Raw genomic sequence first — 247,886 nt, 5'->3', positions numbered from 1 at the left:
AGCACAGACATGATGGGTCGAAGGGCCTGTTTCTGTGCTGTATAACTCTATGACACATAGAGGGGGCACATGGGATGCTGCTCGACTCATTGAAAAGTCCTGTAAATGTCTATAGATATCAAGTATAGTGCATTTATTGTTCAAATGGTAACATTTTACATTTTTAAAAAAGTCCTCAAGGTAAAAGAAAAATGTTAGCTTCTGAGTGATTACAAATCACTTCCACTAAGGAACCTAAAACAAAATAGAAAAATATTTTACAAGCATATCAATTAAAAGAGGAAGGCTGGGGTGGGAATAGGACCATTAAGGGATAGACCAGATTTACCAGGGAGATAGAACAGGTATCCAGAGCCAGGAGGCATAGTCTAAGGATACAGGGTAAACCTTTCAGGACTGAGATGAGGAGAAATGTCTTCACCCAGAGAGTGGTGAGCCTGTGGAATTCGCTACCACAGAAAGCAGTTGAGGCCAAAACATTGAATGTTTTCAAGAAGGAGTTAGATATAGCTCTTGGGTCTAAAGGGATCAAAGGGTATGGGGCGAAAGCCAGAACAGGTTACTGAGTTGGATGATCAGCCATGATCATAATGAATGGCGGAGCAGGCTCGAAGGGCCAAATGGCCTACTCCTGCTCCTATTTTCTATGTTTCTATGTAGGTAGACATGACATTGTTTGACGAGCTGAGTACTGAGATGAGTGCATTTAAAATTTTTTTAAAATGTATTGAATAGACTAAACAAACTCAGAATAAAGCCTCTGGTCCAGATGGATTGCATCCATGCATTTTAAAAGAATCTAGGAAGAAATAACGGAGGCATTACTATGCATATTGAAGAATTGTTAGAAAAAGGTGCAGCGCCAGAGGACTGGCGGGTAGTTGATGTAATACCTTTAAAGAGGCATAGAACATGTCCCGGGAATTATAGACCAGTCAACTTAATATCAGTGGTCAGAAAATTAGTGGAATCCCTATTAAAGGAGTGAATAGAAGAAGACCTAGAAAAAAAAAATGAATCGTCAGCATGGATTTCAAAAGGAAAAACCTTGCTTGACCAACCTTATTGAATTTTTTGAGGAGGTAACAGAGTAGACAATAGTAATGTAGTTGATGTAATTTATCCGGATTTTCAAAAGGCCTTCGATAAGCTGCCCCATAAATAGACTAATGAATAAGATCAGAGAATGTGGAGTCAGGGGGCGAGTGGCAGAATGGATCGCGAGTTGACTTCAAGACAGAAAGCAGAGAGTGGGAGTAGAAGCTAGTTATTCAGAGTGGCAGAAGGAGGATAGTGGTGTTCCACAAGGATCAGTGCTGGGACCACTGCTGTTCACTATTTACATTAACGATTTGGACTTTGGAAGCAAAAACACAATCTCTATATTTGCAGACGACACCAAATTCCGTGGTGGTCGTGGGGGGTGGGGGGACCATCAATACCAAGGAGAACTGCAACAAATTACAGGAGGACAGGGATAAACTTGCAGAAGGAGCATGTAATTGGCACAGATAAGCGTGAGGTAGTACATTTCGGTAGGAAGAATAGGGAGGTCACATTACTTGGAAGGTGTGAGTCTAGGTGAGGTGGAGGAACAAAGGGATCTTAAGAGTACAGGTACACTTAAACACTAAAGGTTGCACCACAAGTTAGCAAAGCCATTAAAAAAGCAACCAAGCCCTATGCTTATTTCTAGAGGGATAAAATTGAAAAGTAGTAAAGTTATGCTAACCCTGTATCGAGCCTTGGTTTCACCACACCTAGAGTACTACGTGCAGTTCTGGTCACTATATTATAATAACAATACAGAGGTACTGGAGAGGGTGCAGAGAAGATTTACAAGGAGGATACCAGAAATGCATAGATTTACTTATCACGAAAGGAGGAACAGGCTGGGTCTTTTTCCTCTTGAACAAAAAAAAGGCTGAGGTGGTGACCTAATAGAGGTCTTAAAAATTATGAAAGGTATTGATAGATTGGATATAGAGAGAATGTTTCCACCGGTGGGGAAGAACATAACTAGAGACCATCAATATAAGATAGTCACCAAGAAATCCAATAGGGAATTCGGAAGAAATTTCTTTACCTAAAGAATGGTAAGAATGTGAAACTTGCTACTACAGCGAGTGGTTGAAGCGAACAGTGCAGATGCATTTAAGGGGAAGCTATACCAGCCTATGAGGAAGAAGAGAATAGAAGGTTACGATGATCGATTTAGATGAGGGAGGAGGCTCGATTGCAGCATAAATGGCGGCGTGGACTGATTTGGCCAAATAGCCTGTTTCTGTGCCATATAGCTATCCTATGCAATGCTACGTAACAATAGAAGTGAAAATCTCCACTTATTAACTCAAAGATCACAGCTATACTTATTTAAGACTGCTTTCTTTAAAAAAAACATTATTATTCATTTACCCTAACTAGTCATCTCCATATCAATTTATATCTTATTTAAAAACATTGTATTGCATGAACTTCCTGTCTGCAAAAATTGACGTTCTTTCGTCATGTTTTTGTTGCACTTTAGACGTAAACCTATTCCTATTATATGGCCTGGATTTTGTGCAGGAGGTGCGGTTCCCGTTGCAAGGCCAAAAAGGCAGGGGGAACCCCGCCTAGGCCTTTTCACGCCCCGTCTGGCGCGATCCTCCATTGTTCCAGAGGCGAAGTTACCCACACTGGGATCTCTCCCTCTCCAAGAGCTGCCAGCCAATCACAGAGCCGGCAACTCAGCAATATTAGAAGTGCCACCAGGAGCGGTGGCCACTGCAATTACTGTAGAGGCCCTGGAACCAGGCCCAGCGCTGGAACATGGACCGCAGGTAAGTGAGGCAGGGTTGCTGGGGCCAGGCTGGAGGGCCCCAGTGAGGGGATGGGGCGGGGGGGGTAGTTGTAAACTGCAAGGGGAAGGGGGTCCTGGGAGGTGCATTCTTTTCTGGCTGGGGCCCTCCGTGAGTCTAAGATTGCCCACAGAGGAGGAATCCCGCCCCCAAGTCCGCAGGGAGGGCACCTTATTTTACAAGGCATCCTCCCTGTATGGCAGACGCCCCCTCCCACCGCTGGAGAAATTCCGGCAGCGGGGACAGGAGGGGGGCGCGGGAAGGCCAATTGGCCTCTGGGAAGGGGGGCGGGGTGAAAGGCCATCGGCGGCCTATCCCGTCCCTGGGGAAAATCGCTTGGGCGATGGGGTGGCGATGGCCCCTCTGTACCCTGCTACCACCTGTTGCAATTCTGTGGGCCACCTCACCTCGGTGGGGGGGGGGGGGGAACCATAAAATCCAGCCCTATATTTCAATGCCCATGTTTATAAAGGTGTTGTTTATGTAAACTTGTCACTCTAATTATACAATCTAACCCATAGCATTCCCACAAATCACTCTAAAAGCTTTCTGAAATTTTTGATATCTATTTCTTTCTCCAAAATGTACAAATTGAGGCTTTTAACAAAAACGTTCCTTTTTATTTACATATGCTACAATAACATTATCCAATGAATTGCTTTTTGTTCTTTATAATGTCTTCATTAAAGATTTTATTTCAATGCCTCAGCATCTCCAAAAAGCTGAGGGCTTGTTGGCATCCTTCCATCTACAAAAGATGATGGACTTGCAGCAAACAATCCATTTAGGTGTGCTGTGGATAAAGGGGAACTGGTGGATGCACTCTACTTAGATTTCCAGAAGGCGTTTGATAAGGTGCCACATTAAAGGTTATTGCAGAAAATAAAAGCTCATGGTGTAGGGGGTAACATATTGGCATGGATAGAAGATTGATTAGCTAACAGGAAACAGACAGTAGGCATAAATGGGTCATTTTCTGGTTGGCAAGATGTAACAAGTGGTGTGCCACAGGGATCCGGGGCCTCAACTATTAACAATTTATGTTGTCATGGTCCTGTAGTTTTTTTTCCGGGAATATGCAGTTTGCCTTTAAGGCTTGCAAAGGATCAGTATTGCTTTAAGAACCAGCAAGCCTCAGGAATTATAGGAAGGTGCATTTTCGTTCCCCTAGAAACAGCCATTTGGAGACTGCAATTCAAAGGGTGCATTCTCATTACCATAGATACAGCCATTGGGAGTGAGTATTAAGCAATACATTTGTTATAATTCAATTTTGAACTGGCTTTTTTAGTTGAAGACAGTTTATTCTAACAGAACACACAGACAGAGGACACACGGACTCAGACAGCTGTGGTGTATAGCACCTGAGAAAAGCTCTCAGCCATTTAAATTGAAGGAATAGAATTTTAGTCTGTTTAATTATTATCTCTCAAAATTCTAAGAAAGTCAAGCCAAAACAGAGATCTCTGGTAATTTAAATTGAAGAAAGGGAAGTTAGACTGTGATAATCTTTTATCCCTCAAAAACTCTAAAGTCAGCTTGATTCCATTGAAAGTGTTTGCAAGTCGTTAATTGATGAAATTCGCTGGAGAAGGAAAGCAGCACCTACTGCTGAAGTTAGACTACGGACTGTTCAACTGCAAAAGAACTTTTTCCCCCACATCGGACGACTGTGAGGACTTCAAGCAAATTCTGTGAGGACTTCAAACAACATTGGATTGTAAATTTGCAAGGACTCAAATGTTTTCTATTTTAAATGTTGTTTATATCTTCATAGTGTTTAAGAATTTACTTCTTCCAGTGAAAGAATTAATTTGTTGATTTAAAGACACCTGGTTTGGTTAGCCTCATTCGGGGGTTAATAGATGGAACAATTTGGCTGGGTCTTTCTTTAATTTGGAAAGTTTTAAATGATATGTTAGGCGATCTGTGGAGCAATGGGATTGAATTAACAGTGCGTTTCTCCCACCACAATCAGAGTCGTATATTTTGATTGGGGACTTTGACTGGAGCGGTCAGTCATAACAATATAAATTACTTAGATGAAGGGACCGAAGGTATGGTTTCTAAATTTGCTGATGACACAAAGATAGGTAGGAAAGTAACATGTGAAGAGGACATAAGGAGGCTACAAAGGGATAGAGATAGGTTAAATGAGTAAGCAAAGACCTGGCAAATGGAATATAATGTGGGAAAGTGTGAAAATGTCCACCTTGGCAGGAAGAATAAAAAAGAAGCATATTATCTAAATGGTGAGAGATTGCAGAGTTCTGAGATGCAGAGGGATCTGTGTGTCCTGGTGCATGAATCGCAAAAGGTTAGTATGCACGTACAGCACGTAATTAGGAAAGCTAATAGAATGTTATCGTTTATCACGAGGGGAATTGAATACAAAAGTAGGGAGGTATGCTTCAGCTATACAGGACACTGGTGAGACCACATCTGGAGTACTGTGTACAGTACTGGTCTCCTTATTTAAGGAAGGATGTAAATGCGTTGGAGGCAGTACAGAGAAGGTTTACTAGATTAATACCTGGAATGGGTGGCCTGTCTTACAAGGAAACATTGGACAGGCTAGGCTTGTATCCTCTGGAATTTAGAAGACTAAGAGGCTACTTGGTTGAAACATATAAGATCCTGAAGGGTCTTGAGAGGGTGGATGTGGAAAGGATGTTTCCCCTTGTGGGAGAATCTCAAACTAGGGGTCACTGTTTAAAAATAAGGGGTCGTCCATTTAAGACAGAGATGAGGAGAAATTCTTTCTCTCAGAGGGCCATGAGTCTTTGGAATTCTCTTCCTCAAAAGGCAGAGGAAGCAGAGTCTTTGAATATTTTTAAGGCAAAGGTAGATAGATTCTTGATAAGCAAGGGGGTGGAAGGTTATCAGGGTTAGATGGAAATGTGGAGTAATAAGTTCAGCCATGAACTTATTGAATGGTGGAGCAGGCTCGAAAGGTCAAATGGCCTACTCCTGCTCCTAGTTCGTAAGTTCATATGTCTTCTCTTGGTGCACCTTTGCTGATGGCTGTGAAGGCCAATCCTTGAGAGGCAGGTTCTTCCACAAGTGCCACACATGAAGCTGTCATGTGACGCTGAGAGTTGTTTTTGGCTTTGGCACCTGTTGCCAAGCTACTGTTGCCACTGGTCATCATGGCAGTGCACACCAGTCCACAGGATATGTCGCCATTTCCCTCTTTCACCAGCTAGTGACTCCCAGGTGCAATAGTCAATGTTTAGTGCCTTCATGTCACGCTTGAAGCATCCTTGAAGCGGAGCTTTGGGCGCCCCACTGGTCGCCTGGCCCCAGCTTCCTCACCATCCTTGGGCATGCGACCGTCTTCCAACCTATGGAGTTGTCTGATCCACTGAAGCCACCTCTGTTTGATTAGTGCCAACACACTTGGGAGCTCTGCCTTTGCAAGGACTGCCACATTTGTGATTTTGTCCTGCCAAGATATATCCATGATGCACTGCAGACAGCGAAGATGGAAATTATTGAGCCTCTTTTCTTGGTAGCTGTACATTGCCCATGTTTCACAGCCATACAGAAAGGTTCAGAGAACATGAGCCTTCTAAACCATCAGCTTGGTCCTAATGGTCAGCTTGGTGCTATCCCATCTGCATTTCACAAGTCGGCCAAATGTAGTATCTGCTTTCCCTATATGTGTATTGAACTCTGCATCAACATAGAAAACATAGAAAATAGGAGCAGGAGTAGGCCATTCAGCCCTTCGAGCCTGCTCCGCCATTCATTATGGTCATGGCTGATCATCCAACTCAGTAGCCTGTTCCCGCTATAGAAACATAGAAAACAGATAGTCTGCCACTGTTGTCCCAAGGTAGCAGAATTTGCTAACCACTTCCAGTGGGGTGTTATTTAAAGCAATCAAGTGTGGAGATGCAACATCTTGTCCCATGACCATGATTTTCTTGTCGCTTAAAGTCAAGGAGAACAAGACAGTTCATAAGGCTTTGTAGCTGAGTTTCTGTGAGAGCGACTAGAGCAGCATTATCAGCGTAGAGGAGTTCTCTGATCAGGAAGCGATGTGTTTTTGTCTTCGCTTTTGCTTGATAGATTGTAGAGCTTGCCGTCTGACCTAGTGTGCAAGTCAATTCCTTCAATATCTGCAGGGAAGGCGAAGGTCAGGAGCATGGAGAAGATGATGTCAAATAGAGTGAGGGGCTAAGACACAACCCTGTTTCACTCCATTCTTCACTTTGAAACTGTTGGAAGTGGAGACATCAAACTGTACAGTGCAGTGCATGTTGTCACGGAAGGAGCAGATGAGACTGAGGAGCTTTGGTGGACAGACAATTTTTCTCAAAATCTTGTAGAGCTCTGCTCTGCTGATGGTGTTGGATGCCTTAGTGAGATTTACAAAAGGTTACAGGTTATACTCTGTTCCCTACACTTCTCTTGTAGCTGGCGTATGGAGAAGATCATATCCATAATAGATCTGCCATCTGCCGGCACGGAAGCCGCACTGTGCTTCCGAGTACACTCAGTCTGCAAGTATATGGAGTCTTTTAAGTATGACCCTAGCAAAGGGCTTCCCCATGACACTAAGGAGTGATATGCTCCTGTAGTTGTTGCAGTTTCTGTTGCCTTTGTTTTTGTATAGCGTGATGATTTTGGCGTCACACATCTCCTGTAGATCAGAACCTACTTTTCAGCAGAGAAGGCGAAGGTCATAAAGGTGTGGCAATTGATGGGACTTTCTGTGCTTGAGCAGTTCGACTGTGTTCTCTAGGTGGTCTATGGGCTTCTCGAGCTCCAGTGATGAGGGTTCTTCATCTAACTCATCCATGACAGGAAGTTGCAGGAGAGCGTCAAGCACAAACTGGGAGATGTCCGACTCACAGCTCACAGTAGTGTTCAGCCCAACGGGACATCTGTTTATTTTTGTTGTTGAGTACTTCACCATCTGCCAACTTCAGAGGAGCAACTTTGGTGATGGCAGGGCCAAGCGCCCTCTTGACTCCTTTGTACATAGCTCATAGATTTCCTTTGTCATATGCAGTTTGGATTTCTTGACATAAGTTGATCCAGTGTTTGTTTGTGCAGTATCTCCCTGTCTTTTGCACAGCTGTCTTGGCTACTTTCGGGTTGTGCAGTGTCTTAGCTGTTGGGTTTATGTTGTGCATCATTGCAGGCTTTGTTTTTTGCATCAATAACAGATATCATCTCAGCTGAGTAGCTCTCAAACCAGCACTTGATGCAGGTTCTGCCTTTACCAAATGATGCTTCTGCTGCTTCATAGATGATTGAGCTTAGTGACTTCCAAGTTTCATTGATGCCAGCATTGGTCGTTCCTGTTAAGGCTTTGTGGGTAGCAGTCGTTCTAGCGACAGTGCACAAGCATCTGCCGCCTGCTCTGATACAAGGCCAGTGCCTCGGCTAAGTATACTTTCAGTGACAGAGGAGATATGTGGGAATATTACTGGCAGAGGAGGCTGAACCGGAGAGATATCATGAACAGATGAGCTTTCAGGTTATTGATGATGGCTGTAACTATTTCCCTTTGATTTGAATGGAGCTTGTCCATTGCTGTAGATGATGGAAGACTGATCATGTCAGTTGTCTGTGTTCACCCTGGATGACAGTTTCTCAAATGTTGAAACCAGTCCACACTATGAAAACATGGAAGCTTATCCTCAAGACACAGAGCATACCTACAGCTTCTGATCCTGGACACAGTAATTTGTTGTGATCCACATCTATATGGCTGTGAAGTATGGGCTGAACATGGTCTTGAAGGTTGCTTGTTATAAGCTCCTGTTAGCCAAATATAATGTACCATATCTCTAAGTATAATTAGCTTCAGATCTGGTGCATCAGGCATGACTATACATATATTTTCTGACCAATTAAATCTTTGTGACCAACTTCAAGTAGCAACAAAGCAGCAACTTGACCAGAGCAGGAAGAGAACACCGCACTGCATTTACATTATAGGACAATTTTACCAACAGGACACAGTGATTATCTCTGTCCTGGGAACTATGCCAACTGTGGGGTTCGCTGTAGCTCTCCAGCTAGATGTGGATTCTCTCCCTTTATACCCTTTCTGATCACTGCTGTAGCTCTCTTGTTCGTCAGTATCCACAGGAACCTTATTACACCTGTCTCAGCAGCAGATGGCACCACTTTGCTGAGTCAGCACTCTAATCTCCTTCCAAATGGCATCAGTAAATATCAACTATTTTCACCTAATACGTCCTTTCCCTTTCTAGCTATTCAGTTTTGCGAGTGCCCAAACATTCCAGACATTGATTAGCGACTTCAAAATAGTGTGGCTTAAAACTATATCAGTTTCCTCCCAATGAAAAGTTAAACTTTCACAGAGTTACTATATGTTCAGTGACCTTATGATATACAGAAATTAAATAAAGCATTTCTGTATTACACCAGCAAGCTTCACCAAATTCTGCTGTTAACCTGTTTAACTCTTTCTATTCTGGTTTATTTCACTATATGACATCCAGTCGTGCATGAGCCACAATTTCTTCCAATTAAACATTGGGAAGACCAAAACCATTGTCTTCAGCCTGTCACAAATACTACACCCTCACTGCTGATTCCATCCTCCTCCCCAGCCACTGGCTCAGGTTGAACAGGACAATTCCCAACATTGGCATCCTTTTTGACCCTGAGCTAATCTTTTGACACCATAATCCTCTCCATCAAAAAGATTGTCTACTTCCACCTCAGTAACATCATCCGTCTCCGTCCCTGCCTCAGCCCAATACCTCCCGACACCCTCACCACCAAAGTAAACTATTCCAATGCTCCCACAGCCCAAACTCCATAAACTTCACCTCATTTAAAACTCTGCTACTCATACCCTATTACTCATATTAATTTCCACTCACACATCACCCCTGTTTGCACTGATCTACATTGGCTCCCAGTTCCCAATCACCTCAAATTTAACATTGTCATCTTCAGATTTAAATCCCTCATGGCCTCACCTGGCCCGATCAGCAATAATCTCCAGCCTCTTCTTGGCTGCTTTGACCAAGGCTTTTGGACACCCCTCTGAACATCTCCCTTTTCCCTGTATCCATTGTATCTGATTACACCTCTGAATCAGCTCAAGAAATTTTGCTACTTTAAGGGAGCTGTGAAATTGCAAGTTGTTGTTGTTGACCGCTTTCTCATCAGCCCTGTACCATGTGACCTCGAATGGCTCCCAGTCTCTGAGTACATCAAATTTAAAATTCTCATCCCTGTATTTAAAACCTTTCATAGCCCCCCCCACCCCACCCCCCCGTATTTATAACCTTCTCCAGTCCTACAATCTTCCAAGAACTTTGCATCCCTCCAATTCTCTTCTGCGTCCCCCACTTTCTTTGGCTATCTAGTCCCTAAGCTCTGGAATTCCCTTCCTAAACTTCTCCACTTCCTCTCTTCCTTCATGATCTTCATAAAAAGAACACCTCATTACTAAGCTTTTGGTTACCCCTCCAACTAGCTCTTTTTGCACTTGGCGATAGTATTTGTCTGGTTATACTTCTGTAAAGCACCGTTAGGTATTTTCATTTTTTTAAATGCTATATAAATGCAAGTTATTTTATTACAGGCTGTCCCTTCACCATATGACTTATATGTAAGGGGTCAGCTTCCATGTTTGTGCTTAGAGACAGCAGCTCTAGCTCTCTACCATCTCTGTAGACCCTTCCACTGCTTCTACGATTCTTATATATTTTAAAGGCGCTATATAAATGTAATTATTGTTATTGGGAAGTCACAGGGCTGAATTTTCCTGGCTGGGTTATGATCCTGATGTCGGCCTCAATTCCGGGTCAGGAACCTGGAAGTGGCCGTGGTGCAACGTCAGTCGCGATCTTCCCGGAGGCGGCCAATTAAGAAGCCACCTCCAGGAGCCCTGTCCAATTAAGGATGGCAGGTAGACCAGGGAAAGGGCAGACCCAATAGGAGAGTCTGCTGTGCTGTCCAGCTGGCAGCCCCAACGGGAAAGGTGGATGCTGCTGCGGCAGGCGGGAGACTGCGAGGGCACCTCAAGTTGGAGGTGCTCTCTGAAGAGTTATGAAATTATAGAAAAGGAGTGTGGCCACAGCTGTCAGGCCATCATTATGGTTGATCCCTCCAGAGGATACCCAGTGGCCGAGGCTGTGGCCCGCTGATCACCACGGCTCCAGGGGGTGGTGGGGGGGAGGGGGAATAAAGAAGGCGTCAATGTCCCTCTGGCCTGCCACCGGGAGGTTGTCTGCAGACAACGGCTGGGCTTCGGACCAGCTGGGGGCCCATGCATCATCGGGAAGATCCTGACAGAGTCACCACTTTACCCCCAGTTGGATGCTTAATTGTATCTAGTTGACTACCCAGTCAGACATTGAAAGAGCGTTTGGAGGTGGGAATGTGTCGGAGAGCCGCCCCCGTGTGAGAATCTGTAATTTTGCTCCCATTCCCGCCTCTTAACCCACCTCTGCGGGACTGGGAAAATTCAGCCCATTGAGTCGGGAATGGTCATCGTGTTTGGGAGCAGTGGAGAGAATCCATTGATCTGGGAGTACTGAGGAGGGTTGTGAGGTCTGGGAACATGAGATGGGAAACTGGGAAGAGTTAGCCAATTTGAGGGGATATTGTAGTGGACCTTGGATGTGTGAGCAATAGAAAGGAGGACTAAGTGGTGAGTAGGATATAGAGGGATCACTTGGGAAAGGGATCAAGAGTGTGGTGATACTGAGACACAAGACTTTGTGATTCAGTGTATGAAATACTGTGAGATATTTTGATATGAATCAGTATTTTCTAAATGCAACTATTTTTTATTTGAGTAACTGTAAAACTTATGTCTGCAGTCACATTGTGGAACAAAAACATTCAATGCACAAACAAGCTGCATAGCTCTCTCCTGATGCTACACTGAATTCCATGATCACTCATTCAGTAACCCAAAAGTTTCCACTTGTGTCATTTTATAAGGCGGGAGCCAGTTAAGAATTTCAGAGTATTTTTTAAAGGGCTTAATTTGGTGTTTTGGCAAGCCTATTTGCATGGTTGTCGCAAATTGGTCCTGTGCTGTTTCAGTGGCTGAGTTATTTCAAAGTTGTTACCCTGGGTCACTTGACTTACTGCATTAGGAATTCTGCTGCTCAAACTCTCAATTTATCATCCAAATACAGCATAAGCCTTTAAATGGCTTGTAACATTCCCTGGCACTTTTGCTAGAGTTTATACATTTGCCAATAAAATCAGAGCTCTTGAATCCAAATCTCTGCTCTTGGGATAAAATAACATTCTTACATTCTGCCAGATGGAACAGGTGTCAAAATATTTGCATCGTCTCCAAGGCTGTGGTCTGATCTGTCTGCAGAATGTGCTCTCCTTGCGGCTCTGCTATACCTCTTATCATGCTAAGGGCCCTTAAAACCTACTTCTTTGACCAAGCTTTTAGTCACCTGTCCTAATATCTCCTTATGCGGCTCTGTGCCAAATGTTGCTTGATAACACTCTAGTGAAGTAACTTTGGATGCTTTACTACATGAAAGGTGCTATACAAATGCAAGTTGAGATGTTCAGGTTCAAAATTCATAGTGATGTAATCTTAGAATCAGACGGCACAGTTAAATTAAAAAGCAGAACCACAAAGGTAGTAATCTCTGCATTACTAACTGAGCCACAAGCAAATTGACATAGGGTAGGTAAGATTAGAGAGTTGAATGTGTGGCTCAAAGATTGGTGTGGGAGAAGTGGGTTTTGATTCATGGGGCACTATCACCAGTTCTGGGGAAAGAGGGAGCTGGACCATTGGGATGGCCTTCACCTGAATCACGCTGTGACTTGAGTCCTGGCAAATCGTATAACTAGGGCGGTACAGAAGGCTTTAAAGTAAATAGTGGGGGTGGGGGGAGGGTTCATGTGAGGGGAGATTTGGAAAGTTAAAGAGAAAGAACAGGGAAATAGTGCAGGGTAATGATATATGTAACGAGCACCAGAGTATGACAGGAAGGGACAGAACTTACAAACATAAAAGTGCACCAACAAATAAGGTCAGAGTAGGCAAAAATGGTAAAAGACAGAATTAAAGGCTCTTTATTTGAATGCCCGCAGAATTCATAACAAGATGTATGAATTGATAGCAAAAATAGTAATAAATGGGTATGATATAATAGCCATTACAGAGACATGGTTGCAAGGTGACCAAGGCTGAAAACTGAATATTCAAGGGTATTTGACATTTTGGAAAGACAGGAGGAAAGAAAGAGGAGGTGAATGGCTCTGTTAATAAAGGATGAGATCAGTACAATAGTGAGAAATTTTCTTAGTTCAGAAGATCAAGATGTAGAATCTGTTTGGGTGGAGATAAGAAATGGCAAAGGAAAGAAGTCATTGGTAGAAGTAGTTTATAGGCCCCCTAACAGTAGGTACACTGTAGGACAGAGTATAAATCACGAAATAATGGAGGCTTGCAGGAAAAGTACAGCAATAATCATGGATGATTTTAATCTTCACATCGATGGGACAAATCAAATTGGCAAAGGTGGCTTGGAGGATGAGTTTATAGCGTGTATTCAGGGCAACAATACTTTTTAGAGCCTACTAGGCTATTTTGAACAGGTAATGTGTAATGAGACAGGATTAATTGAAGACCTCGTAGTAAAGGATCTTCTAGGCAAGAGTGATCATAACATGATAGCATTTCACATTCAGTTTGAGGGTGAGAAATGTGGGTTCATAACTGGTGTCTTAAACTTAAATAAAGGCAATTACAAGGGTATGAAGACAGAGTTGGCCAAAGTGGACTGGGAAAATAGGTTAAAAGGTAAGACGGTAGAGAAATAGAGGCAGACATTTAAGGAGATATTTCATAACTCTCAACAAAGATATATTCCATTGAGGAAGAAAGACTTGACCAGAAGGATGCACCATCTGTGGCTAACTAAGGAAGTTAAGGTGGTATCAAAATGTAAGAGAATACGTACAATGCTGCAAAGATTAGTGGTAGGCCAAAAGATTAGGAAAATTTTGGAAATCAATAAAGGATGACTGAAAAAAATGAAGAGGGAAAGATTGGAGTATAAGAGAAAACTAGCAAGAAATATAAAAACCACAGTAAAAGCTCCTGCAGATATATAAAAAGGAAAAGAGTAGCTGAAGTGAGCATTGGTGCCTTAGAGGGTGAGACTGCGGAATTAATAATGGGAAACCAGGAAATGGCAGAGGCTTTGAACAAGTATTTTGTATGTGTCTTCACAGTAGAAAACACAAAAAGCATTGTAAGAAGAGTAGAAACTCAAGTCACAAAAGGGAAGCAGGAACTTAAAACAATTACTATCACTACATAAAAAGTAATGGGCCTAAAAGCTGACAAGTCCCCTGGACCTGATGGCCTGCATCCAAGGGTCTTAAAGGAAGTGGCTGCTGAGATAGTGGATGCATTGGTTGTAATCTTCCAAAATTCTCTATATTCTGGAACAGTCCCTGCGGATTGGAAAACTGCAAATGTATTATTCATTCGCGGGATGTGGTCGACGCTGGCTAGGCCAGCATTTATTGCCCATCCCTAATTGCCCTTGAGAAGGTGGTGGTGAGCTGCCTTCTTGAACCACTGCAGTCCATTTGGGGTAGGTATACCCACAGTGCTGTTAGGAAGGGAGTTCCAGGATTTTGACCTAGCAACAGTGAAGGAACGGCGATATAGTTCCAAGTCAGGATGGTGTGTGACTTGGAGGGGAACTTGCAGGTGGCGGTGTTTCCATGTATTTGCTGCCCTTGTCCTTCTAGTTGGTAGAGGTCGCGGGTTTGGAAGGTGCTGTCTGAGGAGCCTTGGTGCGTTGCTGCAGTGCATCTTGTAGAAGGTACACATTGCTGCCACTGTGCGTCGGTGGTGGAGGGAGTGAATGTTTGTAGATGGGGTGCCAATCAAGCAGGCTGCTTTGTCCTGGATGGTGTCGAGCTTCTTGAGTGTTGTTGGAGCTGCACCCATCCAGGCAAGTGGAGAGTATTCCATCACACTCCTGACTTGTGCCTGACTTGTGGTGGACAGGCTTTGGGGAGTCAGGAGGTGAGTTACTCGCCTCAGGATTCCTGCTCTTGTAGCCACGGTATTTATATGGCTACTCCAGTTCAGTTTCTGGTCAATGGTAGCCCCTAGGATGTTGATAGTGGGGGATTCAGCGATGGTAATGCTGTTGAATGTCAAAGGGAGATGGTTAGATTCTCTCTTGTTGGAGATGGTCATTGCCTGGCACTTGTGTGGCGCGAATGTTACTTGCCACTTATCAGCCCAAGCCTGGATATTGTCCAGGTCTTGCTGCATTTCTACACGGACTGCTTCAGTATCTGAGGAGTTATGAATGGTGCGGAACATTGTGCAATCATCAGCGGACATCCCCACTTCTGACCTTATGATTGAAGGAAGGTCATTGATGAAGCAGCTGAAGATGGTTGGGCCCAGGACACTACCCTGAGGAACTCCTGCAGTGATGTCCTGGAGTTCAGTTGATTGACCTCCAACAACCACCACCATCTTCCTTTGCGCTAGGTATGACTCCAGCCAGCAGAGGGTTTCCCCCCTGATTCCCATTGACCTCAATTTTGCTAGGGCTCCTTGATGCCATACTCGGTCAAATGCTGCCTTGATGTCAAGGGCAGTCACTCTCACCTCACCTCTTGAGTTCAGCTCTTTTGTCCATGTTTGAACCAAGGCTGTAATGAGGTCAGGAGCTGAGTGGCCCTGGCGGAACCCAAACTGAGCGTCACTGAGCAGGTTATTGCTAAGCAAGTGCTGCTTGATGGCACTATTGATGACACCTTCCATCACTTTACTGATGATTGAGAGTAGGCTGATTGGGCGGTAATTGGCCGGATTAGACTTGTCCTGCTTTTTGTGTACAGGACATACCTGGGCAATTTTCCACATTGCAGGGTAGATGCCAGTGTTGTAGCTGTACTGGAACAGCTTGGCTAGGGGCGCGGCATGTTCTGGAGCACAGGTCTTCAGTACTATTGCCGGAATATTGTCAGAGCCCATAGCTTTTGCAGTATCCAGTGCCTTCAGTCACTGGATGTCACTGTATGTAGCACCTCTGTTCAAGAGTCAGACAAATACCAGGAAACTATAGGCCAGTTAGCCTAACATCTGTCATTGGGAAAATGCTGGGATCCATTATTAAGTAAATAGTAGCAGGATATCTAGAAAATCACAATACAATCAGGCAGAGTCAACATGGTTTTGTGAAAGGGAAATGGTGTTGACAAATTTATTAGCTGTGTTTGAAGATGTATCAAACAGTGTGGATAAAGGGGAACCAGTAGATGTCGTGTGTTTGGATTTCCAAAAGGCATTCGATAAGGTGCCACATAAAAGGTTAATACACAAGATAAGAGCTCGTGGTGTTGAGGGTGATATATTAGCATGGATAGAGGACTGGCGAACTAACAGAAAATAGAGAATCGGGATAAATGGATCATCTTCAGGATGGCAAACTGTAACTATTGCAATGCCACAGGGATCAGTGGTGGGGCCTCAACTATTTATGATTTATATCAATGACTTGGATAAAGACTGACTGTGTTGTAGCCAAGTTTTCTGACAATAAGAAGATAGTAAGAAAGCAAGTTGTGAGGAGGATACAAAGAGTCTGCAAAGCGATACAGATAGGTGAAGTGAGTGGGCAAAAATTTGGCAGATGGAGGATAATGTGGGAAAATGTGAAGTTGTTCACTTTGGCAAGTGGAATAGAAAAGCAGACTATCCTTTAAATGGAGAGAGGCTGCAGAATGTTGCGGTACAGAGGGTGCTGGGTGTCCTTGTACATGAATCACAAAAAGTCAGCATGCAGGTCCAGCAAGTAATTAGGAAGGCAAATGGAATGTTGGCATTAATTTCAAGGAGGATGGAGTATAAAAGAAGGGAAGTCTTGCTACAACTGTACAGGGCATTGGTGAGACCGCATCTGGAGTACTGTGTACAGTTTTGGTCATCTTATTTAAGGAGGGATATATTTGCATTGGAAACAGCTCAGAGAAGGTTCACTTGACTGACTTCTGGGATGAGGGGTTTGTCTTATGAGGAAGGGTTGAGTTGGTTGGGCCTATACTCATTGGAGTTTAGAAGATTTAGAGGTGATCGTATTGAAACATGTAAGATTCTGAGGGGGCTTGACAGGGTAGATAATGACAGGATGTTTCCCCTCGTGGGGACAGTTTCAAATTAAGGGCTTTCCCATTTAAGGCGGAGATGAGGAGGAACTTCTTCTTCAGCCATGATCTTATTGAATGGCGGAGCAGGCTTGAGGGACTGAATGGCCTACTTCTGCTCTTATTACGTATATTCACAGAAGGATGCCTACAAAGTACAAAGCAAAGCACAGTCAAAGGTATCAGGATCCAAGCAGCAAACAACTTCAGAGACCAGTACAACAACAGCAACTTCAGGTGCCTGGCTCCGCACCCTTCAGGCAGCAAGGCAGCTTCAGGTTCCAGGCTCAGCACGGCAATGTCCTTTGGCAGGCTCCGTGTCCAGTTTCCTGTGCAGTCAGCTTTCTGGAGTCAAGGCACATGCCATCTGATAGGGTGCACACTTACAGCCCCGAGAAGGGTGCTTACAGACGGACTTTAAAAAATGCAGAGTTTTCAAAGCCCGATTGCAAGTGAGACTGAATTTGACTGAGAAATCACACCTCTCGTGATCAATTTGCGAGAGCTGGCATTACACTTAAACTTGAGTCAGGCAACTACATCAGATTTCAAATAGACTCTGGTGCACAATGTAAGCTGACGATATCAAAAGTCAACATGAGATTTTAAGCGAGCAAAGGTTGAACCACTTAAGACAGATTGTAGAATGTGGTGGATCAAGGTTACCAGTTAAAAGACAAGTATGAATCCAAGTCCAACATGGTGATTTTGGTGTAAGCTGGACTGTAAACAAATCAACAGCATTATCAGTACACCCTCTGCAGGGTAGAGAGGCCTGGCTGGGGATGAACATCATAAAGTCTACAAATAATAATGAAATTAATAGAACCCCCTCTACTGGTGCACCAGTGTACCCACTCAACAACTTTTAGCCATGAACCAAGGAGTGTTTAATACTGAAACGTTCTCGGGTATTCAGTGATGGAATAGGACAAGTTGAGGGAGAACATCGAATCAGGCTTGACAAGGCAATGGATCAGGTGTAACATATCCCGCGTCGTGTACCACGAGCTTTATGGGATAAGCTGAGGGAAACCCTGGTCAGAAAGAACTTCATTGCTCCTGTAACAAGACCGGCACACTGCTCACTTGCTTAGATCCAATGACATTAACAAGGCTATCAAGTGACAGCATTATCCTCTGTTGACTATTGAAGATGTAGCTACATGTTAAATATGTCTTCCCAATTCTCGATGAATGTGATGGCTTTGGCACATGAGTTTTGAAGAACAATGCCACATCTAACTGCATTCCACACAACTTTTGGGACAATGCCACTGGAACGAATGCCATGTGGGATCAGATCAGCATCCGAAGTCTTAAAACGGAAGATGCTCGAGCTGGTGGAAGAATAGCAAGTAATAGAAGTCATTGCAGATGATTTTGTAGCAGTTGGTTTTGAAGAAATGCTTTGAAGAAGCTATTTAAGACCTTGACAAATGCTGTAAGCTGTCCTACATTGATGCAATGAACAAGGGGCACTGTTAAACATGGATAAACTGGAAAGGTGTAGACAGAAATTCCTGTTATCAGACATGTTGCTACAGGAAAAGAACTTTGTGTTGATCCAGTCAAAGTTAAAGGAGATGCAGGGATCCAGAGACTTGGACTTGCTCAATATCTGATTAAGTTCTACCCGCAAATGTCAGACATTGTAAATTACTTAGAAATTTGACACAGAAGGACGCAGAGTGGTTCTGTGGAGAATCACAAGTATTAGAGCTGCAACGACTCAAAGTAGCGGTTACCAGCAAGCCCAGTCCTCCATTGTTATAATCTCAAGAAGGAAACCACCCGACTATGCAACTCATCTCAATCTGGATTTAGAACAACAATGATGCAAAATGGACATCCGGTCGCCTACGCATCAAGGGCATTAACAGCAGCAGAGACAAGGTGCGCATAGATCGAGAAAGGCCTTCTATTGATCGTGTTTTTCAGCGATAAAATTAAAGCCTCCATTTACAGCAATGACATGGTGAGATGTTGAAACAGATCATCATCTGTTTGAATCAGTATTGCTCAAACCATTAAGTAATGCATCTAGACTTCAATAAGGCAACAAACTTCAATGAATGCTGTTAAGACTCCAAAAAAATACAGTCGGAAAAATTTCTTAAAACAAAGGGGAGAAAATGATCCTAGCAGACACATGGACGAGAGCACACCTTGCCAGATGTTAACACCTGTGATTTTACATTTGAGTTGGAAGAAATTGGTCATTGCAAATCACTTCCAGTTGGAGATTCACACTGGCAACAACTTAATCATGCTGCAACAGATGAACCAGTTCATAAAAGAATGTATGTTATTGTTCTGCGAAGAACATAGGAACATAAAAGCATAGGAGCAGGAGTAGGCCATTCAGCCCATCGAACCTGTTCCGCCATTCAATACGATCATGGCTGATCACCCACTTCAATGCCTTTTTCTCACATTATCCCCATATCCCTTTATGTCATTGGTATTTAGAAATCTGTCAATCTTGATTTTAAACATACTCAATGACTGAGCGTCACAGCCCTCTGGGGTGGAGAATTCCAAAGATTCACAACCATCTGAGGAAAGAAATTTCTCCTTATCTCTGTCCTAAGTGGCTTTCCCCTTATTTTTCATTTGTGTCTCCTGGTTCTAGAATCCCCAACCAGGGGAAATATCTTACCTCCGCCTACCCTGGCTATCACTTTCAATATTTTGTAGGTTTCAATGCGATCACCTCTCATTCTTAGAAGCTCTAGTGAATACAGGCCCAGTTTTCCCAATCTGTCTTCATAGGAGAGTCTCTCCATCCCGGGAACAAGTCTGGTGAACTTTTGTTGCATTCCCTCTGTGGCAATAATGTCCTTCCTAAGGTAAGGGGACCAAAACTGCACACAGTACTCCAGATGCAGTCTAACCAAGGTTCTATACAATTGAAGCAAGACTTCACTACTCCTGTACTCAAATCCTCTTGCGAAAAGGCTGATATACCATGAGCCTTCCTAATTGCTTGCTGTACCTGCATGTTAGCTTTCAGTGACTTATTGACGAGGACACCCAGGTACCTTTGTATATCTACACTTTCTAATCTCTTACCATTTAAGAAATACTCTGCGCATCTGTTCCTCCTACCAAAGTGGATAACCTCACATTTTTCCACATTATATTCCATCTGCCACGTTCTTGCCCACTCACTAAGTCTGTCCAAATCCCCTTGAAGCCACTTTATATCTTCCTCAACACACATTCCCACCTAGCTTTGGGTCCCACATCCAAATCATTGATATATATTGTGAACAACTGCGGCCCAAGTGCTGATACTTGCGGTTTCCCACGAGACACAGCCTGCCAACGCGAAAATGACCTGTTTATTCCGACTCTCTATTTTCAGCCTGTTAACCAATCCTTATTCCATCCCAGTATATTACCTCCTATCCCATGTATTTTCATTTTGCTAACCAACCTCCTGTGGGGGACTTCATCAAAAGTCTTCTGAAAATCCAAGTAAACTACGTCAATTATCAATTCTGTTAGTAACATCCTCAAAAACCTCCAACAGGTTCGTCAAACATGATTTCCCATTCATAAATCCATGTTGACTCTGCCCAATCAGATCATTATTATCGAAGTACAAAGAACAACAAAGAACAAAGAACAGAACAGCACAGGATCAGGCCATTCGGCCATCCAAGCCTGCGCTGATCTTGATGCCTGTCTAAACTAAAACATTCTGCACTTCCGGGGACCGTATCCCGCTATTCCCATCCTATTCATGTATTTGTCAAGATGCCTCTTAAAAGTCTCTATGGTACCTGCTTCCACCTCCTCCCCCGGCAACAAGTTCCAGGCACTCACCACCCTCTGTGTAAAGAACTTGCCTCGCACATCCCCTCTAAACTTTGCCCCTCGCACCTTAAACCTAAATCCCCAAGTAACTGACTCTTCCACCCTGGGAAAAAGCTTCTGACTATCCACTCTGTCCATGCCACTCATAACTTTGTAAACCTCTATCATGCCACCCCTCCACCTCCGTCGTTCCAGTGAAAGCAATCCGAGTTTATCCAACCTCTCCTCATAGCTAATGCCCTCCAGACCAGGCAACATCCTGGTAAACCTCTTCTGTACCCTCTCCAAAGCCTCCACGTCCTTCTGGTAGTGTGGCGACCAGAATTGCACGCAATATTCTAAGTGTGGCCTAACTAAAGTTCTGTACAGCTGCAGCATGACTTGCCAATTTTTATACTCTATGCCCCAACCGATGAAGGCAAGCATGCCGTATGCTTTCTTGACTACCTTATCCACCTGCGTTGACACTTTCAGTGACCTGTGGACCTATATGCCCAGATCTCTCTGCCTATCAATACTCCTAAGGGTTCTGCCATTTACTGTATACTTCCCACCTGTATTAGACCTTCCAAAATGCATTACCTCACATTTGTCCGGATTAAACTCCATCTGCCATTTCTCCGCCCAAGTCTCCAACCGATTTATATCCTGCTGTATCCTCTGACAATCCTCATCATTATCCGTAACTCCACCAACCTTTGTGTCGACCGCAAACCTACTAATGAGACCAGCTACATTTTCCTCCAAATCATTTATATATACTACAAAGAGCAAAGGTCCCAGCACTGATCCCTGCAGAACACCACTTGTCACAGCCCTACATTCAGAAAAGCACTGCTTCCCTCTGTCTTCTATGACCGAGCCAGTTCTGTATCCATCTTGCCAGCTCACCTCTGATCCTGTATGACCACCTCTTGTACCAGTCTGCCATGAGGGACCTTGTCAAAGGCTTTACTGAAGTCCATATAGATAACATCCACTGCCCTTCCTTCATCAATCATCTTCGTCACTTCCTCAAAAAACTCAAAAAGTTAGTGAGACACGACCTCCCCTTCACAAAACCATGCTGCCTCTCGCTAATAAGTTCATTTGTTTCCAAATGGGAGTAAATCCTGTCCCGAAGAATCCTCTCTAATAATTTCCCTACCACTGACATACGGCTCACCGGCCTATAATTTCCTGGATTATCCTTGCTGTCCTTCTTGAACAAAGGAACAACATTGGCTATTCTCCAGTCCTCTGGGACCTCACCTGTAGCCAATGAGGATACAAAGATTTCTGTCAAGGCCCCAGCAATTTCTTCCCTTGCCTCCCTCAGTATTCTGGGGTAGATCCCATCAGGCCCTGGGGGCTTATCTACCTTAATGCTTTGCAAGACACCCAACACCTCCTCCTTTTTGATAACGACATGACCCAGACTATCTACACTCCCTTCCCTAGACTCGTCATCCACCAAGCCCTTCTCTTTGGTGAATACTGATGCAAAGTACATATTTAGTACCTTGCTCATTTCCTCTGCCTCCACACATAAATTCCCTCCTCTGTCCTTGAGTGGGCCAAGTAAAAGCAAAATACTACAGATGCTAGAAATCTGAAATAAAAACAAGAAATGCTGGAAGTACTTAGCAGGTCTGGCAGCATCTGTGGAGAGAGAAGTAGAGTTAATGTTTCAGGTCACTCTGTTAACTCTGCTTCTCTCGCCACAGATGCTGCCAGACCTGCTGAGTATTTCCAGCATTTCTTGTTTTTATTTCATCATTATCCAAGTCTCCATTTATCACATCCTTTAGAATAGATTCTAACATTTTTACGACTACTAATGTAAGGCTATTTTCTCTCTCCCTCCCTTCTTAAATAGTGGGGTGGCATTTGCTACCTTCCAATCTGTAGGAACCATTCCAGAATCTATTGAATTTTGGAAGATGATCACCAATGCATCCACTATCTCCATAGCTATCTCTTTCAACACTCTGGGATGTTGAATATCAGGTGCTGGGGACTTATCAACCTTCAGCCCTATTCATTTCTCCAATACAACCTTCTTACTAATACTAATTTCCTTCAATTCCTCATTCTCCCTACTCCCTTGGATCTCTCATTCTGGGAGTTTTCTTGTATCTTCCTCAGTGAAGACAGACACAAAGTAATCATTTAACATCTCTGCCATTTCTCTATTCCCCATTATAAATTCTCCTGACTCTGCCTGTAATGACTCACATTTGTCTTAGCCAAATGTTTCCTTTTTACGTACCTATAGAAGCTTTTGCAGTCTGTTTTTATGTTTTTTGCTAGTTTACATTCATATGCTATTCTCCCTTTCTTTATCAGTTTCTTGGTTCTCCTTTGTTGTATTCCAAAATCCTCCCAGTCCTCAGGTTTACTACTATTTCTGGCAACTTTTATAGGCCTTTTCTTTTCATCTTATACAATCCGTAAATTCCATTATTAGCCACGGTTGACTGCCTTTAGTTTTGGGGTTTTTGTGCCTTGGAGGAATGTATAGTTGCTGTAAACTATGTAATATTTCTTTAAAGACTATTCATTGCCTATGTACTGTCATACCTTTTAATGTATTTTCCCAATCCACCTCAGCCAATTTGCCCCTCATACCTTCATAATTTCCTTTGTTCAAATTTAACACCCCAGCTTCAGATTGAACTACCTCACTTTCAAACATAATGTAAAATTCTATCATATTATGGTCACTCATCCCTAAAGGTTCTTTTACAACAAATTATTCATTAGCCATTTCTTGTTACATAATAATAGATCTAAAATAGCCTGTTCTCTTGTCGGTTCCTGAACATACTGCTCTAGAAAACAATCCCTAACACACTCCAGAAACTCATCCTCCACAGCATTAGTGCTCATTAGGTTTACCCAGTCTAGATGCGTGGGTTTCCTCCGGGTGCTCCGGTTTCCTCCCACATGCCAAAGACTTGCAGGTTGATAGGTTAATTGGCCATCATAAATTGCCCCTAGTATAGGTAGGTGGTAGGGAAATATATAGGGACAGGTGGGGATGTGATAGGAATATGGGATTAGTGTAGGATTAGTATAAATGGGTGGTTGATGGTCGGCACAGACTCGGTGGGCCGAAGGGCCTGTTTCAGTGCTGTATCTCTAAACTAAACTAAAGATGCAGATTGGTCATCCATGATTATTGCATTACCTATGCTACATGCTTCTTTAATCTCCTGATTAGTAACATGGCCCACACTACCATGACTGTTTGGTAGCCTATAAAGAACTCCTGTCAATGTTTGCTGCCCCTTGCTGTTTCTTAGCTCCACCCAAAGAGATTCCACATTTTGTTCTTCCGATCTGAGATCCTCCCTTACTAATGTACGGATCCCATCCCTTATTATCAGCGCAACACCACCTCCTTTTCCTTTTTTCCTGTCCTTCCTAAATGTCAAATATCCTTGAATATTCAGTTCCCGTTCTTGGTCACCCTGTAGCCACGTTTCCGTAATGGCAATTCGATCATACCCATTTGCCTCCATACGTGCCTTTAAAACATCTTGTTGCAAATGTTGCATGCATTCATGCAGAGTGCCCTTAACCTTGTCTTCTTGACATTGCTCTGCATTCTAAACCTAGTTGATGCTCACCTTTGTTACGCCTGCCTTCTAATGTCACTTGCTACTTTTGTACCTCCTGTTACTGGCTTTACTTCCTTCCAATTTGAGCTACCTCTCAGGTTCCCATTCCCCTGAAAAGCTAGTTTAAACTCTCCCAACCAGCACTAGCAAATCTCCCTGCAAGGATATTAGTGCTGGTCCTGTTAAGGTGTAGCACGACCATCTTGTACAAGTCCCACCTGCCCCAGAACCAGACCCAATGCCTCAGAAATCTGATGCCCTCCCTCCTACACCAATTCTCCAGCCATGGAGAGCCAAGGTTGGCCTGGGATTAAATTGGAGGTACTTGAATACCTCCACCCTTACTTTGACTTTTGAGATGAACTAACCATCCAAGGTGAATTGATATTCAAGGGACAGCAATTCGTGGCAGCAGATGCACTACCGAAGGAGCTAATGTTAATAACTCATTCAGTACACATCAACATAGAAGGTTGCATCCATAGAGTCCGTGACAGCCTCTTTTGGGATGTTGACACAACGCAACGATTACATTGCGAAGTAAGATATCCGGCTCATCCAAGCAAGGAACTACTACTAGAGCACAAGATTGTGGGTTGGCCTCGTTTGAAGGTTGGGATGACCTTTGTGAGTAACATGACTGTACTCTGCTCGTCAAATTTGAATACTACATTAATTTATTGAAGCAACCAGCCTTACTTCAGTAGCGTTCTGAGAGAGCGGAAGGAAATATTTATGAGATTTAGCCTACCAGACATCCTAGTAACGAATAATGGTCCACAATTCACTTCCACAGAATTTGCTGTGTTAGTCAAGACATGGGGATTTAAACATGTGACATCCTCTCTGAACTACCCACAGTCCAATGGCAAAGTTGAGAATGCCATCAAGACCGTCAAAGGACTCTTCACAAAATGCAAATATTAATCAGCATTTCCAGTTATGTTAGATTGGTGCAAAATGCAGAGTGAAGGTGTAGGTACAAATCCTGCACAGAAACTGAAGGGAGAGAAGGATGTGCATCTGATTACTGGGAGCCAGGTTGGCAAATCTCGAAGAGAAATAAAAACAGAAAGTGCTGGAAATACTCAGCAGGTCTGGCAGCATATGTGGAGAGAGAAGAGTTAATGTTTCAGGTCAGTGACCTTTCATCAGAACTAGACCAAAATGGTTGGGAAAGAGAAAGTGCATTTCTTCACTTCTCCCCATTACCAGGAGGCGGCGCTCTGTCTGGACCGGACTGCGCAAGTGCGCATTCAGCGCGATGGTTGATGGGAGATTATGATGGCGGCGCCCATCTGAAACAGCAATTCGGAGCTGAAGTGAATTTTGCTTTTGGCGCGGATTTGGAGCAGAAATTAAACTCCCCGGGTTTACAATTTCAGCAGCGGATGGTCGCAGAGAAACCGTCATTAGAAGTTTCGCTTGTTATTTTAACAGGTTGGTCTGATCAGCTTTTACCATAATAATTGTCGGACCCCAAAGGTCCCCCCCCCACTGTGCATCTCCCCCCCCCACTGTGCATCTCCCCCCCCACTGTGCATCTCCCCCCCCACTGTGCATCTCCCCCCCCACTGTGCATCTCCCCCCCCCACTGTGCATCTTCCCCCCCCCCCCACTGTGCATCTTCCCCCCCCCCCCACTGTGCATCTTCCCCCCCCCCCCACTGTGCATCTTCCCCCCCCCCCCCACTGTGCATCTTCCCCCCCCCACTGTGCATCTTCCCCCCCCCCCACTGTGCATCTTCCCCCCCCCCCACTGTGCATCTTCCCCCCCCACTGTGCATCTTCCCCCCCCACTGTGCATCTTCCCCCCCCCACTGTGCATCTCCCCCCCCCCCACTGTGCATCTCCCCCCCCCCCCACTGTGCATCTCCCCCCCCCCCCCACTGTGCATCTCCCCCCCCCCACTGTGCATCTCCCCCCCCCCACTGTCCATCTCCCCCCCCACTGTCCATCTCCCCCCCCACTGTGCATCTCCCCCCCCCCACTGTGCATCTCCCCCCCCCCCACTGTGCATCTCCCCCCCCCCCCACTGTGCATCTCCCCCCCCCCACTGTGCATCTCCCCCCCCCCACTGTGCATCTCCCCCCCCCCACTGTGCATCTCCCCCCCCACTGTCCATCTCCCCCCCCACTGTGCATCTCCCCCCCCCCCACTGTGCATCTCCCCCCCCCCCCACTGTGCATCTCCCCCCCCCCCCACTGTGCATCTCCCCCCCCCCACTGTGCATCTCCCCCCCCCCACTGTGCATCTCCCCCCCCCACTGTGCATCTCCCCCCCCCACTGTGCATCTCCCCCCCCCCACTGTGCATCTCCCCCCCCCCCCACTGTGCATCTCCCCCCCCCCCACTGTGCATCTTCCCCCCCCCCCACTGTGCATCTTCCCCCCCCCCACTGTGCATCTTCCCCCCCCCACTGTGCATCTCCCCCCCCCCCCCACTGTGCATCTCCCCCCCCCCACTGTGCATCTCCCCCCCCCCACTGTGCATCTCCCCCCCCCACTGTGCATCTCCCCCCCCCACTGTGCATCTCCCCCCCCCCACTGTGCATCTCCCCCCCCCCACTGTGCATCTCCCCCCCCCCCACTGTGCATCTCCCCCCCCCCCACTGTGCATCTCCCCCCCCCCACTGTGCATCTCCCCCCCCCCCCCACTGTGCATCTCCCCCCCCCCACTGTGCATCTCCCCCCCCCCACTGTGCATCTCCCCCCCCCCACTGTGCATCTCCCCCCCCCCCACTGTGCATCTCCCCCCCCCACTGTGCATCTTCCCCCCCCCACACTGTGCATCTCCCCCCCCCCACTGTGTATCTCCCCCCCCCCCCCACTGTGTATCTCCCCCCCCCCCCCACTGTGTATCTCCCCCCCCCCCCCACTGTGTATCTCCCCCCCCCCCCCCACTGTGCATCTCCCCCCCCCCCCACTGTGCATCTCCCCCCCCCCCCACTGTGCATCTCCCCCCCCCACTGTCCATCTCCCCCCCCCCACTGTCCATCTCCCCCCCCCCCACTGTCCATCTCCCCCCCCCCCACTGTCCATCTCCCCCCCCCCCACTGTGCATCTCCCCCCCCCACTGTGCATCTCCCCCCCCCACTGTGCATCTCCCCCCCCACTGTGCATCTCCCCCCCCACTGTGCATCTCCCCCCCCACTGTGCATCTCCCCCCCCACTGTGCATCTCCCCCCCCACTGTGCATCTCCCCTCCCCCACTGTGCATCTCCCCTCCCCCACTGTGCATCTCCCCTCCCCCACTGTGCATCTCCCCTCCCCCACTGTGCATCTCCCCCCCACCCCCCGTGCATCTCCCCCCCACCCCCCGTGCATCTCCCCCCCACCCCCCGTGCATCTCCCCCCCACCCCCCGTGCATCTCCCCCCCACCCCCCGTGCATCTCCCCCCCACCCCCCGTGCATCTCCCCCCCACCCCCCGTGCATCTCCCCCCCACCCCCCGTGCATCTCCCCCCCACCCCCCGTGCATCTCCCCCCCACCCCCCGTGCATCTCCCCCCCACCCCCCGTGCATCTCCCCCCCACCCCCCGTGCATCTCCCCCCCACCCCCCGTGCATCTTTCACCCCCCCCCGTGCATCTTTCACCCCCCCCCCGTGCATCTTTCACCCCCCCCCGTGCATCTTTCACCCCCCCCCGTGCATCTTTCACCCCCCCCCGTGCATCTTTCACCCCCCCCCCCGTGCATCTTTCACCCCCCCCCGTGCATCTTTCACCCCCCCCCGTGCATCTTTCACCCCCCCCCGTGCATCTTTCACCCCCCCCCGTGCATCTTTCACCCCCCCCCGTGCATCTTTCACCCCCCCCCGTGCATCTTTCCCCCCCCCGTGCATCTTTCCCCCCCCCGTGCATCTTTCCCCCCCCCGTGCATCTTTCCCCCCCCCGTGCATCTTTCCCCCCCCCGTGCATCTTTCCCCCCCCCGTGCATCTTTCACCCCCCCCCCGTGCATCTTTCACCCCCCCCCCCCGTGCATCTTTCACCCCCCCCCCGTGCATCTTTCACCCCCCCCCCCGTGCATCTTTCACCCCCCCCCCCGTGCATCTTTCACCCCCCCCCCCCGTGCATCTTTCACCCCCCCCCCCGTGCATCTTTCACCCCCCCCCCCGTGCATCTTTCACCCCCCCCCCGTGCATCTTTCACCCCCCCCCGTGCATCTTTCACCCCCCCCCGTGCATCTTTCACCCCCCCCCGTGCATCTTTCACCCCCCCGTGCATCTTTCACCCCCCCGTGCATCTTTCCCCCCCCCCCCCCACCTGTGCATCTTCTCCCCCCCCCCCCACCCCTGTGCATCTCCCCCCCCACACCCGCTGTGCTTCCCTCCCCCTGCAGTCGTCGCCCCCCTCCCCCCGCCGTCGTCGCCCCCCTCCCCCCGCCGTCGTCGCCCCCCTCCCCCCGCCGTCGTCGCCCCCCTCCCCCCGCCATCGTCGCCCCCCCCCTCCCCCCGCCGTCGTCGCCCCCCCTCCCCCCGCCGTCGTCGCCCCCCCTCCCCCCGCCGTCGTCGCCCCCCCCTCCCCCCGCCGTCGTCGCCCCCCCTCCCCCAGCAGTCGTCGCCCCCCCTCCCCCAGCAGTCGTCGCCACCCTCCCCCAGCCGTCGTCGCCCCTCCCTCCCCCAGCCGTCGTCGCCCCCCCTCCGCCAGCCGTCGTCGCCCTCCCTCCCCCAGCCGTCGTCGCCCTCCCTCCCCCAGCCGTCGTCGCCCCCCCTCCCCCAGCCGTCGTCGCCCCCCCTCCCCCAGCCGTCGTCGCCCCCCCTCCCCCAGCCGTCGTCGCCCCCCCTCCCCCAGCCGTCGTCGCCCTCCCTCCCCCAGCCGTCGTCGCCCCCCCCTCCCCCAGCCGTCGTCGCCCCCCCCTCCCCCAGCCGTCGTCGCCCCCCCCTCCCCCAGCCGTCGTCGCCCCCCCTCCCCCAGCCGTCGTCGCCCCCCCCTCCCCCAGCCGTCGTCGCCCCCCCCTCCCCCAGCCGTCGTCGCCCCCCCCTCCCCCAGCCGTCGTCGCCCCCCCCCTCCCCCAGCCGTCGTCGCCCCCCCCCTCCCCCAGCCGTCGTCGCCCCCCCCTCCCCCAGCCGTCGTCGCCCCCCCCTCCCCCAGCCGTCGTCGCCGCCCCCTCCCCCAGCCGTCGTCGCCCCCCCCCTCCCCCAGCCGTCGTCGCCCCCCCCCTCCCCCAGCCGTCGTCGCCCCCCCCTCCCCCAGCTGGACCGAGTAGATAGAGAGAAACTGTTCCCATTGGTGGAAGTTTCACAAACGAGAGGGCACAGATTTAAGGTAATTGGCACAAGAAGCAGTGGTGACATGAGGAGAAACGTTTTCACACGGCGAATGGTTAGGATCTGGAATGCACTGCCAGAGAGTATGGTGGAGGCAGGTTCAATTGAGGCATTCAGAATTAGTTAGCTGAAAAGGAAGGATGTCCAGAGTTATGGGGAATATTTGGGGGTAATGGCACCAAGTGAATTGCTCACTCAGAGAGCCGCTGCAGGCACAATGGGCCAAATTGCTTCCTTCTGTGCTGTAACAATTTTGTGATCTTTCATGCCCACTGCAACACACAGTTGAGATCCTGTCGTTCATGTTGCGTTCTCAGGAAGGCATCGCTGACAGTGCAGCACTCACTCAATGTTGTATCCCTTTAATCAGGTTTCTCCCCCTGCTACAATACCAAACTGGCTCTTATGAAAGTCACAAATGACATTCTTGTCCTTCTCAACCTGTCTGCAGCCTTTGACACAGTTGACAACATCGGCAGCGTCATCTTCCTCCATCGCCTCTCTGCTGTCGTCCACCTGGCTGGGACTGCTCTCACCTGGTTCCATTCCTATCTACCTAACCATAGCCAGAGAATCACTTGCAATGGCTTCTCTTCCCACTCCTGCAACATGACCTCTGGAGTCCCCCAAGAATCTGTCCTATTTCTCCTCTCTGTGCTGCTCCCGGGGACATCATCCTAAAATAAAATGTCAGTTTCCACATATGTGCTGACGACACCCAGCTCTACCTCACCACCACCTTGCTCGAATCCATTACTGTCTCTAAATTGTCAGACTGCTTGTTTGACATCTAGTACTAGATGAGCAGAAATTTCCTCCAACTCAGAATTGGGAAGACTGATGCCACTGTCGTGGGTCCCTGCCCCAAACTCCTTTCCCTAGCTATTGACTCCATTTCCTGAGCAACTATCTGAGGCGGGACCAGACTGTTTGCAACCTTGGTGTAATATTTGACCCTGAGATGAGCGTCCGACCAAATATCGATGTCATCACTAAGACCGCCTATTTCCACCTCCATAACATCACCCGATTCCGTCCTTAGCTCATCTGCTGTTGAAACTCTCATCCATGTCTTTGCTATTTCTAGGCTTGACTATTCTCATGCGCTCCTTGCTGTTCTCCCATATTTTACCTTCCGTAAACTTGAGGCCATTCAAAACTCTGCTGCCCATATCCTTACTCACAGGGACACCCCTGTGCTCACTGACTTACACTGGCTCCCAATTAAGCAACATCTGATATTAAAATTCTAATTCTTGTTTTCAAATCTCTCCATGGCCTCGCTCCCCGCCCCCCCCCGCCCCCCGCCCCCCGCAGTCACTTCCAGCCCCAGAATACTCAGATCCGTGCACTTTTCCAATCCTGGCCTCATGAGCATTCCTGGTTTTAATTGGTGGCTGTGCCTTCAGCTGCCAGGGCCCTAAGCTCTGGAATTACCTCCTTATAACCTCTCCACCTCTCTACTTGGCTTTCCTCCATTAAGACACTCCTTAAAAGCTACCTCTGACCAAGCTTTTGGGTATCTGCTCTAATATCTTTCTCTGTGGTCCAGTGTCTTTATAATGCCCCTATGTAGCACCTTGGGCTGCTTTATTACATTAAAAGTGCTCTGAAAATACAAGTCGTTTTTGGAACGTTATTCTAGATTGTTTGATCGGTATCAGATGTGGGTCTTAAACACACAATCTTTCTTGAGGTGTGTGGAAAAACTGAGCTGGTTTGATAGAGAGCGTATTTTGAATTTTAGGTCTTTGTAAATAACTGCCTTTCTTCAAGCAGAAATAATGCTGATATCTGGAACCCATGTCGAACGTCTATGAAGAGAGGGTAACGATGATCGCAGCAGGGGAAATGCAGGAGTTTGTTCCTTTTGGCCGTGACCACTGCAGGCGCCACCCTAATGCCACGAATCTTCAGCTTCGGCAGCTGCAACCTGCTTCAGAACTGTGGTCCTCTGATGGTGATGCAGGATTGGTGGGATCACTGAGGGAAGTTACAATCCATGAGAAGCAGAAGGTACAGGATTGGAAGCCTTTTTAGCAATAATGGGTAGACCTAAATTAAAGCAGAACACGTTCCCCCAGTATTCTGCCAAATGGTACATTATAAGGATGTGATTTTGAAACTGTACAAGACATTGATTGCTTCAGACACAGTTGGAGTAGTGCGTGCGGGTTTTGGGATTATAGAAAGGATATTGGAGAAAAATGTCATATAAGAAAGAATTTGCATTTATATTGCACTTTTCACAACCTCACAATGTCCCGAAGCACTTTACAGCCAATGTAGTCACTGTTACCATGTAGTAATTGCGGCAGTCAATTTGCACACAGCAAGATCCCACAATAATGGCTGTTTTAGTGATGTTGATTGAAGAATAAATCTTGGCTAGGACATCAGGGAGAAGTCCCCTCCTTTCTAAGGAAAAGTGAAACACTAGGAATGTGTTCACTGGAGCAGGAAAGGCTGCGGGGAGGATTTAAAAAAAAAGGCTTCAAAATTTAGGAGGATAGCAGAGAGTTGATCACATCTTGCTCCAACGCATATCCTTCGTCATTCAGCTGGGTGGGACAGCACTTGTTTGCTGATGTTTTTAATCTATCTGGTTGTAGCCACAGAATCCCCTGCAATGGCTCCTCTTCCTGTTCCTGCACCATTACCTCTGGAGTCTCCCAAGAATTTTGGCATCCTCCTATTTCTCATTTTCTTGCTGCACTTTGGCAACATCATCCGAAGACACAAAGCCAGGTTCCACATGTATGCTGACAACAGCCAGCTCTACTCCACCACTACCCCTCTTGACCTCGCCACTCTAACTTGTCCTTGTTCACGATTGGGAAGACCGAAGCCATTGTCTTCGGACCCTGCCAAAAACTGCTCTCCCGACTTGCCAACTCCATCCTCCTGGCAGCTGTTTGAAGCTAAAGCAGATTGTTCATGACTTGTTGTCATATTTGACCCCAAGCTGAGCTTCCGACCACACATGTCCATGCTATTACCAAGATCGCCTCCCCTCACCTTCGTAGCATCACCCGACTCCACCCCGGCTCAGCTCGTCTGCTGCTGAAACCCTCTTCTGTGCCTTTGTTGCCTCTGGACTTGACTATTTCAGCGCACTCCTGGCCGTCCTCCCATCTTCCATAAACCTGAGCTGATCCGAAACTCTGCTGCCTGTGTCCTAACTGGCACCAATTTCGGTTTGCACATCACCTCTGCAGTCACTGGCCTACACTGGCTCCCTGCCTGGCAATGCCTTAATTTTAAAATTTTCATCGTTGTTTTCAAATCATTCACCCCTCCCTACCTCTAACCTCCTCCGGCCCTAAACCCTCAGATCTCTGCACTTTTCCAAATACGGCCTCTAGTGCATTTCATATTTTAATTGCTCCACCAGCGGGAGCCTTTAGCTGCCTCGACTCTGGAATTCCCTCCCTAAACACTTTTGCATCTGTGCCTCTGTCCCATCCTTGAAGATGTTAAACCTACCTCTTTTGGATACCTGTCTCAATATCTCCTTATGTGGCTTGGTATCACATTTTGTTTGGGAATGTTCCTGCAAAGCACCGTGGGACATTTTACTAAATTAAAGGTGCTATATAAATGCAAGTTATTGTAAATAGTGAAAAATTATTTCTACTGGTCAGCGAATCAATACCAAGGGGCATAAATTTAGTATTAGTATCGAACACAAAAAGAATGAACACTGACCAATTTTCCCTCCCCCACCATGGTTTTTTCATTTAGCTGGTTCCTCTTGATACTGAAAGGTAGTTGAAAATAAATAAAATATGCAGTGGTATAATGCTTGAGCGCAGCATGTTTTGGTATGTGACTTGTTTATGAATTTACAGAACATATAGGGCTATATATAGGCTTGTTTCTCTTTTCTTATTCTGAGGACTCTCCTCCTTATATCTCAGCTCCTACTGGTTAAACTCTCTGATCCATCGGAAAAGCCTGTAAAAGGTCTTTAATCTGTTATTAAAAAAGCTTGCTAATGTATTTATGCATGGCTATATTTTTTCAAGTGCCCTTGTTCCTCTGCAAGGTACTAATACTTGCATTTAAATTTTTAAAAAAAGTTGGAAATCTAATTGGACATTTCCGTAGAACCAAATGACTTCATCTAATTCATAGCATTGCGAGATTGATTGACTTAGAAATTCTGTACCTTGGTGCTCAAAGGGGAAATGAGCTTTTGGTGTGAGTATGGTTCTGGTGACGGCTGATGTTACTTGTCTTGTTCCAGGAGAGTTGGCATCTCAGGAAAGGCTCTTGTGATATTGGCGAAGAGCTGGACTATGATGAAGAACTGTATGTGGCTGGTAACATGGTTATCTGGAGCAGAGGAAGTAAAAGTCACGCCTCTTCAGTTTATAAGGCATTCACAGTGGACAGCCCTGTCCTGCAGGCAAGATGATTTACCACATTTATTTTTCAGAAACCCACATGACATAACCATGCTTTTAAATTTGTGTTTGCTGCCCAGAATTGGCTATATCCCTGTGTGTTATCATTTACAAACAAGATAATATCCACTTGGCAATTTTGAAATGTTTGAGGAAAGTGTTCCAAAAACATCTCTTTGCGTAAATAGGATTGTGTGAAAAGTATTCTTTTTCTGTCCATTTTCCTGAAATATTCTTGTCTGTGACTCTGACTAAATGGTGCATGCTGATGGTATGGGAGGGGGTTAGACTTCGGGTCTACCTGTGTGAAATGTGCACCTTTTATTGAAGTACCCTGGGTACCCATGCTGAACCTGCATGACTATTATTCATCTATCTAAATACCCTGTTTGAACTGGAGTTGATTCCAATTAACACATTAGAATGTGGAACTCAATACCACATGCAGTAGTTGAGGTGAAGAGCATATATTAAGGGGAAGCTAGTTAAACGTGAAAGGAATAGAAGGCTATGTTAGGGTTAGATAAAGAGTGATGGGAGGAGGCTCATGTGGAGCATAAACACTGCGTGTTGGGCTGAATGGCCTGTTTCTGTGCTGTACATTCTATACAGTTAGGGGTACTGTGAATAGGGACAAAAAAGATGGTTTTAAAATGATGTCGAGCATCCCACATTTGGGCTCTGCCTCTCCACGTGGCCCTCGCTTCTTCAGAACCCTTATCCTACATTGCATATTTGTAACCTGCTAACCAAAGACCTCACCATCACACTTGCTCTCTCCTACTGTCTCTCGGAACCTGTGAGGCTCTTCTGCCCACTGACATTCTTCTTGAAATCTTCCTGTACAAAGTTCCACCATCTTGGTTTAACCAATAATGTTTCTCCTCTCTGTACTGAGACCCATTACAAGGATCCTTTCTTTGGCCTCCTTGTCTCGAGAGACAATGGGTAAGCGTCTGGAGGTGGTCAGTGGTTTGTGGAGCAGCGCCTGGAGTGGCTATAAAGGCCAATTCTAGAGTGACAGACTCTTCCACAGGTGCTGCAGAAAAATTTGTTTGTCGGGGCTGTTACACAGTTGGCTCTCTCCTTGCGCCTCTGTCTTTTTTCCTGCCAACTGCTAAGTCTCTTCGACTCTTCGCCACGCTTTAGCCCCGCCTTTATGGCTGCTCACCAGCTCTGGCGAACGCTGGCAACTGACTCCCACGACTTGTGATCAATGTCACAGGACTTCATGTCGCGTTTGCAGACGTCTTTAAAGCAGAGACATGGACGGCCGGTGGGTCTGATACCAGTGGCGAGCTCGCTGTACAATGTGTCTTTGGGGATCCTGCCATCTTCCATGCGGCTCACATGGCCAAGACATCTAACAATCTTCTATTTGTAACATTTCCTGTTACACAATGAGGCCAGTCCTCGCCTGGGTGCTTTGTCAGATCCTGTTCTACTTTCTCCCTCTCCTCAGTTTCTCTACATCCCATTGCCTCTCATGATACAATCTATTTCAATATTGCACAAGGCAGTGAATAGATGCAGCTTTCACAGACTCCTTTGCGAACTTGAACCATACCAGAATTTTTCTTTCAGTCCTAACCTTCGCTTCTGTTGCTTCGTCCATCATCGTTAGCACTCTGGTAACCTTTCTGCTACTCCATTGACCTCTGGCATCTCCAGCCACTCATTTCAATTGGTTTACAATCTTGGCAAGCAGATGTGTTCTGCACTTGATATCCACCCACTATACCACCAGCAATACTGTAGCTGTAATACGCACCATGTTCAGGATGCAGCTCAGAAAGCTTGCCTCAACAGTTGCTCCCTCCCCTGTTGGAGAAGCAGATATGAGAATAACAAGTTCCACTCCAACTTGCACCCTCTTGACTTGGACACAAACAGTAGTGTTTTGGTTGCTGCTGGAATGAATCCTGGAAATCCCTGCCCAACACCATCATCAGCTAGACTGCAGCAGTTCAAGGAGAAGGCTTCCAACCACCTTGTCAGCACAGCTAGAGATGGAGAATAAATACGGCTTAGCCAGTGCTGAAGCCTGAAAACAAAGTCCTTATTTGAAAACTACAGGCTTTCTCACATCTTTCCACTAAGTTGGCTGGTCTTGATAGTTGGGAGCACTCGAACAAACACTTTGTCTTGAAAACTAAGTAAACGAATAATTCTGGAGTGTTTTCACTCCCGTCCATCACCTTTCCTATGTAATGAAATTATTACTGTCAACACCCTAACCTGAGGTGTGGTTTTTCACCCTCAAACCCTCTTCTGCTGTCCACCTTTTCAAGCAGTTCTCTGAATTAAAATAGGCAGGTGGGAAATAAAAGTATGTAATTTAAGGTAGAAATCTGAGACTCTTCCCTAAAATATTGCCAATGATCAGACAATTGGACCTTTCAGGTCTGAGATGGATAGATTTTTGTTGGGTAAGGGGATTAAGGGATACGGATCAAAAGTGTGTAAATGGAGTAGAGATACAGATTAGCCATCATTTAATTGAATGGCAGAGCAGGCCTGAGGGGCTGAATGGCCTTCTGTTTTCAATGTTTCAATGTTTTTTGCTTTTGAAGAAACTGTGTTTATATTTGAGAATTAGAAAATAGTAAATCTGCTGCAGTACTAAATGAACTATTTGAGGTCAAAAGCATTATTTCCTGCAATGCAGACGACTTATTCTGCTGCAAAAGCGTGGGTGTGCATCTCTCTCCAGATGCATGCTGTCATTCTTCCTCAGTCTGAATGAATAAATGCTGAGGTCAATTACAGCTCAGGCTTCAGATAGGACCCTTGGCTTCCTCTGCGGAGAAGTGAATTGAGAAGTTGCAGATATTCTGGCTCCAATGTCAAGTGTGATAGAGGAAGTTGCATCAGGCCGCTAGTGATACGCGATGTACTATTTTCAACATATTGCTAGTGGATCTCCCATGCCCTTGCTCACAGTCCCTTTTGCAAACACTCTAGCACTTACAGTAAGTCAGAGGAGATGCTGTTCTTTCCTATGTTTTAATTATTGGCTTCCCAAGAACAGACATTCCCATTTCATGAGGCTGTTAACGGGTATTCTTTGTTGCGACCGGGGCAGGAGGAGTGCATTGTCTTTCTCTAGTTCCACTTTTCCACAGGTCACAACACATATTTAAATGTTTACCCAGTTACTGATACAGCCAATTATATACTCTATTTTTATTTCAGAATAAAATCCACCAAATAGGTTTCTTTCATAAACAACAAAATTATCAATTCATTACAAAACAAGACTTATTCAGTAAAGATGCAAAACATTAGCACGCAGATTGTAATATCAAAGTTCCTTTCTACCTTAGTCCAACGCACCCCTGGTTTTAAAAAAAAGACTTTTTATCTGCAGAGATTTTAACAAAAAATAATACTTTGGCCAAATACTTGTCAATTCTTGAAGGAAAAGATGATGATTTGGAATTTTATCAGTTAGGAATTCAGGAGCAGGAGTAGGCCATTCAGCCCATCGAGCCTGCCCCACCATTCAGTATGCTCATGGCTGATCATCTACTTCAATACCTTTTTCCCACACTATCCCCTTATGTTGTTTGCCCCTTTATTCTGGCGACCCAAATACGCGTAGACTGCTGTCATTGCGATCTTTCTGGAGCAGTTCTTTTCAGGCAGCGTCGAGAATTAGCCTGGCAGGCTTTTTCAGGCATCAGGGGTTTTAGCTATCACACACTGGATTCACAGAAGATTCTCGGAGGTGGAGAAAAGATGAACTGGTGTCTTTCTCAGTAGGCTGATCCTCAACTGACTCTAAATAATGTCCAAAACGAAACCAACTCTTGACCACCATAAATCTTGACTTGTCACTTCTCTGTAAACAACTCCTCCAAGTCGCCAAGGCTTTTGCTGTTTACTTAGCTGAAGACATGTGACTTCTAGTAAGTGTTGTTTTTAAACAGAAAGCTCATTTCCCAAAGTCCTTCTGGTGACCATTTAAAAAAAAAGTCCAGCATCCTTGGAATCACTCCAGTCCTCCAATGAATCCTTCCCCACAATTCTAAAACATGAGTCCTTAAAAAAATGGAAGCACTTTCAAAACACCATACATATTTTAAAAGAAATGCTGTTATACATACCCTTGTGCGTTCACATAGTTTAGAAAACTATTGTGTGATTAAAGATACATTCACATAGATATTTTATTAGTTTGTTGTGTACTTTTGAGAGTATACCCTTCCCTACATGGTTAATTAATTCACTATGCATCTTGACTATGTGCGATGTATGGGAGGAATGTATTGCTACTTTTGCTGGGAGCAGTGCAGATTAAGGGATGAAGACTGCTTGTTTTGGCATAGTGCTGATTCTGGAGACAGGGCACTTTCTCCTCTTTTTCTCTCGTGTTGTGCCAGCTCCTGTCTGGGCTAATGTGCCTGGTCACATTGTTGGTGATCCTGTGGACTTGTAGGATGCAAATGCATGACCAAAATACAGGGCTAAGTGTGTACCCGGTGGTCATCTGGTATGAACAAAAAATGTGGAGGGCTGGTATCGTGGAATAGAATAGAGGCGTTCAGCACAGACAGAGGACATTCAGCCTTTTATGTGATGGCTCTTTTCCCTTAGCCCTGCAAATCTTTTCCTTCAAAAATTTATCCAATTCCCTTTTATATTACTACTAAATCTGCTTCCATCACCCTTTCAGGTAGTGCATTCCAGATCCTAACAACATGCTTCTTAAAAATAATCTCACCTTTCTGCTTGTAAATCTATGTCCTCTGGTTACTGACCTTCCTGTCAATGGAAACAGTTTCTCCTAAGTTACTCTATCAAAATCCTTCATAGTTCTGAGCACCTCAGTTAAATCTCTTGCTGACTTTCTGTGCTCTGAGAACAATCCAGCTTCTCCATTCTCCATGTGACTGAATCCCTCATCCCTGAAACCATTCTGGTAAATCTCCTCTGTACCCTCTCCAAGGCCTTACCAATGCTGGAGATTGTGAACAAACTGGTTTCCACTAGATCTGAAATAATTCATTGACAATAAGCAGTAAACAAAATTACTGTGGGCACAGAAGCTACAAATACTTGGATTTATTAAGACCTAAATCATGCAAACATCTCAAAGAAACTTCACTCAACACTCTGCTTTCATGTGGCGGGAAGTTACTGGAGAACTAGCCATTCCCCTAGCCAAGCTGTTCCAGTTTAGCTACAACATTGGCATCTACTTGACATTGTGGAAAATTGTTCAGGTATGTCCTATCCACAAAAAGTAGGGCAAATCCAATCCTGCCAATTAGCACCCCATCAGTCTACTCTCCATCACCAGCAAAGTGTTGTCGAAAGTGCTATGAAGCACCATTTAAACAGCAATAACCTGCTCTCTGATGCTCAGTTTGGGTTCTACCATGGCCGCTCGGCTCCTGACCTCATTACAGCCTTGGTCCAAACATGGACAAAAGAGCGGAGCTCAAGATCAGGTGAGAATGATTTCCAGGTAGCATTTGACCAAGTGTGGCATCAAGGTGCCTTAGCCAAATGGTAATTAATGGGAATCAAGGGGAAAAGTTTCCACTGTTTGGAATCATACCTAGCACAATGGAAGATGGTTGTGGTTGTTGGAGGTCAATCATCTCAGCTCCAGGGCACTGCTGTAGGAGTTCCACAGGGTAGTAGCCGAGGCCCAACTATCATAAGCTGCTTCATCGATGACCTTCCCTCCATCATAAGGTCAGAAGTGGGGATGTTCGCTGATAGTACCATTCAGATACTGAAGCAGCCCATGTCCACATGCCGCAAGACCTGGACAATATGCAGGCGTGGACTGATAAGTGGCAAGTAACATTTGCGCCACCCAAGTACCAGTCAATGAAGATCTCCAATAAGATAGAATCTAACCACCTCCCCTTGACTTTCAATGGCAATACCATCACTGAATCCCCCACTATCATCAACATGGAGGTTACTATTGACCAGAAACTGAACTGGACCAGCCACTTAAATACCATGGCTACAAGAGCAGGTCAGAGGCTAGGAATTCTACAGCGAGTAACTGCTTGTCCACAATTTACAAGGCACAAGTCAGGAGTGTGATGGAATACTATCCACTTATCTGGATGGATGCAGCTCCAACAACACTCAAGCTTGACACCATCCATGACAAAGCAGCCCGCTTGATTGGCACCCTATCCACCACCTTCAACATTCACTGCTTTCACCACCGACACACGATAGCAGCAGTGTGTACCATCTACAAGATGCACTGCAGCAACTCAACAAGGCTTCATTGACAGCACCTTCCAAACCCGCAACCTCTACCACCCAGAAGGACAAGGGCAGCAGACGCATGGGAACACCACCACCTGCAAGTTCCCCTCGAAGTCACACACTAACCTGACTTGGAACTATATTGCCATTCCTTCACAGTCACGGGGTCAAAATCATGAAACTCCCTTCCTAACAACACTGTTGGTGTATCTACACCCCAAGGACTGCATCGGTTCAAGAAGGCAGCTCATCACCATCTTTTCAGGCGCAGTTAGGGGCGGGCAACAAATGCTGGCCTTGCCACTCATGCCCCACGTCCCATGAAAGAATTTTTAAAAAGTTATGTAGGCAAGTATGGCAGCCATTCTAAACCCATGATGAGGTGAGCCAGTCATCTGTGCATTCTGGACCAATGGTCCACCAGCCTCTAACCTCACTTTGTCTGGAGAATAGGTTTGCTTTTGACTCCCCTCTCCCCCTCACTGTGTGCAATACCACAGGCGATGGATTAGTCGCGTATCGAAAGTGACACGTATAGTATGCACCTTTATCCATCACATTTAATTCCTACAATACTGCAACGGTTCAAAAAGGCTGCTCACCACCACCTTCTTGAGGGCAATAGGGCATGGGCAATAGATGCTGGCCTATCCTGCAATGCCACGTCCCATGAACGAATGAAAAAAAACTTACTCTGTCACAGTTGGTTGCTAACACCGCTATCGTGTCATCCAACTTCCCATGAGCAGTGCTGTGGCAGATTGCCAGTGTTCTGAACTGGGCCAGTGTATTTGCATTAGATTATGTGGTTTTTGAAGGTAGATAATTAGGGGAAAACCAAAACTAAAACATGACCAGTTAACCAACATCATTTTTTTGTGTTGAATTTTAGGCACTATGGTGTGATTTCAGCATACCACAGGATAAGACCGAATGTACGGAAGGTAGGTTTGCACACTCATTAAAAGCGACAAAAGGCTTTATTTTTATATTGCAAATCTGTGTTTAAAAGAAAAATGTATTTTCTTGCTAATTTTCTCCACTCCCCTCCCTTGCTGATTCATTGACTGCTCGCTGGGAGAAAGTTAAAGAATGGTCACACTTCTAATAATTAGCTGTTAGGAAAGTAATTGCTTTTAAATGACTTGCCTGCCTTACATCTTCCAATGTATTGAGGTTTGTTGCAGCACGTGTTCTGTTTCTATTCAGTGTACAACTTGAATATCTGAAGAAAGTGACCAGAAATATATACTGTACCATTGGCAAAATATCCTTGAACCTTCAAATTTCAGAGCAATTTGCCATTTTGAGTTTCCTAAGTCTTTATTCGATATTCATTCTTGAGATAGTTTTAGTTTTTAGAGATACAGCACTGAAACAGGCCCTTCGGCCCACCGAGTCTGTGCCGACCATCAACCACCCAATTATACTAATCCTACACTAATTTCGTATTCCTACCACATCCCCACCTGTCCCTATATTTCCCTACCACCGACTGATACTAGGGGCAATTTATAATGGCCAATTAACCTATCAACCAGCAAGTCTTTGGCATGTGGGAGGAAACCGGAGCACCCGGAAGAAACCCACGCAGACACAGGGAGAACTTGCAAACTCCACACAGGCAGTACCCAGAATTGAACCCGGGTCGCTGGAGCTGTGAGGCTGCGGTGCTAACCACTGTGCCGCCCCAAGATGTGGGCATCTCTTCTAAGGCCGGCATTTATTGCCCACCCCTCGTTGCCTATGAGTATTGCCACTTCTCCACCTCTCTCCTTTTAGCATGCTCCTTAAAACTTACCTCTTGGACCAAGCTTTTAGTCACTCTCCTAATATATCCTGTGTAGTTTGACAAATTATGTTTGATAGCGCTCCTGTGAAGCACCTTGGACATTTTGCTATGCTAAAGGTGCTATATAAATGCAAGTTGTTGTTGGGCCTAAGCAGCATATTCAGCTGATCCTTGGCTTGGGATGGTTGCTAATTAGCTCACCATTATGAGCACAGAAGGAGGCTAAAAATGGCAGGGGTCTGTGAAGTTTTTTTCCAGATTGATATTGTGCGGACGACTTCGAGCAGAAAATACAGCCTCTGAGCTTTCTCCTTTTTCTCTTTTTATGAGACGTTAATAATCTCTCTCTCTAACACTGGTCTACATGTCACCAGGTTGTAAAGTTCTTTCTGCATGGTTCCAGATAACCTGTAATCCAATGCCTAATGAGTGTGGTGGCTCTCGCTGGATCAGTACACTTATCTGCTTGGTGAGCTTACTTGGTTTTGGCTGTACCTTTCATCTTGCTTAGATATTCCAAATCATTGCTCTTGACAACCTTGCACCTAAATTTGAGTTCTGATGAAAGGTCACAGACTTGAAACTTTTACTGTATCTGTCTCCACAGGGGCTGCCAGACCTGCTGAGTATTTCCAGTATTGTCTGTTTTTATTTCCTAAATTGCCTGGTCTTGGGTAAGCACAGTGTGTCTCTCCAGGGACAGTGTGCGCATTCCATATTGGACAAATGGAATCACTACTTATGTAGATTACCTTGGGATCTGTTGCTGAGCTTCTGACAGATACCTGGCAGGCCAAACAAAACATTTTTTTTATTCACTCATGACATGTGGGTGTTGCTGTCAAGGTGAGCGTTTCTTGCCCATCCCTAATTGCCCTTGAGAAGGTGGTGGTGAGCTGCTTTCTTGAACTGCTGTAGTCCACGTTCGACTTTAATGTTGTGGTAAAGGTTAAAGTTACACTTGTGAATTTTGTTCTTGATTCCCTTTACTGTGAGCCTGTTTGCTCTCTGGGCTCATAAATTGATAAAATGCTTGCTGTTTCAGGTGAAGAGAAGACAGAGAAGTGCGTGTGTATTGTACAGAGGTCCTGTGTGAATGTGCACACCGTGGATGGGAAGGACTACATTGCCCCATTACCTTTCCAGGTGATAGTTCATGTTCTTAAACACTACCTGTTCAATTTTTTGGCCTCAACCAGCATTGCTAAAATTAGATTAACTGGTCACTCATCCCATTGTTTGTGAGATCTTCTTTGTAAGTCAAATGACGGTAGCATTTGCTTCGACATCAACGGTGTCTGTTTCAACTCAGATAACCAGGCAGTGAAGGATAGGACTGGAGCGAGTCTTCATACACTTACAAGCTTTTATTTACAGAGACATGCATTACATATTGTACAATCACAGTTTCAGCGTGCTCCTATTTAATGAGCACTGGTGAGTCCTCAATTAATGTCCACCACCTGAATACAATTGATGGCATCCATCTGTATCAAGAGACGATGGACTGCGCCCCTTGTGTATATCACTTCTGGCTTCATTGATGTGGCTGTCGAGGCCGATTCGTGAGTGGCAATCCTTTCTGCAGCTGGCACTGCTGCATAACGTTGGCCTGATGTCAACTGATGTTTTTTCCTTCCGCAGGACTCTCTGTTCCACCATCTGAATACAATTAAACACCCAATTAATGCACAATTAACAGCGACCACGCTTCAAGTAGTTTTGTTTTCCATGAAGCATTTTGGGGCTTTCTGAGAAATGTGATAAACTATTTGAACACGTATTCTTTCTGTCTTAAATTGCTAAGCTGAAAGGAAATGGCAGTCATACGTGGCAAGTTCTGACCACCTCATCAAGAAAAGGAACTCCTGCTCTGATTTTGTAAATGGTCGGTTCATGGTTTAATGCCATTGAAGCAATCTGGGTCAAAGCTATTTCTGAAACTGTTGGTTTAAAATCTGCTGATTTGCTTTGTGAATTAATTATTTAAATAATATTTTTCAATTTCCTTTAAGGTTGCTGATGTTTGGGCAACCAAATATGGGTTAATGTTCGAACGTAGTAATCCTGTGCAAGAAGTACCTTTAAGTCCTCTGAGGTAGGCAACTGAAAAAACACACACACGCCTGAGATTAATTCTGTTAAGTTTGCTCTTGTATGTTTACCACTCCTTTTGACATTGTTCTATTTTCACCAAACCTTTCAGCCCATTTAATCTCTTTCTTGCAAAATGCCAACTCTATCACCTTACCATTGCTTTTATAGTGCGTTGGAAGGTGCAGTCTTAACTTGGACCTGTCTCCATCATAACATCAATGCAGTGATGTAGTGATTGAATTTGGGGTGGGGGGTGTGTGGCTGTGTTCTGTGAGTGTGCAAGAAGTCTGTATTTTGCTATGCGAACCAAGTTCACAATCCAAGTCTGGTTTACGATTCAAATTTCACTGACTTCACTCACCCCCAACCACTTACTTTATTTTCTCAATAGAGTAAATTACGAGATCCAGTTCACCGCAAGCTGACTTAAAACTTTTTGCTATTATTACACAGAATTTTCTAAAATTAGAAAAATTCTTCAATTATTTCCATGTAATTTTTTAAAACAAGGTGACTCCCGACAATGCAGGGGCCCACTGATCGGAGTGCTCCAAAATGCGCACGTGCGCAAACGGTATCCTGCGCTCTGGGGTGCTGCACGTGCAAAGCCTACGTCTTGCCTTGCCAGGACTAACAGGTGCATGCGCAGGAAAACGCTGTCCCCCACCACGGACTCTCACTCCCGGCCGCTCACTGCCCTCTTTCCCCCCCCCCCACCCCCCTGCCCCAGCTGCTTGCTCCCGGCTTTCCCTCCCGCCCCCCCCCCCCCCCCCCCCCCCCACCCCCACAAGGCCGGAGAGCGGTGGGGGGCGGGGTGGGGAGCGGGTGGCTGGAGATCAGGATGGCAGGGGTGTTGAGCAGCCGGAGAGCGGGATGGCACTGAAACCTCACTGAATTACCAAGGGTGTGCAGCACTGTCAGAGGTGCTGTCCTTCTGGTAAGACTTTAAATAGCACAATGTTCTTCGAGTATCGAACATGTCCATTGTGTGCTGCCATGGGTTGAAGTTGTTTTTCTGTGATAAATTGAGCAGAGCCATCTTAAATCCTGGCAGCTGCCTGAACGTCGCAGACAGTGATGTTTCAGTGGAACAGGCTGCATTTGCGCATGGGCTTGTACCTATTGGTTGTATTGTCAGCAAACACAGCCTTTTTAAAAATGGTCTCACTTCGATTCAAAAATACCCCAAATAAATCAACAACTGCTGTAAAGTGAATAATCTACTCATATGCTACACATTTTGTTTCCACCCCTGCTCCTAATTATCTATCTCCCAACATTTTGGTGACTCATGCTTGGGGTGCAGTTCCACAGGCACCAATGAAGCTTGGGTACCACACCCAACTGATCAGTCTACCTTTGTGAACAGATGGTGAGCGTCAGTCAGCTGTTTGACCATGGAAGCAGCACCATAGGCATGACTGCCCTGTCTTTGCCTGGTTTGTGTTTGTATGTACTTCCCAGCAAAGCACGCAATGGATTGGGGAGGGGGGGGGGTGGGGGTGGTCACTGCATAGGGAATGGAAATGGGGAATCTTGGTTAATTTCTTGGAGCCCCTTCTCTGCCTTCTGGGGTGTTCCTAGTGCTACACTGGCTGAGATGAGTGAAGTCAGCACACACCAGTAACTTCCTTAATTTGTGCAGCTCAACGCCACACAAGCATACACTTTGCCATCGCCATGTTTAGCTTGTTATCTTGCATTAATGACTCAGTGACAGATTGCGGCACGGTTGGAATATTCGAGGTGGGACAGATCTTGTGTCTTTCTCTGATCAGACATGCACTTGTAAGTCGCTCAACCGCTCTCCTTTGTGATGGGGGATGTGTTGTTGAATAGTGCAGTACTAATGTTAACCATTGCTGTGTGACTGGTTGCAGGGAGCCACTGCCTACGATGTTCAGCATGTTGCACCCACTGGATGAAATTGCACCCCTTGTATGTAAGTCAACAGGTGAGGATGACATTAAGTAGCAAGTTATTTTGTGTGGCTGACTCTGTTTCGGAACCTCCTGAGAGAATTTGTGATGGGAAATGTCTTGGGTGGTTAGTGTTATTAAAGGTTAACAAGGAAGCAGTGCCCTTTAGATTAGTTTCAGTGGTACAGGCGCAGTATTGGAATTCATCCCAAAGGTTCCCCACGCTGGGAATTCCCAGTCTCTGGGGATGGCTGAAGAGCTGCTTTTGTGGAGGGAGCAGTAAATCTAAAACATATTCCACTGACTGGAGGGGAACAGGAATGATGGGTGACGTGTATGTGGAGGGAAGTAAAAGATCATAAATACATACGGAAATGATGACTTTTGTGCCTGTGCTGTGCTGTGAAAGCGCTATTCAATTAGTTCCACTCCCCTGCTCTTTCCCAATAGCTCTGCAATTTTTCCTCTTTCAATTATGTATCCAGTTAACTTTTGAAAGTTACTATTGAATCTGCTTCCACCATCCTTTCAGGCAGTACGTTCCAGATTATAACAACCCTGTGTAAAATTAATTTTCCTCATCTACCCTGTGGTTTGTTTTCCAATTACCTAAAATCTGTATCCCCTGGTTACGGGCCCACCCACTGATGGAAACAGGTTCTCCTTATTTACCCTATAAACCCCTGATAAATTTAAACACCTCAATTAAATCTGTCAACTTTCTCTGCGGTCAGGACAACAATCCCAGCTTCTATAGTCTGTAGGTAAATATATTACTTTGTTTGAGCTTTTCAACTTAGTCCGTACATTATTTTCCATGTTGTGTACTGAGAATGATATCGAACTGATCAGAGAACTTGACCAAGTTCTCCTGTTTATACCAGAGTTGATTCCATTGACGGTGATTTCTACGATGTGCGGCATTTCCTTTGGTGTAAAATATGTCCTGTTTGTCCTGCGGGTGGATAATTGCTTGGTTGTAAGGTTCATGAATGCACGCTTGCTCTCAAGTTGTGAGCTCCATTTTAACCAAACTATACAAACATTTATGACATTCCCAACTCTGACACAATCCACCTTGATGTCAAAAGGAGGGGACAGTGGGAAGAGACCAGCCTGTGGAGTCCTCGACTTGGCCATCTCCGATTTCTTCATTCATTCCCTTCCCTCCATTTAAAAATATAGACTGGACATATCGATTACCTTCAGTAAAAATAACACTCACATTTATGTCATTAAGGGTTCATTACATAATTTCCAAATATACACAGGTTCAGTTTAAAGATGAATTGTAACTCCGTGGAAGTAATCCTATTTTAAAGCATTGTAGAAGAACTCAAAAGGATCGTTACACCGCGTGCTACGATAACAAAGCTTGTAAACCATCTATTAGAGAAGGAAAACATTTTAAATAGGTATTGTGGTGAACAATTAAAATATAAATAATTGGGTGATAGCAGTAGATTATTCATATTTACTTTTGCATTTCATTTTTTTCATGAGCAATGCAGTAATGCAACGAGAGGTTAACAATTATTTGCAGAAAGAAATTAACTTTTGGCTTATTAATAATTACGCTAGTACATTTGTAAAAATATTTTTAGGGCCATTTGATACATGTCTTTTAACTGTCTGCCCTTGGGATAGATATCAGAAATATTATTCATAATAGTTGCATTTATATAATGCCCCATTACATTGCTGATGCCACAAAGGATTTGTACATTGAATTACTCGTGACAGAATTAATTGCTCTTTTCTCCCATGCAGTAGGGGTGACCAATATAACAAGAGTACAGTATGTTGCTGACTGTACCCTGAAAATCGTTTACTCCAGCTCGACGCCATCAATCATCGTGACTTACGACACAGCACAGTGTCTGCATGCAGTTTGGGCATTACGCAAAATTAAAACAGAGGTACCTATTCTGTAAAGTGGTTTTCTTTAACATTTTTTCTTGCTCCCCCTTTTTTTTTTTCTTAACTTCTGGTTCAAAAATAATAGCTACAGGAATTCTGTCATTTTCTCGGGATCTGGGGAAGTGGAGGCACACAGAGCTCTGAGCTAAATAAGGTTTGATAAGGTTAGAGAAAAATATTAACTTTTATATAGCAAAGAAAACATGCCCAAAGGGGTTTGATAGAGGTCTGAGATGCTGAAGCCAAGAAGGAGGCATTAAGAAGGTGACTAAAGGCTTGGTCAAAGTGGTGGTGTTTCAAAGAGGTTCTTGGAGAGGAGAGGGAGGTAAAGAGAGATATGAACATGCGTAATTGCCTGGTAGTTGATCAGCTGGTCCATCAAGCCAGCCCCACACTCATAATGACTGGAGTTTTATGATTATACACTTCCTTCCTCTCCTCAACAGCCATGTAAACTCTGAGGTACGGGCTGAGAAGGGCAATACTAAGGAGGTGGAAATAAGCAGTCTTTGTAATAGTGATGATATGGGTTCAGTATCTCAGCTCGCAGTCAAATGGGCTGCCAAGGTGATCAACAGTATGAAATATTACTGGGTTTGTGACAGAGTCAGTGGTGAGGGAGCAGGGTTTGTGGTGGGGTCTGAAAACGACTTCAGTCTTTTGTTATGAAGGTGCTTCCATTTTAAAAATATTTTTTGAGGACTTGTGTGTCAAAGTCTGTGGAAATACCTGAGGAGATGCTGGACTTGTTCTTTAAAAAAAGAAAGACTTGGGACTTGGTTTAAAAACAAACAATTATTGGAAGTCACAGGTCTCAAGCTAAGTAAACACCTGGAGCTTTGCTGACTATAGGAGTTGTTTGTGGAGAATTGACGTGTCAAGGTTTATGGTGGTCGAGAGTTGGTTTCGCTTTTGGATATTGGTTTTGGTTCAGTTGGGGTGTGGACTGTTTTGAATGTCAGTTGGGAATGTAGCCTGCTGAGAGAAGCACCCAGCTCATCTTGTGCCACCTCTTTGAGAAACCCTGAGAATCCAGTGTGAGAAATAGAGAAACTGATGCTGCATTTCTTCTGAAAAGCCTGCCAGATTAATCCTTGACGTCGCCTGAAGAGAACTGCTCCAAAAAGATCCCAGTGACAGCTGTCGCCGTGCACCTGGATGCCAGACCAAAGGACCAGCTGTGAACATTCAGTATCTTATCCTTTTCCTTCTAGAATTAACAAGTATTTGGCCAAAGTGTTTTTTTTTGTCATTTTTGTAAAGTGAATCTCTGCAGAGAAAACTTCTTTATTTTTTCTTTAACTGGATGTTATTGCACTAGAGAGGGTACAGAGGAGATTTACGAGGATGTTGCCAGGACTGGAAAAATGCAGCTGTGAGGAAAGATTGGATAGGCTGGTGTTGTTCTCCTTGGAACAGAGAAGACTGAGGGGAGATCTGATTGAAATGTACAAAATTTTGAGGGGCCTGGATAGAGTGGGGATGAAGGATCTATTCACTTTAGCAGAGAGGTCAGTGACGAAAGAACATAGATTTAAAGTGATTGATAGAAAAAGTACAGGGGAGATGAGGAAAAACTTATTCACCCAGAGGGTGGTGGGGGTCTGGAACGCACTGCCTGAAAGGGTAGTTGAGCCAGAGACCCTCAATTCATTCAAAAGGAGTCTGGATATGCACCTCAAGTGCTGTAATCTGCAGGGCTACGGACCAAATGCTGGAAGGTGGGATTAGAATCGGTAAATCATTTTTTGGCCGGCACAGACATGATGGGTCAAGTGGCCTCTTTCTGTGCCTTAAACGTTCTATGATTCTATGGTGTGTGTGCATGCATGTTGAGTTATTTAGGAGGGAACTTTCATATTTCAACCTGTGTTATAAGCTTTGCATCTTTATTGAATCAGTCTTGTTTTGTAATAAATTAATTTTTGTTTATTAAAGAAACCTGGTTGGTAGATTTTATTCTGAAACTAAAATTGGTTAAGTATATATTTGGCCATATCAGTGACTGGGTAAAACACTTAAATACATGTGAACCGTGGAGAAGTGGAACTAGAGAAAGACAGTGCACTCCTCCAGACTCGGTCATAACACTTTCCCAACGTTCAGCTGGAAAGTTGGGTATCTAATTTTAATGTCGAATCAGGGGTATGGGAACTTAGTGATTATCTTCCTGGACTAGTAATCCAGAGGCCTTGACTAATAATCTGGAGATGTGTTCCACCATAGCAGCTGGGAAATTTAAATTCATTTATTAAATTGATCTGGAATAAAAAGCTAGTCTCAATGACGGTGACCATGAAACTACCAGTTTGTTATAAAACCCCATCTTGTTCATCCATGTCATTTAGGGAATAAAATCTGCTGTCTTTATGCATTCTGGCCCACCATGTGACTCCAGACCCACAGCAATCTGGTTGACTCTTGATTGCCCTCTGAAGTGGCCTAGCAAGCCACTCAGGCGCAATCCACCTGGATCGGCAATAAACGCTGGCCTTGCTAGCAACGCTCACATTTCATGAATGAATTTTTAAAAACGTAAACTATAATAAACTGCCCACTTTGCTCGTCTCTGGTTAGTGATGGAAACCATGGTAAATAACGTAACATGTTGTAACAAGCTGTCTTCTGTCTTGTTTTGATGTATATTTGCCATATCTCGATGTCAGGCATAAATTCTTGTATTTCTCCCACTAGGAACAAAACACTGTTCTGAGGTGTCCCGGCACGTCAGGAACCCCTCAGCAGATTGCCACCAGCAGCTCTTTGACTGCTCATCTCAGAAGTGTCTCAAAGGGAGAGTCACCTATAGCATCTCCGTTCCAAAACTTCTCCTCCTTTCCGAACCAGAACAGGTCCACAGTCTCTCCTGGTGCACATTCTCGCTCTCACTCTCCTTCCATTTCAAACATGGCAGCTCTGAGGTGAGCAAAGACAATTGTTAGCGGGAATGAATCTCGGAGAATCACTCGACACTCAGGTCTGCTCCAATGTCAAACAGTTTATTTAGTTACGCCAGCGGGGAGCAGGTTACTGGGCTGTCCAGATGCCTCTCCACCGAACAAAGGAAAATCCACAATAGATATACAGTTACTTAGCCCATCCCGGCTGGACACAATCCAATCATAACGGTTATTGATTACATACATTACATTCATTACCAATAAAATTATTAATTATGCATCATGTGGTTGTGGGGATAGCTCAGGGTATGCCCCTGACCATCTCAACTTGTTTACCAAACCCCCCTTATCAACTATCCTTGAGTCTTCACAATGAATCCTTCTACCTCTATCAGGCCTGCATTCCTAGTTGCTTTGTGTAGTCTGCAATTAGACAGAGCAGCTGTCTTATGCACTGATATGGGGGCCCTCCTTGGTCAGGCTGATTGCCTGTGCTAAGCAGTACCATGCTCAAGGCTGCACGCTAACTAACTTGTCCCACAATGCCTTGGGTAAATACTCCATTTTGTAACAATATGTGGCTATACTTTCATCTTATATATATGTGTGTATTTATTTAGCTGCATCGGCCACAATTTTTCCCTCTACACAATAGTTTGATTGAACAGTTAGAGAAAATAATGGGATGGTGAGCATAAACTGGTGCACTATCGAACACATTCTACATTAGGTATTGCTGAAAGTAGAGACATGTCAAAGCTTTTTGTCTTGCACTCCTCAAGACAATCCGCAAGAATACCAATTTAAGGGAAAACAATGACTTTTTCCTGTATGAGAAGAACGTGCTGATTGGTTGGCAAGTGAATTTTGATTGATAGAGGCATTGCCATGGAGAATGCACCAGTTTACGGTGACTGATAGTTAACTGCCAAGCTTTGTTTGAAATTTAAACCAGGCAGCTTGACTCTGATTGATCAAGGCATTGTCCTGAGGAATGAACCAGTGAATAGCCCATACTTGCAAAACTCAAAACATAGTGTCCAACATTAAATGTGATTCTGCGATTAGACAACATTTGCTAAATAGTCCTCAGTTTGCTAAGAATTACGCTGACGACTAATTTAAGATTGTCAGTCAGGCTTGCAGTGTGGTGCATGTGTACGTACTGGATGCTACATATATTAATACACAGGGCTCTGTTCTTTGCAGATAGAAAGAACACATTGTGCCTGTTTCAGCTAAACAAAATAAGTGACACCCATTCACTGGTTCATTCCTCAGGAATGACCATTCAGAGTCAAGCTGCCTGGTTTAAATTTCAAACAAAGCTTGGGAGTTAACTGTCAGTCACCATAAACTGGTGCATTCTCCTTGACAATGCCTCTATCAATTAGAGTTCACTTGCCAACCAATCAGCACTCTTTTCATACAGTATAAAGTCGTTGTTTTCCCTTACATTAGTATTCTTGCGTATTGTCCCGATGAGTGCAAGATGGAAAGCTTTGACAATGTGCCTCTATTTTCAGCAATACTCAAGTCTGTGCGACCAAACAAAATTCAACATTGGTATAGTAAAGAATTTCAATGTTCATTGCACAAAGAAAATAAATCGTTTTGGTTCTTTTGACATTAGTGACATTGTAGAAGCCTCTTTGACTATCTGGGGTCCTGGCTTTACTACTACATAGTGAACATGATGGTATTGGTTTGGGAAATCATCATGGCATTGCGCATGTTTATGACAGAGTATATTTTCAATTTCTCTGCTTGTGCGTCTGTGTACTTTTTTGACTTTCCAAGTCAAGTGAACATGAGGATTTCGACAGCCATGCCTGCCACCAGCCTGATGTTTCACTGTTTCACCCAAGACCTGCACCCTCTTCCTGGAGCTATTTTCTCCCCTTGCCACACTCTCATGCTCACACCAGACTTGAACCAATCACTCAGAAATCCCAACCAATCCCATCCCCAGTCTCTGCTCAGGGTATTAACTGAACAAGATAAAACATTTCATCTTCCCCTCTCTGTTTGTTATACTATCTTGCCTCTTTCTCCATCCCCTCCCTATTTTAGGTTTTTCCCACATTTACGTGCAAGCACTTTTCTTTGTGATTCCAGCTTTCCTTGTGCACGAGTATTTTTTAACAAAAGTAATTCCCGCAATTTTCTATTTTGGTGGCTAGTCTAACTAATTGAAACTAATTTTGCTCCACGTTGCCTGATAGGATTGTGGTTTTTATTGAGTATCCAACCTCTCTTAAATATCCCAAATTTTGTGCGGAGCAGAAAAAAGGCAGGTTAGCTTGTCACTGAGCAGAGGATCCACATTTTGTACCAGTCCCTCCGTTCTTTCGCAGACAATTGCATTGTTTACCCTCAGCTGACCAGGCTTCTCATCAATGTCTCCTCTCCTCTCTCCCCACACTCTCACCTCCCTTCAATATAATCCAGGAATCTTGTTGACTCGACACATTTGCTCTTACCCACTTTCCTACCATCTTAGTTAACCACTCACAGCACTCTCTACCTGAGTTATCTTTTATCATTTCTCTACAGACACTTCATGCTGAACAACCACCCCAGTCCACTCCCCCACTCTATTTGTTTCATTACTGAGTCCAACACCAGCAATGTCTCATTAATGTGGGGTTCACATACCGTAACCTAATTTAAAATGTGGTAAATCTTTCAACAGTGATCTGCTTTACTGCCCCTCATCCCCTTGTGAAATTGGTGGATGGAGGAGGGGAGCTGGGGAAAAACAGTGCATGAACGGGTTTTAGATTTTTAAAAAATAATTGGGAAAAGGCAATGAGAACAAATAATGTAAAGAGTTATGAAGGTGTGTTGTGCAGAACTCCATTCCTGTTGATGCACGCAGTTGGAATTGCACCTTTTGAAGGGAGCATCGATGCAAAGAACAAAGATTCTTTCTCACTGTTTCCAGCATTAATGCTCCGAATCAGCAGCTTGCATCATTAATGATATCTGTCGGAGATGCTTTGCTAGATTTTTGTGTGTTTTCTCCCCACCTCTCATTTACGTACAACTGCTAGTTTTGTTGCATTTTTTTCTCTTTCCAGTCGTTCCCATTCCCCGTCCCTGGGAGTTTCAGCGTTCTCTGGCGTGCAGCGATTCAACTTATCAACCTACACGCCGTCTCCAAAGCGTGGTCGAAATTCCCACTCCCCGAACAGTACTCTCAGTGACTCCTTGTTGGTGCCTGAAACGGAGCCGGTCATTCCGGAATTGTGCCTTGATCACTTGTGGACAGAAAACGTGCTCAACATGAGGTCAGTCAAGGGTTTTTTTTTTAGGCTTTTTTTTCAAGAATTTATCCATCCAAGGCTACTTTTTGAGACAATGGCCATAGAGACAGGGCCATTTCTGCATTATTTCAGGAAAAAAATTGCATTTCTGTAAACACCTTTCATGTTCTTAGGACATCACAGTTCGTGATTTACCTCTGAAGTGCAGATAAACATGGTAGGTAAGCATGGCAGCCAGTTTGTGCATAACAAGTTCCCACAAATAGCAATGCGCTAAGTGACCAGTTTGTACGTTTTATTGGTTTTGGTTGAGGAATGGATGTTGGCAAGGGCAAGGGCAATGGAGAACTCCCCTGCTTTTCTTCCAGAATACCATGGGATCATTTATGCTTATTTGAACAGGGCCTTTGTGTACTGCAGAAAGACGGCATCTCTGACAATGCAGTATTCCTTCAACATTGCAGTGCAAGTTTTATGCTGAAATCTCTGCAGTGGAATCCACATCTGTCTAACATGGAGGTGAGATTGTTAAGACTAAGCCGCAGCTGCAGTCAAATTGATGCTTTTCTCTTGGCAAACGATGTATGTTTTTTCTTTTCTATTAATTTTCTGGTCCCTTTGTGATATTCCTGCTGAGGAGGCGAGTGCTACCACTGGCCGTGCACTAAGCCATGGCCACTGTCTCATAAAGGCTGTTCTCAGAAAATCGTTGCTGTTTTCTTGGGGAAATAGGAAGTCCCTGTCCAGAATATCATTGCAGTTGCCTTCTTCATTCTTTTCGTATATTTTTTTTCTTCTGCCTTTGTAAAGTAGTGACTTTCATGGGATGTTAATGTCGCTGGCAAGGCCAGCATTTTAGTCCATCCCTAATTGTCCTTGAGAAGGTGGGATGAGCTGTCTTCTTAAACAGCTACAGTCCATGTGGTATAGGTAGACCCACAGTGCGTTAGGGAGGATTTTGACCCAGTGATAGTGAAGGAACTGAGATATAGTTCCAAGTTAGGATGGTATATGACTTGGAGGGGAAACTGGGTGGTGTTCCCATGCGACTGCTGCCCTTGTCCTTCCAGGTGTTACAGGTTATAGGTTTGGAAGGTACTGTCAAAGGAGCCTTGGCGAGTTACTGCATTGCATTTGATAGATGGTACACACTGCTGCCACTGTGTGTGGGTGGTGGAGGGAGTGAATGTTTAAAGTTATGGATGGGGTACAAATCAAGTGGTCTGCTTTGTCCTGGATGGTGTTGAGCTTCTCTGGTGTTTTTGGAGCTGCACCCATCCAGACAAGTGGAGAGTATTCCATCACACTCCTGACTTGTGCCTTGTAGATGGTGGACAGGCTTTGGGGAGTCATGAGGTGAGGTATGTGCTGCAGAACTTCCAGCCTCTGACCTGCTCTTGCTGCCACAGTATTTATATGGCTGGTACAGTTAAGTTTCTGGTCAATGCTAACCCCCTTCAGGATACTGACAGTGAGGGATTCGGCAATGGTAATGCAGTTGAACGTCAAGGGGCGATGGTTAGAATCTCTCATATTGGGCATGGTCATTGCCTGGCATTTGTGGTGCAAATTTTACTTTGCCACTTATCAGCCCAAGCCTGAATGTTGTCCAGGTCTTGCATGCATGCTTGGACTGCTTCAGTATCTGAGGTGTTGTGAATGGTACTGAACACTGCAATCATCATCGAACATTCCCACTTCTGACTTTATGATGTCGGGAAGGTCATTGATCAAGCAGCTGAAGATGGTTGGGCCTAGGACACTACCCTGAAGAATTCCTGCAGCAATATCCTGGGGCTGAGATGATTGACCTCTAACAAACACAAACATTTTCCTTTGTGCTAGGTATCACTCCAGCCAGTGGAGAGCTTTCTCCCAGATTACCATCGACTTCAAGCTTACTAGGGCTCCTTGATGCGCACACATTTAATATCCTTCAAGTCAAGAACAGTCATACATGCCTCACCTCTTGAATTTATATCTTTTAAATCCATGTTTGGACCAAGGCTGTAATGAGATCTGGAACTGAGTGGCCCTGGCAGAACCCAAGCTGAGCATTGGTGAAAGGGTTATTGGTGTGTAAATGCTGTTTGATAGCAATGTTGGTTTGCTGATGATAGAGAGTAGACTGATGGGGTGGGAATTGACCGGATTGGATTTGTCCTGCCTTTTGTGGAGAGAACATAATTGGACAATTTCCTACATTGATGGGTAGATGCCAGTGTTGTAGCTGTACTGGAAAGGCTTGGTTAGGGGTGCAGCTAGTTCTAGAGCATAAGTCTTCAGTGCTACAGCCGGGATGTTGTCAGTGCTCATAGCCATTGCTGATACAAGTGAATCAATTGGCTGAAGGCAAGCATCCATTATGCTGGGGACTTCAGCAGGAGGCTGCAATGGAACATTCACTCAGCACTTCTGGCTGAAGATGATTGAAAATGCCTCGGCCTTGTCTTTTTTACTAGCATTCTGGGCTCCTCCATCATTGAGGATGGGGATGTTTGTGGAGCCTCCTTCTCTGGTTACTTGTTTAATTGTCCACCACCATGCATGGGTAAATGTCACAGGACTGCAGAGCATTGATCTGATCATTAGTCATGGGATTGTCTAGATCTTGTAACATGCTGCTTCCACTGTTTAACATGCATTTGGTCCTGCATTGTAGCTTTACTAGGTTGGCACCTCATTTTTAGGTGTGCCTGCTGCTGCTCCTGGCATGCGCTCCGAAACTCCTCATCGAACCAGGGTTAATCCCCTGGCTTGATGGTAAAGATAGAGTGGAGGATGTGCCAGGCCGTGGGGTTACAGATTGTGGTTGAATACAGTTTTTCTGCTGGCAATGGCCCATAGCACTCATGGATGACCAGTTTTAAGCTGCTAGATCTGTTCAAAATCTATCCCATTTAGCATGTTGGTGGTGCCATATAACACAATGGAGGGTTCGTCTCTCTAAGGAGTCACTCCTACCAGTACGGTCATGGCAGATGCATTCACGCCAGGTAGATTGCTGAGGGTGAGGTCAAGCAGGTTTTTAACCCTCGTTGGTTCCCTCACCACCTAGTAAAGGCTTGGAGTTATGTCATTCAGGACTTGACTAGCTTGGTCAGTAGTGGCGATGGACATAGAAGTCCCTTATCCAGAGTACATTCTGTGCCTTTGGTAGCCTTAATGCCTTTTCCAATTGGTGTTCAACATGGAGGAGTACTGATTCATCAACCAAGGGAGGGCAGTAGATTGTAATCAGCAGGTGGTGGCCTTGCCCATGTTTGACCTGATACCATGAGACTTCATGGGTCCAGAGTCAATGCTGAGGACTCCCAGGGCCACTCCTTTCTGACTGTGTACCACTGTGCTGGTACCTCTGGTGGATCTGTCCTGCTGGTGGGACCAGACTTGCCCAGGGATGGTGATGGAGGAGCCTTGGACATTGGCTGTAAAGTATGATTCAATGAGTATGACTATGTCAGTTGTTGCTTAACTAGTCTGTGGGACAGCTCTCCCAATTTTGGAACAAGTCCTTTGATGTTGGTGGGAAGGCATTTGCAGCGTAGACTGGGCACGGTGTGTCTTTGTCGTTTCCAGTGCCCAGGTCGATGCCAGGTGGCCCGTCAAGGTTTTATTCTTCAACTTTTCTGTCATGGTTTGATTCAACTAAGTGGCTTGTGAGGCGATTTCAAAATGCATGTGAGGAGTCAACTCCATTACTGTGGATCTGGAATCACATGGATCAGACCAGGTAAGGATGGTAGATTTCCTTCCTTTAAAGGACATTAGTGAACCAAATGGGCTTTTACGTCAGTCAGGTAGTTTCATTGTCACTGCTTCTGAGACTTGCTTTTTATTCCAGATTAATTAATTAATTGATTACATTTAAATTCCACCAGCTGCCGCGGTGGATTTGAACTCGCCTCTGCAGCATTCCTCCGGTCCTCTGGATTACTCGTCCAGTAACATTACCACTATGCGACCCTTCCCGCATTACTAAACCTCCATTAAAGATACTAGGTAAATGGAAGTTGTTGTTATATCAGAGTGTCAAGGAGCCGGCTGCCAGATTAACCTTTGCTTAAGTTTGTTGATGAGCTTTAGTTTCATACCAAAAGGGGAGTCTGTGTTTAAGTGTAAGATGTTACTACTTCTTTGGCCTCCTTATCTCGAGAGACAATGGATAAGCGCCTGGAGGTGGTCAGTGGTTTGTGAAGCAGTGCCTGGAGTGGCTTTCAAGGCCAATTCCAGAGTGACAGGCTCTTCCACAGGTGCTGCAGAAAAACTTGTTTGTCGGGGCTGTTACACAGTTGGCTCTCCCCTTGCGCCTCTGTCTTTTTCCCCGCCAACTACTAAGTCTCTTCGACTCGCCACACTTTAGCCCCGCCTTTATGGCTGCCCACCAGCTCTGGCGAACGCTGGCAACAGACTCCCACGACTTGTGATCAATGTCACAGGATTTCATGTCGCGTTTGCAGACGTCTTTAAAGCGGAGACATGGACGGCCGGTGGGTCTGATACCAGTGGCGAGCTCGCTGTACAATGTGTCTTTGGGGATCCTGCCATCTTCCATGCGGCTCACATGGCCAAGCCATCTCAAGCGCCACTGACTCAGTAGTGTGTATAAGCTGGGGATGTTGGCCGCCTCAAGGACTTCTGTGTTGGAGATACGGTCCTGCCACCTGATGCCAAGTATTCTCCGGAGGCAGCGAAGATGGAATGAATTGAGACGTCGCTCTTGGCTGACATACGTTGTCCAGGCCTCACTGCCGTAGAACAAGGTACTGAGGACACAGGCTTGATACACTCGGACTTTTGTGTTCCGTGTCAGTGCGCCATTTTCCCACACTCTCTTGGCCAGTCTGGACATAGCAGTGGAAGCCTTTCCCATGCACTTGTTGATTTCTGCATCTAGAGACAGGTTACTGGTGATAGTTGAGCCTAGGTAGGTGAACTCTTGAACCACGTCCAGAGCGCGGTCGCCAATATTGATGGATGGAGCATTTCTGACGTCCTGTCCCATGATGTTCGTTTTCTTGAGGCTGATGGTTAGGCCAAATTCATTGCAGGCAGCCGCAAACCTGTTGATGAGACTCTGCAGACACCCTTCAGTGTGAGATGTTAAAGCAGCATCGTCAGCAAAGAGCAGTTCCCTGATGAGGACTTTCCGTACTTTGGACTTCGCTCTTAGACGGGCAAGGTTGAACAACCTGCCCCCTGATCTTGTGTGGAGGAAAATTCCTTCTTCTGAAGACTTGAACGCATGTGAAAGCAGCAGGGAGAAGAAAATCCCAAAAAGTGTGGGTGCAAGAACACAGCCCTGTTTCACGCCACTCAGGATAGGAAAGGGGTCTGATGAGGAGTCACCATGTTGAATTGTGCCTTTCATATTGTCATGGAATGAGGTGATGATACTTAGTAGCTTTGGAGGGCATCCAATCTTTTCTAGTAGTCTGAAGAGACCACGTCTGCTGACGAGGTCAAAGGCTTTGGTGAGATCAATGAAAGCAATGTAGAGGGGCATCTGTTGTTCACGGCATTTCTCCTGTATCTGACGAAGGGAGAACAGCATGTCAATGGTCGATCTCTCTGCACGAAAGCCACACTGTGCCTCAGGGTAGACGCGCTCGGCCAGCTTCTGGAGCCTATTTCGAGCGACTCGAGCAAAGACCTTCCCCACTATGCTGAGCAGGGAGATGTTACTACAGGCATGGTGTATGTAGATATTTTCTGTACCGTTCGAGTTTAAGACTGAAGCATTGCAAACCCAGAATAACTTTATTCTCGGCAGGGCGGGGGCTGGAGGTGGCGGGTAGTGGAAGCATTCTTTCTTTAACTAATGATCTTTTTTAATCTGAATGTGATACGCTGTAAAACCTTACATGTATTATCGTGCATTATAACGCTGGGAGAAGACCTCCCAGTTCATGTGGCATTTTAATGAATGATGCAAAATATCATTAAAAATTGTGTGGAAAAAATGCCAAATTGAACAGTATATGCTATAAATTAATGTAACGTAAAGTACATTTTAGGCTACATCGTCATTTTGAATTTGATTCGATGGTCTCATTCTGAACCTTCTCTCGGTTCTCAGTATTATAGCACTTCCTCAGCTCCTTTTTCTCTATAATCACATCATAAAATAACAGAGTTCATTTTATTGTCGAGACCATGGTGAAATACACAGCTGAGGGAGGGCAGTAGATTGTAATCAGCAGGTGGTTTCCTTGCCTATGTTTAACCTGATGCCATGAGACTTCGTGAGGTCCAGAGTCAATGTTGCATGCTCCATTGCAACAGCCCAGCAAGTCCCAGGTTTGATTTAAGGTATGTCTCTTGTCAGTTGATCTCAGCTGGTGCAGCAGTTAAGATACCTTCGAGCTTGAGAGCAAAAGAAGCAGAATCTGCCAGGGTTAGTGCTCCAGCTTTCTGTCCTGTGACATCGTGCTTATGCACATGTGTGAATGTTGAGAAAGAACAGCTGTGATACCATCTGAGGTCAGAAAGAAAACACAAAAGCCACTTGGGTAAGATAGTGGAGAGCTTGCAGTTTCTGTGGGATCATCTCAGGACAAGATGGGGCCTTGAAAGAGGAGAAAAAATTGGAAGAAAAAAATAACATGTTGTACTGCTTTGGACAAAAAAAAAAAATGTGCAGCAGGTCAGTCGGCATCTGGGAACATAGAAACAGAAGTAAGTCATTTAGTTCCTCGAGCTTGTTCTCCCATTCAGTCAGGTCATGGCTGATCTGTGCCTCAACTCCATTTTCCTATCTTGGTTTCATAATTCTTCATACTCCTACCAAACATGCCCCTGAAAAAGAAAAGCAGATTAACATTTTGTAAGTGAACTCTTCCTCAGACAGCAGAAAGTAATGTCAATAACACACCCGCCTGCATTGCAGAAACCTCAAGTGTTAACTTCTGTCTTCACAGAGAAAAGAATTGTCAGGCTACCAAAGTATTTATTACCAGTGATCTCTGCGGTCAGAAGTTTTTATGTTACTTGGTGGAGTCTCGCCATCAGCTGCGGTGAGTGTGTCCACTGAAAAGCTGGTCAAATGATAAAGTAAAGGTTAAAATGTATTGAATTTTACCTGAATGGCTTTATTTACAAAGGATTTATATTGAACACTATGTGGGCAGCTGGACTGAGTTTTTATAAAATTTAATTTGGGGGTTTGGATACATAACTCTCTCTTGGCCATGTTACTTTCTGTAATTTAATGACACCTGCTTATTTCACTGTTTATATTCTGATAGAAATTGAAAGTGAGGACATTCTCTTGTGCATTCATTCAACTGCCATGTTAAAAACATGGTTTGCTACCTTCAATTGTTTCAACTTCCCTTTACTAAATGTTATACCTTATATGCAGAATTTGTTTTTGTCCAGCGGTTCGGAAGGCCCATTTGTAAATGGAAAGTGATGGGTGTTAGTGCAGGGTGGCTGCTCCCCTGCTCTATTTTCTCATTTTTAATGCCGCCCTGCATTGTGTATCTCAAATTTTAACTGAAGATTTTTAAATCTGATAATTCGATTTAAGTTTTGATAATTTTCAATCTATTTGATGATCTGGCTATCTGGTTAAAAACGGTGTGATGGCTTCTTTAGGCATGTGGCTATATATTCAGTATTTGGAAAGCTTTTCTTTGATGCATCTGCTTAAATTCTAAACAGGTGTGTAAAATTTGAAGAAAGCAATGACTTGACTCAGCTAATTTTCGGAACAGTTACTGTCATACAAGCGAAAGATGCTGCCCCAGTGGAGGTGAGCTGTGCTTTAAATCCTGCTGCTTCTCATACAGAACATTCAAACAACAACTTGTATTTATATAGCACCTTCAACATTGTAAAATGCCCAAAGTTTCTTCACGGGAACATTTCAAGTAAAATTTGACATCGAGCCACATGAGGAGATGTAAGGACAGTTGAACAAGAGCTTGGTGAAGAGTTAGATTTCAAGTATTGTCTTCAAGGCAGCAGATAGGTTTAGGAAAGGAATTCCAGAGCTTAGGCAGTTAAAGGCACGGTCACCAATAGTGGAGCGATTAAAATCAGGGATGTGAGAGAGGCCAGAATTGGAGGAGGGCAGAGATTTTGGAAGGTTGTAGAACTTGAGGAGCTAACAGAGATAGAGAGGGACGAGGCCATTGAGAGGTTTGAAAACAATAGAGAATTTTAAAATTGAGGCTTTGCTGGACTGGGCACCATAGGTCATCAAGTACAGGGCTGATGTGTGTTCGGGACTTGGTGCGAGTTTGGATATGTGCAGCACATGTTTGCATGAGTTCAAGTTTGCGGAGGGTGGAAGCTGGGAGGCCAGCCAGGTGAACATTACAATAGTCAAGTCCAGCAGTAACAAAGGCGCTACAGGCATCTTCATTGGCGTCGTAACTGCTAATTGCAAATCTTTTGGCAGTGTTTCCTTGAAATTATTTTTTAGAAAGATGTTATAGACCCCATCACTTACACCCCCCACTTATGACAGCTGCCTATATCGGAAGGCGTCAGTTGCGAAGGTGCTGCTCAAAGCATATTAAGCAAGCCAGCTATTTTGGGCTATTCAAGCAGCTGTTTGGTCACTCTGTCTGCCCTTGTCCACTGCCATTGCCCTACAGCACTGTGCATAGGTTAGGAACTTTGAAATTGACCAGCGGAGGGCAGTTTAATTTTTATTGTTCTAAGTGGTTCCATTGAGTGGAATTAAGACCATGTATTCTTCTCTTGACATAAATACTACGCGGCTTGAAGATATGTTAGGACGAGAAAGCAAATTAACTTTTCTTTCTGTTTAAGGCTTTTAGAGGGCCAACAACTTTTGAACAGCGTTTTTAAAAAATTTTATTAATGCTACCACATTAGATCTCTCATAACAGGAAAGTTGTGTTTAGACAATTGGATAGTTTCATTTTAAAGTGAAGTATCACTGGTTATCTTGCTGTGCTAATTGTTCTTGTACTTCTGCAGATTGACGCTGTTTCTGTGCACAGCTTATTGACATCTCCCCAGTTCGTGCTTCGCAATCATTTTTTAAAAATTGTGGAATACTATAAATTTTTCATGAGATTGTGCGACAGGCTCACTCTTGTGTGTACCCCCGGCTGATAACCATGTGGAAGGAGATTGGACTGGTGGATTTATTCACTAATTCACATTTAATTTAAGTGAAAATATACATGCAGAAAATAAAACTATTCTGCAACTTATTTTTCTGATGTCTTTTGTCTCCCTCTAATTTTTCAACCAATGCCATGGGGCTTATTGGATGGCAAACCTCACCCAGTCTCTACCAATTGTGCAAGCCTATTGTAGAATGAAGATCTTCCCTGTCTACCTTCACAACTGGGAGCCCAATCCTTGTCCACAGTGATGTAACTGAATGCCAGCTCAGGGTTTGAAACAGTCCTCTTTTGCTCCATGTCACAGGTTGTTGATGCACCATTATCTTCTGTTATTGTGCCACCCTAATTTAAAACAAACAAGTCTGTGGAATTGATTTTCCTATTTGCTGTTGTGCAGCAAAATGCAATGGTGCACAACTTGCAGTTAAAACTCATGGAGACTGAGCCATTGTTGGTTTCTGAGCAGATGTGAGTGATAGCAATTGACTTGCCCTCGACCTACAGAAGCTCCATTCTCACAAATCATTGTGTCACCTGAACCCTTTGATTTGATCACTGCCAAGTATCCGATTTTATATGAAGGTTTGTGTCTGTTAAAGAAAAAGACATTGTTTTCTACCTTGGCATCTGCCATTGAGAAGCAATGGCTAAAAGTGAAATGAGCCTCAAAAGCAACAAACCATAAATAATAAAGACGATTCAAGTATGCTTTAAGAGCACAACACATCTCAGTGTTCTGTTGACAGTGATGAAGGGATGTTGTACTTTATAACGTCATCTGGAGTATTAATGTCAGGGTAGATTCCAGCTACCTGTCATCAAATTAGCCCTCTCTGTATACCTACCCTAAAGGTTATATAATTTTCATTTAAAATCAGTATTGACACTTACCTGCCTCTCCCGCCTGAGAACTTATTCAAACCAGCTCCCCATCCCTTAATCAGTGGTGAAATGAGGACTGAAGGATCAGTTCCCAGGCACCTGTTCCCAAATTAAGGATGATGGGGTGGGGTGAGGGATATGTGTTAGTGTTTTCTTTACCCATATTGCCAACAGTGGATCCTAAGACATAGGGACTGGTTCCTCCTTTCCATATTTACTAGAGGCTTTAATGGCCTCTTTCACTTCCGTTTAATTATTCCCCACCTATATCCATTTTGAATTCTGCATATAATTGTAACAAGGCCTAATTTACAAATTAGACTCTGAAAAATATAAGATGTGGGCATTAATTCTGCAACTTCAGACCACTTTATTCCTCCCATGTCCTTTTTTTTGTGCACAGAGTGTCAACACAATGATGGTCCTGGAAAGTAGCGGCAATCTGGTGCTGTACACTGGCATTATTCGGGTATGTTGCCATGATAATTTAACATTTGCATTGAATTCACAGGCTACGTTGCTTAATGCATCCTGCAAAGTTTAAAACCAGTTACTTTGAGGATAGATGTTGCAAGTATTTTGTGATATTTTACGTAAAATCTATAAGCAAAGTTTCTAACTAGTCTGCGCTGGATGGGAAAACCCTTAAAAAAAAAAAAACACTTGCATTTAAATCGTGCCTTTTGTAACCTCAGGGCATCTCAAAAGTGCTTTACAGCCAATGAAGTACTTTTGAGCTGCAGTCACCATTGTGATGTAGGGGAACATAGCCAATTTGCGCACAGGAAGCTCCCACAAACAGCAAGGTGATAATGACCAGATGATCTGCTTTTTGATGTGATGTTGGTTGAAGGATAAATGCTGGAATGGGACTTGAGCCGGCAAATGCCTGACTCCGTGGCAAGAATGCTACCACTGACCGACTGGCACAGATTGTGCTGCATTTTATACAGGCCATCCTCGCAATCGTTGAAAGCAGGATTTAGTACCTAAATCCGTTCTTTCTATTTTATGCTTTTACAGTGAATGGAATACTTTTTTTTTTACTCTTTCATGGAATGTCAACATCGCTGGCTAGACCAGCATTTACTGCCCATCCCTAATTGCCCTTGAGAAGGGGGTGGTGAGCCGCCTTTTTGAACCACTGCAGTGCATGTCATAGAGAGATATAGCACTGAAACAGGCCCTTCGGCCTACTGAGTCTGTGCCGACCAACAACCACCCATTTATACTAATCCTACGTTAATCCCATATTCCCTATTACATCCCCACCATTCTCCTACCACCTACCTACACTAGGCGAAATTTACAATGGGCAATTTACCTATCAACCTGCACGTCTTTGGCTGTGGGAGGAAACCGGAACACCCGGCAGAAACCCACACGGTCACAGGGAGAACTTGCAAACTCCGCACAGACAGTACCCAGAACTGAACCCGGGTCGCTGGAGCTGTGAGGCTGCTGTGCTAACCACTGCGCCGCCCATGTGCTGTAGTTACACCCACAGTGCTGTGAGGAAGTGGGTTCCAGGTTTTTTGACCCAGTGACAATGAAGGAACAGCAACACAGATCTAAGGCAGGGTGATGTGTGACTTGGAGGGGGACTTGCAGGTGGTGGTGTTCCCATGCATCTGCTGCCTTTTCCCTTCTAGGTTGAAGAGGCTGCAGGTTTGGAAGGTGCTGTCAAAGGAGGCTGGGCGAGTTGTTGCAGTGCATCTTGTAGATGGTACACACTGCTGCCACTGTGTACTGGTGGTGGAGGGAGTGAATGTTTAAGGTGGTGGATGAGGTCCTGGCTTGTGCCTTGTAGATGGTGGACAAACTTTAAAGAGTCAGGAAGTGAGTTACTTGCTGCAGCGTTCCCAGCCTCCTGACCTCTTGTAGCCACAGCATTTACATGGTTGGTCCAGTTCCGTTTCTGGTCAATGGTAACCAATGGTAACTCATTCAGTGATGGTAATGCCATTGAATGTCAAGAGGAGGTGGTTAGATTCCCTCTTGTTGGAGATGGTCATTGCCTGGCACTTGTGTGGCACAAATGTTACTTGCCACTTATCAACCCAAGCCTGAATGTTATCCAGGTCTTGCTGCATATAGACACGGACTGCTTCGCGAATGATACTGAACATTGCGCAATCTTTAAGGTTCCCTTTGCGGTAGGAGGTAGAGAAAGGTGGTAAAGAAGGGAAGAAGCGTCATGTTCGGAGCAGGTGGATCTCAGTGTCCCGTTGTACATCTATGGATTGGTGGGGGCTGGGGAGGATGCGGTGGTGATATGAACTCTTGACCTGCATTCAGGCAGTCTGTGTGAAAGCAGCACATACAAATCGACCCAGCAGCACTGGAACATAAACTGTCACATCCAGAGAAAGCACTGAGGTTCTGGCAATGGAGTCAAAGGCCATGTTAAAAATCCAAGCACTTTGAAAATTGAATTGTTATGGGTTCAGGACAGATTCATGTTTTAACTTTTGGCGGTTATCAGATTCTTTTCCTGGACCTTTTAGGTGATGGGTCTTCTCGGGGCAAAAGTGGAGATGTAAATGACCTGATTGGAGTCAGGGCTTGATGCAGCTGTTTTAGCCAGCTGGCTGACACACAGCAAAAGATTCCCCATCCAACACTCCCACCTCTCCCTTATTGAAATGTGTCTGATCTCCCATCGGCATGGCGAAGACCAGTAACTCACCAGAGCCCCCCAGCATGACATGGCGATGCTCCAGAGCAATGTACCACTACATGTTCTGTATTAATTTTTTTCATCTGCAATTTGCAAGCTTATCTCCTTTTTTAAAAAACGAAAATGCTGCTAATTTTCTCCCCACCTTTGTCCCACTTCTCCGAAGACTGACCCCCCCTACCCTCTCGAACCTCACTCAATTGGCCTTTATACATGCCCATCAGTGTTGGCAGGTTGTGCAGAGGGTGTCCTAGCTAAGCCTGGTTCTGTGTTTCTCATTTTGTGTTATGCCCGCACCCACCATTGGGTGTCACTGGGTGGCAATCTGGAGTAGGAGCTGCTGGGATGATGATTGGAGTTGAAATGTCAGTGCAGTCTTGCAGTGCAACCAATTGTGATGTGATTGATTTTGATTGCCTGAACCAGCGGAAGACCACAGCCACACTTTGCTGAAGAAAGTTTTGCCGGACTCTGAATTGCTTTTCAAGTGGGAACACCAGATCCACTGGAATCAGTGTAGCAGCCTGCAAAAAATAATTGAAGCAGACTGATGCTGGGATTTCCAACTGCATCTGTGTCATTGGCCTAGAATTATTCCTTCTCCCCGGGAATTTCAGGGCTGGTGCTTTACCAGTAAGGCTATCTTTATGTAAGTGCTGCTTGTTATTTCTCGGTGAACTTCGTTTTCTCAGCAACACACTACAAGTGTGGTTGGCATTTTCCAAGGATATTATTATTTTTTATGTCTTTGTAAATTAGTATGCATGTTAAAGGTTTATAATTCCTGCTGAAAATAGAAACATATTGTTGAAGCTTTTCGTCTTGCACTCATCAGGACAATCCATAAGAATAGCCAATGTAAGGGAAAACAACAACTTATACTGCATGAGGAGAGTGTTCTGATTGGTTGGCAAGTGAACTGTAATTGGTAGAGAAGTTGCCATGAAGAATGCAGCAGTTTACGGTGACTGCCAGTTAACTGCCAAGCTTTGTTTGAAATTTAAACCAGGCAGCTTGACTCTGATTGATTGATCAAGGCATTGCCCTGAAGAATGAACCAGCGAATGGCTGTTACTTATTTTGTTTAGCTGAAATAGGCGCAATGTGTACACATGTTCTTTCTGTCTGCAAAGAACGGGGCCCAGTGTATTATAGGCTGCGTTTGCTGACGATGCAGCCACTAGGTGGTGCTGCACTGGCACATGCACAAATGCAGCCTGTGCCACTAAAACGTCACAGTCTGCAACGTTCAGGTAGCTGCCAGGACGGCGCTGCTCAAATAAGCACACAATGGCCGGGGAGAAAGAGAGCGAGTGGGCCAGGGAGGGAGACAGCGGGCGGGGCCGGGTGGGATGGAGGGAGTGAGTGGGGGGGGGAGAGAGAGCGAGCGGGCAGGTTGGAGCGGTGGTCTTCAGCCGCTCTCTCCCCACTTCCCCTGCCCCACCCCTCCCCCGCTCTCTCCCCACGTTACACGAAGGCGTCATCTGCACATGCGCCAACCAGTCCTGGCAATGCGGAATGCAGTGCATGCGCAGAGAGCAGGAGCCCGTTTGCGCTTGTACGCAGCTTGGCGCAGTCTGATGACGTCAGTGGCCGACTGCGTTGTCAAGAATCACTTTGATATATGTAGCTTCCAGTACATGCAAATGCACCACACTGCGAGCCCTACTGACAATCTTAAATTGGTTGTCAGTGTAATTCTTAGCACACTGTGGTTTATTTAGCAAATGTTGTCCAATCACGGATTCATGTCTCATGTTGGACACTGTTCTGAGTTTTGCAAGCACGGCTGGTTGGGTACGGCCCATTCTTTGCCTGTTGAGAACAGCAGGAGGGGCATGTTGTTTGTTACGAACAAAATAAGTGACAGCCATTCGCTGGATCATTCCTCAGGGCAATGCCTTGACCAATCAGAGTCAAGCTGCCTGGTTTAAATTTCAAACAAAGCTTGGCAGTTAACTGGCAGTCATCGTAAACTGCTGCATTATCCATGGCAACGCCTCTACCAATCAGCATTCTCTTCTCACGCAGTATACGTTGTTGTTTTCCCTTACTTTGGTTATTCTTGTGTATTGTCCTGATGAGTGCAAGATGAAAAGCTTCAACAACATGTCTCTATTTTCAGCAATACTCAAGTTCTGTACTACTAAACAACTATTTGTTTATAATTCTGGTTCTTTTTAAAGGTAGGAAAGGTGTTTATTGCTGGACTTCCAGCTCCCTCACTTTCTGTGTCCAACCCAATGCCACGACCTAGCACTCCATTGGGCAGTGTCAGCACCCCAGCAAGACCTTCAAGCAGGCACCCTGGTGCACTCGATGAGGTAGGGTTTTATCAGTTTCTTCATCCCAACATAGCTTAGTGCTGTTTTTCTTCGAAACCTTGCAGTTTCTGGATAAACTCTACCTGTTAAAGCAAATGACCAGTGTTAATCGTTAAGTTCTGGGTTTTGTATCAGCTACTAGTGTATCCATAATATATCACTATTTTAGAACATAGAACATAGAACATTACAGCGCAGTACAGGCCCTTCAGCCCTCGATGTTGCGCCGACCTGTGAAACCATCTGACCTACACTATTCCATTTTCATCCATATGTCTATCCAATGACCACTTAAATGCCCTTAAAGTTGGCGAGTCTACTACTGTTGCAGGCAGGGCGTTCCACGCCCCTACTACTCTCTGTGTAAAGAAACTACCTCTGACATCTGTCCTATATCTATCACCCCTCAACTTAAAGCTATGTCCCCTCGTCTTTGCCATCACCATCCGAGGAAAAAGGCTCTCACTATCCACCCTGTCCAACCCTCTGATTATCTTATATGTCTCTATTAAGTCACCTCTTCTCCTCCTTCTCTCTAACGAAAACAACCTAAAGTCTCTCAGCCTTTCCTCGTAAGACCTTCCCTCCATACCAGGCAACATCCTAGTAAATCTCCTCTGCACCTTTTCCAAAGCTTCCACATCCTTCCTATAATGCGGTGACCAGAACTGCACGCAATACTCCAGGTGCGGCCGCACCAGAGTTCTGTACAGCTGCAGCATGACCTCGTGGCTCCTAAACTCGATCCCCCTACTAATAAAAGCTAACACACCATATGCCTTCTTAACAGCTCTATTAACCTGGGTGGCAACTTTCAGGGATTTATGTACCTGGACACCAAGATCTCTCTGTTCATCTACACTACCAAGAATCTTCCCATTAGCCCAGTATTCTGCAATCCTGTTACTCCTTCCGAAGTGAATCACCTCACACTTTTCCGCATTAAACTCCATTTGCCATCTCTCAGCCCAGCTCTGCAGCCTATCTATGTCCCTCTGTACCCTACAACATCCTTCGGCACTATCCACAACTCCACTGACCTTCGTGTCATCTGCAAATTTACTAACCCACCCTTCTACACCCTCATCCAGGTCATTTATAAAAATGACAAACAGCAGTGGCCCCAAAACAGATCCTTGCGGTACACCACTAGAAACTATACTCCAGGATGAACATTTACCATCAACCACCACCCTCTGTCTTCTTTCAGCTAGCCAATTTCTGATCCAAAGCACTAATTCACCTTCAATCCCATACTTCTGTATTTTCTGCAATAGCCTACCGTGGGGAACTTTATCAAACGCCTTACTGAAATCCATATAGACCACATCCACGGCTTTACCCTCATCCACCTGTTTGGTCACCTTCTCGAAAAACTCAATAAGGTTTGTGAGGCACGACCTACCCTTCACAAAACCGTGCTGACAATCTCTAATGAACTTATTCTTTTCAAGATGATTATAAATCCTATCTCTTATAATCTTTTCCAATATTTTACCCACAACCGAAGTAAGGCTCACAGGTCTATAATTACCAGGGTTGTCTCTACTCCCCTTCTTGAACAAGGGGACAACATTTGCTATCCTCCAGTCTTCCGGCACTACTCCTGTCGACAATGACGACATAAAAATCAAGGACAAAGGCTCTGCAATCTCCTCCCTGGCTTCCCAGAGAATCCTAGGATAAATCCCATCTGGCCCAGGGGACTTATCTATTTTCACACTTTCCAAAATTGCTAACACCTCCTCCTTGTGAACCTCAATCCCATCTAGCCTAGTAGTCTGTATCTCAGTATTCTCCTCGACAACATTTTCTTTCTCCACTGTAAATACTGACGAAAAATATTCATTTAACACTTCCCCTATCTCCTCCGATTCCACACACAACTTCCCACTACTATCCTTGATTGGCCCTAACCTATCTCTAGTCATTCTTTTATTCCTGATATACCTATAGAAAGCCTTAGGATTTTCTTTGATCCTATCCGCCAATGACTTCTCGTGTCCTCTCCTTGCTCTTCTTATCTCTCCCTTTAGATCCTTCCTGGCTAGCTTGTAACTCTCAAGCGCCCTAACTGAGCCTTCACGTCTCATCCTAACATAAGCCTTCTTCTTCCTCTTGACAAGCTCTTCAACTTCTTTAGTAAACCACGGCTCCCTCGCTCGACAACTTCCTCCCTGCCTGACAGGTACATACTTATCAAGGACACGCAGTAGCTGCTTCTTGAATAAGCTCCACATTTCGATTGTGCCCATCCCCTGCAGTTTCCTTCCCCATCCTACGCATCCTAAATCTTGCCTAATCGCATCATAATTTCCTTTCCCCCAGCTATAATTCTTGCCCTGCTGTATATGCCTGTCCCTGCCCATCGCTAAGGTAAACCTAACCGAATTGTGATCACTATCACCAAAGTGCTCACCAACTTCTAAATTGTACCATCTTGTCGCATTTTCTTCTATTCTTGCAGTGATCCTAATTCCTAGCCGCCTCCTTTCAGGCAAGCGTTCATTCTCCACTCTACTCGGTCCACTGATATGAGTACCTCAACCGATGATAATGCTCCTTTTAGCTCACATTATACAGCACAGAAGGAGGCCATTTGGCCCATTGAGTCCATTCCAGCTCTCCATGGAGTTATTCAGTCAGTCCCACTCCCCCGCTTGATACTCATAGTCCGGCAAGTCTTATTACCCTCAAGTGGCCATCCAATTTCCTTTTGAAGTCATTTATTGTCTTCTTTTCCACCACCCTTGTGGGTAGCGAGTTCCAGGTCATTACGCTGTGTAAAACTCTTGATAATGAGAACTGTATATGTATGGTGCGGCATGCAGCTAACGGGCCCAATTAATACTGCCGACTGGGCCTTGTAAAAGATGGCGCTGTTAAAGAGAGAAGTTTGTCCATGTATTTGGAAACAAACGAACTTATTAGCGAGAGACAGCATGGTTTTGTGAAGGGGAGGTCGTGTCTTACTAATTTGATTGAGTTTTTTGAGGAAGTGACGAAGATGATTGATGAGGGAAGGGCGGTGGATGTTGTCTCTATGAACTTTAGTAAAGACTTTGACAAGGTCCCACATGGCAGACTGGTGCAAAAGGTGAAGTCACACGGGATCAGAGGTGAGCTGGCAAGATGGATACAGAACTGGCTCAGTCACAGAAGACAGAGGGTAACAGTGGATGGGTGTTTTTCTGAATGGAGGGATGTGACTAGTGGTGTTCCGCAGGGATCAGTGCTGGGACCTTTGCTGTTTGTAGTATATATAAATGATTTGGAGGAAAATGTAGCTAGTCTGATTAGTACGTTTGCAGACGACACAAAGGTTGGTGGAGTTGCGGATAATGATGAGTATTGTCAGAGGATACAGCAGGATATAGATCGGTTGGAGACTTGGGCGGAGAAATGGCAGATGGAGTTTAATCCAGACAAATGTGAGGTAATGCATTTTGGAAGGTCTAATGCAGGTGGGAAGTATACAGTAAATGGCAGAACCCTTAGGAGTATTGACAGGCAGAGAGATCTGGGCGTACAGGTCCACAGGTCACTGAAAGTGTCAACGCAGGTGGATAAGGTAGTCAAGAAGGCATACGGCATGCTTGCCTTCATCGGTCGGGGCATAGAGTATAAAAATTGGCAAGTCATGTTGCAGCTGTACAGAACCTTAGTTCGGCCACACTTAGAATATTGCGTGCAATTCTGGTCGCCACACTACCAGAAGGACGTGGAGGCTTTGGAGAGGGTACAGAGGAGGTTTCAAGGATGTTGCCTGGTCTGGAGGGCATTAGCTATGAGGAGAGGTTGGAAAAACTCGGATTGTTTTCACTGGAACGACGGAGGTGGAGGGGCGACATGATAGAGGTTTACAAAGTTATGAGCGGCATGGACAGAGTGGATAGTCAGAAGCTTTTTCCCAGGGTGAAAGAGTCAGTTACTAGGGGACATAGGTTTAAGGTGCGAGGGGCAAAGTTTAGAGGGGATGTGCGATGCAAGTTCTTTACACAGAGGGTGGTGAGTGCCTGGAACTTGCTGCCAGGGGAGGAGGTGGAAGCAGATACGATAGCGACGTTTAAGAGACAACTTGAAAAATATTTGAATAGGAAGGGAATAGAGGGATATGGGCCTCGGAAGTGCAGAAGGTGTTAGTTTAGGCAGGCATCAAGATCGGCGCAGGCTTGGAGGGCCGAATGGCCTGTTCCTGTGCTGTACTGTTCTCTGTTCTTTGTATGTTTGCTTCAGCATGCTTAACGGTCAGAGGACTGACATCATCTCCAAGTTATACCGACTCTTCAATGTTGATACTCCGTGAACAGTGCTGAGCTGTTGTATATAAAGCCACTTATGATGTTATAATACTTTAATAATAGTGTTAATAGAAGTTCCAAAATGTATTTAGATGCAGTTTGCCATTTCAACTTGTAGCTTTACAAGTTTTACTGAAGTCAGGTTTTGCGATTGTACTGTTTCTTATTGTGATGAGTCTTATTTAGACTGCTTGACAGCAAAATGCTTTTCTATGAGGGTCAGTCGGTATTTTGCAAACCATGTTAACAGCAAAGAAGTCAATGGCAGAGTTTTGAGAATATAATTATTAATTGGAGATTTTTTTTAAATCCGTAGGCTGTGTGGCCCTCTCCAGTCCCTGAGCTGAGTGATTCCACGAAGATTCATGACTCACTGTACATGGATGACTGCACTTTCCACCAGATTGGTACATACATTCACTCCCTGCGGGATCCTGTACAAAACAGAGTTACCCTGGTACGTTTGTGTTGTGGACCTGGTCAGTGCAAGTATCAACATTCTGGGGTTTTCAACAATGCTTGGGAAGTTTGTGAGCTGGGGCTCTGCTTAGCTGTGCTTAGCATTTTCTTTAGCAACAAGCATATCGGTCACCTGCGATGTGGGTTACAACAGATAGGGATCTGGACCCAACTGCCCCAGGGGTTACTTGCCCGTTGAGGTTCGAGTTCATTATGTAACTGTGCTGTCCCTCAGTTCTGCAATATGTACCGACTGGCAGGGAACGAGTAACTCTTATTTTGCACAAAGGCTGCACTCCCAGCTTAAACTGATTTGAACTTTTATTTTCTTTTACAAAGTCCACCTAATGTAGAAGTGAAGACAGTGGTCAGACTGCCTAAAGGCTGCTCAGCCAGCTTAAACTGATTTTATTAAAACAGATAAATTTAAACATCACTCTTGTGTGTGTTTTCATACAGTGATTCATTTTCCAATGTTGAGTGTTTTGTGATTTTTCTCTTCAGGAAATGAGTAATGGCAATTTAATTAGGATCACTACACCCGAAATAACAAACTCTCAATTGGGTAAGAGCAAACTGATTTTAATACCTTCCGAGAGAACTATGTATTTGAATGCAATTAACTTACAAGATTTGTAATTGGATTTATGATGAAATAAGTACATTATTATGCACTTTGTTACTAAATATTTCAATGAGAATCATGAAGGAAACTTTGTCAACAAAAAAATATTTTTGCTCAACTTCCAATAGTGAAAAAATGCTTGCAAGCAATAAAATATATCCTCCCGAAAGAGGTTGCAGTGCCGGTTTTAATCAAGTGGTACAATGCATACAATGCACCTGGAGGACCCAATTATCATTCAGAGTGGAACATGTTTGTGATCTGCCTCATGAACATGATGGGCTACAGCACAGACAGACTCACGTGGACACGCAATGTAAGTACACTTCAGAATTGTAAGCAATTTTCATTTTGGGGAGGGGGATGGATATTGAAAAGTACACATGTGTACACTGGATATTAATACAGTTAAAACTGTTGCTTATAAAGAAGCTTGCGAAATGCCGCAGAACCTCAATATCCAGCATCCTATTATCTGTCAGAAATTTTTTTCTAATTCGGAGCTTGCTATTGAGGAGCCAGGGTTGACTGTTTTTTGTTTCTTTTCTACTAAGAAATTCTATTTAAAACATAACCTAGAAAGTTCATTTGAAGACTCATTTTAAGGGGATTTTGAGACTCTCTTGATTGGTTATGTCTTACTGACAGGGGAAACCCCCCCCCCCCATTACTATAAACTCATCATTTTGCTGCTGATATTTTCGATGTATGACTCTTCTCTCTAATTGATGATAAAGCTTTTATTCTCAAAATGGCAGAAAGGAGAGCTGAGCAGCGTTCGACATATCTGTCTCGTGGGATCCACCTGTCAGGATCACCCTTTGGAATTATTGGGCATTTCAAATGCTGAAATCCTGATTATTTTCAATTGTGTTGATTAATGTTAAAGTCACGCTGTTTACTGTAGAATTCCTGTGAATGCTTACTCAGCAGTGCCGGGCACTTAAAATAACTGGTCACCCTCCATTAATTAGTCAGTTAATTTAATCACTCCCCACACTTTTAGCAGGGAGTGTCACCCAGAGCTGACCACTAATTAAACAGCTAAGGTGCACAAGTGTTGAGCTGGCATTGAGCAGCATTCCAATCTATGGTGGTTTTGGACAAAAATACTGGGACTAAACCATTGTTGCTAAATAGGTTTTGACTAAGCAATAGGAAAAGGGAAAAAGATAGAACTTGCATTTTGAGAGTGCATTTCACGACTCTAGTGCATTTCAAAGCACTTTACAGCCAATTTTGAAGTGTTGTCACTGTGTAGGAAACTCAGTAGCCAAATTGCGCACAGCAAAGTGGTCATGATCAGATCATCTGTTTTTGGTGATGCTGGCTGAGGGATAAATGCTGGCCAAGGCATCCACCCCTGCTCTTTGAAATGGTGACATGGAATCTTTTACGTCCACCTGAGCGGGCAAACAAGGAGGAGGTGACGGGAGAGGGAAGGAGCGGAATTATGTTTGGCAGCATAACTTGGGAATCAGCAGTCAGAATCAGAGACAGATACTGACTATTTGTCCTACTGGCTAACTGGATTCTACTGCAGCAACATGCTGCAACATGATGTACGAGAATGCAAGTTCCCTGTGTGCATTCGGCTCTCATAGCCCTCTCAGTTCTGACTTGGATGTTTGAGTTTGAGCCCCACTCTGACATAACAGCAACGTGCACTTATGTAATACCTTTAAAGTAGTAAAACGTCCCACGGCACTTGGAGGCTGAGTACATAATCTAGGCTTGCACCAGTGGCCCTGGCTGCCTGTTAGGTGCACATTAGACTACCCTGTAGCATTTTTGACCGACCAAAAACAGACTAGCTATTTCAATGCTGCTTGTGGGATCTTGCTGTGTGCTAGATGGCTACACCATTTGCCTAAATAATCACAAACTTTGTTTGATTGTATCGGCAAGTCTTTAATACTTTTCTGAGAGACGTGGTCAAGTGCTCTATAAACGCAAGTCTTTCTCTTCCAATTGTTGAGCCCTTTATTTTTCCCCAGAGCTGAGGTTTCCCTTTTCTTTGAAGGGAGTGAGGGAAGTGAAGTATTTTTCCCATGAGGAGGAAGGAAAAGCCTCACTGGCTGTCCAGTTTCTGTTCTTTGCCCAGTCTGTCACCTCCCGAAGGCCTAATGCAGCACTGTTATAGGCCTGGGAGCAGTTCATGAAAAAGATTTACTCTGCTGCACTTACTACATCAGATGGGGAAAATGCGTAATGCAGCAAAATTGAACTTGAATCATTCAAGCAGGTATGTTCCAGTACAGCTACAACACTGGCATCTACCCGGCAATGTGGAAAATTGCCCAGGTATGTCCTGTACACAAAAAGCAGGACAAGTCCAACCCGGCCAATTACCGTCCCATCAGTCTACTCTCAATCATCAGTAAAGTGATGGAAGGTGTGTTCGACAGTGCAATCAAGCAGCACTTGCTTAGCAATAACCTGCTCAGTGACGCTCAGTTTGGGTTCCGTCAGGGCCACTCAGCTCCTGACCTCATTACAGCCTTAGTTCAAACATGGACAAAAGAGCTGAACTCTAGGTGAGCCCTTGACATCAAGGCAGCATTTGACCAAGTATGGCATTAAGAAGCCCGAGCAAAACTGAAGTCAATGGGAATCAGGGGGAAAACTCTCAGCTGGTTGAAGTCATATCTTGCACAGAGGAAGATGGTTGTGGTTGTTGGAGATCAATCGTCTCAGCTCCAGGACATCACTGCAGGAGTTACTCAGGGTGGTGTCCTAGGCCCAACCATCTTCAGCTGCTTCATCAATGACCTTCCTTCAAACATAAGGTCAGAAGTGGGGATGTTCACTGGTGATTGCACAATGTTCAGCGCCATTCGCGACTCCTCAGATACCGAAGCAGTCCGTGTCGAAATGCAGCAAGACCTGGACAATATCCAGGCTTGGGCTAATAAGTGGCAAGTAACATTCGCACCACACAAGTGCCAGGCAATGATCATCTCCAACAAGAGAGAATCTAACCATCTCCCCTTGACATTCAATGGCATTACCATCGCTGAATTCCCCACTATTTACATCCTGTTGGGGTTACCATTGACCAGAAACTGAACTGACGTAGCTATATGAATACCGTGGCTACAAGAGCAGGTCAGAGGCTCAGAACCTGCAGCAAGTAACTCACCTCTTGACTCCCAAAGCCTGTCCATCATCTACAAGGCACAAGTCAGGAGTGTGATGGAATACTCTCCACTTGCCTGGATGGGTGCAGCTCCAACAACACTCAAGCTGAACACCATCCAGGACAAAGCAGCCCCCTTGATTGGCACTCCCTCCACCACCGACGCACAGTGGCAGCAGTGTGTACCATCTACAAGATGCAATGCACCAAGGCTCTTTCGACAGCACCTTCCAAGTCCATGAGCTGTACCACCTAGAAGGACAAGGGCAGCAAATGCATGGGCACACCACCACCTGCAAGTTCCCCTCCAAGTCACACACCATCCTGACTTGGAACTATGCTGCCATTCCTTCACTGTCGCTGGGTAAAATTCCTGGAACTCCCTTCCTGACAGCACTGTGGGTGTGCCTACCCCACATGGATTGCAGCAGTTCAAGAAGACAGCTCACCACCACCACGTTAAGGGTAATTAGGGATGGGCAATAAATACTGTCCTAGCCAGTGATGCCCACATCCCATGACTGAATTCAAAAAAAAATACAATCTTTGTTAAGGTAAATAGGGAAAAGCTATATCTGCTGCTCGGTAAGTTGGTAATGGCAGGATATATATCTTAAGATCTTCAGAAGGAAGTGAGAGGTTAAGAGACTTTTTTAAGCAGTGGTTTGTTAAAACATGGAATACCCCATGAGAAGTAGCAGAATCCATAATTGCCTTTTAAAGGTAGTTGGATCAATATTTGAAAAGATAAATATTGGGGAATGGGCAGGGAGATGCGGCTGAGTGGATAACTCTATCAGAGAGCTGATGCAGGCATGGTCAGCTGAATAACATCCTGTGCTGTGAAAGACAAAACACAATAGTCTGGGCTATTTATTGAAAGCTTTTCTGGTAATGTTTGTACGATAGCCCAAGTTTGCATCAGTATAAAGAGGGATGGAAGTGTAGACCTGTCTACCAATATACTACTTGATGGATGCAATTTTTATATTTCTCAGAGTGTGTTCAAGGGGGGAAAACCTTGCATTTATGCAGTACCTCATTATATCCTATAATTAAAATATCTCCAAACTACACACTTTTGGAGTATAATGACCACTGAAAAATTAGTCTAAAGCAGTTGTGGCACTTCTTAAAAAAAAACACTGCTGATAAAATGTACTTTAATTCATGCAGCTTGATCTAGAAGGGTCACTGTCCCCTGTGATTGCTGCCAAAAAAGCCAGGCCTTCGGAAGTTGGCTCGGATGAGGTAAGGAAATTATTCCAAAAATGTTTGAACCGGAAATGGTGTCTAAACTATTGTTTTGCTCGGGAGAGGTATTCCCATTGCATCCGAAATGATTGCATTTGAAGGGTGGAGTATCCTGGTAGTTCTGCCAAGCTTGCAAGCTAAAGCTCTTAAGTTCAAATTCTGCCACATGACAATAAGTCTGTGGGCTGGCACTAGATTGTTGCAAACACCCAGCTGGTCCATCAATATTGATTGGGAAAGGGAACTTCGACCTATATGTCACTCCAGGCCCACGCAATGATTAAAATTGATGAAAATTGCGATGGAGCATAAAGCTGCCTTGTTAGGGACCCAAGGACAAAACAAAAGGAATCAAAATAAATATAGATGAGGAAGGCCATTTTGGCCCCCTTTAGCTCAACCATCTAGGTACGCCGACAACACACTGTCTCTTATATGAATTTAAAAGTTTTTGCTTCAGTACCCTATTTGAAGGTCCATTTCTAGTGTTGATCACTCTAGGCATCAGATTGTTGTTGGAAGTTTCTTTTGCTGCTACCTTGTGAATTTTTTTGTTCTTCCCGCTCTTATGCCCCCTCTAGCTTTGCGCAGCATGTTCTGAGTCTCGCACTTCTTTCTAGTTACTGATCATGTGACTCCGCGATTGAAGGATTCAGGAAGTTGGTTCACTTTCTCGCTTGAAAAAGAACAGCAGCTTTGCATAAGAAAAGTACTCCTGTACGTTTAATACCAGTGGTTCCAGTTCTGTCGCTGTGGTTGTCCTGGCTGCGTGCTTGCACCAAATAAAAGTGACACCTTAAGCCTATGGCATATGAGACACATATTGACACAACAATGAAGCACGTTGGCTGAAGTGCAATTTTTGCTTCAGTATTTTCGACCCTTCAAAAGCCTGTTGGTTACGTTGTAGGAGCAACAAAATTGGACGTGAAAAAGGGAGATTTGCTATAGGAAATGCTATCAGAAAAATTGCACCCCTAACCGCATTCTTGAGCAAAAAAACTGTTTTATCATTCATACTTTTATGTAAGAGAGTTGCAGAGCCTTATAATGTATACTAGACTTAATTAAAATATATTTTTATCTTTTAGGACTGGGAATACCTGCTTTCGTGTGACTATCATCATAATTTTGAGTCTCACCTTTTGGCTGGTGCTTTGCATTTAGACCCTTTGGAGGTGTTGCATCCCAAAGAAGAGATATTTCCAAACCTCGGCCTGGATTCAACAACTCTACTTTTCAGTCACATTCCTGCCATTTTCTTTGTGCTGCACTTGATCTATGAGGAGCTGAAGCTGGATAATCTCATGAGGGAAGGTGCACGTTCACTTGTCATTCTTCTATATCAGCTGGCAAGGTAACTGTAAAAATGTCCCTTTGATGAAGCTCCTGAGGGCCAATTTGTGTTGCTTTTGTATTGTGGTCACTGTGATATGCTGAATTTATTACCTCAAATCACTCCCACCAGAGTGACAGAACAATAACTGTGCCAAAGTTTCATCTTTGCCTCAGATTTGGGATAAACCTAGATTGAAATAATGCCTTATCACACAAAATCACAGGATAATTAAGGATGAGGAAGGCCTATTGACCCATCTTAGTTTACCCGCTCAGAATTACCTTAGATTATCTTCATTGTACCACTCAATATCTTTTTTTTCCAAGTATTCTCGATTTTTGGCTTCCACTACTCTTGGAGTCTATTTCAAATGTCATTCGCTCTTTGTGAAGAAAAAATTCCCTGGCATCAGTCCTAAAATTGTCGTCGTCTCGTTTGAACCTGTGACCTCTTGTTTTACCCTCCCAGTTGAATATGAAGTAATTTTCCAAAGTTACCTTTTCCACACTATCTACTATCTTACTGATTTCTGTAACTTCCTCCAATCCTACAACCCTTGGAGATCTCTGCGTTCCTCCAATAGCGACCTTGCGCATTGCCGGTTTCCTTCACTCCATCATTGGTGGTCTTGCTTTCAGCTGCCTGGGCCTTAATCTCTGAAATTCCCTGCCTAAACCTGTCTGCCTCTCTACCTTTCTTCTCCTTTAAGTCACTCTTTAAAACTTACCTCTTTGTCTAAGCTGTCCTAATATCCCAATGTGGCTCTTTGTCAAATTTTGTTCGATAACAAGCACCTTGGGAGGTTTTACTATATTTAAGGCCATGTATAAATGCAAGTTGTTATGGTAAGATTGCCTCTCAAATGACTCCTTTCCAGTCTGAGATTCCCAGTCTTCTCTGCCCTTTTTTCCCTCTCATAACTCTGATCTCCAAGACTAGTGATCAGCACTCTGCTCTGAGAAATGTTTCACAGCACTTCAAAGCAAATGATGTTGTGAAATGCAATCACTACTATTGTGCAGACAGCACAGCAGCCATTTGAACACCAGAAGGTAACCCAAAGAGTTTTTTTTTTAATAAGTGGTGGTGGTCATATAGTGTTATGTGAACATTACCTTAAATGCCTGCTCGGGTCTGCAAATGAGACCCGACCCAGCCCGAGTCCTTCCATTTATTTCCCATGCCCGACCCGACTCGACCATCAATTAACTTACCTTCCTTTTTCATTTTGTTCCTTACCTGCACAAGCTTAAAATAACTGTAGCAAAAACCACCTTTAAAGTCCAAAAAGTAAGTTAATATTAAAGTCACTTAGCTGAGGTGGTGATGGAGCGTGTCCAATCCGGCCTGACACGAGCCCGAATGCCGGACTTGGAAGTGTGACCCGACCTGATCCGAACCCGACACATGTCATGGGGTCTGGTTCGGGTCGGGTAGCAGGCCTTTACATTACCTGACCAGGCAGATGAAACAGGAGCTTGGTTTAACATCTCATCTGAACGACAGATTTATGAAAGTGCAGCACTCCCTCAGTCCGGCACTGGGAGTATCGGAACAGCTTCTGAGCTCAAGTCCTGAAGCGGGGGTTAAAACCACGACCTTAAAATCCAGAAGGCCAAGTGCTAAAAACTGATCCGAGCTGACCCAATATATACAGCAGTTATGTAATCCTTCTTTTATCTGATCAGTTATGGGTTCAGAGCCACAGTGGCGAGATCCTCCTCATTGTAAGCATTGAGAGAGCTGTGTATTTAGGTTTTTGTATTAATTGGTGAATGCAGTTAGAAAAATTATATTACTAAACAATGTTTCATGCAACCACTGTGTCCTGTCATGCATGTTATCTCACGCTAAGGTGCAACCAGTTATTTCTTCATGTTTATGATATAGAAATAAAATTGCATAAACCAAGTACTTTATTTCGATAGCACTCTTATATGACGCATTGAAAGTACCTTCCATAATTTGGGTTGTTTCCTCTGGCAGAGATTTGAAGCTGGATATGTATATGGATTCTTATTGGCGAGACTACCCTATGTTAGTGAAGACTTTGAAACAAACGTGTAAAATTGATCAAGGTAAAACAGTGCTTTTCATATCAGCTGAAACATGAGATTTATTTTGTGTGGTTGAGATTGAAGTAGTTTCTGCTCTGGTGCTTCATGCATGGAATTACTTCAGGTCGGGACTGCAGAGGATGAACTGATCTTACTGTATTGAGGCATGGAGGCTACTGCATTGAAATGTGTCATGAAAATATTCAAACAAGTCCACGTGACGCATCGTTACTTACGTGTGTTATTTTTGGGCTTTGATTTAGGTGTTACCTCATACTAGTCCAAGTGCATTACTCTGCCTATGCAATGGTTTTCAGGGAGGGGAAAAAAAATGTTGCGGTACTTCTATTTTTGTGGTCTGAAGACAACTAACTTCTTTGGTGGTGTTGATGAAAGGGTAAAACAAGTCATAAGATGTATTTGGGCATTAATGAAAATCGAGGGATTAAAAGTGTAAGAAAAGCAGGACTGCAGGAGGGTCAGTAAGTCAGTAAGAAATGGGATTGTGAGGGAATTGAACTGTAAAGCGGGGACAATTTGTAAGTTAAATAAATAGGGAAGGGGAATGATATGTACGCTCAGTGGGAGGCAGAGAAAATAATTTGGGAAAGAGAAAAGATGGATAGTAAAGTAAGTAGCTAATTCTAAAATTTGAATTACTTAAAGTTTTGATTTGTTATTTACATCTGTGCACCCTCTGCTATCTATGGCGTAGCATATTGTATGAGAGCCTGTTAGTGATGATCTGTTATATTTATAGTGTTTTTCACGCCAACCTTCTGAGCTCCCCTTCCCTTGCCTCCTGTTTGTTACAGTGCTTGTTGCCTTCCGGTACTGTCAAAGTGGCTGGTAGCCGTATGTGAGCCCTGATCGTGAGTACTCACAGGTTATATGACCATAGAGGCAACATCAGAGTCTGATCCTCTCCTCAGCCACAACATCCATACAATACTGCACTTGCATTGTGTCATGTAATAGCAGAGAGGTGACCACTACATAGTTTCCTGACTTCTACAATATCTGAGATTGATCAATAATAACGTAACCATTTCTATTGATATTGTGGGAACTTGTGTCCATTTGATGGTGACACTCAATTGCAGGTTTCTGCTGATCTCACAACAGCCCTGATTAAGGCTTGAATCTGAGATCTTCCTGGTTACTATGATTTGGCATCTCATGAGGAGTCCATTTATCCACAAGTAGGGGAGCTACAGTTGTAGAAACCTAATGTAACAGTGGTTATGTACTGACCAGGTATTTAATGCGAATCTTAAAAATAAAAGTCATTTTTGACAAGTGAAGTTAAATATACTGGATTTTGCTGTTCCCACCAGGACAGAAATCTTAAAAGGAAACTCGTTACCAAGCCAAACCATAGAACATTACAAAGCCATTAAAATGTTAAGACCTTTCTTCTTTAACACAGCTCAAATGAGACTCATGCACCAGCCACCTTTCCTCACTGCTGAACCTCCAAGCATCTATCACTGGCTGAGTTCTTGTCTGAACGGTGATGTAATGTCCCCCTTCCCATACCTGCCTGGCATCTGTGAAAGAACAAAATTAGTAGTGCAGGTATGTCCCTTTATTGTCCTACTTTTAGATTGCTTTAAATTGACTAAAATAATCAGTGCATGATTGATGCTGCTCTGTATAATGTTCCTTCCAATAATGTTTTCCTTATTAATCTGGAGTTGTAATGTCAAGTATGGAGCCAGCAGTTTCAGTGCAAAATCAATTGTTTCTTGTGTGTTTTTTTTTGAGGTTTTGTGGGATTGGAGCACAGGTTGCAATCTCACCAATCTTGTGATTTTTGCTGTACTTCACAAACAGCTAAGTGCAAAGGTCGAGCTGTTCCTATTTTGAGAGGGAGTGTCCTAGACCCAACTATTTTCAGCTGCTTCATCAATGACCTTCCTTCCATCATAAGGTCAGAAGTGGGGATGTTCGCTGATGGTTGCACAATGTTCACCATTCGTGACTCCTCAGATACTGAAGCATACTGTGTCCATATGCAGCAAGACCTGAACAACATCCAGACTTGAGCTGATAAATCAAAGTAACATTTGTGCCACGCAATGACCATCTCAAACAAGAGAGAATCTAACCATCTCCCCATGACATTCAATGGCATTACAATCGCTGAATCCCCCACTATCAATATCCTGCGGGTTACCATTGACTAGAAACTGAACTGGACCAGCCACATAAATGCTGTGACTACAAGAACAGATCAGAACCTGGGAATTCTGCAGCAAGCAACTTACCTCCTGTCTCCCCAAAGCCTGTCAACTATCTACAAAGCACAAGTCAGGAGTCTGATGGAATACTGTCCACTTGCCTGGACGGATGCGGCTCCAAAAACACTCAACAAGCTCGACACCATCCAGGACAAAGCAGTCTGCTTGATTGGCACCCCATCCACCACCTTCAACGTTCACTTTCTCTGCCACTGATACACAGTGGCAGCAGTGTGTGCCATCTACAAGATGCACTGCAGCAACTCACAAAGCCTCATTCGACAGCACCTTCCAAACCCGCGACCTCTACCACCTAGAAGGACAAGGGCAGCAGATGCATGGGAACACCACCACCTGCAAGTTCCTGTCCAAGCCGCACACCATCCTGAGTTGAAAATATATTGCCGTTCCTTCACTCTTGCTGGGTCAAAATCCTGGAACTTCCTTCCTTACAGCCCTGTTAGTGTACAAGTCTGCTGCTGTTCAAGAAGGTAGCTCACCACCACCACCTCAAGGGCAATTAGCGATGGGCAATAAATGCTGGCCTGGCCAGCGACGCCCACATTTCCCGAATGAATAAATAAAATAAAAGACGCTTGTGAACACCACCACCTGCAAGTTCGTCTCCCAGGTCTCACACCATCCTGAGTTGAAAATATATTGCTGCTCTTTCACTGTTGCTGGATCAAAATCCTGGAACTCCCTTCCCAATAGCACTTTGGGTGTCCCTACCCCACATGGACTGCAGCGGTTCAAGAAGGCAGCTCACCACCACCTTCTCAAGGGCAATTAGGGCTGGGCAACAAATGCTGGCCTTGCCAGCAACGCCCACATGAAACGAATAAAATACACATTGCAAAACTGGTCTGGTCCCTGTAGATATGACTAAAATGAATAATTTGCTCAGTACTAAAGTGGGTAGGTGGTGCCAGCAGAAAGCTGCAAAGCTGGCATGCAGTTTGATGATTTCTGTAGGCAGCTTAACACACTTTTACAAGATGACATGTTCACGCTAGCATACAAATGACTAACAATCAATCCCTTCACGTGTATAAATAATCTTGTGACCCTATTTGAAGGAAACCATTACAGGGCATCTTTTATTATACTTTGTCTTAAACATTGTGAACTGTCTGAGTGCTGACAGGCTTGAAAACGGATCATTCTTAAGTCTGTTACAGAGAATAAGAGTGGCTTCACTGCATGAAAAACTGACTTAGTCTGAAAGCAGCTAAGAGTAGATTTGGAACTAACCACATTTTTTTTTCTATTTCAAAATCATCAAGTAAAGCTGGTCATAGGCTGGAAGGGGGGCCTTTTATTACAGCAATTTTTTTTTAATTTATGGGATGTGGGCTTCGCTGACTAGGCCAGCATTTATTGCCCATTCTTAATTTCACTTGAGAAGGTGGTGAGCTGCCTTCTTAAACTGCTGCAGTCCAAGTGGTGTAGGTACACCCACAATGCAGTTAGGGAGGGAGTAAACCAGAGATCATGGATCACACAACCCCCAGCACAGAAGGAGGCTGTTCGGCCCGTTGTGCCTGAAAGAGCTGTCCAATTAGTCGCACTTCCTTGCTGTTTCCCCATAGTGTGGGTTTTTTTTCCTTTTAAGAAGAGATCCCAGTATAAACTAAAAGATGTTCAAACCAATGAGCTCTGGGATTCTGCTCCTTTAAGTCCTATTTGTGTATTTTTTTAATCTGTCGATTTGTCCATTTTTATGGCGCAAGAGTAACCTGGCAGCAGTCATGATGCCTTCATTCTGCAGCAGTCCGCTGTACCATCAGCATTTGAACCACCTTGACAAATCTGAGAGTAGCTACTGCATGAGCAGGGCTATCCACTGACCAGCGGACTTATGACTCTGGTGTGCAACCCATGCACATGTGGGCAGCATGTACATCATGAGGGCCATTGTGCTGCACAAAATGTGATGGAGCTGACTATTCGGGTGCTTAAGCATTCCTTCTGCTGGCTGGGGCCACTCTGGAGGAGCCCTACAGTATTCTCCGTAGCATGTGTCGTGATTCATGGTGGTTTACTGTATCCTGCACAGCCTCATCTTCATGAGGACATAGCCTTTGCTATCAGGTATATGGTGAGCAGCTGGGGAGCAGGAAGAGGAAGGGAGGAGGCAACCAGCACAGCACCTTTCTGACCGGGCTGTTCGTGATTGACTTGTCTGACTGCTAGTGAACACAACCTCAATTCCCCATTCACTAACAGATCCACACCTTACTGTCCCTCTGTTACTGACCATTACAGCGTCCTCTTGGCCAAAATACTGAAATAAAAGCCAACACAAAATAAACATTAGAGACCAACTTTAGAAATCAAATCATCCAATATTCCATACAAAAGTCAACTAATCACCTTTGTCCATTCCCTTGGTGCCTGTCTTGCACGTGCCTTTGCCTGTGCTAGTGCTGCTATGCAGTTCTACTCCAGTGGCTGCAGCATAGCTGGTGAAAGGCTGCTGACTTTCATTGGGGGAGAGTGCAGATCACCTTGCAGGACGACCTCGACCATATCTGGCCCAAGAAGGCCCGGCTTTGGTCTGCATGGACGGCAGCAGCACGGGCTGATGGGCTGACAGGCAACAGCACAGGCATTGGCGGAGTGGCAATGGTGGGAGGACAAATGCTGTCATCCTCTGAGGACAGTGGATACATGCTCCATAGCACCACTGGCATTGCCACTGTCTCAAAACCACCTTCTTCGACCATGGCTTTAATCACCTCCGCTAACTTACTGCTTCGTGTCTGATCTTTGTGAAACATTGTTCATTTGCTTTGCCGAAAAGGTTGTGCAAATGTAAGCTGGAGCATAGAGCTTGATACTTCCTGTGTGATCATTTTTAATGAGTTCAAAATGCATTTACAAGGAGTATTTTTATGAATTTGTTAAAACTAATGCCTGTGTTCGGTTCTGAAGTTATGTTAATGGGTGTTAGATATCTGGTAGTTGAAGGTAATAGGATGGACAGGTGTTGGGTGTTGATTCGTTAATTGTATTTAAATGTGTATATATGAAGAAGAGCCATCCAGCACTGGCTGTGTGTTGTTAGGAGTGGAGAAGTAAGCTCTGTGGCAAGCGATTAAACAGTCTGTACCTAAGCATCCTAGTCTCAGTGTCTTCTTCACAAACAGGCTTGGAAGTTCTCTTACACCCTGAATATATCAGGGATTGAGTACCGATTCTGTCTTGCATTCATTAATAGGGGCAGCTTTCAAATAGCTACTGCAAAATTTGTGAGTGGTTTGTACAATGAAAAATGGTAAGATTCTTTCAAACTGCAATCCGAGAATCTAAATTCCAATGGTTTGCAGCCTGCTCCAGAGGCCGCCATTGAAGACTTTGCCTTGATGATTAACCAAATTCCTGCAAATTCTTAAATACCTGGGTGAAATTATTCCTATCCTTCACTCTCAGATTTGACTCTGAGAACCTACCATTTCCTTCATTGGAAAAATAGCAAAGGCAAAGTAAAATGTTTGAGACTTTTTTTATTTTTCTATTTTAGCATTGGCCGCCTCCTCTCAGTCCATGTCCCGTGTTCAGCATCAGACCCAAATTATACTCTGTGGAGAACAGGGAGTAGCAGCATGTGGGAGAGTGAGCCTGATAACTGTATGCAGTCAAATCAGCAAGCTGAACTTCACAGAAATTAGCTTATCAGGCGCTCAGAACAGTTCACAAATGCTGAAAAGGGTAGAGCTAAACGTGATGGGTCGAGTTCCTGTTATGGACGCAACACACTAAATGTGCTTGAAATTGCGCTGCTCAGGTTAGGCTTCGAGTTTCTGCTAAAATTCATTTGCATAACCACAAATGTAAAATCTTCCACGGACCGATGAAGTTGAGCAGCAGAACAAAATGTCATTGCTCCTTTTTCTTTCCATTAAAGAGTATCCCTTAACTCATTTATTTTATTCCTTCATCGGATGTAAGCATCACTGTCAAATCTAGCAGTTATTGCCCCTCCCTAATTGCCCTTGAGAAGGTGGTGCTGAACCGCTTTCTTGCAGTCAATGGGGTGCAGTTACAGCACAGTGCTGTTGGGGAGGGAGTTCCAGGATTTTGAGCCAGTGACAGTGAAGGAGTTCCAAGTCAAGGTGGTATGTGACTTAGAGTGAGATTTGCAAGCGGTGGTTTTCCCATGCATCTGCTGCCCACGTTCTTCTAGTAGTAGAAGTCACAGGTTTGGAAGGTGCTGTTGAAGGACCCTTGGTGAGCTGCTGCAGTACATCTTGTAGATGATGCACACAATTGCCACTGTGCATCGGTGGTGGAGGGAGTGAATGTTGAAGGTGCTGAATAGGGTGCCAATCAAGCAGGCTGCTTTGTCCTGGGTGGTGTTGATCATCTTGAGTGTTGTTGGAGCTGCACCCATCCAGGCAAGTGGGGAGTATTCCATCACACTCCTGACTTGTGCCTAGTAGATGATATCATTGAATGTTAAGGGGAGATAGTTAGTTAGATTCTCTCTTGCTGGAGATGGTCGGAGATTGCCCACCACTACTGTGGTGCGCATGTAACTTGCCACATATCAACTCAAGCCTAAATGTTTCCCAGGTCTTGCTTCATGCAGGCACGGTATGCTTCAGTATCTGAGGAGCTGTAAATGGTACTGAACACTGTGCCATCATCCCCGAACATCCTCAATTCTGATGTTATGATGGAAGGAAGGTTAGTGATGAAGTTGTTGAAGATGGTTGGGCCTAGGACACTATCCTGAGGAATTCCTGCAGTGATGTCCTGGGGCTGAGATGATTGATCTCCAACAACCACAGCCATCTTCCTTTGTGCGAGGTATGATTTAAGGGTAGTAACCTGGTGACATTTCTAATGCATCCTCCATGTGTGAGTAATTTGATTTTAAATCACTGAAAAGACTTTTTAAAAAAAAAACTATTCTGAACTATTTACTAGAAATGTAGGAACAGAAGTAGGCCATTCAGTCCCTTAAGCCTCTTGCACTATTCAATGGGATCATGGCTCACACCTATCCTAATTCTGTCCACAGCCTTGGCTCCATACCCCTTAATACCCTTACTAATTTCCTTGGTGTACACTGGTCAGATTTCTTAGTAATTTTTGATATGAAAAATCTTTTAAAGTGTACCTACTAGTTTATTAAAAAAGAGCCTTCCCAAACCCGTGCAATCAACAGAATCTCGCAATATTGATTTGGGTGTGGACAGTTTTGTGGGCGGGGCCTAATTTGGGTGAATTTAATCTTGAGCCAGAGTAAATGATTGCACAAAACACAAACTTAAGTGGTTTTGTTACAATTCCTTCATCTTCTGCACTGGTTCGATCGACTCTGCTCAGATTATGCTAATATTAGCGTAAGCAAGCAGAAGCTCTGCCTCATTTATCTCAGCTTGAAAGTGAATGTATGCTTATATTGTGTACAGGGAGACTATGCTCTACAGTTTGTTATTTGTGTCATAGAGTGGAGTGATGAGGTGCAGGTTGGGATCCATTTTTGTCCAATGTGTGGCATTTGCAATCTCCGCAATACCACTGAGGGGAGATGCCAAGCTAAGATCAGATGTTTCCCAGCAGGGAAGTAAAATGTGATTGTTCATAACCATGGGATTTTGTGCAGCCGTTGATACTGGGGAGGCGGTGGCGTAGTGGTATTGTCACTGGACTAGTAACCCAGAGACCCAGGGTATTGCTCTGGGGACGTGGGTTCAAATCCCACCACAGCAGAAGGTGGAATTTGAATTCAATTAATAAATTTGGAATTTAAAAAAAAGCTAGTCTAATGACTGTTGTCAAAACCATTGTCGATTGTTGTAAAAACCCATCTGGTTCACTAATGTCCTTTAGGGAAGGAAATCTGCTGTCCTTACCTGGTCAGATCCACAGCAACCTGGTTGACTCTTACATGCCCTCTGAAATGGCCTAGCAAGCCACTCAGTTGTATCTATCCGCTAGCACTGTGGGTGTACCTATCCCAAATGGACTGCAGCAGTTCAAGAAGGCAGCTCACCACCACATTCTCAAGGGCAATTAGGGCTGGGCAATAAATGCTGGCCTGGCCAGCGATGCCCACATCCCATGAATGAATAAAAAAAAAAAGAATAGCATTGGCAGGGCCAGGGAGCAGATATCTAGCCCATAATTTCAGAAGATTATAATGCAGAGAAACCACTGAGGGGCAGAAGAGAGAAGGAAAAGGGAATTGAATATATACTATAAAAAGGAAAATTTATGGGGCTTGTGGAAGAAAGAACAGGAGAATGAGACTCATCGGTATCTCAAAGAGCCAGCACAGGCATGATAGGCCGAATAGCTCCCTTCTTTCCTTTATATGAATTATCTTGCAGTTCTACAGCCAGGGAGCACAAAATTGAGGTCAGAAGAGGAAAAAATCGGCAGACGATTTAAATGTAACTACTTCACACAGGCTAATGAATATATGGGATAGACTGCGCAGGATGTCAGTGGAGGGGGAATGCTATTGGCAGATTCGAGAGGGAACTGGATGAATCTTTGGCTGAGGAAATGATGGGAAGGTACTATGGGTTGAGTGATGTGTGGTATTCTATTGCTAAATTGTACATTTTTTTGTGTTGCAGAGTTTTGCGCTGTACATACTTGGTGATGAAAAGGCACTTTCTCACGAGCCATCCATGTATTTATCCAGAATCTCAGCAGGTAATTATTCATTCTTCAAATATAAATTCAGTTTTCTACCATATTTGGGAAGAACACTGGGAACGTTCTACTTCCATGGTAACAGTTGAGATGTGCACCAAAGTTTTGCGATAGGCTTGTGACCAAGTCAATGGATTAAATATTCCTTTCAGTGGATAGTGTGGGCTAGCAATTCCACCAACCACCTACTGCTGCTGGAAAGCAACAGGTAAAATACTGTACCTTGTGGGAGACAGACAGAGGAAGCACAGGCAGGATTGAAATCGCTCCTACTCCCCAACACATGTTAAACCAGCAGCGGGAGAGCAGTTCTGCAGAGTAGAAGGCTCCAGGGCTATGTTGTTGAAGCATGCATGGGAGTTGACCTCCAGAAGAGCCATCGATAAGTAAGTCAGACACATTTGTTTGTTAGAAAATTACTTGTGTATTTTAACTAGACCGAAAGAATTTGCTTGGCTAAGAATGGTTTTGGAATGCACTTAGTGTTAAAGGCAACAAGGACAGCAAGGAATGTGACCATAAATGGAATTCACAGAGGAGATGCCTCTTAAAGCTGCCATGTCCAAAAAATACATTTTTTTGCTTCTAAGTTGATTGCTAAGATAAGACTGTCTTTGGGAGCAACAGAAAATTTTTCTTACGGAAAAGTAAGTGATATGAGATGCAGGCTTGATTGTCTCCCGCACAAGCTTCCGCCATCAAAGAACCACTCCAATTATTGATTGGACATAGAAAGCAGAAACAAGGGTCAGGAATCTTAGCCAGGAACCAAGGCAGGCGGGCACTAAAGGTGGTGCCGCCAGTCGGCGTTCTGGTTCCCCGGGTCCATCCCATCCCAAACATGGGCCATTTTCTCAGAGGTGGGACTGGGAGCAGGGTACTCAATTAAACCACTTATCGTCAATTGTCGGAGGCCAGCTGGGATTTTCCAGTTGGCCTGTAGGTTCCCACAGGTGATGGGAACAGTTTAGCTGTCTAAATGTGGCAGACCAAGGTGGGGTGGGGGCAGCACTCCAGGCAGGCTTCGAGGCCCTCCCTGGCTCCTGGGTTCAGCAGTAGCCACAGGTACCCCTGTGGAGGGTTCTCCACCCCACTGCTGCCACAATGGTGACCTGGCTGCAAAGCCGTTATATAGTTTAAATTTTTTTTTATTTGTTCATGGGATCTGGGCTAGGCTAGCATTTATTGCCCATTCCTAATTGCCCTTGAGAAGGTGATGGTGAGCTGCCTTCTTGAACCACTGCAGTCCATGTGGGGTAGGTGCACCCACCCTGTTAGGAAGGGAGTTCCAGGATTTTGACCCAGTGACAGTGAAGGGACGGCAATATAGTTCCAAGTCAGGATGGTGTGTGACTTGGAGGGGAACTTGCAGGTGGTGGTGTTCCCATGCAACTACTGCCCTTGTCCTTCTAGGTGGTAGAGGTCATGGGGTTGGAAGGTGTTGTCAAAGGAGCCTTGGTGAATTGCTGCAGTGTATCTTGTAGATGGCACACACTGCTGCCATTGTATCTTGTCGATGGCACACACTGCTGCCATTGTGTGTCGGTGGTGAAGGAAGTGAATGTTTAAGGTGGTGGATGAGGTGCTGATCAAGGCTGCTGTGTCCTGGATAGGTTTGAGCTTCTTGAGTGTTGTTGGATCTGCTCCCATCCAGGCAAGTGGAGAGTATTCAATCAGACTCCTGACTTATGCCTTGTGGACAGGCTTTGGGGAGACGGGAGGTGAATTTCTAGCCTCTTGTAGCCATGGTATTATGTGGTTGGTCCAGTTCGGTTTCTGGTCCATGGTGACCCCCAGGATGTTGATAGTGGGGGATTCAGCAATGATAATGCCATTGAACGTCAAGGGAGATGGTTCAGTTCTCTCTCGTTTGAGATAGTCATTGACTGGCACTTGTATGGTGCGAATGCTACTTGCCACTTATCAACCCAAGCCTGCATGTTTTACAGGTCTTTCTGCATGTGGTAATGGGCTGCTTCAGTATCTGAGGAGTTGTGAATGGTGCTGAACATTGTGCAATCATCAGCGAACATCCCCACTTCTGACCTTATGATAGAGGGAAGGTCATTGATGAAGCATTAAATTTGAAAAGGAAAGAAAGACTGACAGACTTGCATTTATATAGTGCTTTTCACAACCATTGCATGTCTCCATGTGCTTTGCAGCTAATGTACTTCTGAAGTGTAGTTACTGTTGTAAAAAACACGAGTCAGTTTGCACACAGCAAGCTCCCACAAACAGCAGTGTGATAATGACCAGATAATTTATTTTTGTGATGTTGCTTGAGGGATATATAGTGGCCAGGACATGGGATAATTCCCCTGCTGCTCTTCAAAATAGTGCCATGGGATCTTTTGCATCCACCCGAGCAGACAGATGGGGCCTTGGTTTAACGTCTCATCCAAAAGATGCCACCTCTGACAGTGCAGCAATCCCTCCGTACTTCACTGGATTGTCAGATTTGATTTCTTTTTAACTCCAGTCCTGGAGTGGGACTGGTGCTTGGAACCTTGTGACTCACCAGTCAGGCCACCCAGCATCGACCTAGGCACGGAAAAAAACAAAAGCACACCCTGCCCCGTTCACCCTGTAAAGTTTTCCTCACTAGCATCTGGGGACTTGTGCAAATTTGGACAGCTGTCCCGCAGATTCGTCAAGCAACGGCCTGACATAATCTTACTCACTGAATTGTACCTTACAGCCCATGTTCCTGACACCTCCATCACCATCCCTGGGTATGTCCTGTTGGAGAGAGGGTGCTCCATTTTGGGGTGCTATCTGTCATGACATCCTGCTGCTGCTTTCAAGCTGGAGGGCCTCCTATTGGCTGTCCAGCTTCTAGAGCCCATCCACCATCCTTAATCGGATGGTGAGCCCAGTCTCTGGCCATTCATGCGCCAATTTGAGGAAAATCACAGTTGAGTGACTGTTTCCCACACAGCGCGGGCTTCTGACTCCCATTTGAGCCTGATGGTAGCGTTCTGAAGCCCGCAGGGAAAATTCTGCCCAAGGAGTTAGCAAAGGATGTAAGAGAGAAAACCATCTCCCAAGCAGTTTTTTTTTGTTCTTTTGTAGGATATGGGCAAAGCCAGCATTTGTTGTTGCCCATCCCTAATTGCCCTTGACAGCTGAGTGACTTGCCAGTTAAGAAACATTAAAAAACATGAGTGAACCAGATGGGGTTTTATGACAATCGACGATGGTTTCATGGCACCATGACTGAGGCTGGCATTTTTTAAAATTCCAGATTTATTAATTGAATTTAACTTTCACCAGCTGCCGTGGTGGGATTTGAACCCATTTCCCCAGAGCATTAGCTGGGCCTCTGGATTGCTAGTTCAGTGACATTACCACTACGCCACCAGCTCCCCACTTGAAAACTCTCCCCGGCAACCAGTTGGGAAGGGCATTGATGGAGTGCCTCATTGGTATGTTCTGCAAAATCAAAGAGGAGAGAAAAAGTAGATAGTCAATGGTATCTGTGTAATCAGAGTCCTGTACCAGTGAGTAACTCAGTTAGCTAGAAACAGAAAGGGTTAAAAGAAATTCAGTTGTCCTCCACTCAGCAAAAGTCATCGTTAAAATGTAATCTGTTTAGATCCCACGGCACTTTTCGGAGCAGAGCAAGGAGGCTCTCCTGTGTCCTGGCCAGTATTTATCTCAACCAATGACACTAAAATAGATTATCTACTTATTTATTTCATTAATGGTTGTGGCAGCTTGCTGTGCACGTTGGCTTTGCGTTTCCCTATGTTAGACGAGGGACTACGTGCTTTGGGACATCCTGAGTTCTTGAAAGCTGCTATATAATTGCAATTTTGTTCTTTCTATCATTTCATTTTTCTTTTCTTTTTCTTTTTTATTATATAGAATTGGGGCAATCATGAGTTAATAAACAATTTTCCTACTGTGTTTATTTTTTCTTTGCTTTCTCTATACTAGTGTTTTTCAACAAACGAGTAGGAATTAACTTCACTGGGAGCCCATTTCATAGAAAAACAAGTGCTATTTTTTTTTCTAAAAGCTGCAATTGCTGGAAATCTAAAACAAAGTACAGAAAATGGTGGAAACACACACTGAAGGAAAAGAACACCATGCTGTGTCTTTGCTTTTCCTATTTTGACAGGCTAATTGCTTTTCTTCACAATGGGCATGTGAGTTGTCACACAGCAAGTGACGTTCTCACTGCCCTGGGATATCAATAGAATTATGCCATTAAGTACACAAAATCATGGTTTTTGTTGGAAGAGTCAGGCTGAATTACAAGAGTCTGATTGAATAAGTTAAACAGACAGAATGCATACTTTTGTGATGACACCCCTAATCATTCTCTTCAATAATGATGCCCTCCATTCTTCATAAATGATGTGAGTCAGATTTCGGAGAGAACTCTAAGCTTGTGGCTGAGTGGAATTTGATGTAAAAGAGCTTTATCCCCTCGCCATGTTTCTTTCTCAAACAAGCTCATTAGAGTGTTGAGGTCCCAGTGAAGGTCATGGGTTTCTGCTTAATACAAAGTATAGTTAAAATATGTACATCCATAATGGAGTCATAATACTCCTGACAAGGTGCCGATAGCAGTTGGGAGGGCTGAGGTTTAAATTATGTCCTTTCATGTAATAATTCTGCCACATCTGAACCATTACATGTTCTGAACTATTCAACAGGGCAAAGGAAGCAGCAAGGGGAGGAAGACAACAAAAGGTAACTAATGTCAAAACTGTTGCCATTGCATTTTCTACTGCTCGTTCTGCTGCTGGCTAATGCAGAAGCCCTGCCTACTTTTATATTTCTTCCTCTCTCCTCAGGCTCAGTTTGAATCCATGTGCCTTGTCCTCCAGCTTAGCAGCGAAGCTGGTTGTCTCACTTACAAACCTAGGTAAGCTTCCATGACTGTAATGTCACCATATTATTTTTTAGATGTCCCATCAGGTGTGGCCAGAGGTACATTGAGTTGGAGCACCAGGACACTGTCCAATCCAGCAAGTTGACAGTGCGGGAAACTTCAGCTATATGCTCAGAGTTCTGAGCCATACTGTTGTAGGGAGGCCAATAATTTCTCCTTGTGAGGGAGGAAGCAAATGAAAGTTGGATGTTGTGAGCTGCTCTCTGACTTTGGTCTTACAGCATCTTTTGTATCTACCTAGGAGTGGAGCTCCATCCCGTCACTGTGCTTGGGATACGTATATGGTTATGGCAGAGCTAGGGAGGCAATGGGGAAAACAAACATACAGCATCTATGGAGGCCATTCAGCCCATCGTGCATTCTGCTGTCTCTTTGAAAGAGCTATCCAATTAGTCCCACCCACCTCCCCTGCTCTTTCCCTGTTGCTCTGCAAGTGTTTCTTTTTCAATATCCAATTGACTTTTGAAAATTACAATTGAATCTGTTTCCACCCCTCCTTTCAGGCAACGATTTTAAAAAAAGCTAAACCAATAGCACAGAACTTTCAACCCCAATGCCATGTGGTAGGACATGGAATTGCATTTACAGTTTGCTACTTCATGAGTTCCTTATTCTTTTAAGCGACCTTACCCGTTCCTGTCCTGAAGACATTGACTCCTTGTTCAGGGCAATTCAGTTGGTGCTGGGCACCTTCACAGATCTCATTCAAGTGGGTTTTATTCACATGTGAACTTGCACAATGAATGTCAGCTAGCTGTTTGAATATGGAGTGCATCAAGCTGGAACCTGCTTCCGTCTATGACCATTGATCAGACATTTCAGCGCAGACAGGGATCAAACTTAGGGTATGGCGCAACTAGGCAATGAAGAAACTTGGTGAGCCACTAGGTGTTTCCCCCAAGCTGTTTGCCTTAACCATGCTGTGATTGGGAGGTGTTGAGTAGCATACATTTCCCCAAAGAAAAAAAAAACTACTGTGTTCTTCAGCTTCAAAGGGAAATACCAGTCCTAACAAGAGACCTTGTACATTTATGTGTGTGAACCAGTTGTTTGTTTATTCTGTACCTTTGTAAAGGAGGGACGGCAGCTTAAACATCACCTTTGTTGTATTACTTCTCTAGGATTCACCTTGAAGGATTTGGAATCTGTTCCCTTTGGGGTTGCACTGCCTATACGGGATGCTATTTATCATTGCCGTGAACAGCCTTCCTCAGATTGGTCTGAAGCTGCCTGCTCGCTTATTGGACGTCAGGACCTTTCCAAGCAGGCGCATGAAGGAAATCTACACAAGACAAAATCTGTAGGTTCATAGTAAGTTTTCTGGAAATTTGAGCTGTAGGAATGGAAGGTTTTGTTCTTGAAGCCTGACAGTAGCTTTGAATGCTGAACTATGAATTTAGTTTAATTTAGAAAAATTAATGCCTTTCCTGCATACCTTCGATGCTGAATTTGTGCAGAGATGTGTGTCAGAACTGTTGGCATTTCTTGTGAAGCAGCTTCAAATGAAAGGCCTCCTAATCTGAAATCACCATAAAATTTGGCATATAAGGACAACTTTATAGCAATGTTCTCTCTAATTTTCCTTTGTTGTGTGCAGTCCGTTTGTTGCACTGCATGGTCCCTTTAAAATTGCTGCACGTCTGAAATGGAATGTTGGTTGTGCCAGCCAATTTGTTGTACTGCCCAGTATGTTCAGGATTGCTGTGTGTTGCACAGCTTAGAGGGAACATTGCTTCACGCAAATCACCCTTTCATCTGAGATATGAGGACCTTATACTCTTAAAAAAAAAATTTCCACAGCATTTTAAGTATATATGCTTTGCACTTGGACAACTGTCAGCTTTCTTGACTCTTTGGTAGCACTCTTGCCTCTGAATCAGAAGTTTGTGGATTTGAGCCTCATATTCCATGTTGCTTGGGTATTGGGGAATGGATGTTAGTTTAAATTTTGCATTGTGCAGTATGATCGGTTGCAGTTCTGGTTCTGGGATCTTCAAAGGCGGGTAGGTCCAAGGAGATGCGGAGGGCCGGTCCAAAGCTGGAGCGGCAACATAGAGAAACCTATGAAACTTAAGTTATTGAGATGATGTCTGTGCAAATCTAAATAAAAGCAAAGTGCTGGAATACTCAGTAGGTCGGGCAGCATCTGTGGAGAGAGAAACAGGGCTAATGGTTTAGGCTGGTGATCTTTCATCAGAACAGAAATAAATGATGTCCAGAGGAGGTGTAAATGGTTACAGTACAATAATAGAGCGAGGGAAGCATGGAAAATCAGTATAAATCGTGAAATAAGAAGAGAAAACGCTGAATTTACTCAGTAGGTCAGGCTGTGGAGAGAGAAACGGAGTTAACAATTCAAGTCGATGATCTTTCATCAGAATTCCTGGAGAGACAATGATCACTTGAAATTGAAACTGGTAAATATTGAAGGTTACAGATGCCTGTGTATCGAACAATTGATTTCTCCAACGTGATAATGCATAAAATAATTAAACTACTTCACCGATGTGACCTCAAACTACTAAATGAAGGTATTGTTTCATCCAAAACAACTATTGCACTTCTGAACACCTGTCTGTTTGTCCTGGGTCATTCAACTCATGGTCAAGGTTGAGGGGCATCTACTCTAAACTGCTGTTTGTATATTTCCTCTTTTTTTCTCTCTACTCCCCTTGATTCCTGGCCAAGGTACAGTTCCACAAGACCTGGTCACTCAACACTATCTTGCCAAAGTAGTCAGCGTTCATGTGAGTCTACTTGAGTGAACTCTGGGGCACACAAGCAAACCCTGTCCTGTCCTTCCCTCATGTTCATGACATGCACACACATCCAGCAGGGATCATTGGAAACTGGTCAGGGGTAGGAGGCTTGGGATTTTATCCCCCTCCCTAACCCATGGCACTGAGGCTAATTGTAACCAGGTCCCCTCCCCCCACCCAGCCCAGATCAGATAACTCAGCCGGATCCTCCTGACCAGTGAGGCTGAGTTAGTCAGCGCCGTAATTAACTGAGCCGCGATGGGATTGCAAGCTATTCCTCTTTGAAACGTCGAGAAACTGCTGCCTGCTAATGTGATCTCATTTGCAGACTATTGGGCACTTGTTGCTATCTGACGGAGCGTCTGGAAGTGAAGCTGAGGAGGAGGAAGATGGAATGAATGACATGAATCAGGATTTGATGTCCTTAATCTGGAATGAAGATCTGCGTGTTCAGGAGGTTCGACGCCTGCTTCAGAGCACTCACCCTGTGCGTGTTAATGTTGTACAGATGCCTGAAGTGAGTGACCATGAGTATATTGAAGAGAAGGAAAACAGGTAAAGAAACATTTTTTTTCTAAATACGCACAAGCTTAGTTTGCACTCGGGTCATCAGAGTTGCAATTGTCACAGTTTTATAAACTTGGTATGGGAGCACATTTTAAGTCCTGGTTGTAGTGTTTGATGGGAGTAGTGGAACATGAGCTGATGTCCGCAATCCAACAGGCATATCTCAGTGTGTAGTCTCTGAGTGATGGCAGGTGGAGGACAGGAATTTTACCCATTGGTGGGGGAAGGGAAGGTTCTAGAAGGAGAATAACTCTGTTGTCTTTGAGCATCTCTTCGCAGTTTGGTTACCAAGCAGCATTTGTGGAAGTCTTAGTGAGGAATTTTATGCAATCTGCCACGGCGGATTTGGTGGCGTGCAGGGTAATATAATTAGGCGGGAGGTGTTTTTTGGATTCCCGATGGCGGGATATTTTATAGGAATTTAGTCAGCAGCAGGATTGCGGTGTTCTGGGGTTCCCCCTGCGCGTTGGTGTATTGCAGCTTTGCATTCATTTAACTAACATGAATGCTCATTACTCTGCGCATAGTTACAGTTTAGTCCTACCTTCCTGATTAAGTGAACGGCGAGCCATATTCCCGTGCCACCCGGTTCGCAAATGTTTCGACATGGCAGTTGGATTTGTGCAGTTGAGTCTCAGGGCTGTGCTCTTCTCTCTTTCACTCATCTGCTAAACTAATGCCAGCGTTAGAACAGATGTTTGCCTCCAGGCTCGGCACCAGCAAGGGTGAATCATCTCGGGTTGGTGGCAATGGCATGGGCGGGAACTACATGGAGGAGCAGGGGAGGATAGTCGGGGAGGGAAGAGTGGGGCAATTAGATGCCTGGAGGAGCAAGAGACAGTAGTCGGGGGGGGGGGGGGGTGGGTGGGGGGGTGGTGGTGGGGGGAAGAGTGGGGCAATCGGGTGCCCGGAGGAGCAGGGGAGGATAATCGGGGAGGGATGGATCTGGCGATCAGGTGCATGGAGGAGCAGGGGAGGGTCGTCGAGGAGGGAACAATGGGGCAATCAGATGCCTGGAGGAGCAAGGGGCAGTAGTCAGGGGGTGGTGGGGGGAAGAGTGGGTCAATTGGGGAGGGCAGTAGTCGGGGAGGGAAGGGTGCAGCGAGCAGGTGCATGGAGGAGCAGGGAAGGGTATGGCGATCTGGTGCATGGAGGAGCAGGGGAGGGTAGTCGGGGAGGGAAGGGTATGGTGATTGGGTCCATGGAGGAGCAGGGGAGGGTAGTCGGGGAGGGAAGGGTGCAGCGAGCAGGTGCATGGAGGAGCAGGGAAGGGTATGGCGATTGGGTGCCTGGAGGAGCAGGGGAGGGTGGAATGGAGCGTCCAGGATGTTGATAGGTTGGTGGTGAAGATGCATGTTGTCAGCTGTGGGGGTGGTGGGTGGATTATAGCATTACAGTGTGAAGATATTTGGCAAGGGCCGAAAGGGAGGGTGGGTTCTGTCAACATCAGGGAGCTGAGGGGCAAATTGAGGGTATTGGCTATTGGAGAGAACGGTCACAGTCAGTGGGGGCAAATGGATTCTGTACGGGGGGGAAGATCAAGACCAATGGGTGGGTATTCAACAGCTTCATATGGAGGGGGAGGCAAAAACATTTTGATTTTCGGTAAAAGCTTCGTTTTAAGTTAGTCTGAAGATACTTAGATGAAAGGAAGGCTGCTGATCCTTGAGGCTGCAAGTGCAGAATGTTTTATATCTGTGGTCATCATGGTGCTTGGGGCACCAGCGGGTTCCACCAATGAAATACAACTAAATACAGAATTGTGTGGGAAACGGGATTTGCGGTAGAAGTTACGACAACTTCTGGACCTGCCGTCGGGAACACCCCGGCACTCATCAGATTCTACTCTTGAAGTCAGTGATCTGCCTGTTTCCTCAGCTAGGGTCTTTGCTCTTTAAAAGAGCAGGCACAGATGTGATGGGCTCAATGGTCTGTTTCTGTGCTGTGAACTTCTTTGATGCTACAACAATATGCAATACTTGAAGATTCAAGTGAGAATATATCACGAAGAAATAATTCATAAAATGAGTGCTGTTGTGAGCTATTATCAATTTATGGAGGTAATAACTTGGAAATAAACATGGTTTTCTGATAGAAAAAGGAGTGACCTTCCAGCAGGGTTCAGCCCTTGCCTCTGATCCAAAATGTCATTGGTTCAAGTCCAACTCCAGAAATTTGAGTACAAAATCTAAGTTGACCTTTCAGTGCAACACCAAGGGAGTGCTGCACTGTTGGTAGTGCCGTCTTTCAGATGAGGAGTTAAACTGAGGCCCACCCTGCTCCTTCTGGTGAATGTTAAAGATGCTATGGCAATATTCAAAGAAGAGCAGGGGATTTCTCCCCAGTTGCCTGGCCAGTATTTATCCTTCAACCAATACCTAAAATGGATGTGGTCATTATTTAATGACAGTGGAACTTACTGCATACAAATTGGCTGCTGCGTTTCCTTCAAAATTACTTGATTGGCTGTAAAATGCTTTGAGATGCCCTGATGTCGTGATATAAACACGTTCTTTCATTCTATGAATGAAGTGTGAAGTCAGTAATTAGAATTAAAGGACGAGTTCCTAAATTTCCTTTTCATTACCAACTTCTTCAGCCACCAGCTTCTTCCTGAAGGCGTCGATCCCTGGTTGGGTTATGGTGCTAGTCACCCTGCAGTCACTTTCTCAAGTGACCATTCTTTAATATTGGCGACTGATGATTCAACCGTGGTGGGGAGGGGTGTAGAGGTGTGATGGGGGGAGAATCACAGCCAAATTTGCTCTTTTCCTCCCCTAACACCTGCACACGAGTCTCCAGTTGAAATCAGGCGCATAAAACTTGGCTGGGATGAACCAGCGATTGAACCTGTGGCCTTCCTGTTCTGTACGGTTTTATTACTCACTGCTTTAACCAGTGGTTACACCGAATTGGGAGAATCGAACTGAAACGTTTCAATCTGAACCTTGTTTTCGACAGATCTATTTACTTTCTGTGGTTTGGGCAGGGCTCTGACATAATGCACACCTCTGTACAGCAGTTTATTGAATTCCAATAAACAGGAAATTACTGGTCTGTCCTTTTGTTCACCTCATCTTGACTCAGAAATTAGACATGTTCCTGGTGGCAATTTTGGAATTTTGCCCTCCTCTCCATCTACCACTAACACCCTCCACACTCTCAAAACCACCACTTATTGACTTGTAGAAAAATGTCTCTGAATTCTGGCTTGCAACACAACCATTTTGGGACGGAGAAATCTAACCTGTATTGCAAATTGTGATAAAGGATCATATCTTTGCACCAATATTGTGCATCTTTTTTGGAGAGATGTTTAGTAATTTTCCCTCCTTTTTTGAGGCTAGATCAATTGAAAATTTCATTGCTGATTTTGATAATAACCATGCCTAACAAAAAGTTGAGTGTTGCAGAACCAAAGTGGGTAGCTGCAGTTGAGATGTACATCGGATATGATCTAATTGAATGGTGGAACAGGATCGAGGGGCTGTATGGCCTTGCTCCTATTCCTGTGTTGCTTGCTCTCCGCTCGATCGCCTGACCTCCTTGGCAAGCAAGTGCCTTGAGTCTGACTCTGCCAGTGCACATTTCCAGTTGGCCACTAGGCGGTGTGCATGCACACCCTCAAACGACATTGCTGTTGATTTTTCCATTCCTTCCTGGGTAGAAAACCCTTCGATGTTTTGAACAGGACTCGTCTGTGGGTGTGGATGGAACGGGTGGTTGTCTGCATGTAGATATACAGAGGGAACTTATGGGTTCAAATGTGCGGCCTAAAATCTGTTAAAAGGACCACACAACCCTGTTGTTTTTCACTTTTCCCCTGTGTGTCTTTACAGATCTTATCCTCATAAGATATCCAACTTTTTATAAACTTAAAGTAGGCAAATGAGCAAGTAATTTGCGTATGAAATAATTGTTCATTGGTGTGGGGGACTCCAAAATAGGGGCCTTAAATACAAGACAGTGACTGATAAATCCAGTAAGAAATTCAGGAGAAACTTCTTTACTCAGAGTGGTTAGAATGTGGAACTTACTGCCACATGGTATAGCTGAGGAGTATAGCACAGACACGTTTCAGGGGAACCTAGATAAACACAAAGGAGAAAGGAATAGATATCCGGATGGGATTAGATGAAGTAGACCATGCGAGGAGACACGTGTGGTGCAAAAACACCAGTACAGATTGGTTGAGCCGAATGGCTTGTTTCTGTGCTGTGATATTCTACGTAAAGGTTGACCACTAAAGGGTAAAAGATAGGTTATTGCTTTTTTTCCTCTTAAAGTAATAATGGCACAGAACACCAGAAGAGGAGCAGAAGTAGACCATATGGCCCATTGAGCCTGCTCCACCATTCAATACGATCATGGCTGATTTGGGCTTCAATTCCACTTTCTGCCCGCTCCCCAGATCCCTTGATTCCCTGCGAGACCAAAAATCTATCGATCCCAGCCTTAAATGTGTCTCAGTCCTGAATGATTGGCCCCTTATCCTGAGACTGTATTATAGATTCCCTGACCAGTGGGAACAATCTCTCACCTTCTACCCTATCAAGCCCTTTCAGAATCTTATATGTCTCAATTAGATCACCTCTCATTCTTCTAAATTCCAGAGAATATAATCCCTATTTACTCAGTCTCTCATCATTGGACAACCCCCTCATCCCAGGGACCAATTTAGTAAATCTTCGCTGCACTGCGTCCTTTCTTAAATGTGGAGATCAAAACTGCACACAGTATTCCAGATGCGGTCTCATCAAAGCCCTGGACAATTTTAGAAAGACTTCTTTATTCCTGTATTCCAATCCCCTTGCACTAAAGGCCAACATGCCATTTGTCTTCCTAATAGCCTGCTGCACCTGCATGTTAACTTTGTGCGTTCCTTGTACGAGTACCCCCAAGTCTCTCTGAACATCAACACTTAACAGTTTCACACCTTTTAAAAAAATATTCTGCTTTACTATTTTTGCAACCAAAGTGAACAACTTCATTATACCACATTATAACTACATTATACTCCATTTGCCATCTTGTTGCCCACTCAGTCAACCTGTCTATATCTCTTTGCAGCCTCTCCACATCCTCCCTGCAGCTTACTTTTCCACGGAGCTTTGTATCATCAGCAAACGTAGATACATTACTCTCTATCTTCATCCAAGTCATTAATATAGAGTGTAAATAGCTGAGGCCCCAGCACTGATCCTTGTGGCACCCCACTATTTACTGCCTGCCAACTTGAAAATGCCTCATTTATGCCCGCTCTCTGCTTCCAGTCTGTTAACCAATCCTGTACCCACGCTAATATATTACCCCCAACACCATGAGCCCTTAACTTGCCTATTCTTTTAAGTGGCACCTTTATCGAATGCCTTTTGAAAATCCAGGTATTCTACATCTACTGGTTCCCCTTTACCTACCCTACCAATTACATCCTCAAAAACCCGAATAAATTTGTCAAACAGGATTTACCTTTAGTAAAACCATGCTGACTTGTTCTGATCATACTATACTTTTCCAAGTGAAATGTTAAGACTTCTTTAATAATAGTTTCCAGCATCTTCCCAACAACTGATAGGCTAACTGGCCTGTCGTTCCCTGTTTTCTCTCTACCTCCTTTCTTGAAAAGCGGTGCAACATTTGCTAACTTCCAATCAGACTGGACCATTCCTGAATCTCAGGAATTCTGGATAATCATAGCCAGTGCATCCAGTATCTCTGCAGCTATTTCTTTTAGAACCCTAGGATGTAGGCCATCTGGTCCCGGGGACTTATCAGTTTTTAGTCCCTCAAGTTTCTCCAATACTTTTTCTCGGCTGATATCAATATCCTTAATTTCCTCACTCTTTTTAGCCCCCAGGTTACTGCCTATTTCTCGTATGGAACATGTGTCTTCTACTGTGAAGACGGACACAAAATATTTGTTCGATGCGTCTGCTATTTCCTCATTTCGCTTGATGATTTCTCCTGTTTCTTGCCTCTAAGGGGCCAATGTCTACATGAGCTACTCCCTTCCTTTTTATGTACTTATAAAAGCTCTTACAATCTGTTTTTATATTGCTGGCTAGTTTACACTAATGTTTTATTTTTTCCCCTTTTATCAACTCTTTGGTGACCCTTTGCTGGTTTCTGAAACACTCCCAATCCTCAGATTTGCTACTATTTTTTTGCAACATTGTCGGCCTCTTCTTTTCGTCTGGTACTCTCCTTAACTTCCTGAGTGAGTCACAGATGGGTCTTTCTTGACGAGTTTTTGCTTTTGAACGGAATGTACTTTTGTTGAACCCTTTGAATTTTTTCTTTAAATGTTCGTTTACCACCATACCTTCCAGTCTATTTACTCAATTAGCCACAGCCAGTTCTCCTCTCATATCTTCGTAATTGGCTTTAGTTTAAGATCCTTGTTTGTGATTGAAATGTGTCACTTTCAAACTTAGCATGAAATTCAGTGGTATTAGGATCACTATTTCCCAGTGGATCTTTTAGTATGTTTATTAACCCTGCTTCATTACACAATACGAGATCTAAGATGGCTTTATCCCGAGTTGGTTCTGCAACGTATTGCTCCAAGAAACTGTCATGAAAGCATTCTACAAATTAATCTTCTCGACTACTGATGCCAATTTGATTGTCCCAGTCTATATGCAGATTAATATCCCCCACAATTAATATATTACCTTTTTTACATACTCCAATAATTTCCTGTTTAATATTCTGTCCAATAATGTAACTACTGTTAGGGGGCCTGTAAAATACTCCCACCAGTGTTTTCTGACTCCTGCTATTCCTAATTTCCTAATTCATACCACGACGGCCTTCCCACCCAGAGGCCAGTTGAGGAACTTGAGCTACTAGTCCTAATTTCCACCCAAACTGATTCTACTTTGTGATCTTCTGAGGCTAGATGCCATCTAATTAATGTCCTTCTGCCATCCTTTACTATCAGGGCTACCTCTCCTCCTTTGCCATTCTGTCTGTCTTTCCAAAATATTGTGTAGCCTGAAATATTCATTTCCCAACCTTGATCTCCTTGTAACCATGTCTTGGTAATGGCAATTAGATCTATTATCATGTACCTCTACTCATGCCACTTGTTCATCTATCTTACGACAGATGCTTTGTGCATTCAGATCAAGGAACTTGAATTTCATTTTTATACCTCTATTCCCTGCAATGACCTTATTTGCCAATGTACAATTTTTGTTAAACACTCTGTCCCTTCCTGTCCCATTCTGTTGGGAGTTACCCACATCACTAACCTGCTCCGATACCCAGACCTCTCTCTTTGGATTTCTAAGTATCCCTTTACCCAAACCCTCACGCCCCCCCCCCCCCCCCCCCCCCGCCACACCTCTCTAAGTTTTTAAAGCCCTATCCACAGCCCTAGTTATGCAATTGGCCAGGACACTGGTTCCAGCGCAGTTCAAGTGAAGCCCATCCCAACGGAATAGCTCCCTCTTCCCTGATGCCAGTGGCCTAAGAATCAAAACCCCTTCTTCCAACACCACTCTTTGAGCCATGCGTTTAGTTCTCGAATCTGTTTGACCCAGTTGGCGCATGGCACAGGTAACAAACCGGAGACGATTACCTTTGATCTGCATTTTAGTTTGGACGCTGACTCCTCAAATTCTCTAAGCAGAACACCATTTCTAGTTCTCCCTATGTCATTGGTTCCCACATGGACCACAACAACTGGATCCTCCCCCTCCCACTCCTGGTTCCTCTCCAGCTGCGAGCAGATGTCCTTAACCCTGGCACCGGGCAGGCAACACAACCATCGGAGCTCCCAGTCACAGCTACAGTGAACAGTATTTATCCCCTTGACTATACTGTCTCCGATCACTATCACATTTCTCTTCATTCCCCACCCCACCCCCCCACTGGAATGGCATCTTTCACCACGGTGCCATTGTCAGTCTGCTCATCCACCTTGCAGTCCTTCTCTTCATCCATACAGGTAGCAAGGTTCTCGTACCTGTTGGACAAGGTCGGAGGCTGAGGCTGCTCCACCACTATATACTGATTCCTCCTACCTGCCTCACTCGTAGTCACACTCTCCTGACCATCTCTAATGGCCTCCCTGCTCTAAGGGGTATGACTGCCTCCTGGAACAAAGTGTCCAATTAACTCTCCCCCTCCCTGATGCTCCACAGTGTCTGCAACTCAGTCTTCAGCTCAGCAATTCTGGCAAAAATGGCCCTGCCATCTCAAACCTTTTATTTAATTAGTCGATTAGTTAATAATTCAAGCTGAAGTAATGGAAAGTTGCACTCACCTATCTTGGAGTCAAAGGAAGAAGTCTCGCCATCTGCTGAAGGCTGAAAAAGATAGGAAAAGGAGCCCCTCTTTACCCCTCTGCATCTAATTCCCACATGCACCAAATTTCTAACTTCAGTCTGGTAAACGTCTCTCACTCTGGCAACTGTCTCTTTTCAACTGCATCCCCTCACTGTCATTTGGCCCACTGAGTCATGCCAACTCTCTGTAGAGCCATCTAGTCAGTCCCACTCCTGCTGTATCCCCATGGCCTTGCAAGTTTATTTCCCTCCAGTGCCCATCCTTCTGAAATCATTGATGATCTCTGCTTCCACTATCCTTGGAGGCAGAGTTTTCCAGGTCATTGTCAATTGCTGTGTAAAAAAGGTTCTTCCTCACATCCCCATTGCATCTCTTGCCCATAGCCTTTAATCTTTGTCCCCCAGTCCTTGTACTGTCAGCTAATTAGTTTAGTTTAGTTCAGAGATACAGCACTGAAACAGGCCCTTCGGCCCACCGAGTCTGTGCCAACCATCAACCACCCATTTATACTAATCCTATACGAGGGCGGCACAGTGGCGCAGTGGTTAGCACCGCAGCCTCACAGCTCCAGCGACCCGGGTTCGATTCCGGTTACTGCCTGTGTGGAGTTTGCAAGTTCTCCCTGTGTCTGCGTGGGTTTTCTCCGGGTGCTCCGGTTTCCTCCCACAAGCCAAAAGACTTGCAGGTTGATAGGTAAATTGGCCATTATAAATTGTCACTAGTATAGGTAGGTGGTAGGGAAATATAGGGACAGGGGGGGATGTTTGGTAGGAATATGGGATTAGTGTAGGATTAGTATAAATGGGTGGTTGATGTTCGGCACAGACTCGGTGGGCCGAAGGGCCTGTTTCAGTGCTGTATCTCTAATCTCTAATCTAATCTATACTAATTCCATATTCCTACCACATCCTCACCTGTCTCTATATTTCCCTACCACGTACCTATACTAGGGGCAATTTATAATGGCCAATTAACCTATCAACCAGCAAGTCTTTGGCATGTGGGAGGAAACCGGAGCACCCGGAGAAAACCCACGCAGACACAGGGAGAACTTGCAAACTCCACACAGGCAGTACCCGGAATTGAACCCGGGTCGCTGGAGCTGTGAGGCTGCGGTGCGCGCCACTGTGCCGCCCATAATGAGCGCAGCTTTTCTTTATCTATCTTATCTAAACCTGCCATAATCTATCAAATCTCTTCTCAATCTCCTTTGCTCCAAGGAGAACAACCCCAGTTTCTTCAACCTAACCTTGTAGCTAAAATCCCTCATCCCTGTAACCATTCTGGTAAATCTCCTGCACCGTCTCAAGGACCCTCACATCCTTCCTAAAGTGTGGTGACCAGAATTGCATGCAGTACTCTAGTTGTGGTCTAATAAGAGCTTTATAAAAGTTCAGCATAACTTCCCCGCTTTTGTACTCTATGCCTCTATTTATGAAGCCCAAGATCCCATATATTTTGCTAACTACTCTCTCAATATGACCTGCCACCTTGAAAGATCTACGCACATGCACCCCCAGATCCCTCTGTTCCTGCACACACTTTAGAACTGTGTCCTATCCCGTTCTGCTAGCCTTTCTAAGTCAATTGGTATCATCCTCATTGTTTGTCACTCTTCCCAGTTTGATGATATTGGCAAATTTTGAAAGTTTACTCTGTATTCCAATAGCCAAGTCATTGGTCCAAGCACTGACCCTTGGGGAACACCACTCTCTACCATTGTCCAGTTAGGAAAAAAAAACATTTACCATGACACTCTGTTTTCTGTCTTGTGTATGTTTGTGTAATATGGTCACCATACACTAATAGAAACTAATATACTATTACACCTTGCAGTTTATTTTCAAATGTCCAATACTACTTGTATATTGCTAATGTTTTCTTCTTGGGACAGGTTGCTACAACTGTGCCAGCGAACTATGGCACTTCCTCCAGGAAGAGGGATGTTTACTCTGTTCTCCTACCATCCAGTGCCAACTGAGCCACTTCCTATTCCAAAAGTAAATCTGACTGGTGCGTATTTCTCTTCCAAACCTGTTTAGCGTTTTCAAAATTATTGCTCTACAGCAAGCTGGCATGGGCTCGATGGGCTGAATGGCCTCCCTCTGTGCCATAATAACGCTATGACTCAAGTGATTCTCTGGCTATGACTCTAGGGTTTGCTTTGTACTCTTTACTGGAAACCCACCTGCCACCTCACTGAAAAAATTAGGTTGCCACACTGTCCTTTTACCTGGGTGTCATCAGGGTTTGAATCTTGCACTAATACTGAAAGTCAGCTTTCTCTGTTGGTTATAGATGTTTCCTTTGGAGCACTCTTGGGCAATCTCAACTTGTTGCTGAGATCAATTGAGTCCACAGTGCAAAACTGCGTTCATTCAAAGTTGACCTTCAGATACCAGTAGGCTTGTTTCAGATGAATCATGATGACTGATACGGGAAATAAAACATCGTGCTGCTTCAGTTGGGATTTGGACGACAGAACGCGATTAAATTTGAAGGACATTTTAATCTGTGCACTGCCCCGTTCCCCTCGGTCCCCCTCCCCCCTCCTCACCTGCCCTCAGGCACCCTCCACCCATCCCCCCCTGCCCTGCTGTTACCCCACCCCCCATCCGCCCCGCTCTTCCCCCGCCCTGCTCTTCCGCCCCCACCCCCGCCCTGCTCTTCCGCCCCCACCCCCGCCCTGCTCTTCCGCCCCCACCCCCGCCCTGCTCTTCCGCCCCCACCCCCGCCCTGCTCTTCCGCCCCCACCCCCGCCCTGCTCTTCCGCCCCCACCCCCGCCCTGCTCTTCCGCCCCCACCCCCGCCCTGCTCTTCCGCCCCCACCCCCGCCCTGCTCTTCCGCCCCCACCCCCGCCCTGCTCTTCCGCCCCCACCCCCGCCCTGCTCTTCCCCCCCCCGCCCTGCTCTTCCCCCCCCCGCCCTGCTCTTCCCCCCCCCGCCCTGCTCTTCCCCCCCCCGCCCTGCTCTTCCCCCCCCCGCCCTGCTCTTCCCCCCCCCGCCCTGCTCTTCCCCCCCCCGCCCTGCTCTTCCCCCCCCGCCCTGCTCTTCCCCCCCCCCCTGCCCTGCTCTTCCCCCCCCCGCCCTGCTCTTCCCCCCCCCGCCCTGCTCTTCCCCCCCCCGCCCTGCTCTTCCCCCCCCCGCCCTGCTCTTCCCCCCCCCCGCCCTGCTCTTCCCCCCCCCGCCCTGCTCTTCCCCCCCCCCGCCCTGCTCCCCCCCCCGCCCTGCTCTTCCCCCCCCCGCCCTGCTCTTCTCCCCCCCCGCCCTGCTCTTCTCCCCCCCCGCCCTGCTCTTCTCCCCCCCCCGCCCTGCTCTTCTCCCCCCCGCCCTGCTCTTCTCCCCCCCCGCCCTGCTCTTCTCCCCCCCGCCCTGCTCTTCTCCCCCCCGCCCTGCTCTTCCCCCCCCCGCCCTGCTCTTCCCCCCCCCCGCCCTGCTCTTCCCCCCCCCGCCCTGCTCTTCCCCCCCCCGCCCTGCTCTTCCCCCCCCCGCCCTGCTCTTCCCCCCCCCGCCCTGCTCTTCCCCCCCCCGCCCTGCTCTTCCCCCCCCCGCCCTGCTCTTCCCCCCCCCGCCCTGCTCTTCCCCCCCCCGCCCTGCTCTTCCCCCCCCCGCCCTGCTCTTCCCCCCCCCGCCCTGCTCTTCCCCCCCCCGCCCTGCTCTTCCCCCCCCCGCCCTGCTCTTCCCCCCCCCGCCCTGCTCTTCCCCCCCCGCCCTGCTCTTCCCCCCCCGCCCTGCTCTTCCCCCCCCGCCCTGCTCTTCCCCCCCCGCCCTGCTCTTCCCCCCCCCGCCCTGCTCTTCCCCCCCCCGCCCTGCTCTTCCCCCCCCCGCCCTGCTCTTCCCCCCCCCGCCCTGCTCTTCCCCCCCCGCCCTGCTCTTCCCCCCCCGCCCTGCTCTTCCCCCCCCGCCCTGCTCTTCCCCCCCCCGCCCTGCTCTTCCCCCCCCCGCCCTGCTCTTCCCCCCCCCGCCCTGCTCTTCCCCCCCCCCGCCCTGCTCTTCCCCCCCCAGCCCTGCTCTTCCCCCCCCCCGCCCTGCTCTTCCCCCCCCCGCCCTGCTCTTCCCCCCCCCCCGCCCTGCTCTTCCCCCCCCCCCCCGCCCTGCTCTTCCCCCCCCCGCCCTGCTCTTCCCCCCCCCCCGCCCTGCTCTTCCCCCCCCCCCGCCCTGCTCTTCCTCCCCCCCCGCCCTGCTCTTCCTCCCCCCCCGCCCTGCTCTTCCTCCCCCCCGCCCTGCTCTTCCTCCCCCCCGCCCTGCTCTTCCTCCCCCCCGCCCTGCTCTTCCTCCCCCCCGCCCTGCTCTTCCTCCCCCCCGCCCTGCTCTTCCTCCCCCCCGCCCTGCTCTTCCTCCCCCCCGCCCTGCTCTTCCTCCCCCCCGCCCTGCTCTTCCTCCCCCCCCGCCCTGCTCTTCCTCCCCCCCCGCCCTGCTCTTCCTCCCCCCCGCCCTGCTCTTCCTCCCCCCCCGCCATTCCCTCCCCCCTGCCATTCCCCCCCCAGCCCTGCTCTTCCTCCTCCCCCGCCCTGCTCTCTTCCCCCCCCCCCCACCCCATGCCCCGCTCCTTCCCCCCCATGCCTCGCTCCTTCCCCCCCCCCCCGCCGCCCCTGAACAGTTACAGATTTTATATATAATGTAGATGAATTGGTTTCACTTTTACATGACTTCAAATGTGGCTGTCATGTCTAATTTGGTTAAAAGCATGTTGTTAATCTGCCAAGATCTTGCGTCCCTGAGCATTTGCATATATTTGGATTGTATTGTGTGGAGCTTTCCTCTGGCAGTATTTGATTATGAAGTTTTATTACGGTGAGTTGTGAAGTACTTGGGTAGTAAAAATTTTTTTAAAATTCAATTCTTCATAATGTAACTTGTTCATCTCTGGGAGTATTTTCTGCGTTGGATTTTTTTTTGTGTACTTCTCGCAATCACCCACAGATCTACGGAAGAATCTAGAAAAAATTTGCATGTAACAGATGAAATTCAGTATAGATAAGTGTTGCGTGTTTGAAGAAAATGTTTGAACAGTGTTGAGCTAGCTATGGGAACGAGTTTCTCATTTGTTCTCAGCAAATGGGTGATTTTTATATAAGAACAGGAGTAGGCAATTCAGCCCCTCGAGCCTGCTCCACCATTCAATACAATCATGGCTGATCTCATCTCGGCCTCAACTCCACTTTCCTGCCTGTCCTCTATAACTCTTCAACCCATTTCTAATTAAAAATCTGTCCATCTCCTCCTCAAATTTATCCACTGTCCTGGCATCCATCGCACTCTGGGGCAGTGAATTCCACAGATTCACGACCCTTTGAGAGAAGTAATTTCTCCTCATCTCTGTTTTAAATCTGCTACCCCTTATCCTAAAACTATGACCTCTCGTTCTAAATTGCCCACAAGAGGAAACATCCTCTCTGTCTACTTTGTCAATCTCCTTAATCATCTTATATACCTCAATTAGATCTCCGATCATTCTTCTAAACTCTAGCAAGTAAAGGCCTAAACTGCTGAATTTCTATTCATAAGACAAGCCCCCCATCTCTGGAATCAATCTAGTGAACCTCCTCTGAACTGCCTCCAATGCAACGACATCTTTTCTCAAGTAAGTGGACCAAAACTATACGCAATACTCCAGGTGTGGTCTCATTAATGCCTTGTACAGTTGCAGCTACACTTCCCTACTTTTATATTCTATTCCTTTAGCAATAAATGCCAAAATTCCATTTGCTTTCCTTACTACCTGCTGCACCTGCATACTAGTTTTCTGTGATTCATGCACGAGGACACCCAGATCCCTCTGCACCGAAGCACTCTGAAGTTTCTCACGATTTAGATAATTTGCCTTTCTATCCTTCCGACCAAAATGGATCACCTCACACTTATTCACGTTAAAATCCATTTACCAAATTTTGGCCCATTTATCTAATCTATCAATATCCATTTGTAGATTTCTTATGTTATTGCAACTTACCATCCCATCTATTTTAGTGTCATCTGCAAATTTGGTTATAGTACCTTCTATCCCTGCATCCAAGTCATTAATATAGATTGTAAATAGTTGGGGCCCGAGGACCGAACCCTGTGGCACCCCAGTAGTTGCATCTTGCAACTATTAGGGGGCACAGTGGCGCAGTGGTTAGCACCGCAGCCTCACAGCTCCAGGGACCCAGGTTCGATTCCGGGTACTGCCTGTGTGGAGTTTGCAAGTTCTCCCTGTGTCTGCGTGGGTTTTCTCCGGGTGCTCCGGTTTCCTCCCACAAGCCAAAAGACTTGCAGGTTGATAGGTAAATTGGCCATTATAAATTGTCACTAGTATAGGTAGGTGGTAGGGAAATATAGGGACAGGTGGGGATGTTTGGTAGGAATATGGGATTAGTGTAGGATTAGTATTAATGGGTGGTTGATGTTCGGCACAGACTCGGTGGGCCGAAGGGCCTGTTTCAGTGCTGTATCTCTAATCTAATCATAATCTTGCCAACCAGAAAAAGACCCATTTATCCCGACTCTGTTTTCTCTCTGTTTAGCCAATCCTCTATTCAAGCTAATAAATTGCCCCTAAACCCATGTGAACTTAGCTTGTGTATTAACCTTTTGTGTGGAACCTTATCAAATGCCTTCTGGAAGTCCATATAAACTACATCTACAGGATCCCCATTATCCACTTTGCTTGTTACAGCTGCGAAGACCTCTAGCAAATTAGTCAAACACTATTTATCCTTCATAAAACCATGCTGACTCTGATGGATTGCGTTTTGACTTTCTAAATGTCCTGTTATTACTTCCTTAATAATGGACTCTAACAATTTCCCAAAGACAGATGTTAAACTAACTGGTCTATAGTTTCCTATTTCTGCCTCCCTCCCTTTTTGAATAAGGGTGTTCTATTAGCATTTTTCCAATCCACTGGAACCTTTCCCGTATCCAGAGAATTTTGGAATATTATAACCAATGGATCCACTATCTCCACTGCCACTTCCTCTAAGACCCCAGGATGTAGGCCATCAGGCCCTGGGGACTTGTCTGCTTTCAACCCCAATAGTTTGCTCAGTATTTTTTTCCTAGTAATGATTGTTCTAAGTTCCTCCCTTTCTATAACCTCTGCATTACCTGGTACTATTGGGATGGTACTAGTGTCCTCCACCGTGAAAACTGAAGCAAAATACGGATTTAGTGACTCTGCTATTTCTGTGTTCCTTTCTATTAACTCTCAAGTCTCATTCTCCAAAGGACCAACATTCACTTTAGCTACTCTCTTCCCTTTTATATACTTATAGAAGCTTTTGCTATCCGTTTTTATATTTTGCGCTAGTTTCCTTTCATAATTTACCTTTGCTCTTTTTATTACTTTTTTAGTAACCCTTTGTTGATCTTTAAAAGTTTCCCAATCTTCCAGCCTGCCACTAGCCTTTGCAATATGGTATGCCTTAGTTTTTGTCTTTGTTATCCTTAACTTTCTTGCTTAGCCAGGGATGTTTTTTCCCCCTCCTAGAATCTTTCTTCCTCTCCGGAATATATTTTAGTTGGGAGGAATTCAATATCTCCTTAAACATCTGCCACTGCTAGTCAACTGTCCTACCTTGTAGTCTTCCTGCCCAGTCCACTAGGACCAAATCTGTCCTCGTGCCTATATAATTACCTTTGTTTAACTCCAGAACGCTCCTGTGGGACTCCAGCTTCTCGCCCTCAAACTGAATTTGAAATTCTAGCATGCTATGATCACTCTTCCCTAGAGGATCCTTTATTAATCCCACCCCCATTACACAACATAAGGACTCATTTAGTGGGATGGAAGGTTATGCTGATCGAGTTCGATGAAAAGGGGTGGGTGGAGGCTCATGTGGAGCATAAATGCTGGCACAGACCAGTTAGTCCAAATGGCCCGTTTCTGTGTTGGAGACTTGATATTCTACTGCACATCCCTAGTGGCCCTGAGGTGGTGATGTTGGGCTTCCTTGAACTGCTGTCGTCCTTGTGTCGAAGGTGGTCCCACGGTGGCGTTGGGTGCAGATTCCAAGATAGTGACCAACTCCCATGAATGAACAACAGTATAGGTCCAAGTCAGGATGCGTGTGACCTGAAAGAGATATGCTTAAGTGAAGGACAGAGAAGGGAATCTATGTGTGGAGCCAGAGGAAATGGGCGAGGTACTAAATGAGTACTTTGCATCAGTATTCACCAAAGAGAAGGACTTGGTGGATGATGAGCCGAGGGAAGGGAGTGTAGATAGTCTCAGTCATCTCATTATCAAAAAGGAGGAGGTGCTGGGTGTCTTGCAAAGCATTAAGGTAGATAAGTCCCCAGAGCCAGATGGGATCTACCCCAGAATACTAAGGGAGGCAAAGGAAGAAATTGCTGGGGCCTTGACAGAAATCCTTGCCTCCTCATTGGCTACAGGTGAGATCCCAGAGGACTGGAGAATAGCCAATGTTGCTCTTTTGTTTAAAAAGGGTAGCAAAGATAATCCAGGAAATTATAGGCCGGTGAGCCTTAAGTCAGTGGTACGGATATTATTAGAGAGGATTCTTTGGGACAGGATTTACTCCCATTTGGAAACAAACAAACTTATTAGCGAGAGGCAGCATGGTTTTGTGAAGGGGAGGTCGTGTCTCACTAACTTGATTGAGTTTTTTGAGGAAGTGACGAAGATGATTGATGAAGGAAGGGCAGTGGATGTTATCTATATGGACTTCAGTAAAGCCTTTGACAAGGTCCCTCATGGCAGACTGGTACAAAAGGTGAAATCACACGGGATCAGAGGTGAGCTGGCAAGATGGATACAGAACTGGCTCTGTCACAGAAGACAGAGGGTAACAGTGGAAGGGTGCTTTTCTGAATGGAGGGATGTGTTCCGCAGGGATCAGTGCTGGGACCTTTGCTGTTTGTAGAATATATAAATGATTTGGAGGAAAATGTAGCTGGTCTGATTAGTAAGTTTGCGGACGACACAAAGGTTGGTGGAGTTGCGGTTAGTGTTGAGGATTGTCAGAGGATACAGCAGGATATAGATCGGTTGGAGACTTGGGCGGAGAAATGGCAGATGGAGTTTAATCCGGACAAATGTGAGGTAATGCATTTTGGGAGATCTAATGCAGGTGGGAAGTATACAGTAAATGGCAGAACCCTTAGGAGTATTGACAGGCAGAGAGATCTGGGTGTACCGGTTCACAGGTCACTGAAAGTGGCAACGCAGGTGGATAAGGTAGTCAAGAAGGCGTACGGCATGCTTGCCTTCATCGGTCGGGGCATAGAGTATAAAAATTGGCAAGTCATGCTGCAGCTGTACAGAACTTTAGTTAGGCCACACTAAGAATATTGCGTGCAATTCTGGTCGCCACACTACCAGAAGGACGTGGAGGCTTTGGAGAGGGTACAGAAGAGGTTTACCAGGATGTTGCCTGGTCTGGAGGGCATTAGCTATGAGAGGTTGGATAAACTTGGATTGTTTTCACTGGAACGACGGAGGTGGAGGGGCGACATGATAGAGGTTTACAAAGTTATGAGCGGCATGGACAGAGTGGATAGTCAGAAGCTTTTTCCCAGGGTGGAAGAGTCAGTTACCAGGGGACATAGGTTTAAGGTGAGAGGGGCAAAGTTTAGAGGGGATGTGCGAGGCAAGTTCTTTACACAGAGGGTGGTGAGTGCCTGGAACTTGCTGCCGGGGGAGGTGGTAGAAGCAGATACGATAGCGACGTTTGAGAGGCATCTTGTCAAATAGATGAATTGGATGGGAATAGAGGGATACGGTCCCCGGAAGTGCAGAAGGTTTTAGTTTAGGCAGGCATCAGGATTGGTGCAGTCTTGGAGGGCCGAATGACCTGTTCCTGTGCTGTACTATTCTTTGTTCTTTGAATGCTTATGCCTAGCCATTGTGTATCAGCAGTCAACAAAGCAAACTGAATGCTTAGTTATGCAGACAAATCATTGGAGAACAAATCAGAGGTCATCAAACTGAAGCATACTGGTGCTCTGGTCAAGCCAGACTTCAAGCATTGAGCTTAGTTCTGGTCAGCTAGGATGCAAGGGAAACATCCAAGTCCTGGAAACAGTGAAGAGAAGGATAATAAGTCCTGTTCACCCATCACCCCTCTGCTAGCTGACCAACATTTGTCTCCCAACGTCCAACAATGTCTTGAATTTAACCTTCTCACCTTTGTGTTGAAATCTCCCCGTGGTCTTGTCCCTCCCTATTTCTCTAAGCTCCTCCAGACCACAAACCTCCGAGATCTCTGTTTCCTCTCAAATTCTGGCCCCTTAAGCATCCCTGATTTTCATCGGTGCGCCGTTGCCAGCCATGTCTTCAGCTCCCTAGGTGCTATCGAAATATAAATTATAATAATTCTGATATCTGAGGAAGGATGTTCTTGCTATGGAGGGAGTGCAGCAAAGATTCACCAGACTGATTCCTGGGATGGCAGGACTGACGTATGAGGAGAGATTGAGTCGGTTAGGCTTGTATTCGCTAGAGTTTAGTAGAATGAGAGGGGATCTCTTAGAAACCTACAAAATTCTAACAGGCCTGGACAGACTAGATGCAGGAAGGATGTTTCCGATGGCGGCAGAGTCCAGGACCAGGGGTCACAATCTAAGGATAAGGGGTAAGCCATTTAGTACTGAGATGAGGAGGGACTTCTTCATCCAGAGAGTGGTGAACCTGTGGAATTCTCTACCACGAAAAGCAGTTGAGGCCAAATCATTAAATGTATTCAAGAAAGAGTTAGATATAGTTCTTGAGGCTAATGGGATCAAGGGATACGGGGAGAAAACGGGAACAGGTTACTGAGTTTGTGTGATCAGCCATGATCGTATTGAATGGCGGAGCAGGCTCGAAGGGCTGAATGGCCTACTCCTTCTCCTATTTTTCTCTGTTTCTATGGATAAATCCTGACCACGGGTTTGTAAACGGGAGACAGGGAGCAAAACATTTTCTCGCTTTTACTTGAGCTGTGGCTTTCACTTGCATATGTTACAATTCACCAATGTGGCTTTTCAGGGAAGAGGGCCAATGATCCCAAGAGATGGAAAAAAAAAGAAAGACTTGCCTTTATATAGCACATGTCCCAAAGCATTTTACAGCCAGTGAAGTACTTTTTGTTCTTCAGTGTAGTCACCGTTGTAATATGAGAAAGGCAGCAGCTAATTTGTGCACAAGGTTCCACAAACAGGAATGTGATAATAACCAGATAACCTGTTTTACTGATGTTGGTTGAGGGATCAATATTGGCCAGGACACCAGGGATCTTTTGCAATCACCTGAGAAGGCAGACATCTCTGAAAGTGCAGCACTTCCTCAGTACTGCACTGCAGCGCCAGCTTAGATTATGTGTACAAGTCTGTAGATGGGATTTGAACCCACAACCTTCTGACTCAGAGGTGAAAATACTACCATTGGACCACGGCTGACTGCTATTGGTCCTATTTAACAGGTGATGATATCTCCTCAACTAAATGGGCAACCATGGCTTTTCGCAACAATTGCTGCCAATCCAAATTAAAGCAGGAGGTCTGGAGAGTATTGTGATCAATGTATTATTTTCCATCCCCGGATGGTCTGAATCGAGAGTGGGATTTAACCGTGTTGGGAATTATGGAGTTTGAGTCAAAGAAGGGGGCCATTCAGCCCATCGAGTCCATGCTGGCTCTCCACTGAGTTATTCAGTCAGTCCCACTCCCCCGCTCAATGCCTTAGACCTGCAAGTCTATTTCCTTCAGGTGTCCATCAAGTTTCTTCTGAAGTCGACGATTGTTTCTGCTTCCACCACCCTTGTGGGCAGACGGTTGCAGGTCATTACCGGTTGCATAAAAAAATGTTCTTCCTCATCTCGTACCCAAAACACACAAAACAGTGGCGCAGTGGTTAGCACCGCAGCCTCACAGCTCCAGTGACCCAGGTTCAATTCTGGGTGCTGCCTGTGTGGAGTTTGCAAGTTCTCTCTGTGTTTGCGTGGGTTTCCTCCGGGTGCTCCGGTTTCCTCCCACATGCCAAAGACTTGCAGGTTGATAGGTAAATTGGCCATTAGCAATTGCCCCTAGTACAGGTACGTGGTAGGGAAATATAGGGACAGGTGGGGATGTGGTAGGAATATGGGATTAGTGTAGGATTAGTATAAATGGGTGGTTGATGGTTGGCACAGACTCGGTGGGCCGAAGGGCCTGTTTCAGTGCTGTAGCTCTAAACTAAACTAAACTGTGTCCCCTAGTCCTTGTTCCATTAGTTAATGGGAACAGTTTTTCCTCGTCCAACTTACCTAAGCTTGTCATCAACTTGTACACTTCTATTAAATCTCCCTTCAATCTCCTTTGGTCTAAGGAGAACAACCCCAGCTTCTCCACCCTAACCTTGTAACTAAAATTCCCCATCCCTGTAATCATTCTGGTAAATCTCCTCTGCACCCTTTCAAGAACTCTCATATCCTTCCTAAAGTGTGGTGACCAGAACTAGACACAATACTTGAGTTGGTGCCTAACCAGAGCTTTATCACATTTTAAGGTACAGTTGTACTATTGACGTGTTTGTATTTTCTGTTGTACGCAGAGTTTGAGGGCTATCTGTGCTGATGAACTGGGGAATAGGACACTTGCGTTCCATATGGATTTTTGCAGTGTCAATATCAAACTAGCTGGCTAGACCTATTACAGTAAACCTCCATCTACTTTTACCCCATCGATATTCTTCAGCCTCACCCTCAGAAGACCACTGCTACTGCACCATTTAGAATATTCCATTTCTCATACCAGCAATTCTTGTGACCACTCTGAGTGTGACTGATGTTGTAGAGCCAGTTATGTTAAATTAAGGGCAGTTTTGTGCTGTGGACTCTTGGAACCTGTTTGGGACTGACCACACTCATTTCACATTGCACTTTTACAACTTTCAAAGTACTCTTTCATTTCATCAGTTTGTCCTGGATCCTGGCCCAGCTTCCAGAGTTTCAAGTGCACCGTTCCCCTACTTCAGATACTCTGAATGTTGCATGTTAAATCCTGCGATTGATGCAGCCTCCCTTCATACAATGCAAAACTTATTCTGCCTCTCATTATATTTCTGTTTGATTTAAGACCCTCCTTAAAACCCATCCCCTAATATCTGCTCCCTTGGCTCTGTATCCAGTTTTCTTTGTCTGATTGCACTGCATCTTCGGATGCTTTTCTATGTTAATAGTGCTATAATGAATGAAAATGTTTGTTGCATTATTACATTACAAAAGTGACTACTCTTCAGAAGTACTTCATTAACTGTGAAACACCTCAGGCTGTCTTACTGCATTAAAGGTTTCTAAATGCAAGTTTTTGAGGTTGTGAGCAGTGCAATATAAAGTCTTTCAGCATAAACACTGGCATGGACTGGTTGGGCTGACAGGCCTGTTTCTGAGCTGTATATTCCATGTAATCTATTTTACTGGAAGAGTTTTACTATAAACATTTGGTGAGAACTAATCCATTATTTCCTGTGCTAATTGGCGTGTGCATTGTCATCTTTGATTATTAGGACGAGCTCCTCCTCGAAACACGACTGTTGACCTGAACAGCGGGAACATTGATGTGCCGCCCAACATGGCCAGTTGGGCCAGTTTTCACAATGGGGTGGCTGCTGGATTGAAGGTAGCCCCGGCTTCCCAGATAGACTCTGCCTGGATTGTGTACAACCGGCAGAAAAACACTGAGCTAACCAATGAGTACGCTGGCTTGCTCATGGCGCTGGGGCTCAACGGGCACCTGAGCAAACTGACTACGATGAGCATTCATGACTACCTCAGTAAGGTAGGCATTGAGCGTGCAGAATGTTACTTGTTCGTGGCAATTCCTGTGTACTTCAGAGTCACATTGGATTGAAACAAGGAGTCTGGTGAATTACTTCAATTATTAAACTGCTCTTAGTTGGGTTGCAGTTTTCCTGTTGACTTTTGATTTCTAATGCAAAAACTTCTCTCTCTTTAAAATAGTAGATATTTGGCTGCTGCTATTTTAAGTGGTGATGAGAATTATATGAGGGGCCTTGCCTGACTAATATTGGTAAGGTCAATATGTAATGGAGATTTATGGGCCAAGGTTCAGTCCCTGGGTTCTTCTGATCTTAGCTTGGCGACCTCTGAGTGCATGGGCTAGGGCAGCATTTAAAGTCGATCAAGGTTCCTGCTCCTGATTTTTACCTGCTGTCTCTGGCTTGGGAGTTCACAGGTGAGAGCAGGACGAGTTCAGCTACCGTGGTCCTCATGGTTGATTAGCCTGCTGTGAGCCAATCTTTAGGGCAACGCATGATAGAACATAGGACAGTACAGGCCCTTCAGCCCACGATGTTGTGCCGAACCTTTAACCTACTCTAAGATCAAACTAACTACCTACCCTTCATTCTACTATCATCTATGTACCTATCCAAGAGTTGCTTAAATGCCCCTAATGTATCTGCTTCTACTACCACCGCTGGCAGCGCATTCCACGCACCCACCACTCTCTGTGTAAAGAACCTACCTCTGACATCTCCCCGAAACCTTCCTCCAATCACCTTAAAATTATGCCCCCTGGTGATAGTCCTTTCCACCCTGGAAAAAAGTCTCTGGCTATCCACTCTATCTATGCCTCTCATCATCTTGTACCCCTCTATCAAATCACCTCTCATCCTTCTTCGCTCCAATGAGAAAAGCCCTAGCTCCCTCAGTCTTTCTTCGTAAGACATGCCCTCCAGTCCAGGCAGCATCCTGGTAAATCTCCTCTGCACCCTCTCTAAAGCTTCCACATCCTTCCTATAATGAGGCGACCAGAACTGAACACAATATTCCAAGTGTGGTCGAACCAGGGCTTTATAGAGCTGCAGCATAACCTCGCGGCTCATAAACTCAATCCCCCTTTAATGAAAGCCAACACACCATCCGCCTTCTTAACAACCCTATCAACTTGGGTGATTGTTGATCACTTGGGGAATGGGGATAACTACTGCCTTTAGAACTCGTATCACAGCAAGGCTCAAAACCTTCATAAGAGGAAGGGGGGAAATTGGCATGGAAAAGGGCGAGAGAGGGAGGAAACAAAATAGGAGTAAAATAAAGCCTGAGGTGAAGCTGTGGTTAAAAAGGTTGGACGTTTATTACTGTTGATGAAAAATTTCCCTGTATTGATTCAGTAAGAATACATGTGCAAGCTGCTATTTGGCATTTAAGAACATAAATAGAAACAGGAATAGGCCATTCGCTCCTTGGCACCTGCTCCACCATTCAGTACAAGCATAGCTGATCTTCGACCTCAATTCCATCTGTCTGTACTATCCCACTATCGCTTAATTACTATCCAAAAGTCTACCGATCTTGAATATACTCAGCGACTGAGCATCCACAGCTGTCTGGGATAGAGAATTCCAGAGATCCGCAACCCTTTGAGTGAAGACATTTCTCTTCATCTCAGTCCTAAACGGCCGACCCCTTATTCTGAGACTGTGACCCTGTGCTCTAGATTCCCCAGCCAGGAGAAACAGCCTTTCAGCATCTACCCTGTCAAGTCCCTTAAGAATTTTATTTGTTGCAATGAGATCACCTCTCATTCTTCTAAACTCCAGGGAATATAGGCCTCGCCTACTCAATTTCTCCTCATCCCAGGAACCAGCCTCGTAAACCTTTCAGGACAGTATTTTTTCATTTGCCAAATCCTGGTGCTATATGCCTGACTTGATTTAATACTGTCAACGACTCATTCAGCATACTTTTCTTTTAAAATGTAAGTTTAGTTTCATATAAATCACGACCTCTTTTGTGGGTTTTATCTCTGTTACAGTATATCTACAATCACATTTTTAACACAGCAGTGATTAAATCCTGCATGTATTTGTTTGCCCAATTTATGTTATCTTTTTGGAAAGAATTGCAGATCTGAGTATTTTTGAAGAAAGGTGTCAACTTGAGTTTGTTTTTTCAGTGGGTTGGAAACATTTTGCTGAGAAAATCTTTTGCTGACCAGAATTAAAAGTTCATATCTTTTTAAAGTTAGGCTTCGAAGCAGGAAGGAAGCAAATGTCACTTTTCCACAGTGGGGAAAATTAAAACCTCTATATCTGCCAGCAACACTTTATCTTTAAAAAGATCACAATATGAATACAGATGAGGATGATTACTTGGTGTCTCTTAGCTTACCGGTCTGGGGGAAAAAGAGCTTGCAGTCTTTCCGTCTTGTCGCTTCACTGGACTGCTGAATGACTCTCTGGTTTGTGTTTCCACTGCTCCACTTTAACAGCCATTCCAAGTGTTCATCACTCCTTTGCAGGAGGATGGTCTTCCTAATATCCTAACTTGACCTTTCACAAGTTTTAACCTATGCTGCCTTGTCTTTTGGTCTTTGCTTACCTTGAAGTGGTACTTCTGATTTACCTTATCTATAATGTTTAATATATTTTATAACTCTAAGATTCTCTCTCAGTTGCCTCCTTTCGAGGCTAAAGACCCCCTGGTTACCTAGAGTTTCCAAATGAATTAACCATTTATGCTCAGGGTGAGCCTCTTGTCTCTAGCCTGCACTGTGTCTAGAGCCTGAATATTTTGCTTGTGATCAATCTGGGCACAAAATTCCAGGTGTAGCCTGACCTAAACGCATGACAATATTATGACATCTTCTAACTTAAATGGTACTCATTTTCACATGGTGATGCAGCCATTTTACTCACCTGCATTGTGCTCATAAGCCAAGTGCTCTTTTGTAGAAATTCAGCCTAAGAAACAAAGGAAGATTTACAGTAATCTAACAGGGCTCTTTCTGCTGTACTAGTTACTTCCAGTGCATCACCATGACATGGCTCATCAATAATTGAAACAGGAATGGGCAGTGTTCAAAGAATCATTCACACTTATAAAGATACAATGCCATAATCAAAAATGAAAGTCATTAGGAAAGGAAAGAAAAAAAACTGCTTCAAACGTTGAGCTTGAGGGTAGTTGCTGTTGAGTAAAGTAAGCTTTTATGGTTGAATTGTCTCTGCGCCTTGCAACACCCGTAATGTTTTCTATTAGCTTGCAACAGCAAGAATTACGATTCTAATACTTGTGTAAAAGAAAGGAGGCTGTGTGATCAGTCATCAAGTGTTGAGCAGGTTTTTCTGTGTAATGTGTGTCGACAAGAAGAAGCCTTGTTGTCAGGGTACCAACAAGAATTAAGTTAGCACATTGCACACTTTGAGGTTTTATCATTCTGCTGCCGCTGTGCTGAAAGTGAAGAAGGAAATGTAAAAGTGGGGTATGGTTTCATTTTTACTGTAGAATTTTCCATTGTGAAGAATTCTTGCAGTTCCACCTAAGATCCTCCTTGACACCAGTGTTGAAGTTTCAATCATTTCCTCAGTCCTCCTCCAGCATCCTACACAAAGCCACAAATTAACTTGATTTTTTTTTAAGTACAGGAATTTTGGAAAGTAGTCTCTTTTTTAGAGTAAGCAATAACCATTATGTGACACAACTCTTACGTAATGAGAGTTTTGAACAGCTTGTTAGAATTTTTCCCTTTTGCCATATTAGGGAATTTAAAAAATTCGCTACTGGGATGTTGCTGGCTAGGCCAGCATTTACTTCCCACCCCTAATTTATGATTAGATGAAATATTATTGAGTTTTTGTTTCAGGAGCACAGGTTTGCATCCAGTTGCCGACACTGCAAGCAGCCGATTCACTGCTGCATTACTGCAGGCCAGTTAGCAGGTTGACTGCTCTCCCTACACCTTCTCCCCAGGGAATGGGTGGCAACATGTGCAGAATTTATTTTGAGGACCAGTGGGGAGGGCTAATGAATATATAGAAGGCTCTAACCACTTGCCTCTGGACTGCACTGTTAATTTCATAAATGCTTCTGCTAATCTCACAATTACCAGATGGAATGGTGACAGCACAGAAGGAGGACATTTGATTCTTTTGTCTGGCTGGCTCTCTGCAGTAGCAGTTCAGCTCGTCCCAGTCCCCCGTACTTTCCCTGTAGCCCTGCACATTAATAAACTCAATCAAGTTAATTAAACACTATTTGCCTTTAACAAATCCATGCTTAATTATCCACATTTGTCCAAGGGACTGCAACTTTTGTCCTGAAGCACTGAAGTTAAACTGAGCTGGCCTGTAGTTGCTGGACTTATCCTTACACCCTTTTTTGAACAAGGATGTAATGTTTGCAATTCCCCAGTCCTCTGGCACCACTCCGATATCTAAGGAGGATTGGAAGATTATGGCCAGTACCTCCGCAGTTTCCTCCCTTACTTCCCGAAGTATTCTTGTATGGATCTCATCCAATAAGGTGACTTATCAACTTTAAATTAACAGTCAGCCTTTCTAATATCTCCTTTTTTTTTTAATCAATTGTTAGACCGTCCAGTGTCTCAGCTACCCCCACTTTGACTTTGGCAGCATTATCTTCCTTGGTAATGACAGATGCCAAGTACTCATTTAGTACCTCAGCCATGCCCTTTTGCCTCCATGCATAAATCCTCTTTTTGGTCCCTAATTGGCTCTACACCTGCTTTTACTACCTTTTTATATAGCACATAGAACATTACAGCGCAGTACAGGCCCTTCGGCCCTCGATGTTGCGCCGACCTGTGAAACCATCTGACCTACACTATTCCATTTTCATCCATATGTCTATCCAATGACCACTTAAATGCCCTTAAAGTTGGCGAGTCTACTACTGTTGCAGGCAGGGCGTTCCACGCCCCTACTACTCTCTGAGTAAAGAAACTACCTCTGACATCTGTCCTATATCTATCACCCCTCAACTTAAAGCTATGTCCCCTCGTGTTTGCCATCACCATCCGAGGAAAAAGACTCTCACTATCCACCCTATCTAACCCTCTGATTATCTTATATGTCTCTATTAAGTCATCTCTCCTCCTCCTTCTCTCTAACAAAAACAACCTCAAGTCCCTCAGCCTTTCCTCAAGTTTATTTCTGTTAAGTCAGTCAATACTCTGATAAATAGAGGCACGAATGGACATCTTTGCCCCATGGAGTGCGCATCCTTGCTTGTGGAAACTCCAGGATGCATCTCGTGTCCTGGACAACCATGTGTACAGGAAGAGTCATCAGCTGGAACACTCGATATCCAGATTTCAGAGTTTAAGCAACAGCTGGAGTCACTGTGAACCTTCACGGATAGCACGTATCCTCGCTGTGTTCTCCGGTATCCACTGCTCCTTTTATCCTCACTGCTCTCCGGTATCCACAGCTCCTTTTATCCTTGCTGTGTTCTCTGGTATCCACTGCTCCTTTTATCCTCGCTGTGTTCTCCGGTATCCACTGCTCCTTTTATCCTATATGTGTTCTCTGGTATCCACTGCTCCTTTTATCCTCGCTGTGTTCTCTGGTATCCACTGCTCCTTTTATCCTCACTGTATTCTCTGGTATCGACTGCTGCTTTTATCCTCGCTGTGTTCTCTGGTATCCACTGCCCCTTTTATCCTATATGTGTTCTCTGGTATCCACTGCTCCTTTTATCCTCGCTGTGTTCTCTGGTATTGACTGCTCCTTTTATCCTCACTGTGTTCTCTGGTATCCACTGCCCCTTTTATCCTATATGTGTTCTCTGGTATCCACTGCTCCTTTTATCCTATATGTGTTCTCTGGTATCCACTGCCCCTTTTATCCTATATGTGTTCTCTGGTATCCACTGCTCCTTTTATCCTCACTGTGTTCTCTGGTATCGACTGCTGCTTTTATCCTCGCTGTGTTCTCTGGTATCCGCTGCTCCTTTTATCCTCACTGTATTCTCTAGTATCGACTGCTGCTTTTATCCTCGCTGTGTTCTCTGGTATCCACTGCCCCTTTTATCCTATATGTGTTCTCTGGTATCCACTGCTCCTTTTATCCTCTCTGTGTTCTCTGGTATTGACTGCTCCTTTTATCCTCGCTGTGTTCTCTGGTATCCACTGCTCCTTTTATCCTCGCTGTGTTCTCTGGTATCCACTGCTCCTTTTATCCTCACTGTATTCTCTGGTATCGACTGCTGCTTTTATCCTCGCTGTGTTCTCTGGTATCCACTGCCCCTTTTATCCTATATGTGTTCTCTGGTATCCACTGCTCCTTTTATCCTCGCTGTGTTCTCTGGTATTGACTGCTCCTTTTATCCTCGCTGTGTTCTCTGGTATCCACTGCCCCTTTTATCCTATATGTGTTCTCTGGTATCCACTGCTCCTTTTATCCTCGCTGTGTTCTCTGGTATCCACTGCTCCTTTTATCCTATATGTGTTCTCTGGTATCCACTGCTCCTTTTATCCTCACTGTGTTCTCTGGTATCTACTGCTCCTTTCATCCTCGCTGTGTTTTTCTGGTCACTACTGCCGTCGCATGTAGTTTGCTCCGCAAACCTAATATCTAAGAATTGATTTGGTAAGAATTATGTGAGAAAAGGTCATGACTTGATATTGTTAATTTGTCTTTTTTCAGTTTTTTTAAAAACCTCTAACATTTTCCCTCTGCTTTCTGGCAGGGCCATGAGATGACCAGCATTGGATTGCTGCTGGGAATTTCAGCTGCAAAACTAGGCACGATGGATATATCAGTTACACGTCTCTTGAGCATTCATATCCCTGCACTGTTACCTCCTACCTCAACTGAGCTAGACGTCCCCCACAACTTGCAGGTTGCAGCTGTTATGGGCGTAGGGCTTGTATATCAAGGAACTGCTCACAGACACATTGCCGAAGTCCTCCTGACTGAAATAGGTGAGGTATCTTCAGCTCTGAGCTCAAAAATACGTATTAAAAAGAGAAATAGCAGTTTCAGTTAGAAAGGCTTCTGTCTCTAGAGCATATGGTTGTGCCCTTAACAGGGATTTGAGCTTATAATCCAACATGAAACTTTGGTAAAGTACAGAGGAGTAATTCATTATGCAAAGTGGTGCTCTTTGAACAAGATTTTAAACTGAGATCTCTCTCTCTCTCTCAAAGATCTGAGGAGCTAAGACAAGCAAAGTAAATTAATCTTGGGTCATGGTTTCAACCCAAAAGCATGACTTCTCTTTTCTCCCTTCCCCCAATCAACATGCAGTCACTTATTCTCAACGAGGTATATAAGAATGGTTTTGGATGAAAGAGTGGTGTGAATATAGCACATCACTTTTTTATTTTATTATTTAGAGATACAGCACTGAACAGGCCCTTCGGCCCACCGAGTCTGTGCCGACCAACAACCACCCATTTATACTTAACCCTACAGTAATCCCATATTCCCTATCACCTCCCTACACTAGGGGCAATTTACAACGGCCAATTTACCTATCACCTGCAAATCTTTGGATGTGGGAGGAAACCGGAGCACCCGGAATATATTCATTGGATTGACTAAAAATTGTTATATGGTTCTTCTAATAGGGTGCCCAAAAAAAAGTCTTGAGTGGTTAGAACATTTTTTGCTGAGGAAGTTGAGGGGTGATATGATAAGCTTGTTGGAGATTAAGATTGAGAACAAGTTAATAAATGGTGTGGATTTATTGATTAGAAACTGGACTGAAATAACGACATTCGAGCTGCTGTACATAGTTTTAAGATGTTCTTTGCACTTTTTAATTTGCACTATGGGTAGGTAGAAGTTTTTAATCACCATTCTCACTGATGTGGTTTTTACGTGGAAGAATCACTTGTATTAATTCTGTAGTGAAAACCTTCAAATTAAGTCAACCTGCAAATGTCGCTTGATGGGCAATATCTGTAGTATGTCAGCAACTCTAAGACTATAACCGTTATGATATAGAATAGCCTTGGATAGTTCTAATTTTCTCATGGGTACAGCTAAATGTTTATTTTCTGTACAAGTCAGAAGATAAGGTATTTTATCTTGGGCCTGAAATCGCTCTGTGGGGCCTTTTTGAGTCTTTGATATGTTGAGTTATTAATCCCTAACATCAAAGCAAAAGTGAAGGTTATGGAGGAGGTCGTGTCATGGCTTTTAGCTGAGCTTAAAAGTGAGGCCATTGAAATGCACGATTGAGGGATGAAGATGGGAGACATCTGGAGGGTCAAACTCACCTGACAATGTGTGTATCTTCTGCAGCAGAGCGTTCTTAGTAATCTTGTTGGCCGTGAATATGCTGGTTCATTTAATTTTTTATGAGCTGCATGTGTTTGAACTCATTATTAATACAGCATAGGACTGTAACCTTTGTCTATATAGTAGAATAAAAATTACATTCCTAACAAGGCTGTTAGGATCTTTAAGGGTTGTGGAAAGATAAGTAGTGACAGCTTGTTCTGCTGCTGCAACCAAGCAGCAGAAGGGCACAAATTGACGTTTATCACCGAAGAAAAAGTGAAAGGTTGGTGGGGGATTAAAAAGCATGTCTTCAAAGGGTGGCTGGAATGCAGAATTCTCTGCCACAAACCACTGTTGAAATAGTGGGGGGAATTTTACGCTTTTCCCTGCCGCGGGTTTGGAGGCGGGGAGAACATATAATCGGGTAGGTTGATGTTGGGGGGTGGGGGGTGGGGGTGGGTGGGGAAAGGAGGGGAAGAAGGGAGGGGGGGCCAAAATTCAGTCTGGGGCGGGAAGGCCTGTGAATGGCCTGTGAATGGCGGGATAAAATCCCGTCCAGTGTTTATAACTGCTGCTTGCGAAAGCATAATATTAAAGGACGTGGGAAGTGAGCGGGATGGAAGGATTAATTTAAAGAAGAATTCTGTTGGTCAGTAGGAGGGCCAAATGTCTTTTTTTTGTGTTGAAATATTCTGTATTTCTACAGCAGCCCATACCTATTGTTGCACTCCACCACACTCCAGTAGTCTCTGCAAGCCTGCCCTACCAGTTGGTAGAAGTCTTGCCTCTGAGTCGGAAGGTTGGTTTAAGCTTCAGTCATTTTTCAGGTGCTGTCCATCAGATCGGAGAGATTAAATAAACCAAGTGACTCAGTTAGATGCTGAAGCTTTAGAGTTCAAAATTGTTGAGATCACTGAGATTTTGACGCCAAAGCTGGACTTGCCATTGATAATATTTGACTCTCTGTAATTGCCATTGTCCAGGCCACATCAGGCATTATTTCTGAATGCAGCTGAACAGGGGCTGGGAATTTAAATCTAGCCAAATCCACAACAAGAATATTTCAGGAGAGAAAGAATTAGCAATTATAATTGGACCATAAAAATATCTTTCGGGAATTGCAAAGCATTTCGCGTTCAAATTAATCGCTTTTGAATTATAATCATTTAATATTATGACAGTAAATGTAACAGCGCAATAAAATCCTGCAAAGAGCAAACAAAATAAATGACCAATTCCTCTGTTTTTGGAGGTGTTGACTGAGGATTTATTGCTGGCCAGAATGCCAGGAGCACTCCCTGCGCTGCCTCTAACATGAACAAGTGGATGAGGTTTAGTTTAGTTTAGTTTAGAGATACAGCACTGAAACAGGCCCTTCGGCCCACCGAGTCTGTGCCGACCATCGAACATCCATTTATACTAATCCTACACTAATCCCATATTCCTACCACATCCCCACCTGTCCCTATATTTCCCTACCACCTACCTATACTAGGGGCAATTTCTAATGGCCAATTTACCTACCAACCTGCAAGTGTTTTGGCTTGTGGGAGGAAACCGGAGCACCCGGAGGAAACCCACGCAGACACAGGGAGAACTTGCAAACTCCACACAGGCAGTACCCAGAATTGAACCCGGGTCGCTGGAGCTGTGAGGCTGCGGTGCTAACCACTGCACCACTGTGCCTCCGTTTTACCCCCTCATTCCAAACACAGAGCAACACTTAGTCAATACCACACTGACATTGCAACCTAGATTATGTGCCGAAATCCTGGAGTGGGGGTTAAATCCACAACCAGGCAACTGTACTACCAGCTGAGCCAAGCTGACATTCCGAAACCTTTGAGCTGTTAAGTCTTGGCCAGATCCACAAAATCAGTAAAAGAAAAACTGATTAGGAATAATTTAAAAATCTTTGGGTTGGAGGTATGATCTCTGGTGATTTTAGAGCACCAATGGTGTTTTTGTTAGAGGCAGAAGCTGCCAATTTTCACCTAATTATGATTTGTCCTGTAAGTTTCTATGGGGAAAGTAGTTTCACAGTTGAAAATAAAGGAACATTTGTATTTCTGAAACCCAAATGCTGCTTCACCTAAATGGCAACTTACTGCAGATGCTGAAAATCTGAAATAAAAAGCAGGAGAAAAGGTATTTCAGTGGTGAATGACTTAAACAAAGCTACAACTTTTTTTTTTGTTTTAGGTCGCCCTCCAGGCCCTGAGATGGAGAATTGTACTGATAGGGAATCATACTCACTGGCTTCTGGTCTTGCTCTTGGCATGGTCTGTCTTGGGGTAAGTATCAGCTGGGCAGATGGTTCTGTTTTTTGTTTTATTGATCAACATCTTTTGTGAAAAGATTTGAAAACTGTAGTTGTATTTTTGCTTTTAAGCTGTGGTAGTGGCAGACTGGAAGGACCATTGGGAAGATCAGAGCAAGTCCAATCTTCGCCTCGCCTAATGTGTATACCTGTGGGCACGTACACTCATATGCATACACACACACACGCAGTATGGATTGTTAGGTGACAGTCAGGAGCAGGACCTCTTGTAGACGTTTGCTGAAGTTTACAACATATCAGAACCTTGCATCACAGAAGGAAGGTATTTGGCCCGTTGTATCTGTGACAGTGGTTGGGGCGCCTAGAACTAGGGGGAATATTCTAAAAATTAGAGCCAGACCTTTTGTCAGTGAAATTAGAAACACTCAATTCGTCACACAAAGGGTGGTAGAAGCTTTGTAAGATTTTGTCCAGGAGTCTGATTACCCAAAAAGGGATTCAAGGTTATAGGTGGGTTTAAAGCAGTTTATTAAGAAGCAGCAGTTTAGATGTGATACATAAGCTAAATAGACAGAAGAAACATATGATCCGTAACAGGTGAGAACAGTTTACTGGTCCCAGATCGGACAAACAAAACAGAGGTGTGCTGATCTCCGTAGCTAACGGTGGCAGTCTCTTTTGCTCTCTGTCATCTTGAACTAACCAGGGTGTAGGTCGGAGTCAGCATAGTTCCACCCCAGAAAGCTTTCCTTTGTCTGATGTCTTCTTCAGCTAACAAAGGTGTTAGGCCAAAGCCAGCACTGGGAAGTTCTTTTCCGTCCAAAGTCTTTATTCCCTCCAGAGTGCCTGTTTATACAACTTATTTTGAGGGAGCTGGTGGGTGTCTCATGCCAATCACTTATTCAGTTACCAAAGGACAGATACCCAAGGTAGATCTGTCCTATTTCCATCCGCCAGCCCATGAAGTCATCTCGTGGTTTATCTCTTGCGAGGCCATCCTGTTAACCTTACTCAGACAGTTGGTTTAGTTACGGGGAATGAGAATCCCACCTTATCAGGCTCAGGAATATCCTGTACGGGGGTCTGTGCTAGAGTCACGTCCTTGGCAGAGACAACAGGCCTATGCTGTCCTGTGTCTTTTTATTTCATGGGATGTGGGCATCACTGGCATTTGTTGCCCATCCGTAATTGCCCTTGACAACTGAGTGGCTTGCTGGGCCATTTCAGAGTGCATTGCTGTGGGTCTGTGGATCCACGGGGAAACAGTGATCATAATACCATTGAATTCCATGTTAAGTTTGAACGTGACAAGCTGCAATCACAAGCAAGAATCTTAAACTTAAAGCCAATTACATAGGCATGAGGGGAGAACTGGCTACAGTAAATTAGGTAAATAGACCAAAAGGTATAGCAGTAAATGAACAGTGGGAAGCCTTTAAAGAAACAATTCAAAATGTTGAACAAAAATACATTCCTTCGAAAAACAAAAACTCAGCAAGGAAGACTCATCCGTGGCTCACTCAGGAAGTTAAGCATAGTGTTAGCTTAAAAGCAAAGGCCTACAATGTTGTAAGAAAATAGTAGCGAGTCTGAGGATTGGGAGTGTTTTAGAAACCAACGAAAGGCCACCAAAAAGTTGATCGAGGACAAAAAAGAATGAGATTAAACTAGCCAGTAATATAACAACAGATTGTAGAAGCTTTGAAAGGTATATCAAAAGCAAGAGAGTAGCTAAAGTAAACGTTGGTCCCTTCGAAACAGAAACAGGAGAAATTATCATGGGGAATGAGGAAATGGCAGAGACAGTGAACAAATATTTTGTGTCTGTCTTCACAGTAGAAGACACAAGTTCATTCCAGAAATAGACAGTAACCTAGGGGCTAAAAAGAGTGAGGAAATTAAGGAATATCATCAGCAGAGAAAATGTATTGGAGCAACATAAGGGACCAAAATCTGACAAATCTCCAGGACCTGATGGCCTACACCCTAGGGTTCTAAGTGAGATAGCTGCAGATATAGTGGATTGGCTGGTTATGATTTTCCTGAATCTAAGGAATTTTGGAGCAGTCCCATCAGATTGGAAGTTGGCAAATGTTACACCGCTTTTCAAAAAGGAGGGAGAGAGAACACAGTGAACTACAGGCCAGTTAGCCTAACATCTGTCATTGGGAAAATGCTGCAATCTCTTGTTAAGGAAGTCTTAACAATGCACTTAGAAAAGCACACTAAGATTCGAACAAGTCAAAATGGTTTTACTAATGGGAAATCCTGTTTAACAAAATTATTAGAATTTTTTGAGCATATAACTAGTCGGGCAGATAAAGGGGAACCAGTAGATGTAGTATACCTATATTTCCAAAAGACATTCAAGAAGGTGCCATACAAAAGGTTAATAGGCTAGATGAGGGCTCATGGAGTTGGGGGTAATATATTCACATGGATAGGGGATTGGTTAACAGACAGGAAACAGAGTGGGCATAAATGGGGCAGTTTCAAGTTGACAGGCAGTAAATAGTGGAGTGCTGCAAGGATCAGTGCTGTGGCCTCAGCTAATTACAATGTATATTAATGACTTCATTAAAGAGACAGTAATATATCTAAGTTTGCTGGTGATGCAAAGATAGGTGGAAAATAAGCTGTGGGGAGGACACAGGCTGCAAAGAGATATAGACAGGTTAAATGAGTGGGCAACAAGATGGCAGATGGAGTATAATGTAGGGAAATGTGAAGTTATACACTTCGGTTGTAAGAATAGAAAAGCTGAATATTTTTTAAAAGGTGTGAAACTTGCAAGTGTTGATGCTAAAAGAGATTTAGGTGTGTTTGTACAAGGAACGCAGAAAGTTAACATGCAGGTACAACAAGCAATTAGGAAGGCAAGTGGCATATTGGCCTTTATTGCAAGGGGACTGGAGTACAGGAATATGGAAGTATTGCTACAATTATACAGGGTTTCGGTGAGTACATCTGGAGTACTGTGTGCAGTTTTGGTCTCCACATTTAAGAAAGTATATACTTGCATTGGAGGTGATGCAGCAAAGATTTACTCAATTGGTTCCTGGGATGGGGGGGGTTGTCCTGTGATGAGAGGCTAAGTAAATTGGGCCTGTATTCTCTGAAGTTTAGAAGAATGAGAGGTGATCTCATCAAATCATATAAGATTCTAAAGGGGCTGGATAGTGTAGACACTGAGAGATTGTTTCCACTGGTCAGGGAATCTAAGACAATGGAACACAGTCTCACGGTAAGGGGACGATCATTTAGGATTGAGATGAGAAGAAATTACTTCACTCAAAGGGTCGTGAATCTTGGTAATTCTCTATCCCAGAGGGTTGTGGATACTTCATCGTTGAATACATTTCAGGCTGGGATAGATAGATTTTTGGTGTCTCAGAATCAAGGGATATGGTGAACAGGCAGAAAGGTGGAGTTGAAGCCTAAGATCAGAAGTGATGGTTTTAAATGGCGAAGCAGGATCGATGGGCCATATGGTCTACTCCTGCTCCTATTTCTTGTGTTCTTGTGGATCACATATAGGCCAGGCCAGGTAAGGACAGCAGATTTCCTTCCCTTCAGGACATGGGTGAATCAACAATGGTTTTTAAGACAATCAGTGATAGTTTTGTGACACCATTACTGAGACCAGTTTTCAATTCCAGATTTTTATGAATTAATTGAACTTAATTTGAACCCTGTGTCAACATCCTTGCTGGGAGGTTTGCTAGTGCAGTTGTGTTGGGGAGGGGGGTGGGGGTGGTGGTTAAACTAATTTGACAGGGGGATGGGGTACAGAGTGGAGGTATAGTAGGGGATGATGCACAGTCAAATATAGAAGAGAAACTGAGTCAGTCTGGAAGGCAGAGCAAATATAGACCTGTTAAGGCATAAGCGAATAATGCAAGGCTGGATTGTATCTATTGTAACGCAAAGAGTCTTACTAGTAAGGCAGATGAATTGAGGGCGTTGATTAACACATGGGAACATGATATTGCTATCATAGAGACATGGTTGAGGGAAGGGCAGGACTGGCAGCTTAATATTCCAGGGTATAGAATCTTCAGGCGTGACAGGGGAGGGAGTAAAAGAGGAGGTGGCATTGCACTGTAGATCAAGGAGTCAATTACTGCAGTAAGGAGGGATGATATCTTAGAAGGTTCCTCAAATGAGGCCACATGGATAGAACTTAAAAACAAAAAGGGGGCAATCACTTGGCTGGAAGTGTACTACAGGCCTCCAAACAGTCAGGGAGAGATAGAGGAGCAGATATGTAGGCAAATCTCAGCGAGGTGTAAAAATAATAGAGTAATAATAGGGGATTTCAACTTCCACAATATTAACTGGGCTTAGTTTAAGCACTGAAACAGGCCCTTCGGCCCATCGAGTCTGTGCCGACCATCAACCACCCATTTATACTAATCCTACACTATTCCCATATTCCTACCACATACCCACCTGCCCCTATATTTCCCTACCACCTACCTTACTAGGGGCAATTTATAATGGCCAATTTACCTATCAACCTGCAAGTCTTTAGGCATGTGGGAGGAAACCGGAGCACCCGGAGGAAACCCACGCAGACACAGGGAGAACTTGCAAACTCCACACAGGCAGTACCCAGAATTGAACCCGGGTTGCTGGAGCTGTGAGGCTGCGGTGCTAACCACTGCGCCACTGTGCCGCCCTTGTCTTAGTGCAAAAGGCTTAAAGGGGGCGGAATTCTTAAAGTGCATACAGGAGAGCTTTTTGAGCCAGCACGTAGGAAGTCCTACAAGAGAAGGGGCAATACTGGACCTAATCCTAGGGAATGAAGCCAGACAAGTGGTAGAAGTGTCAGTGGGGGAGCCTTTCGGGGATAGTGACCATAACTTTGTAAGATTTAAGGTAGTTATGGACAAGGACAAAGATGGACTGGAAATAAAGGTACTGAATTGGGGGAAGACCGATTTCAATATGATAAAACAGGATCTGGCCAAAGTGGACTGGGAGCAACTACTTCTAGGAAAGTCTATCAGACCAGAGGGAGTCATTCAAAAAGGAAATAGTGGGAGTTCTGGGCCAACGTGCTCCTATAAAGGTGAAGGGTAGGACCAACAAGTCCAGGGATATAGAGGATTGGATAAGGGGGAAAAAAAGGAGGCTTAAGGCAGATTCAGAGCACTGAAAGCAGCAGAGGCCCCAGAGGGAGTATAGAAAGTGTAGAGGGGGGGGGGGGGGGGGGGGGGGGGGTACATAAAAAAGTAATTAGGAGAGCAAAGAGGGGACATAAAAATACTGGTGGGCAAGATAAAGGAATATCCCAAGGCGTTTTATAAGTATATTAACGGCAAGAGGATAACCAGGGAAAGAGTAGGGCCCAGTAGGGACCAAAGTGGTAATCTGTGTGGGGAGCTGGAGGACATAGGTGAGGTTTTAAATGATTACTTTTCATCTGTGTTCAGTATGGCGAAGGACGTTGTAGGCGTAGAGATCAGGGAGCGGGATTGTGATATACTTGAACAAATTAGCATTGAAAGGGAGGAGGTATTAGCTGTCTTAGTGGGCTTAAAAGTGGATAAATCCCCAGGCCCAGATGAGATGTATCCCAGGCTGTTATGTGAAGCAAGGGAGGAGATAGCAGGGGCTCTGACATAAATTTTCAAATCCTCTCTGGCCACAGGAGAGGTACCAGAGGACTGGAGGACAGCGAATGTGGTACCATTATTCAAGAAGGGTAGCAGGGATAAACCAGGTAATTACAGGCCAGTGAGTCTAACATCAGTGGTAGGGAAACTATTGGAAAAATTTCTGAGGGATAGGATTATTCACCACTTGGAGAGGCAGAGAATAATCAGAGATAGTCAGCATGGCTTTGTCAGAAGGAGATCGTGTCTCACAAATTTGATTGAACTTTTCAAGGAGGTGACTAGATGTGTAGATGAGGGTAAAGCAGTTGATGTAGTCTGCACGGACTTCAGTAAGGCTTTTGATAAGGTCCCACATGGGAGATTGGTTAAGAAGGTAAGAACCCATGGGATCCAGGGCAAATTGGATCCAAAATTGGCTTAGTGGCAGGAGGCAGAGGGTGATGGTCTAGGGTTGTTTTTGCGAGTGGAAGCCTGTGACAAGTGGTGTACTGCAGCGATCGGTGCTGGGACCCTTGCTGTTTTTAGTGGATATTAATGATTTGGACGTGAATATAGGAGGTATGATCAGTAAGTTCGCGGATGACACAAAAATTGGAGTCATAAATAATGAGGACGATAGCTTTAGATTACAGGACGGTATAGATGGGCTGGTAAGATGGGTGGAGCAGTGGCAAATGGAATTTAATCCCGAGAAGTGTGAGGTGATGCATTTTGGGAGGACTAACAAGGCAAGGGAATATACAATGGATGGTAGGAGCCTAGGAAGTACAGAGAATCAGAGGGACCTTGGTGTAGTTGTCTAGAGATCACTGAAGGCAGCAGCACAGGTAGATAAGGTGGTTAGGAAGGCATATGGGATACTTTATTAGCTGAGGCATAGAATATAAGAGCAGGGAGGTTATGATGGAGCTGTATAAAACGCTAGTTAGGCCGCAGCTGGAGTACTGTGTACAGTTCTGGTCACCACACTATGGGAAGGATGTGATTGCAGTGGAGAGGGTGCAGAGGAGATTCACCGGGATGTTGCCTGGGCTGGAGCATTTCAGCTATGAAGAGATACTGGATAGGCGAGGGTTGTTTTGCTTCGAGCAGAAATGGCTGAGGGGGGACCTGATTGAGGGATACAAAATTGAGGGGCATTGACAGGTTAGATAGGAAGAAACTTTTTTCCTTAGCGGAGGAGTCAATAACCAGGGGGCATAGATTTAAGGTAAGGGGCAGGAGGTTTAGAGGGGATTTGAGGAAAAAAAATTTCACCCAAAGGGTGTTTGGAATCTGGAATGCACTGCCTGAAGAGGTGGTAGAGGCAGGAACCCTCAGAACATTTAAGAAGTATTTAGATGAGCACTTGAAATGCCATAGCATATAAGGCTATGGACCAAGTGCTGGAAAATGGGATTAGAATAGATAGGTGCTTGATGGCCAGCACAGACACGATGGGTTGAAGGGCCTGTTTCTGTGCTGTAAATCTTTGACTCTATAAGTATGACTCTCTGCCAGCCTGGCAGGCTGCTATAAAACCTTTCATAAGGGAGAAAGAGAGAGCTATTTCTATAATCAGTGACTTTCTTAAGATTCTGTGAACTCATTAGGCATCCATTTCTTGCAGCTTGAAACTCTCCGGCAAATGGCAATTGATTTTAGATCAATTGTTAATTTTAGATCTGATTGATTAACAAAAATCTATCAAGGGTGTTGAGGGATATGGGGCAAAGGCAGCTTTATGCACTTAGATCACAGATCAGCCATGATTTCACTGAATGGCAGAACAGGCTCGAGGGGCTAAATGTGCTACTCCTATTCCTATAAGTTCTCATAAACTTAAGCTTTCCACGGTAATTTTCCTCTCCTGATCACAGAACACAGTTTTGAATTCATGTTCTTTTTTTAAAAATAAGATTATTGCATTCTCGACATTGGTGTTCACTGATTTATTTTGATATCTAATTTTTGCTTTTAAAGGGCTATATCTTTTTTTCAAGGCTAATGTGAAACATAAACACCTGCATGTATCTGTTCGGCTGAATGGCCTGTTTCTATGTAGTAAATACTATGATGTACCTCACATTACGTGGCATTGCAAACGTGTAATCAGTCAGGCAGAATCTGCAGAGAACAGGTGAGATTGCATTCCAGGTTTAGATTCCTCATCCAAATTGCAGAATTGTACTCAACCACAATCTGCAACATCATGACCCGGCATAAACCCCACTCTACCATTGCTATCAAGCCGAAGGATCAACCCTGGTTCAATGAAGAGTGCAGGAGGGCAAGCCAGGAGCGGCACCAGACATACCTCAAAATGAGGTGTCAGCCTGGTGAAGATACAACCCAAGACTATTTGAGTGCCAAACAGCATAAGCAGTTTGTGATAGTTGGAGCTAAGCAATCCCATAACCAACAGATCAGATCTAAGCTCTGCAGTCCTGCCACATCCAGCCGTGAATGGTGGTGGACAATTAAACAACTAACTGGAGGAGGTGGCTGCACAAATATCCCCATCCTCAATGATGGGGGAGCCCAGCACATCAGTGCAAAAGATAAGGCTGAAGCATTTGCAACAATCTTCAGCCACAAGTGCCGAGTGGATGATCCATCTCGGCCTCCTCCTGAAGTTCCCAGCATCACAGATGCCAGTCTTCAGCCAATTCAATTCACTCCACATGACATCAGGAAATGACTGAAGGCGCTGGATATTGCAAATGCGATGGGCCCTGACAACATTCTGGCAACAGTACTGAAGACCTGTGCTCCAGAACTAGCCGTGGCCCTAGCCAAGCTGTCCAGTACAACTGCAACACTGGCATCTACCTGGCAATGTGGAAAATTGCCCAGGTATGTCCTGTCCACAAAAAGCAGGACAAATCTAACCCGGCCAATTACCGCCCTATCAGTCTATTCTCGATCATCATTAAAGTGACAGAAGGTGTCGATGACAGTGCTATCAAGTGGCACTTGCTTAGCAATAACCAGCACAGTGACGCTCAGTTTGGGTTCTGCCAGGGCCACTCAGCTCCAGACCTCAGCACAGCCTTGGTTCAAACATGGACAAAAGAGCTGAACTCAAGAGATGAGGTGAGAGTGACTGCCCTTGACATCAAGGCAGCATTTGACTGAATATGGCATCAAGGAGCCCTTGCAAAACTGGAGTCAAGTGGTATCGGGGGGGAAACTCTGCTGGTTGGAGTCATACCTAGCGCAAAGGAAGATGGTTGTAGTTGTTGGAGATCAATCATCTCAGCTCCAGGACATCACTGCAGGAGTTCCTCAGGGTAGTGACCTAGGACCAACCATCTTCAGCTGCTTCATCAATGACGTTCCCTCCATCATAAGGTCAGAAGTGGGGATGTTTGCTGATGATTGCACAATGTTTAGCACCATTCATGACTCCTCAGACACTGATGCAGTCCGTGTAGAAATGCAGCAAGACCTGGACAATATCCAGGCTTGGGCTGATAAGTGGCAAGTAACATTTGTGCCACACAAGTGCCAGGCAGTGACTATCTCCAACAAGAGAGAATCTAACCATCTCCCCTTGACATTCAATGTCATTACGATCACTGAATCCCCCACTGTCAACATCCTGGGGGTTACCATTGACCAGAAACTGAACTGGAGTAGCCATATAAACACTTTGGCTACAAGAGCAGATCAGAGGGTAGGAATCCTGCGGCGATTAACTCACCTCCTGACTCCCCAAAGCCTGTCCACCATCTACAAGGCACAAGTCAGGAGTGTGATGGAATACTCTCTACTTGCCTGGTTGGATGCAGCTCCAACAGCACTCAAGAAGCTCGACGTCTTCCAGGACAAAGCAGCCCGCTTGATTGGCACCCCATCCACAAACATTCACTCCCTCCACCAGCAACAGTGGCAGCAGTTTGTAGCATCTACAAGATGCGCTGCAGCAATGCACCAAGGCTCCAAAGACACCTTCCAAACCGTGACCTGTTCCACCCAGAAGGACAAGTGCAGCAGATGCATGGGCACATCACCACCTGCAAATTCCCCTCCAAACCACACACCATCCTGACTTGGAAATATATCATCCTTCCTTCACTGTCAAAATCCTGGAACTCCCTTCCTCACAGCACTGTGGGTGTGCCTACCCCACATTGACTGCAGCAGTTCAAGAAGGCAGCTCACCACCACCTTCTCAAGGGCCGTTAGGGATGGGCAATAAATGTTGGCCCAGCCAGCGATGCTCTCATCCCTTGAATGAATTTTAAAAAAAAGTTTGGGTGGCTTCAAACCTGAAATGCTCTTTCTGCGCTTGCTGACTGACGTGTTAAGTGTTTCCACCATTTTGATTTTTGTTTTCAGATTCCCAGTGCTGTATCTGCAGTGTTAATTTTACTGTTTGCACTCTGCATAAGATGCAACTAATAGGAAAATTTTATATCAAAATGAAATATTTGCATGTACCTCATTAGTCTTGTTTCTATTCCGTATTTATAATTTTCAGTTACTGCCAGAATAAGTATTCTTGCAATCGCAAGGGAACTATTTCCAAATTTGCACTGAAAACTGTTGTGAAAGCAGGAAGCAGATGGTGATGATCAGTGGAAAAAGCTCCATCTGGGAAACAGTAACTGGTCTTTTCAGGGTCACCTATTCACTAACTATTTGAGGGAAAGTACTTGGCAGTATAACACTTGTTGGTGATGGCCGCCTTTTGTGGCTCAAGGACTTTGTAACACTCAAAGCTATCTGGACAGATCAGACTACCAAGCGCATTTTAATTTAGATAAATGAGAGGGAAGGCAATAATTGTGTTCATGACAAAAGGTATAAAATTTAGCAAAGGTGGGAAACAAAAAGGATATCTGTGCAATTTTCATCAGCCACACCTAGTCAGTATGAAGTTATCAACAAACTACAAATAATGGCATGAATCAGGGTAGGTTTTACAGCATTTCAAAGAATAGTGATCTTCATTGATAAGGTCACATTTTTGGCACTTCTTCCTTCAAAATGCATGCACTGGAGAGAGGTCAAAGAGCACCAGGAATAATTATAGCGCTCGAAGTTATGGAGAAAGACTTAGAGCAAAATGTGTTTCCGTTGAAGGGAAAATAAAGGAAGGGGTGCAACTCTCTGAATTGTTGAGGTGTGAATGCTGTAGGTGGAAGTAAACTGATCGAAACTGCACAGTTGGAAAGTGTAGTTTCAAAATTGGCCAGCTTCTAGTGAGGTTAATGAGTAGAGATATTTTCACTGCCAATTGACTAGTGGAGATGTGGAGCTGATGTTCTGTTGATAACTCCTTCCAAAAAGAGCTGGATCAATATCTGGCTGAGGATGGGACTGACTAACGGGATAGCAATATACAACAACAATTTGCATTTAATGTAAAACGTCCCAAAACTTCTTAGCATGCACACATCATAGTGGTCTCTGGGTCTGAGAAGGGCAGCCAGATGGGCCACATTATGGAATTGTGAGTATGGCAAACATCCCGCAGTTTTGCTTTGTTATCTTTGGGAATGAGAGAATATATCTCTGCTAAATGTGTCTTCGGGTAGAGTGAAGTCTTTGGTGCAAATTGTACGTGGTCTGCGGATGGACTGAAAGTATTTTTTTTCTTGTTTTGTGCTTTAAGTTCCAAAGTTTTGTTTTATTCATTCATCAGATATGGGCATCGCTGGTAAAGCCAACATTTATTGCCCATCTCTAATTTCCTGCTGAGCCACTTTCTTGAAGTGCTGCAGCCTACCTGGTGCAGGTGCTCCCACAGTGCTGTTAGGGACAAAGTTTCAGGATTTTGCCCCAGCGACAGGGAAGAAATGGCAACACAGTTCCAAGTCAGGATGATGTGTGGCTTGGAGGGGAGCTTGCAGCAGGTGGTGTTCCTATGCTCCTGCTGCCCTCGTCCTTTTAGGTGGTAAAGATCACGGGTTTGGGAGGTGCTGTTGAAGCCTGGGCAAATTCACAGAATCGTTACGGCGCAGGAGGAGGCCGTTTGTCCCATTGCATCTGCACTGGTTCTCTGAAAGAGCAACTCCCTCAGTTCCATTCCCCTGCCTTCTCTCCATAACATTCTTCCTTTTCATATAACTGTCTGTTTCCCTTTTGAAGGCTTCAATTGAGCCTGCCTCCACCACATTCACAGGCAACACATTCCAGACTTTAACCACTCGCTGTGCAAAAAAGTTTTTCTTCATGTCACTTTTGCTTCTCTTACCAAATACTTCAAATCTGTGCCCTCTCCTTCTTGATCCTTTCACGAGTGGGAATAGTTTCTCCCTATTTACTCTGTCCAGACCCCTCATGATTTTGAAAAGCTCTATCAAATCATCTGTCAGCCTTCTCTTCTCCAAGGAAAACAGTCCCAACTTCTCCAATCTAACTTCATAACTGAAATTCCTCCTTCCCGGAACTATTCTTGTGAATCTTTTCTGTACTCTCTCCAATGCCCTCACATTTTTCAGAAAGTATGGCACCCAGATTTGGACGCAGTAGTGTCTGAACTAGTGTCTTATATAGGTTCAACATAACATCATTGCCCTTGTACTCCATGCCCCTATTAATAAAGACCAGGATACTGTCTGCTTTATTAACTGCGCTCTCAACTTGTTTTGCCACCTTCAATGACTTATGCACATATACACCCAGGTCCCTCTGCTTCTGCACTCCCTTCAGAATTGTACCCTTTATTCTAAATTTTTCTTCCTACCAAAATGAATCACTTCTCATTTCTCTGAATTGAACTTCATCTGTCACCTGTCTGCCCATTCCACCAACTTGTCTATGTCCTTTTGAAGCTCTGCACTATCCTCCTCACAGTTCACAATGCTTCCAAGTTACCTATCATCTGCTACAGTGCTAAATGCTAAATTGCTGCAGTGCATCTTGTAGATGGTAAACACTGCAGCGTCAGTGTGCCTGTGTTGGATGGGGTGACAATCATGTAGACAGTTTTGTCCTAGACGGTGTTGAGCTTCTTGAGTGTTATTGGAGCTGCACCCATACAGGCAACTGGAGGGTATTCCATCACACTCCTAACTTGTCCCTCGTAGATGGTGGAAAGGCTTTGGGGAGTCAAGAGGTGAGTTACTCACAGCAGAATAGCCAGCTTCTGGCCTGCTCTTGGAGCCACAATATTCATGTGGCTAGCCAAGTTAAGTTTCTGGTCAATGGTGGCCCATGTGGTTTTGATAGTATGGGTTTCGATGATGGTAATGCTTTGAATATCAAGGGGAGGTGGTTGGACACTGTCTTGTTGAAAATGGTCATTACCTGGCATGAATGTTACTTGCCACTTATCAGCCCAAGTCTGAATGTTGTCCAGGCCTTGCTGCATGTGGGCATGGACTGCTTCATTATCTGAGGAGCGGGAAATGATACTGTGATTGTCAGCAAATATCTGCACTTCTGACCACCTGATGGAGAGAGGTCATTGATGAAGCTGCTGAAAATAGTTGGGCCATGGCACTATCGTGAAGAACTCTTGGAGCGATGTGCTGGGACTGAGATGATTGGCCTCCCATCAATCACAACCACCTTCCTTTGTGTTATGCTTGAGTCGAACCAGTGGAAAGTTTTCCACCTTATTCCCATTGACTTCAATTTAACTAGGGCTCCTTGATGCCATACTCGATCAAATGCTGCCTTGCTGTCAAGAGCAGTCACTCTCACCTAACCTCTGGAATTTAGCTCTTTTGTCCATGTTTGAACCAAGGCTGTAATAAGTTCTGGAGTGGCCCTGGTGGAACCTAAACTGAGCATCAGTGAGCAGGTTATTGCGAAGCAAGTGCTGCTTGATAGCACTGTTGACGACTCCTTCCATCACTTTGCTGATTGAGAGTAGACTCTTTGGCCTCCTTGTCTCGGGAGACAATGGGTAAGCGCCTGGAGGTGGTCAGTGGTTTGTGGAGCAGCGCCTGGAGTGGCCATAAAGGCCAATTTTAGAGTGACAGACTCTTCCACAGGTGCTGCAGATAAAATTGATTGTCGGGCTGTTACACAGTTGGCTCTCTCCTTGCGCTTCTGTCTTTTTTCCTGCCAACTGCTAAGTCTCTTCGACTCACCACGCTTTAGCCCCTCCTTTATGGCTGCCCGCCAGCTCTAGCGATCGCTGGCAACTGACTCCCACGACCTGTGATCAATGTCACAGGACTTCATGTCACGTTTGCAGACGTCTTTAAAGCGGAGACATTGATGGCCGGTGGGTCTGGTACCAGTGACGAGCTCGCTGTGCAATGTGTCCTTGGGGATCCTGCCATCTTCCATGCGGCTCACATGGCCAAGCCATCTCAAGCGCCGCTGGCTTAGTAAGGTGTATATGCTGGGGATGTTGGCCGCCTCGAGGACTTCTGTGTTGGAGATACGGTCCTGCCACCTGATGCCAAGGATTCTCCGGAGGCAGCGAAGATGGAATGAATTGAGACGTCGCTCTTGGCTGACATACGTTGTCCAGGCCTCGCTGCTGCAGAGCAAGGTACTAAGGACACAGGCTTGATACACTTGAACTTTTGTGTTCCGTATCAGTGTACCATTTTCCCACACTTTCTTGGCAAGTCTGGACATTGCAGAGGATGCCTTTCCCATGCGCTTGTTTAATTCTGCATCGAGAGACAGGTTACTGGTGATAGTTGAGCCTAGGTAGGTGAACTCTTGAACCACTTCCAGAGTGTGGTCGCCGATATTGATAAATGGGGCATTTCTGACGTCCTGTCCCATGATGTTCGTTTTCTTGAGGCTGATGGTTAGGCCAAATTCGGTGCAGGCAGCCGCAACCCTGTCGATGAGTCTCTGCAGACACTCTTCAGTGTGAGATGTGAATGCAGCATCGTCAGCAAAGAGGAGTTCCCTGATGAGGACTTTCCGTACTTTGGTCTTCGCTTTTAGACGGGCAAGGTTGAATAACCTGCCACCTGATCTTGTGTGGAGAAAATGAGAGTAAAGAACAAAGAAAATTACAGCACAGGAACAGGCCCTTTGGCCCTCCAAGCCTGCGCCGATCCAGATCCTCTATCTAAACCTCTCGCCTATTTTCTAAGGATCTGTATCTCTTTGCTTCCTGCCCATTCATGTATCTGTCCAGATACATCTTAAAGGACGCTATCGTGCCCGTGTCTACCACCTCCGCTGGCAACGCGTTCCAGGCATCCACCACCCTCTGCGTAAAGAACTGTCCACGCATATCCCCCCTAAATTTTTCCCCTCTCACTTTGAACTCGTGCCCCCTAGTAATTGAATCCCCCACTCTGGGAAAAAGCTTCTTCCTATCCACCCTGTCTATACCTCTCATGATTTTGTACACCTCAATCAGGTCCCCCCTCAACCTCCGTCTTTCTAATGAAAATAATCCTAATCTACTCAACCTCTCTTCATAGCTAGCGCCCTCCATACCAGGCAACATCCTGGTGAACCTCCTCTGCACCCTCTCCAAAGCATCCACATCCTTTTGGTAATGTGGCGACCAGAACTGCACGCAGTATTCCAAATGTGGCCGAACCAAAGTCTTATACAACTGTGACATGACCTGCCAACTCTTGTACTCAATACCCCGTCCAATGAAGGAAAGCATGCCGTATGCCTTCTTGACCACTCTATTGACCTGCGTTGCCACCTTCCGGGAACAATGGACCTGAACTCCCAAATCTCTCTGTACATCAATTTTCCCCAGGACGTTTCCACTTACTGTATAGTTGACTCTTGAATTGGATCTTCCAAAATGCACCACCTCGTATTTGCCCTGATTGAACTCCATCTGCCATTTCTCTGCCCAACTCTCCAATCTATCTATATTCTGCTGTATTCTCTGACAGTCCCCTTCACTATCTGCTACTCCACCAATCTTAGTGTCGTCTGCAAACTTGCTGATCAGACCACCTATATTTTCCTCCAAATCATTTATGTATATCACAAACAACAGTGGTCCCAGCACGGATCCCTGTGGAACACCACTGGTCACACGTCTCCATTTTGAGAAATTCCCTTCCACTGCTACTCTCTGTCTCCTGTTGCCCAGCCAGTTCTTTATCCATCTAGCTGGTACACCCTGGACCCCATGCGACTTTACTTTCTCCACCAGCCTACCATGGGGAACCTTATCAAACGCCTTACTGAAGTCCATGTATATGATATCTACAGCCCTTCCCTCATCAATCAACTTTGTCACTTCCTCAAAGAATTCTATTAAGTTGGTAAGACATGACCTTCCCTGCACAAAACCATGTTGCCTATCACTGATAAGCCCAGATGGGAATAGATCCTATCCCTCAGTATCTTCTCCAGCGGCTCCCCTACCACTGACGTCAGGCTCACCGGTCTATAATTACCTGGATTATCCCTGCTACCCTTCTTAAACAAGGGACGACATTAGCAATTCTCCAGTCCTCCGGGACCTCACCCGTGTTTAAGGATGCTGCAAAGATATCTGTTAAGGCCCCAGCTATTTCCTCTCTCGCTTCCCTCAGTAACCTGGGATAGATCCCATCCGGACCTGGGGACTTGTCCACCTTAATGCCTTTTAGAATACCCAACACTTCCTCCCTCCTTATGCCGACTTGACCTAGAGTAATCAAACATCTGTCCCTAACCTCAACATCCGTCATGTCCCTCTCCTCGGTGAATACCGATCCAAAGTACTCGTTTCGAATCTCGCCCATTTTCTCTGATTCCACGCATAATTTTCCTCCTTTGTCCTTGAGTGGGCTAATCCTTTCTCTAGTTACCCTCTTGCTCCTTATATATGAATTAAAGGCTTTGGAATTTTCCTTAACCCTGTTTGCTAAAGATATTTCATGACCCCTTTTAGCCCTCTTGATTCCTCGTTTTAGATTGGTCCTACATTCCCGATATTCTTTCAAAGCTTCGTCTTTCTTCAGCCTCCTAGACCTTATGTATGCTTCCTTTTTCCTCTTAGCTAGTCTCACAATTTCACCTGTCATCCATGGTTCCCTAATCTTGCCATTTCTATCCCTCATTTTCACAGGAACATGTCTCTCCTGCACGCTAATCAACCTCTCTTTAAAAGCCTCCCACATTTCAAATGTGGATTTATCTTCAAACAGCTGCTCCCAATCTACATTCCCCAGCTCCTGCCGAATTTTGGTCCAGTTGGCCTTCCCCCAATTTAGCACTCTTCCTTTAGGACCACTCTCGTCTTTGTCCATGAGTATTCCAAAACTTACAGAATTGTGATCACTATTCCCAAAGTAGTCCCCTACTGAAACTTCAACCACCTGGCCGGGCTCATTCCCCAACACCAGGTCCAGTATGGCCCCTTCCCGAATTGGACTATTTGCATACTGCTCTAGAAAACCCTCCTGGATGCTCCTTACAAATTCTGCTCCATCTAGACCTCTAACACTAAGTGAATCCCAGTCAATGTTGGGAAAATTAAAATCTCCTCTCACCACCACCCTGTTGCTCCTACATCTTTCCATAATCTGTTTACATATTTGTACCTCCATCTCACGTTCGCTGTTGGGAGGCCTGTAGTACAGCCCCAACATTGTTACCGCACCCTTCCTATTTCTGAGTTCTGCCCATGTTGCCTCACTGCTCGAGTCCTCCATAGTGCCCTCCTTCAGCACAGCTGTGATATCCTCTTTGACAAGTAATGCAACTCCTCCACCCCTTTTACCTCCCTCTCTATCCCGCCTGAAGCATCGATATCCTGGGATATTTAGTTGCCAATTGTGCTCTTCCCTCAACCAAGTCTCAGTAATTGCAATAACATCATACTCCCAGGTACTAATCCAAGCCCCAAGTTCATCTGCCTTACCTACTACACTCCTTGCATTAAAACAAATGCACCTCAGACCACCAGTCCCTTTGCGTACATCATCTGCTCCCTGCCTACTCTTTCCCTTAGTCACGCTGACTTCATTATTAGTTCCTTACAGGCTTTAGTTACTACCTCCTCATTTGGTTCCCATCCCCCTGCCACATTAGTTTAAACTCTCCCCAACTGCGTTAGCAAAAGCACCCCCAAGGACATTGGTTCCAGTCCAGCCCAGGTGTAGACCGTCCAATTTGTAATAGTCCCACCTGCCCCAGAACCGGTCCCAATGTCCCAAAAATCTGAACCCCTCCCTCCTGCACCATCTCTCAAGCCACGCATTCATCCTGACTATTCTTTCATTTCTACTCTATCACGTGGCACTGGTAGCAATCCTGAGATTACTCCCTCTGAGGTTCTACTTTTTAACTTGGCTCCAACTCCCTAAATTCTGCTTGTAGGACCTCATCCCATTTTTTACTTATATCATTGGTGCCTATGTGCACAACGACAACTGGCTGTTCACCCTCCCTCTTCAGAATGTTCTGCAGCTGATCTGAGACATCCCTGACCCGTGCACCTGGGAGGCAACATACCATTCGGGAGTCTCGTTTTCGACCACAGAACCGCCTATCTACTCCCCTTACAATCGAATCCCCTATGACTATAGCCCTTCCACTCTTTTTCCCGCCCTTCCGAACAGCAGAGCCAGCCACGGTGCCATGAACCTGGCTACTGCTGCCTTCCCCTGGTGAGCCATCTCCCTCAACAGTATCCAAAACGGTATACCTGTTTTGGAGGGAGATGACCGCAGGGGACACCTGCACTGCCTTCCTGTTCTTTCTCTGCCTTTTGGTCACCCATTCCCTTTCTCCCTCAGCAATCCTAATCTGCGGTGTGACCAATTCGCTAAACGTGCTATCCACGACCTCCTCAGCATCGCGGATGCTCCAAAGTGAGTCCACCCGCAGCTCCAGAGCCGTCATGCGGTCTAACAAGAGCTGCAGCTGGACACACTTCCAGCACGTGAAGGAGTCAGGGACATCAGCCGTGTCCCTGAGCTCCCACATTGAGCAAGAGGAGCATAACACGGGTCTGAGATCTCCTGCCATTTTTAATCTTCAGCTTAACTTAGATAAATGAAAAAGGAACGAAAAGTTTATACCAATCTCACGATTAAAAAAAAAAGAGAAATAGAAAAAGCCTTACCTTATCTACACACCACCAAGTCCTTTTTTTTGGTTAGAGGAGGAGGGCGGGTGGGAGACACTACACGTGTAGTGTCTCGGGTTCAGAAACAGCCCAAATATATAGGTATTTACTTACCCAGAAGCCCCCTGGTCCGCCGAAAACAAAAGGAAAATTAAGTTTAAGTTGAAACTGACCTTCCCAGCTGATCACTCGTTCAGCACTCTCTGCTTCCGAATAAGCTGCTGCAATGAAAGCAAAGAAGACTGATGGGGCGATAATTGGTTGGATTGGATTTGACTCGACATACCTGGACAATTTTCAGTTTGTTGAATAGATACCAGTGTTGTAGTTGTACTGGAACAATTTCGCTCGAGGCACAGCTAGTTCTGGAAGCATCAAGTTTGAGTCCTACAGCAGGGATGTTGTCAGAACCTATAGTCTCTGCTGTAACCAGGGCACTCAACCATTTCTTGATATGACGTGGAGTGAATGGAATTGGCTGAAGTCCACCATCTGTGATGCTGAGGACCACAGGAGGAGGCCGAGTTGCATCATCCATTCAGCACTTCTGGTTGAAGGTGGTCGCAAATGCTTCCAGCTTATCTTTCCCACTCGTGCTGGGCTCCCCCATCATTGAGGATGGGGATGTTTTTGGAGCCGCCTCCTCCTCTGTTAGGTTGTTTAGTTGGCTCCCAATGTTCATGACTGGATGTGGCAGGACTGCAGAGCTTTGATCTGATCCATTGTTTGAGAAATTGCTTAGCTTTGTCTATAACATGTTGCTATGTTGAAGTTTCACTTGGTTGGCCCTTCATTTTTAGGTACACCTGGTGCTGCCTCTAGCTTGCTCTCCTATACTAGTCTTTGAAATAGAATTGGTCCCCTGGCTTGGTGGTAGTGATAGAGTGAAGGATATTCCAGGCCATGACATTATATTTTGCAGTGATCAACAATCCTGCTAATGGTTGACAGTGCCTCATGGATGCCCAGATTTGAGCTACGAGATCTGTTCTTAATCTGTCCAATTTCGCTCGGTGGTAGTGTTGATGTGGGGTCCTCAGTGTGATGAAGGGACTTTGTCTCCACAAGGCCTGTGCGGTGGACATGCCTACTAATACTGTCATGGAGAGGTGCATCTGCGACATACAAATCGTTGAGGACCAGGTCAAGTAGGTTTTTCCCTCATGTTGATTCTCTCGCCACCTGCCATAAGCCCAGCATGGTAGCTATATCCTTCAGGATTCGGCAACGACTCATGGTAATGGACATTCAAGTCCCCTACCCAGAGTACATTCTATGCCCTTACTACCCTCAGTACTTCTTCCAAGTGGTGTTCAACATGGAGGAGTACAGATTCATCAGCTGAAGGAGGCCTTTAGGTGGTAATCAGTAGGAGGTTTCCTTGCTCATGTTTGACCTGATGCCATAAGACTTCATAGGGTCCGGAGTCAATCTTGAGGACTTTCATGGCCACTCCCTCCTGACTATATGCATAACTGTGCCCCTATCTCTGGTAGGTTTATCCTGCCAGTGGGCCAGCTCATATCCAGGAATGGTGGTGATGGAGTCTGGGATGCTGGCTGAAGGGTATGATTCAGAGAGGATGACTACGTTAGATTGTTGCTTGACTGGATTGTGTGACTGCTTTCCCAATTTTGCCCAAGTCCCTTCATTTTATTGAGGAGAACTTTGCAGGGTTCGACAGGGTTGGGTGTGCTTTTGTCATATCCGAATCTGGTGCCTTATTATAATTTGTCATAGCCGTTTTGGAAACTGAGTGGCTTGCTAGGGCAGTTCAGAGGCAACCACATTGCTGTGGGTCTGGAGTCACAGATAGACTAGACTTGGCAAGGGTAGCAGGTTCTCTTCCTAAAGGACATTAGTGAACCAGATGGGTTTTTAGGACAGTTGGTCGTTAAGTGGTCACCATTACTGATAAGTAGATTTTTATTTCAGATTTATTTAATTAACTGAACTTAAATTCAAGAAATGGTACTTGTATCTTTTTGCATTGGCAGTAACGAGTTTTATTTTGTTTTGCTGGATTACACTGTAGCATGGGAGTAATCTGATAGGTATGTCTGACCTGAACGTCCCAGACCAGCTGTACCAATACATGGTAGGAGGGCACAGACGTGCCCAACCTGGAATCCACAGAGAGAAACACAAATCGCCCAGTTACCAAATCAAGGTCTGTATTTTTATTTCATTTTTCAGTTGTGGTTTGCAATAATAAATGTTACGAAACCCAAATGGCAGTTTTACGTTGTGGTTTCATAGTTTCTATGTGAAATCCATGAATATTAAAGTCTAGAGTCTTACAGCACAGAGGGAGCCCTTTCAACCCACCATGCTTCTGCCAGCTCACTGAAAACTATCTATTTTGTCCCATTCATTCCCCACCAGAGGACACAGATTTAAGATTTTGTGTAAGAGATACTGGGGGATATGAGGAAGAATTTCTTTATGCATTAAGTAGTCATGACCTGGAACTCGCTGCCTACAAGGGTGGTGGAAGTAGAGATGACAAATGATTTCAAATGGAAATTGGATGGGCACTTGAGGGAAATAAACTTGCAGAGCTACGGGGATAAAGCCAGGGAATGGGACTGATTGGATTGCTCTGTCGAGAGCTGCATAGACTCGATCGGCTGAATAGCCGCCTTCTGTGCAGTAATGGCGCTGACCCTGCCCTTGCCAATTTCCTTTTGGCTTATTCAAATATTTATTCCCTTTTTCAAAAACTGGTATGGATTCTATTTTCGCCACTCTTTCTGGGAGGGCATTCCATGTCTGTAATAATACATTTTAAAAAATAAATATCTTTTTTCTAACCTTCCCTTTGTTCTTTTGGTGATGAGCTTTTGTCATCTCATTCCCAACTTGCTGGCCAGTGGAAATAACTTTCCCAATTTATCTTCTCAAAATCCTCTACAATTTTGAGCACCACGGTCATATCTCCTCTTTTTCATTGTAATGGAAAGAGCCCCAGATTCTCGAACCACTATTCATCTTGAAAGTATTTCATTCTTGAGGTCATTGTTGTCAATCTCTTTTGCGTCCTCTTCTCATCACACTGAGCTCTGCTCAGCTCAAACTGGGTCCAATGTAACCAAGCCAATGATCTATACAGGTTTAGCATTAGTTCTTTTGTTCTATACACTGTACCTATTTAGAAAAAAGAGCTAAAATCCTGTATATTATGTATATTACTGCTTGTCATCTCTCAAGTGTCCTTAAGACCCTGAAGTGTCTCTTCTTCTCTACCGTTACAGTTTAGTGTTCGAGAGGGAAACTGTTGCCTTCGGACTAGATTTTGTTTTTAATGATTCTCAAAAGACTGATTGTAATTCTTCTCTTTGACAGGAAGGGGACACTGTGAATGTGGATGTTACATGTCCTGGGGCTACACTCGCTTTAGCCTTACTTTATTTGAAAACAAACAACAGGTATGGCATAATGGAGGCAAAATGCTCCAGCTAAGCAAAGGGGTGGTATTTCTTGAACGATGTGTGGTGTGCAGCTTATTTTAGTTATTTCCGATGCAGTTATCATACAGTGATTAACCACCACCACCACAACAACTTGAATTTATATAGCACCTTTAAGGTTGTAAACTGTCCCAGGTGTTTCCTCGGAGTGTAATCAAACAAAATTTGACACAGCCATATAGGAGATGTTGGGACAGATAACCAAAAGCTTGATCAAGGAGTTGGTTTTGAGGAGCATTTTAAAGGGCGAGGGAGAGATAAAGAGGCTTCATTCAGTGTGTGTGGATGCCATTTAAAAATGCAAAGCTGATTATTTCAGAGTAACCTCACTACTGTCGAGGGTAAGTTGTAAAAGTGAATAAGAAATTTTCTCACCCTGCAGCGAGAAGCAGAAGTGAGTAATCTTAAAAGAAAAATTAACCATTACTAAGAATGAGTCCAGACCGAGCCAATTTGAGCTATGTGGTTTCACCATGTAGAACCGTAGAAAATTTACCATATAGATGGAGGTCATTCATCCCGTTGAGTCTGCGCTGGCTGAAAAAGAGCTATCCAACCTTTTTCTCTTTCCTGCTTTTGATCTGTAGCACTTTTTTCTTATTAATTCATGGGATGTGAGCATCGCTGCCAAGGCCAGCATTTATTGCTCATCCCAATTCCACTTGAAATGGTGATGTGTCACCTTCTTGAACTGCTGCAGTCCATGTGGTGTAGGTATCCTCATGGTGCTGTTAGGGAGGGAGTTTCAAGATTTTGACCCAGCGACAGTGAAGGAACGGGAATATAGTTCCAAGTCAGGACGGTGTGTGACTTGGAGGGGAACTTGGAGGTGGTCGTGTACCAATGCGTCTGCTGCACTTGTCCTTCTAGGTGGTAAAGGTCGTGGGTTTTGAAGGTGCTGTCAAAGAAGCCTTGGCGAGTTGCTGTCGTGCATCTTTTCGATGGTACAGACTGCTGCCGCTGTGCACCAGTTGTGGAGGGAGTGAATATTTAAGTTGGTGGATGGGGTGTCAATCAAGTAGGCTGCTTTGTCCTGGATGATGGCAAGCTTCGTGATTGTTGTTGGAGCTGCACCCATCCAGGCAACTGGAGAGTATTTCATTGCATTGCTGGCTTGTGCCTTGTGGATGGTGGACAGGCATTGGGAACTCAGGAGATGAGTTACTCGGCAGAATTCCCAGCCTTTGACCTGCCCTTGTAGCTACAATATTTATGTGGCTGGTTCAGCTAAATTTCTAGTTAATGGTAGACCCTAAGATTTTGATGGTGGGGATTCAGCAATGATAGTGCCATTGATTGTCAAGGGGAGATGATAAGATTCTCCCTTGTTGGCAATGGTCATTGCCTTGCACTTATATGGTATAAGTGTTGCCACTTATCAGCCCAAGCCTGAATGTTCCCAAATCTTGCTGCATGCAGACACGGACTGCTTCAGTATCTGAGGAGTTACAAATGGGACTGAACACTGAGCAATCATCAGCAAACATTCCACTTCTGACCTTATGTTGGAGGGAAGGTCATTGATGAAGCAGCTGAAGATGTTTGGGCCTAGGACACTACCCTGAAGAGCTCCTGCTGCCATGTCCTTGGACTGAGATGATTGGTGCCCAACAACCGCAGCCATCTTCCTTTGTGCGAAGTACAACTCCAGCCAGTAGAGAGTTTTCTCTCTAATTCCTACTGACTTCAATTTTACTAGTATTCATTAATGTCAAATGTTGCCTCGTGTCAAGGACAGTCACCCTCAGCTCACCTCTGGAACTCAGCATGATTTTCCATTGTTTGGACCAAGACTGTAACGAGATCTGGAGCCGAATGGTTCTGGCAGAACCCAAACTGAGCACTGGTGAGCAGATTATTGCTGAGTAAGTGCCGCTTGATAGCACCGTAGGTTACGGCACTAAGGAAGATGGTTGTGGCTGTTGGAGGCCAATCATCTCAGCGCCTAGACATCACTGCAGGAGCTCCTCAGGGTAGTGTCCTAGGCCCAACTATTTTCAGCTGCTTCGTCAATGGCCTTCCCTTCATCATAAGGTCAGAAGTGGGGATGTTCGCTGATGATTGCACAATGTTCTGCAGCATCCCCGACTGCTCAGATACTGAAGCAGCCTGTGTCCATATGCAGCAAGACCTGGACAACATTCAAGCTTGGGCTGATAAGTGGCAAGTCACAGTCGTGCCATTCAAGTGCCAGGCAATGACCATCTCCAATAAGAGAATCTAACCATCTCCCCTTGAAATTCAGTGGCATTTCGATCACTGAATCCCCCACTATCAACATCCTGAGGGTTACCATTGACCAGAAACTGAACTGGAGCAGCCAAATAAATAATGTGACTACAAGAGCAGGTCAGAGGCTGGAAATTCTGCAAAGAGTAACCCACCTCCTGACTCCCCAAAGCCTGTCCACCATTTACAAGGCACAAATCAGGAGTGTGATGGAATATTCTCCACTTGCCTGGATGAGTGTGGCTCCAACAACACTCAGGAAGCTCAACACTATCCAGGACAAAGCAGTCCACTTGATTGGGAGCTCATCCACCACCTCCAACATTCCCTCCCTCCACCACCGACGCATAGTGGCAGCAATGTGTACCATCTACAAGATACACTGCAGCAACTCACCAAGCCTCCTTCGACAGCACTTTCCAAAACCACGATCTCTTCCACCTAGAAGAACAAGGACAGCAGACGCATGGGAACACCCACCTGCAAGTTCCCCTCCAAGTTACACACTATCCTGACTTGGAACTATATCGCTGTTCTTTCGCTGTCAAAATCCTGGAACTCCTTCCCTAACACCACTCTTGGTGTACTCTCACCAGATGGACTGCAGCAATTCAAGAATGCAGCTCACCACCACGTTCTAGAGGGCAATTAGGGATGGGCAATAAATGCTGGCCTTGCCAGTGACACTCACATCCCATGAAAGAATATAAAAAAAACTTCAAGTGCATCTCTAAGTATTTTTTACATGCTCACTCCCAGCACACTCAGGATAGAAAGAATTCTCCTCTACTTCCCTTTCATCCTTTTGCCAATCACTTTAAATCTGTGCCCCCTGGTTATTGACCCATTAGCTAAGGGAAATGGGTCCTTCCTATTTACTATCTACGCTCCTCTTAAATTTTTCCACTGCAATTAAATCTCCTCTCAGCCACCTCTGTTCCAAAGATGACAAATCCCAGTCTATCCAATCTTTCCTGAAAGCTAAAATTCTCCATACCTGGCAATATCCTTTTAAATCTCCTCTGTATCCTCGAATTCAATCACATCCTTCTTGCTTTTGCTTGACCGGGCTGAAGCTGATGCGCCAAGTCCTTCCCCCACCCCACTACCTGTCTCCGCCCACCTCTTCCCCCCCCCCCCCCCCCCCCACCCTCCCAAACCAATCTCCAGTGCTCCAACAGTAGCACAGGTCCTCATTATCCTCGGTCAAGCAGTTTGCCACGACATCCATCGCTCCTGCCATTCCTTTTCTAAACATGCTGATTTAATAGCATGGTCTCTGCACTATTTTCAGCGATTGAGCAGGGTGGTTTTATGTTTAATTATCTAGCCCTATTTTATGGCACAAGAAATTCTTTTCTATAATTAAACTCCCTTTCTTGTATTTTTGCTCCCAAGCAGCTCATGATTTTCCCATATTTTTAATCAAGAGCTATGATTCGGAATGTTGTGTTGAGTAATTTTCTTTTGATTGTCGGACCTTTTCCAACTTGGCCTGTCCTTGGGCTACCGAGAGCAGGAATGTCTGTAAATATAAACCAGTTAGAGCAGCACAGAGGTCATTCTTCCGAAGGAAGATTAAAAACTGTTAAGGAGTGGATGTTCTTATAAGTTATTCCACAAGATAATAGGATTCTAAGATATTTATTAGCTTTCATAGGAAGTAAGCATATGATGACTAATATTACCAAGAGTGACACGTATACCATGATAACCATAACTAATCATAATTACTCATAAACTTGAGGCGTTTACGGTAAAAAAAAATGCTTTACCAGAGAATTCATCGAGTTTTGAGCTCGAGGGGAATGGTCGGCCAGGCTTTGTCGAATTCTGAAGTATTCTAACACCTTTCTTACACTTTGGCTATATGAGAATTCGCATGGTTCAAACTGTTGCCTCATCCAATTAGCTTGACTTCAGTTTTAACAAAAACAACTTATAACTTGACTACACTCCCTAATTGGTGCCTTTTAAATCTAGAGCTAACAAAGTCTGTTACTGTGCTGAAGTTCTTATCAGCCAAGACTATTCCTGCTTGTTTTGTCTCTGCAGTAACTTATCAGCGATAGCTTCCTGACTGCAATTCCTTTTAATTTAAACTGTCCTTCTAACAGAAACTTATTTAACAAGCAAAAGCTAAAACTTTTCCTCACAAAATAAACTTGGAATGTAAAGAGCCTGTGATGAAATTCCCAATTTTGTAATAAAGAGTTGATATTCTCGGTTGCATCAGTCCAAGTTTTCCTGGCAGAAGTAAAGCCTGAGGTTAGCACCTCAGCCAAGTTGAGGTGAGGCGGAGGGGTGGTGGTGGTTCGTGTGCTGCAGAGGATCCTGCAGTTCCCAGCTTTACTTGATCAACTCCAGCTCAATTGGACAGTCATGCAGCACTGCACAGAGTTGGGTTGTTTGCCTCCAAGTTATACAAGCCTGTATTATTCCATGAAGTGTTCAAGTTCTGCTGTCAAAGAACTTTTATAGGCCAACTGTTTTAGCTCTGAAGCCATAAACACAGCAACTGACTGAGGCCTTGGGACAGCAGGTTGCATCTTCTGCAGTTCCATCTGGATTTTCTCTTCCTCACTCCTGCTCTAATGCTCAGTAGTCCATCCTCCTGGAGAGGATATATCTATTTTAGTGTTTGTCATTGTAGGAGGAGATGATGCTGGAAGGTGTGAGGTACTAGATTGGGATTATGCAGTTGGCTGGGTTAGTTCCTCCTCTTGGGCACCTGGAGGAGCAGAAGGACATATATACAATGCTTGAAGTAATACACTGATTGAAACATAACTGCACTTGGCAATAGACTGTATTGCTGAACTACTGAAATATGGGCCTGTGTGTGACTGAATGATTGGTTAAGTAAAAAGATGGATAGAAAACATACGAGTTTAAGGGAGGTCTTTGTAATTAATCATTTAAGTTTCAAGCATTATGTGTATGTCCTTCTACTCTTCCGTACTTTGACTAGGAGGCTAGGATGTATTTCTTTGTGGGTAATGTTTGTGTGATTTTTGTGCTGGCTCTTTCCTATTATGGTATAGATGGCATTCCCAGTGTTTAGCCTCTATGGTTTTTTTTCCATCACTCTTGGGTGGCCTGTATCATTTGTTTGACCTTTGAAGGCTATCTTCTATCATTGGCTTAGTTTGAAAGAATATCTATTTGGACTTTGGGAAGTCAGCAGCCCTGGGGGTAGTGAATTGTGGAATAGGAAACTCGTTGCTGGCAGGTCCATTCAGACCTGACGGAGCAGCCCCCGTTTTCTTGTGCCAAGCCTTCAATTTTCTTACAGCAAGATTGCACATTGTCTGATAGACGAGGAGCATCTTCAGGAAGGTACCTGACTGAGGAGAATCCTCGAGATATTGCCTCGGCACGAGCTCTCTTCAGACAGTCGCAAGCCTCTCTGAATAGAAAAGTTGTAAATGTGTAAAATGTTTGCAATTTACTTCCCCGTCTCTTTTACACATTTGAAAAATGTTACATTCTATTGTTTTTGTGATCTGTACAGTAGTATAACTAACCCTTCTTCTATATTACTTAGATCTATCGCAGACTGGCTAAGAGCCCCGGACACTCAGTATTTGTTGGACTTTGTGAAGCCAGAATTTCTTTTAATGCGGGTAGGTAATAAGATAGAATAAACCAGCATGAATCAAATTTTCCCTTTATCAGAACATAAATAGAGCAGTGTTCTCATTTGTGGTACTGAAATCTTTGTACATAGTATAGATATGTGAAACACGAAAGAACGCAGTACACAAATAAAGCCATGGAAATTGTATATAGGTTTTTAAAAGGTGTTTGAGGTGCGATATAAGAAAATTGTGCGAAGGTTAGGTACATGGCGTTAAAGAAAATTTACCTGCATAGGTAGGGAGGTGGCTAGCGGACAGAAAGCCAAGAGTGGGTGGGGTTGGGTGGGCTGTAAATGGATGTGTTTTGTTCTGGCAGGATTTATTTATATGTCCCATGGACCTCTGCTAGCACCTCTTTTTTTTCCAGTTAAATAAAGGGTTCAGACGTAGGCACATGAGGCAGAATACAGGAGATTGCAAGAGAATGTTAACAGGTTTGTAGAATGGGCAACTAAGTTCAGTGCAGAGAAGTGTGAAGTGGGGCATTTTGTGGCAAGGAGCAGCGAAGGGAAAAGTGCCCTAAATGGTAAGAATCATAACAGAACTGAGGAACTGAGAGTTGCAGGTGCATCGAGCTGGATTATTGCTCATTGACTGAACAGGCAGAAAATCTAGCCTATAGATCTTTAAAGGCGGGTGTGAGATTCAAAGGGATCAAAAAAAGCACATGTTATGTACAAAATTAAGGAAGTGGCTTAAATTCATACAAGATGCAGGTCACAGTTGGAGAATTGCATACAGCTCTGAATGCCCCATTATAAGGAAGATATTAACCATCCTGTTCCCATTGCCTTCATCCATCTATCCATCCTAATCTTATATATTTTCTGTCGCAGCCGCTAACCTTGGAATGCCACAGCCTCTGTACTTTCTCTGTAAAGAAGATTCCCCGCTCTCTGCTCTTAAGCTCTGAATCTTGTGTTATTGACCTCTCGTTCTAGACCCCTTCAGCTATGTAAACAGGCTGCTTCTGTCTATTATGTCCCAGCCTTTAATAATTTTATATACTTTTCTCATCACCCATGATCTCCATTATTCTCGCAAAAGAGATCCCAATTTTCCGGATTTATTTTCTTATTTGTATCGCCTCATACCATGCAGCATCTGCATTGTCTCTATTTGAAACTTCAATATCCTCCTTATAGTCTGGAGGCCAAAACCTCTCTCAGATCTGTAACTGAGGTCTTATTCGCCCATATTTTTCTGTCAGAATAACACTAAGTCTAATGATCGCTGTTATTAATGCCCCAGCGGTACAGCAACTTCAGGCAAGGAGCAGATGCACAGTTAAACTTAAATATTGAAAGTCATTGTCTGCGATGTGCCGCTCCGCTGTTAACTTCACAAAAACAGCATCTCGCTGTCTGCCTTTCTATTGAAATGCTTTGAATGGGGTCAAGTTGCTGTATTTGATTGCTAGATACAAACTATAAACTCGCCACAGAAAGTAAAGTCTTGTCTATACCAATCTAAGCACCCTTTTAACCATGTGATGGCAATTACTGCCAAAGAGCGTCTCTGGCATTGAAACTATTACATATATAGAGCCTCATTACTTCAGGTATAATTGTAGTTGGAGATTTTTAAAAATGTAAAAAAAAATTAAAAATTGACTTTTCCTTTCTGTCTCGCTTTTCCTCTCCCCCCTCAATCCAATCTTTCTTTCTCGATAGTTCTCTTCCTGTACCTGATTTGGCAATAAATTCACCCACTCTAATTTAGATTTTCTTCTTGCTATGTTAATTTCACAAATCTTCAGTCTGATTATGGAGATGCACAGTTGCTTGTCTGTTCTCTCAGGTCCCAGATGTCCTTGCTGTGCTGTTAACAGCTTGCATTTCCAGCAACTTGAAAAGTGAAAACTGTAAAACCTAAACATGCAAGGGCGAGTCCAACTAATGGCAGCCACCATTACATACCCAGTTGCAGCGCAATTGGGGCCTTTAGGTTTTCATTGGACTCGTACTTAACTCTTTAATATCCCTACCTCTTAAGGAAAAAGCTGGAATACCATTAGTTTTTTTTTTAAAGTCTCATCAACCTGAGGTGCTACCTATAATGTACCCTCAAATCCCACTGCTCTTCCATAGCACCGAGCCTACTTCTATTCAGGGTATAATTACTGCTGTTACTTTTAATCAAAATGCTTCACCTCACAGATGCTGGCATAGAGTTCCATCTGCCATGTTTAAGCTGATTCCCCCATCTTATCAATATCTCTTTGCTGCTTCCTTTGGTCTTCTAAAGAATTGACTATACCTCCGACTTTGATATCATCTGCAAATCTTCACACCACTTCCTCTAGGCCTATATCCAAATAACTGATGTACACAGTGAACAGAAGTGGCTTGATAACTGAACCCTGTAGGACACCACTACCCAGTTTCAACAACTCTGGGAAAAACTTGCTCTTAAATTCTTTTCTATTTTCTTAATTTTAACACTCATATTTTAATACAGTTTTCTTCCTCCGCCTAATTCTATCCTCCTTAATCTTCTCTAGGAATGCCTTTGACAAGATGCCACATGGGAGATTACTGAAGACCATGTACACATGACATCCACTACATTTTCCATATCTATCATGTCCATTGCCACCTCAACTAATTCTATCGGGCACAATCATTCCTTTTGAATTCTATGCTGACTACTATTTTCTGTTTAGCTATATGCACCTACTGCAACAACAGCTTGCATTTATAATAGCGCCATTGGCATTGTATAGTGGCACAAGGTGCTTCACGAGTGTTACCAGACAAAATTTTGCACCAGGTCACGTTTGAAACTATTAGGACAGGTGACCAAAAATGTGGTCAAAGATAAATTTTAAGACTTTCAGGAGAGGGAAGGGAACTGGAGCAAAGCTTGTTCTACCAGTCATAATGCAACAAATAATTCATGGGATAAAAACAAGAAATGCTGGAACCAAAGTTCCGAAGAAGGGTCACTGACCCAAAATGTTAACTCTGCTTCTCTTTCCACAGATGCTGCCAGACCTGCTGAGTGGTTCCAGCATTTCTTGTTTTTATTTCAGATTTCCAGCATCTGCAGTAGTTTGCTTTTAAATAATTCATGGGATTGTATTCAGTATTAATAGAGCATTCAGAAATGTCTTTTTTTTTTACTATGCGTAATATGTTTGATTTTTTTCCCCTCAGACTCTGGCAAGAGGATTAATTATGTGGGATGAAATAAAGCCCAACCCAACATGGGTTAATAGCAATGTACCGCCTGTAAGTACTTTTTCTCATTCAGCTCTCTTCCACTGTTTTTTTTATGTACCTGTGCAGGAGCTTTAGTACCTTCTGTCATCGCATATACTCTGTTAGATTTAAATTTTTTTTTAGAAACTTTAACCAGCAGTAATTATCAGGTGATGTAAAGCTAAATCTGAAGTTACAGCTGTAAGGTTTTAAACTCAGACGCCAATGGGAAATGGAAGCCTTTTTGGGATATTAGCTACACAAATTGAGCTGCTTAATTCCCAACTTGCCTGCCTGCGTGCCGCACAGATTGCAGCCTGCTCTGCCCTCCCTCCCACCGTGCCCACTCCCACTTTAGCTGGCATGTACGGGAAGCTAAGGTCACAATGGAGCACTGATATGGAGGGAGGGCAAGTTAGTGTGCGTCACATTTGCTCTCCTGGTAAACAGCTTCAGAGCTGAGGACCGAGTCACATTGATTTTTCTCTCTTGGTAATATTGGTGGTAATAAGAAAGGTGGGAGGAGAAGATTGTGTTTAAAATTCCTGCTATGATTACTTTTGATGCAAGATATTGGCACACTGCTGATGTGTGCTACAGTCCAGGCTGTTTTCTGAAAATGAGAAATAACTTCTGTTTAAAGAATGTTACTGTATGATTTAACGTATTAGTTACATTGATGTTGAAATGGCTCCCAATGCTTTTCCATTTGAGCATGCCAGTGTGTCAGTTGCACTTGCAGGTTTGTAAGCCAAAGAAATGTAGGAAGGTGTAACCTACTTACACAGAGTTTTACGGCAACTAGAGTTGGGCTATTCAGTGTTGCATTGTGGCAACTGTTAAATAGTGACATTACAAAATACCTACTTCCAACAAAATGTTTTTCTTCCACTGCCACACAGTTTTCAGTGGTGTTCTGCTGAGGTTAGAAGTGACTGACCTTCATTAGACTGATAGCACACTTGCGCACATGATAATTGGCTTTCCCAGGGATTTTACTGCATGTTAAGTTCCTCATTGTGGTTCTACAGCGCTCATCAATAAGGGTTGCATTGTTCCTGCTAAGGGAGGGATGGTGGGAGTAACCATGTAGAAAAGCCAGTGAAAACCTGCAATCAGGATGTCTGAGTGCAGTCTTAGTTGGGGATAGTAAGTGGGGGGAAGGGATAAAGAACGAAATGCATTTGGCAATAATCATATTGATTATCCAGGGAAAGATCAAATGAACAAACACAAGATCTTTGCAAGATGGATGCCACAGGCTCGTCCAAATGGGTTTTCAGTAGGGAAGTGGAGGTTGGAAAGAAAGAATGCAGAACCAGGAAAACTGATGTGTTAAGTACAAGTGTGTGCAGCAGAAACATTGGTCCGTAATGTGCAGACACTGGCACATGGGCCTTTGCACTGAAACTTGCAATAATTAGAAATCCATTTCTATGCACCGGCCTCTACTGGGGATCTAGGGCCTGTATGAGCAGGGCAAGCAACTGTGTACCTCTTACCCAATCAGCTTAAAGAACTCTGAAGGAGCAACACAGAGTATGAACGAGTAAGTGTAGGTTAGAATATTTAATTCAATGCCGAATCATGTGCAGAAGTGAAATAGAGGAGGAAAGAAACATGGGATTGAGCGAGAGAGAGATAAAAGAGACAGAATAAAAAGTTAAAACAAATTATTTAGAATACTTAGTTTTAAAAAAAAATTAAAATCTCTAATAATTCAAATCTGAAAGAATGAAACATCACACACAAACTTCAGTGCCAGAGAGGTTGTTTGGCAGTAATTAAGACTTATCACATCATATAGAAGTCCACTTTTACTAGAATGACCAAGCCATAAAACTTTCTGGCGAGTTTAGTGGGTACCTCGTGGGTAAGTACAGCAACTTGACACGTTTCATGTGTTTGAATGGCGAGTCTCTTGGCCAGATACCAGTGTAGCGAAGCTTCTGAAGGAGCAGGGCAACTAGGGCAGCAGCTTATTGATTTCTGCCTTTAATTTAGTTTAGTTTAGTTTAGTTTAGAGATACAGCACTGAAACAGGCCCTTCAGCCCACCGAGTCTGTGCCGACCATCAACCACCCATTTATACTAATCCTACACTAATCCCATATTCCTATCACATCCCCACCTGTCCCTATATATTTCCCTACCACCTACCTATACTAGGGGCAATTTATAATGGCCAATTTACCTATCAACCTGCAAGTCTTTGGCTTGTGGGAGGAAACCGGAGCACCCGGAGAAAACCCACGCAGACACAGGGAGAACTTGCAAACTCCGCACAGGCAGTACCCAGAATCGAACCCGGGTCCCTGGAGCTGTGAGGCTGCGGTGCTAACCACTGCGCCACCCTGTGTGTGTTCAGTCACTGGAAGTTGCTGCCCAATTTAATGTTCAATAACAGTGAGTGTTGATAGTCTCACTATTATTTTTTATCTCAAAATCCAAGCCAGTGTGTCTTGAGAGAAAGCAATTTGATTAATATCTGAAACAAATGCAAAATTTGGCAGATGCTAGAAATCTGAAATAAAAGCAGGAAATCCTGGAAACAATCAATAGATCAGGCAGTATCTGTGGAAAGAGAAACAGTTAACATTTCAAATTGAAGACCTTTCATCAAAACTGATCAATTAATCAGTTGAATAATATCTGCTTTGTCTGACTTGGTTATTATGTTCAGCATCTAACTCGAATTGACACCTCCACTAAGCTGGAGAGGTCTGGAGCAGGACAGAGTCTACAGCATTTGCTGGAAGAAGCATGTGTTATTGGCCAAACGGCATTTCCTTACTTCATTCTCTGTATTTTTTCAGCTTGCAGTATACAGTAGCATGCTTAAATAGATTTCTTACAGTTAAAGCATATTTTTCATCTTCATTACTGAAACACCCTTGTGGTTCATTTTACACACCAACGTTTAAATAGTCATCCAGTAAGTGATGACAGATGACGCCTTTTTAATATTACCTTCTAAACCGAAGATTTCCTTGATGACATAAACTGCGACTGCTTTTGCAGTGTACATTGGTGGCTTTTATCAACCGACAAAACAAATGTTTTCACTATTAGTTGGAGATGAGCTAAGACAATGTTTCTGTTGTCATCTAGTTGATGAGACTCAGTTCTATTCTTCCTCATGCGTTATATTTGCCTTAGCATTAATCCTATGCTCAGTCTGTTTCATTGGCTACCTTTTCACTAAATATAGTCAAAACAACTTAAATCTATTTTGACCATTGGTGGCTTAATCCTTTTAAGGGTAGAAGACATGCATTTGAAACCTTAAATTACCTTTGTTGTCTCTGTAATGATCCCACCATCTTGTCTGATTTGGTTGCATGAAACGTCTTGCCATGTTTTACTACCTTAAATGAGCAACATAAATGCAAGTTGTTCATTAATTGCACATCTAACTTTGGCCCCATTCTTCACAATGGTCATGACAAAAAAAAAATCCACCACTCCATTGCATGTGTTGCATTGGTGCTTAATATCCTTCCACTGGTCAATGGTGCCCTGAGAGGCTGATGTGGTTTATTGCATCCTGTCAAAACCGCCACCTTTTTTGGTTTCCTTTTGGGGAATGACAGAAAAGGGCTTGGCCAATAGTTTGTATCCCTAGCTGAGTTGAAGAGGTTTATGAGTGCCATACACCATAGGCTGTTGCCATGACCCTTGTAGCAAATTTTTTCAGCTCTTCAGGCGTACATGAGCTCTGATTATTCTTCCATATGAGATAATAATGCACAGAGATGGAGTTTGAACATTTGTACAAGGGCAGGAAGTAAGCTTCCTGAGAAACCACCAAATGCAAATTGTAAGCTATCAGAGAGACCAGGAAATGTTCTTCCACACAGGCCAGGATTTTTCAGGCAGTAGCAAAGGATTACTTCTAGTGTACGTTTTTCAATCCCTTAACTGCCTCTATGCTGTCAGACTGTTGATACGACATGTCACCTTGGATGGGAGGCTTAACATCCTCCAGCTTAACATTGACAAGACTGAACTCATCCCTCTTCTGCCCCCACTAAAAATCCACTCCCTCACTGAGTACCTTCTCTTCCTTGACCACTGTCTCAGGCTGAAACAGATTGTTTGTAACCTTTAAACCTGAGCTGAGCAGCCATCTTCCATGTTCACTGCATCAGAAGGACTGCCTCCTTCCATCTCCATAATATTACCAACCTCCACCCATCAGCCCATCCATCACAGAAACTTTTGTATATCTTCATTAGCATCAGATTCCAACACTCCAACTTTTTGCCCCCTTCTATAAACTCCAGATCGACCAAATATCATGCGTCCTGTACCTCACCAGTCAGCTTGCCTGTCATCTCAATCCTTATTGACCGACATTGGCTCCCAATCCTCCAGAGCCCCAAATTTAAAATCCTTGTCTTCAAATTCCTGCAGTATGACCCTGCTCCTTCTACTTCGTGACCTCCTCCAGACCTGTAACCAATACTGAACTCTCCATTCGTTTCGCTTGATATGTAGTGCTTTCATTTCTACCACACCCCGCCCCCCCCCCCACCACCTTCCCTCTACCCCCCACCACATTGACTCTGCTACTTACAGCAGTGTTTCAGAGCTGTCCCATTCTGTTGTTCTTTCCGTAAACCCAGGCATCTTCCCACCTCCCTCTTTTAAATTCTTTTCTGAAGAACCCTTCGGTTTGGCATCCATTTTTCTTTGCAGTGTTTTGGTACTGTTTTTATATTAAGGCTTCATTTAAATGTGATTTATTATTTATGGCAGTGTTTGTTGTGCTGAATACAAGGTTCAGTAGATCATTGCATTTGCATTCCTCAGCTCAGCAATTACCCAGCTCTCTCTCCTGAAGGTGGAGAGCTGTTTAGCTACTGCAGTAACCTCTAAGCTGGGTGGTCGCAAAAAACAAAATATTTTCTTGAGATGCTGGTTGCAAACTGCACCTTTCTTTCATATTCTGATGGTGAATCTAGATAAGGAAGTCTGAGGCCTTATAGCACTTAAGCTGACTAAAACTGCTGATATGGCTGTCTAACCTAACCTCATTTTTAAAAAATGGAGCTATTGAGGGTCATGGCTCAGGAATGGTGAGCACCAGCCCTCAAGCACAACTGCTTTATTCTCTGTGTAGAGAAACCCCAATGTTGACTTTCCTCTATTACCATTTCTGTTTTATTGTTCTACCATTGGCGGCTATGCCTTCAGCTGTCTAGGCCCTAAATTCTGGAATTTCCTCTCTGCTTCCTTGCATCTCTTTCCTTCTTTAAGTTGCTCCTTAAAACCTATTTATTTGGCCAAGCTTTTGGTCATCTGTCGTAATAGCTCCTTATGTGCCTCGGTGTTGACTTTTGTTTGATAACGCTCCTGTGACGCATTTTAGGACACTTTACTGTGTTAAAGGTGCTATGTAAAAGCAAGTTGTTGTTTGCCATGGCTCTGAAGAAAGTACGAGCACACATGGATCAGTGCTGGGGCCTCAATTATTTGCAATCTATATTAATAACTGGATGAAGGGACCAAATGTATTGTAGTCAAATTTGCTGATACAAAGATAGGTGGGAAAGCAAGTTGTGAGGACAAAGGTCTGCAAGGGGATATAGTTAGGTTAAGTGAATGGGCAACAATTTGGCATGGAATATAATGTGGCAAAATATGCAGTTATCCACTTGGTAGGAAGCATAGAAAAGCAAAATATTATTTAAATAAAGGGAGACTACAGAATGTTGCAGTATCTGTATAAAACACAAAAAGTTAGCATGCCGGTCCAGCAAGTAATTAGGAAGGCAAATGGAATGTTGGCCTTTATTGCAAGGGGTGTGGAGTATAAAAGTAGGGAAAGTCTTGCTACAGCTGTATAGGGTGTTGGTGAGACCACACCAAGAGTACTGCATACAGTTTGGATCTCCTTATTTAATGCATTGGCAGCAGTTCAGAGAAGATTCACTAGATTGATTCCTGTGATGAAGGGTTTGCCTTGTGAGGAAAGGTTGAGCAGGTTGGGCCTATACTCATTGTTTACATGAGTGGTTAGGATTTGGAATGCATTGCCTGACAGAATGGTGGATACAGATTCAAAAGGGAACTGGAGAGGTGATCTTATTGAAACAAATAAAATTCTGAGGGTACTTGTCAGGGTGGATGCTGAGGATGTTTCCCCTTGTAGGGGTATCAAGAACTAGGGGGCACAGTTTCAGAACAAGGGGTTTCCCATTTACGGTGGAGATTAAGAATTTCTTCTCTCTGAAGGTTGTGAATCTTTGGAATTCTCTACCCCAGAGAGCTGTGGAGGCTGAATCATTGAATACATTCAATGCTGTGATAGACAGATTCTTGAACTATAGGCGAGTCGAGAGTTACGGGGGAGAAGCAGAAAAGTGGAGTTGAGACAGACACCAAATCAGCCATGATCTTATTGAATGGTGGAGCAGGCTCGAGGGGCCGAATGGCCTACTCCTATTTCTTACGTTCTGTTTTCTTTGGCGGTAGCGATGTCTGAGTTCTAATTTCTGCTTGAACTCTGAGTCTTGCCTCCATAAAATCGTTTTATCTAGTCTGGTCACATATCAGATCTCTTTTGTTTTTCAGTAATGTAAGCTGGTTCACAAAGCTGCTGTGCACAGTTGGTGAAACAAGGATAATCGTATCTCCTTTAGTGTGTTACAGTATAATTGAATAGTACAGCATAGAAGGAGGCAAACAGCCCATCGACTTGAGCCGGCTCGTTCAAAGAGCAATACAGTTTGGCTCTATGTAGCCCTGCAATTTTTTTTCTGCTTCAATTATTTATCTAGTTCCCTTTAGAAGGCTACTTTTGAATCTGTTTCCCTCATTCTGTCGGGCAGTGCATTCCAAATCCTAACCACTCGTGTAAACAAGGTTTTCCCCATCGTCTCTAGTTCTTCTGCCAATCACCTTAAATCATGTTCTCTTGATTCTCTTTATCTCTTCATTTCCTATATCTAAACCCGTCTATTAAATCTCCTCTTACCCTTCTTTGCTGTAAGGTGAACAGCCCCAGCTTCTCCAGTCTATCCATGTAACTGCAATCCCTCATTATGTTCTCCTCCTTTCAGTTAAAAAGAGATGGTCACACAAATGGTGAAAAAATTGTACGAATAATCATGTCACGGTCCCTGCACCAACATAAGAAAAGATAAAGTGATGGGGCATGATTATAACCAGAAAACTTATGTGGAGAAGGCATATTATGGGAAAATAAAAAGAAAAGTTGTTGTGTTACTATTTGGGAACAGTTGGCAGTCGAGAAGAAGGGAAGGAACTTGGCTGAATGGCACAAGGTGATGAGATGGAATAAGCAGCAGCACCATTCGGGGCTTAAGTATCTGGTAATGCGGAGAGGAAAGTCTGGATTCGACTGTTTGCTACCTCCAAAGCAGAGGAGGCGTCTGGAGGAAGTTTTCCATTTGACTCAGCAGTTATTGACTCATTAGAGTAGAATTTACTTTGTGGGTATGGCGGGACACAGGTTGTAGTGGATAAGCTGCCAGATTTACTCTTTGAAAGGTAAAACTGGCTGAGCACGTGACGGGCGGCTGATCCACTCCTGCCCCTGTTCTGCCATCACCGAAAATGGAAATCTAACTCGACGTTGTCTCCACATTTATTTCAAACAGTATGCGGGGTTTTTAGGCACACGTTGGAATAAACAGGCCTTTTATTATTTTAGGATCAGTGTCATATTTTGTTGTATTTAAAAGCAATTTCCATTGCTTGTACAATTTAATTTCATCTGAAGTAGATTCCGATGACCCTATTTACTTATCACGTAGCTGAGCTCTTACTTTGCTTAATGACCACCCACATAGAGTGGAAATCTCAGTGCTGCTCTTCCATTACGTAGCACCCTAAGGTGCACTGGGATGTGACTCACTAATTATGAGCAACCTTTATTGTCAAAAACAAGAATCTGCGTCGGTGGAGAAATAAGTTTTGGGCAAAGTGATTGGTGACCCGTCCTATCAATATGATGAGGCATTTTACAAAGTTTGCATAATGTTTTAACCCCACAGTAACTGAGTTTTGCAATGATAGATCTCAGTTAAGTGACGTAGACAGCTATGACACTTTGTGACTTCCAACACCCAAGTAGGATGGAGAGCACCTCCACGTTCAGGTTTCTCCATTTTCTCGTTGACGAGATCATATCGACAACAGCAATTCCAGGACAAAGCTTAGAAGTGAATCTGCCTGAAGAACAAAGGCAGCTGTCAAGAGAGTTGAACTGAGGAGCTTCCATAACCACTTTTAAACTCGTGGTTTTTGCCCAGTGAACTGAGTCTCAGAGAGATTATTTAAATAATGTAAATCTCCCTCTATGGATTGAAAATTAATATTCTATTCATGCCATTTCTATAAATTCTCAGGTCCTCATTGATACGTTGTCTAAATTCTAGACCTCAGAATTTTGGAGTTGTTCCATACTTGTGCATATTGATGACAATTTTAAGAACAATTTTTAACAGCCAACATTTATGTTTGTGGGACATGCTGTGCGCTGACTGGTTTAACTCAGAGATTCATCAGCTTTATATTCCTCAAACCCATCACACAAAGTTGGACTCATAGTTAACCTGTCTTATATGGAGTTCAAACATAGGCAAATGCCCTGAAATGTCTTGTTTCTTTTCTTTTTCTTCTTTCCTTTTCACACCCTTTCCTGTTTTGTCCCCAACCATTCTCCCACTCCCATTTTCTCTCTCCATTCTCCCTTTCTCTTTCCATCTTTCTCCCCTTTTGCTTCCCTCTTTCTCTTCCCCCTCTTCTTTCCTAACCTCCTTTAACTTCTTTTCCATCTTTCTGCCTGACTTTCCTCATGCTCTCTCTCCCCAACCCCTTCTCTTTCTCTTCCTGACCCCTTCTCTTTCTCTCCCTGATCCCTTCTCTCTCTCTCTCTCTCTCTCCCCCGACCCCTTCTCTCTCTCTCTCCCCCGACCCCTTCTCTCTCTCTCTCTCTCCCCCGACCCCTTCTCTCACTCTCTCTCTCTCTCTCCCCCGACCCTTCTCTCTCTCTTTCTCTCTCTCTCTTCCCCCCGACCCCTTCTCTCTCTCTCTCTCTCTCACCCCCTGACCCCTTCTTTCTCTCTCTCTCACCCCCCCGACCCCTTCTCTCTGTCTCGCTCTCTCCCCCAACCCCTTCTCACTCTCTCTCTCCCCCGGCCCCTTCTCTCTCTCTCTCCCCTCCAACCCCTTCCCTCTCTCTCTCTCTCTCTCTCACCCCCCGACCCCTTCTCTCTCTCTCTCCCCGACCCCCTCTCTCTCTCTCCCTTGACCCCTTCTCTCTCTCTCTCTCTCTCTCTCTCTCTCTCTCCCCCCCCGGCCCCTTCTCTCTCTCTCACTCTCCCCCGGCCCCTTCTCTCTCTCTCTCCCCTCCAACCCCTTCTCTCTCTCTCTCTCTCTCTCTCCCCGACCCCTTCTCTCTCTCTCTCTCTCTCCCTCGACCCCTCTCTCTCTCTCTCTCTTTCTCTCTCTCCCCCGCCCCCTTCTCTGTCCTCTCTCTCGCCCGACCTCTTCTGTCTCTCTCTCCCCCAACCTCTTCTCTCTCTCTCTCCCCCCCGACCCCTTCTCTTTATCTCCCCGACCCCTTCTCTTTATCTCCCCGACCCCTTCTCTTTATCTCCCCGACCCCTTCTCTCTCTCTCTCCCCCCCGACCTTTCTTTCTCTCTCTCCCCCGACCCCTTCTCTCACTCTCTCCCCTCCAACCCCTTCTCTCTCTCTCTCTCTCTCTCTCCCCGACCCCTTCTCTCTCTCTCTCTCTCTCCCTCGACCCCTCTCTCTCTCTCTCTCTTTCTCTCTCTCCCCCGCCCCCTTCTCTGTCCTCTCTCTCGCCCGACCTCTTCTGTCTCTCTCTCCCCCAACCTCTTCTCTCTCTCTCTCCCCCCCGACCCCTTCTCTTTATCTCCCCGACCCCTTCTCTTTATCTCCCCGACCCCTTCTCTTTATCTCCCCGACCCCTTCTCTTTATCTCCCCGACCCCTTCTCTCTCTCTCTCCCCCCCGACCTTTCTTTCTCTCTCTCCCCCGACCCCCTCTCTCTCTCTCCCTCGACCCCTTCTCTCTCTCTCTCTCTCTCTCTCTCCCCCGACCCCTTCTCTCTCTCTCTCTCTCCCCCGGCCCCTTCTCTCTCTCTCTCTCCCCCTCCCCCAACACTTCTCTCTCTCTCTCTCCCCCTCCCCCAACACTTCTCTCTCTCTCTCTCCCCCTCCCCCAACCCTTCTCTCTCTTTCTCTCACACCGACCCCTTCTCTCTCTCGCCCCCTGACCCCTTCTCTTTCTCTCACTCTCCCCCCGACCCCTTCTCAATCTCTCTCTCTCTCTCTCTCTCTCACTCACTCTCCTCCCAACCCCTTCTCTCTCTCTCCCCCAACCTCTTCTCTCTTTCTCTCTCTCTCTCCCCGACCTCTTCTCTCTCTCTCTCTCTCTCTCCCCCGACCCCTTCTCTCTGTCTCTCTCCTCCCCGACACCTTCTCTCTTTCTCTCTCTCCCCCCCGACCCCTTCTCTCTCTCTCTCTCTCTCTCTCTCTCTCCCCCCCGACCCCTTCTCTCTCTCTCTCTCTCCCCCCGACCCCCCCCTCTTTCACTCTCTCTCTCCCCCCGACCCCTTCTCTCTCTCTCTCTCTCTCCCCCCTGACCCCTTCTCTCTCTCTCTCTCTCTCTCTCCCCCCGACCCCTTCTCTCTCTCTCTCCCCCCGCGACCCCCCCTCTCTCTCTCCCCCCCGACCCCTTCTCTCTCTCTCTCTCTCTCTCCCCCCTGACCCCTTCTCTCTCTCTCTCTCTCTCCCCCCTGACCCCTTCTCTCTCTCTCTCTCTCTCTCCCCCCTGACCCCTTCTCTCTCTCTCTCTCTCTCTTCCCGACCCCTTCTCTCTCTCTCTCTCTCTCTCTTCCCGACCCCTTCTCTCTCTCGCTCTCCCCGACCCCTTCTCTCTCTCTCTCTCTCCCCCCCGACCCCTTCTCTCTGTCTCTCTCTCTCCCCGACCCTTTCTCTCGCTCTCTCTCTCTCTCTCCCCCTCCCCTGACCCCTTCTCTCTCTCTCTCCACGATCCCTTCTCTCTCTCTCTCTCTCCCCCTCCCCCGACCCCTTCTCTCTCTCTCTCTCTCTCCCCGACCCCTTCTCTCTCTCTCTCTCTCCCCGACCCCTTCTCTCGCTCGCTCTCTCTCTCTCTCTCTCTCTCCCTCTCCCCTGACCCCTTCTCTCTCTTTCCCCGATCCCTTCTCTCTCTCTCTCTCTCTCTCTCTCTCCCCCCCCCCCGATCCCTTCTCTCCCTCCCTCCCCCTCCCACCCTTTCTCGCCTCCCCCCCTCCCCCTTGTTTTGCCTGCTTTCATCATTACTGGCCTCCAGAATTTTGTGCTGTTGGCAAGGATGTTATCTTTTTTTTTGATGGACCTTTGCTTTAACTGACCTTGTTGTTACCTTGGGAAGTCAATCAGTGTGATGCAAATCATGTAACCTGACGTAGTTAGCACTGAACCTAGATTAGTCAATGGGAACATTATATCCCGACCACACCAGGTGCCTGAGGCACTTGCTGTAGTATTCTTTCAGCCTTTGATGCTCAGGAGTAGAATGGGGAACCATGGTGGAAGATTGAAGACTTTGTGTTTTTTCTCTAGTATTTGTTGTTTTTTATTCATTCACCAGCTGTGGGCATCGCAGGCAAGGACTTGATTCATTACCCATCCCCAATTGCCCTCGAGAAGGTGGTGGTGAGCCGCCGCCTTGAACTGCTGCAGTCCATATAGTGTAGGTATACCCACAGTGCTATTGTGGGGGGGGGGGTGGAGTTCCAGGATTTTGACCCAGCGACAGTGAAGGAACGGCGATATAATTCCCAATCAGAATGGTGTGTGACTTAGTGAGAAACTTGGATGGTACTCCCATGCATCTGCTGCCTTTGTTCTTCTGGGTGGTAGAGGTTGCTGGTTTGGAATGTGCTGTCAAAGGAGCCTTGGTGAGTTGCTGCAGTGCACCTTGTAGAAGGTACACACTGCTGCCACTGTGCATCGGTGGTGGAGGGAGTGAACATTTAAGATAGCGGATGGGGTGCGGATCGAGTGGGTTGCTTTGTCCTGGATGGTTTTGAAGCTACGCTCACCCAGGGGAGTGGAGCATATTCCAACACACTCCTGACTTTTGGCTTGTAGGTGGTGGAAAGACTTTTGGGGAGTCAGGTGGTGAATCAGTCACCACAGAATGTCCAGCCTTGAACCTGCTCTTATAGTCACAGTATTTATCTGGCTGGTCCAGTTAACCTCCTGGTCAATGTTAACCTCCCAGGATGTTGATGGTGGGGGATTCATTGATGGTAACACCGTTGAATGTCAAGGGATTTGGTTAGATATTCTCTTGTTTGAGATGGGCATTGCTGGCCTTTTATGTGGAGCTAATATTATTTGCAAATTATCAGGCCAAGCCTGAATGTTGTCCAGGTCTAGCTGCATGTGAACACAGACTGCTTCAGTATCTAGAAGTTGCGAATGGTGCTGAACATTGTGCAATCATCAGCGAACATCCCCACTTCTGACCTTATGATGCAGGGAATGTCATTGATGAAGCAGCTGAAGACGTTTGGGCCTAGGACACTACCATGAGGAACTCCTGCAGCAATGTCCTGGGGCTGAGATGTTTGGCCTCCGATAAATACAAACATCTTACTTTGTGACTCCAATTGCTGGAGAATTTTTCCCCTAATTCCCATTGACTTCAATTTTGCTAGGTCTCCTTGATGCAATACACGGTCGAATGGTGCCTTGATGTCAAGGGCAGTCACTCCCATCTCGACTCGAGTTCAGCTTTTTTTGTCCATGTTTGGACCATGACTGTAATGAGGTTTGAAGCTGACTGGTTCTGGAGCAACCCAAACCAGGCATTGCGAGCAGGTTATTAGTGAGTAAGTGCTGCTTGGTGGCACAGTTGTTGGCCCCTTTCATCACTTTACTGATGATTGAGAGTAGACTGACGAGGCAGTAATTGGCTGGATTGGATTTGTCCTGCTTTTAGTGGAGAGAACATAGCTGGATAATTTTCCACTTTATCAGGAAAATGCCAGTATTGTAGCTGTACTGGAACAGCTTGGCTAGAGGAGCAGCTAGTTCTGAAGCACAGCTAGGATATTGTCAGGGACATAGCCCTTGCAGTATCTAGTGCTCTCGGGCATTTCTTGATATCACATGGAGTGAATCGAATTGTTTGCTGATAATTGCAGTGTTCAGAACCATTGGTGACTTCTTAGATACTGAAGCAGTCTGTGTCCACATGCAGCAAGACCTGGGGCTTGGGCTAATAATTGGTAAGTAACATTCCTGTCACACAAGAGGGCAGCAATCAAAGACTGGCATCTATGATGACAGGGACCTCGGGAGAAGGCCAAGATGAATCATCCAGTTATCACTTTTGGCTGATGTTTGCAAATGCCTTGTCTTTTGCACTGAGGTGTTCGCGTCTACAATCATTGAGGACGGGGTTTTTGATGGCGTCTCCTCCTCCTGTTGGGTATTTAATCGTTCACCAAATGTACCAGGCAGTGACCATCATACAAGAGAGAATCTAACTATCTCCCCTTGATGTTCAACAGCATTACCACCTCCCCAAAACCTGTCCACTATCTACAAGGCACAAGTGAGGAGTGTGATGGAATATTTTCCACTTGCCTGGATGGTTGCCGCTCCAACAACACTCAAGAAGCTCAACACTGTCCGGAACAAAGCAGCTTGCTTGATTGGTACCCCATCCACCACCTTCAACATTCACTCCCGACACCTTTGGTGCACAGTGGCAGCAATGTGTACCATCTACAAGATGCACTGCAGCGACTCACCAAGGCTCCTTCGACAACACCTTCCAAACCTGCGACCTCTACTACTTGGTAGAACAAGGGCAACAGGCACATGGGAACACCAACACCTGCAAGTTCTCCTCCAATTCGCACACCATCCTGACTCGGAAATATATTTCCGTTCCTTCACTATCGTCAAAATCCTGGAACACTCTCCCTAACAGCACTGTGGGTGGAGCTATACCAGATGGACTGCAGCGGTTCAAGCGGCAGCTCACCACCACCTTGTCGAGGACAATTCGGGTGGGCAGTAGATGCTGGCCTTGCCAGCAATGCCTACATCTGCTGGATGATTAAAAGAAAATTCACAACTAGATGTGGGAGGACTGCAGAGCTTTGATTTTTTTTTCCAGATTTTCTTTTTAGATATTGCTCTGTTCTCATGCAGCAAAGAGTTTTTTTAAATGCATTTGTGGGATGCGAACATCGCTGGCTAGGCCAGCATTTATTGCCCAACCAATTGCCCTCGAGAAGGTTGTGATGAGCCTCCATCTTGAGCAGCTGCAGGTACACCCACAGTGCGGTTAGGAAGGAAGTTCCAGGATTTTGACCGAGCGACAGTGAAGGAACGGCGATATAGTTCCAAGTCACAATTGTGTGTGGCCTGGAGGAGGTGCTCCATCTGTCTGCTTGCCTTGTTTCTTCCAGTTGTTAAGAGTTTGGAACCCTAGAGTTAGGGTTTGGAAGGTTCTGTCAAGGGAGTCTTGGCAAATTGCTGCAGTGCATCTTGTAGATGGTACACACTGCTGCCACTGTGCGACGGTGGTGGAGGGAGTGAATGTTGGTGGTGGATGGGATGTTGATCAACTAGGCTGCTTTGTCCTGAATGGTGTTGAGCTTCTTGAGTGTTGGTGTCAGGATAATGTGTTTTGCTTTACAAAGTCTAAGTATCTGATAAACTGAGCAAGCAAAAATGATGTGTCTTCTGGACTAGATGTCTCCTGAATGCAGCAGTAATTTTTAATCCTAAGGCGTTGAAATTTAATTGTGGAATTTAACATTTCCATTATAAAAGAGGTTTGGCTCCATTCACGTGATGCTGTTCCATCCTTATCCTCCAATTAAAACTTTTACTTGCCACTTTTATTTTTATAGATTGTTAGACAGAACAATGCATCATTAAACACAATGGACGGGCAAGTACCAGAAGATGTTGACTTGCAAACCATGCGGTAAGTTTAAATTTAGGCTTTTCTCTTTTTAAAAAAAAATTTAACTGTCAGCAGGTTTTGGGTTGATGTCCACTCCAGAGACTTGGGCACATCATCTAGGCTGGCACAACAGTACAGGACTGAGGGCGTCTGTACTGTTGGGGGTGTTTTGGGGGGGTGGTGTGGTGAAGTTCACCCCGGTGTGCCAGCCTATATTTATTCCTTAACCAACAGCATTCAAACAGATCAGCTGATCATCATCATATGACTGTTCGTGGGACTTTGTTGTGCACGAATTTGATGCCACATTTCCTACATTACAACAGTGACTACACTTCAAAAGCACTTCATTGGCTGTAAAGTACACCGGGACATCTTGAGGTTGCAGCCTATGCTACATAAATGCAATAATATAAAAGCAAAATACTGTGGATGCTGGAAATCTGAAATAAAAACAAAACACTGGATATACTCAGCAGGTCAAGCAGCATCTGTGGAGAGAGCAACAGTGTTAACGTTTCAGGTCTGTGACCTTTCATCAGACCTGAAACATTAACTGTGTTTCTCTATATATAAATGCAAGTCTTTTATTTGTGAAAATTCCACAAACATGGTTTACAAAGTATGTCACGAGCAAAAGAAATGATCTGTGGTATGCAGCCAGTTCTCAGTATCTCGGGTGTGGGAGAACTTTCAGCCCATCTAACTCATTCTTCCATTGAAACCAGCACAGCACCTGTCTTTTGACCCATTCTGGAGTTCTTGCCTCTACTATACCACTTGGAAAATTGTTCCAGGCGTCAGTTGCTCTTGGTTAAGGAATTGCTTGCTGACAACAACCTGAACTTACTTGTCATCAGCATAAAAACTGAAATGAAAGGTGATTTTTTTAATCAAAAAGGTGTAAAATGACACTTTTGTATCATTTTACACGTCCCACTTTATTTGAGTTTCTTTTCTAAACACCCCTGAGATTAGAACTGAGAGTGATTTTCTGAAAGTGTGTGTATCAGTTTGCTGAAGTGTTTTGACAGGGGAGGATGGAGGTGATTTTGTGTCAAATTATTCAGAGGAAGAAATTCCTGGTATGATTCAACCATATCAGTCTGAACTGCAAGTATCGGATAGTGATATAGAGTAACTGATAGAACAAAAATAGAAAAGGAAATACTAGTCAGTAAATTGAGTTGAATGAAAGGTAAAAAGTTTTTGAAAAGGAACACTCCTCTTTAGATGAAGCCTGCATTATTTTCATCTTTCAGTTTCAAATTATGTTGTGCACCATTGCAGTAGTTAACTAATCTCACACAGCACAATTTCAACTAATTTGCTGTTTGTAATGGTTATAAAGAAGTAATGATTTAAAATATAATGAAGTATTTTACCTGTGAAATTGCTTTGTAGGCTGAAAGTATGCACTTGTTAGAAGCAAATGTAAACATGACCAGTTTAATCAGACAATATCCCTAGCTTTATAAATTTCAAGTTTGGAAGGGATATCACCACAGAAGTTTGGAATGTTGTCCACATTTTTGCCTACAGACCTACACCCATTCAGATCATTTTCCATTATCTATAAAACCTATATCTCGATTTTTCCGTCAGTTTCCTATCAGGCTAAAATGCAAATTTTAATTATTTCCCCCCAATTATTTGTCACTTGTTAAATATGGCATAAAGCCATTTCTTCTTCTTCTTTGGCCTCCTTGTCTCGAGAGACAATGGGTAAGCGCCTAGAGGTGGTCAGTGGTTTGTGGAGCAGCACCTGGAGTGGCTATAAAGGCCAATTCTAGAGTGACAGACTCTTCCACAGGCGCTGCAGGTAAAATTGGTTGTCGGGGCTGTTACACAGTTGGCTCTCTCCTTGCACTTCTGTCTTTTTTCCTGCCAACTGCTAAGTCTCTTGCACTCGCCACTCTTTAAGCCCCACCTTTATGGCTGTCCGCCAGCTCTGGCGATCACTGGCAATCGACTCCCACAACTTGTGGTCAATGTCACAGGACTTCATGTCGCGTTTGCAGATGTCTTTAAAGGGGAGACATGGACGGCTGGTGGGTCTAATACCAGTGACGAGCTCGCTGTACAATGTGTCCTTGGGGATCCTGCCATCTTCCATGCGGCTCACATGGCCAAGCCATCTCGAGCGCCGCTGGCTCAGTAGTGTGTATAAGCTGGGGGTGTTGGCCGCCTCGAGGACTTCTGCCTTGGAGATACGGTCCTGCCACCTGATGCCAAGGATTCTCCGGAGGCAGCGAAGATGGAATTAATTGAGACGTCGCTCTTGGCTGACATACGTTGTCCAGGCCTCGCTGCCGTAGAGCAAGGTACTGAGGACACAGGCTTGAAATATTTGGAATTTTGTGTTTTGTGTCAGTGCGCCATTTTCCCACACTCTCTTGGCCAGTCTGGACATAGCAGTGGAAACCTTTCTCATGCACCTGTTGTTTTCTGCATCGAGAGACAGGTTACTGGTGATAGTTGAGCCGAGGTAGGTGAACTCTTGAACCAATTCCAGAGTGTGGTCGCTGATATTGATGGATGGAGCATTTCTGACGTTCTGTCCCATGATGATTATTTTCTTGAGGCTGATGGTTAGGCCAAATTCGTTGCAGGCAGCCGCAATCCTATCGATGAGTCTCTGAAGACTGTCTTCTGTGTGAGATGTTAATGCAGCATTGTCAGCAAAGAGGAGTTCCCTGATCATGACCTTCTGTACTTTGGTCTTCGCTCTAAGACGGGCAAGGTTGAACAACCTGCCATCTGATCATGTGTGGAGGAAAATTCCTTCTTCTGCAGACTTGAATGCATGTGAGAGCAACAGTGAGAAGAAGATCCCAAACCGTGTAGGTGTGAGAACACAGCCCTGTTTCACGCCACTCAGGATAGGAAAGGGGTCTGATGAGGCAGTGCTATGCTGAATTGTGCCTTTCATATTGTCATGGAATGAGGTAATGATGCTTAGTCGCTTTGGAGGACCTCCGTTCTTTGCTAGTAGTCTCAAGAGACCACGTCTGCTGACGTGGTCAAGGCTTTGGTGAGATCTATGAAAGCAACGTAGAGGGGCATCTGTTCGCGGCATTTCTCCTGTAGCTGGCGAAAGGAGAACAGCATGTAAATGGTGGATCTCTCTGCTCGAAAGTCGCACTGTGCCTCAGGGTAGACACGCTCAGCCAGCTTCTGGAGTCTGTTTAAAACGACTCGAGTGAAGACTTTCCCCACCATGCTGAGCAGGGAGATTCCATGGTAGTTGTTGCAGTCACCGCAGTCACCCTTGTTCTTATAGAGGGTGATGATATTGGCACCAAAAATGTCCTGTGGTACTGCTCCCTCATCCCAGCACAGACAATCTGTGGATAAAAGACACTACACTCCACCTCAATTAATAAGCAGTGGGCACCTGACTGTTTAAGATGCAGTTTCCCAAATTCAGAATTCCTGACATCGATGCTTCATGTAACCTTTGGGCCAATGCTTTTCCATTCTCCTACCCCATCCTTCCAGCCACCCAATACCAGTTGGGATAGCTGAACATGCTGACCTGCTTCCACCTGTTATCCATATGGTTGAACCACACAGGTGGTTAGATCCTTTCCCTTTTGACCCAACACCTGACCAGCAGAAGTTGCAATGTCAGTCTTCAAGTATCAATGGTAGCCTGATCTCCCCACCACCATCAGCATTGGTAACAAGTTGCCAGAAAACATGGGGACTGAAATTATTATTTTTAGAACTTAGTCGGTTAGTTATTTCAGAGCATGAAGCTCCTTCACACCCACCACCCTGTCAAAAAGTAATTGATTCTAACAATAAAATAATGTATGTGAATAAATTGTTGCTCATCCTCTGAATAATTTGAACTCTATTCTCATAATGACCTTACAGCCAAGCTCATATCAACATTATTGCTGGTGCCTGTATGGCGATGGGCCTTCGATTTGCAGGTTCTTCTAATGCAGCGGCTTTCAATTGTTTGGTAGGTAATGCCATCAATTTCAATGCTGTTTTTTTGAATGGAGAAACTTAATTCACAAGGCTTTTGTCACTTTGCAGAAAGTGTCTCCTTGTATAGTAACGATTGTTTTTATTGTCTAGTACAAATATGTGAAAATGTTTCTGGAATCTGTCTCCTCACCTGTGGCAGCACTGGTAAGTTTCATTTCTCCTCGTCTTGAATTTTATGATCAATTCATAGTTACAGGGTTAAATTGTTTGTAGTTTTTCTTAATTTGTGCTCATTGAGGTAAGAGATGTTTTAGCCAGCATTTCCAGCTTGGGTAGAGTTTTTTCCTGTACGTCTGTGTTCATTAAATTGGCGAAACTCATTTCACAGAGGATTCTGGCAGCCAGAGGGAACATATTATCCCACCAATCTGGGCTGGATTTGAACCCAGGCCCCAGAGGGTAATTGTTATCCCACCAATCTGGGCTGGATTTGAACCCAGGTCCCAGAGGTGAAAGAACCCACAGTTCCTACTTTTTTGAGGATGTATTCATCTTAAGATAACATTTACAAGTACAAAATGAATGTCAAGTGAATTATAAGGAACATTTCAAAAATTTGTGTCCTTGATTGCTGCATGACTCCATTTTCTTTCACGATGGCCTATTACCCATTGGAAAGAGTGCTGCAGTTAGCTGCAGCTCCCTGTTGGAGTACAACCTCCTTATGAACAGCTGAGCTGTCAATCTCGCTGTGCTAATTGGAGGCATCTTTCCTGTCGGCAGTGACAATATTGGCTGCCAACTGGAAGCTGCTCACCTGCTTGGTATCTCGGCTGCAGACGAATATGCACCAGAAAGATCCATAGAGACGAAGGAGGACGCTTCCTGATCCTTCAGGGATGTTGCCCAGACAGCAGCAGTGCCATGCAGTCTGTGAGTGTCCATGGTGCCATTACCAGACTCTGCTCAGTTACAGGTCTCTGATGGGGCAGTAGTAGGGGCATTGCAGTTGTACTCTTAATAGTGGGAGCAAAGGAGGAACTGACCATGGGTTTGACTCCTGATCACTGTCCACTGGAAGTGTACATCTGCAAACATTAGGTGACAATAAGATCAAGCGACTCTGTGAAACCCCCCCCACAATCAAATTAGCTACCAACCCTTAACATTCGAGGCTCAAACTTAAATAATGGTCAGCTGGGCAAGGGGCCAGAGAATGGCCAGTGTATGTGGAACCACATGGCAATAAGGAAACACCTACAGGAGTAAGGAAAGAAAGGCAGATAAGAGCATGGCTTGCAGAAGAGAAGCGAAATAAAAAGGCAAGTACCTTGACCAAAGGTGGTGATGCTGGAAATACGGTGATGTGCATAAGTTTACCTGTTATAACCCATTGTGTATTTTGTAGTACTAAGGCTGTTAAACTTATCAGTATAAAGTGATCATTCTTATTAAAGATTTCAAATAATAGAATCTTACAGCACAGAAAGAGGCCATTCAGCCCATGGTGCCTGTGCCAACTCTTGGGTAGAGCTATCCAATTAATCCCCCCCACTTTCCCATAGCCCCATAGCCCTGTAAATGTTTACCTTTCAAGAATTTCTCCAATTCCATTTTATAAGTTACTATTGAATCTGCTTCCACTGCCCTTTCAGGCAGTGCATTCCAGATCATCATAACTCAATGCGTGAAAAAATTATCCTCATCTGCCCTCTGGTTCTTTTGGCAATGACCTTAAATCTGTGTCCTCTGGTTACTGACCATCCTGTCAGTGGAAACACTCACTCCCTATCTACTTTATCAGCACCCTTCATAATTCTGAACACCTCAATTAAATCATCCCTTAACCTTACCTGCTCTATGAAGAACAATCCTAGCTTCCCCAGTTTCTCATCCCCGGTACCGTTGCAGTAAACCTCCTCTGCAACCTCTCCAAAGCCTTTGCATTCTTTGTAAAGTGTGGTGCCTAGAATTGAACAGCATATTCTTGTTGAGACCCAACTGGTGTTTTATAAAGTTTACCATAGCCTCCTTGGGGGTGGAGGGGTGATAAAGGAAGCAACTGGTTGACTTTCTCATCGGTGGTTGCCTTTCAACTTTGCAGGCTGGCCATCACAACCTGGAAACCTGTTTGAGCGTGGTTCTGCTTTCCCTTGCCTTAGTGATGGCAGGCACTGGGAATCTGAAAGTCCTCCAGCTGTGTCGGTTCATGCACAAAAGAACTGGAGGAGAGATGAATTACGGCTTTCACATGGCAGCTCATATGGCTCTTGGTCTCCTGTTCTTAGGAGGGGGAAGGTAACGTTGAACCATTTTATTTACAAAGTACATTAGATTGTGCTCATGGTGATGGGGAATTGAACTCTTCCTTCTTCAGTCAACCAGTATTGGTAGTGTGCTCTCCAGGTCAGTTGTGGCACAGCCAGATTTAGAGCAAAACTCAAAAGCAGACTATTATGGATGCTCAAATCTGAAATAACAACATAAAATACTGGAAATAGCAGGTCTGGCAGCATCTGTGAGAGAGAAATAGAGTTAACATTTCAGTTCGATGACCTTTCATCAGAACTCTCAAACTCCCTCTGCTCTACACCCAACAACAGGCCTCAACCCCAAACTCCGAAGAGTGTCCCCCTACTGCACCCGTGAGACATTTCCCACAGCAGCCATCTCTAAGATTACCAATTAGTGCCAAATTAGGGCCACTTGTGCTCTGTCGGCCTGTACCCACCAGGAACTGGATAGACGCTTATTTCACAGAGCTTCGGAAAGCTTGCTTTTTTTTATTCATTCATGGGATGTGGGTGTCGCTGGCTTGGGGAGCATTTATTGTCAGTCCCTAATTGCCCTTGAGAAGGTGATAGTGTGCTGCTTTCTTAAACCACTGCAGTCCTTGTAGGTCTGGCCTGGATTTTGAACAAAGATCTCAGAGGTGGAAGGGCAGTGTTTAAAATTAATATTTTTTAATTTATACAAAACAAAACCCACCCCTGACTGCCAAGGAGAAAAATACTGCCAGTGGGTGGAAATTCACAGCAGTCCTGTCAGCATCTGTTGAAGAAAATGCAGGTGAACATTTCGGATGCAGAACCCTTGTAAGAGGACACGAAACACCAATCTGTCTGGCACCAGCAGAGTGTATCACTCCAGTCTTTTCTGTTCTCTCTCCTGCTCCCATTTCAGTGACTCCATCTAGTAGGTGCACTTGCAGGCATTGGGTGGGGTCAACATTGGTCTCAGCTGTGATGCTGTTCACAGTCGAATAGCTCGCTGATGTTCACTGCTGAGAATGGCCACTTGGGCAAGATAGCTGATGGTAGCCATCACCCACGGCAACATACCATGGTATAAATTGCTGCCTTCCAGAAAAGGAGGGCAAGAAGGAAATCAAGTTATGATTGATAGAATCGCAGAACTCTTTCTGATTACTGTCCGTCGATATATGTTTCACAGGTTCAATGTATTCATCATTCTACATTTCTCACATAGCATAATTGTGCTTTAAATGGCATAAATCTGTACTGATTGTTAAGTTTAGTTTAGTTTAGAGATACAGCACTGAAACAGGCCCTTCGGCCCACCGAGTCTGTGCCGACCATCAACCACCCATTTTATACTAATCCTACACTAATTCCATATCCCTGCCACATCCCCACCTGTCCCTATACTTCCCTACCACCTACCTATACTAGGGGCAATTGCTAATGGTCAATTTACCTATCAACCTGCAAGTCTTTGGCATGTGGGAGGAAACCGGAGCACCCGGAGGAAACCCACACAGACACAGGGAGAACTTGCAAACTCCACACAGGCAGTACCCAGGATTGAACCCGGGTCGCTGGAGCTGTGAGGCTGCAGTGCTAACCACTGCGCCACTGTGCCACCCCAATGTGAAGGGTTCATTACTGTGCATATGTGAGGCATACACTGCCTAAAATGTGTATTTTACTTCACTCACTTTTTCACCTGCTTCACTCACCTACCCCCCCCCCCGCCCCCCCCACCATTCAACCTCGCTCGCTCGCTCTTGCACTCACTCGCCCCATCCAACTACCCCACTCAGCCATCCACTCAACTCTCTCTCCTCCCGCCCCCATCTCACCCACCTAATCGTCCTGCCCAGATCACTCATCACCAAAGCCCTCTTCCCACATCCCACCCATCTCGGCTCAAGCAGCCCCAAGTCACCCACTAGCCTACCTCAAGCTAATCACCCACCTCACTCACCCATCCATCTACTCGTGACACTCACCATGCACATCTCCCCCATCCTCTACACTTAGTTTCCGCTCCAGCCCACCCCACTTCATTCGCCCAATCCCCTGCCCCTCGTGGCCTCTTTCACATCTCACTTACCCCCTTGCCATGAATCTACCTCTCTACCGCCACCTTACCCGCTGACCCTTGCTAGCTATTTCCCTCATCTCACTCACCCCACCCACCTTCAGCACATCGCTCACCCGCCCCACCTCACTTAATGCAACCACCTCCTTTAACCGCACCTCACTCGGTGACTCACATTTCCAATGGACTTAGCAAAATACACTGGAATGGACATAATTGGGTAAGAGTTGTTGTAGCCACAACTATGATGTAAAACCCTGCCCACATGCTTTTCCGTGTGACTGAAATTGGTATAATTTGTGGGTTCTGTCTGCCTGCTTTTAACAGTTATTTTCTAAAGGGCTGAGTCTTCCTACAACTGTTTTCATTTGTGTTTTTTAAATGTCCCTTTTAATATCTTACAGATACTCATTGTGCACGTCTAATTCTGCAATCGCAGCTCTTCTTTGTGCACTTTATCCTCGTTTCCCAGCTCACAGCACTGACAATAGGTAGGTGTGAATTTCAGCTACATCAATAAAAATTGGACCGTACCAATGTCAATTTGTAGTTCTGGTTATTTTTACTTTGAGCCCTACAGATTTTATCTAGTAGTGCCCCAACTCTTCCAAGGTCTAATCCCATTGCTGTCCAGACATGGGGAAGTTTATTTGGGAGTTTTCATCATTGTTCTGCACCTTCTCTTTTGACAGTGAGCAATTTGTCCTCAGCACGGGCCTCAGCTTCATCCTTCTAAGCCCACACCTCAAATTCCAAGTTTGATGTGATGCTGAGCTTTTTCAGCCATTGCTTTGGTGTGTTTTTTTGCCAGGGGGTCACCCATAAATCTCCACACTCACCCACCTCCCTCTGACCACTTGCACTTTCGTAAGAATTGTGGCCATCTGAGTTTCTCCATTCCCCTGACTCGCATCTGTCTCCCTCTGAGCTTGTAACTCTCTATTCTGTCAGTTCCAGCCCTCCTCACTGAGGTGATGTTGCTGTTTGGTGGAAGGGCCTGTACATGGCTGAAGTCAAATGCCAACTATTTGACTATCTTTCTCTGGGCCATAGTACCCCGACCAAATATCAAACCATCAATTCTTAGACTGTCCCTGATCTGAAAACTTTCAGAGATCTCCCCTCCACTTCCTCTAATTTTATTTCAACCTCATAAAGCCCATTCCTGCGCCCTTCTCAAGATAATGCAATCAGGCCTGTCCCTGCTAACTCATTGTTTCAGCTTGCTCTTGTCCCATTGAAATAGTCTTACCTTATCTTTACTCTATTCTTCCCTTGGTATTTTCTTATGTAAACATAGCAGGAAAAAAGAGGCTTAATAGTGTTTTCGAAATTGAGGGGTTTTGATACAGCAAGTAGGGAGAACCTGTTTCCTCTGGCAAGTGAGTTGGTAATTTGAGGTCATAGATTTAAAATAATTGGCAAAAGAAGTAGAGAAGAAATGTGGAGAGTATTTTCACACAGAGGGTTGTTAAGATCTGGAGCATACTATGTGAAAGGGTGTGGAAGCAGATTCCTTGGGAACTTTCAAAAGGCAATTGGACATGTACTTGAAGAGAACTAATTAGCATGGTAATGGGGTAAAAGCTGCAGTATGGGAATAAATTGGACAGCTTTTTCAAGGAGACAAATAGCTGTCTCATGTGCTATATGAATCTATGATATGATTCTATGTAACCCCTGTTCATTTGCATCTTCCTACACCACTTCCATGTAAGACAACAAGTTGCATTTACTATATTTACTGCTCATATTGTAGTCTCCAAAACATTGTGTTGAGCATATGTAGATTGGGTGGCGGCTTAGCCAAACATTTTCTGTTAATTGTTATGATCTACTTGTGGCTTTGTATTTCATCCCCTCCACCCTTTCCCCCCTCACCACTCTGACCTTTCTGTCTTTGGTTTCCTACACTGTTTCGACCAGGCTTGAAGGAAACCATCTGGAAGAGTATCATCTTTCTCCTGAGCACATCGTAGATCACTGGTCTGAACACAGACTTTTAACAGTTTCCTATCTCCGTTGTCTCCTCAATTTCCTTGCTCATTGCTCCCTTCCGCTTTCTTTTTCATGCCTCTCCATGTTGGAGTGCTTTCATATGTGTGTTTGTAGAGGCACAGGGAATAGAAAAAAAAAGTATGAATGACATTGGCAGTAATTTATCCTGGGCTTGCAGGTGGGTGGCTGAAAATGGGCAGCATTTGTGGATACCTTCTCTGCCACATGTGCTGCATAGTTTGACAGACCAAGAGGGCAAGTGGGAAAAGTACAGGAATTTAGATTCTTCAAAAGCTTACATCAGTCGAGATAGAAACTCTTAGAAGAACAGGATATTCTCCTTTGGCTATTATTCTCTGGCCTCTATCTGCCCTTGGTTTTTTGGAACTGAAAGCGCGATTGGTGATTGAAAGAATATACTGTTTCTACATGTGCCAAATAGCAGTAATGTGGGGGAGTGTAATGCACAAGAGAAAAATTTGAGAGTTTTTTTTAGTCAAAGCCTTGGAGACCTTGAAGCAATGAGGGCTGAGTCATAGCATTTTTTTTCTGTTGTATACAGATATCACCTTCAGGCACTAAGGCACTTGTATGTGCTTGCTGCTGAACCACGTCTCCTAGTGCCCGTTGATGTGGATACAAACACACCATGTTATGCCCTCATCAAGGTTACTTATAAGGTATGTGAGTTGGTGTTGACTGTGTTTATAATCAAAGCAGAACTGCACAATTGGGTATGACCTTCTTCATTCCAGCGTCTTGCACATAACGCATGAGCAAACCAATTTATCAAAGGAAGCAAATCATGAGGAGCATCATCACTGAAAGAGGTTTTACTTTTCATGATTGCTGGCAGCTTAACCATTTGACATTTTACCTGACACAATAGCAGTGATTTGTCGGGCTTGTCTCTGGTTGAAGACCCCACATGTAAGGATTTACTGCACCACTGCTTCCCCACACTGTGCTTGTCTGTCTTGTACTGAATATGATGATGATGGCAGATTCTTAGCAGGCAAGGATCATGGGAAGGCTTGTCTCTGTGGTAGCTGGCATAATTGTTTGTGACTGAAGAGGCCAATTCTTGATCTGCAGGCTGTTGAGCAGTTGGGGTCCAAGAACTTATGGTTTGGAGGGACTCTGGCATAAGCGGACTCCTTCCGTTGTCTGTGTCTTTCTTCAGCAACCTTGCGTCTGTTAGTTTGTAGGTTCCTTTCCTGGTTTTTGTACGCCAGCTGTTTCTGTCCGCAGCCTCCTACTTCCATACCCATTGGTCAATGTCTGCAAGAGAGCTGTCTTTTCAGCTGATCTTTGAAGCACAATGTTCACCAATCGTGACTCCTCAGATAATGAAGCAGTCTGTGTCCAGATGCAGCAAGACCTGGACAACATCCAGGCTTGGGCTGGTAAGTGGTAAGTAACATTTGCGCCACACAAGTGCCAGGCAACGACCATCTCAAACAAGAGAGAATCTGTCCATCTCCCCTTGATGTTCAATGGCATTACCATTGCTGAATCCCCCTCTGTCAACATACTGTGAGTTACCATTGACCAGAAACTGAACTGGAGTAGCCATATAAATACCATGGCTACAAGAGCAGGTCAGAGGCTAGGAATCCTGTGGCGAGTAACTCACTTTCCTGACTCTCCAATGAGTGTCCACCATCTACAAGGCACAAGTCAGGAGTGTGATGGAATACTGTCCACTTACCTGGATGGGTGCAGCTCCAACAACCCTCAAGAAGCTCGACACCATCCAGGACAAAGCAGCCTGCTTTTTGGCACCCTTTCCACCACCTTCAACATTCACTCCCTTCACTAACGATGCACAGTGGCAGCAGTTTGTAGCATCTACAGGATGCACTGCAGCAGCTCACCAAGGCTGCTTTGACAGCACCTTCCAAACCTGTGATCCCTACCATCTAGAAGGACAAGGGCAGCAGATGCATGCGAACACCACCACTTGCAAGTTCCCCTCCAAGCCCCACACCATCCTGACTTAGAACTATATCGCCGTTCTTTCGCTGTCACTGGGTCAAAGCCCTGGAACTCCCTCCCTAACAGCATTGTGGGTGTACCTACACCCAAGGACTGCAGCGGTTCAAGAAGGCAGCTCACCACCACCACCTCCAGGGCAATTAGGGATGGGCCAAAATGATGGCCTAGCCAGTGATGCCCACATGCCATGAAGAAATTCAAAAACAATTTGCAAGGTCACCTCCATCTTGCTTACTGGGGCCGAGTTCACCATAAAGCACTGCTTTTGGCATTCTGGAATTCTCCATGCGTGACACATGTCCTGCACAGCGCAACTGCAGTTGTCAGACAATGCATTCAATACTGGGCAAATTGGCTTGTTGAGGAACCACTCCAGCAATCATTTGCTTTATGTAGAGAACCCATGATTCCGACCCATACAAGAGGGTGGTGATGGTAACCACACTATATATTTGAATTCTGGTAGGGATGCATAATGAATGGTTTTGCCAGACATGCTTCGAAAGGAGGCCAAAGGACCTGTTGGCCTGGGATAGTTGATCTTCTATGTCCTTGTTGACAGTGGCATCATTTGTGATCATGCTACCTAGATAGGTAAACTGTTCTTCTGCATTGAGGTTGTTGGTGTCAATGTTGATCTGCAGTGGATTGTAATTTCCTCAAGGCCGTGGTTGGTATGGATTGTCATAAAAACCCATCTAGTTCACTGATACCCTTTTAAGGAAAGAAATCTGCCGTCCTTACCTGGTCAGGCCTACGTGTGACTTCAGACCCATTTTGGTTGACTTTTAACAGCCCTCCGAAATGGCCTAGCAAGCTATTCGGTTATATTAAACCGGTACAGAAAAGTTGAAAAACAATAAAGCCCAATTAACCACTGGCATCAACCTAGGCACCAGAAATGACAAAAGCACACCCTGCAAAGTCCTCCTCACTAACATCTGGGGGCTGTGCCAAAATTAGAAGAGTTGCCCCACAGACTGGTCAAGCAACAGCCTGACATTGTCGTATTCACGGAATCATACCTTGCTGCCAATGTCCCAGACTCCTCTGTCATCACCCTTTGGTATGTTTTTGTTTATTTGTTTGTGGGTTCTGGGCATTGCTGGCTAGGCCAGCATTTGTCGCCCATCCCTAATGCCCTTGAACTGAGTGGCTTGCTCGGCCATCTCAGAGGGAATCTAAGAGTCAACCACATTGCTGTGGGTCTGGAGTCACATGTCGGCCAGACCAGGTAAGGACAGCAGATTTTCTCCCCTCAAGGGGATTAGTGAACCAGATGGGTTTTTACAACAATCAACAATAGTTTCATGGTCATCCTTAGACTAGTTTTTAATTCCATATTTTTATTAATTGAATTCAAATTCCACCATCTTCCATGGTGGGATTCAAACCCATGTCCCCAGAACATTAGCCTGGCTCTGGATTACTAGTCCAATGACATTACCACTATGCCACTACCTCCCCACCAGCAGGGCAGACAGTGGTATACAGTCAGGAGGAAGTGGCCCTGGGAGTCCTCAGATTGACTCTGGAATTCATGAATTCTCATGCCATCAAGTCAAACATGGGCAAGGAAATGTCATACTGATTACCATCTACTGTCCTCCCTCAGCTGAACTAAGTATATCAGCCTCGGAAATGCAGCTGTGCTAAGTAGGGTGCTGCTGAACACACACTGCCAATCAGTGCCAGGGAAGTGACAGCATTGCACCGTGCTGAGGACTGAATGATTTCAGTCATGTTGCCAAAACTTCAACAGTGTCAGATGGCATAAGCACCAAAGGAACATTGCCACCAGCTGCTAGTGAATTCTGTGTAAATCACAGGCAACACCTGGTCCCCCCAAGAAGATGACTATTGGTCCAGTAACACAGGATTCTCAACAGAAATGGATTCCTGAGCAAAGATGAGCCCCACACTATCGCTGAAACAACCACTGTACTAGTTAACGTCGATATCCTTCGATCTATACTGACTTGGGGGATAATCGAAATGAAATGCATCGTTATCTCTGAGGAGTATTGGGAGTTATTTTAATTTCTAACAGAAGAAATTCTAACCTCTTAATAAACATGACTTTGTAATCTCAGCCCTTGCTGTGGGAATGCTTAATTCACATTTGCTTTCAGTACATGGTTCCCATCTGCATTGTTCTCATGCAAGTCTCTTCCAAATGAGATATGCACAGACTTCCTCAGGGGAGGATTCAAGAACTACAGTATTATGGCAAACCCGGTTGTGAGTAATGAGACAACGCTATGCTGATCCACTATGTAAGCAAGCTGAGGAGGTGGCCCTTTCCCATGCCCTTTGTCGATATGTGATCCTTTTAGTATGCTGGTGTCTGGTTCACAAGGTTATTTTATTGGCTCACCATCTCGAGAAAAGAGAAGGCTGAGAGGTCTTTGAAATTATGAAGTGGTTTGATAGGGTAGATGTCAAGAGGACGTTCCCACTTGAGGGCAGTCCAAAACTTGAAGCCAGAACTATAAGATAGAGGGCATGAAGGTTTCGAAATACATTTGTTTCGTTTTCCCTAATTTCACAGCCAGTTGAAAAGATACAAGGAGAGACAGAACAAAAGTTATACTCATAATTTGTCCAAACTCTGGTCCAGTAACACAGGATTCTCAACAGAATCACTTGACTTCCAGGCCTTTGAAAGAAGTTGGGTGTTGGGGGATCCCACCCCAGGTCATCTGTGCGACTTTGTGTTCCTGCAAGTCATACATAAATATAGCTCTTAACAGAAAATGGAAAGATATATTCATATTTTACTCGCAATTGATCCGAACTCTAGAGCATCTTCACCTGATTGGCATTGGTTTTAAACCTACTTCCATTTGGACTCATGAGCAGCTCCTTGTCTTGCATGAATCTTTTTAGTTTGGAATTGAAAGTACAGTGATCATTGTCATATGGGCAAAAAAGGCAAGATCCCACAAACAACAATGCATGAGCAGGTAATCTTTTTAGATCTTTTTCAGAAGGCTTTCGACAAAGTCCAACATAAAAGATGAGCATGTAAAATTAAAGCGCATGGGTTTGGGGGTAGTGTATTGCGATGGATAGAAAATTGGTTTGCAGACAGGAAACAAAGAGTAGGGATAAATGGGTCTTTTTCCGAATGGCAGGCAATGACTAGTGGTGTACCGCAAGGATCAATTTACAATATATATTAATGATTTAGATGAGGGAACTAAATGTAATATTTCCCCCGAGCTAGAAAACTTTATCAACTTTGCTTCCAATTTCCACCCTTCTCTCACCTTTACATGGTCCATCTCTGACACTTCCCTTCCTCGACTTCTCTGTCTCCATCTCTGGGGATAGATTGTCTACTAATATCCATTATAAGCCCACCGACTCCCACAGCTACCTTGACTACACTTCTTCACACCCTACCTCCTGTAAGGACTCTATTCCATTCTCCCAGTTTCTCCGTCTTCGACGCATCTGCTCTGATGATGCTACCTTCCATGACGGTGCTTCTGATATGACCTCCTTTTTCCTCAACCGAGGATTTCCCCCCACTGTTGTTGACAGGGCCCTCAACCGTGTCCGACCTATTTCCCGCACCTCTACCCTCACCCCTTCCCCTCCCTCCCAGAACCGTGACAGGGTTCCCCTTGTCCTCACTTTCCACCCCATCAGCCTCCATATCCAAAGGATTATCCTGCGCCATTTCTGCCACCTCCAGCGTAGAGCCACTACCAAATGCATTTTCCCCTCCCTTCCTCTGTCAGCATTCCAAAGGGATCATTCCCTCCGCGACACCCTGGTCCACTCCTCCATTACCCCCACCACCTCGTCCCCGTACCATGGCACCTTCCCCTGCAATCGCAGGAGGTGTAATACCTGCCCATTTACCTCCTCTCTCCTCACTATCCCAGGCCCCAAACACTCCTTTCAGGTGAAGCAGCGATTTACTTGTACTACTTTCAATGTAGTGTACTGTATTCGCTGCTCGCAATGTGGTCTCCTCTACATTGGGGAGACCAAGCGCAGACTGGGTGACCGCTTTGCAGAACACCTCCGCTCATTCCGCAAGCAGGACCCTGAGCTTCCGGTTGCTTGCCATTTCAACACTCCCCCCTGCTCTCATGCTCACATCTCAGTCCTGGGATTGCTGCAGTGTTCCAGTGAACATCAACGCAAGCTCGAGGAACAGCATCTCATCTACCGATTAGGCACACTACAGCCTGTCGGACTGAACATTGAGTTCAATAATTTCAGAGCATGACAGCCCCCCATTTTACTTTCATTTTTGGTTATTTTTTCTTTTTTTTCTTTTTTACATTTATTACAATCTTTTTTTTGCATTTATTTCATTTCATCTTAGTTTATTCAGTTTGTTTACCCACTGTTTTTTTTCAGGTTTGCACTTGCTGCTGTTCAATATTCAGTGTATTCACACCTAATCTGTACTAATGCTTTGTCTTTCAACACACCATTAACATATTGTTTGCCTTTGCTCCATGACCTTTTGGTCAGCTATGTGGCCTTGTCCAATCTACACCTTCTCCTTTGTTATCTCTTGCCCCACCCCCACCTCACTTGCTTTTCACCTGTGACTTTTCTAATATTTGTCAATTTCGAAGAAGGGTCACTGACCCGAAACGTTAACTCTGCTTCTCTTTCCACAGATGCTGCCAGACCTGCTGAGTAGTTCCAGCATTTCTTGTTTTTATTTCAGATTTCCAGCATCCGCAGTATTTTGCTTTTATGTAATATTTCCAAATTTGCAGATGACACAAAACTGGGTGGGAGGGTGAGTTTTGAGGAGGATGCAGAGAGGCTTCAGGGTGATTTGGACAAGTTGAGTGAGTGGGCTAATGCGTGGCAGATGTAGTATAATGTGGATAAATGTGAGGTTATCCACTTTGGTAGCAAAAACAGGAAGGCAGATTATTATCTGAACAGTTATAAGCTGAGAGAGGGGAATATGCAACGAGACCTGGGTGTTCTCGTACACCAGTCGCTGAAGGGAAGCATGCAGGTCCAACAGGCGGTAAAAAAGGCAAATGGTATGTTGGCCTTCATAGCGAGAGGATTCGACTACAGGAGCAGGGATGTCTTGCTGCAATTATACAGGGCCTTGGTGAGGCCACACCTGGAATATTGTGTGCAGTTTTGGTCTCCTTATCTGAGGAAGGATGTCCTTGCTATAGAGGGAGTGCAGCAAAGGTTTACCAGACTGATTCCAGGGATGGCGGGACTGACATATGAGGAGAGATTGAGTCGTTTGGGATTATATTCGCTGGAGTTCAGAAGAGTGAGGGGGGATCTTAGAGAAACCTATCAAATACTAACAGGACATGACAGGGTCGATGCAGGAAGGATGTTCCTGATGGTGGGGGAGTCCAGAACCAGGGATCATAGTCTAAGGATACGGGGTAAACCTTTCAGGACTGAAATGAGGAGAAATTTCTTCACCCAGAGAGTGGTGAGACTGTGGAATTTTTTACCACACAAAGCAGTTGTTGCCAAAATATTGTATGTTTTCAAGGAGGAGTTAGATAGAGCTCTTGGGGCAAAAGGGATCAAAGGATCTGGGGGGAAAGCAGGAACAGGTTACTGAGTTGGATGATCAGCCATGATCATAATGAATGGCGGAGCAGGCTCGAAGGGCCAAATGGTTTACTCCTGCTCCTATTTTCTCTGTTGATATCGGTTGAGAGGGGAATATTGGCCAAGACAATGAGAGCTCCCTAATTTTCTTCCAAAGACAACCTGCACTTATATAGAACCTTTAACATAGTGAAGTGTCCCAAGGCACTTAACAGGAGCATAACCAAACAAAATTTCACGTGAGATATTAGGGCAAGGGACGAAAAGCTTGGTCAAAGGCAGGTTTTAAGAATAGTCTTAAAGATGGAGAGTAAGGTAGTGAGGTAGAGAGGTTTAGGGAGGGTTTTACAGAGCTTAGGGTCCAGGCGGCTGAAGGCGCAGCCACCAATGGATGAAAAATGGCCAGAATTGGATCTAAGAGGGTTGTAGGACTGGCGGAGGTTACAGAGATAGGGAGGGGCACAAGGCCACGGAGCAATTTAAAAACAAGCGCAAGAATAATAAGTGTTGTTCCATCTTTAATGTCCACCTGAACAGGCATTTTAAACCTTAATTGATCATGATTTTCAAAGGATGACGTTTCCTCTGGACTGCTTTGGAATTTCAGCAGGGAATGTGTGCTCAAGTCCTGGAATAGGCTTTGTTCCAATTACGTTCCGACTAAGAATGAGCATATAACTAACTGATCCAAACTATTTACACAGCAGGTACCCAAGTAGATGCGACAACTGATATTTGGGCGGCACAGTGGTTAGCACCGCAGCCTCACAGCTCCAGCGACCCGGGTTCAGTTCTGGGTACTGCAAGTTCTCCCTGTGACTGCGTGGGTTTCCGCCGGGTGCTCCGGTTTCCTCGCACAGCCAAAGACTTGCAGGTTGATAGGTAAATTGGCCATTGTAAATTGCCCCTAGTGTAGGTAGGTGGTAGGGAATATGGGATTACTGAAGGGTTAGTATAAATGGATGGTTGTTGGTCGGCACAGACTCGATGGGTCGAAGGGTCTGTTTCAGTGCTGTATCTCTAAAATAAAATAAAAAATACAAACATATGAATGATGAGCAGTTGGCCATTCGGCCCCTCGAACCTGCTCCGCCATCCAATCAGATCATGACTGATCTTTTTGTGTTTCAAATTCCATGCTCCCATCTACCCCCAATAACACTTGATTCCCTTGCCTAACCAGAATCAATCTACCTCCACCTTAAAAATATTCAATGACCCCGCCTCCAACACCTTCTGAGGCAGCGTTCCAAAGTCGCACAACCCTCAGAGAAAAAATTTCTTTTCATCTCCGTCTTAATAGGGTGATCCCTAGTTCTGGACTCTCCCGCGAGAGGTAACATTCTTTCCACATCATTCTTGTTAGGACCGTTCAGGATCTTAAATACTTAAATCAAGTCTTACCTCACTCTTCTGAACTTCAGTTAATAAAGCCCAGTCTGTCCAACCTTTCCTCATCAGACAATCCGCTGATTCCAGGTATCAATCTAGGAAACCTCCTCTGAGCTGCGTCCAACACATTTACATCCTTCCTTAAGGAAGGAGACCAAAACTGCACACACTATTCCAGATGTGGTCTCACCAATGCCCTGTGTAACTGAAGCATAACATTCATACTTTTATCTTCAATTCCTCTTGTCATAAAGGATAGCATTCCATTAGCCTTCTTTATTACTTGCTGAACCTGCATACTAACTTTTTGTGACTCGTGCACTAGAACACCTAGGTCCCTCTGCACCTCGGAATTCTCCAGTCATTCTCTGTTTAAGTAATACTCTGCTTTTTTATTCTTCCTGCCAAAGTGCATAACTTCAAATTTTCCCACATTATACTCCATCTGCCAGGATATTGCCCACTTACTCAGCCTATCTATTTCAGTCTGCAACCTCCTATGTCCTCTCCACAACAAAGTTTCCTACCTATCTTTGTGTCATCTGCAAGTTTAGCTATCAAGCCATCGCTCCCCTCATCTAAGTCATTGATATAGATTGTAAAACGTTGAGACCCCAAGGCAGACCCCTGCGGGACTCCACTTGTCACATCCTGCCACTCAGCAAAGGACCCATTAATGCATACTGTCTGTTTTCTGCCAGCTAGCCAATCTTCTATCCATACAGGGAATCACCCTCTTAAGTATGTGTTGCTTTGGTGGACTGATGGGGTGTGAAGCATAGTGAATGAAGAAGAAACGTAGATTACCCATTTGGTAGGTTCATGTCATTCTATGGGTGATGCACATCTTCCAGACACGGTAGTCACATCCATCTACGCCTACAAAATATTTACAGCACAGAAACAGGCCATTCGACCCAACAGATCCATGCTGGTGTTTATGCTCTGCACAGGCCTCCTTCTACCCCTCTTCATCTAACCCATCAACATATCCTACACCTTTCTGTTTCATGTGCTTATCAAGCTTTCCCTTAGGTGCATCTATACAATTCAGCTCAACTACTCCATGTGGTAGTAAGTTCCACATTCTAACACTCAATGGATAAAGATGTTTCTCCTGAATTCCCTATCAGATTTATTAGTAATTATCTTATTATTGGCCCTGTTTCTGGTCTTCCCTTCAAGTGGAAGCATCTTTTGCATGTCTGCCCTGTCTAATGCTTTCATAATGTTGCAGACCTCTATCAGGTGACCCCCACCTTAGTCTTCTCTTTTCTAGAGAAAGCAGTCTTGGCCTGTTCAATCTTTCATGATAGGTATAACCTCTCAGTTCTCATATCAGCCGTGCCTCTGTTGGTAGCACTGTTGCCTCTGAGTCAGAATGTTATGGGTTCAAGTCCCACTCCAGAGATTTGAGCACAAAAATTTAGGCTGACACTCCAGTACAGTCCTGAGGGAGTGCTGCACTGTAGAAATGTGTCTTTCAATTGATACATAATCCAAGGCCCGGTCTTCTCACTCAGGCGTGCGTAACAGATTGCAAGACACTATTTCAAAGAAGAGCAGGGGAATTATTTTGGGTGTCCTGGCCGATATTTATACCTCAAGCAACATCACAAAAGCAGATTATCTGGTCATTATCCAATTGCTGTTTGTGGGAGCTGGCTGTGTGTTAATTGGCTGCAGCGTTTCCTACATTAGAACAGTGACTGCACTTCAAAAGTACTTCATTGCTGTAAAGCACTTTGTGATATGCTGAGGCGCTACATAAATGCAAATGTTTCTTTTTCTCTTTAATTCTAGTAAATCTTTTTTGCACCTTCTCCAGTGCATGTGTGTTCCTTTTATAATATGGTGACCAGAACTATCACTGTACTCCCAAGTTTTTTTTTATTCATTCATGGGATGTGGGCGTCGCAGGCCAGGCCAGCATTTATTGCCCATCCCTAATTGCCCTTGAACTGAATAGCTTGCTAGGCCATTTCGAGGGCATGTAAGAGTCAACCACATTGCTGTGGATCTGGAGTCACATGTAGGCCAGACCAGGTAAGGACAGCAGATTTCCTTCCCTAAAGGACATTAGTGAACAAGATGGGTTTTTACAACAATCAACAATGGTTTCATGGCCATCATTAGACAGCTTTAAATTCCAGATTTCTTAATTGAATTCAAATTCCACCTTCTGCTGTGGTGGGACTCGAACCCATGTCCCCAGACAAATACCTGGGTCTCTGGTTTACTAGTCCAGTGACAATACCAGTACGCCACCACCTCCCCTAAAGTATGGTGTAACCAAGGTTCTATACAATTTTAATGTGACCTCTACTTTTCAATTCCATTCCTCTAGAAATTAACCACAGTGCATTGTTTGCTCTAAACCTGCACGACTGTAGTTTCATTGAACAGTCAAGGGTGAGTGGTAAATGATGAATTTGTTTAAGAAAGGAAATGAAAGGAATTGCATTTATATGGTGCCTTTCTGGAGCTTCACAGACTGCAGGAAGAGCTGACGTGTACCACAATATACCTGCGATGTGATGAAAACCTTTTATTCGTGTTATGCAGACCCCCACCTGCCAAGAACGAGGCATATTAATTTTGTCATATGAGCGTTGATTTTAAACTGATGCTGGAGTGAAGAAAAGACTTGTTTGAAGATTATCAGACACTGGAGTGGAAGCACATTTGCATACTAAGAGATGCAGCTTGTCAAGACAACGGACTATTCCCTGCTCCAATTAACCCAAATGGATTTTGATCATCAGACATTGAAGGTGTAAGGAAGTGCATTCCAGGCCCTGCTAAGATGATACAATCCACAGAGCCAGGACTGGTTAAGCTAGCTGCTCCAGGTTTTTTGAACTAGCCACAGGACAGTTTGTATTCAGTAGGCAGTGTGGAACAAGGAAGTCTCTCTCTCTCTCTCTCTCGCTCGCTTTCTCCCAAGCCACCGGACACGTAAACCTCAAGAGAGAAAAGACTTCTACATCGGAACAAGTTCAAGAGTGATCTGGGTCCCAACAAATTGCAAGACTCACCGGTTACCAAAGACTCCATATTGAACTTAAAGTACTGTAAATACCAGATATTGCCTCAAACCTTTGCCCTTTATTCCTTCTACTTTTTCTGTCTCTATCTGCGTGTGTGTTTATTGTGTATGCGTGGTCGCGTCACATATTTGTAGTCATTAACTGGATTAGAGTTTAAGATTAATAAACTTCTACCTTTCTTGTTAAATCTAAGGAAACCTGTTTGATTTCTTTGCCTTACAATTGGAGCGGTGAACAAGGATTTACACTGAGGAGCTAAAAACACGGTGTTTTAAAATTAAACCCTGCTCCAGTTAAACCAGGCAAAGACTGAGAAGGAACCCCCAGACCCCTTCTCACCTGGTTGTAACATTAGGTTCTGGGCTAATGGCACTTATCAAGCTTGGCTGTATTTCCATTCAATGTGGATGTGTACGATCAAAGGACAAATACTTTCCTGGTTAGTGAATCTATTTATCTTTACTGACGATCTGATCGAGGTTTCCAATCTGAACTCCAAATCTCATTTTCAGGTCCAAATCAGTGAACCAGAGGCCCATAAATTAAGAGGAGAGCAATTTTTGTGCTGTTGTAGTGAAGGGATTTAACCAATGGTACCCTGAGTGTACTCCTGCCTGCTCACGTATTGTGGAGCCAGTACCTTTTAGAATTGATGGTAAAAGACATAGAATTCCACTGGCTAAGCAAGAGGAGATCTCAAAACATTTATGCTCATTTTAGTGAAAAGTATTTAATCATTTTTTTTTATTCGTTTGTGGGATGTGGGCATCACTGGCTAGGCCAGCATTTATTGCCCATCCGTAATTGCCCTTGGCACTACGGTTTAGCTCAATGTTGTCCAGTATTAATTTGAATTCCAAATGTGGCTGATTGTAGTTTTGATTGGTAAGTAAAGAATGAGTAATAGACACCAGTGTTGAATCTGCAGTCACGCACGCTGCATATGCATATGAACTTTACGCACATATGTTAGTAAGACAGAAAGTTGAGTGTGCAAGTGCTTTTAGATTGCTGTGTGTTCTTTGCTTCCTTTACTGCTTATTGATTATCTGCTAAACTTATGAAACACAGGTGAAAATGGTGGTCTTCAGCATCATGAATCAATGATTTCAGAAGGAAATTGGATGGGCACTGGGGCAAAATAAACTTTCAGGGCCACGGGGATCGAATGGGACTGACTGGATTGCTCTATAGAGAGCCGGATTGGACTTGTTAGGCCAAATGGCTGCCTCCTGTGCTATAATTACTGTATAACTCTGACCAGCAACATTGTACTGAAAAGGAAGCTATCGTCATGGTCAGCTCAACCAATCAGAATAACAGCTCCAACAGTGCATATTGTGGCAAAGTTCAAGCAGTATCTCACTGCATTCTGGCATTTCTTGTGATGAGAGTCAACATTCTCAACACTCACTCTGGAAGACAAAGTACTGCTCACAGCTGCTAGACAATAATGGCAGCCTCCTGTGCCGCAAATTTCTGAGATTCTATGGGAAAGCTAAGATGTGGTGCCTGATAAATTTGTAGTAGAATTCCAAACTTGGAAAGAGAAAGACTGTAAAGTTTTGTGCTAATGTTGGTTAGTTAAGATAATACACACATGTGAAGTATATTTATTGTATGGTGTGCAAGGCATTTTCCAACAAAATTAGTGCCTAAAATGGTGTCACTTTAGTCCCACCTGTGGCGAGTCAGTGATTTTTAATATTGACTATTAAAAGCTCCACACATACCATCAGTACTATTCAGTGGTTGATTTACGACCAGTGTGGAGAGAAACTCTTCAAGGTAGTATTCTCACTTTCCGTTAGAACAGGTTCACAGATGAGGCTGTTTAAAACTCATCCCTAGGAGAACACAGATTTAGCTGCCTGTTGTGTCCTGTGCACAGGCTAACAGAGGTGTGCGCTGTTACTAGCAGCGTCTCACTAGTTGTATTCTAATTTTAGTTCCTTTATCCGGAGTGTCCGCGGCGTGCGGTAGAGAAGAAGGAGCAGCGGGACCCTAGGGAAATAAGTCCATCACAGAGGGGAAGCCCCGAACACACAAAAAGCCACGAACGGCTCCTCGGCCGCAACTTCAAAGTGCCCGCGGGAGATGGCTCAGAGAGCATCTGCAGCGCACTGTCGGCAATGCTGGTACCGGCGCCCGAGGATGTCGCTCACCTCCCGAAGGACGCGGATGAGCTTTCCAGGCGTCGATGGTGGGAACTGAGGAAATGGCTTATTACCTGCATCCCCTTTCCCCCCCTTCCCCTTCCACTCTCCCCCCCCCCACCCCCCTTCCACTCTCCCCTTCCCCTTCCCAGCTCCACTCTCTCAGCTCACCACACCCCCCCGCACCCCTCTTCCCCCTCACAACCCCTTCCCAGCCCCCCCGCACCATCTTCCCCCTGCACCCCCCCCACCCCTTACAGCCCTCTTCCCAGCTCCCCCTCGCACCCCCTTCCCCCTGCACTCCTCCTACCCCCTTATAGCCCTCTTCCCAGCTCCCCCTCACACCCCTTTCCCTCCACCCTCCCTCTCCTCCCACCGGCATCCTCCTACACCTGTGTAGGGGCCCTAACAACCCCACTGCCTTGTGGATGTCTCGGGAGAGACCAAGGCTAAGGGAGTAAACCCTAACAGAAAATCCGGAGCGGAACCCCATAGGCGGTCATGTGTCACCTTTGGCATGTTTCCGGCAGTTCCTTCAGCCATACCGGTGCCAAACGTCATGCTCTACACTCCTTTGGACCCCACCAGAAAGGCCGAGAGGGGGGTTTTGACGCTTGGGCAACTCTCAACCTCCATACATTCACCCAGGCATGCGCCATGGAGAGGTCACTCCATAGTCGCCTCACAGCGACTGAAACAACACGGAAGGCAGCAGTTACAGGTTATAAGTCCAGCTAAATTGGCGTAGAGATTGGGCGCCACGGGTTGCCTTTGTCGGTGGGAGAGGTCATCGCACCTCACTGGACAGCTACCGCCCGCCTCAAACCGGGCAGCCCCCGGTCAATAAGGTTCTGTCCCACCACAGTCCACCTGCTTCAATGGGTGCTTGGAGCTCAGGGTCATTGCCCGAAAAGTGGACTGCAACACCGCACCAAACAACATGAAAAAAGGAAAGAAGGTACCAGTCCTTCGCTTTGCAAGCTGGAACGTCAGAACTATGTGTCCTGGCCTGTCAGAAGACCTTACACAAATCAACGATTCTTGGAAGACCGCCATCATTAACAATGAGCTCAGTAGACTCAATGTAGACATTGCAGCACTTCAGGAGACATGCCTCCCTGCGAGCGGATCTCTAAGAGAGCAACACTACACCTTCTTCTGGCAGGGCAGGGATCCTGAAGAACCAAGACAGCCTGGAGTGGGCTTCGCCATCAGAAACTCCTTGCTCAGCATAATCCCCAACACCGAACACCTGTTCCTGCTGGAGGACTTTAATGCCAGGGTTGGGGCTGACTATGACTCATGGCCCTCCTGCCTTGGGCACTATGGCGTTGGAAGGATGAATGAGAATGGGCAGAGACTGCTTGAGTTGTGTATCTGTCATAACCTCTGCATCACCAACTCGTTCTTTCACACTAAACCCTGTCACCAGGTTTCATGGAGGCACCCAAGATCATGTCGTTGGCACCAGCTAGACCTCATCGTCACAAGGCGAGCCTCCTTAAACAGTGTTCAAATTACACGCAGCTTCCACAGTGTGGACTGCGACACCGACCACTCCCTGGTGTGCAGCAAGGTTAGACTTAGACCAAAGAAGTTGCATCATTCCAAGCAGAAAGGCCACCCGCGCATCAATACAAGCAGAAGATCTCATCCACAGCTGTTACAAAAATTTCTAAATTCACTTGTAACAGCCCTTCAAAACACTCCCACAGGGGATGCTGAGACCAAGTGGGCCCACATCAGAGACGCCATCTATGAGTCAGCTTTGACCACCTACGGCAAAAGTGCGAAGAGAAATGCAGACTGGTTTCAATCTCATATTGAAGAGCTGGAACCTGTCATAGCCGCTAAGCGCATTGCACTGTTGAACTACAAGAAATCCCCCAGCAAGTTAACATCCATAGCACTTAAAGCAACCAGAAGCACTGCACAAAGAACAGCCAGGCGCTGCGCAAATGACTACTGGCAACACCTATGCAGTCATATTCAGCTGGCCTCAGACATCGGAAATATCAGAGGAATGTATGATGGCATTAAGAGAGCTTTTGGGCCAACCATCAAGAAGATCGCCCCCCTCAAATCTAAATCAGGGGACATAATCACTGACCAACGCAACAAATGGACCGCTGGGTTGAGCACGACCAAGAACTGTACTCCAGGGCGAATGTTGTCACTGAGACTGCTCTCAATGCAGCCCAACCTCTACCAGTCATGGATGAGCTGGACGTACAGCCAACAAAATCGGAACTCAGTGATGCCATTGATTCTCTAGCCAGCGGAAAAGCCCCTGGGAAGGACAGCATTACCCCTGAAATAATCAAGAGTGCCAAGCCTGCCATACTCTCAGCACTACATGAACTGCTTTGTCTGTGCTGGGACGAGGGAGCAGTACCTCAGGACATGCGCGATGCCAATATCATCACCCTCTATAAAAACAAAGGTGACCTTGGTGACTGCAACAACTACCGTGGAATCTCCCTGCTCAGCATAGTGGAGAAAGTCTTTGCTCGAGTCGCTTTAAACAGGCTCCAGAAGCTGGCCGAGCACGTCTACCCTGAGGCACAGTGTGGCTTTCGTGCAGAGAGATCGACTATTGACATGCTGTTCTCCCTTCGTCAGATACAGGAGAAATGCCGTGAACAACAGATGCCCCTCTACATTGCTTTCATTGATCTCACCAAAGCCTTTGACCTCGTCAGCAGACGTGGTCTCTTCAGACTACTAGAAAAGATTGGATGTCCACCAAAGCTACTAAGTATCATCACCTCATTCCATGACAATATGAAAGGCACAATTCAACATAGCGGCACCTCATCGGACCCCTTTCCTATCCTGAGTGGCGTGAAACAGGGCTGTGTTTTCGCACCCACACTTTTTGGGATTTTTTTTCTCCCTGCTGCTCTCACATGCGTTCAAGTCTTCAGAAGAAGGAATTTTCCTCCACACAAGATCAGGGGGCAGGTTGTTCAACCTTGCCCGTCTAAGAGCGAAGTCCAAAGTACGGAAAGTCCTCATCAGGGAACTCCTCTTTGCTGACGATGCTGCTTTAACATCTCACATTGAAGAGTGTCTGCAGAGTCTCATCGACAGGTTTGCGGCTGCCTGCAACGAATTTGGCCTAACCATCAGCCTCAAGAAAACGAACATCATGGGACAGGACGTCAGAAATGCTCCATCCATCAATATTGGCGACCATGCCCTGGAAGTGGTTCAAGAGTTCAGCTACCTAGGCTCAACTATCACCAGTAACCTATCTCTAGATGCAGAAATCAACAAGCGCATGGGAAAAGCTTCCTCTGCTATGTCCAGACTGGCCAAGGGAGTGTGGGAAAATGGAGCACTGACACGGAACACAAAAGTCCGAGTGTATCAGGCCTGTGTCCTCAGTACCTTGCTCTATGGCAGCGAGGCCTGAACAACGTATGTCAGCCAAGAGCGACGTCTCAATTCATTCCATCTTCGCTGCCTCCGGAGAATACTTGGCATCAGGTGGCAGGACCGTATCTCCAACACAGAAGTCCTCGAGGCAGCCAACATCCCCAGCTTGTACACACTACTGAGTCAGTGGCGCTTGAGATGGCTTGGCCATGTGAGCCGCATGGAAGATGGCAGGATCCCCGAAGACACATTGTACAGCGAGCTCGCCACTGGTATCAGACCCACCGGCCGTCAATGTCTCCGCTTTAAAGACGTCTGCAAACGCGAGATGAAGTCCTGTGACATTGATCACAAGTCGTGGGAGTCAATTGCCAGCATTCGCCAGAGCTGGCGGACAGCCATAAAGGCGGGGCTAAAGTGTGGCGAATTGAAGAGACTTAGCAGTTGGCAGGAAAAAAGACAGAAGCGCAAGGGGAGAGCCAACTGTGTAACAGCCCCAACAAACAAATTTTTCTGCAGCACCTGTGGAAGAGCCTGTCACTCTAGAATTGGCCTTTATAGCCACTCCAGGCGCTGCTCCACAAACCACTGACCACCTCCAGGCAGTTACCCATTGTCTCTCGAGATAAGGAGGCCAAAGAAGATTCTTTCAGTACCACTAGTTGTTGTGACACTAACCTACAGTGAAGGCAGAGGTTTTCTTGTTCAAGTATTTGTGTTAGTTACAGGACAAAGAAACAGCACATAGGCTGATTTCTAGACTTCTGAATCACTGTCATCCTGCAGTGTTTCAAGTCTGTTGCCTTTCCCAATATCTTCACACCATTACAAGTGCCAACTGAGTAGCCACAACGCACTGGAGTGTTGGACTGCTGGCTGAGACTGGTATTGAAATCTCTACGCTCTGGTTTCCCCTGAAAATTAGTTTTCACAGCTTCGTCTGTGGCTCTGCTCTTCGAAGGGAAAATGAGAAAATTGCCTCAGAGGGTTTGTATCCTTACCACTGCAGTGAATTTACTAGGTAAATCAACCATTGACAAACAATTGTGGCATTTGTGGAGCTCTTCATGGGCAGGACTTTCTTACTGTCCTGAATGAGATTGGTAGTGTAAGGGATCAGGATCAATTAAAAAGAATCATTGTCTCCAAGTCTCATTTCTAAACTCAATTCCACTGGGCTGCTCGACTGTCTTTCAGACTGCGCACACATTTTTCTTGTCCCCTTTTTGTTCCTCGACAGTTTTCTCTCCAATTGTATACACCCTTCCACTTTTCCCCTGCAAGCAACGACTGCTGCTGCTGAGCTATGTTACCATATGTATCAGGAGCCAACAATGATGGATAGGAAAAGGCCTACTGGTTCATCTAGCCTGTCTCACACAATTGTACTTGTGCATCACAATACATACACTTCCCACCCCGTGCATTTTCGCCAAGATCCAGATTAAAAACCCAGACCAATTAGGGGGGAAAAAATAATACAAATTTTCCTCGTGGGTGGGGTCCGCTGCCTTAGCCAACTACTCTGAAACCCCAAAGTGGTCCTCATTAATGTTATACAGTACCTATCTCAAAATTATATGGTGATCTCCACCCCAGCCAGAAACACATCCAGCTCTCACTTTAAGAAACACAGCAACAGAGTTCACTGCACGAACCACCAGCCTGTTTCACAGGTCTCCTATTCAATGGGATGCGAACCACCTCTTAACATCTAACCTACTTCTTACTTCTGTTTAAACTTGAGATTCAGCCCTTAGGTTCTGTCCCTTTCTGAAGGATTACTTCCTCACTGACTCTTTGCATTGTCTATGAACTGCATGGGAGATAAAGACACAAAATGAATTTGTCTCATAAGTCACAGCTGAATTAAATTATGTCCCCTACTCTGATGTGGGCAACAGAGTTTAAAAAGAAATGAGTGGAATGGTGTTTTCCTTCATTTGAAGTAATACGAACGACAGTTAAGAAGTATCCAGAGAAAAGGACTTGGATCCCAAAAGATTTAGGCTGTGCAAAGGTGCACTGGACAAATTCCACCCAGACTCAAAACTTCGTCCCTCCCCCACCTTTGCCAGTGGGGGTGACATGAACAGAGTTTACACCCCCATGTCAAGGATGGGTACTGAGCAACTCTGGGAATTCCACCCTTTATGTCCACGAAAAGCTTCAGTGGAACTCATGCCAGCCAATAGCTGCGGCCTACTGAAAGGTCCCAAATCTTACCTTCACTAAGAGAAACAGTTGCCCTGTGTTTACAGGCAGAATAGCTTCACTAGAGCTGAAGACTTCTTGATCCTCTTTTTCTTCGGCCCATGACGAATCTCACAACCTGGCAGAGTGACTGCAACTGCGCTGCCCGACCATGCAGGTGATCCAGTCCCTGTAATTTGGGACCAGGTCAGTGGCTGCAGGCAAAGGCGAACGAGTCTTCTGACCCACTCCACTTTGCGTGTCAACGGAGCGGGCACCCAAAAATGTGACACCTGCTGGTTCATACGGGTGTATGCCTGCGAGTGATCTATGATTTGTCGGTAGCTGGTGTGAACTGTGAGAAATATGGAAATCTTCCTGGCTTATCCCAGAAGCTCAGACCTCAAGACTTCTTTGTTTCACTTTTGAAGTCAGGAAATTGAAATGTAAAGGATGAAATTAAAATGTAAGAACTCTGAAATATAAACAGGAAATGCTAGAAATACGCAGCAGGTCAGTCAGCATCTGGAGAGAGAAAAGCCCGGTTATGATGTTTCAGGTGTGTACCTCCCACTGGAAAGGTCCTAGCATTCAATCCCTAGTCTGTGCTGAGTGAGATGATCTGGGATGATGGTTGAAGCATTAGAATTAGCGCCCTGGGTTTGGAAAGAGAAATTAATCCTGTCCATCTTAATTACTGCTCAGTGACCCAGGTTTGAGGATCAGGAATGAGGATGAGGACAGAGTCAAGCTTGGTTGTTTTGACTCCACAAATGGATATAGCCTGCCAACATTTACTAAGAAGGCTCGTACATGAATAATGGCAACTTTGCTGAGGTATTGGAGGATGAAAAAAATACACATGGTCCTCGTCAACACCTTCAGAAGAGAACAGTTGAGAAAATTAGATAAAATAAACTAATATGCACAAATTGCATGCAATGTGCGCCTTTCAAAAGGACGTATTGTACATTAAATGCAATGAATAAGCAATCACTGCAGCTGTATTTAGCTTCAACAGTCATCCAGTTAAGGCAGCTGAGTCACAGAACTAAAAAGATGCCAGATTTAATAATCTTCCTAGTTAGCTGATCCGAGCTAGAGCAATGATAGGGATACAATAATTAGACTTAAGTTAGGAGAAGTAAAATCGACCAGGGTTTTTTTTTATTGTGATTGCTGTTCAGGGAACCCCTGATTGTAATTGTGTTCTTTTAATGGTAATATTTTAAGGATTTTTTGTTGTGCTGATCAAGATGAGGGATGTCAGTCCTAGAAGAAAGAAATACTCTTCCACTTTTGTTCCCGGTATTAGCATTAAGCATTGCAAGGTCAGGTACTGTGTTTGCTATGAGTAGATATGATACACAATGTACCTTCATATCAACCTGAAAAAGAACACTCCTACAGCATTGTAGCCATAATGGCATTTCTTACATTAACAGTACTTATGGTCTCTCTCGCTCTCTCTCTAATTACCAACTTATCAAATTTTGTACTTTTTTTTATTCATTCATGGGATGTGGGCGTCACTGGCCAGGCCAGCATTTATTGCCCATCCCTAATTGCCCTTGAGAAGGTGGTGGTGAGCTGCCTTGAACCGCTGCAGTCCATTTGGGGTAGGTACACTCACAGTGCTGTTAGGAAGGGAGTTCCAGGATTTTGACCCAGCAACAGTGAAGGAACGGCGATATAGTTCCAAGTCAGGATATCCTTACGTCCATTTTAGAACTGAGTTGAGATGGCTCAAACTCATTAAGAAATCTTGTAACCAACAGAAAAAAAACTTTTATTGAATTAGCATGTTAGAACATAAGAAATAGGAACAGGAGTAGACCATATGTTCCCTTGAGCTTTCTGCACCATTCAATACAATCATGGCTGATCTGCCTCAACTCCTTTTTCCCACCCACTTCCCATATCCCTTGATCCCCTGAGAGCATAAATCTCTCTCTTTCAGCCTTAAATATATTCAGATCCTCTGGGGTAGAGAATTTCAAAGATTCACGACCATCTGAGTGAAGAAATTTCTCCTCATCTGAATCCTGGATTAAAACTCTTGCCGCAGAGGTGACAGGACAGTGTGCTTGACTCTTTGAACATGAACACTTAGAAGTTTCACACCTTTTTCAAAAATACTCTGCTTTTTTATTCTTACGACCAGTGAATAATTTCACACTTCCCTACATCCTACTCCATCTGCCATCATGTTGCCCACTCATTCAGCCTGTCAATATCACTTTGCAGCCTCTCTGTCTCCTCCCCACAGCTTACCTTTCCACCTACCTTTGTAACATTAGCAAACTTAGATACATTACTCTCTTCATCTAAGTCATTAATATAGATTGTAAATAGACTGATGGGGTAATAATTGGCCGGGTTGGATTTGTCCTTTCTTTTGTGTACAGGGCATACCTTGGCAATTTTCCGCATTGCCGGGTAGTTGCCAGTGTTGTAGCTGTACTGGAACAGCTTGGCTAGGGGCGAAGCTTGTTCTGGAGCACAAGTCTTGAGTACTATTGCCGGAAAGTTGTCAAGGCCCTGAGACTTTGCAGTATCCAGTGCCTTCAGCTGTTTCTTGATATCACATGGAGTGAATTGAATTGGCTGAAGACCGGCATCTATGATGATGGGGACTTCAGGAGAAGGCCAAGATAGATCATCCACTCGGCACTTCTGGCTGAAGATGGTTACAAATGCGTCAGCTTTGTCTCTTGCACTGATGTGCTGGGCTCCCCATCATTGAGGATGGGGATATTTGTGGAGTCTCCTCCTCCTCTTAGTTGTTTAATTGTCCACCACCATTCACGACTGGGTGTGGCAGGACTGCAGAGCTTAGATCTGATCCGTTGCTTGTGGGATCGCTTAGCTCTGCCTATTGCATGTTGCTTCCGCTGTTTGGCATGCATGTAGTTCTGTGTTGTAGCTTCATCAGATTGACACCTCATTTTTAGGTATGTCTGGTGCTGTTCCTGGCATGTCCTCCTGCACTCTTCTTTGAACCAGGGGAAATCCCCCAGCTTAATGGTGATAGTGTTAGTGGGGGATATACTGGGCCAAGAAGTTCAAGATTGTGGTTGAATACAATTCTGCTCCTGCTGATAGCCCACAGCGCCTCATGGATTCCCAGTTTTGAGTTGCTAGATCTGTTCAAAATCTATTCCATTTAGCCCGGTGATAGTGCCACACAGCATAATGGAGGGTATCCTCAATGTGAATATGGGACTTCGTCTCCACAAAGACTGTGCAGTGGTCACTCCTACCAATACCATCTTGGACCGATGCAACTGCAACAGGTAGATTGGTGAGGATGAGGTCAGGTAGGTTTCTGTCTTGATGGCTCCCTCACCACCTGCTGCAGACCCAGTCTAGCAGCTATGTCCTTTAAGGATTCGGCCAGCCCGGTCAGTAGTGGTGTTACCAAGCCACTGTTGGTGATGAACATTGAAGTCCCCCACCAAGAGTATGTTCTGTGCCCTTGCCACCCTCAGTCCTTCTTACAAGTGGTGTTCAACATGGAGGAGTACTGATTTAGCAGCTGAGGGGTGGCAGTAAAATCACAGCTTCAGAATCATAGATTACAGTTACAGTGTAGAAGGAGGCCATTCGGCCCATTGTGTCCGCACTGGCTCTCCAAAAGAGTAATTCCCTCAGTTCCATTCCCCCGCTTTCTCCCCGTAACCCTGCACATTCTTCCTTTTCATATAACAGTCTAATCCCCTTTTGAATCCTTTATTTGAACCTGCCTCCACCATGTTATCAGGCAGCGCTTTCCAGACCTTAACCACTCGCTGCGTGAAAGAATTTTTCCTCATGCCACTTTTGCTTCTCTTATCAAATACTTGAAATCTGTGCCCTCTTGTTCTCGATCCTTTCACGAGTGGGAACAGTTTCTCTCTATCTACTCTGTCCAGACCCCTCATGATCTTGAATAACTCTATCAAATCACGTCTCGGCCTTCTACAAGGAAAACAGTCCTAACTTCTCCAAACTATCTTCATAACTGAAATTCCTCATCCCTGGAACCATTCTCCTGAATCTTTTCTGTACACTTTCCAATGCCCTCACGTCTTTCCTAAAGTGCGGCACCCAGAACTGAACGCAATACTCCAGCTGAAGCCAAACTAGTGAATTAAACACTAAAATAAAAGCAAAATAATGCAGATGTTGGAAATCTGAAATAAAAACAAAAAGTGCTGGCAATACTCAGCAGGTCTGGCAGCATCTGTGGAGAGAGAAGCAAAGTTAACGTTTCAGGTCTGTGACCTTTCATCAGAACTGCTCTGATGACAGGTCACTGACCTGAAACATTAACTTTGCTTCTCTCTCCACAGATGCTGCCAGACCTGCTGAGTATTTCCAGCACTTTTTTTTTTATTTGAGGGCAAACTAGTATCTAATAGGTGGTAATCAGCAGTAGGCTTCTGTGCCCATGTTTGGCCTGATGCCATGAAACTTCATGGGGTCCAGAGTCGATGTTGAGGACTGCCAGGGCAACTCCCTCCTGACTGTATACCACTGTGTCGCCATCTCTGGTGGGCCTGTCCTGAGGTGGGACAGTAGTTTCTGGCACATTGTAAGTTATGATTTCTGTGAGTATGACTGTCAGGCTGTTGCTTTACTAGTCTGTGGGACAGCTCTCCCAATTTTTGCACAAACCCCCAGATGTTAGTAAGGAGGACTTTGTAGGGTTGACGGGGCTGGGTGTGCCGTTGTCATTTCTGGTGCCTCGGTTGATGCTGGGCATTTGATAAGGTGCCACATCAAAGGTTATTGTGGAAAATCAAAGCTCATGGTGTAGAGGGTAACATATAGGCATGGGTAGAAGACTGGCTAGATAACAGGAAACAGAATAGGCATAAAGGGTCATTTTCTGGTTGGCAAGATGTAACGAGTGGTGTGCCACGTGGATCAGTGCTGGGGCCTCAACTTTTTACAATTTATATAAATGACTTGGATGAAGGGACCAAAGGTATGGTTGCTAAATTTGCTGATGACACAAAGATAGATAGGAAAGTAAGTTGTGAAGAGGACATAAGGAGGCTACAAAGGGATATAGATAGGTTAAGTAAGTGGGTAAAGATCTGGCAAATAGAGTATAATGTGGGAAAATGTGAAGTTATCCATTTTGGCAGGAAGAATAAAAAAGAAGCATTTTATCTAAATGGTGAGAGATTGCAGAGCTCTGAGCTGCAGAGGGATTTGGGTATCCTAGTGCATGAATCGCAAAAAGGGGCTGAGTAGCCATCTCCAGCGTCTAATTCGAATGTTCATATGGCCTGTCCAGTTTCATTCCTTTCAGCATTTCTCTCGTGGTTTGGTACAACTGAGTTGCCATTTCAGAGAGCTTTAAGAGTCAACCACATTGCTAAGAGTCACATGTAGGCCAGACCAGGTAAAGACGGCAGATTTCCTTCCCTAAAGGACGTTCGTGAACCACGTGGGTTTTTTTATACGACAATCGCACTGAGACTAGCTTTTTTTTAAATTCCAGATTAATTAATTGATTTTAAATTCCACTAGCTGCCATGGTGGGATTTGAACTTGTACTCCCAGAACATGAGCCTGGGCTTCTGGGTTGCAAGTCCAGTGACGTTACCACTACGCCGCCGCCCCCCTTGATAGAGATTACTTACCTTTAAAATGAAAACGTATCACTTATTCATATTTATTTGGCAGTCTGTTAAACACCTGACCATTCAAAGGCCAAAGAATGGTTGCTCAGGATGTATTTGGCAGATCTTTCATCAATTAGGTTTCTGGTAGGACTTTGGTGTCATTTCTGATGAAGCTGGTCAACTGGACATGTAGTTCTGCTGATTGGAACTAGTCCTTAAAATCTATCCTCATTCTGCCCTGCGCACCCACCGTCCCCAACTCAGCTGTGTTAAAATACTGAGAGGTCAAATGTTCCTATATTGGACAGTTTGAGCATCACAAGGATGCATTGAGAAATGACTGAGCTTAAAAGAAAAGGAAACTGTCAACCAAGCGGCAACAACACTCTCTGGATTTGCCTGTGCTGAGTGTCGTGTCACACATCTCTCCTGTATCAGTCTCGTGAGTTTGTGAGAGGTGCCACACTGATCCATATCTTAAACTATATCCTGATCAAATGTTAGGCAATATTCAAGCTGGACCCAAGCTGTTGAAAGTTTCTTATTGAGGGTTGAGGCTAGGATTTATTCAAGGTCCTGTGATTGGAATGCAAAACTACACCACTTGAAATGCATGGGTGTCGTCTTTTTTGCTGTTCGAGTTCAGTAGTGTATGACATGGGTTTATGCTTGCAATTTCCCATAGTGAAGTTGCAAATCTCAATTAGCTTTCTCGTAGCGAAGCAAGGTTGATGGCACATCCTGGTGATTAAATAAATTCCACTGGCAGCAGCCATCCAACACTGTGATATGAGACTTGTTTTCAAATCCCTCCATGGCCTTGCCCCTCCCTATCTCTGTAATCTCCTCCAGCCCTACAATCCTCTGAAGTATCTGCATGTTACAATTCTGGTCTCTTGTGTATTCTGCACCATTGATGCTGTGCCTTCAGCTCCCTACACCTCTCCGCCTCTCTAACTCTCTTTCCTCCTTTAGGACACTTTTGGTCATCCGTCCAAATATCTCCTTTTGTCCTTTTTTAACCTTGGTGTTGTATGTTATTTGTTAAAGCTTCTGTGAAGTGCCTTGGAGCTCTTTATTACATTAAAAGTGCTGTAGAAATTCAAGTTGTTGTTGAGAGGGGGAAAAGTGCAGTATTATTTAAAAACTGCCATTCAAATATTTCACCAAAAGATTTATATCTTTGTTTTTAATCTAGGCTTCTCAGTGGTGTGAGGAAATGACAGTAAACCTCATGGCACCTAGCCTTCTTCCTGAACTACACTTATTAAAAGAGGTAAACGTAGACCTTTATTTGGTAAGAGCATTGTTGGTAAGATCAACCTAACAACTTTCCAGTATGGGAGCATTTCATCCTGCATGTAGATTTTCATCGACTGTTATTGTGGATTAAATATGCAATTAACATATACAGCAAGCAATAAATTGGAAAAAGTCTTTTTTCTCATTTGTTTTCCAGTTATATGTTCTAGGTTTATATTTAAACATGGCAAATAGATTTCTTTTTAAATTCTTGGCTTCATTATTAAGCAGACTGTTTTCTGTTAGGAGTGATCACAGGGAATGCAGAGAACAAAACCAAGATAAACTAACATGGTTCACTTCCTTTTATAAGGAAGCCTCATATTGGTAAGGCAAGAGACTTTTGATTGTTTGGCTCTGCTCAGAAAACAACATTTTGATTGCCTTTTGAGGGGCAAATCACACCACACATGGCTTGTTTAGAAATTCATGAGAAGTGGCACTATATCAAGTCACTGCATGTCCTGCATATAATCCATTCATGAAGTAATAATCAGAAGAACTCAAGACCACACGTAGTTGATTTTAGGCTTCAATTCCACTTTCCTGCCCGCTCTCCATACCCCTTGATTCCTTGAGAGACCAAAAATCTGTCTATCCTAGACTTAAATGTATTCAACGATGGATCATCCACAACTCTCTGGGGTAGAGAATTCCAAAGATTCACAACCCTTTGAATGGAGTAATTTATCCTCATCTCAGTCCGAAATGATCATCCCCTTATTCTGAAATGTTTTAGATTTCCCCAACCAGCAGAAACAATCTCTCAATGTCTACCCTATCCAATCCCATCAGAATCTTGTATCTTTCAATGAGATCACCTCTCATTCTTCTAAACTCCAGAGAGTATAGGCCCAATTTACTCAGCCTTTCATCATAGGATAACCCCATCATCCCAAGGACCAATTAAATGAAACTTCACTATACCGCCTCCAATGGAAATATATCCTTTCTTAAATGTGGCGACCAAAATGGCACACAGTACTCCAGATGCGGTCTCATCAAAACCCTGTACAATTTATTCCTGTTCCCTTGCAATAAAGGCCAACATGCCATTTCCCTTCCTGATTGCTTGCTGTACCTGCATGGTAACTTTCTGTGGAGAGAACTGGCAATTCTTATGAAAGTTCACAGACCTGAAACGTTAACTCTGCTTCTCTCTCCACAGATGCTGCCAGACCTGCTGAGTATTTTCAGCACTTTCTGTTTTTATTTCAGATTTCCAGCATCCACAGTATTTTGCTTTTATGCGAACTTTCTGTGTTCCTTGTACAAGCATACCTAAGTCTCTTTGAACATCAACACTTACAAGTTTCACACCTTTTTAAAAATATTCTGCTTTTCTATTCTTACGACTAAAGTGAACAACTTCACACTTCCCAACATTATACTCCATCTGCCATCTTGTTGCCCACTCACTTAACCTGTCTATATATCTTCACAGCCTCTGTGTCCTCCCCACAGCTTACCTTTCCACCTACCTTTGTGTCATCAGATAGATACATTATGCTCTGTCTCAACATCTAAGTCATTAATATAGCCTGTAAATAGCTGAGGCCCCAGCACTGATCCTTGCGGCACACTACTTGTCACAGCCTGCCAACTTGAAAATGTCTCTTTTATGCCCACTCTTTGCTTTCTGTCCATTAACCAATCCTCTATCCATGCTAATAATATCACCCCCAACTCCGTGAGCCCTTATCTTGCCTATTCACCATTTGCGTGGCACCTTATCAAATGCCTTTTGGAAATCCAGGTATACTATATCTGTTGGTTCCCCTTTATCTATCCTACTAGTTACATCTTCAAAAAAAACTCTAATAAATTTGTCAAACAGGATTTCCCTTTAGTTAACCATGTTGACTTGTTCAAATCATACTATGCTTTTCGAAGTGCATTGTTATGACTTCCTTAATAATAGATTCCACCACTGGCCTGTCGTTCCCTGTTTTCTCTCTCCCTCCTTTTTTGAAAAGCGGTGTAACATTTGCCGACTTGCAATCTGATGGGACCGTTCCTGAACTCAGGAATTTTGGATAATCGTCCACAATTTCCGCAGCTGTCTCTTTTAGAGCCATCAGGTCCTGTGGATTTGTTGGATTTTAATCCCTTAATTTCCTCACTTTTTTTAGCCCCTAAGTTACCGACTATTTCTGTTATGAAACTTGTGTCTTCTACCGTGAAGACAGAAACACAATATTTGTTTAATATCTCTGCTATTTCCTCATTCCCTATGATTTCTCCTAATTAATTGTGACAGACCCAAATTAATAGAAATGAACAACCTCAAGATAAAAGACAGATGACAATTGGTTTACTCTTTCCAGATCAAAGTAAAAGGTCCCAAGTATTGGGAGATTGTGATGGATCTCTCTAAAGGACCTGCAAGTTTGCAGTGAGTATCCTTGTAACATAATTCGTTGTCTGTATCTTGTCCTGTCCATTTATTCAATAATATTGAAAGCTGTACTTCAGTGCTGTCTACCAGGTAATTTGTTATCACTGAGTTCTCATAGACTGTTTCTTTCAGATCAATTCTGTCGAAAGATGGTTTTCTTTATGTCAAGCTCCGAGCAGGGCATCTCTCCTACACTGAGGATCCGAAAGGGTTTCGCAGTCTTTTAGCTCAGACTTTCACTCACAGAAATCCTGAGTTCCTTTCTATCAAGGTACTACCAAGTAGACTGCTTCCTTCTGACCCGCTTCTGTAAAGTACACTGATGTCTAGGAAATGGCTTTGTCTTTGCTTGTGACAAAAGTGGACAGCACTTAGTTTATTTTTTTGACTCCATTGTGTCAACTGGTTTTTAAAATCTCGCTTTGCTTTCTTTGCAGCCTGAAGCCATTTCAGCTTTTACCTCTGACCCAGCTTTGCTGTCATTTGCAGAGTACTTTTGCAAACATTCAAAGAAAGAGGGACAGGTAAGCATTCCTTATCGGAGTAGCAATAAAACATAAAATTATAATCAAATAGTTGCTTAGTAGTGCAGAACTTAAGTATTGCTGAAAAAAGAGACATGCTGTCGAAGCTTTTCATCTTGCACTCATCAGGACAGATGCAAGAATGCCAAATTTCCAAGGCAGCAACAATTTATACTGCATGAGAAAAGGATGCTGATTTTGGCAAATCGTCTCTGGTCAAGGAGTTGCCATGGCAAATGCACCAGGGAGCTACTGTCCCCCATGCTTTTGTTTAATTCAAAAAAGGCACAACACCTGAACATGTTCCTTTTGCCTGCAGAGGACAAGTCCCTGCGTATGAACATATGTAGCTTCTAGCAAGTGTAAATGAGCCACATTGCGAGTCCAACTGATGAGCTTAAATTGGTTGTTAGTGCAATTCTTAGCACACTGGGCATTGTTCAGCAAGTGCTGTCCAATCGCGGGATCACATCTAACATTAGACATGTGCTCTTTTGCAAGTGCAGGCTGGTTAAGTACGGTCAATACCCTGCCTATCGCGAACAGCCGAAAGGACGTACTGATGGTACGGTTCACCAGTCGTACAATTACAGTCCTTGTATATATGTTCTTCCTTACCATGCTGTATGGGAGTCCTAGTCAGTGAGTTGCTGATGACGCTGCACTGACATCCTACAGTGCAGCTTGTAGATCGGTACTCCTGGGCCTGCAAGAAGTTTGGGCTGACAATCAGTGTCAGGACGGCAAAAGTTATGGGCCAGGACGTAGAGTCTCCACCTTCCTTCAGCAACAACAACCTCGCTTTGGAGATCATTAACAGCTTCACATATCTTGGATCAACAATCATCAGTAATCTGCCCCTTGATGCTGAAATCAGCACCAGGTTTGCCAAGGCTGCAGCTATCATGTCAAAGTTGAGAAGATGAGTGTGGACCAACACCAAACTAACAGAAAATACAAAACTCCACATGTACCAGGCTTGTGTTCTCAGCACCCTCCTTTATAATAGTGAAGAATGGACAACTTATGCAAGCCAAGAAAAACGGCTGAACAGCTTCCACCTCCGCTGTCTCAGACAGGTATTGGGCATCTCCTGGCAGGACAGAGTGCTGAATAAGGAAGTACACCAGCGTGCAGGGATCCCCAGCATGTTTGCCCTCGTTAGTCAGCGGTGGCTCTGTTGGCTGGGTCATGTGAGCCAAATGGATGACGGCTGCATCCCCAAAGACATGCTCTATGGTGAGCTTGCTATCAGCACAAGACCAACAGGTCACCTACATCTGTGATGCAAGGATAGCAGCAAGCAAGACCTCAAGTTGACCGGGATCAGTGTTGATGCATGGGAAAGCCTTGCTGCTGACCAGAGTTCCTGGAGATTGGCAGTCAGGAAAGGTGGGGAAAAAACAGAGGACAGAAGAAACAACTAAATGGCACAATAGAGAGCCCGGTGGAAGGAAAGAAACGTCAGTCAACCTCGGGCCAACGATATTCATCTGTGGAAGGGATTGCCACTCATGAGTTGGCCTCTACAGCCGCAACAGGCAATCTTCAACTCAGAAGTGACATACACCTCAGGCATAGTCCATTGTCTTCTGAGATGTTCGAATACCTGCTACTCCTACCATGCTGTATCGTCCTGTGTCTGTTACAATGTCTACCTGATTTTTTGCTCCCAAGTTCTGTTTCCTGCTGTAGAAACAGAAAATGCTGGAAATACTCAGGTCTGGCAGCATCCGTGGAGAGAGAAACTGAGTTAATGTTTCAGCTGTGTGACCTTTCATCCGAACTGATGATCTGTATTTGAGTATCTTCAGCATTTTCTGTGTTTAGTTCCGATTTCCAGCATCAGCACGCAGTATTTTGGTTTTGTTTTCTGGTGTTCTATAGAATATTTGCCAAAGCACTTAGCTATAATCAGAAAAATATTTAGTTGTGAACTTCATTGTGATGAGCGACAGAATGTGTTTAACTGGTTTAACTGAGAGGGATCTTTAGAGGCAGAAACCCTGAATCATTTATTGAACAGCTTGATGAGGTTCATTCTCAGGAGATGACCCTTTCACATCCTCAATTAGTTTGTGATTATTTATGTATCTTAATATTTGCATATTTTTGTCTCATTCTCTGTTTTTGGCAGAATTTTTTTCCTGTTAATGTGTATATTTTCATTTGGGTGATTCTGGGCACGCGACTGTCTGTTATTGGAGTATGATGTGATTGCCACAGTCTGTTACTGGTGTATTACTGCAGTATTTTGCTTTTGTATTCCTATTTCTTTATTCCATTTTGCCCTTCTTCTCACCAGTTTCCTTCCTTCCTTGTCATCTGAATGTGTTGACTGCTTGCTGGAGTGTGATTCCACAAGCAGCCAGCACCCTCCTGGTATCTCAGCCATGTGGACCCTATTCACAAGTGAGCCTTAATGTAAGTGCAGGCCAACAGTTTGACCACAAAGGGCATTGCAGCTGCGACCAGCCCAACCCAGCCCTGCCTGCACTCACCCGTTCACACATACAAACTTCCAGATAGCAATAGAGTGAGGACTGAGGCAGGTTTCTCTTTCGTTAACACATGCCTCCCCACCCAATGCAGGGTGCTGAGGCCAGTTGTAGCACTGTAACTGCTGCCCCACCTGAGATCAGTTAACTCAGCACAGAGCGATGGGGTTAGAAACTGAGATGTTTCCAGCTGATGTAACTCTGCCACTCCCTGAGATGTCAGGGCACTTGCTTTAGTTGTCTGAATGATTGATGGTAATTGTAACTCTCAATGTCACAGAGACACTGTATAATAGGTGGGTGAGGCAGCACTAATAACTATAACTTGCATGAGTGTGAACCTTTAGCCTCTGGAATTTGATGTTCCACCACTTCTGTTTTCCATCAGGGGAAGTGAAAATCGTCAATTGGATTTTGCTTTCGCTTTTCTTTTAAGTTGGCAATTTTGCTGCATATAGTACTTGAATTCTGTGTTGCATTCTCCCACAGAGATGCAGCTGAAGTTGGAAACTTGGAGATGTGGGAAGGGGTAGGTGCAAACACACATTCACCACCCTTAGGTTGGCAATATTGTACTTAACTCCTCAGCCTGCGGATAACTGTCAATTTTGCTTGAATTCCCCATATACTGTTAGGAAATACAAAATGCACAAGTGTTGAAAATTTAAGATATTGCAGTGTGAAGCCGCGAGTATTTTTGCTGGATTTTCAGGCCTGGGTGGAGTAGTTTATTTTTACGTTGTAAATCCCCGTTAGAGTTATCTTAAGGCCCAATCTGAATGAGTGCTTAATTATCCACGTTTCATCTTTGAATATGACAAGGCGGAAAGTAGTTTATTGCTGATCGTCATGATGTATCTTCTGTGAATGTTAATAACAGTATTGTTTTTATCAATAAAACCGTTCTTTCCCTTTGGAAACAGGACCTGCTGGACTTGCTCTCATCTATCCTATATGAATGCGTTACTCAAGAGAAGCCAGAAATGTTGCCTACATATATGGCCATTGACCAGGTAAAATAGGTATCTCACGGGCTCTCATCATTTTCTCCCATTCCTATTTCTACTATCTCTCCTGGCCTCATGGTAACTTTAGTGGAGGAGACCAGCATGAAACCTATTCCCAAGTCTCATCAATTTTACTTGGAACCATGGAAGTTCGTAGGACACAAGGTCATTCGACTCATTGTGTTTGTGCTAGCTTTCCTGGAACAATCCACTACTTTCCCACTGCCTTGAGCTTTCCCTGTAGCCCTGTAACCTCCTCTAATTCATGTGTTTATTCACTATTCCCTTAAAGGATCCAATTGCCTCAAAGACGCCTTCCTAGAGTATTTCATGTTCTACCTCTGTAAAGACATTTCTCCAATCTCTCTCCTCAGTCTCTTGTCTATATAAAGTTGCTGACCCCTTGTCTATGATTACCCAAGTACAGGAAATAGTATTTCCTTATTCTCCCACACAAAACCATAATTTTAAAAACTACCTCTTGGCCTTCTCTGATTCAATAAAAATTGTCCCAATATTTCACATCTTTCCTGGCCTCATCCTGCTGTTTCTATGCTGTATGTTCTCTTTAAGATTTTAATACATCTTCTATAATGGGGTGCCCAAAACTCTGTACACTACTGTGGCCAGAGCACTGGCATTGTCCTCTGGGGCTAATCCATAAGAGAATGTTGCTGCGATCAGTTTCTTCCAGGTTTTAAGGAACAATCCAAGTGGAAGAAGATGTGTTCAGTCACTAAGTAGTTCTCTGATAAGTTCCACTGCATTTTCCTAAATTCTTTATTCATTTATCTTTAAAAAAAAAAAAAAAAAATTTTTGTTGCATTATGGTTCAGGATTCTCATGTGTATGGCCAGTGCTATTAAAGAGCACTTTTAGGTTGTCACCCAATGTTGTTCTGGGTCTGTCACATGGCCTCTTGCATGTTAGTGGTGATTTGGTGGTAGGGTCAGACTCAGAATGACACATGAGGTGTCCATACCAGAGGAGTTGGTAATGAACAACCAACCCGAGGGTTGCTTTGTGCAGATTCTTCTTTGCCTCTTTACTCCTGTACTCAATGCCACTGTTGATTCAAATTATATTTCCCTTTTTATGACTTTACTTGGTCTTCTGGAAATTATGTATTTGTTAAGTTGCAGAGAAGTCTCCAGAACGGACATTCAGCAGTCGTTCCTACAGTCTTTCTGCTGGCACTCAAAGCATGAGCATAATAAATGCAGTTAGGAAGTGTGGCTATTCCTGCATACATTGCACATTTAAAATGGTTCTGTTTTAACCATGGGGCCCATGAATTTTAAGGAACAATCCAAATAGAAGAAGATGTGTTCAGTCACTAAATAGTTCTCTGATAAGTTCCACTGCATTTTCCTACATTCTTTATTAATTTATCTTAAAAAAAAATGTGTTGCATTGTCGTCCAACTGAAGAAACGAAACTGCTCAATTTAGGACTGTTTACTTTTCTCGTTTCAGGCTGTGAGGCGATTAGAACAGAAAGAGATGTCAGAAACCTTCGAGCTGTGGCAGATAAAATTAGTGCAGCAGTTCTACAACTCTGTTTGTCTCCAGGATAAATTTAACAGCAGTAGCAGTGGACTTCTCATCAACCCCGAGTTTCTCCTTGCCACGAAGAGCATGTTGGATAAAACCCTGGATCAGTGGCTCCATGGTAAATGCTTGCTGTCATTTTGTGTTTAGATTGTTGATGGCCTCTTAGCCATTTGGTTTGGGGGGTGCGATTTTCAAGGTGAACCCATATGTTTTACCGATATAAACAAAAATTTAAATGGTGGCGTTAAACCCAATTTTAAAACAATCATTTGGATGGAAGGGAGACATTATTGTTACTGGAAGAAAGAAATTAATCTTTAATTTATATGGTTGGTCCTCTTGCAGACTCTTCTCGGGCTGTTTTTGTGGTTTGGGTAGCAATTGGGAAACTCTGTTCTGGGATAGTTGATCTTGAGCAAGCTAAACCTAAGCATGTCACAATTAGCTCCAATAGGCCTAGGTTAGGGGGCAGAGAAGCCATCCATTTTTCCCATTCTTTATTGGTATCCCTAAGCTCTTGCTGTAAAGTGCACATCTGTGGACGTCAGGTGAGGACAGAATTGGGCTCAGCTGTGGAACGCTCCCAACTGGCGATCAAGGCGCAAGCAAGAGTAATGATCATAGAAGCAAAATACGGTGGATGCTGGAAATCTGAAATGAAATCAAACTGCTGGAAATACTCGGCAGGTCTGGCAGCATCTGTGGAGAGAGAAACAGAGTTAAATGTTTCAGGTCAATGACCTTTCTGATGAAAGAGTCATGATCACTTGGATAAGGCACGGGAGGGTGACCAGCCCCATGAAAATATACCCCAGTCAGGGAGTCAACACTTTTGGAGAGGAGGTGAGACAAAAATAAATGAATCTGTTTAAGTAGACATTCTATGGGCAATCCTTTGACATATATCATTACAGTACCATTGCACTGAAATGAGTGAGCCTTGTTTTTGATTACAAAAATTGTTTTTACAAGGGAGGCTAAAACAGCTGCAAGGGCACATAAAGGCTAAACGCACACAAGAACTTGTACTTATCCTTTCACATGGGGGCAGATGGTGAAATGACAAATAAAACCTCATTCTTTGGGCTTACAGTTGGGCCCAAGTTCCCTTTTATGTTTCGGAATTCAATGAGGAACTGTAAGTGCTAGCAGATAACTACTACACTTGCCTTTCCTGAATGTCAATATATTGTCACAGGCTTACCAGAAGTAGTAGTTCAACAAGTGCAGTCTCCTCCTGATAATTCCAATTCAAATAATCCAATAATTTGAATTGATCATTGTAAATAATGCAGCAAACAGAGAATTCAGAGCTCAGAAAACTGTTGCCTACTCATTAATTCAAATTGAGTCTTCCTATAATGCATATACACAATATAATTGCTATTTTTCTGTTCTTAATTGTAAACACTGAATTGTTCAACATTTCTTTAACTTTTGATGCCTTGTTCTGAGATCAAGTCATTTGTTTTTCAAAATAAACCCTACTAAACTTATAACCCCAAATCTTTTTTTTTAAATCCGAATTAGTGTTTGAAATAAAATTGTTTTTAAATCCAAATATAAAGAAGAACATCCGATAGATGTGCTGGAGTTTTATTTATCGTGGCCCAGACCCTGAACAAGGTGCATGTTTTCCATTTCTGTTTTGTTATTATTATTCTTCAGTTTTCTCCCCTCCGTTCTGAATGTAGTGACGCATGACCAATGCTAAGGTTCCCTCGATGCTGCCCACCTCCAGTGCCTCATGTTAGTGGCCATTCTTCATGTGTGAGCCTCCATTAGGTGAAGACATGCACTTTGACCATTAATGGGGACATTACCGCCAAAGCCTGACCCCATCCTAGCCCGAGCCCCATACCTGCTGTTTCCAGCGGGGGTCGCTGGACAGCAATTAAGAGTGGGGACCCCAGCTGATTTTTATCTGTGCCATTTCTAAGGCCAACCACAAATGCCTCTACCACATTCCTGGCATCAGCTAATTCTCAGCTCAATTATGGATCTTGAGGCCTTTCTGACCTTTCATGTTTAATTAGTATAATAAATTTTCATTTAAGCTCTCACAATTCGATCTAAAGTTGAGAAAACAGGACAGTGCTGTGTCTTCCTATTGGAAAAAAAGCAAGGAATTTATGCTAATCCTTTATAAATCACTGGTTAGGTACCGATGGAGTATTGCTTTCAATTAAGAACATAAGAAATCGGAGCTGGAGTCGGCCATTTGGGCCTTTGAGCCTGCTTTGCCATTCAATAAGATCATGGCTGATCTATCTTGGCTCCACCTTCCTGCACTGTCCCTATAACCCTTAATTCGCTTAGTACCAAAAAATCTCAGACCTCTGTCTTGAATGTACTGAATGACTGAGCATCCACAGCTCTGGCATAGAGAATTCCAAAGATTCACAACCCTTTGAGAAATTTCTCCTTATCTCAGTCCTAAATAACTGACCCCGTAATCTGAGTCTGTGGCCCTGTGTTCTAGATCCCCTACCAGGGCAAATGTTTTTTCCAGCATCTACCTTGTCAAGCCCCTTAAAATTTTATATGTTTCATTTAGATCAGCTCTCATTCTTCTAAACTTCAGGAAATATAAGCCTAGTCTACTCTATCTCTCCTCATAAGACGATCCCATCATCCCAGGAGCCAGCCTAGTGAACCACCGTCGCACTCCCTCCAGGGCAAGTGTATCTATCCTGAGGGAAGGGGACCAAAACTGCACACAGTACTCCAGGCATGGTCTCACCAATGCCCTGTATAATTGTAGTAACACTTCTTTACACTTATACACCAATCCCTTTCTAGCGAAAAGTAACATACAATTTGCCTTCCTAATTACTCGCTGTACCTGCATGTTATCTTTCTCTGCTTTATGTACAAGGACACCCAGGTGCCTCTGAATGCAAACATTTCCCAGGCTCACCATTCAAAAAATATCCTTTTTTATCTTGCTTCACACTTTACCACATTTTATTCCATCTGCCCTGTTCTTGCAAATGAGGTGCCGATCTAACGGGCTGCTTTGTCCTGGATGGTGTTGAGCTTCTTGAGTGTTGTTGGAGCTGCACTCATCCAGGCAAGTGGAGAGTATTCCATCACACTCCTGACTTATGCCTTGCAGATGGTGGACAGTCTTTGGGGAGTCAGGAGGTGAGTTACTCGCTGCAGAATTCCCAGCCTCTGACCTGCTCTTGTAGCCATGGTATTTATACGGCTGGTCCAGTTCAGTTTCTAGACAATGGTAAGCCCCAGCATGTTGACGGTGGGGGATTCAGCAATGGTAATGCCGTTGAATGTCAAGGGGAGATTGTTAGATTCTCTCTTGTTGGAGATGGTCATTGCCCGGCACTTGTGTAGCGTGACTATTACTTGCCACTTATCAGCCATATAGTACAGGTCTTGCTGTATGTGGACATGGACTGCTTTGGTATCTGAGATGTCGCAATGTTACTGAAAACTCCAATCATCAGCAAACATTCCCATTTCTGACCTTATAATGGACAGAACGTCATTTATTAACTAGCTGAAGATGGATGGGCCTCGGACACTACCCTGGGAAACTCCTGCAGTGACGTCCTGGGGCTTAGATGTTGGGCTACCAACAACCACAACCATCGTCCTTTGTGCTCGATTTGCCCTAACCAGTGGAGAGTTTTCCCCCTAATTCCTATTGGCATCAATTTTATTGGGGCTCCTTGATGCCACACTTGGTCAAATGCTGCCTTGATGTTAAGGGCAGTAACTCTCACCTCACCTGTGGAATGAAGCTGCTTTGGGTTCCCCATTATTTCCAGAATATTTTGTGTCTTCTGCCGTGAGCACGGGTACAAAGTATTTGTTTAATGCGTCTGCCATTTCCTTATTCCTCATTATAATTCCACCTGCCTCTGCTTCTAATGGGCCCATGTTTACTTTCTCTAATCTCTTCTTATTTCTATACCTACAGAAATGTTTACAATCAGTATTTATGTCTCTTGTTAGTTTACACTCATATTCTGGGCGCAACATTTTATGAAGGAACTCAAGGCCTTAGAGAAGGTACAGAGATTTATTGGTATGGTACCAGCGATGAGCGATTTCAATTATGTGGCGAGACTAAATAAGCTGGAGTTGCTTTGCTTAGAGCAGAGGGAAAAAAGAAAGACTTACATACGAGCAAGGAGCTGGAGTAGGCCACTCGGCCCTTCGGGCTTGCTCTACCATTCAACAAGATCGTGGCTGATCTGATTGTAACCTCAACTCCACATTCCCGCTTAGCCCCAATAACCTTCGCCCCCTTGCGTTTATTACAAGTCTTTCACAGCCACTGGATGGCCCAAAGTGCTTTATAGCCAATTAAGTTCTTTTTGAAGTGTTGTCACTGTTGTCATGTAGACAATAGTAGTGAAAATTAAGAGGAGATTTAATGGAGGTGTTCAAAATCATGAATTGTTTTGATGAGTAACTAAGAAAAACTTTCCAGTGGGAGAAGTGTACTCTGGTTACTGACCCAGATTTAAGGTAATTGCCAAAAGAACTAGAGGCAAGGTGAGAAGTCTTTTTACAGAAAGGGTGGTAGAAGCAGACCATTTAATTAACTTACAAAAGGGAAAATATTTGAAGGGGAAAAAGTTGCAGGGGGAAAGGGCAGAGGAGTGGGCCTAAATGGATAGCTTCATCAAAGAGCCGGCACAGGCACCAAGGGCCGAAGAGTCGCCTTCTGTGCTGTATGATTCTCTCTCTCGGTCCTTACTGGCAAACAAACATGCGTGAACATCGGGCAAGGACAGAACTGGGCTCAGCAATGGTGTCCCTTACACTTGGACGACCAGCTAACACTTACTGTCTAGGTTGTAGGTCTAGGGAACAGAAGGCAACCAGTACCTGCTGAATTGTAGGACAGTGAGGAGGGGGGAGGTTAAAAAAGGGCAGTAAATATTTCTGACTGGGATAAAGTACAGCTACTTGAAAAACAAGTTACAAAACACAACTTCTGATTTCTCTGTAGTTTGTTGTCATGAATATTATCTTTAAAACAGCCGGATAATTGAGCTAAATAACACTCTTATGCCAAGAGCCTATTCTTGTCTGATAAATAATCCTCCCCACCCCTCCATCCCCACTTCTGCTGTAACAGAATCCAAGCATATTGAAGTATTGTATTACTAATTGTAGACTTTGTGTGTAACTTGACTACCTGGATAAAATATATGATGGCCTTCCACAAGGAAAGGAATGATGTTTCAAATTATACGTATGTGGGACCATTAGTTCAAATGTTTGTATATGTTCTGAAGCAACTTGTATCTCATTAATTTAGTGTGTTTGACCATTTTAGTAACTTTCCCTACAAATTGCACATTTTTAGAATCAGTTTTCAGTTTCAAAATTTTGTCCCTAGCCAAATTATAGTTATTCATGAATTGTCCGTTGAATGTTACAATGAATTGGAACAGACATTCTGAAGACGGAGGCAATGATGTCATCAAGTATCTCAACCCCCTCCCTCCGCCCAACAGCTAATAACCCCAGCAGCACTTCCTGTCACCAGTCATTCTGCCGCCTAAGACAGGAAGTAGGTTGTGTGGTATCTCACCGCCACTTGGTTTTAGCTGAGTATTTTTGGTTTGTGAGACCAGTTCTGACCGGCGATGCATTTTATCAAGGAAAGCTGAACTAAAAGTATTCTTCTAGTGGTCTCTGGCTGCAAGAAATGACCTTGGTGTGCTGTCTCACCGTGAGCTAAGTAACATAAACCACGTTGTATGTGTGGCTAACAGTTCTGCCTCAAAGAATATGTTTTCTCTATACCCTAATACTCCAAATTAAAATATATATTTTCTCTGCTTCCCCTCCTGAGATACTGATTCTAGAGATTAACAAGCAGCAAAATAATGTCATCAGTGCTCCCTACAATCTAACCAACAACTTCTAGCTCCTATTATGGAGATTTTTTTTCTTCTGTTGCTAAAGCTGAAAATTGACAAATGTTTGCTGGGAAACTTATTACAGCGGTCAAACACAGTAAATAGTCACTGCCGCTACGGCTGCAAGCTTTCATCAGAAAGCGCATGATGGATTCCAAAGCACACAGCTAGTTCGGGTCAGAGTGTGCAAATGGTTGACAACCCAACATCAGTTGCTGCTGTGTTCTGAAGCTATAGGGCCGCAAAATTCAGCTGATTTGTGCCATTGTTGCTGGCACGGTAGAAGCCGGAGGCCCTCAAAATGGCAAACGCAGCACTTCTGGCCACTTTCAGCAGAGCCTGCATGGTGCCCTGTACTGGGAAGGATGCTCACGTGGGAGGCAGAGGCTTTCATAGTGGGCAGATTGTGACATCAAACAGCCTTTGCACGAGGGATCCCCCAGTAGTGCTGTTTAAAGGGCCAGTCATCGAACTTGCAGGTGAGATGTTTTTGACTTATCATTGCTATTGCAAAGTTTGTGGAAGTACTGTGGTGTGTTTTGGAGGAGTTCTGGGGAATTGCTAGATTTGGAGGGGTGTGGTCCTGCATCCTGACAGCAAGGTCAGAGGAGTTTTGAGACCTGTTCACTGAAAGGCTGCTTCAGTTATGGGGGGCTGTAGTTGCAGTCCCTCTGGATCTGCAACAAGACGGGGAGATGGAGCTGAGGCTACAAAGTGGGGATGCCATGCGCAGAGGGAGGAGGGCTATTCACAGAAGATTGTACCCATCCAAGAGTTTTTAGCGAGTGTTTCTCCACCCCAGCCAAGAGCAATGCCTGAGGTGCCTGCAATTCACCAAACAGGTGGTCACTGAACTGTGCCACCTCCTTCAACAGGACCTGCAGCTTCGCAGCAGGGTGAGGACAGCTCTGCCAGTGGCCATCAAGTTCACCATCGCTCTCAGCTTCTATGTGACGATTGCTACATCCAAGAGGTGATGAGGCCCTGTACACGAGAAGAGGAGAGTTGGTTGTTTTTTTCTCTAACCAGAGAGAAGTAGGATGAGCAGGCATGTGGCTTTGCTAAGGTAGCAGGTTTCCCAATGGTGCATGTGGCTCTGTGAGCTCCACATGTAAACGGGGAGAGGTAGAGGAGCCGCAAAGGATTCCATTCCATCAACATGCAGTTGGTGCGTGACAGTGCCCAAACCATCGTGACAGTGAATGCCTTCATCCAGAGGCTGGCTGCTTGGAGACCAGGGATACCTCCTATACACATGACTGATGACACCCCTCCACCACCCAACCATTTGAGGACAAAGGGTCTACAACAAGAACCAGGAAAATTGTGGAGCAGACCACCAGCTTTCTCAAGCAATGGTTCTGCTACCTAGACAGCTTGGGGGCAATCCTAAAATACTCGTTGCAGTGTCTCCAAATTCATGGTGGTCTGCTGCATCATCCACTACTGTGCTATTACGAAGGCACAACCCTTGACGCTAGGCATACAGAGGAGAAGGCAGGGAGGAGGCATTCAGGACCCCATCTGGATGGGCTGTTCATGAGCAGATACAGAGAATCTGGTTCCCTGAGAACGACGTCCCACCACCATCATTGCTCCACAAATCCCCACCCTCCCCCCATCTGCAACATCCCTTCACTGTGTCCTCTTGGCCTAAGTTCTGCAATAAAAGCCACCAACAGAAGCAACTTTATCCAACAGCTGATCCAATAATATAAAAAGAATCTGAACTATTCACCCTTGTACAATCCTTAGTGCCTGGCTTGGCGAGTGCTTCTCCACAGCACGGGTGGCAGCATCTGCGCTGGCTTGCTGGGAGGTTAACAGCAAGGGCACTGGCAAGCTGCCAATGGTGGGAGCATGAATGCACCATAGAGCCACTGCCATGTCCCGGGGTGGCACCCCAGCAATCCTAATAAGCTGTTCAAGCCTGCAAGCCCCTGTGAGCACTGAGATGCAACTATGATGGGAGCAGTCTGAGCATGCATGGCAACAAGCATGGATCTCATCACCACCACCTCCGCTTCCATTGCAGCATTGAGACATTGGGTGGATGCTGCCTGTACTGCAATGGAAGCAGAGACATTGGCCACCAGACGTTGCATCACTCACAGGTGAGTCCACAAGTGCTGTCATGGAACTGGCCACCACTTACAGGCTGAAAAGAACGTGATTTCTTGTGCCATGTTGAAGCCGGACTCCTCCATGTTCGTTTATGTGACCACAGGCTATCTGGCAGGCCTGGCAATGCAGCAAGCATCTGTGTGCAGTGCTCTAGTGTTCTTTCTGTATGCCAAGTCATCCTATCAAAGTCCTCACCTGAGTCCCCTGTAGCAGAACTCATCTGTGATCTTGCCGTCTGGGGAGCCTGGCCTGGCTGACTCACCACGTGCAGGTCCCGACTCTACTATCCTCTAAGGTATGTGCAGTGTCAGCATCTGAGTAGGTGGCTGAGAGTGTCAGATCAAGTGATGATGCTTCTTCCTCAGGGATATGTAGCAGCTCTCACCCTCCCTCATGAGGCTGCACTGGCTGACCATGGCAGTTCTTGGATATCTGAAAGCAGAAAATCAGAAGGGGGGTGGGATGTGTTGGAAAGCAAGAGGTGCATGGTCACCAGATCTGCAGTGTGCCCTTTATGCCATGTAGTAGAATGAGGGTGAGGTCGGATGTGAGAAGGGAATAAGGCAAGTACATACCATCATCCTGAATGTTCTTGGCAGCGCCAGATGCAGCAGCCTCTATGACAGTTGGCCCCATGATCCAGAGCACCATCTCCTCCAGCGGGCTTAAGTGATGCTGGCACGCCTGTTTCCCCACCAGCAGTTCTGTTCTCCCTGCGATTATATCCTGCAAGAGAAAAGGCAGAATGCCAGTGAGTTTGTTGTGCTGCGTTTGAGTGATGTGCCTGCCACAGCTGAATAGCTAGAGATATGTGGAAGCATTGAGAGGCTGGCATCATTGGTGGGTGTGAGATAGTGAGGTAGAGCATCTGACTGCTGATGGGGGTGTGATGTTTTGAGCAGCGAGAGGTTGATGGAGAGGTGGGTAGGAGATGTCATGTGAGGATGCATTCGCTGACGTTGATTTCCTGCCAGGTACTCGGGGCTAGACTCCCCACATTGACTTCCCTGGCCACCTGTTTCCATTCCCTTCTAAGGGTATTCCTTAAGGTTCTCAGCCCCCACCCCCCTACAGAAACATGGCCTCTCTCCTCCTTTGACCTCCTGGACTGGGGTCTCTAGCGCTGTATCTGAGATCCTGGAAGCCCTTCCTCTTCCCTGTTGCTCCATTTTGAGTGCTTCTCCTTGCCACCAATTCCTGCAGAGACAGTTAGCAGCAGCTTCCTTACAATCAGCAGAGCTCCCCTTTAAGAGGTGCAGGCTGGGTGAACCACTTGCTAGCCACACTTGCTGCTGGGTCCCCTTTTTCAGCATTCAGTCAGCCAGCTGCTTGGGTTGTGCTCAACTTGAATGCTGCAATCATTCAAATGAGGAGGTTTGTGTGCTGCCTGCCTCAACAGGACTGAGTGCTGATCGTGAATCATGACCCCCCCCCACCACCCTCCATGCCCGAAAATGAAAGCAAATCCATTTTTTGCCCATGGTATTCTGGAAGAAATAGGACAGACGGGGGAGACAATAGCATAGTGGTAATGTCACTGAACTAGTGATCCAGAGACCTAGCCTAATGCCCTGGGGGCACTGGTTCAAATCACATCACGATGAAAGCTAGTCTTAGTAACGGTGCCGTGAAACTACATCATTTGTCGTAAAAAGCCATCTGGTTCACTAATGTCCTTCAGAGAAAGAAACCTGCTGTCCTTACCTGGTCTGTGACTCCAGACCCACAGCAATATGGTTGATTCTTAACTTTCCTCTGAAATGACCTAGCAAGCCACTCAGTTGTCAAGGGCAATTAAGGATGGGCAACAAATGCTGGTCTTGCCAGTGATGCCCACATCCCATGAAAGAAAAAAAAGAGTCAAAAGGGAATGTCTTTATGTAGCTTTTGGAGAAAGGAGGGAGATGATGAGGTTGAATTCAGGTACTGGCCTGGTAACCCCCACAAGGGCAAGCTGCGAAACTGAATTGGATAAACCTGGTAATTTGTGGGCTGGTGCCAGAAAAAAATTGTTTTGAAAACTGCCAGATTGTTCTAAGAACCCAGCTGGTTAACTAACATCCTTCATGGAAGAGATCCTGCTACTCTTACCTGGTGTGGCCTACAGGTGAATCCAGTCCTGCACTGTGTGAGATCACCCCTCAATCTTCGAAACTCTAGAGAATACAGGCCCAGTTTCACCAATCTCTCTTAGAGTCATAGAGAGATACAGCACTGAAACAGGCCCTTCAGCCCAACGAATCCGTGCCGACCATCAACCACCCATTTATGCTAATCCTACATGAATCCCATTTTTTCCCTTTCACGTCCCCACAATTCTCCTACCTACACTAGGGGTAATTTTTACAATGGCCAATTTACCTATCAACCCGCAAATCTTTGGCATGTGGGAGGAAACCGGAGCACCCGGAGGAAACACACGCAGTCACAGGGAGAACTTGCAAACTCCACACAGGCAGTACCCAGAACCGAGCCTGGGTCGCTGGAGCTGTGAGGCTGCGGTGCTAGCCACTGTGCCCACTGTGGTTGACTCTTAATGTCCTCTGACATGGCTTAGCAACCAAATCGGTTTTAAAAACTGTTCAAGAAGGTTGCTCAGGGCAACGTATAACAGGTTATGAACTGCCCTCATCATCCAGCAAAGAGATACACTGAGAGGTCAGGAGGAAAACATTACCTATTGAAATGAGGCTGCAGAGAGCGGGAAGTTTGGAAACATTAGTTCAATTAGGGGAACAAAACCTTGGTATTTATCAACTAGCTTTATAAGACCAAAAAATGGCGACCATGTGATGCTTATAATAAAGGCATTAATGGATGTTAATCAGTTGCAGCAAGTCCCCAGTATAATTGTGAATTAAATTACTTTGTATTTTTCCTCCCCAAACCACTACATCTAGGGTCGGGTGATGTGCTGTTACATTCTTACCTAAGTCGTCAGCTTGTGGAGGAATCACAAATTAGTATGCTGGCTTGTTTTCTAGTCTATCATTCAGTCCCTACACTCCAGCAAATAGCTGCAACAGGAATTGAAGGTAAGGGTAAAACTTTAACCCAAGTCTGATCTAGAATGCAATGCCTGAAAGGGTGGCATAAGAGATTCAGTAGTAACACTCAGAAGGAATTAGCTAAATACTTCAAAGGGAAAAAGCTCCAGGTCTGTAGGGAAAAAGTGGGAGTGGAACTAATTGGATAGCTCTCTTAAATAGTCAGCCGAGGTATGAATGACTTCCTTCTGTGCTGTATCATTTTATGACTTTTAAGTCCCTTGTTACTTGTAAAGTAAGAATTGTGATGAAAGATTGAAGAACTATTAAATCATGTATAAAATGAAACTGCAAATTAAAAAAGGAAAATACTGGAATTCAGTATTACATCTGTCAACACCTGGAGAGAGAGAAAACTTTAATATTGTTTAAAATCATAAAGGGTTTAGATAAAGTAAATAAAGAGCAACTGTTTCCATTGGTTGAAGGGCCAATAACCAGAGGGCACAGATTTAAGGCAAAAGAACCAGACGACATGAGGAAGAACATTTTTAGGGTTTGGAATGTACTGCCTGATCGAGTAGTGGATACAGATTCAACAGAAGCCTTCTAAAGGGAATTGGGTAAATACTGGAAGGAGAAAAAATTGCGAGGATATGGGAGAGAGTGCAGGAGTGGGACTAACTGGATTGCTTTTCAAAAGAGCCAGTGCAGATTTGATGGACAGAATGGCCCTTTTGCGTGCACCTGCAGCTCCTCATTTATTCCCATCACTTTGGAGCCATAATCCAAGAATAATCCTGAAACTAATTTTCTTACAAATATACCATTCGTGTTTTATATTTAAAGTATTTTACAATTTGGACCTGGGGAAGGTATTGGCCGTTTGGAAAGTGTCTGTCAATATGACGCAGCCTTTGGTTTTGAGTGCCAGTCATTTGGGTCCGTCCCAGAGGTTTCATTCCACCTCTCCAAAGATAACGCTGCACATCCTCTCTGGGATTATATGCTTCAATATGGAGATCAGGGAGCACTCGCCACTGTGGCATTGACACTTTCCTTCCTATGTTTGCACCCTGTGTATACTTCAGCTCCTCCATTTTAAGGAGTTCCCTTCTATATATCTGATCGGAGCTGTTTCCCCCCAGGATACTTTCATCCATCTTCTTTATCCGTCAGCCAATCAGATTACCTGGTCACATCTTATTACTGCTTGTGGGATCTTGCTGTGTGAAAATTGGTTGTGAAGTGTTTTGGGATGTCCTGATATCACGAAAGGTGCTACATAAATCAAGTTGTCTATTTAAAAACAATTCACATTAGATACATTTCAGGTGACTGTTCTAGACATTGTGGAAAATAATGTTAGGGAAGAACAAATTTACATTTATATAGCACCATATCACATTGTCAGGACATTTCAAAATGCTTCACAACCAATTACTTTTGAAGTACAATCATGATTACGTAAGATAATTACGCAGGTCATTGCACAGCAAGGTCATACAAACAGCAAATGAGATCCATAACTAGTTAATCCATTCTTGATGGTGACTGAGGAAGGACTGTTGATCAGGGCACCAAGAGAACTCCCTGCTCTCTGAATAACATCATGGAATCTTTCGGATTCAACTCAACAAACAGATTGGGCTTTGGTTAGAGATCTCATCTGAAAGGTGTCTTTCTGCACACTACGAGTATGTCCCTCTGTTACATACATATCACATCAGTTTTTAGATTTCAATGTCTATGCATCTTGGAATGACTAGAAATTACTGAATTTCCTGTTTTCACACACACTGTACTTGTGTTTTTTTCTTTAGGTACTGCAAGTTTTTCAGAACTCCTGCTGAAATTCAGCCAACTACATTTACCAGTGCAGGCTTTGCTTAGGTTAGCTCCAGTGATTCTCGGAAGTCCCCAAGCAATGTTGGTTTGATGGTCACTGGTGTTTATTACAGCTTGAGACACAGTAGGACCATCACTGGATTCTCTCCACTGTCCAGTTACGGAGTTAATTCTGTGTCATTACAAAGATTTTTTTTTAAATACCTTGATTGTTATTGTTGTAAAGCACGTTAGCAAAGACTGTAAATCCCACTAGTAGTTTCTGTGCATTGCCATCAGGTCTTAGATGTGCATCTGTTGACTGAAGATGAACTGAATTTGTGAATAAAAACATCTACTTTTGCAGTATGTCGCAATGTTTTATTTTGGAGTAAAATTTGCTTTACAAACATGCAAAAAGGACGGATAAGAAAAGACCAGCTGTTCTGCACAGCCTGTCTCTCTGTCATGGTGTAACTTATACACACCATGTGTGCTCCAGTATCTAACTGAAAATAGCCTAAATGTTTTGATGAAAGGTCATTGACCTGAAACATTAACTCTGTGGGCTGAATTTTATTAGATGGCGAGCTTCCAAAAGTGCGAGACGTGCACTGTGGAGCCGCCACGAAATTTTGCACGTCGACTCATTAACATGGAGGGGGCAGGTGTATCGTCCCTGGCAATGGCGTCCGGCGCCACCACGCAGGCGCTGGCACCATTTTTAAAGGGCTTCAAGTCCTGCAGTTTAATTTAAATGTTTAAAATGACATGTAGGAAAAAAATAAAGTGGAAACTTGATTAGCAGTTCAAATCCCCTCTCCCACCCCCGCCACAGCAATGAACCCTTGCCAGCCAAAAAAATTAGATTCCAACCTCCCCCCGACCTTTTTCCACTTTACCCTTTAACCCGTTCCCGCCACCAATCGCATAAGTTTTTACTGATTCGACCTCCCCCTGCATCCTCCCCCACCCCCACCCCCCCTCCCCAGCCTGAAAATTCACTCCTCCCCGGTCCCCACCGAACGGAGATCCGAAGGCATGAGTCCTCCGATGACCAGCCGGAATATCGGCATGGCACGGCCATCACTACAACATAAATCATATTCATTCATTTTAATGTAATTAACGTAATGTAATTAATGGCGGGCAGCCATAAAGGCGGGGCTAAAGTGTGGCGAGTCGAAGAGATTAGCAGTTGGCAGGAAAAAAGACAGAGGCGCAAGGGGAGAGCCAACTGTGTAACAGCCCCGACAAACAAATTTTTCTGCAGCACCTGTCACTCTAGAATTGGCCTTTATAGCCACTCCAGGCGCTGCTCCACACACCACTGACCACCTCCAGGCGCTTACCCATTGTCTCTCGAGATAAGGAGGCCAAAGAGAATGTAGTTAACATATTTAAATAAAGTCTCCGCCGTGCGGCAGGGAGGCGATCACAAGGCTTCTCTGCCGCCGGTAAAATGGGCCGGGGCCTTCCCAGCATCAAGACCTGTAGCGGGTTTCTCCCGGAAGGATTTTCCAGGCCCCCCCTGCTATGAGCCCCAACATTTTAATTTCAGATTTTCCAGCCTCCGGTATTTTGCTTTTGTGTCTATTTGGACTGAACCTAATCCTTTCATTATTTTAAAGAGCTTAATCAAATTTCCCAAAACTCTGCTTTTCTAGAGCGAAATGCCCCACCTGTCTCAGCCTATTGTGGCAACTAAGGGCCATTGAAATAAGGATCAGGACCTGGGTTTCCCTTGCTTCCTTAACCAAGACCTATTCCCTATCCTCCAATTTCCCTAGTTTCATTTTCTCCCTGTCCCCTAGGCCTATCGTCTTCCTCTCTCCCTACTCAAGTCTGTATACCCTTACTTCCATCCCAGTCACCTGTATCATTCTTCTCCTAAGTTCCAATGACTCCTACTCATCACCCGCCACGAACCTCAATCACCCAACCCCTAGTTGCACTCTCTTAACCACACAACTCCACCACCCACCCCCCCACCACCCCCACCGGAGTCTCCATCTCCATTTACCTTCTTCCAGCCCAACTCCACCTGCTCACTAGCTGTTTTACACCATCTGCTCCTGTTTTCATGAAGTCATGCCCATCTGACGGAAATTACTTCATTAACCCCTCAAAGGTCATACAAACTTTTATTTCATCCACAAAATTGCAGTTTCCCTGATAGCTTCTTCTGGATTATTGATAAAGGTGGTAAAGAGCAGTGGCCTTAACATCAATCCCTGTGGATTCCACGAGGAACTGCTCCCCATGTGGAGTCACTGCCATTAGTAACTATCTTCAGCCTTCAATTCCTTATCCAATCCAAAATCTTTCCACTAACCCCACAAGCTCTGTTCTGTACAATGTAACCAGTTTACCTGAATCTACCAAGCTAATAAATACCTCAGCTTCTGAAAAGGTCATTTCTCACCTATGTTGAGAGTCGCTAATAACCCCTCCTCGATCAAGGTGATCATACAGATTAACTCTAATGATGCCTTCCAGAAATGTGCTGTAATCAAGTCAAGTTAATGGGCCTGTAATTCCCCTTTTCTTCCTTGTTGCCCTTTCTGACGTCGGTAGTGGGGAAAATTCTAGAGTCCAATATAAAAGATTTTATAGCAGAGCACTTGGAGAACAGTGGTAGAATCGGACAGAGTCAGCACGGATTTACGAAAGAGAAATCATGCTTGACAAATCTACTAGAATTCTTGGAGATGCAACTAGTAAAGTTGATGAGGGGGAGCCAGTGGATGTGGTTTATTTGGATTTTCAGAAGGCTTTCGACAAAGTCCCACATAAGAGATGGCGGGACTGACGTATGAGGAGAGATTGAGTTGGTTAGGATTATATTCGCTGGAGTTCAGAAGAGTGAGGGGGGATCTCATAGAAACCTATAAAATTCTAACAGGACTTGACAGGGTAGATGCAGGAAGGATGTTCCCGATGGTGGGGGAGTCCAGAACCAGGGGACATAGTCTAAGGATATGGGGTAAACCTTTCAGGACTGAGATGAGGAGAAATTACTTCACCTAGAGTGGTGAACCTGTGGAATTCGCTACCACAGAAAGCAATTGAGGCCAAAACATTGTATGTTTTCAAGAAGGAATTAGATATAGCTCTTGGGTCTAAAGGGATCAAAGGATCTGGGGGGAAAGCGGGAACAGGTTACTGAGTTGGATGATCAGCCATGATCGTAATGAATGGCGGAGCAGGCTCGAATGGCCTACTCCTGCTCCTATTTTCTATGTTTAAATAATGGCATCGCATGGGCCTCTCTGCCATACATGGGAACAACCCCAGACCACAGTCAGCTGTTTTTATCTTATGAGCAAAGGGAGAATTGTTGAATAAGGCTCTATTTCTTTGAGCGGTGTCAGACTGAAAGCTGTCAGGAGCAGAGGCTCGATTTGTTTCAAGACCTCTTGTTCTAGCCAGGACTATATCCCCATTGACTTTGCCATTTTCAACTTTAATGTCTACAGCCATACTAGTCTGAAAACACTCAATCTCGTCTAATCTCAGAAGCTAAGTAGAGTCAGGCTTGGATGTGAGATTGCCTGGCAATATCAGATGCAGTAGGCTTTGTTTATCAGACTGGAGGACAGTATATAGTGAGGTTCCCCAGGGATTGGTTTTAGGCCCACTTTTTTTCTTGAGCCATATTAATGGCACAATTTCAAAATTTGCGGATGACACAAAACTTTGAAGTATTGTGAACTATGAGCAGGATAGTGATAAACTTCAAGAGGACATAGGCTGGTGGAATGGGCGGACACTTGGTAGATGAAATTTAATGTAGAGAAGTGTGAGATGACACATTTTGGTAAGAAGAACAGAGAGATAAAGGGTACAACTCTAAAGTGGCTGCAGGAGCAGAGGGACCTGGGGATATTTATGTACAAATCGTTGAAGGTGGCAGGGCAGGTTGAGAAAGCAGTTAATAAGGCAAATGGGATCCTGCGCTTTAAAAATAGAGGCTTAGAGTACAAAAGCAAGGAAGTTATGGTGAACTTTTATATTTAAAAAAAAAACACTGATTCAGCCTCAACAATTCTGGGCTTCACACTTTAGGAAGGATGTGAAGGCATTAGAGAGGGTGCAGAAAAGATTTGTGAAATGGTCCTGGGGATAAGAAACTTCAGTTACCTGGATAGTTTGAAGATGTTGGGGTTGTTTTCCTTTGAGAAGGGAAGGTTGAGAGGAGATATGATAGAGGTGTTCAAAATCATGAGGGGTCTGGACAGAGTAGATAGTGCAAAACTGTTCCCATTAGTAAAAGGGTTGCGAACCAGAGCAAACTGATTTAAGCTAATTGGCAAAAGAGCCAGAGGCGACATGAGGAAAGACTTTTTTAGGCAGCGAGTGGTTAGGGTCTGGAATGCACTGCCTGAGTGTGTGGAATGCACTGCCTGAGTGTGGTGAAGACTGATTCAACTGTGGCTTTCAAAAGAGAATTAGATACTTATCTCCAAGAAAATAAATTGCAGGGCTATGGGGAAAAGGCAAGGTAGTGGGATTAGCTGAGTTGCTCCTGAAAGAGCCAGCATGGAAAGGACAGGTCAAATGGCCCTCCTCCTGTGCTGTAACCATTCTATGATTCTATGCCAACATGTATTGCTGGTAATTCAGCATCATCTGCTGTTGTGAAGATTGATACAAAATACCCATTTAATACCTCTGCCATGTACTGGGAGTTAACCTCAATATTCCTTGAGGAATTCTTCAATAACACTATATAGCTGTTAATGGCCTTTTGACTCGACATAATTAAAAATAATTATCTTACTGTTGCTATCACATCTATCCACCATCTTCACCAATGACCTTGTGGCTGTTTTGATAGCAACTTTCATTGCCTTTAGCAAGATTTATACCTATCCCTGTTTTTGTTCGGTCTATAAAACCATTTTTGCTCAAGTTTCATTTGTCCTTGCACATGACCAAGTACGCAATTTATTTTACCATGGGCCTTTCTTATATGGCTTATGTCAGTCGTGGCTCAGCGGTCGCACTCTTGCTTTTGAGTCAAAAGATTGTGGGTTTGAGACCCACACATATAATCTAGGCTGACACTTGTTGAAGGAGTGCTGCACTATTGGAGATACTATCAGTCTGTCCCCTCAGCTGGACATAAAAGATCCCACGGCACGATTTCGAAGAACAGGTTGAGTTCCCCCTGGTGTCCTGGCGATCACACTACTAAAACAGATTATCTGGTCATTATCACATTGTTGTTTGTGGGAGCTTGCTGTGCACTAATTGACTGCCATGTTTCCGACATTACAACAGTGACAACACTTCAAAAGTACTTAATTGACTGTAAAGCACATTTAAGACGTCCTGTGGTTGATAAAGGTGCTATATAAATGCATTTATTTGCATTTATTTATATGCATAAATGCAACATATCTATTTTTTAAGCATATACAAGACTCTCCAAACGGCACATGAAGTCCTGTGACATTGATCACAAGTCGTGGGAGTCAGTTGCCAGCGTTCGCCAGAGCTGGCGGGCAGCCATAAAGGCGGGGCTAAAGTGTGGCGAGTCGAAGAGACTTAGCAGTTGGCAGGAAAAAAGGCAGAGGCGCAAGGGGAGAGCCAACTGTGTAACAGCCCCGACAAACAAATTTTTCTGCAGCACCTGTGGAAGAGCCTGTCACTCTAGAATTGGCCTTTATAGCCACTCCAGGCGCTGCTCCACACACCACTGACCACCTCCAGGCGCTTACCCATTGTCTCTCGAGATAAGGAGGCCAAAGATGATACAAGGCTCTTACCTAGATAAAAAGCAAAGTAAAAGATCATAAAGCAAGTCATCACAGTAAATACACACGTGCACCACCGAAACTCTGGTTCATGAAGGGAAATGGTAGAGATTTAAGCGCAGATTGGCTGCCTGTCCTCTATCATGGAAAGATAACACTTAAACAGGACCAATAGTTGGTGTGTGCAGTAAACAACATATCACATGTTCCACTCACAAGTTGTTGTAGGGTCGCGCAGTTGTAATTTTAAAAAGAATAAATGTTTTGTGTGAATTTGAACTTGAGCTTTTTTTGCAAAACATTTTTTTCCTGCCACTTTTTCAGGCATTACGAGTCAATGTAAACATGGTAGTTCCTACCGGATACAGAGAGGAGTAATCAGCCCTCTGTGTGTTGACATTTAGCAAACGGGTCAGAAAATGCTTCTCCATAAACTATTCCTGAGTAAATGCAGCTTGTGAGAAATGCTGCAGTTGAGCTGCACAGATGAAATTATGAATAGTACTTCAGAAGAGATTGTATTTATATCGTACCGTATCACATCCTCATCATATCTCAAGGCACTTCACATCTTATTAATTGCTTTTTGAAGTGGAATCAGTTTTGTAGGCAAATAAGAACAAAGGAATTACCAGACGATAAAAGACCAAGATCCATCCAGTTCACGTTCTCCCACTCCGGCAGTCACATTATGCAACAATAATGGAGTTGTTGAATATAGTAATCAGTCTTTATCAATTAGTCTGCACCAGGCCCAGACACAAGTGAGGAAAACACCATCCTGACTGGAAATATGTCACCACTCCTTCATTGTCACTGGGACAAAATCCTGGAAATCGTTACCTAACAGCACTGTCGGAGTAGCTTCACCACACATACTGTAGCAATTCAAGCAAGCAGTTCACCTCAACCTTCTCAAGAGATTTAAGGGGGCTGCAATAAAAGCTGGCCTTGCCAGTGATGCCACCTCCCATGAACAAATAAAAAATATATTTTCTTTCAATTTAAGTAATAGTCCCGTCCTGGATTTGTTTTTTGTCCCGATGTAAGGCATTTTGCATTTCTTGACATTGAATTTCATCTGCCACCTGCCAGCCTAATTTCCAAGTAATTTTTTCCAAATTCCTCCTTTGACTCACCCAGTTCATTTTTGGAGTCTACGACCTTCATCATTTGTATAGTTTGCAAATTTAGGTACTATGCTTGTGACTCCGACCTCCAGATCATTTATGAAAATATTAAACAAATGAGTTGCGAATTAGCCCCTGCGGGACCTTACTGGTAATGTTTTCAAAGGCTGATGACAATTCCTGTACCAGCACCCTTTACATTCAATGGGTTAACAATTACGAATTGTCATGGTCACGTAGTTTTTTCTGTCAGAAATATGCAGTGTACCTTTAAGGCTTGCAAAGGATCAGTACTGCTTGAAGAACCAGCAGGCCTCCGGAGTTACCGAGAAGGTGCATTTTCATTACCTTGGATATAGCCATTCGGAGACTGCGATTCAGAGGGTGCATTCTCGTTAACATGGATACGGCCACTTGGATTGAGCATCATGCAATACATCTGATAACAATTCAAATTTGAACTGGCTTTTAGTTGAAGACAGTTTATTCTAACAGAGAACACAGACAGACAGCTGGTGTTCGCACCTGAAAAAAGAGCTCTCAGCCATTTAAACTGAAGGAAGAGAATTTTAGTATGTTTAATTTAATTTTCAAAATTCTAAAAAAAAGTCAAGCCGAAATAGAGATCTTTGGTAATTTAAACTGAAGGAAGGGAAGTTAGAGTGTGACAATCTTTTATCCCTCAAAAATTCTAAAGCCAAATTGATTCATTTAAAAAGTGTTTGCAAGTCGTTAATTGTTGAAATTCAGTGAAGGAAAGCATCATTTACTGCTTATTTAAAGACACCTGGTTTGGTTCGCCTCATTCATGGGTTAATAGATGGTACAATTTGTCTGGGTCTTTCTTTAATTTGGAAAGTTTAAAATGATATGTTAGGTGATCTGTGGAGGGACGGGATTGAATTAACAGTGCGTTTCTCCCATCACAATCAGAATCATATATATTTGATTGGGGGCTTTGACTGGAGGTCGGTCATAACAGTATCCATTGTAAAATATTGCCACTGATTTCCACTTACTTTATTTTCAATACCAGCCTTTCCAGAGGAACTATATCAAAGGCCTTACTGAAATCCAAGTAAAACACATTCGCAACATTACCCCAATCATGCTCCTTTGTCACACACTCAAAGAAAACAACTAAGTTAAATTGGCAAGAACTCCCCTTCATGAACCCATATTGGCTAGCTTTTATGATTTCATTTCTATTCAGATTCTTCATGATCTTATCTTTAATAAGGGTTTCTATAACATTAACAACAATGGACATCAAACTCACTAGTCTGTATTTTTCTGGGTCTTTGGCACAATTCGTTTTGAAACATGCCAATTTAGGAACTGAACTTTCATCTCCATGACCTGATTTCAAAATCCAGCCCAGACTAATTGGATAAAGGTTTCCTTTGCTTGTAAGGGTCATACAGGAAAAGAGATTGAGAAAGTTTGAGGGAAAGAAACCAAAGCACAAAACTGCCTTTAATTTAACAATCCCATTTCACCTTGTATGATTGGCAAGAAGGCAGAAAATCTAGACAACATTGCTTGATTTTTATTTCAGAGGATGTTGGGGAAGGAATCACAGGTAGTGTGGGTGGAAAGTCCATGATAGAATGATCGTCCATGGACTCGGGAGGGTATGGGCTGAATGGCTATCTCTCTCTGTGAATTTCCATATGTTATAATTCATGAAGGATTTTAATATACATATAGACTGGAAACATCAGATAGCCAAAGGTAGCCTAGATGAGGAGTTCATAGAATGTTTTCAGGATAATTTCTTAGAACAGCATGTTCTGGAGCCAATCAGAGAGCAGGTGATACTAGAATAAAAGCAAAATACTGCAAATGCTGGAAATCTGAAATAAAAACAGAAAGTGCTGGAACTCCTCAGCAGATCAGGCAGCATCTATGGAGACAGAAGCAGAGTTAACATTTCAGGTGACGGTTCCGATGAAAGGTCACAGACCTGAAACATAGAAAATAGGAGCAGGAGTAGGCCATTCGGCCCTTAGGGCCTGCTCTGCCATTCCAAAAGGATCATGGCTGATCATCTAATTCAGTACCCTGTTCCTGCTTTCTCCCCATATCCCTTGATCCCTTTGGCATTAAGAAATATATCTATCTCCTTCTTGAATATATTTAATGATTTGGCCTCCACTGCCTTCTGTGGTAGAGAATTCCACAGGTTCACCACCCTTCGAGTGAAGAAATTTCTCCTCATCTCGGTTCTAAATGGCATACCATACTGGGAGCTACCATTGACCAGAAACTGAACTGGAGTAGCCATATAAATACCGTGGCTACAAGAGCAGGTCAGAGGCTAGGAATCCTGAGGCGAGTAACTCACCTCCTGACTCACAAAAGCCTGTCCACCATCTACAAGGCACAAGTCAGAAGTGTGATGGAATACTCTCCACTAGCCTGGATCAGTGCAGCTCCAACAACACTCAAGAAGCTCAATACCATCCAGGACAAAGCAGCCCGCTTGATTGGCACCCCATCTACAAACATTCACTCCCTCCACCACCGACGCACAGTGGCAGCAGTGTGTACCATCTACAAGATGCACTGCAGCAATGCACCAAGGCTCCTTAGACAGCACCTTCCAAACCCACGACCTCTACCAACTAGAAGGACAAGGGCAGCAAATACATGGGAACACCACCACCTGCAAGTTCCCCTCCAGGTCACACACCATCCTGATTTGGAACTATATCGCCGTTCCTTCACTGTCGTTGGGTCAAAATCCTGGAACTCCCTTCCTAACAGCACTGTGGGTGTACCTACCTCAAATGGACTGCAGCAGTTCAAGAAGGCAGCTCACCACCACCTCCTCAAGGGCAATTAGGGATGGGCAATAAATGCTGGCCTGGCTAGTGACGTCCACATCCCATGAATGAATTTTTTTTTAAACCCGTATCCTGAGATTGTGACCCCTGGTTCTGGACTCCCCAGCCATTGGGAACATCCTCCCTGCACCTAGCCTGTCTAGTCCTGTTAGAATTTTATAGGTTTCTATGAGATCCCCTCTCCTTCTTCTAAACTCTAGTGAGTATAGGCCTAGTCGACCCAATCTCTCCTCATACGTCAACCCTGCCATCCCAGGAATCAGCCTAGTAAATCTTCTTTGCACTTCCTCCATGGTAAGAACATCCCTCCTCAGATAAGGAGACCAAAACTGCACACAATACTTCAGATGTGGTCTCACCAAGGCCCTGTATAACTGCAGTAAGACATCCTTGCTCCCCTACTCAAATCTTCCTGTAATGAAGGCCAACATACCATTCGCCTTTCTAACTGCTTGCTGCACCTGCATGCTTGCTTTCAGCGACTGCTGTACATGGACACCGAGGTCTCGTTGCACCTCCACCTTTCCCAATCTATCACCATTCAGATAATAATCTGCCTTTCTGTTCTGTTTTTACAACCAAAGTGGATAACCTCACATTTATCCACGTTATACTGCATCTGCCATGCATTTGCCCACTCACCCAATCTGTCCAAATCACATTGGAGCCTCTTTGCATCCTCCTCACAGCTCACATTCCCCCCCAGCTTTGTGTCATCTGCAAACTTGGAAATGGTACATTTAGTTCCCTCACCCAAGTCATTAATACTGTGAATAGCTGGGGCCCAAGCACTGATCCCTGCGGTATCCCACTAGTCACTGCCTGCCACCCGGAAAAAGACCCGTTTATTCCTACGTTAACTCTGCTTCTCTCTCCACAGATCTGCCTGACCTGCTGAGTATTTCCAACACTTTCTGTTTTTTTATAGCAGACTATACTTGACCTGGTATTATGCAACAAGGTGAAATAAATTAATGACCTCATAGTGAAGGCGCCCCTCGGTAGCAGGGATCATAGTACGATTGAATTTTACATTCAGTTTGAGGGAGAAAAGAGTGAGTCTAAGACTAGTATTTGAAACTTAAATAAGGGCAATTATGAGGACATAAAAGCAGAGCTAGCTAAAGTGAGCTGGCAAATTAGGTTAAGGGATAGGTCAATAGAGATGCGGATATTTATGGGGATATTTCAGAATACACAGAATAGATACATTCCAACAAGAAAGAAAAATTCCAAGGGGAAGACCCAGTATTCATAGTTAACAAAAAAGTTATAGTATCAGATTTAAAGAAAAAGCTTATAATTGCACAAAGATGGGAGGCAGGTCAGAAGATTGGACAGAATATAACAAACAGCAAAGAATGACTAAAAGATTGATAAGGAGGGGAAAATGAGAGTACAGGAGAAAGCTAGCTAGAAATATAAAAAAAGATAGTAAGAGTTTCCATAGATATTTTAAAAAGAAATGAGTTAACAAAGTGAATGTTGGTCCCACAGTAAGTGAGTCTGGGGAATTAATAAGGGAAAATAAGGAATTGGCAGATGAATTGAACAGGTATTTTGCATCGGTTTTCACTACAGAGGATGCAAGTAACATCCCAGAAATAGATGCAAATCAGGAAATGGAAGGGAGGGAGGAACTCAAGAAAATTACAATCACCAGGGAAGTGGTACTGAGCAAATTGTTGGAGCTGCAGGTTGACAAGTCCTCGGGTCCTGATGGACTTCATCCTAGGGTCTTAAAGGAAGTGGCGAGTGAGATAGTTGATGAGCTGGCTTTAATTTTCCAAAGTTCCCTAGATTCGGGGAAGATTGGAAAATAGCGAATGTAACTCCTTCATTCAAAAAGGGAGGGAGACTGAAAGCAGGAAACTACAGGCCAGTTAACTTAACATCTGTCATAGAGAAAACGTTAGATGCTATCATTAAAGACATTATAGAAGGGCACTTGACGGATGGCAGGTCAGAAGATTGGACAGAATATAAAAACGGCAAAGAATGACTAAAAGATTGATAAGGGGGGAAAAATGAGAGTACGAGAGAAAGCTAGCTAGAAATATAAAACCAATTTACTGGAGTTCTTTGAAGACATAACATGTGCTGTGGATAAAGGGGATGTACTGTACTTAGATTTCCAGAAGGCATTTGATAAGGTGCC

General features: G+C 44.7%; 1 protein-coding gene across 3 annotated transcripts; it reads left to right on the top strand.

Moving 5' to 3' along the window:
* The first annotated feature begins 25,708 nt into the window (after window positions 1–25,708).
* anapc1 (anaphase promoting complex subunit 1) lies at window positions 25,709–236,353 on the top strand. Of its 3 annotated transcripts, none has more exons than XM_068027605.1 (48): window positions 25,709–25,879; window positions 31,485–31,721; window positions 33,955–34,116; window positions 41,250–41,301; window positions 43,195–43,295; window positions 44,165–44,247; window positions 46,127–46,200; window positions 47,939–48,084; window positions 50,780–51,006; window positions 54,069–54,278; window positions 61,175–61,270; window positions 61,920–62,010; window positions 64,650–64,715; window positions 69,113–69,250; window positions 73,868–74,008; window positions 74,515–74,575; window positions 74,764–74,951; window positions 78,951–79,025; window positions 80,120–80,385; window positions 82,354–82,445; window positions 83,854–84,002; window positions 91,264–91,342; window positions 96,010–96,046; window positions 96,151–96,221; window positions 97,370–97,548; window positions 99,336–99,562; window positions 109,764–109,882; window positions 121,338–121,609; window positions 128,287–128,521; window positions 132,030–132,121; window positions 152,714–152,848; window positions 154,024–154,106; window positions 159,925–160,003; window positions 163,177–163,251; window positions 178,163–178,239; window positions 182,101–182,191; window positions 182,311–182,364; window positions 184,265–184,458; window positions 186,909–186,995; window positions 189,065–189,182; window positions 215,063–215,140; window positions 217,494–217,561; window positions 217,697–217,835; window positions 218,002–218,088; window positions 221,510–221,599; window positions 223,069–223,264; window positions 234,074–234,208; window positions 235,984–236,353. In XM_068027605.1, the coding sequence occupies exons 2-48, from the start codon at window positions 31,509–31,511 to the stop codon at window positions 236,097–236,099; spliced, it is 5,844 nt and encodes a 1,947-aa protein (XP_067883706.1). In that variant the 5' UTR covers window positions 25,709–25,879; window positions 31,485–31,508; the 3' UTR covers window positions 236,100–236,353. The 3 variants fall into 3 exon arrangements, with proteins under 3 accessions (XP_067883706.1, XP_067883704.1, XP_067883705.1); XM_068027603.1 differs by having other exon boundaries at window positions 47,936–48,084; XM_068027604.1 differs by having other exon boundaries at window positions 31,482–31,721; window positions 47,936–48,084.
* The last annotated feature ends 11,533 nt before the right edge of the window (window positions 236,354–247,886 follow it).

Source organism: Heterodontus francisci, chromosome 3 (assembly GCF_036365525.1).
Source record: "Heterodontus francisci isolate sHetFra1 chromosome 3, sHetFra1.hap1, whole genome shotgun sequence".
Classification (NCBI taxonomy): Eukaryota; Metazoa; Chordata; class Chondrichthyes; order Heterodontiformes; family Heterodontidae; genus Heterodontus; species Heterodontus francisci.
This window is presented reverse-complemented; position numbering and strand designations above follow the sequence as displayed.

Bases quoted from the DNA above. Each gene is read 5' to 3' on its own strand.
- anapc1 (XM_068027603.1), top strand. From the start codon at position 31,509: ATGTCGAACGTCTATGAAGAGAGGGTAACGATGATCGCAGCAGGGGAA. The intron at 46,201-47,935 runs GTGAGGATGACA...TCTCCCATGCAG, and splicing joins CCTTGTATGTAAGTCAACAG to TAGGGGTGACCAATATAACA. The intron at 74,952-78,950 runs GTAAGTACACTT...TAATTCATGCAG, and splicing joins GACTCACGTGGACACGCAAT to CTTGATCTAGAAGGGTCACT.